This window comes from Biomphalaria glabrata, chromosome 12 (genome assembly GCF_947242115.1).
Source record: "Biomphalaria glabrata chromosome 12, xgBioGlab47.1, whole genome shotgun sequence".
Classification (NCBI taxonomy): Eukaryota; Metazoa; Mollusca; class Gastropoda; family Planorbidae; genus Biomphalaria; species Biomphalaria glabrata.
The window spans coordinates 2389425-2627412 of NC_074722.1; the positions used below are offsets into that span (position 1 = coordinate 2389425).

A 237988-nucleotide genomic window follows, 5' to 3' on the forward strand; every position below is an offset into this window, starting at 1 on the left:
AGAAGCTAGATACGGAAGATTACTAGATTTAGATAGATCTAAGACACTAAGTAAATCTAGTTTAGTAGACTAGACTTTTGAGTTCTAGACATTAACTCAATCATAATCATAATGAATAATGAATCAGTACAATTAATCGATTGTCGGATTGATTAGATCTATTGATTTAATAATTATAAATAATTATTATAATATAATAATAGGTAAGACATAATAATATTAATAAGAGTTTTTACTTTATAAAACTGAGTATTATAATTATAATAATTAAATTTAAAATTATATTATTAATTATAATTATAAAAAAATATATTATTTTTTAATATTAATTTATATTATAATAATTATAATATTAATTATATTAACAAAAAAAAAACATCTACTCTGAATCTAGAATCACTAAGAACCTAATATAGATTTAGACTCGAATCTTTAGATCTAGTCTACTATTCTAGAACTAGATTGTATAGATCTAGATCTAGACTTTAATCTAGATTCTCTAGATCGAGATCTAGTATCATCTAGATCTAGAAATTAATGCGGAAGTAATATTTTAAACAAACCGAAAAAAACTTTTGTTTACTTCCTGCACACTAGATATTCACTTGCCTGTATAGAGTCTAGATCTCTATACAAAGGTATGGGGCGGGGAGGCTTCGAACAGCCACTAATAGATCTATATCACAGACCTATATAGATTTATATATATTTATCTATTAGTGTCAGTGATAACAAAATGAAAATCATAGTATAATCCTAGAGTCTGTATCTAGTCTATATAAATTTACTAATCTAGATCATATTCATCATATTGACAATATAGATCTAGATTATCTCATATCAATCCTCAATCTAGATTTCTAGATCTATGCTGTCAATGGATAAATAGTAAAACAAAAATCCCTGATCTTAGTAAAAGTTAGTAGATTCTACATTTCTAGGAAGTAAGGAAGGAAATAAAATTGAAATTTTATTTAGATTTTAGATTGTCTTGCCTAGATTTTCATCTAGATCTAGTATAGTCAGTATAGTATAGATCTAGTCTAGATCTAGCTTATTTAACTTAAAATATAAGTCTTATTATAGATCTATATATATATTAATAATTATTATAATATATATATAATTTATAACCTTATTCTATTTCTATTATTATTTTTTGTAAAGTAATATTATTAATATATAAATATAGATATTATAATATACACACAGAGTGTGAGTGTATAATAATGTATATACTAGACTCTATAATTAGTAATTCCTAACTGTGTATAAAAGTGTATACTGTATAGTATTATACACTTGAGTGACTTGACTTTACTAGATAATATACTGAACTATACTGTAACTTAAACTAGTCACTATCACTAGTGACTAGTGTAACTGATAACTATAACTTAACTATTTATATATAGTAGATTCTTATACCTGAACACCGACTTACGGGAACTAGGTCAAATTTTTATTTTATTTTTTTATTTGGTGACGGTTTAACTTACAAAAAAACTTAAAGCAGATTCTTATTCTGCAACTAAAGGACTATAAAAATAGCTGTATTCCTTTGTATTACCACGCATAGTCAAGATTTTATTTTAAAATAAAGTGGGTCACTTCATGCTCCTATATTGAACGCAGTTTTTGGGCTTTCTCCTCAATTGGACAGTGAGCACCGTCATTGTACACCACTATGTAATTGCTAATAAATTATATCTGTGTTACTTAATTTTTTTTAGATTGTATTAAAAGAAGTAGATTCACTTTTGCAATATGTATTTAAAGTCTATTTCCTCATATACTCTCTCTCTGTCTCTCTCTCTCTAACTCTATAATATTATAGAATATAGATCTATATAGAATATATATATATATCGATATATATATATCGTTTATAGTTTATTATTTATATACCTATGTAATCTATGTGTAGAAACAGACAGAAATAAATCTATATAGATTATATATCGATAAATTAATTATTATAATTTAATAAATAAGATATTTTCAACTATGCTACATTGGCTACATGTATTTCCTCTGTCTTTCTTTTAATTGCCATCCAAGGACCCTCTTCTTGTTTTCATAAGTTGGATGTTCGTTTTGTGACACATTAACACCCCCCTCCCTCCCATAGATAGCCTACTTATAATTCTTTTCATGACTCTCTCCCCCTTCCCTCCACTGCCTGTTGGATAGTTTGTGACACTACAAGCTGAGTGTATACTTCTCCTCACTGCCAGCTCATCTGGAGTGATCACCTGCAGTGGGCATGGTCTCTGGCTTCAAATTAGCAGCCCGCACTTTTTCTTTCATTCATAAATTATATATTATAGACATCTCAATCTAGGTCAAGCTTATTCATTGAACAAATCATAGATTTATTAATCCCAATAATATTTCTTATTACGATTTTGCTGTGTCCAATGAAGGAGAATGAGCTGAATTCATTATTATTCGTTGTACACCCCCTTATTAAATTTTATTTAACAGCTAACGGTATAAATGTGATTGGAATGTCTTTCTAAAGATGTTTGGAAGCTTATTTTGATATGCCCATCAGCCTACGATCAAACAGGCTCATAATATAGCCTTTATCCCTTATATGGGTATGAATTGCCGGGGGAGGTTAAAACAACAGCTTTACATACATGGTTACCGAGAATCTAAAAAACTGCCATCTGCTTTGGAAAAACGGAACAAAATTACCGGAACTTATCTAAAATTGGACATGCGCAGTCCCGAAACGTTGATTTTAGCTCCAAACATAAAAACAAATGAATTACAAACAAAAAAAGCGACCCGCTCATTGAAGGAGAATTCGATGGGGTGTCCAAAATATAAGAAGCTACTATAGATCTAACTAGTGTAACTATTAGCATTATTAGAATTAGACTATACAGATACAGACTATACTTACTAGATTCTATACTACTAGTCTACCACACTAATATTAATTTATTAAATATACTTTAATGTAGAGATTAATAGAGATCTAATCATTAATGTTATGATTTAATTCAATTTAATTGAGCTAGACTCTAGACTCTTCAATCTCATGATTTACTTGTTCAATAGTTGATACTTGATTTATCATTCATTTAGAATTAAGTCTTTAGTCTTACATCAGGATCTAGATTTAGTTATTCTAGAGCTATAATCTCTAGTCTAGATCACTTACAATCATTTCTAGATTCTATGTAGTCATCAAGATTTCTTATCTTATATAATACACTGTACAGACGTTACTTCAAAAAAGAAGATAATTACGTCCTACATCATGCATTTAGTCATGCATGTTAACCAATGACTTAAATTCTGCCAAGTCACTGGTTTTCCTGGCTAGCTCAGGCAACCCATTCCATGCTATAATAGCACTAGGGAAGAAGGAGCATTTGTACAAATTGGTTCTATCATATGGGACCTAGTAGATTAAGATTTATATACTTTATGTATGATACATAATGAATAAAATAATAATATCCAGGTGTTAACATAACATAAACACAGTTCTTAGAACTATATTTTACATATTTTTCTCATTTAGAACATTATTATTTTAGTTAATAATAAGTAAAATTTAAGCGCCTCTCTTATTGTTAATAACTTGTCAACATGGATCACAGTAACATCATTCACTCCTTCGCTGATGATAGTAGCATCAATGGAACAATACTTGTAGTGACTTAAAGAACATCAACTGATCCACTGCTGGCATCAACAATCCTGTACTGGAAAATGTCAGCTCAAAAACTGTCAATGAATGATGGCACTCAAAGACTGACTGAAGACACTTCTGAGCTGACAATGAAGCACCAACACTGGCAGTTGTAATCCAGAAAGAGCAATGCAATATCAACTGACAATGGCAAATTAAGGACTGAACTGCTACTTCTGATTGCCAACACTGGCACCTTATAAAAACAAGACTTTGATGTCTAATCTAAAACTAGAAATATGAAACGAATCCACATAAAAAACATAGAGATATAAAAGAAAAGAAAGCTCTTTGGGCACCTCTGAGTCCACCCAGCTCTAATGGGTACTTGACATTGCTTGGGGAAAAGTAAAGGTGGTTGGTCACTTGACATCCTCGTTAACCGTGGGCCACAGAAACAGATGACCTTTACATCCTCTGCCCTATAGATGACAAGGTCTGAAAGGGGAACTTCACTACTTTACTTTTATAAAAGAAAACTCACTAAAAGAGTCCTACCAAAACACAATAAGCTCAAAATGGCAACAAACAACCAAACATAAGAAGTGTCAAAAGTCGTCATAATAAATAACATCAGAACATAGCACCAAGAAAATATATGCATCAATCAACACCCTGTGCGTTTTCTACATACCAATTACCCTAGCAATCAGTGGATCAGAGTTTACACAGATGGCTCATCCCGAAAAGCCACCACAAATGGAGGAGCTGGAATACTTATCGAATGGCCAGATGGAGGAAAACTAGAAAAATCCATTGCAACTGGAGAGCTCTCTGACAGTCACAGAGCAGAAAGGGAAGCACTAGCACTAGCTGCTACCATGCTAGCAAATCATCCAAGTTCCCCTCACAGTCAGATTGTCTTTCTAACAGACGCAAAAACAACCCTCCAAAGCCTGCAAAACTCTGATTCCCCTTATATTAAAAACCTCAGAACAGCACTCACAAAGCTCAACCACAACAGCAAAAAAACTGTCATTCAATGGATACCAGCTCACATACAACTAGCAGGAAATGAGAAGGCTGACACACTCGCCAAGAGTGGGAGAACAAACTCACAAGTAAACTCTGCTCTCTATCCAGAAGAAATGAAGAAATTAATTGTAGATAAAATAAATGAGAAATGGACGAGCTCCCATCCAAATCACAAGAAAGATGATGCTTACTATAAGCTATCCCGACAAGAGCAACGTCTAATCTTTCGACTCAGGACCGGACACAACAGAATGCGACAACACATGTTCCGGAAGCTCAAAATTGGAACCAGTGAAATCTGCCCATGTGGAGTATCACCAGAAAATGCCGACCACGTCCTCCAAAACTGCTCTCTCTACCAAGAGGCCCGTATAAAACATTGGCCCCAAATCACCCCAATTGAAAGAAAACTATATGGAGAGCTCCCTGATTTGGAAACCACTGCGCAGTTCATCTCATATGTTGGTCTAGTCATATGAACACTCCAACATATCTATGAGAACGATGAAGAAGAAGAAGAAACACCCTGTGCCAAAAGATGTCATATAAAATAATGACTCAACACCTAGAAAAACCTAGCACTTTATTTATAAACTATTTACAGATAAGAAAATAGCACTCTCTTTTATGTAGAATTTACAAGATACAAAGAATAAACATATAATCTCCACACCATAACTAACGACATTCCACCCCTTAACAAACTGGAATTTTTTTTTTTGGATCTCTATAAATAGTATATATATATATATATATATATATATATATATGATCCTTTGATGAGCACATTTCTCATTTCCTATGGACTCCAAGATGGCTTTAGAGTCCAATCCTTGCTTTAAAAAGCCGGTCACATATGTGGCATGGGTGGGTTATGTCACTTGCAGATAGGCCTATATAACTCCTCCTTCGTGGTCGAAGATGTGCACATTTCTCATTTCCTATGGACTCGAAGATGGCTGTAGAGTCCAATCCTTGCTTTAAAAAGCCGGTGGCATGGGTGGGTCATGTCACTTGCAGATAGGCCTACATATATATATATATATAAATACATATATATCTATATATACATATATTTGTTGATATATATATATATATATATATAAATATACTCTGTCTTCATCTACAATGTTTCAGATGTACCTACGGAATATATCAGATAATTAGAATCTAGATCGACATGCTCAAGATCTACTTTCTAGCCCAAGCCTTCTGCAGATTTAAAGCTAGATCTATAAGTTAATACTACAATCACTATAATCACTATTCAGTCTTTAACCTATAATCTTATTCATCTGAACAAATTGAAGTATAATCTAGATGTAAATTTTAGTAAAAAGTAAGTAAAATTAATTAAATAGGTAGAGCTCGATTTTGGTACTTTGACCAAAAAAAATCAAAATAACTATAGTTTGGGAACCACTCTGTTTAAAAAGAATTCAGATGGGAGACTATTACTAAATATACTGATTATAGATCTAGGTCTTCAGTCAGTTTTTGTTTTTAGACTTCAAGAATTAGTCTAGTCTTTATTTCTAGATCTAGAGAATTTACTTGTAATTTGAATTTTAGTCTAGATTAATCACAAATGATAATGATGTGTGTTAATTTAGACTTTTCTAACTTTTTATTTACCTGTGATGATTTTTCTCTTTACTTTAGAGTAAAATGGCCTCTAAACATCGTAACAACCTAACCCAATCAAAGGTTTCGAGACAGCCATCTGTGTCTTCTAAATGTGAAAATGGTGTTTCTCACACCAGAAGATTGTTTGTGATGCGACATGGTGAGCGCTGTGATTTCGCCTTTGGGAAAGGCTGGGTTAAGAGATGTTTTGATGATAGGGGTAGGTTTATTTTTAGACCTTTTAGGTTACGTTTGGTACCTGAAATAATCATAGCTGATAAATGTACAACAGAAACATAATAATATGGGCATCATTTGCTTCAGATTTTTTGCTTCAGATTTTTTAAAAGTAATTATTCTGTCGCAACTTACATATAATGTTTGTGACAATGACCAACAATGGGAAAATTTCTAGCAAAATCAGATATTTATTTTTTTTAGTTACATTGGTATTATAATTTCACATTTCTTTCATTTAATGAAAACCATATTTTAAACAAATAAATTTCAGACAGCATTGAATAAATTGTTTTGTATTCAACATCCTCACATTAGGTCATTATACCCAAAAAGACTTGAACCTTCCTAAAAAGATGATTCAGAGAGATACAGTGAGTGATTTCCTTAGAGACAGTCCACTCACAGAGATAGGAATGTTCCAAGCTAGAGCTACCGGTACTTAATTAGCTTTTTTTTTTTAGCTTCACTATTTACCTTCTGGTAAATTTTTTTTTTTTTGCTTTTACTAGCTTCAGTTGTAATATATTATCATACTATAAGAACTTTGTTTAAAAATCTAATTTGTTGTCACTCTGTGTCAAATGAAAAAAAAAACAACTTTTTTTAATGTTGACATTTCTGCTGATTCAAAAAACATAAATGCTTATTTGGCAATTGTTATTATTGTGTCCAGGATTTTATAGTAAGTAAGCAGTAAACTGTATTTTTTAATTTTTTGAAACTGCATGAATAATTGTAAATTGTAAAAGGTCATTTAATAAGAGAAAACTTATCGTATTTGACTAGAGTAACAGCATTCATAAAATCACCTCAGGACAGAATACTAAAAAGTAAAGTAGCAATATTACTAAAACACATAACTTACACATACACAACCTATTATAATAGAAAGACACAAAGATAAAAGCACAATTTTTATTTCCTATGCTTAGTGATGGGCAAAAGTTAACTAAAAAGCTAGATTAGTTTAACTAAAAAAAATAATTTAAGGCCAAAATTTAATTAGAAAAAAAAAAGGTTTAGTTAAAATCATAGTTTAAATAACTTTTTAAAATTACAAATTTAAAAAATTCATTAAAATTTTCAAAACTTTTCAACATGTGGTAGTGGTTGAAACGCTGTTTTCTGGTCATGTAATATCAACTTTGATCATCAAAAAAAAGGATGCTTTTAACAACTATTTAGTCAGCCTTTTTTGAAGAGGGACTGTTAAAGCAAGATGCTGGTAGAAGTTATGGAACCAGTATCACTGCACTTGACCATAGCAGCTTTAAGAAATTTTGCTAAACATTTTTGCCAAAAGCTTCTATGCAATACTATGAATGGGGTTGTTCCGTATTTCTTCCAAGTCATGTGGTGGTGTTTAATTTCTGTTAGTTTATAGTGGGAATCTGATAAGCTTGTTAGGTCAATATTTAGTGGTTTTAATCAATTCATTAGCGGCAAACAATAATTTATTAACTGTAGGAACAATTAAGTACACCCTTTTTATAGCTTAAACCTTAGAAGATGCCAAAGTGTATAATAGATTCTATTTTGTAGACCTATTATTAAGATTTAGGTCTAAATGTACAGTTAGGCTAGTGTAGATCTAAGAGCATTAGGATAACCAACTCTAGAAAAAAAAATTTAATCCACACCTTCCCAGCCCAAAAAGGAAATAGACTTTGTGTCCAACTAGTAAGGCATACACAAACTTTTTATATATATATATATTTAGAAAAAAAAAGAGGAAAGTAACCCATTCATATCTTATGATCTTTGTATGGTCATCTGTTTCTTTGGCCAATGGTTATTGATCAGGGTGTCATGTGGCCAGCAGGATGACCAACCACCTTTACTTTCCCCAACTAAAGTCAGGTACCTATTAGAGTTTGGTGGACACTGGAGCGTAATTAAAAGTCCCAGTCTTCCCCGAGATTCAAACCCAGGACTTCTCAGTTCTGAAACCAAGTGCTTTACCACTCATTTACCATACCCAAATTAATATATTTAAGAATGCCTTTCAAAATATGTTTTTGAATTCTTCTGTTTGCTGATAAATAAATTCCTTGACTTTTATTTTTAGTCTGTTGATGTTTCAAATGTATTTTTTGTAACTCGTTCAGGGGATGCTTTCAAGGCTGCCAATGTAGATATCAAGCATGTGTTTGTGTCTCCCTCCCTGCGATGTGTACAGACAGCTCAAAATGTTATTGATGGTAGGAATCAATGCAGCGACGCTTGGATAGAATAGTTGAACAGTTAAGCTTAGCCCTGTTGTTCATTACTTTTGGAAGTTAGTTTGGCATCGACTAGAGGTTAGCATTAATCGCCATGTTAATATGGCATTAACTTGGATTTGTTTCTATATTCCTCTAGGTATGGACAACAACGCCGAGCTCTGTGTTGAGCCAGCGGCTTTTGAGTGGCTGGGCTGGTACAAAAATGGGATGCCCAATTTGCTGACTCCAGATCAGTTGGCCAACTGTGGATTTAATGTCAACCTTCTTTACAAGTAGGGCATTTTCTGTGATGAAATTAAGTCCTCTAATAGATTCTTTTGAAAACCTTCTTTACTATCTGTGATGAAATTAAGTCCTCCAATATATTCTTTTTAAAAATTATTTTTATATAGTGAATCTTTCATCCTGCATGCTCAGTGCGATATTATCCAATCTCTTTTCTGGACCTGTGGAAGAAGGGGCAACTTGGGAGTAAGGGTATAGTGCTGCCTTTGAGCATTAAGCAAACACCACTTTAGCCCCCTTCATATGTAGCCATGCAGTTTATACCTTTTAGCCACATATCCCAAATATCAAAGATCAGGTTACTTTTAGACAAAGTTCTTTTTTTTTTTTAACTTTAGCCCAAAGACATAATAAATGGTGGGGAAAATCTAAAAACACATGTGCTGTGCGGTTCTAACTCACCCAACATTTCCTTACTTAAAACTTAAGTGCTGTGATGTGCTAACTCACCCAACATTTCCTTACTTAAAACTTAAGTGCTGTGATGAGCTAACTCACCCAACATTTCCTTACTTAAAACTTAAGTGCTGTGATGAGCTAACTCACCCAACATTTCCTTACTTAAAACTTAAGTGCTGTGATGTGCTAACTCACCCAACATTTCCTTACTTAAAACTTAAGTGCTGTGAGGTGCTAACTCACCCAACATTTCCTTACTTAAAACTTCAGTGCTGTGATGTGCTAACTCACCCAACATTTCCTTACTTAAAACTTAAGTGCTGTGATGTGCTAACTCACCCAACATTTCCTTACTTAAAACTTAAGTGCTGTGATGTGCTAACTCACCCAACATTTCCTTACTTAAAACTTAAGTGCTGTGATGTGCTAACTCACCCAACATTTCCTTACTTAAAACTTAAGTGCTGTGAGGTGCTAACTCACCCAACATTTCCTTACTTAAAACTTAAGTGCTGTGATGTGCTAACTCACCCAACATTTCCTTACTTAAAACTTAAGTGCTGTGATGTGCTAACTCAACCAATATGTACTGATCTAGCACATTTTGCTTTGATGTGCTATATCATCCATGTACTTAACACATGTGATGTGATGTTCTAATTCACTTAACATATACTGACTTAACTCTTTCTCTCCGTAATTATTTTCCCACGTTTTGACGGCATTCTTCATTTTGCTCATTACAATTTCACTCCCCTGTTATGATTAAGCTTCAATAACTTTTTTGTTTGTTATCAGAACATGTTTTATTTGGTATAGAATTAAAGGGGAATGCATGATCTTTTTATGTATCACAAATTAAAGATTCTAAAATTAAACATTATTTTAATGTAATGAGGTCAAATCAATTAGGAGAGAAAGAGTTAACACATATGCAATGGTTTTTCTTATCTAATATAATGCAGACGTTACTTTTAAAAAAGAAGACGCGTCATGCGTCTAGTCATGCATGTTAATCAATGACTTAAATTCTGCTAATTCGCTGGTTTTCCTGGCTGACTCAGGCAACCCATTCCATGCTCTAATAGCACTAGGGAAGAAAGAGCACTTGTACTCATTCTACATGTACTGAACTTAAGTCATGTGCTTAACTGCTTGACCATTTTAAATACGATTGAATAGACAATAAAAAGGCGAAAATCTATGGTGGCAAAGTAATTTGAGATGGCCAGTCATTAATTGGACTAGGACTGGTCTATTTGTGCTATGCTAATTTGTTGAAATAGAAAACAAGTTCCGATATAGTTGAAACAAAAGTTCAAATCTGTTTTTCTTACTTGTGTATTAATAATAATAATTACGAGGCTGCCACTCTTAGGCAGCGTGCAGCACACAGGCAGAACTTATCTTATCTTATATAATACAGACGTTACTTCAAAAAAGATGATTATGTCCTACGCGTCATGCATTTAGTCATGCATGTTAACCAATGACTTAAATTCTGCCAAGTCACTGGTTTTCCTGGCTAGCTCATGTTGACCCCAAACTTTATTGGCACTTTCCTTTTCCTTTGGACAGATCAGCTGCATGGAGAGGGGGGAACTGCTGTGTGGGTGACATGGTTCTGACCATAGCTAAAGCCCAGGCATTCATCTCCTTGCCAAGAGATATCTTCATTATTGTTATTAATGTAATTTGATCTTAAATTAAATTTTTTAGCATCATTAATATATTATTAGACTGTTCATTATAAAGTGAGTCATGGTCTTAGATTTTAGTCTGTAATTTAATTGACAACAATTGATCTTCTGCTTTTCAAAGTACTATAACAGAACATGTTGTTTTTTTTTTAATTGGTCATTCATTTGTCTTTTTTTATCTATTTCTAGGCCATATCTTGAAATAAAAGACTACCAAGTGGATGAAACTGTATCAGATTACTATGACAGGTGCCATCAATTGACACAGCATATTTTTAAATCTTGTGAAGAAGGTACATTTTTTATTAGATTGTTCTCTTTGATTGAACAGATGTTCTAGATTATTCTATTAAAGGAAAATTGATGGTTTTAACAACCTGGTCAGATATACTTTCACATGTAAGACTAGTCTACTTATGTGTAGTCTTCCACTCTGACATGACATACAAGTTCCGGTGAAATGGTGATCATTTTGGAAGCACGAAAAATTATGTTAGAAAAACATCAATGACAAAGTTATTATTGAAAACAAAATAAAAGAATAATATATTCATTATCTGTAAATCAAAACACATGTCAAAAATTGTCAAAACCATCAGAGTTTCCCTTTAGATAGACTGGTGGTCAAAATTGATTTCTTTAATTAAAATGATGGTCTTAGATTTACTAGAATGTTCTCGTTAGTGAGTTAGCTGTAGACACTAATAGTTTCTTTATTTCCTTTTGGTAGTTTTTATCTTTTATATTTCTGTTAGGTAGACTAATAGTCAATCATATGTCAATATTTTGTGCATAAATCTATAACTTTCTTTATTAGAAGCATGTCAGCACTAGAAAAAATGGATATTTTCAATACATTGTCCAGTAGGAGCTAAAAGCAGCTTTTGCCATGCCCTAGACATTTCTATTTCTCAATATTCATAATATATGCCTCCTTGAAAAATGTTTATGTACAACTCATTTAGTCTGCAATTTTCTGGGTCTGCTAGTTCAAGAATTAGCCCTGAGCACCATCCATAAGTAATTAAGTCATTTCTTTGCTTGCGTGCAATGTTATAATGTCACAATAATAACGGGCAACTAAAAGAAAACTTAAATGGGCCCCAAACAAACAACAGCTTTGCCTTTCTTCAGTTATGACAAAATATGCAGGTTGTGTTAGTGGGGTCGCATGAAATACTGCACTTTACACAGTAATTCTTACTAAGCTTATAAGCTAAATCAGAACTTTAGGTCTAGTGTCAGATCTAGATGTCCATATTATGAACATACCAATAAATAATTGTACAAGTTTGCCTTCCTCATTGGCCTAATCTGAAATTGCGAAAGTTATATCAGCTGACGGTGTCACTGGTTCGATGCCCGAATTGAGTCAAAATATTTTTAGCTATTTTTTTAAATTATTTTATTGTATTTCAAGTTTAATAAAAGATGTATTGCCTTTTTAAAAAATATATTTTTAAAATGTTTTTAAAACAGGAGATGTACTAATAGTTGCCCATGCCGGCAGTTTAGATACATTCACCAGACGCCTCAGGGGGAAGAACCCCAGAACTTCCCAGGAGATGCACCTGATCCTCCCCAGCTTCACTTACTGCTGTCTTTGCTGTCTGGCCTACTCAGACAAAACCAACAAATGGCAATTTGTGGATCCTCCGATCCCCCCACTACATGAATTTGACTGGAAAGTAATGCTGTGATATTTAACTTGTGAGCTCATCCACTGCTCCCAAAATCTTTTATCTTTAAAAACTTAACTTATTGTTTGAACACTAGTTTGTATTCGTTCTGAATATACAACAGCTAAATGGAATCAACGAAAACATCCGTACATCTTAAATTGATATAAATCTCTGTCACCGGCTTTTAATATTGTGTAAATTCGTAGATTCTGTAAAAGACTGCTAAATATCTTAAGTACCATAACTGGAAGAAAAATATAAACTAAACATCACAGAAAAGTCTGTTAATAAATGTCATCAACCAAAGTCTACATTTAAACAAAGAAAAATACCTCCTTCAACATCTAATAAAAGTGTCATCATTTTAGATGTTTGAACTTTGCTATTGGCGATAAAAACGCCATCTTGTTTAGTCATCATAAAAAAAAAACAGAACCTAAAACAAGGAAATGTAAGGAAGGGGATAAAAATATATATATTTATATATTGAAATTGATTATTTAAAAATTGTGGTATTCGAATGTATGCATACATTTTTTTTTTCCTATTTAAAATTTCTTAATACATATATCAATATTATTTATAACAAACAATGGCTTATACTAATGACTATGATCGATACTGTTGAAGACAAACTAAAAACTTAATTTTGCTTTTCTTTTGGTTAGTAACAACTTGAATGTAATTTAATAATATATTTACACTAATTGTTAAATAAAGCTTAATCATTTACTTAAATATTTACCAAGATAATATTATGTTTTTTGTTTGGAAATTAAAGCAAATTGTTTTGTTTTTTCCTACTGAACTAGAGATTCAGATATATGAAGTTTAAATGTTGAAATGTTGCTCCATCATTCTGAACTCATCTGTCATTTGAAGACAACAAGTTATGAAACAGACCAATGTCTTGAGGTCATGAAAGGCTATTTGCTGTTGTTGTTTTTTTTTCTCTGCTGGCATATATCTGCATTTATTGTTGTTGTTTTTTTGTTTGTTTTTTTTTACATTATGTAACAATAACTTATCATGTGTGTTTGGCTTATTTACTTGGCTGAAATGATAGATTTCTAATTTATTGTGATAGGTTTATCATAAGTAGGCTTACTTTAAGCTAGGTGGAAACTTTTCCAGCTTAGGTTTTATTTACTTGAAATATTTTACAGCCCTGAGGCTTTAGAGCTACTCAGCATAATTCTTTTGTCTGTGTTTATTTTATGCTTGTTTCTAATGTTATGTTCACTGCTAAATAATTCTGAGCTATCATGACACGAAGAATTGCTAATCAGTTAAAGGTACTGTGTTTCTTGACTCCTTAAAGTGTCCAGAGTTTATTCTAGCTTTTGCTTTCCCTCTGATGTTTATAGTTTTAAGCAATTATGTGTGGATAGAAATCCGACATCTGCTGAGTTCTGAAGTGAATAATTTTGTCTTTTTTTTTTTTAATGAAAAGTAAATTTAAAATTATTATTTTTTTGTGTGTGTTAAGTGCTGAAATGGACTACTAAGAATTGGATATTGAGAATGTTTTTATCAAATCTTTAAGTTATGATTGCCTACAAAGTGGTAGTCAAGTCAACAAAGTTTATTTTTAGATCAAAGCACAAACTTCCAAAACCATGCTTTGGGTTTTACTTGTATTGTTGATTTTTCTTTCTATTATTTAGAGAGTAGGATGATTTTAATTATATATTGGACATTTTCATATGAAAAGTTTGAATTATTGTGAATTTGTTTTTTTTTCAAAACCAACAATCATGTCCTTAATTCAAGTAGCAGCTTTGCCCTTGTTTAACATCCTTTTCACCAACGCTCAGTTAAGTGACAGTACTTCAAGAAAACGTCTAGAACCTGTTACTTTGTCTATTTCAGTATCAGTCCTCGTGTTTTTCTGCTGTGATACATAAGTATTTACTGGTAAACTCCCTTGTTGAGTAACATTCCTTGTACGTGACATGTTTTATTGTAAGCCAACAAAGGTTACATATCCCTAATGTGATTTTTTTTTCCTCTCTACACTTGCACATCCTATGCATTTCAAGAGCTATATTTATATTGACCATTAATGAAGAACATTGTGAATATTATTGACTGTTCTGTTCTGTGATTTTGTTGAGCTAAAAGAGTTATATCTGTATATACAAATTGAAAAATATAACGATAGAAAAAAAAAACTAACTGCACTTGAGTTGATTATAATTTTTTTGATTTTCTAATTTCATATTATAGATATTTTAATTTTTTACATAAATAAAGAGCTTAACTGGCATTTGTAATCAATGCCAACTCTTTATTTTTTTATTCCCTCTAAAAACAAAGTGCTAAGTTTTAGAGTTTAAAAAACTCTTAAATCATCCAGATACAACCACCTTTTTCTCAGGATACAACCACCTTCACAGGACATACATTTAGATTTTGAGTTATAAAAGGGGAATAACCCTTGAGGGTGCCAAAAAGACAAAATATCATGTAATGATAATTCTTTGAAATAAATTTACTCTGGCAAATAGACTAAACAGTCTTCTCCAATGATATACATATATATATATAATTTCAAAGACAATTGTTTGTTCGATTGATTGCCTAGATTCCACCTATAAATTTTAATCTGCTATGAAGCATTGCACTATAGTATAATATTCCTACAGTTACCTAACATGTTTTGGTTATCAATAAAAAAAAAAAGAGGACACTTTGGATTTTTAAGTGTGTTTAATTCAATCATTTGATTCTTAAGAACAGTTTTCAGTTGGCACATTATTGGAAGAACTTCACCACAAAACACATTACCTACCTTAAGAGTATTGAAAATTTAGAGAAAAAAAAATAAATTTTTATGCTAAGAAAACTTAGGGGAGTAATTGTTTTTAAGAAATAGTTGTCTTAGGGAGTACTCATTTTTATTAATTTTAAATTTGAATGTGTTATGTGGTGAAGCGTTCCAGTTCCATTATCAACGTCTGTTGCCAGTGAGATAAACATTATATCAAACATAAAGACTTTAGTCTAGTGGCAAGGGCTGTAAAAGTCAGCACATAAAAAGATATATTGTCCTTAGTAAGGTAACACACCTTAAGACAAAAACAAAATTTCTGTTTACAGTAGAACAAGCTGTCTCATCTTGCATTAGGTACAGCCCAAGTAGGCCTACTAACTACTTAGTAGAATGGGAAAGAAAGATGGGGGTTTTAAAATCATGCTGGTTTGGTGATTCTGGGAATTTCATGTTTAATACAGAGCTAAAGACAAAGAGGATTAGTTTCAAGAATAGTTGGGTTTTTTTTTAGCACTGCATCTGTCTACACCTAGACAGTGTTAATGCTTAGGGTCAGTCAGGAAATGAACAATATAAACAAACCAACTATGTCTTGACCTTACAAGAATAAGGTGAACAGTTATGGGCTAATGAATAACAAGTATTTCTGTGAAGTCACTGGCTTTTTATTTTGTATTAAATAGATAGGCGCAACACAACCAATGAGATGAACTTAGCAAAAAACATAATGCAGGATACCATTACAAACAATCACATTCAGAGGCTGGAATAAGTCAAAACATTTATTTTCTTAGAATTACTGTAAGCCTACCAGTAGGCACAAAGTCAAAAAAAAAAATCATTAGATTTCATGCATACATACATCCTGCACTAGCACCTTTGACATCTAAATTAAACAGGATTCATTCAATGGCAAGTCAACATCTCAAAATAACGTACTTTAAGAAAAAAAGTTTATAAATCGTGTTCGGTCATCGACAAAAACAAAGATCAAAATACTCTTTCAAACACCATACCATTTTAAAAAGACAAATAGGAAAAATCCGTGAACATTTCAAACCCAAGCAATGTTTAAACACTGATTTGCTCGGAATAAATACTCTTCTATTCTATTTTAAAGAATACAAATATTTGTATTCAGTTGTGGTAATTCCAATATGGTTTAGAGATAATCAAGAAAAACTTTCCTCTACATAGACTACTCTTAGACTGTCATAAACGCAATGCTAAACAGTACCAGCATGAGGCTGTACAAGTCACCTTCAGAAGCAGTGAAACAGATTAGGAAAAGATTAACACTAACACATTCATGAAACATGATTTTTTTTTGTCTGTGAGCTATGGTCTTATCTCTTAACCAGTTGGGGAGGAGGGTATCTGGAAGAAAGTTTCCATGCTGTGGTTTAGGCGTTCAGCAAACACAACTCTGCTTAGTCGGGATTCAAACTTGAGCCCCCCCCCCTCCCCCTTTGTTAGGTAGCTAGCCATAACTAAATGGTTTTGACCTATCAGCCACAAATCCCACTAAAGATAAATTTTAACAACTCTAACACAGACCACAATTTTTATTTGGCCAGGGTGTGTATGGTATGCACTTTGGACTGTCAACTTCCTTCAACAGCTATCCAGAAACTAACAGAACGAAACAAAACAATGTTATGTCACTATGTTATATGAAACAATAATTATCAGTACGCTTAATGTTTATATTTTAAAAATAATAATAATAATCTTTACACTTTAAAAACCCAACTATCAGAAAAACACAGACAAACAAAAACTGATCACCCTGAGTCAAGAATAACTTCTTAAACAAGGTTATCATTTCTATATCAACAATTGCAATGGGAATTAAAAAAAATAAAATCAACATTTAAACATTTTTATCTAGCGTCATGGTGATAATAAACCAATTGGAGCTCACTTTGTCATCAACAGTATCTTATCTTATACATTACAGGTGTTACTTCCAGAAGATAATTAATCATCAACAGTATCTTACCTTATACATTACAGATGTCACTTCAAGCAGATAATTACGTCCTGCCCATAACATGTGTCAATTTAGTCATGCATGTTAATCAATGACTCTTCTAAGTCATTGGTTTTCCTGATTCATCCCATTCGATTCTCTAATGGCACTTATACGAATTTCTACTAGCGTGTGGAATAAGAAATGTGCCTCTATCTTTGTGTCTTTCTGAGTATTTCATTAGTATATTTCATTCAGTATTACAAACAAGGTAATTGTAAAATCTGTACTTCGAATAAGGATGTAAACAAAATATATTTTTTGAATTTAAAATCTATTTCTTTGATGTATCTTTCAAGTAGGATTCAACACATCATACTCACAACTTTTTAAAGTGACCAAAAACAAAACATGAAGAAATTTTTTATACTTAAAATTACCCTGGCAACGCCTTAATGGTACCAGTACCGGTAAATTAATAAATGCATGCAAAAAAAAAAAAAAAGATATTGAACAAAGGAAAAATAGATTTAAACATTGTAGTTTTACTTTTCATTCAAAACTTTTGTGAGAATATCAGTTTCATCACAATAATTGTAGAAATAATATCAAAGTCTGCATTAAAAATAGATAAAAGGGAAAGAATGTACAGGATAAATTCTCTAGACTAACACGATTTTAATCACGACTTTGAGCTTTCTGTTTTTTGCGGTGAAATCTTGTTTCTTCTGGATCAAATCCTTGTTCATTGGAGCCATAGATGGCCCAGCTTGGTGTCGGGGCCATATAGTCTTCTGCAGTGAATGTCTCCTGGCCACGAGACTCTTCATAGCGACGCCACAGTTTGTGAAATGTTGGGTAGTCTATCCATGTCCACCAGCGGCCATCTACTTTAAACTAGATGAGAGAAAAAAAAAATATTCATCAATCAAAATATTTTTTCCCGCCTGCTTAAAAAGTACTAAAACTAATCTTTGTAATGGAGATGTAGAAGGGAGTGCTTAACTGGCAAGTGAAGGAGTGAGAACAATGCCAGGTAGAAGAGAACTTACACGGCTACTTTTAATTAGTTTAGTCAATACATTTCTTTGACTTTCTCATTATTTCCCTTTGAGACCTACATTGTTGGTGCAGGGATTTCACTTATTTCTGTGACAAACTGTTTACTAAAGATGATGTGTGGCCAGCAAAATCACCAACTTTTACTTTTCCTGGCCAATAGAATCAACAACGTTTACTTTCCCTGACCAGCAAAATCACCAAATTTTTCTTTCCCTAGTCAGAAGAATCAAACCAACTTTTCCCTGGCCTGCTAAATGACCAACTTTTACTTTCCCTGATCAGGGCTATGATCAAATCCCAATGTATCCATAAGCCATGTTATCAATGTATGTGTATCACTAGTTAGAATTATTCCCCTTGACAAGGGAGTTAACTCTTTCTCTCCTAACTAACGATACCAGCGTTGATTCCACTAGAATGTGGTACATAATTACGGAGAGAAAGAGTTAATATTCTATGTTACATCAAATGTAAGAGTATCACTTGGATTCATTCATGACTTTGACCCATAGTGTTGGCATTGTATATTGTTTTATTTACTTTACAACAACTAACAAGCCAAATTCTCAACCCTTCATACCATTATATTCAGAATAACCTTAGGACTAAATGAATTTTTCTTTATACTAATAGAAACTTTTAGAGGGGTCTAAGAATATGTAAATTTGTGTTTAGCAATTTGCTCATGGAAAAAAACATTTTATAGTTAACAGAATTTAAGTTTGTGAATTAAAAAGACGACTTTGTTGAGAATTTTTTGTCTTGCAAGAGTTATTTACCTTTTTGTGAGCTATAAGCAAGCAATTGGAATGCTCATGTTCTGAAGCAATTTCATAATCTGGTAACCTGTTGGCCAGCTCTGTGACAAATCTGACCACCTCTTCATGCCAGGGAACGTTGTCCATGGTCAAAGTTGAAGCTTTGGACTCACCACAGTAAGTGACACCCTACAGGTCAAGAGAAAGAAAAAAATGTATTCACTAACTACCTTTATGAAATACTATCGGAGAACTGCATTTATAACACTGCTTTATTAACTGCAACGAATTCAATTGAGAAACTGCTTTCATCAAGGAAAAAATACATTTGTCAAGCACTACACTCTACACTAAAGAAAATGATTCACCAGAGAAGGAAACTTAAAACTCTTTTAGTGTCGAATGAGCTAATGCTTTATGATTGTAATCAAATAAATGCTTGAAAGATGACTAAAAAAAAACTGACATCCCAGAAAATGAACCTGGTTGTAACTTCATATTTATGTAACACCTCTTCTGGTGTTTCTAAAGTGTCTGTTGTGTAATAATTAAATGTACTTCACTTAATTTGTTGGACTTCTATTCTCATGGATGCAACCAACACAACAAAGATACTGAAATTCACAGCTTGATCTCATCAAATAGCAGACATTTATTACATAGAATAAAATATTCAATCCAGCCTCAAAGGCACAGTGAATAATATTTCACAAAACATTAATCCAAATCACACAAGAAGTTGCAAAGGGAAAAGATCGTCTCTCGAGACGTAAAATGCCACAGAATCCAAATCATGAAAATACTTAACTACTACACTTTCATCTCCTATTTATAATAACATTCAATATACGTCCATCCTTTCCAAGGACTACAGCTCAACTGACCATGTAGCCAGATCAGAAAATTAAGTTCTAAAAACATTAACCCAATAGCTCCTACTGCAGTACAGTATGTTTTTTATGAGTAAGTCCTTTGGCAGGATAGGTTAGGATGCTAGCAACAGTTTTTTTTTTACACTTTCCTATACCAAGAGCTCATCCTGTCTCGCTTAGAATGAGAACTAGAGATTGGTGACTATTTTATAGTGAAAGCCAGATGCGTATCGCTTTTTTATTTTTTAAAGAATTTTTCAAACGAACAGATCCATAGCCCAGCGTATAAGCCCCCACCCTTCTTCTTCTAGCCAGCTTTTTTGTTGCAGAGCTGTAAGCTATTTTGCAGACTGTGCCAAGCAAAAATAGTGTGCTATTCTCTTCAGTTTCAGCACTGCCATACAGAGTGTTGATTATGTTGGGCTGTATAGGTAGTAGGGTCTACCTAAGGTGGATTAGGAAGGGGCATTCAAAGATGATGTGGTTTATGGTTTCATAAGTGTGGACGCATTGTCTACAAAGGGGTAGGTGTGTGGGATTTATTTTGTTAAGATGATAAGCTTTTTTATATTCTAATGGTTTAAAAGTATCGTTCTATTTTTTAAATTTGTTTATTTATTAGTATTAGATCCAAAATTGGATTATTTTATCAAAATGTTCATTTTCGCTTAGGGTATGGGATGGATTATTCAAACAGGAAATAGGAGCTAATGGGTAAAGTTCTACAACTGAAGAAAATGTTTTCTACCTTGACTTCAATAAAGTCTGGATTTCCAAGATCGACAAGCTTGGAATAATTCTCCAGTTCCTCAGTGTTCCAGGCTTTGACCAGTGTCAGCCTGTAGACTGTCCTCTGTCCTTTGTCTCTAAGGGCCGTGAGACTGTCAATGTATCTCTCCCAGAAGTCTTTGAACAATGGCCTTGAGGGGTGAATAGTTGAATCAGTTTTAAATTAGGTTTTGAGGATGTCATTTTGGTTTTTCTAAGCTCAAAGCAGTGTTAAAGAATTTGGTCTACAAGAGATACTTATGAGGCACTCAGCAAGACTGCCAAGGGAGGTAAGTTACTAACATATATACTGAGTAAAGCATAGCATCAAGTAAGAGAGAAGGGCTTGATAATAACAAGTAAATTAGCAAAAATACATTTAAAAAAAACTGAACATTTATTTACAAATACAAAACCAAATAAAATGCTCAGAAAGACACAAAGATAAAGGCAAATTTCTTATGCCAAATGCTAGACCCAATTCTCCCATAAATTCATTAGAAATTGGAATAGGTGCCTGAATCAGCCAGGAAAACTAATTACTTTGCAAAGTTAAAGTCTCTATTAATATGCATGACTAGATTAACAGTGGACATTTGTAGGACATAATTATACTCTCTATGAAAGGAACATCTGTAATTTATAAGAGAAGTCTATGAAGTTAACTAGGAAATCGAAAATGCCTTTAAGGGTTTACTGGTAATTTACTTTTAAGAAAAAAAGTGTAGACATTGCATTGCATACCAGATACCATTTTTTTTTACAAAATAAATAGGCTGCATTGTAATGACAACTAACCTGTCTATTTTCTTTAAGCTTTCTTTAGTACCAGCATCAACACTGACATACAGCTGTGTGACTGGAACTAGATCTCTGTCAGAAACACAAAAGCTTATTCAAATGGATCAAAACAATGGACTGGGCATGTCTGGGATTCTTTTGGCTTGTCATTTTCATGGAAATAAGTCCTACCAGCATTAGCCCATTGGAAATTTATTTCTTGGTCACAACAAAAAAAGTAAGGTAGAGTTCCCCATTCATGCCTTGTCATTTATGAGGCAGATGATGTAAAGGTCATCTGTTTCTGTGGCCCACGGTTAACGAAGGTGCCATGTGGCAAGCACAACAACCAACCGCCTTTAATTTCCCTAACTAATGTCAGGTACCCATTAGAGAGGCGCTCTAAAGATCCCAAAAGTAAAAATCCCAGTCTTCACCAAGATTTGAACCTGGGATCCCCAGTCCAGAAGCCAAGCACTTTACCACTCAGTCACCGTGCCTGCAGTGACAGCAAATGATAATAAAATACTTTTTTCGTTTAAATATAGCAACCTTTAAACGATTTTATTAGTTTTACATTCACATTTTCCAAAAATATAATTTAAGATGGGCCATGGTAAAGGAGACAAGGTTATTAGAAAGTGTGCCAAGTGGTGGCATGATGATAATGGAAGTTTCGATGGCAAAGGTATAAAAGACACGAGAAGCTTTGTTAGTTGGAAAATTTGATATTAAATCAATATTATCAGTATTAAAATCAGTATTATTGTATCCTGTATCTATTTTGTATACAAGCTGTAGGTATATTATTTCATGTTTGAGTTTGAAAGCATTAAACTCAGGAAACGTTTATCTGCACTGTGTCACTTCATTGTGTCTGCGCTGTGTCACTTCATTATGTCTGCACCGTGTCACTTCATTGAGTCTGCACTGTCACTTCATTGTGTCTGTGCTGTGTCGCTTCATTGTGTTTGCACTGTGTCACTTCATTGTGTCTGCGCTGTGTCGCTTCATTGTGTCTGCACTGTGTCACTTTATTATGTCTGCACCGTATTGCTTCATTGTGTCTGTACCGTGTTATTTCATTGTCTGCACCGAGTCACTTCAGTGTGTCTGCACCGGGTAGCTTTATTGTGTCTGCGCTGTGTCACTTCATTGTGTCTGCACCGTGTTGTTTCATTGTGTCTGCACTGTGTTGTTTCATTGTAACTGCACTGTGTCACTTCATTATGTCTGCATTGTGTCACTTCATTGTGTCTGCATTGTGTTACTTCATTATGTCTGCATTGTGTCGCTTCATTGTGTCTGCGCTGTGTCACCTCATTATGTCTGCGCTGTGTCGCTTCATTGTGTCTTATAGTGGTTTGAATTATAATTATGGGACCTCCTAATTCGCATGTCCAATGATTGTGGAGAAATAGACAAAATACAACACACATCATGACAGAGATTGTGCTGTGTATTATACAAGTGATTAGAAGTTAATGGAGTACTATTTACACAAATATTAGAACCATTACACTAAATAATTGAATATATTAACAGCTAGGTAAAGGTTAGTGCTGGCATCTCACCTAATCTCTTTAGGAAACTGGGCATTGGTTACCAGGAAACTTGAAATGTTTCTCTTGTGCAAGAGCTCCACAAATTTGTTAATTTCTGGATACATGATCGGCTCCCCTACCAGTGACAAAGCACAATGTTGAACATTCATGGCTTCGTCAAATCTCTCAGGTTTCACTCCTGGAACACCTGCAGCAGGGGCAAGAAAAAAAAAAAAAAAGAAAAAAAAAACAAGATTAGAATGAAGAAATTCTGTTGTTCAAAGCTAAGTGGCGTATAAAACATGGGAAGTGACATAATGCTTTTCAACTCCATCCATCCCAACGGTACTACAGCCCATGGAGGGCTTTGGCCGGACGCAGCACATCCCTCCATTCAGATCTCTCCTGAGCCTATCATCTCCATGCACTAGGCCCAAGCTGTTAGACATTTTTTTAGATTCCCATTCAATAGATTCCAAAGTGCCTTTAATTTTTTAAACTAATGTCTCAACTAAGAAAAAAATAGGAGCCAATTTTAAATAAATGGTCAGATTTAGGATCACTTATCATTAATCTAATAATAAATGACATAATAATAAAAAGAATAATGTAACGAATAATGTAATGATTTTTTTTTATTTTATTTTACTGAAATTTGCACCTATCTATATTGTAATAGATCTTTAGGTTTAACCCAATAGCTCCTATTTCCGGTTCAAAAAACCCCCTTCAAAGTCCTAAGCAAGGAGGGATAACTCCGTATTTAAAAAATCCTAAAAAATATGTATTTTGCAAAAAATAATCAAATTGAAGATCTAATACAAATAAACAAACAGATAACTTTAAAAAATAGAACTATATGTCTAGTTTTAAAAAATATATACGTTTAATACCACTAGAATATAAAAAACTTAAAAAATAGTCATTTTCCCACGTGAGGGCTTATACACTGGGGCTATGGGCCTGTTCGTTTGAAAAATTATTTAAAAAATATAAACCTTTTCGATTTTATTAAAAATAGAATCGGTAATCTCCAAAATGATTTGTCATCACGCTTGCAACGAGACTAGAAGAAATCTTCTTTTTAAAAAGTTTAAATCAAGTCTATTGCATAGGGGGTTTTAGAAACGTTTTACAACGGTTTAGGACAAAAACGGGAAAACGTTTCCAACTGCAGAAGGAGCTAATGGGTTAAAGAAATGGAAAATCATAAAACTAATGCAATTTCAAAAAATGATGTTTGCACATTTATTTTTCCTCCCATTTCCCTATGCTAATGATAAAAAATGTTGACAAAGAATTTGCAATAGTTTGAAAAAGCTTGTGATCTTTAGCAGTTCAAAAACAAAAACAGAAGAGGGAATAAAAAAAGTTAGTCACTGGTGTTTCACCTCTAAATTGCTTGATTAATTTGACATGATTGGCGATTGCCCCATCAAATATAGTTTGAGGATCATCCATTTTCCATTTCCATTCTGTTCCAACTGGATTTGTATGATGCCTGCAAAAGTAAAATGAGACTATTAGTAGCGCTATTAGAGCATGGAATGGGTTGCCTGAGCTAGCCAGGAAAACCAGTGACTTGGCAGAATTTAGGTCATTGGTTAATTTGCATGACTAAATGCAAGACGCGTAGGACATAATCATCTTCTTTTTTGAAGTAACGTCTGTATCATATAAGATAGATAAGAAAATAATAGTAGACAAAATAACACTCTTTTGGGTTGTCAAGAAAAATACAATGTATAATGCAAGTATATGGCTTCCTTTGATTCATCCCATGCTTGAGCAGTTGCCAACTCTTCACACAGCTGATGTGTGTAAATGAACAGCTTGTATAGCAGGTACATTTCTGCCAGTATGATGCAATGTGCACTGCAAGCTGTCCAAGGATCACCAGCTCCTGATTTCTTCCTCAGGATTAAATCACTTTCTCATGTTTGGGTATAGCCGCAACGCAAGTACTAACAATTAATATTGGCAAATTGGCTATGATGTGTGTATTGGTTAAAGCCAATACTTAATGAAGCAGAGACCTGGAGATCCATCCAATGCCGCCATGAACAAAATCCATCAAAATCCATCAATACTTGAGTCAGAAAAATTCTTATGATCCACTAGCCGGACAATATCTCTAGTGACACACTGTCGCAAAGAACAAAGCAGCATCCCATTGAAGTAGATATCCTTCAGAGACACTGGAGATGGATAAGCTACACCCTTAGCAAGCCTGCATCCAACTTTACAAGTCCTCACCTGGAACCACCAAGGAAAGAGGAAGAGAGGACTGCCCAGGAATACATGCCACCGCAATTAAGAAGTGGATGCTGAGCAGATGGACCTAACAACAGCTGGAGAGACTTGCAAAGAACCAAAATGCCTGGAGGAAGCTGGTTGGTGGTCTATGCCCCAGATGGGAACACATATAGATATGATTTATGATATCTGGTTATGTTTTCAATCATTGCATATTGACCAAGATCATAAAGTTGTTGGGATTTTTTTATTTGATCAAGATCATAAAGTTGTTTTTTTAATTTGATCAAGATCATAAAGTTGTCTTTTTTTCAATTCTTGACTAAAGTATTTAACACCAAACAATATATCTTGTACAACATTATTAAATTCAAAAGATATGTACATGTCATGGTGTCTAAGATTGTACGTTGATACTGAATTTAGTGGAAGATGACATTCAGATTTGAGACTGATTGCCATCAATAAAACTGAAAAAAAGTTTTATAACTCCATTAAAAGATAAAGAGTGTCAATACCTCCAGCAGAAGACACATTTATTAGCGCAAGCAAGACTGGGTGTTGTCTCCATACATCTGTGACTCTCGATGCCATAGAAAGTGTGCTTATAGCAGCCTCCCCTTCCTCGCAGCATGGACTAAAAACAAAGAGCGATAAGAAAGTTCTGATTTAAAATGCAACAATTTAACAACAGGACAGACATAGATTCAATGGATTAATAATGCTTTAATAATACTGCACAATAATTGTGAAAATAAAACTACAATACTGCACAATAATTGTGAAAATTAAACTACTTTCATTGAAGAAGCATGATGTCACTGTGTATGATAATCCCTTGGGCAAACACATGTATTTGATATTTTGGGTTTTTGGCACATCTGCACAATTTAGGTCTATTTGTGCCCATAATCAAGGGTTATTTCCCCTTTATAGCTCAAGAGCTAAATGTTATACAGCTACGTTATCAAAATATGGTCCATTCATAGCTCAAATAGTAAAAAAAAAAGTAAAAATTTGCAAACACATGTGAGGGAGAGATTTTGGTTATTGGATTTCAAAATTGTTACAGCAAGAGATGTCAATGGGAATGAGCTCCTACCAAGTACAGAATATTTCTATATGGCATGTGTCTCAAATAGCTGACACCTCGAACCCGGGGGAGCTTTGAGCACAAAGGTTTGTCAGCCTAGTCATTAGTGGGCATTCTAAACTGTTGCTTTGTGGTGCTTCAGCAGGTAAGACAGATTAAGTTCATTAAAGTAAGGTTCCCCTTTCAGACCTTGTGATCTATAGGGCAGATGATGTAAAGGTCATCTGTTTCTGTGGCCCACGGTTAACAAGGGCGTCATAATGACCAACTGCCAACTTTATCCAACTAATGTCAGGTACCCATTATAGCTGGGTGGACTCAGAAGGGCCCAAAGATCTCGAAATTAAAAATTCCAGCCTTCACAAAAATATAAACCCAGGACCCCCAGTTCGGAAGCCAAGCCCTTTACCGCTCAGCCACCGTGCCTATAAGTTCATTTAAGCTTTGTAAAAAAAAAGAATCACATTATTGTTAGTGAAATGAACAGACAGACACTGTCTCACCTTCGTCCAGCGACACAACTTCACACCCGAGTGTGAGCCAATCAGTTTGTAGCCTTGCTTCTCTAATGAGTCCCTCAGAAGTGGGGTGATCATTTCCCGGGGGCCATCACCTCCCCCTTGATTACCAACACCACCGTTCATTAATTTGGCTTCCTGGTCCCAATTAAAAGATATTTCATATTTATACATTAACATTTGTATCATGCTATTTAATTTTACTTCCTAATAACTAAGCATATTAACCATTGTTTACTATTTATACTGCTAGATTATCGAAGGAATGTTTTATTTCTTACGTTTAAGACGTTTTTCCCAGAAATGCTTTTAATAATTTTGAGTTAGATAAACACAACAAATGGAGAAGATATTGATATTTTGAGTTGATGCGTTTTTATCAGGCAATTAAGGTGGATTTTTAAAATAAGGTGGCAAGATAAAATTTAACAAGGAAGTGCTGCAAAGAGCAGGGTGCCAGGACATCTGCGCTGTTATTGGCAGTAGGCGCCTTGGCTAGGTAGGTCATGCTCACAGAATGTAGCAAGTAGAAGTAGAAAGAAGGGTGAAAGTGCAAGGCCCAACCTGTGACGGCAGATGTGTATCAAGGATTGGCCTAATTAGTAACATGAAAAGTTGCAAAAGGAAAAGATAAGCTCTCGAGACATAAAATGCTACAGAATATTTGTACCCCAAAAATGAAACAAGCAAAATACAAAGCTTTTCTTAAGCGTGTCAATTAGTTTGGATCAGTCATGTAATTGATATTAAATTTGTAATAAGCTTCAGACGACAATCTATAAAGGGGACTAATTAGGCTTATACCACCAATTTAGTCAAATACTATTTCTTTTCTTTATTTGAGATACCAAACAAATTAATTTATTACCAATAGTTAATTAACTAATAGGTTAATTTTTGTTATTGATTCTTGTGTTGTCAGGTAAAAGAAATAATTGTGCAAAATTTCAGCTTGATCCGAGAATGGGTGTCGGAGAAATAATGTGTACAAACTTTTGGCCAGACTGACAGACAGACATCGGAGAGAGTTGATATAAGCTTTGTCAAAAAAAGAAAAAAAAAAATATATATATATACATACATACATACATATATTTTTTATTTTTTTACTTTTTTTTTATATATAAAGATATTTTCTAACAATATTTGTCTGTTTCTAACCTTTGACTGTTTCATCATGTTGCCAAGATCTTCCAAGTCCATAACGTCATGCTTAGGTGCTGGAGTGGATTCCTCGTCAGATTCTTCACAGGTGTCCTAGCCAGAAAAAGAAAGAAAAATAATTTCCATATAAAGAATTGTTTAAAAAGTTCTCATTTTCAGTATCTTAAGATCAAAGTAGAGTTTAGTTGAAGAAAAGTAAAGGTTGTTGACCATTATGCTGGGCCGCAGAAAGAGATAACTTTTACATCACTGCCCAATAGATGGCATGGTCAGAAACGAGAACTATACATTTTTTTTACTTTTCATTTGCTTATAAGGGATGAAAAAAAATAATTTCTACAATGAAATATGTTGATAAAATGAGTCTGTCTAAAACTTTCATGTAATACTTGTCAGTCTTAAACTAATAAATTGTTATTTCATGTAATACTTGTCAGTCTCAAGCTAATAAATTGTTATTTCATGTAATACTAGTCAGTCTCAAAGTAATAAATTATTTCATGTAATACTTGTCAGTCTCAAAGTAATAAACTATTTCATGTAATACTTGTCAGTCTCAAAGTAATAGATTAATCGTTATTTCATGTAATACTAGTCAGTCTCAAAGTAATAAACTATTTCATGTAATACTTAGCAGTCTCAAAGTAATAGATTAATCGTTATTTCAAGTAATACTTGTCAGTCTCAAACTACTGTAACCTACTTCTTCATCGCTGCTGCACTTTCCATCTCCTGCCTCTCCATTTTCTTTCTTAGTCTTACAGCTGCATTGTTTAGTGCAGGTGTCTTCACAGTTCTTGGCTGTTACTTGACGACCATGAATGGCGCGTTTGATACTCTTTAAAGAGGCTTCCATCCAAGCATTGAAGTCTTCCTCTAAACCTGACAATGTAAACATATAATACATTACCAAAAAAATCCACACAATGAAAAAGTATGTAAAAAAAAAAGATGCAAAGAATAATGTAATAAAATTCTTCATCAATATTATTACTGATTGTATGATTAAAAAAATGTGGAATCACGTTTTTATTGTTAGCTATGGTTCCCAAATACTATAGTAATTGAGCAAAATAAATTCTGTAATAAAATAATACTAAAAATATAATTTGGAATGAAGTATTTCGAGTATGCTAAATGAAGTAAAATTAATAAGGTAAAATTAATAAGGTAAAATTAAAGTAAAATCAATGAAGTATAACTTTTGTTGACTTTAAACTCTCATATTTTTCTGTGATGTCTGAAAACTGACATTTAACATGACACAAGGCTATCTTCCCTATAAGGTCAGTTATCAGACACAAGTGATCAGAACTACAAAAATACAGATGCCTTAACAAAAAATTACCAGATAAGAAGGTGAGCCTTTATAATAATGTGAAGGGAGAGCAGAAACATCAGACAAAAAAAAAATCCAATGTAGAAAAAACTTTACAGTGAACAGTTACATAATAGACTCAGACTTAGCAAATCTAGAGTTCTTCTATGTACTGGAATGCTGTTACTGCTGTCTTTGCTGTCAGGCATATTCAGACAAAACTAACAAATGGCACTTTATTTTCAAGTTTTTAAATTCTTAAGTTCATTGTAGGGAAAACAAAAGCTGATGTAGTACGTTTGTTGTGCCCCCTATTCCCCAACTACATGAATGCTATTAATTTGATTTGATATGTATGAAATATGGTTACAATGTCCTTGAATATCAAAATAAACAAAAGATAAATTCCAGCACTGAAATTATCCAATTACTAAAATTGTACCCAATCAAGGTCCACAGCTTTTATGGTGAAACATTGTTAGCGTACCTTTATTCTTACTATTCACAACATTTTCATCAGCAAGACATAATGGAAGCACTCTATTTCCTGACAGAGTATGCAGCCAGGCATCAACATTTTTAGCAACCTGAAAAGAGGAAGTACAACTATCTCTTAGTCAATGACCAAACAATGTTCCAATATAATTCAATCACACTAAACATGTTCAGCATTTTAAAAAAATACTTGGACTACATGCAACAAGATCAACGTCTAATCTTTCGACTCAGGACCGGACACAACAGAATGAGACAACATATGTACCGGAGGCTCAAAATTGGAACCAGTGAAATCTGCTCATGTGGAGTGTCAACAGAGAATGCTGAGCATGTCCTCCAAAACTGCTCTCTTTACGACAAGAGGACCGTACAAGACACTGGCCCCAAAACACCCCAATAGAAAGAAAACTATATGGAGATCTCCCTGATTTGGAAACCACTGTGCAGTTCATCTCATGTATTGGTCTAGTCATCTGAACGCTCCAACATAACAATGAGAACAAAGAAGAAAAAGAAGAAAGAAGACTCCATGCAGCAAAGACTGAATAATATTAATAACATTATTTAATTTTTAACTCAGGAATTGCTTGATCAAGACATTTTTGAAAATAACAATTAGATATGTCACTATTAGACAAACAAATTAATTGATGTTTAATTTCTTCAGTCTTTTTAAATTTTTTCAATTTTTAATCTTATATGTCCGTGTTTTTAGACCGCCTCCTGGTTTTTAACCCAAGTCATTCAAATTGTTGTTTTTTCTAAACATAAATGCATACACATCCTGTAAAAATTCTAACTCAGTTTATAATAACTATCCTTACATGTTTATTGAAGCACACAGTGAAAAACATATATACAAGGAAACTGGAGGCTACATGAACTAGTTAAAGATACATCTCTCCATTCAGTACTGAAGACAAGCAAATCCTCTCATCAACATGATATGTTAAACATTGAAGGTAGAGCTACCCAAGTGCTAAATGCTTGGCTTCCAAACTAGGGGTCCTGGGTTCTAATCCTGGTGAAGACTGGGATTTTAAATTTCGGGATCAAAAAGGGTGCCTCTGAGTCTACCCAGATTATTTGGGGAAAGTAAAGAAGGTTGGTCATTGTGCTGGCCACATGAGACTCTTGTTAACTGTGGGCCACAGAAACAGATGACCTTTATGTCGTCTGCCCCATAGATTGCAAGGTCTGGAAACGAACTCTACTTTTACTAACTATATTGTTACAATTCTCTCTCCTACTCAGGCCTTCTATAAACACTGCTAAACACAACACAACACATCAACAACCTGACAACAAGAGCTCTAAATAATCTGGTGCTTTAATAATGATCAAGTAGATAACAGACAATACTAGACAATTGGCATCAAACACATCAACAATTAAAATGTCACTCTGTACATCACCGTACAAAACTCTACTGTCTCTCTTTCTGGACTTGTACATCAACACCTGAGGACTCAACCAGGACCGACTTCATGGTCAACTAACAGTCCCGGTCTCGACACTCTCTGGTCTTGAACTGCCGCTTTCCTACACACTGTGTCACTCGTACACGCAGGCTTTCGATCACATGACCATAACATTGGTCATATTTGCGTGTAATTGTGTAATCGTAGTACTGTCCCTTGTCCATGGCCTGAGTGATTCATGTGTGTGTCAGCTGAGCCTATAGTTAACCCTTTTGCGCCGTCAATAGGGTCATAACAATATATATACAATAACAAACATATATTAATTTCACTAATCCAATGTCCCCAGTTTGTTAAAGTTAACATCAAATCATCATCTCGAGTACTATGTACAAGGTTGTGTACTTTCTTCTGTATTGTACATTCCTTACACTAACAACCTAAGAAGCCGCCAGGACTCTGTTCTAAAATTCACTGATGATACTGCCATATAGTCATGTCAGGAGACAAAACTCAGTATCAAAGTGTGTATTGTGTCTGTTCTCTTTAGTGGAATACTGTTGTTTTTAATTTTAAAAATAGTGCTTGTGATCACAACAAATTTCCAATAAGGATCAATAAAGCAGTCTTACTCTTAGATGAAACACACAGTAACAATCATATATACACAGTATTGATTTTATATACACAGTAACAAACATATATATACCAAACCCAAATCTGTTACATCTGACTTACACTATTAAAATGTTCTGGATATGATGAATTTCCAAGGCCCACAACTGCATAATGAAGACCATCAAGTGTTGCTTTGGTTACTCGAAAATCCTCAGCAGCATCTTCTAACCACATATAAAAGTCTTTAGCAGAGTCTGGGGGCTTGCCCTCGGTGTAGGTTGATATCAAGAAAATAATGATACTCCCTTCTTCAGCCTAGAGAGCAACAAAAATAATATTAAACAAACATAATCACTAGATTTGACAACCCACACTCACACAAAAAAGTATTGGATTAAAGAGAATATTCTATTCTATGGTCTCAAAGCAACTATAGATCATCTCCTGAAAATGAGATGAAAGCCTGAGATCAGCTAGGAGAACGATGTCACCCACACAGAGCAGTTCCCCCCCCCTCCTTTCCACACAGCTGTTTCCAAAGAAATGGCAAGTGCCAAGACTGTTTGGGATTAGTGGTGTTGCTGGTTCTGCCAGGGTGTAACATTGTGTGCTACAAGGTGCCTAAGGGTTACTGGCTCCTGATTTAATCTCAGGGTAGCCTTTTCTGTGTTTGTGTTTAGCTACAGGGCAACAGGTTTGGAGTCAAGATATTACCTTTTCCTTGGTAGGTAGTCAGCCAAGGCAAATGTGCCCACCCAGCCTGACAATAGTAACACTAATGGGGGGGGGGGGGGGGGGGGGAGAAAAATATTTAGAAAACGAAAAAAAAAATTAGAAAGCATAGGAAATCACAAGCTTAAAAAAAAAAAAAAAAAAAAAAAAAGAGGAAAAAAATGTGTATGTTCTTAACAATATCACACATGCTCATATTGTTACTGATTCCCTATTTCATCTTTTATCATTATCTGTCCATTGACTTTTATCATAGGGGTGCTGTGACAGGGTAACGAAAATCTCTCCACTTTTCCCGGTCAGTAGCTGTCCTTAGCTGGTCCATCTTTTTATGTCTTACAATATATGACTGAACCAACTCAGCTTTCATCTCTTCCCAGTATTGAAGAATTCCTTATTTTTTGCAAGCCAGAGTGTTGACTCCTAACAGTACAAACTCATTTGTCTACTTTCCTGGTAGCTGATACCCAGCATTTGTCTGTAGCATTTCCCTTAGTTTCAATTAAACTGAGTGAGGTATCCACCATTGTAATTATAATACAATTTCATTTAACAACTCACCTCTAGAGAAAAAAGACTTTCATGATCATAAGAAGGAGATAACTCTAAAACACTTGTGCTGTAACCTTCTGCTTCTATTGTTGACTTCAAAATGTCTGCCAATTTCTACAAAATAATGGAAAACAAACATGAATGAGTATCTTTGAATCTATAAGACTGGGGGACAACAGCAGAGACTTTTCTACTGTTAGCTTCTTTTAAATGCATAAAATAGTATAAAAAGGCAACTAAATCTGCTCTTTGATGTCAGTTGACTTTATTTTTTAAAAAAAAAAGGTGATCCTTTAAGGTATATAAAGAAATAAAAGGCATATATAACAACCGAGAAAATAAGAAATGAAAAGACTTAAGACCTTGACAGACAACTTCATTTGTATCAGATGTTGCAACATATATAGAGAAAAAAATAAATGCTTCTGAAATAGTTTCCCTGAATTTTCAGACTAAATGGGCAAAGCCTTAAATATATTTTTTTTTTCAATAAGTTAAGGACGATAGCTTCAGATTTAGGCTCATTTTTTTCCTACAGACGTAATGATCCAGATGTTGAACATATGTAGATCATGAAAAATAAATGCTTATATTCTCCACAAATTCAACTTAAAAGGTAAGGCTTAAAATTATTTTTTTTTTCCAATAAGTTAAAATGATAGTGAAACTTTGGGCCCATTTCATCCCACAGATATAATGATTTGTATACTTTGGAGACCAGCCTTTCCTTTGGTAGCCAATCGCCAAAATATGAACGTTGTTAGTATCCAGTAACTTTTATTGAAACATTTAAAAAAGACAACAACTAATGTATAGAAATTTAAACTTCCAATACTGTTACAATAAATTCAACTGAAACTTTATAACGACTATGTCATATTCCAAAGTTTAATACAAATTAACTATTTATACCTTTCCTTTTCCAGTTTGAGATCCAACAAAAATTTTTATTTGTCTTTTTTGTTTCTGATTGATTTTTTTAGGCGACTCCACACCTGAAGATTTGCTCTTTTTCTACAAGATAAGAACAGCACAATAAATGTATAAATAGATGAACAGGAGAATCACTAGGAAAAATAAAAGATGCAGATAATGTCAATAAACAAAACAAAAGGTTTTAAATAACACATTAATGTTAATGGTGGACCAAATAGGAACATTAAGAACTTTCAGAGGACTAGCCAGTTGCACAGATATTTACTGATGACCAGCTAAGAAAACTTAGAAGACTATCTAGATATATATATATACTTACTACAGATCAGCCAGTATATATATACTTATGTTTGGTGAAATATCAAATGCTAACTCCACCCCACCCCACCCCCCACACACAAAATTATTAATATTATACTTACAAAGCTCTGACCTTCACCTCTACGATATATTAAATATGCAGCACCTAATCCAGCAGCCAATATTGTCCAGAGAGGAATATGCCATGCTGCAGTACCAATATGGTGTTGGAAAATTTTTTCCAACATTTCACTATTTCTGTGTCTGAAATTAACAGTTAAAAAAATAATAATTAATTAACAAATTCAACAAGTTTATGACATTTCTGTGCTTTTCTTGTGTTTTGTTTGATGTCTTCTTTACTTATATAGTGTTTGAATCCTGTAAATGACAGCAATTTGGCTTAATTTTTATGCTCGTTTGATGAACTTAAGAACACAAATCCTGGTAGAGGCTGGGTTCCAAACTCTTGATTTTAAGATGTCTTATGAGTCCAAAGTACTATATACCTGACATTTGTTGGCTAAAGTAAAGAGAAAGGATCATTGTATCTGCCACATGAAGCTCTGACAGGTGAATTTTGCATCATCTGCCATCTCTCCAGTGCAGTCTTGATGCTAACTTTTTAATACAAGTTCACGAAAAGCATTTAAAAATTTAAATTTCAACATTGTTGGAAAATACTCACAACTAGTGTTTTTATGAATTAGACTTCTATGTTATTTATGTACTTCTCTATGACCGACGATGACATGACCTTATAATGGCTTATATTATAAGTCTATATTACTAACAGTAACATTGTAACGGAAAGTGGGATAATTAATTAATATGAATTTTATGATACAATAAATACATAAAAATAAATAAATAATAAATATAATCATGTCATTCACTATTGGTTAACATTTAATAACATGCATGACGTGTAGGAGGTTATCATCTTCTTTTTTTAAAGTAGCGTCAGTAACGGCTGTAGTGTAAGTTTAAGTAACTGTACTAGTGATTACTCTAGTGTAGACTCTTTGTAGACAAATAGCTTTATTAACCTTTAACTTTAAATAAGACATTTATTTTGATTTAATTTTTAATAATGTTTATTACTTTATAATAACAAACAATGATAATGATTATGATTAATATGATAATGATTTGATTGAATGATTTATTATTAATATTATAAATCATAATTAATAATAATTATTGATAAAATTGATTTAATATTAAATTAAATTAATAGGAAATTACTTGTCTAGATCAATCAATAGATTCTAGACTGCTTCAAGTGTTCCAGCGACGAGTGTCATAAATAAGTTATCAGTAGAGTAGTGCCCTGAGCAGACGAGTACTGCAGTAGACACACTATCACTGTCGTGTTACCTAACCTAGCAATATAAGCTCTCCATCTCTTGAAAATTGAAAAAGGCAGTAAATAGCTCTTTAATCAAAGAAATACGTATATAGATCTTATTCACAGACCTATATATTTAATTTAATTGCAATTGTCTTCGATTCCGATGCGTGAAGTCGTGTTTCCATAAATCATAAGCACATGACTAACCAAACCCAATAGCAACCAACATTTTTTTACTCATCCAATGCAGACAAAGCCGTTGTCCGCAATGACTTGGCAGAATTTAAGCCAATTATTAACATGCGTGTCAAGATTCCAGATTGATTCGATCTAATAGGGACACTCTTAGGACGTGGACCTATATCATCTTTTTTTAAAGTTGTCCTAACGTCTGTATTTTATAAGATAAGGGGATCTAGATTTTCTTTAAATCTTCTGTATTGTACAAAGTATCTTATAAGATAAGATAAGAAATGTGATGTCGCGCGACCTTTGCGAGCGCTCTCCAACTCTCTTTCAGCTAGGCCATCTATTTGCCTCTATGCCAGTGAGAGCAAAATGGCACCTCTCTTATTACACAGTCCAAAAAAAGATCGCCTTTGGCATGCGGTCGTCCCACAAGCTGGATAAGGGCCTGTGCGGCCGACCCAGCACAGCTGTCGTATGGTAAGTAGTGCTTCTGGTGCTTCCATACGTGACCTCCGTGACCATATCGAAGGCGCCGTTCCATACCGGCCATAGCAAATATCTATTATATTTGCCATTCACTAACATAACACCATAGACATAAATAAATATAGACTGGCCGAAGGAAGTAACTTCATGTAACTTGAAAACATGTATATCTATTGTATTCGGATTTCCGAATTGTGAAAAGTTGCATAATCTTCATTCTTAGAGATTAAACAAAACTACAAAGCCTCCTTATTTACAATATATATATATAGGTGTGTATCATTGTGTATATTAAAAGCAAAGTTAAAAAAAAGCACTTAACTTTTATACTGCTCATAAATGCTGTATAATAAAGTACACAAAATTGCAAGTCACAAATTTTCGTTTCATAAAACTCTTTAATCGGCCAGTCTATATTTATTTATGTTTATGTCTATGCATAACACTCATTAATCACGAGATCTCTTAGACTATCGAATGTGAAGTATCCGCCTCAAATTTCGTACACAAGTTTCTTTTACCGCCTAGATGCTCACTAAGAATGGCTTTTGACAGAATTGCAACCTTGGGACATCTATATTTTATTTTCGGTATTTCCCAAAAAGGTCACGTTCTACATTTAAAGCATTTTTTTTTTAAATCACACCAATTCCGTATTTTTAAAGCAGATTTGTTTACTTTTTCCCTATGTCTTCTTATTCTTAACCCTTAAAACGCGTGTGGTAGTTTAGCCTCTAAACATCAGAATCGTAATTCCATTTTTGTATGCACTCATTGTAACGTAAAACAGCGCAGCCGTACGTCGTTTTTCCTTCCCTTTAGACGCGGTGTAATTTTTTATTTTTAAATCTTATCTGATGAAATCCAGACGTTACTTCAAAAGAGAAGATGATTGCATCCTATGCGTCTTCCTCTGTCAATCTAGTCAGGCATGTTAATCAATGACTTAAATTCTGCCAAGTCATTGGTTTTCCTGGCTGGCTCAGACAACCCATTCCATGCTCTAATAGCACCAGGGAAGAAGGAACATTCAGCCAAGTCATTGGTTCTTTGTTTTATAAGTTTCTTTCTCCGGAAATGCAATGTGCAGGTCAAAATGAAAAAAAGCGCTTGATGCCGGGAAACCGACCTTACGCAGCTGAAGGAGTATATAGGCCTAGCTCATAGACTTATATATACTACTATATATGGCCTAGCTTAACTTAATTCTACCTATGTAAAAGAACTGGCGGCACGGGTAGACGTGACTGTTTGTGACTGGTCGGCAAATGCAACCGAAATCGGGCGAGACAAGTAAGAAAAAAGGAAATTTTAATAAATTTATAAATAAAATTTATAAAAATAATTGCAAAAATGTGTTTACTATTCGCTAAATTCAGTGTTGAACTGGCCATGGGACATTAGGACAATTGTGCGATGGACGGGACCCGATGGGCCAGTGGGGCCACTGTCGAATTTTATCTTATAAATTACAGACGTTCCTTCAAAAAGAAGATAACTATATACGTCCTACGCGTATCTGTTAATTTACTAAGGAAAAAACCCTTCTGTCATTGGCTTTCCTGGCTGATTCGGGCAACCCGTTGCATGCTCTAATGACACTAGGGAAGAAACAAGTCTTTCTGAATATTTTATTAGGTTCTATTTTTGTTTTTGCAAGTTATGGTTTAGTAATCGGCAGTTAGGAAAGGCAGTAGGCCTAATTAATAAGGCTCGTATAACAATGTTAGAGATTGTAAGCTTTCGTATTAACAAAACTTAGGCATATGCCTATGCAAGTAGGCTAAAATATAGACAACTGGTGCCACCGTCAAACTCGGTCAGTCCTGCTAAATAAATTCACATACCCTATCTAGACAGCATCATAGCAAACAATGAGCGTGATGAATTAGAAAGGTGCTATTACCCAAAGTTTACAGAAGGGCGGCCTAAGGTAGGCCTAATTTGAGGCCCTAGGCGAAGCGAATAGGGCTGTCCTAGGCGAAGTGAATAGGGTGGGCCCAAATGAAATAGAAAAGCAAAAAAATTAAGACTGAAAAATACACAATGAATTATAAACCGTCCTGTATCTATATCTAAATCAACAAATAAGTTAAGTTCATATAGGCTAGCACCGACAACACTAATCAATGTGTTTCATAGATTATTTACGACACATGATCACCATACCATTTGACCAAAACAATGGTCTTCTAACATATGTGGTCTAACAAGTAGATCTAAACATTCGCAAATAAACCTTGAAACGAAGTAGAGACTTAGATCTACGTACGCTAGTAGACGTAGAGCCGTAGAGCAGGAGCTCTCAACCTGTGGATCGCGACCCCCTTGGGGGTCGATTGACGATGTGCCAGGGGTCGCCTAAGACCATAAAAAATAAAGATTGTTATTGTCTATTCTTCTATTGCTGTATGTGTGTGTATGGGGGGGGGGGGGTCGCGGCAGAGTGTGATAGCTATTGTAAAAAGGGGTCGCCGAGCTTAGAAGGCTGAGAACCGCTGCCGTAGAGTGTTTGAGATTTGATCCATATGTTTCGCAATTTTTTCTCTAAAAAAAAAAAATTCTTTGCGTCCTGTGCGAGGTTCTAGTTTGCTTTATGTCTATGCCTGGAGCTTTTTCTGACAAGCCAAGCTATTGGTCTTGAGACAAAACATCAACACCTAATAAACAGTTGCACAATCGTCATCCCAAAGGCGACGTATGCATATAAACATGGAAGTCATCCTCCTAGACTTTAGGGCACTCAACCACCAACCGGGCACTCGACAACTTAATGAGGACATTGTGACCGATCGTCGCACGAGGTTTGCAAGACGTCCACCAACAGAATGATTCCTGCATTCCAAGGGAGGCAACAGCACACGGAGACCGATACGAGGAAAACGCAAAGAGCCAGGGGCGTCCTCGTATAACTTGGCGCGTGACCTCCGTGAACCCTTCATGGAGGACACCAGCTGGGAAGAATCGACAATTTTTTAGGTGATTTATTTCTGTGTGGACTGCTTGCCACCCAATACGCAGAACGACGCGGGCGAGGACCTAAGTCTAAGCTAGTAAGCATGTAAGAAACAATTTTGACAGAATTTATTTTCCTGCACTTTTTTTTTTAACTTTTCTTCTCATCATATGACACCAAATTGTATAAGCCGAATTGCGTGTTTATGCCAGGGTCGATTTGTTTATTCTCAATTCCATATGGATAATAAAGATTATTATGTTAGAAACGAACTAGTATTCATTCTCTGCACATGCCAGGGTCGAGTTGCATTGTAGTCCCTTTATCAGTTTCCACCGAGGAATTCTCTGGTGATGTGACAAGTCATCTGCAGCAGTACCGCCCTGTGACAGGCAACGAGGATGATAATTTAAGGGCCTTAAAGGTATCTGTGAGGTCAGTTATTATCCCCTCTGTTGATATAACAATGGGTTATGGGGTAGGCCTATATTGTTATTATGGATAACTTCCATAAACGCTTAATATCTCCAAGCCTAGGTTCCCATATTTATATAAAGATTATTATTATTATAATAAAGAAGTGTAAAAAAATAATCGAATAGAATAGTAGCTATAGGCAGGAAGGTTTACAATTGAAGGTTGGCGTTTTTCTTTTCCTGTATCATCACTGGCTGCACATCCGAATGCCACACATTTGTAGCCTAAAGGAAACACCTTATATATAGGCCTATATATGCTGTCACTGGGTGTCAATATATTATATCAGCCCTGGCATTACATCCTGAATGAAAACATGACATTAAATTACATTTAGTCTTTATAATTAGATTCACAGGTCTTTACGTAAATACGTTTATAATGATGCCTTTATTATCTTATAAAATACAGAAAGATGATTACGTCCTACGCGCCGTGTCTCTAGGTCAATCTAGTCATGCATGCTAATCAATGACTTTACATTCTGCCGTTGTAATGCGGGACATTTTGTTATCTTCTCCCATAAAATACAGACGTTACTTCAGAAAAGAAGATGGTTACGCCAGAAAAACAATTTTTTCTTCTACTTATTTGATATAGATCTAGAACTGTTAAATTCAAAAGTAAAATAAAATAGATGTTAGATTTAGAATCTAGATATTATCTTATCTAGATCTATATATATATCTATATATATCTATATACATACACATAATTCTATGTTTAGGTCTTTTTTTTTTTCTTTATCTAGTATTCTGTAAAAAAAAATCTGGCTAAGACTAGAAGCCTTTCCGGGGACACTTCAAAATGGCTGATGTTTTTGGAGATTTGGATTTATTCTCGGAATTTGATAAAGATAGAGAAGCTAAGAGTAGTTATATTCACTATGAAGAGGACTCGGTCAAGTCTCGAATTGTTTTTGAACATTATGAATCTGAAGAAGAAAGTGAGTCAGAAGATGAATTCGTTGAGCCCATAGACACAAATTGTTCGTCTAGTGCACATGCTGATGCCGATGCTGAAAATGAAAAAGAAAAAGAGCAGCCCTCCATTGCGGAGGCGCAAGAGCAGTCAGAAGCACCGATGGTATTAGAAACACCCACAGAAGCCCAGACCGAACTGACTACTGTAGAAGGTTTGTCATCAGATAAAATAGCATACGAACAGAATTATACAAAAGAAGATGTTGGATCAGATATGACTCAAATGGCTATGAATAGCATGACCATGAACACTATGAATATGGGAATGGGCCTAGGAGATGGAAATGAACATGTAAATATGGCCATGACAACAGATATGACCATGGTAACAGACATGTCATTAACAGATGAAACAAAAATGGAATATTACATGGACCAAGGCTATGAGGGTATGATAATGGATGAAACTTACGGGTATGGCTATGGTATGTATAATGGTTATGAATACAAAAAGCCTGAGGTGGAAATAAAATTATCTCCTGAAGATGAAGCAAAAGCAGCCTGGCTGAATGAGCAGCTGCATGCTGAAGCTGCAGAAGAGGCCAAAAAGCAAGATATATCTGTACAGCAATTAATATATGACAGTATCCTTGTTTATTTATAATAAAATTCTATTGTACTATATTGACTATATTATAGATGACTTTTAACTTTAGTATTAGGATTATTTAAATGGCAGAGCTACTTTCTAAGTTAAAGATTTTTACATTTAAAGTCATAAGATCCTTATAAATTAATTTACTTAGTTAATGATCTAGAAGCAACATTTTTTTTAATGGCTTCTTTGGGGTTTAGAAATCAATTACTTTTAAAATTTTACACATTTACAATTACACACATCAAAATTTTAAAGGTATTTTTCTAATAGACTTTGTCCAAAGCTTGAATTATCTTGTTCATGTAAATGCTATGATTAGTATGATTGTAAATCTCCCAATACCTGTTTTATGTTTAAAATGCCAACAAAAGTAATTTAAACTTGTTTATGTCACTTGCATTAATAATATAAACCTTACACATTTAGTTTTAAAAAAAAGATCTGAAACTGGAATTATCTAAAACTAAAGTGGGCAAAAGTTTGCTATTCCAATTCCATAATAAAAGTATAGTTTTCAAACACAATAAGCCCTTCAATTGAAATAAAGAACATTTTATAAGGTTTTGTCCTATTATATCCTAACCAAGAACATAAAAAGTGATTTAAAATATTTTCTATTAAGCCTGTATGATTGCTGTCCTATTCTTTTTATTAGCCTTAACATTTTCCAGGAAACAAATTTCGTCGTTATGCCAAGATTCTGGATTCTACCAGGTATTTTTATGGCCACATTGACTCAATTGATTTATTAGTCCATGATTAACTACTTTAACTAAAGTATCACATGACATGCATTTATTTGGCTTTCATAATCATTTTATTTGAATTGACACCACACCGCAGCATTTGTTTCTTGTACTCTTTTTCAGTAAACAGTCTGTGATATTGTATAGTCATTTTAAGGTATTATGTTCGGCCTATTAAATATATCAACTTGTTCAGTTAGTCTGGACTTAATGAGAGAAGGTTATACATTTTTTAAACCTTTGAAACAATCTTATGTGAGTAATAATAAAACTTATGGCTGTTCCATTTAAGAAAATATCTAACTTGTAGAGAATCATTAATGGGCTAATTTTCTTTTTTTCTTTGTGTCTGTTTTTGTGTGGCCTAGATATGTTCCAGATGATGACAGTCCTGCGGTACAGCTCCTATTCCATAACAACAATTTTGCTAGAAAGTACCGCCAGCAGATTGAGCAGTTTATTAAAGGTCTTTTGTGGGAAGAATTTCACTTGATGTCGCAAGACTCTTCGTCAGATGTTTTAATTAAGGTATTGCATAGGAGCGAGAGGCATTATTTTCTAACTGAATTGTTTTCAGCCGTACAGTAAACATGCTGTCAGAAAATTTAATGATTTCACAAAAAGGAGATTTCTAAAACTTTATTATTATTATTATAAATATTATTTTTTTAAATATATAATGAGTTATATATATTTTTGTTTCTGACAGCCAAGTTTTCTGTACAAATTATATGGTAATGCTTACATTGTTCAAATTATAATGTAAACTATTTGAAAGGACTTTAAAACTTGACCATTGATAATTACAGCAGTTTGACCTTTAAAACTTGACTTTTGATAATTACAGCAGTTTGAACAATGTAAGCATTTCTTTGGGTATTTTCGCTTGCTAGCTTAGTGATTTTAATTTGCTAGAGTAAAAGTAATTTATTGTGGCAATGTTTAGAGAGAGGTGAATGATGTTACCTGTTACATTAACTGTGCTCATTTTTCTTTTATGTTCAAGACTTTCATAATTGTGACATTATTTGCTTTGCTTGAACATTGAATAATATGGTGGAGAGGTTGAAGGCACCCAAGGAGCAAGCACTTAATATTGACACCCTAAGTTTCATCACCGCAGACTGTAAGCAGTGGTGTGAGAAGCAATCCTCTCCCCCACCGAGTGATGTCACATGTGGGTAGTTAGTCTATACAAACGTAACTATTTCTGTTGCAGGAGTTGCCCATTTTGAGAGGAGGTGAGGGGCATGTGTTATCAGGAGATGGAGGAGAAACGGTTTTGTTTTTTTTGGTGAACTTAAACATTTTGTCTTGTGTTTTTTATCTAGTGCTAAGAGAAATCCATTCTGTTTATTTGTCTCATTTATTCATTAGTCATGTTTGATAGTGGTGGATTCATAGATCACTCACCGGCATAGAGTTTGTTTATTTTTGTGTGTTCAGTAGTTGTGTGTATATATTTTCAGCCTGGCCATCCATCCTGTATTGACATCAATGATAATCTGGAACCAGAAAGTCGAACTGAGAAGATGAGACAAAGACATGGGGTAAGATATTGATTCTGCATAATTAGTTAATTTACCACTCTAAGAGGAGGGGCATTACATGGTGGCAGAGTGGTAAAGTACTTGGCTTCCGAACCGAAGGCGTTTAAGTTTGAATCTTGAAGAAAAGTTGGATCTTTTCTAACTTGGGTGAAGTTGAGAGAGACATGGAGTGACAATTTGGTTCAACATAATTATTTATATTTACTACTCTAAAAGAGGTAGGGGGTAAAGATCGTGCATGGTGTTTGAGTGCTAAAGGCCCCATGTTTGATTCTTGGTGAATACATGGGCTTCTAATATGTGTCTGGGAATTTAAAGGCAGTTGTTGTTCTGACCATTGGGCATCCTTGTTAACTGCCGGCCGTAGAAGCAGATGAGTTTTACACTGTCTCATAAATGGCATGGTCTGAAAGGAGTTACCTTTCTACTTATTTTTATTCTATTTTTTTTTTTTTACAATTTTCTTTGAGATTAGAGAAGTCAAAACAATATCCAATGTCAAGTTCACTTTTTTCTTTCCAACATTCATTCTGAAATGCTCTCTGGTTATTATGTTATTAAGTGTTTGTATTTTCTGTTTCAGATCATTGGTAACAGCCAGTTTCACAAGCAGTTCCTAATAGACTTCCTTGGTTGGCCTTACTCTGAAGCTGAGCCCACCAGATGTAATGTCAACTGGGAAATACCTTTGTATCCTTGTCTATAGTGGCTGTCAATATTTGCTTGTTGTAGCCTCAGTGCTCTCATTGGCTGTCTGTTACAGACATTTATTGAACTACAGCGCTTGCCATGCTTGCAAATATTGATGTTGGCTTGAAAGTGGTGACAGATGTTTTGAATGTGTCACATAAAAAATCTGTAAAGGGGAGGGAGAGGCAAGCGGTGATGGTTTAATCCCAAATTTAAATTGGGTTTATTATTTCAAGAGTTCAGTAAAATATTGTGGTGTTTTGTAACACTCCCTTATGTGACTAGGGGCTGGGCCGCACCACTTGGCTTGTACATTTAACTGTTCAATCCTAAAAAAAAATGTATGTTAAAAGTATGAACCATTTAAAAGACAAAACAATATCTGACACCAGATTCCTTATTAAAAAGACAACTTCTTTGGGCATTTACAAAAAAAAAAGTTGTCATGCCAAAAATAACGCATTCCTTTCAATCTACCACGCCAGTAAATAGGCTTAATGCTTTCATTAATAGTCGTTGGCTTTGACATATAACTAAAGCTGGAACAAAGCCTTTCATTGTAGGATGCTGTGACAGTTCATGTAACCAAATCCTGCCACTCTTTCCTGTCAGCAACTGTTCTTAGCATAATATCAAGAGAGAAGCCAGTCCATTTTTTAATGTTGTCTTTACCAACTTTGATACCATTAATCATGTTAGTAAATTAATATTACTAAATACTGTTATTTATATGAAAGCAAATATTCTTTTTATATATATATATATATATATATATATATATATATATATATATATATATATATATTAATTTGACTTACACTGTTTTAGTTCTCTCTATGCATAACACATAACCTCATACCTAATCCTTAATGTAATGTCAAGATACATGCAAGTTTTTAACGAAGTGTATGCTGACCCATCCAATAAAATGAAAAAAACTGGACCAAAGAGGTAAGCGAATAATTCCAATTACTCTCAACGTCAAAACTTGGTGTTCCAAACAAACTGAGACATTTGTTTTATGTTTTTTATGTTGTTGTTTTTTTATATATCATGTGGACCAAAGTAATTTACTGTGTACAGAAATGTCTATTTGATTAAATTGTGTGAATGTTGTTTGAATTTTTCATCTATACTGTTACAGACCTGCCTACCGTTACGCAAAATGCGTATTCGTTACGCAAAATCTCCCAAAAATGACCGTCAGTACGCAAATACGCATTTAACCCGTCGCGTTACGCATTTCGTATCCTTTTTTCCCCCCTCTCTTGACTAGCTTACGAGCAGTCACGGAGGTCACGCTAAGCCGTCCAGTTGGCGGGGGGGGGGGGGGGGCAGATACACATTGTATCCAGATCTATACGTTGATTGGTTCTTAATAGCAATTAGATTTGGTCTAGAAATGATGAACGCGAGAGTGAGGGAGTGGCGGGTTGGTTCCAGGTTGGTACCGTCAGTTAGCTGATACACCAACGTGACTTTTTTTTTGTAAGTTCATTAGTAGAAATTAATTATGTTGAATCCCTGATTCCCGTATTCATTGTATAGAAATAAATATCGAAGTGCTATCGATTCAAAACACATTGAGGGACATTGTAGATATCTAGTCTAGCTCTAATATATATATATGACAAAATAATGTATCGCGTTACGCATTCTGGTGCCAAAATACGCATTTTGACCATCAGCGTTACGCATTTGGACATTTTTTGGTAGGCAGGTCTGCTGTTATTGTACAGTAGTTACGCTATTGTCAATTGTAGTCAAACTGAATTTCCATTTGATTGGATCAATAAAATTATCTCATCTTAAAAATATTTTTATAATTAGAAAAAGTAAAAATATATTCAAACATTTTCTTTTATTTGATTAATCCTATGAAATATTGGGTACTATAAATAATATAGTTCAAACATTTTCTTATTCGTTTTTAATTGTTTGGGAGATTATGAATAGCTCATTCATTCTTTTGTCAATCATGATATAGTCTCTGAACAAGTGGTTGTTAATTATGACAGATCTGGTTTAGGATATACAATTAATAATAAATCTTGTTTAATTTTTATTACACACACCTATCCCTTATTCTGTTGGACTATTGGGGCACCACACAAGGTTTGTCAACCGTCTTTTTCATTCCTCTCTGTGTTTTACCATGGATAGAACCTCATTCAATGGCAGGCCCTTCCATTCTTTTATGTTGTCTTCCCATTGCTTTTTCTGTCTGCCTCTTCTTCTTTTTTCCTGGTACTTTTCTATGAAGAAAGGCCTTTGCAACCCCTAGGATCTTGTAAATGGCCTAATAATTCTTTTTTCTTTTTTTTTTTTTCTTTTAGTTATCAGGTCCTCGTATAATCTTAATAGAGTAGTCTAAGTATACCGACATGGATAAAGAATATCACAGCTCCCTACATTTTGCTCTTAACTAAAGGATTTACTGTGTTGTGTGAGAGACACTTTTGTGCCACAATTGATTATTCAACTTTGACTTGATCAACATGTATTGCAATTAAGCCTACCAAAATCTAATGGTCTTTGTGATAGGCAAATGATCAACAATAACAGGATGGCTGCCTGGTCGTGCGGTTTGCTCGCTGGACTGTCGTTCGGACTTATAGATGGTCCAGGGTTCAAACCCTGCCCGCTCCCATCCCCCGTTGTCCTGCGGGAGGTTTGGACTAGGAAGTAATTATCTTCAACTCTGAAGGAACATCCGAAATAAGTAAAACATTTTACAACAGGAAAATTTGTTGTTGTTTTTTTTACACATTTGTTCTCAAAATGGCGGAAAGCTTGAGGGAGAGCTAAAGATAACTCATAAAAGCCCTAGGGAACTACAAATAAAACTGCAGATATTTTTAGATCTATTCTTAGATTGCAAAGCATAAATGGGGGCAATGGAAACAATTTGATGTCAGTTAGTAATTGTGATTTATTTGAATACTTTTGCTATGGATGTTTTATTGCAATTAATTTATATTGTGCCCTTTTACCTGAAGTATTTTTTTTTATATATGTTTCAAGCTTGTGATTTTTTTTCAATTTTTCAAAGTGGTTTGAGTTAAATTAATACTTTATCATGGCTGTGCCTGGTTGCTGTGTCACTTGCCTTATGTCTAGAAAATAACTTTGTATTGATGATGGAACATTGGGGATGACAATGTCAATAACCTAGACGGTGATGAAACTAGCAGTGTACATCTCTGATGAGAATGACCTGGTTGTGGCAACATTGTTGAAATGAAATGAGCTACACTGTTCTCTGTTTCATTTATATTTAATTCTATTTTTTCATCCCCATTGGCTCCATATATTTACCCATTTTTTGTGTGTGTTAGTAACCTTTAAAAAAAACAAACAATTATCATTAATTCAATAGGCCCAAGCAAGTTTGCTGGAACTGTGGTGAAGAGAACCACACATTGGTGGATTGTAAACAGCCTAAGGTACAAGCACAGATTGCTATGAATCGCAAAGACTTCATGTCACAGCAGCAACAGAATGAACCAAAGTTCACGTAAGCTCTTTTTCACTAGGTATTCAGTAGCTAATGTTTTGGTGCAGTATCTCAGTGAACTTGAAGTTATAGATCAACTATTTGATCTTAAGTTTGTGGAAGTTTTTTGGGAGGTAACATGCATGATCCATAAATAATTGCTTTTAGTAATATCCACTGTTTTGATGTAATTAATGTGTTACTGGTACAGACTGCCCTAAATTTTCCATTTGAGATTTCTATTGCCAGGTAACAATTTGTCAAAATTTGGATTGATAATTCTAGAGCAATTAAATATGAAATAAATCAATATAAGATAGATGTAACAAAAGCTTTATAAATACTCCATTTCTATGGTTAGCCTTATTATACAGAGTTTTTGTTTAAAAATATTTTTTAAAAGACCCATTTGGTTCGGAAGCTAAGTGCTTTGCCACTTAGCTAACCCACCTCTCATTAGTAAAGTAGTAGTTAGGATTAAATACCTAATTCTATTGCAGTAGGAGGGAATAAAGTAAAGTTCCCCTTTTAGACTTTGTGATCTATTGGTACACAAATGTACAATTATCTTTTGTGTTGTCAAAATGCTTCCACAGGGGACCATCTCGCTACCACCTTGACCCTGAATTGTCATCGAAGTTTACCAAATTCAAGCCTGGAATGATCAGGTAATGTCTTCTTATATTTATCATTAATGATTTTTTACACAACTGACCGGCTTATTGCGATTTATATTCTTATGGGAAAGACAACTCTATAAAATTATGATAGTGCATTTAAAGCTTAGGTATTTGATGTGAGTTCAACTAGTGAGTATTGGAGAATGGTCAAACTTGAGCAACTGGTTTTAAATCTAAAAATATAAACTTTGTGGTGTTCATATCAAGGTATTATTTATCTCACTCTTTAAATTTATTTTTTATGGAATGCTTGGCATTTTCAGACAATGAAGGAAATATCGAAATGTTATGTGTCATAAGAGCTAAGAATAGATATTTGATATATATGCTGTCTAGTTGGATGCAAGATTTTTTTAAAAAAATGACCGCTGAAAGGAGATTGCGAACATTAAGAGACTGCACATATTACTGATGCAATTGTTATCTATGCAGGAAACTAAAAGTAATAGGGAATACATAGATTGTAAACATCTGTCATAATCTTTTTTCTGTGGTTGATTTTAAATGCGTCTTTTGGGGATTCTAATTATACTTTTCAGATAACGATTTATGTTTTCTGTTATAACCCTTTTCAATTTATTAACTCTTTCTCTCCTAATTGATGATACCAACATTGATTTGAACCCAGTAAACTAAATGGAGTTTTAGATTTATAAACATTAATTTGTGCTGAGCATGCATTCTCCTATAATTTGATACCAAATATAACATTTTCTGAAAACAGACAAAAAAGTTATTGAAGTTTAATCTGAACAGGATAGTGAAATACTAATGAGCAAAATGAATAATATTATCGGGATGAGGAAAATAATTACGGAGAGAAAGAGATAAGTAAAGTTTAAAGTCTTCTTATATTCTAATGTTTGATTTTGCTTTCTTCAGTGACAGTCTGAGGGAAGCTTTGGGTCTTGCTGACCACCAACTTCCTCAACACATTTACAAGATGAGACTGTTTGGCTATCCGCCAGGTTGGCTTGCTGAAGCCAGGCAGGTTGAATCTGGAGTCAGCATCTTTGATAAAAATGGACAAGGTGAGTTGCTTCAGATGTTTGGTTGATTAGAATATTAACTCTTTGTCTCTAGAACAACATTGTCTTGGTCAATTTGAAATGGTCGTTTCTGTTGGGTCGCTGTCCCATGGTCGATCCTTTAAATCTCATTTGTTTTGATTCTTAGCTCTAGATATTTATTTTATTGCTCTAAATTTATTCTTTAATAGTTTCCCTTTGTTGAACATCCAGGGGGGGGGGGGAATCGGTAATAAAAAAGTTAGACTTGATTTAGATCTAGAATGTAAAATCTGGATCTAGATTCAACTTTTCTAGTTTTACAAATTCTAGATTAGATCTTGAATAGATGCTCAAGTAGAACATTAATAAGTAGGCCAGGTTTTTGCTTTGTGTTTCAATTATAAATCTGATTTAGCTGTCATTATGCTCCTAAGGGTACTAATTGCCTAGGCCGTGTAGTTTGTCAGCTGGAGATGAGCCAAAGTGAAATTGGAAAAAAAAAACATCAGTGCAATGAAAACAACTAAAGAATTCTAAATAAAATGAACTCTTTTGATTTTAGGTTAAAGTATTTCTGCATATTTTTTTTATTGGAAGGGGTATTTGGAATTTCCAACCTGTCTTCACAGCTCCATAAAGAATAAAGACAAGCAAAAACATAGAACTATTCTTAAATAATAACCTGTACTTGTCCACTAGTGGCTATTTATATGCTAGTAGCTATACAACTGACATTGAAACTGTACAAAAACTTTTTCTACATTTTTACATTTCTTTTCTTCCACATTTGATAGTTACTTTAATAACTGGGGAATGTTTGGAAGATGGTGAATTAGATGAGGACAAGAATCAAGAGAAAATGGGTAAGTTGATTTATCAGCTACTTTTACCTTTTTTAAAAAAATTTTATGTCACATATTCTAACCAAATATTAATTGTATTATAATACGTTGTTAAATATTAATTGTATTATAATACGTTGTTAAATATTAATTGTATTATAATATGTTGTTTTTGTTTTTTTTTAACATCTAGAATATGATGTAAACAAGATCATTGAATACCCTGGATTCACAGTTGCCATACCAGCTGGTTTCGAGGATGTAAGTTTTTCTATTATTTGTGAATGTTTTGTTGTTGTTTTTTGTTTTACTTTCTATTATTAATTTTCTTAGATTGTATGGTACATTAAAATGTTACTTATGAAAAAGATCCCAACATCTGTGTGTCTGTCTAGTCATTCAATGAACTGCTCTGTGTTTTGTATCTGTTCTCTTTTCTAGAATGTTGTTGTTTTTAATTAAAAAAAAGAGTCCATGAAATTATAACATGTTTCCAATAAGGATCCGTAAAGCAGACTTAGTATTAATGAGTTTTGTTTGAATCCACCAGGAGTATGCTACATATCAGATGCCACCCATACAACAGCACCAGCTTAAAGAGACACTTTTAGCACAGTCAAACACAGAAAAGGTAAGCACTCTATTAAGTAGCTTCAAATTCTTGTTCACAATAAAGGAGAGGGAGATCTATTCAAAGTATTTTTTTATTTTCCTTTTTTTTTTAAATGTCCAATCATTCAAATTGATTTACGAAATTGAAATGAATAGGAAGAAAATCAGGTCATATGGAAAATGAATTAGTTGTTTTTGAAATTGTTAAAAGTTGTGCATGCTACTAAAACATTTGTGTAAATGTCTACATTTGAATTTTGTATATTTTGACATGCAAATAGATTTTCTTTTTTAAGTCTAAAAAAAAAAACAAAGTGCTCAATACAAGTTTCTTTTTCTTTGTCAGACTTCAAGCAGGAAACGAAAGAGAGAGAAAGAGGAAGATAAAGAAGATGCCATAAAGAAGTTAAAGAATGATTACGGTGGAGTGGAGGAAGGTGAGACAATTTTATCTGAGTTGGGAAATGATAAGCATTAGTTGTTGGGATATTGTTGTTTAATGTCTTGAGTCTTTTTTTTATTGAACCTTACATTGCTCTCACAGACATTGCTTAGTTCATTGTTCATTCTTCTGATAAGGATCTAAATGATCTGCTTTTGTTACTGATTTGTTTGTTTCACTTTCAGAAGATGGAGAGAGCAAATCTGAAAGTGAATCAGCAGGTGAACAGATGAGTTCCTCAGACATCCCTGTCACGCCCAAACCTATGTTCAGATCCTCTTCAACAATTTCTCTCAGTAAAGATTTTGGTACTCCAATTTTGGTAAGTCCCGACCAACATGCTTAGCATGCTCAAATTATAATCTAAAAGCTAAAAGAATCTTTAGTTAGTAGAATGTTTATTCACTATCACCTATCCCTTAGACATACATATCATGCTAAAAATGAATATTACACTAGGAGATTTTGCATTAGTTACTATATAAAATACTGATTAATTCTTCAACATTATTATGTTTGGATGAAAATAAAATCTAAAAGGCACAACTTCTTTTGGACCTTTGTAAAAAGTTCACTCAGTGGCCATGATTAAAGGAAAGACCCTTCCTTCTTGGGCTCAATAATTTAAATCACTCTGTGTTTGGGTCACACTATTTTCAAGTCTGTCCTCTTGAGCTCTCTTTCACTTCACATTTATCACACCTTATCAGAACCTCATAGTGACATGCTAATGACTTGCACTGAAAACCGTACCGAGAGCATGAGAAAAAAACTCTGGGGATGAAGCTGAAGCTGTAGAGAGAGGACATATATGAGATAGGGTATTTTGAGACTGAACATTACTTGTGACAGTAATCATATTTGGATATATTCTGTGATGACTTTTTGTTTGGGCATCGACATATGGCTGGATGTTATTATTATTCTTGATTCCTTATGTTCATTAAATCACGTCTGCTTATATTGGACTTTGTTGTTGAGTAGTAAACAATTTATTATATATGTAAGTTAATCACAGTCCAAGCTTCACTCCACGCACCTGAAAGTGGATGATTATATACACAAAGACAAACACATGGCAAACAAACCCATGCTAACTTCAACCAGTAAAGACATTGCATTATTACATTAAGCAAATGGATGTTGCATTATAGTGTCCAGTATAGATGTTACACACCTTAAGGATTCTTATTCCTCTAATGTTGCCAGCATTGATGGATGAACCACCAGATCAGTTGTCTAAGGAACAAAATTGTTGGACTAGGCCCCTCTTTTTTTTTTACTATAGTGATATTTCATAGCAATGGCTGGAAAAGGGCCATGACATCAATTTGCAAATTATACCGAACCGTGTATACAGATGACCATGTAGTTCTTATAGAATGAAATTTCTGTCCTAGTGTCTAGGGAATGAGATAGATTGTTTGAAATATAAATGTTTACACATTTTTTGTTTGTTTTTGACAGGTACGAGAGAAGATTCACCTTCCAGATGCAGCCAAATTTGGTAAAAATATTGAAGAGCATATACCATTTGAAAATTTGCCCAACTCCACAGGAATATTTGATAAAATGAAAGACCTTTTAGAAGTGGTCAGAAAAAAGATCAAGAAATAACCAGAACTCTTTTTGTACTTTTAGTTGTTTTTTGTTTATATAAATTGCTTGTATAGAACTGATACTTATTTTGTGGCCACTGTCTTACAGAAAGGGTTGTACTGAAACAAATTTTGTTTGTTAGATGCTACCAATGTGAACTTAAGTGGTATTCATGTAAACCAGTTATTTCCACCCAACATTGTAAATGGACTTGTTTCTTAGAATACAGTATATGTAGGATCACTTTGCCTTGAAGTGTTGACATTTTGAATTCAAATAAACAAAAATATATATATGTGTCTAGTATTGTTCAGATTTAGCAACAATTCACTTTAGCAATTGGTTGATATTGATTGAACTACCAGTCCAGTGTTTGGAAGAAAAGTCTAGCTTGCATTTCGGTAATATGAAAGTTTCATGAATACACAATCATTTTATTCTTTGACTCTGGATATATGTTTGGATATATGTTTGAACACAGACAAGTATTTAAATTAGATTGACCCTTTTTTTTTTCTTGTGTAATGTATGGTCTAAGTAATTCTGTATATTAATAAGTCTATTTAGAAGTTGTCATTTTTGTGTTACAACCCAATGAAAATACTTATGGCTCTGGCAGTTGAAACATTTCAACTAAACAGTTTATTTCTTCAATTCTTCTTTCCACTGACCAAAGTTACTTAATGTGTGTTAAGGAAAAAGTTTTTATAGAATATTCCCTTTCTACTGAGCTGAATTGATGATGAAATGTGTGCGTGTCAACTGATGTAATTATTATTGTCCAGCGTATTGAACAACCCATTTTGTGTTTGTGCAAGATTCCATCTTTTGGTTGACACAATTGTACAGATTTGTTTTTTATATAAGCCATCTTGGTATTACTAGCATTAGTAAATTACCACTATTATGTACAGATATGGCTGAAATTATTTATTTTTTTTAATCCATTTAATGTTAGTGTCACACTGGAGTTCAAGATATTTTAATATCTTTGAGAAATAGTTTCAGCATTTTTGCGTATTAATGTTAAAGATCACCATTCTGTCTACGTCACCTGCATTGCAAATTGCTCATTGACTGCCAAATGTTACACCAATCCCTATTCAGCCCACAATCTCTGGCGAGCGCATAACAACAGCTGTGAACACTATTGATTTTTGTATCTAGCAGAGGCAATGCTCATTTTGTGCGTTTGTACATTACACTAACATTAGATGCTGCAAACATCATCATGTTAGTTGGACCTGATGCAATGGCCATAGAAAAATTGTCACCCTGTGTTTGTCCATTGACTTTGATTCAGTGTAGGTCAAGCAATAGTGTCAAAACAAAATTTGTTTCAACAAACTGTAAGACTTAATCTTCACTCTGATGTAAACTTGAGTTCATGTATTACACTGTTGTTATTGTATGCTAACTTTTTTTTTTCAAATAAAGTGTTGCCTGATTCTTAGTAAATGGGGTTCAATTCTTTTTTTATACCAGTTCTAGAAAAAAAACTTTAAAGAGCTGTGGTCACAAATATTCAGTCTACTGTAGTCAGTTGTTACAATTTGGACTGTTATAGTAGTGATTCTCAAACTGTTCATCACAAAAAAAATAAAAATAATTTTAGTTATAACAAAATGAGCTGAGGACACATTTCTTTTTGTTATTCCTTTTTAATATTTCTGTGTAGGTTTACTATTGACTTGAATTGTAATATTGAAAGAACAGAACATAAAATTATATACACATTGTGCATCAAATAAAAGTTAGTTGTTTGTTTTTTTTTGTCAGCATCAGAAAACTACTAGTAAGGAAAACTGACCAGATTTAGCAACACAAGACTTGATTGTTTACAATTTTATTTATAGTTTAAAAAAAAAACTTATTTACACATTAACATATGGTACAAAAATAAAATGTCTTAGTCAACTTTGTGGAGACATTACATTTTATACAATGAACCACAAGGGCCAGAATGATGTTTTTTTAAATCCAATACCCCCAATGTAATATACCAAATGTAAAAGTATTAAAACAATTAGATGAAACCTTAATAAATAAAAAATAATAAAGATTGTATACTTTAATTGGTCGTCTTTGTATAGAGCAAAACCAACGGCATCTATCAACTCTGACACACCAGAATGGCACAAGAAGAGCACAGCTTTGATTGCTACCTCAATGGCACAAGAGCTACTAGTATAATAAATGGCAGCCATTGTTAAAACAATAAAAATAAATGAGATTTTGTAGTCAATTGAACAAGGACAAGAGTTCCCACAGCACAAGAATAAGTTACAACTACTTACTGGAAGTGTAATGATAGTACGCATTATCAACACTTTTCAAAAACATTGTCTTTCTGAGATATATACAGCAAAGAAATGTCTTGGAATGACAAGAGGGGCATTAATAAGAAGAGAAATTAGTTAATTATGCTAATGTCCCTAAAAAAAAAAATAAAATACGAAATTCGAATTTAAATATCCATCACCACAAAGAAACAAAGTTGGAGCTTCTTACTAACAGATTCCGTTCTATCCATCAAAAGAGTTACTGACTTAGAAAAAAAAAACCTGCTGCAATGTCAAACTGGAGGCATTTAAAAAATTGGTATTCAAAATATAAAATAAATAAGCTGGCATTCGGTACAGTAATCCAAAGGATTAAACTATTATAAATCAATGTTTGTAATTAGAACTATTCACCATGAAGAAATGGTTTTCCTCCTTAAGATCTTTTAGCTTGACTGCAGCGTCTTGAAAAGAATGAGAAATCCCTCACAGCCACCAGGAAAACAAATTGTTTGATTCCTTTAGTTAACAGATGGAGCAGGGGGAGGAGTTGAACCGCCCTGAAATACAAAAGTAGGACTCAATTAAGTCTTGTTAGTTTACAGATGTTGAGGTGGTCATGTGCTTCGCTTCTGAACCCGGGGTCCTGGCTTGAATCTCAGTGAAGACTGGGGAATTTCTAGATCTTTAGGGCGCCTCTGAGACCACCCAGGTCTAATGGGTACCTGATATTAGTTGGGTAAATGTAAAGGCAATTGGTTGTTGTGCCACAGGACACCCTCGTTAACTGTAGGCCACATAAACAAATGACCTTTGCATCACCTGCCCTATAGAATGCAGGGTCTGAAATGGGAACTTTACTTTTTACTTAGTTAACAGATGGAGCAGGGGTAGAAGAATACAATACAAATGTATGACATACTCAATTAACTCTTTCTCTCCGTTATTATTTGACACGTTCTGATGGAATCAACATTGGTATCGTCAGTTAGGAGAGAAAGAGTTAATGAAGTCTTGAGTTTCCCTAATCACATAATAAGGAATTATAAAGAAGGAAGAATGCAGCCTTTCATATGGATATGCAGACCCAAGTTTGACCTACACATTTTGTCATGATATTAGTTCCCCTTTCAGACCTTCTGGTCTATAGGGCAGATGATGTTAAGGTCATTTGTTTCTGTGGCCTACGGTTAACAAGGGTGTCATGTGGCCAGCAAAACGACCAACCGCCTTTACTTTTCCCCAACTAATGTCAAGTACCCATTAGAGCTGGGTGGACTCAGAAGTACCCAAAGATCCCAAAATTAAAAATCCCAGTCTTCAGCAGGATTTGAACCCAAGACCCAGGTTCAGAAGCCAAGCGATTTACCTCTCAGCCACTGCGCCTCATAAATATGATATTATACACTGACAAAGCTTTTTGTCTTTTGTGTCTGTTGTCAGGTACTATGTTAAGAAATTAATTACAATTGATAACTAAACTTCTGGACAGCCGAGTGGCAATTTTACATGAAATGTTCACCCAACTCTCATGGGTATCTGACATCAAGGTGGTGCGTCACTGTGCTGGCCACATGACACCCTCATTAACAGATGGGTTGTACACATCAGTCTCAGAAAATTGCAAGGTCTAAAGTGGTACTATTACTTTAAAAATATACACTATAAAAATAATAGAATTATCTATTCTTAAAAAATCATACTAGAATGTGTTAATGCATTGGTAATGTCATAGAGAATCTAAGTTTTGCTACACAAAGAAATTGTTTGAAAAACAATAAAAACCTTAATTTTTATTTTAAAAATTGTACAAACAACATGATAGCATTAAAATGATTTTTAACAAATGCTAGCTTCCATTATTTGACTACGAAAAATGTCCCCTTTAAACCAAAATGAGAACATTTTTGATGCCTCGATTTCATTGGATCTTAACTTACCCCAGAAGGAGCAGGCTTTCCATCCCCCCTCAGCCTCAGTGTCTTAGGCCTCAACAAGAACAGCAGAGTGGCTACTACAAACCAGCCTAACATCAGGAGCATGTACCCTTCGGCACAGTTTGGTGCCTGGGGTGAGGTTGGTACTGAAAAGGTTAGGTACAATAAATGATCTGTGTGAACATTTGAAGGGTTGAGACGAACAGAGATATTGCAAAAAGAATAGGAACACAAAATGTTTTACAATGAGTTACGACAAGGTTCATATTTTTAAGCTTGAAATGCATGAAACAGTACACCTCTTTAGCTTCCTTAAATGTGTTCCAAATAAATGTTTGGATGTGTATGGGATTGAAGATGTAACCATTATTAGTTGACAGTTGTCAACTGCTAGCTTGCATGCCTAATATTACAAAACTAGCTTAGTAATAGTTGTTATGACATGATTAGAATTTAGTATTTGTTTCGGGAATAAGGGGAAAGTTTTACTTAGCGACAAGTGACGTGACAGATCTTTAAAAAACAGGAACTCTCTAGGCAACGCTTTAGAATCAAGACGTTTTCTTATTTACAGTAAGAATAAGATGAATTATATAGACGGCCAGTAATAGAGGACATCGGGCGATTCCCATATTAAGTATTAAAAGTGTTTGTCGTTTCAACACCGGCGTCGACTTTATTTATCGATTGTTGGCCTTTCGTCTGTGTTATCTGTTACAGTATTGAGTTCAGGGTTACCTCCAGTTGGACTTAGTTACATTTTCAAGTACTAAACACTGCGGAAGAGCATAACATAATACATATTTCAGCAGAACAATCTGCCCCTGTCAAGTAGTTGTGTAAGGTCCCCCATGGGAGTGTGTGTGAGAGAGAATTGCATTGATTGAAAAAAAAATATTCTCATGGACATTACTATTGTAATCCAAGTTATGGTTTGGATGTGTATGTGTAATGAAGATGCAACCATTTTTAGTTGACAGTTGACAACTGCTAGCTTATATGCCTATTATTACAAAACTAGCTTAGTAAAACTACATTTAGCAGAGCATTAAACTCAAACCCAGAGTCCAAATGCTTAACTATAATTACTAGTAATAGTTACATCTTCAATACCCAAACACACCCAAGCCTTAATTTGGAACACAATTAAGGAAGCCAGAGAGGTGTAGTATTTCATACATTTCAACTAGTATTGAAGTACAAAACTATTTTTCTTGAAACTAAGGAGTATTAACTTATAGTACAAGACTCAAGTATCTAAGTCATCTGATAACGGTGACCGGTCATTTCATCCCCTGGTCACTTCATTCCCGATCATTTCATCCCCAATTAAATATTTTATATATAAATATGATTATGAAGAATGCTTTTTGACATTTTATGACTTGTTACTAATACGTTTATAGAGTTTCCTCTTCCACTTTGTTTTCTTAATGAGAAATCTTATTGTAAATCTGGGTGTATACTTAGCTATAGCACTTCTAATGGATGTGGGGGTTGTAATATCATAATATTTTCCAGATCGAAGGCCAAGTAAAAAATCATTTGAGAGATAGAAGTGCGATTAGAATAATTATGATCATGCCGCTGATAACTTATCATCAAAGACCAAGTTGTGGTGCAAGTAGTGGAAATCTTTTGAGAGATAGAAGTGCGATTACAATAATTATGACCGTGCCACTGATAACTTATCATCAAAGGCCAAAGTATGGTGAAAGTACGACCATGTTTTCACTTTATTTTATTTTTCAATCGCTCTTTCTTGAAAATGGGTGCGCCATTTTTAGCCTTGAAATAAGGTTTTATTTTTTTCTAATAAAGACGGAGTTCACCCATCCTCGTGATATCATGTTGCCTGTATAAGTTTTGTTTTAATTCCATTAAACATTAACGTGTTACAATTTTGTCATTTAAATAAAATATGAATACATTAAATATTCCTCATTTCATGATTTTTTAAATTACAATTTGTTAGATAAAAATGATCAGTTGATGAAAATATCAGGGGATGAAATGACCAGGTATGAAGTGACCAGTAGATGAAATGACCGGGTATGAAGTGACCAGTAGATGAAATGACCGGGGATGAAGTGACCAGGGGATGAAATGACAGTGAACCCTGATTACACCATCTAATAGTATAACAGAGTATGAACACTATGGTCGTCTTATCTCTAGCTAAAAATAACTATATTTTATGCAATCAATTCATCTAACACTATTTCTCTTGCTAAATGTTAAAATGTACTTACAGTTGTCACAGCCATTGTCAGTGCAAACATTCTGGGAGTCTCGCAACTGTAAAATATAAAGCATTATAATGTTAATCATAGCATTCAAATCTCTTAACTGAGCCTATAGTATTCATATTTACAAGACCTACAGTTTAATCTTCCTAAACAAAGCTTCCTAGTCAGATTTGACTTTCTCAATATAATTGTACATATCCACTAATGTTTAGCCCATACTTGGGCTTAGTCTAATCACTAATCTCATTTGTGGCATCCATTACAGCACAAGCCTCTTAACCAAATAGATCAGATTAAGTTATCATCACATAATTTATGTAAGGAAAAAAAAAACATACAGAAAATGAAAATCTGTCAAGCAACCTATTAAAGAACTATTCACATGGAACAGACCAAGAGTGTAAAAGTTTGTCATCAGATTTAGTAAGAAAATGGAGAAAAAAAAAAAGGGGGCAGCTTCTAGAAGTGATCAGAGCAAAGTATGACAATGAAAGAAAATTTAAAAAAAAAAAAAAAAAAAACATTAAAAAAAATGACAATACCTACATTATTAAACTTAAAATATAATCTAATAATTAACACAAAAAAAAATATATATATTTAATTCAATTCGGGTATCCAACCAGTGACACCATCAGTTGCTTGAATATACAATTTATCTGATTCGGCCAGCGGGCAAGGCATACTTGTGTGATTATTTATTGGTGTGTTCATTATATGAACATCTAGTTCTAACACTAGAAAGTTCTGATTTAGATCTAGTCTAGATATAGAATAATCTAGGTTACCCCAGACTTGCTGATCTCCGTCTCGACAGGTCTGGGAAACCCAAAATTCTCGACCTGTATGGCGACATTTATGCACTACGCAAGACAGCAGGGTTTCTGTCCAGGGCTTTTGCAAGAGAGGATTTGACCCTCTCAAGCCCTCACTCTAATGGAGTTTGATGATGAGGTTATCTATGTTAGATTTATGTAAAAATATCTGTTAGATTTATGTAAAAATATTGAATAATTCCAATGATAGGCCTTTAAATCTAGAATTAGAAGACAATTCATGAGCAAAATAATCCTAAATATTAATTTATGTACTATATCAACAATGCCTTACATTCAGAAATTCCCGAATATGATAGTCCTTTCAAAACTGATGTTGGATCTAGACCTAGATTTGGTCTCTAGCCAAATTGACATTTAATTATTTTTTACTTTGAGAAATTATAAAGTTCAAACTAGAGTTTTCCCCTTTTCTCAGCGATGTACATCAAATGTTAAATTTCTAGGAAAATCGTTAGAGCAGTATTCGAGAATCGCGACCACCCAGGCTCCATGAAGAAGTGACTTGAATAGAGGTACTGTAAAAATACTGGCTTAAGCTTATGCCCAGGACACTTGTGGTAGTCTAATAGAGAGAAAGAATAAAGTTTGACTAGATCCTTTTCAGACGATTTTAAACAAATATTTTCTGGCATAAGCCTCATCCTCTTTAACTAGAAGATTCATTACTTGTACATACCAAATTCAAGAGTCGACGCATTACATTTTCATGTTGAAATGCATCAATACATTCACAGGGATCAAACTCAGCCATCTCTGTCACTTGAATGTGGTTTGATTACTTGTGAGCTGTAGAAAAATTACATAGTTTATTCATAGGAAGTAAAGCTGTTAAGCTATTTCTAATTAATTATTAATCTTAAGCGGGTCGCGGTGGCAGAGTAGTTAGGCACTTGGCTTTTGAACCATTGTATCCTGAATTCGAATATCGGCTGCGACTGGAATTTTGAATTTTGGGATTTTTCGGGTACCCCTGAGTCCACCTAACTCTAATGAGTACCTGACTTTAGTTGGGGAAAGTAAAGGAGGTTGGTTGTTGTACTGGCCACATGACACCACGCTAGTTAACCGTTGGCCAAAGAAACAGATGACCTGAACATCATCTGCCCTATAGATCTCTAGGCATGAAAGAGGAACTTTACTTTTTTTATATTAATCTAAAGTATTGAACTTTGTGTTACTATTATTATTATATTTTTACTTCAAGCATAATTTTAAATCTAACAAGTATGGATGTAACAGATAATCTTTTGTTATTCATGTTTTTAGCAGTGTTGATTCTTTTTTTTTTATTGTGCCAAATTGTTGATTAAAAAAAAAACAGGACAAGAAACTTTTTAAAAAAATAATTCAGTAATGTTTTGACCAAAAAAAGATATTATATATGTATATAATATATCAACGTAAAAGAGTGATGCTCCTCTTTGGACACTAGCACATAATATATAAACACTTTAAACAGCAACAACGGTATAGATGGACCTGGCCATGTTTTGATGGTCCAGGGTTTGCACCCTGCACACCCCTATCCTGAATCCTGAGGGAGGTTTGAATTAAAAAAGAACACCCGAAAACAAACAAATAGCATTACCAGAAAAACAAAAATGGTTAACTTGACCAACTTACTGACTAACCTATCAGTAGTTCTACCCCTAAGGCCTAATTGACCTTAACTATTGTCTGTTGCTATTAAATATTATTAATTAATAATGATAAAAAACTAACTTGACTAACTTTATTCAACTATTCTATGTCTATATTATTTTATTATGTATAGTGTCAGTGACAGTATACTCAGTATAGATCTAATTATATTAGATTTTTATATCTATTACTATTATTATTATATAAGAATGCTATTCTAGATCTAAGCAAGTTAGTAGTGAGATATAGTTCTAGTCTAATTCTTCTATAGTTATTATTATTATATTATACTCTAAACTAGGCATAATCTACAATCTAGATGGGTAATAATAGTAGATATTATAAGTGTATACTGCCTGGCCAATCAAGTTCTTTTAGTTTCAGTGGTCCAACAGTAGCCTATAGGCTCATGACATATATATATATATATATATATATATATATATATATATATATATATATATATATATATATATATATATATATATATATATATATATATATATATATATAATATATATTATATATATGTTGCTATATGATAAACCTGCACCCAAAAGCAGTACCATCATTTAGAATCTAGTCTCTAGAAATCTAATCTATCTTATCTTGTGACGTTACACCAACTAAACCTAATTAATTCAGTATAATCAAGCCTACGCCCTAGTGCCCTATACAGGTATTACAGGCTAATGCCCCTACTGGCCAACTCACAAACCAAACTTGACTACCGATTTCTATAGTCTATAATTGTATAATTATATTATATTCTAGATTATAATATACTAATACATTTTAATAATATAGCATAGGCATAGAGAGTATGCCTGGCATACTCATAGAGGTATTATTATACAAGACTAGATCTATATATTTATTTAAATTTATTATTTTTAATTTTAACTCTCACACTAGACTACTAGTCACACTAGTGACACTACTACTACTAGTACTGAGACCAGAGAATTTCTAAAACTAGACTCTAGAGTAGTCTAGAGTAGAGTTAGAGACTAGAGTTAGAGAGATAATGATAATGATTATCATTATCATCATTATGATAAGATAAAGATCTCTCTAGTATCTCTACGCTAGACTCTAGACTCTAGACTGTCTTGTGTCTAGAGTACTAGAGTTCAGTTACTGAGTCTAGAGTCTACTTAACTAGTCTAGTGTAACTAGACTGTGACTGTCACTTAGATATCTGATCTACTAGTCTTAGACCTAAATTTAATTTGATCAAAATAAAAGGTAAACTAGCAAGTAAGACTAACAACCACTTACATTCGCTGTCTATTCCTAAATCCAGTCTAGAGGTCTAGTTACTAAAGTTAGTAAACAATGATAGGATGTGTTCCGGAAGTCTTAATTAACACGTCATCTGACATGCGCGTCTCCAAAAAATGCGGATGTAACTGTGGACTAAAATGAATGGATCAACGTCAGGAAACTGTCATATCCTATCAAAATAATGTAGAAATCATGCTACCCCTGACAAATTTGAAGTCGATATCTTACCATATTAAGCTAATGAAGCAATTATTGGGTAGACTAAGTGCCCCATTAATAATAGTAAAGGCAACTGTATGACATCAATGTTTATAAATAAAGCAGTGGTTCTCACCACACTTTTGTATGACTCTGAGACTCTATCGAACGCTTCCAATGCATGATCAAATGTGCTTTCGCTCCATAATGGGAATACGCTGGCAAAACTACATTACAAATAACTATGTTAAATCACTACATTTAGAAAGCCTTCAGGATAGAAGATATAAGTAACGTCTGTATTATATAAGATAAGATGTTCTGCTGGAGGCCGGCGTGGAAAGTGTAGAAGCACTAATTACCATTCGACAAATTTGCTAGGCCGGACACTTATACGCATCGGGGACGGCCGCATGCCAAAGGCGATCTTTTTTGGCGAGCCTAAAGAAGAACTCCGTAACAGAGGTGCCCCCAGGTAAGAGCTATAAAGATCAACTCATGCGCCATTTCGCCCTCACTGGAAAGTGAGATCTCTCACAAAAGCCGCGTAACACACACACTTGAGAGTTGAGACCCGAAGAAAAACCCTTTTTGAAGACAGGTGTAGAAGACGAAAGAACTACTTAAATAGACCCCCAGCTTTGCCTGCATCAGATGTGTAAAAATATGCAGGTCGCAGTTGGGTTTTGCATAGTCATGTGAAACACTGCACGCATCCTCAATCTTCGGAATTGAAGACATTGTCATTTTTATAATAGGCTTGTAATAAAAATTGTCATGGTAATAGGGTTACCTGACCTGAATAGGCCCAAATGCAAAGGAAAACAAAGACCAGACCTACAAAACAGGACAAACCATATGGGATAAACACACAAATACACACAGATAAGAAAAAGAAAAATGCATGACGCAACAACAACAAAACGCCAACATTAAGTATCAAAATATATTACTCAGACCATAGACACTTAAAGTAGTCTTTGTTCAAACGAAGCAACTTTTTTTTTTCCAGATAGACTTGTGAGAAAAACGTTTCTGTCTGACTCAAGAGTCTATTATAATCCTCATATTTGTTTACTGTGCTACTTAAATTCCGTTTGCCTAAGGCGAATCTTTAAAATAAGGTGGCAAGATAAAATAACCAATGAGGAAGTGCTACGAAGAGCAGGGTGCCAGGACATCCGCTGCTGTGTTATCAGTAGCAGTCGCATTAGATGGCTTGGCCACGTTCATAGAATGCCAGTAGGTCGACGTCCACAAGACATTCTGCATGGCGATCTAACAGAAGAGAGGAGAGCCGCTGGTCGCCCACTTCTACAGAATACGTATGTGTACAAACGCGATATGGAGCTCTTCAAAATCGACACTAGCAGCTGGGGAAAAGTGGCTCTGGATAGATTCACATGGATAGAGAGAGCATAAAGGAAGGGTCTCGGATTGCAGATGCCATACACAACTAACAGACAACTGTAGTAGAAGGGTCAAAATGCACCGGCGCCTGGTGATTACAGATGCCCAACCAATGACCGCATCTGTGTATTTGGGATTGGCCTCTTTAGTCACACAAGAAGTTGCAAAGGGAAAATATCATCTCGCGAGACGTAAAATGCCACAGATAATCCTCACTTTGTCCACTGCGCCACGACTGTGCGTTGATCAACAAAAGCTATTTTTGAAGAACAAAAAATTGAGACGCTCAAGAAGTAAACATACAAACATACAAACACAACACAAGAAGGATCTAGCTAAAGAAGAGTCAGCATTCTGTCCTGCAGATGATTTCAAGTAGCAGCACGGATCAAACAACTGAGCCCTATATATACGTAAATAAAAATTTATATGGCCGGCTTTTTAATTAAAAGCTGAGTGGCGCGGTGGCTAAAGCGCTTGGCTTTTCGAATCCTGGTGAAGGCTGGGATTTTTAATTTCTGGATCTTTGGGTGCCTGTGAGTCCACCCAGCTCTAATGGGTACTTGACACGAGTTAAGGAAAAGTAAAGGCGGTTGGTCGTTGTGCTGGCCACATGACAACCTCGTTAATCGTGGGCCATAGAAACATCATCTTACATGGTAAGGTCTGAAAGGGGGTGTTTTACTTTTTTAAAGCTAGGATTGGACTTCGAGTCGTTGGAAATGATAAATTTGCTATATATAGATCTGTAACAGCGTAGGGCCTAATTCGTATGAAATTTGAAGGCACGCGACCTACGATAGATTTTTATATATATTTTTACAGTTACCTATTCCTTGGTGTGTTGGACCATTGGGGCACCATGCAAGATCTGTCGACCGTCTTTCTCCATTCCTCTCTGTCTTTAGTTAGAACTTCTTTCAATGGCAGGCCCGTTCATTCTTTTATATTGTCTTCCCATCGCTTTCTCTGCCTGCCTCTTCTTCTTTTTCCTGTTAACTGTTCCCTGAAGGAAGGTCTTTGCAAGCCGCGAAGACCTTGTAATATGGTCATTGATTATTGGCTTGAGTTTTTTAACAATAGTTAGCAGGTCATCATGGGGTCCAATCGCTGCAGTAACACTGTCTCTAATCTCTTGGTTTGTGATGCGGTCTTTAGGCTAAATGTGATAGGCCTACCTACGATCCTACTGTAGCATCTCAATGGATCTCATTCACCAATCGTAAACAAACAACATTTAGCCACGTGATAATATTGATAAAACAATGGAAAAAAAACTGTCACGTGACAGCCTGTGTGTATTACGTAATTTGTATAGAAGAGATAGAGAACCACGTGACTAAATGTTGTTTGTTTACGATTAGTGAATGAGGCCAATTCTATTGCTATGATCCTCTTCTCTACGATCGTTACTTTAATACAAATTACTGCTTGTGAAAGACTTAGTTGTTCAAACGAATCGTTGACTTTGTTGAATGTTATAATAAGCAGGCGGTAAAAGAGGTTATGGAGGCGCGGTGGCTGAGCGGTAAAGCGCTTGGCTCCCGGGTTCGAATCCTGGTGAAGACTGGGAATTTTATTTCGGAATTCCTAGGCGCCTCTGAGTCCACCCAGCTCTAATTGGTACCTTCCATTAGTTGGGGAAAAGTAAATGCGGTTGGTCGTTGTGCTGGCCACATGACACCCTCGTTAACCGTAGGCCACAGAAACAAATGACCTTTATATACCTGCCCTATAGACCACAAGGTCTGAAAGGGGAACTTTACTTTACTTTTAAAAGAGGTTATAATCAGAGATCTGTTTGTGAATTATAAGAGGGGCTTACATTTTATTAGTCTTCCCGTACCCAAGGTAGTGGTCAACAGTTCTCGTGGAGAACCACATTCGCGTTCTGCATGGGGGACGATCGGGACAAGGATTTGAGAGAGAGAGACAACTGGTCCGTGTGCGGCATTAGGGCTGTCCTTGTACGGGGGCAAGGCGACCTTAAAATTCACTGCCCGCTTCCTCTTCCGTGCTGTAAGAAAGTAATTCTCAGCATGGTTCGTTACTAATGTGGTTTCTGATTCGTGGAGAGTGGGAGGTTGTGCTGACGAGTTTCTTTTATTAGAGTTAGAAAGGAAGAGAGAGCATTAATTTTTAAGAAATGAGGAGAGTTTTTACAAAGCTTATTTTAACTCTGTCTGTCTGTCTGTCTGGTAGGATTCTTTTATTCTTTTTATTCTTTTTCTCTCACTTCCTATTCTCGGATCAAGTTGAAACTATGCATAATTATTCTTTGTCGATAATAACACATACATAATGCAGTGGGTACCGAGTCACATAAGTGTGACTGGCAACACTGTTGCAGACTCCTTGGCCCACCAGGGAGGGCAAATTCCACCCACTGAACAGGCTGTAATTTTTCATCATGCTCTGACTATAATAAAAAACAAAAAAACAAATGGAAAAGTGGTTTGAGTGCTGGGACAATTCCAAAAAAGCCAGTGGAGTTTGTGAACGCATGAGGCGCCCTGACCGCACTTCCCCGTGGTGGAGGCTGTCCAGGCAGGAGCAAGCTATTATAGCACAGTGCAGGACAGGCCATTGTCCTACTGGCTCATATTTCTCACGGCTATGGCCAAATTTTGATTCACGGTGCCCCCGCTGCGGGGAGGAAGAGGAAACCGTGCCTCATATTCTGTTTGACTGCCCCAGACTTGCTGATCTCCGTCTCGACAGGTCTGGGAAACCCAAAATTCTCGACCTGTATGGCGACATTTATGCACTACGCAAGACAGCTGGGTTTCTGTCCAGGGCTTTTGCAAGAGAGGATTTGAGCCCTCACTCAAATGAAGTTTGATGATGATGATGATTTAAAAAGAAACTATCGAAATAGCTAATTAAAGTATAAAGTACCCTTTTCAGACCTTGCGATCTATGGGGCACGTGATGTAAAGGTCATGGTTAATGAGGATGTCATGTGTTCAGCACAACGACCAACCGCCTTTACTTTTCCTCAAATAATGCAAGTACCCATTAGAGCTGGGTGGACTCAGAGGCGCCCTAAAAAAAAATAATTAAAAATCCCAGTCTTTACCAAGATTTGAAACTGGGACCCCTCGGTTCAGAATCCAAGCGCCTTATCACTCAGCCACTGCGCCTCCTAGTTAATTAGGCATAATTAGTGATATTTAATTTTGTTTTATATAGAAAAAGAGAAATAAATCTTGGAGTATTGAGAGATATGACCGTAATGTGCATTATTCTTTGGAGTAATGATCAATAAAATGAGGCTACGTCTGCGTTTAGGCTTCTACATCACGTTCCGCGCTGATGGCAGCGTATTTGGTTAATTAAATTAATTAATTTATCGTACTAAAAGAGATGGTTGCTACTGAGCTTATTTCTGCAGATGACTGCACCCTTCTTGCACACACCGATCAGGAACTTGCCGTTTTTGGCCAGTCTGTCAACCTCATGAACATTTCCAAATGGAACAAATCAATGTGAATGGCCACGTCCATAACGTTGTCGACTATTTCACGTACTTGAGGAGTACAGTGTCCATAGGGACCTCAGTCACCTCACTCTCTAAAGAAATAGACAACTCCCTGGCCAAGGCTAAACGCGCTGTTGGGCACCTCTATATGAAAGTATGGCGGACTAGGCCTGTTCGTTTACCAACGAATATTAAAGCATTGGTTCTCACAAAACCTTTGTAGGCGTATGGCTCTGACAACTGCGTGCTTCATAGCAGGCATATTGGGCTCCTCGAAAGATTCAGTTAAAGGTGACTTCGCTACATAATGGGCATACGGTGGCAAGATACCTCACAAATAACCATCTTCTGCAGCACTTCTGCTATAGCCTAGAGTGTGGAGAGGACACTATAGAAGCAATATAGGCCTACTTATCGTTTGACGAATATTCACATTTGACTAGAGTAACACCTTTGGTAAAATCACTAAATTTAGAAAGCCTTCAAGATAGAAGACTTTAAAGTAGCAATTATACATAAAACACTGAACCCATAGACATAAATAAATATAGACTGGCCAATTAAAGAGTTTTATAAAACGAAAATTTGTGACTTGCAATTTTGTGTACTTTATTATAAAGCATTTATGAGCAGTATAAAAGTTCAGTATTTATATCTATACACACCTATATATATATATTGTAAATAAGGAGGCAGTGTAGTTTTGTTTAATCTCTAAGAATGAAGATCATGCAACTTTTCATAATTCGGAAATCCGAATACAATAGATATACATGTTTTCAAGTTACATGAAGTTACTTCCTTTTTCCAGTCTATATTTATTTATGTCTATGACTGAACCATAATCTTCAAATGTAAAAACAACAAAATTTATTAAAATACTCAGAAAGACACAAAGATAAAGGCACATTCCTCGTTCCACATGCTAGGACAAATATGTACAAATGCTATTTCTTCCCTAGCGCTATTAGTGCATGGAATGGGTTGCCTGAGCTAACCAGGAAAACCAGTGATGGCAGAATTTAGGTCATTGGTTAATATGCATGACGCGTAGGACGTAATCATCTTCTTTTTTTTTTTTTTTGAAGTAACGTCTGTATCATATAAGATAAGATAAGAAGACTGCTTTGATAAATCGGGCACATTTTCTGTATTAAGGATGACCATATGCTAAAGGCGAACTTAAAGGAGGGTACGTGGTATACGAGGTGCTCTCATCCTCCAATGCTTTGAAGATTCAATCAGATCCAATAGCCTCTGAAAGATGCAGAGAAGGACCATTGCCGAAGACAGTCGCAGATGATGAAAGAAAACTTCAATAGACTCCTAGCGGGCAACTGCTTTGTCTGCATTAGATGAGGCCAAACTATGCAGGTCGTAACAGGGTTTACGTGGTTATGTGAATTAGCCTACTGCAGTCTGCAATCATCCTTAATCTTCAGAATCGAAGACATTGCCTTCCAATGGCCTGGGAAAAGTAGTGGTGATTATAATGAATAATAATGAAATTTGTAGAGAGTGCACTAAAATTTGATGTATATGGTCCTAGTAAAATTCCATGGTCCTAGCTGTGATCTACATATAAAATAAATATAAAAATATAGGTTAGTGATTTAGCCTTCGTTCATATAACTTTTTTTTTTAAACTGCTCAAAATTACCAGGCAGCATATATCTCTTTTTTACAAATGGTTTTACTTGTGTTATGCACACCTGAAATAAACAGTCAACATTGAGATCGAGCCTATCTATCTTAGTCAGTTAAATCTTGTCAATTATTAAATCTCGATCTAGTGTTAAGCTACCACAATACTTGAATTAAGTTGAATTAAATTTGAGTCCTAGCCGACCTAGCCCTACTCTACTAGTATTAGACTAGCCACTAGAGTAGAGTCTAGACTGAACTTCACTGAAGATTCTCTACTCTAGTCTCTACTCACTACTACTACTGACTCTCTAGTCTAGTCTAGACGACTCACTCGACTCAAGTATCTCAAGTCTAGACTTAACTTATGACTAGATTCTAGATTCATTCTGATTCTCTAAAACTAGGATCTAGATTCTACTATACTATAGTTAACTATAGTATATATTATAATTATTATATATTCTAGATATAGACTATATCTTTAGAAGTTTAGGTCAAAGTTTAAAAAACAATAAGATCTAGACTCTCTAGATCTGCATTATTTGTGGTCAAATATAATTATATATCAAATTTCTGAAAATGGGAGATGATGTTCAGTTGTCATGTGGGCCTGGCTCTCCCAGGAAACACACCTTGGAATTAGATACAACTACAGAAATTAATACTAAGAAATTGAAAGTTGAATATGAAAATGATTCTGATTGTAAAGATCGCAGTGATGACAGTGATGATGGACAAAGAGAAGATGAAGCAATGCCAGAAACAGATCAATCTATAAATTCTAGTGATGCAGTTCCAAAATTAGATCCACTAAGCTACACCAAGACTAATGAGTTCACATCTGAAATCTTCAAAATTCAAATTTACAACCTACCAACGTTTGGTTTCTCAGTAAGACACTTTAGTTTGCATTCTACTCAATGATAAAATGATTCAAAAATTAATCATATATATTTTAAAAAATATTTAAAAAATATTTTTATTTAGTAATTCCTACTCTTATTTTTACCAAACTTTAGAAGATATCTTTATAAATTTGATAAATCTAGACTAAAGTAAAGTAAAGTGCCCCATTCAGACCTTGCAATCTATAGGGCAGATGATGTAAAGGTCATCTGTTTTTGGTTAATGAGGGTGTCATGTGGCCAGTGGAATGACCAACCACCTTTACCTTCTCCAACTAAAGTCAGGTACCCATTAGAGGTGGGTGAACTCAGGGGGGCTCTAAAAATCCTGAAATCAAAATCCCTTTCATGTGGTCAGCACTAAAGTAAAGTAAAGTGCCCCATTCAGACCTTGCAATCTATAGGGCAGATGATGTAAAGGTCATCTGTTTTTGGTTAATGAGGGTGTCATGTGGCCAGTGGAATGACCAACCACCTTTACCTTCTCCAACTAAAGTTAGGAATCCATTAGAGTTGGGTGGACTCAGGGGGCCCCTAAAAATCTACATCATATATAACATTTATTTATATATCATATGTTTATATCAATATACATTTTTTGATACAATTTTTACCACACATTTCCTCAAAAAAAAAATCTAAAATTTTGTTCAGGAAAAAAAAGTGATACTAACCCTGTAAATAGATCAGCATTGGTTGTGAGTAAAAGCATTTTCTTGAATGAAATTTAATTTATTTTTTGTTGTTGTTCCAGGACCTGAAAAAAAGGCTCAAGTCTACACTTGGTCTGAATCCACACAAGATCAAACATATCTCTAACACCTTGGTTACCTATGTTTGTTTTAGGTAGAAAACTTTACATCATTCTAATCGTTTGAATCATAATAATAATAACAGAATTGATTGAGAGCTGTTTAGAAACATAACGTAGGCTCAAGGTGCTTTGAAATTCTAACAGCCATCAAACAGAGATTAAAAAAAAAAGAAAATCTAGTCTAAAAAAGCTTTAAACATTTATGTTTTGCATGTGATGCATGGGGTCTGCCTTAGCACAATGCGGAGTAAGCTGCACACTTACATTCTTTTTATGGGTAAAAAGGTGGAAACTGAAAGTTGGACAGGTATTTCAAATATGACTCTTAATGATTTTCCTACAAAATTTGACAGATTATATATATCTTTTGTAAAAAAAAAATGACTAGCTAATAGGCCACACTGTGAAAACTTTGGTTTTATTGTTATAACTTTTCAAAATATGAACACCTTGTAAAATTATTAGCTGAACTGAATAGAAGTTCTTAATTGTTCAGTGGGTGGAGGTCTTGCAAAAATGAAGCATTTCAAGAAATCAATCGAATGAGAACTCATAGACCTCCCTCTGCTTTATAACATAGGAGTTATTTTTAAAAACCTTTTTTTATATACTACTTGTATTGAAAAGCCTGTCAGGTCATAAGTCTTAGGAGAAAAATGTTGCAGTAGCAGAAGTCGATGGAGGTCTGTGGGGCATATATGGAGGGGCCAGCTGACTAAGACACAAGGGCATTTCATCATTGTAGAAGCACTATCGACAAAGTAATGCTTTTAAATAGATTCTTGCCCGTGGAGTGTATTTTTAATAGATATTTTATTTGAATAGCTTTTATATGGCGCAACATTCATGCTTTTAGCAGGCGCACTGCACTATTGTCCCATCTCTTTTGTAGACCAGTGGGGGGGGGGGGGGGAGGGGGTTTGTGGGACAAGGTTTTCCATGCTGCCTTTAGGCACTCAATAAACACAACTCTACTCGAGTCAAGAGTTGAACTAAAGTGGTTTAAGCCTCTCGGCAGAACATGCAAAAGAGCAGCAATAGAATCTCCAATTGAAATACATAAAACCACAAAGCACCATTCTGAATTCAGTGAATCAGTTATATCAATTTCAAATATTATGTAATAGAATTCTCTCTCGAAAGAATGAACTAGACAGTACTTGAAGGTATTTCTGATTGCAGAAATGAAGCTGACAGAGACAAAGCACTGCGTAGAGTCAATGGACATAGATGGAAAGGGAAAGTTTTGGAAGCCAAGGTAATTACGATATTGATAAAAATAAAAAGAAGAATTCAAATATAAATGAATCAAATACCAGCTCAACTCAAGAAAAGCAACAATTTGTGATGCTAAGTAAATCTCTCTGTCTGTCTATTTATCTAGCACTAACTATTGCCATCTACTCCTTTGTCCCTCTCTGTCATTTCTCTAGATTGTACAGCCCATCTCATGACACGCACCACTTATAGTCTAAAGAAGTCCCCTGACCATGCTTATGGAACTTCCAGCGCTCCCCAGGCTTCCGGTGCTGGCTAGATCTGCCTTGTCAATGCTATCTTTAGAAAGAATTTTGTCGAGTATTCAAAACACAAATTTTCTAGTAAACGCTTTTTTCTGTAAAACAAAAAAAAATGTACTAGTTTTAATGAACATTTATTACTTAAAATGGATTCCAAATGTACAGTAAATATATGCGCAACGAAAAAACTGGAAAATGGTATTACAATGATTCATGAATGTTAGTTTATTATCTTTCTTTTTTTCATTACATTCTTAAAACCCTGGCGCTTACAGTTTTCCCCAAGACCCTAGCTGGCTGAAAGAAGGGGAGTACTAAAAATTGTTTTCATTAGGGGGTGGGGGTGGTGGGGAAAATTTGTGAAACACTGCCCTATGTGATAGGTATCCAACTCAGCACAGCTGTCAAATGATGAGTGGTGATTCTGTTCAATGGCTATATTTATGCTTACCTCTGTGTTTACATTTCACAGATTGCAGCTCCTATGGCAGATCCATATTTACAGAAACGTTTACAGGCACAAGGTGAGAGCTAGTCTAGTAGGTCTATACAGGTTCAAGTGTGTGTGAATGTATAATCTAAATTAGGCTTGTAAAAGTTTGTTGGAATAAATGAGAGAATGACAAGAATTTGTGAGAGATTAGAGAGTTGAAGTTCTAGGAGTTTAACATTGTTCTGTTGGCCTCCTACAGACATTCAACGACTGGTTTATCTTGTAGAGTTTGTATGTGAGAGATTGAGATTAGCCTCACTATTCAATAACTTGAGTTTTATCCAACCCCCCCACCCCCCAAATGTTTTCCTTTAATCACTTTAGTGCCTTTATATTTTATGCAAATTACACAAACTACAAGATATAATATAAACTCTCTTGCCAGAACCCATACATAATTTTTATTTTAGACAACACTAACAGGATGAGACAACACATGTTATGGACGATGGAAATGGGAACCAGAAAACACAAAATGGTTGAAAGTTTTATGAAATGGGACTAGTTTCAGGAAATGAAACAAAAGAGCAATACATAGGATCTCTTTATTCAATGAGTAATCAGGACATAGGAATGTAGCATGCACTATTTTGTTGAGCGTAAAGTCAAACTTGGTGTTCATGATGTGAAAAAAAAACAACAACAGCAGCTTGGAATAGGAAGGAATGGAAGGATATGTTGCTATAGATTTATGTGTCTCTGGGATAGAACCTAAAAAAGAGACCTCTTCTTCTAGACAGTTATTAGCAGCTGCGCTTTTGGATCTTTTGCAGTTTGTGCCTTGGAAAGTAGCCTGCTGTTTTTGCTTTGCACTGTCATACAGTGTGTTGGTTAAACCGTGTACCTAAAGCACCCATATGTTCCAACCATAGCCAGTGCCCAGGCTTTCATCTCATGAAATGAGCCATGGTTGTCTTAGGACTGAAGGAGGCCAATACTTGCAAAACACGCTTTCACACAATCATAATGTTTCTCTTTATTGTAGAGGCCAAAAGCTCACAGCAGACAGACTCGGCGCCAAGCATTGAAAGTCTCACACCAGAGGAAGCCGAAGCTCGGTAGGGCTGCTTCATTTTTGTTATGATTTTGTTCAGTTTTTGTTTCCTTAAATAGATTGATCTTATCACTAGTTTGTATTTGCAGTTTTATCTCTCCCAATATCGACCTGTTTTTTTGTGTGTTTTTTGTAGACTCAAAGCCAACATTTGTCCATTGTGGAATACTGATTATTCTCAACAGTTGCAGGTTTGTGGCTTTTTAAAATAATCAATGTTTTTCTTTTTTAAATTGATGGTGCATTTTGTTGGATGTTAAGCTTTCCGTCCATCCTATCCTCAACATTCTTATCCTCACTATCCTCAGATCAAAGTGGAGAAAATGAAGACAGTTTTGGAAGGCATTTCAAAGCATGATTTTATAAAGCACCTGTTTGAAGACAGGTATTTCTTTTTTTACGATAAATAATTGAATCACATTTATAATAGCCTGGCACTATAATGGAAATTGTTCATAGCTTAAAATCAATTGAATCTTTATAGATCAAAGAAAAAGGGCATGTGTGAGTTGCTTCCCATAATTCCTTCAGTAAGTAACTTCTTTTTTGAAGTAACATCTGTATTATATAAGATTATAGAAGTGTATTCTCTAACTAATTATTTATTACATATTGATCCTTCTTCTACTCTATTTCTCAAGAAGGATATTTTATTAAATATTAGTAATTAATCTGTTATTTCTCATTTGACTATTGCATTACAGTAGTTAGATCATGTTTTATTTGTTAATGTTTGTTTTTCAAACATGGCCTTTACTACACTATTTCACAGCCTGTCATTACAGAATACCGTAATAAAAATGAGTTCAGCATTGGGTTTGGACTGGATGGAAAAAGTAAGTTTGTTTTTCATGTTGGCGGGGAAGTGGGTGACTGCCTAAAACTTCACAGAAACTTTTAATATGTATAATAATAATAATTTAATCTTTATTATCTGTGAGGAAATTTCTTTTAAAATTGTTTATTACAAAAAATAAATAAATTATAGCTTTTATACAGCACTACTTTCATGCTTATAGCATGCTCAGAGCGCTTTGGTCCAATCTCAGTTTTGGACCAGTGGGGGAGGTGGTATCTAAGAGAAGGTTTTTCCGTGCTGCCTTCAGGCGCTCAGTAAACACAACTCTGCTTGAGTCAGGTGTCGAACCTCAAGCCCCCTTCATAGGTAGCCAAGTTCAAACGGACTTAGCCTCTCGACCACCCTTCCCACAAAAAAATTTACAAAACTAATGTGCTGCGCTTTTTTTTTTCTTTGGGGATTTTCACACTATAAGTTTATGGCCAAAATCTGCTCTTTATTTACACTTTGACTTGTAAGATCCCTTTTACATTCTTTAAACATTAAAATACAGTAAGAGAAAAAAAAAAGAAAAGCAATATTAAGAAATGTGGTGGCTTTAAAATGGAAGATCAAGAAAATTATAAGAACATGAAAAGAGGAAGATTGGAAGGGATTTTGAAATAAATAGACAAAGTAAACAATGTCAAGGACATCATAGTGAAAGTTGCCAACTAAAGTAAAAATTGTTTTGTGTTACAAGCGAAAGAGCTTAGAAATTTTGGTGACCAGCGTCCTACGTCTTGATGGCCAGTAAGGCGTTACATAGGTACACCAAAAAGCTTGCGATTCATGGCTTCGCTTCCCTGCATGTTCTCCTTTCAACCATAGCCCTGCATTCATCTAGCACAGTTTACGTATAGATAGTCTTAAAAAAAAAAAAAAATTAATATCATGCATTGAATAATAACAGTGGTGTCTAGATTAGAGATATGTATTAAAAACAGAATCAAAATAACTTGTGAATTGGGATCCATTCTAAGTGACAACTAGCACTTACCAATATGCATTTTTGTTACTTTTCTCTCCAGCCAAAATGGTGGGCTTCAGATATGGCCTTTACAAAGATGGATGTACAGCTATTGGTGACTGCACTAACCTGGGTATAGCTATGCCTGCAGCAATTCCAGTTGTTAAGGTAAAATATGCATAGTCTGCTGTTATTCTTTATTTCTGCATGTCATTGAAAATAAAACTTATCTCTCTTTATTTTGTTTGACAAAAAGTTGAAACTAAAACCTATCTCCCTTATTTTGCTTGTTTTAACACAGAGCTTTACAGAGTTCATTAGAAAATCTAAATGGGAGCCGTATGTTCAACATTCAGGCACTGGGCACTGGCATACACTGACTGTTCGGACTTATCTCACCGGAGATGTCATGGCCATGGTAGACTTTCAACCACGTTCACTGAATGAGGTATTACTCCAGCATCCCTTGCTACATTATATATTCATTGTGACCTTTGAAGTTAAAATGAATGAAACCATAACATCTTGATGTATTTCCATTAAAGTAAAGCTCCTCTTTCAGACCTTGTGATCTATGGGGCAGATGATGTAAAGGTCATCTGTTTCTGTGGCCCATTTAACTAGGGTGTCATGTGGCCAGTACAATGATCAACCGCCTTTACTTTTCCCCAACTAATGTCAGGTACCCATAGAGCTGGGTGGACTCAGAGGCGTCCACTTGATCTTTTGATCATCTCTATGCATTCCACCCTTGACTTTCATTGAAATGCCTGTTCGTTTCCTTCACTTCCTTTGTCTGCCTCTCAATCTTTTCCCTGGTACTGTTCCCTGCAGGAAAGACTTTTGTAAGTCCTAGGGAACTCTTGATATGGCTGTTTTCTTTTTTTGACAATGATCAGAAGTTCATTGTGTTGCCATTGTGATCCTGTGTCAGATTTCCTCTTTTTAAAGATATAATTATATTTTCTTTATATACCTTTTTAAATAAATAATTATATTTTCTTTCTACACATTTTTTAAGTAAATAATTATATTTTCTTTATACACCTTTTTAAGAAAATGTATCAATTTTTTTTTTTTTTAAGTTTTATGTTTTTATACATTTGTTTAAGCTTGTGTTTTTTTACAGTAGACTAGTTAGCAAGTCATCGTGTGTTCCAATCACTGTATTAAACATTCCAGTTCAAACCTGGACCATCGAGAGGCCATTCTAGAGCACATACCACAAGAGTAGGCAGCAAACCAGTTCTCGACTAAATTTCTGTATTTAAGTGCAACTATTTTATTGCACCTATTAAACCACAGCCACATCAGATCCTGGATGAAGTAGTTGGCTCGGCTCCATTAAGGCTAGAACAAAAATATTTCAATCAAGAATTGTTAATTCATTTAGAAAAACAATCTTTTTAGAATTTAACTTTGATTGTGTGGCAATGAGAGTGGTGAATTTGATAGGAAATCACAAAACCTTTTTTGTTGTTGACTTCAACTGAATGTTATTTCACGATGCAGGAGGAAATCGAAGCAGCTCAGTATTCTCTGAAAGAGTTTTACACTCAAGGTGAAGGTCGGGATGTTAGCATCACATCTTTGTACTTCAGAGTCCTAGGAGGGAAGTAAGTCAACAAGCTCTGTGACTTAGTCTATTAAAACCTAAAACTAGGTCTTTTTTTTTTTTTAATGGAATGTCACTAAATGTAACTTAGTTTATTAAAACCTAGAACCAGGTCTTTTTGTATGGTATATCACTAAATGTGATTTAGTGTTAATAAAACCCAGAATTAGGTCCTTTTTTTATGTTTAGTATTTATAAAAACAGTGACTTGGCAGAATTTAAGTCATTGGTTAATATGCATGACTAAATGCATGATGCTTAGGACGTTATCATCTTTTTTGAAGTAACGACTGTATTATATAAGATAAGATAAAACCTAGAACTAGGTTGTTATTTTTTTTGTATGGACTTTCACTAAAATTCTGTTTCAATTTTCAATTTCAGAGGTATAAGAGATCAAACAAAATTACAGCACTTATGTGGACAAACAGTGAGTGATTTGAAAATAAACGTTATCGTCAATGTTAGAGAACAAACATTCTTTACATCTTCTGTTTATTTACTGCACAATCTGTAACTGTGCCAGAAGTCAATGAGGAACATATTACATCTTCCCTTTGTTTACTGCACAATCTGTAACTGAGCCAGAAGTCAATGAGGAACATATTTTATTTATAGCTCTATACAAATTAGTGTCAAAACAAAGTTAGAATCACAGACATCAACTCTTTGGTCTTCATCTTGTTTACATAAAATGCTTCATCTATACAAATTAAAAATGTTTTTTACTAGTTTGTAGAAAGCACTTCATTTAATAATATTGTTATTTAATTATTTAATGATCAAGAACATATTTACAAAATACATTTCCACCATACATTTATCTTCTATTTAAATGTTTTATTTTATAAATACTGTCAACATCCAGGACATGACTAGATAGAGTAAAAACTACCATATATAAAAACTACTCACTGCTAAACTCTTCAGAATTTTTAGAGCTTTTCTAACTGTTAATTCATACAGTAGACACATTCTTTTATTTGGTCTCATCAGATTTTATTCTTTTTGTTTAGCATGTGCATGAGTCTTTGATGCAACTCAAGTTTCGTATTTCTGCAGAGGCTTTTTTTCAAGGTAACTCTGGCATTTTAAAATTATTTCTGACAATTAGCTTATTGATGGCGCCTTAAATGGTTAAAAATCATTACACTACTAGTTTTAATTTACTAATATATTAATATAATGTTTTGCTTTTTTTTGGTCAGAATTAGAATGCATAGTAAATTTCATATAGTATCTTAAAAACATGGGCTGAATGGATAAGCTCTTTTCTGAACCTGGTGTCCTGGGTTTGAATCTCTGTGAAGACAGGAATTTTGAATTTTGGGATTTTTAGGGTTCTCTTTGAGTCCAACAAACTCTAATTGGAACCCGACTTCGGGAAAAGTAAAGGCAGTTGGTCATAGTGCTGGCCACATGACACCTGCTCGTTAACTGTTGGCCAAAGAAACAGATGACCTTAACGTCATCTGCCATATAGATGACAATGAGCAACTGTGACATGTTATTGATAAAGAAATAACAATATTATTACTACAAACTAGAAAAAATGTTTTCAATTTGTGAACAGCATGATTCCGTCTCGTTGAATCACTTTTCAAAGCAAATGTTGACTTTTTATCCACCCTTTTCTTTGCAGTCAATACACCTGCCACAGAAAAACTCTACGAGTTGATAGCTGAATGGGCTAATGTGTCTCCGTCAACCACAGTCCTAGACATTTGTTGTGGGACTGGCACGATTGGTCTTTCACTGGCCAATGTAAGTGTCTGTAATAGTATATATTTTTTATATATAAAATCATAGTAAAATAATGTATTATTAACATACATGGAAATGTAGTATAAGAGTATAATTAATGTAATTCATTAGCTTTATGTAGAACTATTAAATCAGAATGGAGGCGCTGTGGCTGAGCGGCTTCTGATCTGGGTGTCCCGGGTTAGAATCCCGGTGAAGACTGGGATTTTTTATTTTGGGATCTTTGGGCTCCTCTAATGGTTAACTCAGCTCTAATGGGTACCTGACATTAGTCGGGGAAAAGTAAAGGTGGTTGGTCATTGTGCTGTTCACATAATACTCTCGTTAATCATGGGCCACAGAAACAGATGACTTTTACATCATCTACCCTGTAGATCACAAGGTCTGGAAGGGGAACTTTACTTTTTTTTTTATTGAATCAGAATGTATAATGAATGAATCAGAATGTATGTCGGATGAATCAGAATGTATATTGAATGAATCAGAATGTGTATTTGATGAAGCATAATGTATATTGAATGAATCGGAATGCATATTTGATGGAGCATGATGTATATCGAATGAAGCATAATGTATACTGAATGAATCAGAATATTTAAAGATTTTATTGTTTTGAATTCTTTATCAGAAAGTAATGTCTGTGATTGGTATAGAAATGTCCTATCCAGCAATTCAAGATGCCAAAGCCAATGCTAGAATAAATGGTAAGCTCTCTTGCCTATTTTCCTTTGTATTCAACCATTTTCTTTTTAGATATGTACAATAACACCCCCCCCCCCCATCACCTTTTATGTGATTATCTTTCTTTGCATTTTATTTGTTTACACCTCTCTAAAATAATGCTCTTAATAAGAGAAAAGTAGCAGCCTCTACTCAGCATTGGATTTCATACTGAACAGTATGGATAAAATGTTTCTCTAAGTAGCAATTCATACAGAACAGTATTGATAAAATGTTTCTCTAAGCAGCAATTCATACAGAACAGTATTGATAAAATGTTTCTCTAAGTAGACATTCATAATAAAGAGTATTGATAAAATGTTTCTCTAAGTAGCAATCTCTACTGAGCGTTTTGGTTTCAAACTGAAGAATATGGTGAAATGTTTATATTTCACAGAGTAGTCTAAAGGGTGAAGGCTTAGTTTAGGATGTTAGGTTTATTGTGTTAATAAACTAAACTTTTTGATTCTGTGCTTGTATAGTTGTTTTCTGATTTTGTCTTTTTAAGATAGAATACTGGTCATTAGTGATGAAGTACTGTGTTGCTAAAAGTGTCACAGAAAATGGTAGAGAGTATTTGTTTTAGTTAAACATAGGCCAACTGGTTTGTTGAAGTGTGAGGCAATGTATCTTACTGATCTACTACACATAGTATCTAATGCAGTTTGGGATCAGTGGTGTTGCAGGCCAGGATGTAGGAACGTGTACTGCAAACTGCCTAAGGCTCTTCAGCTCCTGATTTTTCCTCAGGGCTGTCTCCCTTTTGAGACCTCGGCTGTGTGGGGCAGGGGGAGCTGCTGTTAAGGCCGTATTAATAATAATAATAATAATTTTATTTATAAAGCGCTGTTAACAAACAAAATGTAGGCTCAAGGCGCTGTAAACACAAACACGACAACAGAAATAAAAAACTAATCTAAAAAAAGTTTTAAACAAGTAGGTCTTAATGTTCTTCTTAAAAGTGGTATAGCATGTTGTCTGTCTGAGATCAATGGGGAGTGAGTTCCAAACCTTTGGTCCGTGCACTGAAAAAGCCTGCAGACCGTAGCTTTTGAGGGAGAAACGTGGCACCACTAAAAGCATTGAGTTCATTAATCGCAGGGCTCTCTGGGGGACATGGAATAATCAGTTCTCTAAGGTACAGGGGCATCTCATTGTTATATATACACTGATGACAAAGTGTGGCGACCTTGTAATCGATTCTCGCTTTCACTGGAAGCCAATGGAGCATGCACAAGAGCGTAGTAGCAGAATCTTGTCTTGTTTTTCTAAGTACTATTCGTGCGGCGTTGTTCTGTATACGTTAAAGTTTGGTATTGTTTTGACCATGGCAAATCCCCAGACTTTCATCTCATTCCACATAGTACCCTGCATGGGGGACAACTGCATGCAGAAGGCAATCTTCTTTGGCAAGCTTTAAGGAGGACAGCACATCATTGGTGCCCCTCCCCCACACACACACATAAGTGCCATAAAGATCAACTTGGGTGCTCTTTCAGCCTCACTGGCATAGAGGAAAGTAGCTGGCATAGATGTGGTAAAATATGCAGGTCATGCAAAACACCCACTCCTTAATCTTGGAATCTTGCCACTATTTATTTTATGGTGTTAATCACAAATGGTATCAACAAGTACTGTGTACTGCTGCTGCAGCACTCTTTCTCCCCCACCCTTCCCTGAATTCTCATTTTTTTTTTTTTTTGGCCAACTTGTTTTAATGTTCGTCATGTGACAAGTAAAAAAAAAACGTGCATTTATTTTTCAAAACCAATTTGCACAAACTCAGGAATGTTTTAAAATGCATACTAAAGATTTGAGTCCTGTTGATTGAACTACTTTCACTGAGCTGTATCTATTTTTTAAAGTGTATTTTTGTTTATCAGGAATTTGAAATGCTGCTTTTGATTTTAAATTGTTTTAAATTTTCAGGTATGTAAAATGCTTTTATTCTAAAACCTTGTGTTTATCAGGTATCACCAACGCTGTATTTCATTGTGCTAAAGTGGAAGACATAATAAACAAAACGGTTAATTCACTGTCGTCACCTCAATATCAGGATGTTGTGGCTATAGTTGATCCGCCTCGGGCTGGTTTACGTAAGTACATTCCCCATTTTTTTTTATTATCATAATTGTTCATCATTGTTTCCATTTTCAAAGTTTAACATTCAAAAGCTAAAGAACTGTTGATTAACCAAAAGTGCAATTAGTCAGGACAGGTTTGGCATATGTGATAGGAAATAACTGAATTCTACTTAACAATGTTCCACCTTACTTATGTGTAGCTGTGATAATTGTAAAGTTTTGAACTGAAAGAAAGAAATGTTGGAATAAATAAGTAACACTTAACATAGTTGTGGTTGATGAAAGATGAGGAGGTATTTAGGTAGTCTTTGGGGATGGGTTGTGTAACCACTTGGTGCTGAAGGCAGAATCAGTTAACACTTCTACTTGGAAAGTCTTTCAATGGAAACTGGAGTGTCATGTGTGAAGTTAAACTGGTCCCCTTTTTTTGCCAAGTTGGTTGCAAGGTTATCTTAAGATCAACAGATGCACCGTTTTAGATGTTCCTTCAGAATTGAAGATTATTACATCCTAGCCCAAATCTCTCTAAGGATGTAGGAGGGTGGACGCAGGCAGGGTTGGAATCACATGACCAGGGAGCTAACCAATCAGGCTACTCTATTACATCTTTCTTCCATGAAGCCACAATTGAGTTCTCTACAGAATCGCTTTATTCTAGTGCTGCAATTCTATGTAGATGCTTATTATGTTGCAATTATATGTAGATATTATGTTGCATCTCATTGACCACGAACATGTTCATACAAAGTTTATATTTTAAATGTTCATTTGTATGGAATATACTTGGTAGTTGTTATACAATGTTTGTGTTGTTTAAGTTTCAATGTTTGTATTGCAACTTGTGATATTTTCAGTATTTGAATTGCAACTTGTTTGTCATAGTTTCAACTTGCTTGTAACACTTTGAATGTTTTGCGAAGTAACATATTTGTGACAATGTTTCTCCTACAGACAAAGACGTCATCAAATGTTTAAGAAGATGTGAAGCCATCCAATATTTGATTTATGTTTCTTGCAATCCTGCCAGTGCCAAGAACAATTTTGTTGAGTGAGTACAATCCAATCCATGTTTATCTGTCCACCAAGACTCTCAATTCAATAGTTTCCCATTTGAGTTCTTTGCACAGAATTATGTATTTGATATCTTGGGTTTTTGGCATGTAGGCACAATTTAGGCCATGTTGTGTCCATAATCCCTCAAGGGTTACTTCCCCTTTATAGCTCAAGTGCTAAATGTTATACAACTAAGTCATTAAAAATAAGGTCCAAATAGAAAAAAATTTTTTTTAATAAAAATCTGTATATATTTAAAATTAATTACCCTATTTCAACTTATATTTTAGTAGTCAACCCCACCTCCCGGTTAAAGCCCAGTGTTTTTAAGTTGTCTGTTCCAAAATATTACCCTATTTCAACTTACATTTTAGTAGTCAACCCCACCTCCCGGTTAAAGCCCAGTGTTTTTAAGTTGTCTGTTCCAAAATATTTCCTTCTAATATTCTGGTATCTGGGGCAATCAAGAAGGATATGTTCCACTATGAGATAAAAGTCACAGTACTCACACGTGGGGGCTCCTCTCTCTTTAGCACAAAGGAGTGTGTGATGTAGGTGTGGCCAATCCTAAGTCTGGACATGGTCGTGCTTCCATGCCTTGTCAGACCCTTAGATGTGGACCGCCACCCGACAGTAAAGTTTCCCTTTCAGACCTTGGGTCTACAGGGCAGATGATGTAAAGGTCATCTGTTATCTCATACATAAACTGTATTAACTTTAAAAAATCCAACAAAACAATTCAATAATTTGCTTTTAATTATAAATAATTACATCAAGAACTTCAAACTAAGTTACTAAATAAAAAAAGTAGTGTGGTTTTGTTGATAGTGGTAGTCATTTCAGAATAGCAACAAAACTATTGCTTTTATTTATAGCCTCTTACGCCCAGAAACTGGAAGGCACAAGGGTCTCCCATTTATCATGGATAAGGTCAGACCTGTGGACCTCTTCCCAGGAACTAAACACTGTGAACTTGTGGTTCTCTTTAAGCGTGAGGAGACCACTGCTAGCACTAATAATCCTGAAGTCATGGCTAGAGAAGATACTGCCACTGGTTCCACCCAAGGTGTGCCAGAAGAAGATACTGCCACTGGTTCCACCCAAGGTGTGCCAGAAGAAGATACTGCCACTGGTTCCACCCAAGGTGTGCCCGAATCTGCAGCTGTCCTTCCTGGGGAACCGAACCTAAGTTTATAAGAACTATTCCAGTCACAGAAAAATGTTTTAAATTTGTTTCTTAAGTTAACATTTAATTTCTAAAAATAAAGTGTATACAAATCCTTTGATTTATTTATTGTATTATTTTTCCATATAACATTAAAATGACAGTAAATAGCAAGAAATATGTAATAAAACCATTAGAATAACATTTACATTAAAAAAAAATTTAACTTAAAAATAAAATCCTAAAATCTTTGGCATATTATTTCCAGCAAAACAACAAAAAATTTGTGTACTCCTGTATAGGATGTCAACAAAAACAAATTGCAAAGTTTCTTTAAAATCTAAAAGTCAGTTCAAAATGTGGTTATAAAATAATGCCAAAAAAATAATAAATGTTAAAAATCTTGAACACTTCAATGTACTTATAACAAAATAAAACATTCAGCTCAACAAAATAGAATGCGACACTAGTTCAATATTATTTTGCTTATAAAAATCTTTCATCTCTGGGCTACTTAATACATTGATTTCATGGATACGATCTTCCGAACAGCCAAAGTCATCAGATCCCCAAGAAAAACCACCAAGAATCCTATGAGTTGGATAGCCTGGATGGGTCATTAGTTCACAGGTGGTGAAGCCTCGCTTATCAGAAGACAGTCGTCTTTCAGCATCCTCAAAAGCTTCTAAAATAATCTTCTGCAATCTTTCAGGTGTCATATCCCGTCCCATTGTGGAAAGCCCAACAAAGCTATCTGTTGTCCTGGCAACATAGAAACAAACTCATCAATGGCAACATAGAAACAAACTCATCAATGTACTTGAGAAACTAAATACTAATATATATAATATAATAAATAAACTATATAGAATATAATAAGTTCTATGAAAGAAAACGCAATAAAATGATACCATTTACTTATAAAATAGATACTTATTGTTATAGGTTCATTTTACTAGGAACCTGAGACTTCATGTCCATGTTTATGTTGACAAACTTCTTGTCCATGTTTATGTTGACATGGTCATACTGGATTTCATTCCAAGTAACTTATTTCCAAATAAACATTGAACAAATGAACTTACTTGATACCGTAATCATCCAGTACTTTCTTAGCCACATGTGCCTTTTCAATCATAGCAAGGAAGAATGGCATATACTCTGGATTTACCCATTCTTTAGCAGCCATGTTGATTTCTACAGGGAATCGAGTAATGTGGATGTTGTGTTGCTTCAAAGCTGCAGCAAATAACTCAACCACTTCTGTTGAGGACAAAAATACATGAGTTTAAAATCGGGCACACATTATGTTTGGGAATATTGTTCTCTTATTGATTCAACTCCATTATATTTTTTAGTGTGGTCAATATGAGTAGCACACCAATATGGCTTTTCACTTTCAAGAAATTTGTAAGGGTATTCTATTTACAAATGTGGATTAAGGAAAATTCTCCACTTAGTTCATACTAAGCATTGTTGGGGGTTACAAAACATCTCTCCAGAAAATCTAATCAATCATACTCCTAGTTGAAAAAGTTCTAAACTTTAAAAAGAGAAAGTTTGCAAGAGATATGAAGAATTTCAAAAAGTCTAGAAGCCCTAGTAAGATCACTGATGCTCCTAGACACAAATCTAACAGTTCTTAATTTATATATCATCATCTTTCCTTTGCATTCCTCACGGAACATAGGGCGTCAGTAAAAACACAATACCCTCCACAGTCTCTTGCTACTTTTTTAATGGCTTCCCAGCTATTTCCAGTTCTCTCGGCTTCATTTAGTATAATATGCGTTGCCATGTTCTTTTTGGTCTTCCTCTACGACACTCTACGTCTTGTTCCCTGGGGTTCCACTCTAAGGCCTGTCTAGCTCTGCAGTTGGTATCTTTTCTAAGGGTGTGACCACCAATCATTCCCCTCTTCCTCTCTAAGATCTGCACCTCTATATTTTTCTGTCTACTCATCTCCCACAGTTTGGTGTTTTCTATTTTGTCGTACCAGTGTATTTTTAGAATATTTCTCAGGCATCTGTTGATGAAGGTCTGTACTTTTTTTGTTGTGGCTTCAGTTGTTTCCCATGTTTCAGAACCATACAGTAGGACAGCCTTGACATTAGAGTTAAAGATTCTTAGTTTAGTCTTGTTTGAGATGTGAGGAGATTTCCAGGGTGGTTTTAGCTGTGTAAATGTCTGGCGCCAGATTTATACAGTGTTTCATGCCTTCATCTGTTCCACCTAATAACACTGAGTACACTCCCAAGGTATATAAAATTATCTATTTGGTCTATGGTCTGAGAATCCAGTTCTATGTTGCATGCTATTAAAATGGTTTATGTTTAAAAGAGTTGACAAATATATTTTGTGGTGATTTGGTTTCTATTTTGTTTTAGTTTTTGTTTTTTAGTTAAATTTTTTTTTTGTTAGCCGTTCCATCTATTTTATTTTGTTTTTGTATAACACTATAGAGCTCCACGCAAAGCTGGGCTGGGTCTAGAATATCAGAGTGACAACAATGTTAGCCATTTTGTATTAAGTTAGTAACACATGAAGGTGCTGTGACTGAGTGGTAAAGTGCTTGGCATCCAAACCGAAGGATCCCGGGTTCGAATCTCAGTGAGACTGAATTCTGGGATCTTAAGGGCAATTCTGAGTCCATCCAGCTCTAATGGGAACCTGATCTTAGTTGGGGAAAAGTAAAGGCAGTTGGTCCTTGTGCTGTCCACATGACACCCTTGTGAACTGTGGGCCACAGAAACAGATGCTCTTACATCATTTACCCCATAGATCGCAAGGTCTGAAAGGGAAACTTCACTTTCACTTTTGCTAGTCTAACATGTCAAGACACAAGAGTTCTCCATATTGAAATCTTACTTAACTCTCCTAACAAAAAGAAAGTGGTTATCAGGCATGGAATATATTGATTGACATTTTAAGGATGAATGCAGTGTTTCACATGACCCTGTGCAAACCAAGATGCAACCCGCATATTTCGCCACACGCCCATCAGACATAGCCATTGTCTAGGGATGTATTTAAGTTTTCTTGTCTGCACCTGTTTTCCCCAAGAGTTTTTCTTTGGGTCTCAAATGTGTTATGACCTCTGTAAGAGCTTTATAGCTGTCTCTTTATAAGGCAGTCTGCAGTCAGCTGCTTTCCTCTATGCCAGTGAGGGCAAAAGGGCACCAGAGTTGATTTTCATAGAGATTCTGGAGGAGCCTCTATTTTTTTTTTAAGCTTGCCAAAAAATATTACCTTTTGCATGCAGTCATCCCCCACACAGGATAGGTGTATGACCCAACGCAGCTGTCAAATGGTGAGTAGTGCTTCTATATAGTCTACACCAGCCTCTAGCAGAATATAGTTATATTTGTAAGGTAGTTTTGCCAGGTATGCCCATTATGGGCATTTTGAGGATCCCTACATGCCTCCTATAAAGCACAGAGGTCTCAGTGCTATACAAAAGTTCTGTGACAAGCACTACTTTAAAGACATTGATTTCTTGGTGGGTGAAGAGACCTACACTGTCATATTGAGTAACTAAAGACATAACTGGCCTAAGCCTGATGTTTCTCTAGACAGTGGGACATCGTTGGAAATGTGCTTCCCAGGCACATGAAGTCAACCAATAAAGGAAAGAGAACATCAACTACTATAAATGTCATATCCTTTCAGAGCAAATAACAAAATATATGATTTGATCCATGGGGCGTGGTGGCTGATTGGTTAAGCGTTTGGCTTCTGAACCTGGGGTCGTGGGTTCGAATCTTGTTGAAGACTGGGATTTTGAAATTCTGGATTTTTTTAGGCGCCCCTGAGTCCACCCAACTCTAATGGGTACCTGACCTTAGTTGGGGAAAGTAAAGGGCGATTATTCATTGTGCTGGCATCATGGCACCCTGCTTGTTAACCGTTGGCCATAGAAACTAATGAACTTAGCATCATCTGCCCCATAGATCGCAAGGTCTGAAAGGGGAAACTTTACTTTGTTATGATTTTGATCCAGTTTGATACAACTTTACAGCAGCAATGAAAACCAGGCACTTGACTTACTTGGATGGAGATGAATATGTTGGTGACCATCCACGTACACAGGGGCTCTCCCCACCAGCTCAATAAACTTTTTGATCTGACTGTCTAGTTCTCTTTTTATCTACAAGGTGAATGCAAACAACTAAATGTTAAACAGGCAAGCTGAATAAATGTAAAAACTTAAAAAAAACAACAAATTAGCAACAGGTAAAAAGGCACGAAAATTGAAGGCGACAGAAAGTTATGCACAACAATGCACTAAAAGCAACCAAACTTAAATTTGCAATTCAATTACTTCAGTAATTAAAATCAAAGATCAAATATAGTAATATATATATATATATAGTCAAAGTAAGGAATTTAAAAAATATTAAAATTAGCTTAAACCATTTTAAAATGATAAAAATTAAAAAAAATTAAAAGTACTTAATAAAAGTGATAACAATAAAACCTATCTCTACCAGGGTTAAAAAATTAATCTTTTGGATGTTACAAAATGAACTACAGACATGCTACTGCTAAAATATTCCCGCTTTTAGTCAATTATATATTATATGTTTGTAATGATATTTTGTTATCTGATTAGTAATTAATGAAATATTCAGTTTTGATAAATACATTTCTGACTGTTTTTCATGGAAGTCTGCACTAAGATAGTATTATTAAGATGGTGTATTATAGCTTAGATTTCGTTTAAGATTCATCAAGCTGACTAACTTGTACCTCTTCTTCATCGATATTTCCAGCATCTAAAAGCCTGGGAGTTGGCAGCATGCCATGAAAATTGAAAGTCTCGTTCGTAAGAGTTTTATACTGGTGGTTGGCTATGGGGACTCCTTCTGTTAAGTTTAGGTGCAGACCTAAATGCAGACGTTAAACAATTTAAACTAAAAAGGCATCTAGAGACAAAGGTGGATTTCACAGAGAGCTTGGCTTTACACAATTATATACAGCTTGTCATTCTAATTGAGATAACAGAAGTGGGTGAAAGACAATGGCCGGATCTCATTTTATAAATTAGACATTTCTTGAAAAGAGAAGATAGTCACATCCTAAACATACTCATGTGTTATTATAGGTGTGCTTGCTAAGAGACTAAAATTCGGCTAAGCCATTTGTTTTTCTGACTTATTCAGGCAACCCGTTCCATGCTCTAACACAGTGTTTCCCAAAATGTTTTCCTCAACAGAACACTTTGCACATTCTGAGTATTTAGCAGAACACTTTGCTTAATTTTTTTTAGAGAGATTAATTAACATGATGGCCTACTAGTTAACTATTCCAGTAGTTCGTGGAACACTTAGGCCACGTGGAACAAAACACAGTTTGGGAAACACTGCTCTAACAGCACTAGAGAAGAAGGAGCACTTGGAAGGATTTTTTAATATTTTGCTTAGTTTTAAATGCTTGTTTAACAAATGGATTTTTCTTCAGAAATGAAGATTTATTGTGTCCTAGTCCAATCCTCCTAAAGAAGGATGGCAGGGGAAGGAAGTGAACAAGTCTAAAATTTGGCCCATTCCAAAATGTATACCACTTGACCAGGCAGCCATTTAAGAAGTAGCAATACATATATATATATATACATTTTAAAGAAACAACCTAGATTGTGAAATAAATATTTTAGAAACTGGGCATATACAATAATGTATCTTAGCAATGTGAAAAATACTGTCAACAGTGAATTATAACAGTCTGTGAGTGGATAGTCCTATTGCATTAAAGAAAAAGCAGAAACATAAAGCATAGTTAGAGTGCCACTTATGACTGAGAAAATGTGATTTCTAATGAAAAGCAACAAAGTTCAACAAATCTTTATATTTTGAGTACATATACAGATAATGTTAAATATTTGTTTCATAAAGAGATTAAAAAATTAAAGATACAAAAGCAAAACTAAAAAAAAAAAAAAACTTTTCCCAAATTAGTTCATTACAATGTGCATTATACCTCAACAGGGTTTATTTCACCCAGATCTAGGTGTTTTCTAAGAGCAAATTTGCCTCTGAAAACTTCTTCTGTTGAAACCAAAGTTTCATATTCAAACTCTCCAACAGGAGAGCCCTCTGTGAGATTCAGGTGGAGACCTGATGAGAGGAACCCATAACATTTTAATAAAAGAAAGCATAACTGAATGAAAACCTGAAACAATATTTCTACTTACAAAGTAGACAGTCCTACTTCTAGCTTGAAATAAAATGTTCCATGTAACGGTTATCTTCTTCTTATCTTATATAATACAGACATTACTTCAAAAAAAGAAGATGATTACTTCCTACGCGTCATGCAACTAGTCCTGCATGTTTACCAATGATTTAAATTCTGCCAAATCACTGGTTTTCCTGGCTGGCTCAGTCAACCCATTCCATGCTCTAACAGCACTAGGGAAGAAGGAGCATTTGTACAAATTTGTCCTAGCATATGGAATGAGGAATGTGCTTTAATCTTTGTGTGTTAGAGAACAAAAACAAAAATATTAAGAAAAAAAAACAACTTATGGCTTGATCGGTTTAGAGACTTACCAGGACAAAGCTGACTGCTTTTAAACATGGCTGCACCTTCCTCAGTGCCAGTGCAGTTCAGAAGCAGTGAGGCGCTTGTGATGGCACCTTTATTGAAGGCTTCCATCACACCTTCATTCCTTTCCCAACTGAAGCCAAAGTCATCTCCTGTTATAATTAAATAGCGCTTCATTCTGTCAAAATACAAAGTTATCTCCTGTTATGATTAAATATCACTTTATTTTGTCAAAACACAAAATAATCTTCTACTATGATTAAATATCACTTCATTCTGTCAAAAGACAAAATAATCTGTTATGATTTAATAGCACTTCATTCTGTCAAAATAAGGATTAAGAGCAATTAAATAAGGGAAAAAAAACTTTTTAAAAATAATTTTTAAAGTTGAACTAAAAATGTAAAAACATCAGCAGTTAAAGCACAGTTAGTTCACTTTGACTTGTACTAGTTAAATGTACCAAAGAAGGAGAGGCAGACTAAAGAAGTGACAGGAAAAAAACATCACAGAATGGATGGGCCTGTCTAAGAAAGAGACTCTAATCCTGGCAAAAATCAGAGAGATGGAGAGAGGTATGGTCAACAAGAACACAACCCAGTAATGGTTTATTCCATATTGGAAACTTCAAACAGGACGAGGGGTGAAGAACTCCCGGTCAAAGCCTGTCTGGTGAACTAAGTCCTTCTCAATAGTCAAAGGGATTCTGCAGGAGCCTTGCCACTCCTGGTTCCAGAAACAGACTTTTTTGAAGGTCAACAAACTGTGTGGTGCTCCTCAAAAAGAGTAAGAGACAGGTAAAAGTGAAAGGGAAACATCAACCAGTATGTTTCTGATAAAATAAATTCATATAATAAAATCTGTTCCTGGTCATTGTGAAAATACAAGAGATAACAATCAGTATTTAGACATAATATGCCCAATTTTCTACCATGTTGAACATGTTATAAAGAAATAATCTTGTTCTAAGACATTTTGCCAACTGCTAACTGCTTAATATCCACAAAGTCAGAAAAAAAATATCCTTCTTAAGGAAAAATCTACCTATAAGATTTGCTACAATACTCAATAATTAGAGGTTTTCCTCAGCTATACAAATATTAGTAAGCTGCGTACCTTGCCCTGTATAGACTGATAGCTGCTTGTCTAGGCCTTATAGTATCACTTATTTAGTGCTATTTATAGTCCAAAGACTGTATGGGTGGTGGCATGATAATTTTTTGCTGTTGACATCTCTTTCTTTTTAATCTTAGATGTCCTTATTTTTTTTTCTATCACATCTTGCTGTCTTGAGTCATGAGTTTAGTGATCTATGATCTAAACAAAGTATAAAAATTATTTAAAAAGAAAAGGAACACAACTTCATTTCATAGTCATTGTAATGTCACAAAAGATCACTATTAGTTTAAAAATAATAATATAAATAAATAAATAAAGTGCATTTTTTCAAATTTTTTTTTTTTTTTTGAGACAACAGAAGAGTTATGTTTCAGTCTTAGGGCTAAGGTACAAGAATTAATTAGAAGTTGAAACATGGGACTTAAACCACCAATCACTGCCTCTTCATGTGAAATGTGCGCTGGACTATATCGTCTCAATGATCCGGGTTTAAACCCTGCCTACTGCTACACGCCCCATCCTGGGGGAGGGTGAGCTAGGATGTAATAATCTTCAATTCTAAAGGAACATCTGAAACATGTAAAACAAAACTAAACAATCCAGGTCCCAAAAAAAGGGTTAAGAACTTTTCAAGTTATTATCTGCCCTATATATCTCAAGGTTACAGTTATCTAGCCCTGTAACATCAAGCATGGTTACAAGGATTTGAAACCCACCAAAACCAGTGGCGTAGCTAGGAATTCGCCATCATTTGGGGGCAATGGGGGGGGGCTTGACCTCTTTGGGGGCCCCTGCATTTTGCGTAATAATGCCGTAATATTTAAATCTTAATTATTCTGTTAATATAAAAAACAACACTTATTTGGGGGCTTCCCTGGGGCCCGGGGGATTCATAGATCCTAGAATATCTGAATATGTATTGTAATTTCTTAGTCTAAATGTGGTAATGATAATGCATGTGTGGTCACTGTAGTCTAAGTATTAGTAATTAGGCCTAGTATGCCGATGTCGTTGTGCTGATGGAACCCTGCCCGGGGGCTGCCCGCTGTAATACCCGTCGACGTCGCACTGCGAGAGGTTTGACTCTGAGCTCGGATTAAGAATCTAGATCTGACTCTTAATAGTTAGAAGCTCTTCTAGTTCTATATAGAATACACTATCTACTGTAACTTGTAATACTAATTTACCTGTCCTATTCTGGCTATCGCCAATAATTAGAAAATATATCTAGATTATCATTATAAGATCTAGATCTATATTATTTTCGAGGTTATCCCCCATGTTTGACATTTGACATGATTTGTATTTATATAGATCTACTTGCCAACTAGATCTTATTCTAGATCTACATGTAATTTTTTTTTTATATTTAATTCTTAAGAATAAAAATTAAAAAAAATAAATAAATTGTCGTTCTATAAGTAATAACTTCAAAATAAACTTTTAAAAAAATGCAAAGACATAAAAATCGAGTAATAAAAACAATTATTTCTTTTAAGATAGAGTTACACATGATTCATAATTTAATCGCAACCTAGCTAGCTAGCTATCAGCAGCTATACTAACTTTTCAAAGTTAAACTAAAACTAGTTTTCAACTAAAATAAAGTAGTTAAACTATTCGTTTATCATGAACTTCAAAAGATAGTTAAACTAAACTAAAGAATGTTAATTAAACTATAAAAAAAAAACTATTCATAAGTTGTTTTTTTTTTTTGGGGGGGGGGGGGGGGGGTTGAACTAGACTCTAGACCTATATAGATATAATGATCCGACTGTATGCCTACGGTTCCATCTTATTCTTTTAACATTCTAGTAATATTTATCTATAATAAAATCAGTAATAAAGAATATGTTTCTTACATAAACGTTAATGCACAATATAATAAAATAAAAATGTCTAAATAAATAGCCTATGTGTGCTTGTATTTTGCCTTGAATTAAAACCTTTAGAAAAGTGTAATACCCTTTTTAAAAAAAAATATAACTTCTTATTATATAACGGAAAACCTTGCTTATACTGGTAAAGTTTAAAATATCATTACCGGTACATAACATAGATTTAGAATTTCAAATTTAGATCTAATAACCAAACAAACTACTTATAATGACTGCTTTTTACTAACTTCTTATAATGATTGCATTCTACTATAACTCCTTATATTGACTGCTTTTTACTAACTCCTTATAATGACTGCTTTCTACTAACTTCTTATAATGACTGCTTTATACTAACTCCTTATAATGACTGCTTTTTACTAACTTCTTATAATGACTGCTTTTTACTAACTCCTTATAATGACTGCTTTCTACTAACTCCTTATAATGACTGCTTTTTACTAACTCCTTATAATGACTGCTTTTTACTAACTTCTTATAAAGACTGCTTTCTACTAACTCTGTGGAAAAGACTGCTTTCTACTAACTCCTTATAATGATTGCTTTTTACTATAACTCCTTATAAAGACTGCTTTCTACTAACTCGTTAAAATGACTGCTTTCTACTAACTCCTTATAAAGACTGCTTTCTACTAACTCCTTTTAAAGACTGCTTTCTACTAACTCCTTATAAAGACTGCTTTTTACTAACTCCTTATAAAGACTGCTTTTTACTAACTCCTTATAATGACTGCTTTCTACTAACTCCTTATAATGACGGCTTTCTACCAACTTCTTATAATGACTGCTTTTTACTAACTCCTTATAATGACGGCTTTCTACCAACTCCTTATAATGACTGCTTTCTACTAACTTCTTATAATGACTGCTTTTTACTAACTTCTTATAATGACTGCTTTCTACTAACTCCTTATAATGACTACTTTCTACTAACTCCTTATAATGACTGCTTTCTACTAATTCAGTAGAATGACTGCTTTCTACTGCACTCTACTAATTGCTGTCAAGTATCTGGATTGGTCAAATTTCAAACTATTCACTCCCAGAAACACAAGTGTTGTGAAGTACACTCATATATCTAAATAAGATGTCCTACTGTATGGCACCAACATTTAGGTGGTGATATTAACCTATCCCCCCCCCTCCCAATTCCTTTGAAAAAAAAATTTGACACACATTTTGTTCAAAAAGAGCATGCATTCTCTAATAACTCAATACCAAATATATCTGATAACAAACAAGATAAGTTATTGAAGTTTAATCCTAACAGGATAGTGAAATACAAACGAGCAAGATGAATAATACTATCAAAAAGATTTTAAAAAATATGGAGAGAAAGGGTTAATAATATCTCAAAAATGTACAATTACCTCGTTCAAATAAAGATCAAAATTTAAATAAATATTTGACAAATATTTCTCAACATGATCAAGTGATACAACAAAATATCTGTTGTGCCAAAATTGTTTTTTGATACAAGGGCAATAATACAATGATAACCATATTCATTTAAGACAACTCAAATATAGGGCAATAATACAATGACAACTCAAATAATTATCTATCTGAGATAAATATTTTACACCTCAAATTATACTTTACATGTACTTCAAATACATACATCAATATTCAAATATGTTCAATATTTACAACTCTTTTTTTATAATCATGTGTAAAAAATGTGTGACAAAGAATACCAAATGATAATCTCCTATATCACCATGTGAGAAATAAGTACAAAAACTTTTCATTGACAGTATCTTTTGTGAAAATATTGAACTTCTCTGACTATATAGTATGTACCAATATGTAAGAAGTCTTTTGACACCAATAATGTAATGTAATAATGTAAATAAGTATCTATATATCTGTAAGTAATAACTCTATAGAATAATTATTATGAAAGACTAAAAAATTAAAGATCAAATTGCTTAATTATCCTTATTACTTATTCTTAGTAATTTCTTAGTATATACTTCAATATGAATTTTGACACCTCCATAGAAATAATTGTTGTGCCTCGATATTATGCAAGTGAATATGTACCTGTTGAGTATCAAAAGTATTAATATCAAATCAAAATAATCCAGGGAGACAGTTATAATTATAATAATAATAATAATAATAATAATCTTTATTATCCGTAAGGAAATTTGTCTTACAATTTGTGCATTACACCAAACAAAAAACATTATAACTATAAGAAACCAAAGTGTACATTCACACCAGACGCACTCATAATTTACATGTGACAAAGTTTATACCAGATTGTTCTTATTTAATGATTTGATTGCCAGGGGAACAAAAGAGTGTTTGTGTCTGTTTGTCTTTGCTATCGGTGTCTTGTATCTCTTTTGTGATGGTAAAATCACAAAATCCTGACACAAAGGGTGATTCTTTATTTCGAGGACCTTGTTAGCTTTTTTATAGATGTTTGTCTCAAACAACTGCCCAAATGGGGTTTGTTTTTTGCCAATGATTTTGCCAGCAGCATTTAGGATTCTATTAAGTTTATTTTTATTTTTAATGCTCAGATTGCCATACCAGGCAGTGATATTGAAACTGAAAATATTGCAGATGTGAGCGTGATAAAACATAGCCAAGGCCTTTTCGCTAACATTAAACGAGGACAGTTTTCTTAGTAGTCGTAATCTTTGCTGCCCTTTTTTGCTGATATAATCAGTATTTGCAGTAAAATTTAGTTTATTGTCTAGGATAGTACCAAGGTATTTAAAGGTTTGCACAATTTCAATAGTCTCTCCAGCTACAGAAACAATATCATTTTCCTTCTTTTCCCTACGAAAATCGATTATCATTTCTTTGGTTTTTTTTACATTTAATAATAAAAAATTATCTTTACAGTATTCCTCAATGTGTTCTAGTTCTTTGAAATACTCATTTACGTCTGAGCTCTCTGAGAGCAGGGCAAGAAGAGCCGCATCATCAGCGAATTTTGTGAAGGAGCAACAAGAACTATCGGATTGAAAATCATTGGTGTACAAAATGAACCACAATGGCGATGTTACAGCCCCCTGGGGCGCCCCTGTGTTAACTATGCGTTCATTAGATATAACATTGTTTACCCTAACCCTCTGAGCTCTCTGGGTCAAAAATTCATTAGCCCATAGTATTATGTATGGACTAATCTGCAACGCTTTCATCTTTTCAATGAGTAAATGAAGTTGTATAGTGTTAAAAGCTGATGAGAAATCCATAAAGAGCAATCTTACATAAGTGTTCGGTAAGTCCAGATGTTTGTAGACACAGTTTAAAATATTTAGGATGGCATCGTCTACACCTTTACCCTTTTGGTAAGCAAATTGTAAAGGGTAATGCAGTAACTGTCACATGTAGGCTACTTTATATTTGAGTTTTCAAATAAGCATGTCTCCATATGATAATTCAACTAATTATTAAGAAGTAATGGTATAAGTGAGTAAAATTATCTGAATAGGGTATCCTACTGTATGACACCAACTTCGAGGTGGTGACATGTTGCTTAATTCAAGAGGACATGATTTACATTTAGAAGTAGATTTTGTCTTTATTAGGGTAAGTGCAATGTTTTAGTACATTTTCTTGTACAGTTTATTTAACTCTTGTTCATACATTACATTGTAGTTCTATGTCCTGGAGAGCCTGCTACTTCAGTGATTTTTATTAAAAGTGCTTTTCCAGTGCTAACTGTTTTTTATCCTATTTGATAAATTAAAGACGTTCCTTCAAACGGATAGATAAGTGTGCCTTACATGCATCCATATGTTGATTAGCTGAAATTTAAAGGTCTAGATTTTGAGTCTAGATTAACGAGCATGAGAATTTCTATTGAATACGTTTTATTCAATCGCAGCTTGCAAAGACACCCAAACCTTAAAGAAAAAAAATTATCCCTTCTTCTACTTGTCATACTAGGAAACATTTGGTGCTTATGGAAATCTTCTATTTCAATTATTTCTTTTCACTACTGTTAGATCTGCATACTTCAAAGTGTTCTGTTTTGACATAGAAATACAACAATATAAACTAACAAACACAATCATAAATTAATAATAAATATTACATCTTTTGTCATTGTAATTTCAAACTCTCACAACGACAACAAAGAGATGGTTTTCATCAAATTATGAAAATCCTCTTTTGCACTATTTGCATGAAAATAACCATTAATTAAATTGCTCATTACGCTGTTTTTGGGACAGCAAAATAAAAAAAAAAAATTTAAGAATTATATCCAACTTTAAAAAAATCATTTACTTTATAGTTCTGTGTTCAAGACTTTATATATTAGAGACGATACTTCAAAAACGCAGATCATTTCAACAAGGGAGATAATAAAAACTTTGCTTATTACTACAGGGGAAATAACAATAAACAAGTTGACTGCTAAATCTAAATAGAATATTTGCAGTACCATTTTTTACATTTTAAAGATAATTTTGCATTGAATTAAAGTTTTTCTAAACTAAGCAATAGATAGTAACTAAGTTACTTCTATTTTTAAGATATAAATTGAAAAATAAAATCGTAAATCTATTTAAATATGTAGCCATTACAAACCTTGGTTAGGTTATATTTTTTTTTATTTAAATTCTCCAACGGCTGAAATCTTTTCATACTTACCTGGCACAGGAGAAACCATGATCAATAAGGTGGTTCTCCCAGGTCGAGGCTTGTCCATTGCACTTCGGGCGGGCTGAACCCTGCGATCACCCCAAATGTGGGTGACTCGGGTGCGTAATTTTTGCGTATGGGGGACTGCGTTCGCGCTATCCCCTGCCCTCAAAATAAAATCATGAATGGTAGTAAAAGAAGTAGCCCTTGTCTTATTTGTTAAATTTATTATTCTTAGTTATGTGTCTGGATTTTGCAAGTAGCACACACACATATCAATGCCGACTTACGCTTTCCTTTTTCTAAATGGGGAGGGGGGGCATATTAAGTACTGAATTACCTAGTAAATGCTTCCAATGGCACGTGTCTCAAAAAGCCTCTGATAGCCAATCCAACCTTTCACGTATGGCCCAGAACAGAAGGGGCAAAAGCAAACAACTGGAACCTAAAACCAACAAGCCTTTGCCGTGGGGGCGTCCGCCTTAAAACAATCATTTCCATCAGTGCGTACGTTCAGGCTGTCCCTTGGACAGCTACGCGGAGAAAAGGGGGTCGGGGGCTGCTGTGACGCCGAAATTGCTCCAACCATAAAGGTAATGTCCAGGCTTTCCCGTCTCATTTCTTTGAAATGAACCATAGGATTAAGTGGTAAAAAGACTAGATCTATAGCTCCAAGTCTAGATCTACATTTTTAAAGAAAATCTTTTTTTATAGGGGGTGGGGCTCAAATATGCATCACTTGACGTTAATAGCAATTCTTCAGGAATCTTTCTCAGACTCCATTTACTGTCGTTCGGCTTTATTAAATGTCAGTGAGTGTCAGAGAGGGTATTAACTATTAAGTCTTTATAGGTCTTTATAAGCTTATACCACTTGTGATTTGGAGGGGGGTGCACTTAATTTACCCACTTAATTTACGACAAATGCATGACGCGAAAGACCTAACCATCTTCTTTTTTGAAGTATTATATAAGATAAGATATGAAATATTGATAGATGCATGTGTCGGAACCAGAAAAAAAAAAGTATATAAACAACGATATAGGTCGTAGGGCAACTTAGTTTAATTTAGCACATTAATAAAATAAGACAAATCTAGATCTAATAGTTGGCTAAATATAATTTTTTTTATATCTAAAGTGACAACCACAAATTGTGTTTACATCTTTTCTAAACAATAAAAAACTGTAACTGGCAACGCAACGAGCAGGTGATCTAGTAGATCTGGATATGTTATATCAACATCGAGTATTATTAAAATTTGACTTGTACTGTAACTTAGTGTAAGTATCGGACTGTCACTATCTCGTGGCGCGTATGCTTTATTTCACTAGCCTTAGCTTAGGCATTTTTTGTTTTGTCTGGTAACTGTAATGTCATGAGGTTTAAGTTTAACAGTTATTACTATTAGTATTAGTTAACTTAAACTCATAAACTGTCTTAACCCGACTTAACTTGACTTAAGACTAAGGCCTAGGCCCAGGCTAGACTCTCTCTAGCCAGTGCCACTCTAGTCTCTCTAGGTCTAAGCAACCTAGGAACAATCTAGACATTTTTGTAGTAAGTAAGACTGTAACTGTAAGTTGCAATTGTAACAGTGAGTGTGACTATACTTATTTTAATTTTACTTAGGACTGAGAGTATATTTTAAAATATTAAAAATATTTATTACGTTACACTAATTATTAAGTGTTACAGTGTTACAACTGTGTTAGTAAAGTCAAAGTGCTAGTTTTACTCTACCCACTCTAGTGTGATGTAATTGTTACAATTGTAACAAAACAGACAGTTGACTAGTAGTTCTATTTAGAGTAGTTCTTATAGTTATAGTTCTTATATAGATAGTATTATAATATAGATTCTAGTATGATTATCATTAAGTAAACACTATCTAAAGTCAACTAAAGTGTCATATAATAATATATTATATATAATATCAATTTAAACTAACTTAACTATATTTATAATGACTAAGATTCTTTGTTATATTAACTTATATCTCATCTATATATAGAATTTATAGATCATATAGAAGTCAATATAGAATCATATATTTTAGTCTAGAGCTTATAATCACTATAGACTACTAAGACTAAATCTAGAATTCTAGATCTAATACACTCTAGTCACTCTAGAACAGTGGATTAGCTTGGGGGGGGGGGGGGGATGAGGGGGGAGAATTTGAAAATCCCCAAATGAGTGTTTTTTACATTAAATATTACGCAAAATACACGGGCCCCCAAAGAGGTATTATATTCCCACCGGGTCCCCAAATGATGGGAAATTACTAGCTATGCCTCTGCACTAGAGGTTGCACAATATTCTAATATTGGTCTTTAAATTAGAACCAAGTTAAATAACATTCTAGTTTTATGTTCTTATTTGATTTATAAAAAATTGCCCATTTATGTTCATAAACCCTTTTTTCTGATTTTAGTAAATAATTCATACTTTTTATTACCTTGGTACCGTACTGTCTTGGATGATAAATAAATTTTTAGGCAAAAAGATGTAAATGATACTACTGAAGAAAAATTGTTTATTATTTATTTTACTCTAATAAAATTTGATGTCTGCTACATTGGACTCATAAAGTAATTACTAGCTGTTTCGTCATTTACTTTTGTTCATAGACTAGGCTCAACTTCCATACTATAATTTACACAACATTCACATTACCAGTTAGCGCTCTTTCTCTCCTAATTGATGATACCATCATTGATTTGACCTCATTAAATAAAAGTTAATGTTGAATTTTATAAACTTGACTTTGTGTTATATGAAAAGAGCATGCAGTCCCCTTTAATTCTAGACCAAATAAAACATTTTCTGATAACAAACAATTAAGTTATTGAAGCTTAATCATAACAGGGGAGTGAAATAGTAATGAGCAAAATGAAGAATTCCTTCAAAACGTGGACAAATAATTATGGAGAGAAAGAGTTAACTAAAAGTGTGTTACACTAAGCTGTAGATATTTGTTTAGTTGAAGAAGTAAAGGAATTCCTTTGCCAAATAAAACTTTTTGATTTTCGAAGTAGAAATCATGAAAACGTTAAACACAGGCAGCTAAAACACAATATAACTAAATTTCAATTATAAATTCACAACAGTATTTAATATGATTGTAAAAATGTTTTACATGTTTCGGATGTTCCTTCAGAGTTGAAGATAATTACTTCCTAGTCCAAACCTCCCGCAGGATGACGGGGGATGGGAGCGGGCAGGGTTTGAACCCGGGACCATCGATAAATCTGAACGACAGTCCAGTATAAACTTGTCTCTCCTTTTTATGTTTTCATTCTCCAATCTTCTGTTTAAACTTCTTGACTGTTGGTGAAACCGTAAGTAAATTTCCTATTACACCTCCCTCGAGACCTTGACACATACATGACAAGAAAAAGAGATATTTTCATAAACAAATTAGGGGGTCACAGAAAATGAGAAATTTCTATTGAAGAGCTATAAATAATGAATTGTCTAGAAAATGTCAATTTGGGAGACTATAAAAGAAAACTGAGGCAAAAAATTAAGGTCATGATTCATAGATTATTTTGATCAGTAACATCCCTGCTCACTGTGCTTTGATTAAACATTGATAACTTTAGTCCGTCAAGGTCCTTTACTACTTACATTATAAATAGATTATTGGTCATTTGATCAATAAAATCCCTTGCTCACTGTGCTTTGATTAAACATTGATAGCTTTAGTCCGTCAAGGTCCTTTACTACTTACATTATAACTAAATAAATAATTACTTTTATATAGCACTACTTTCCTGCTTATAGCATGCTCAGAGCGCTATGTGCCAGTGGGGGTGGGGGGGGGGTATCTGGGAGAAGGTTTTCTATTTTGCCTTTAGGCGCACAGTAAACACAACTCTGCTCCAGTTGGGTGTCGAACCTTCATAGGTAGCCAAGCCAAGTTCAAGCTTACTTAGCCTCTTGACCATGCTTCCCACTTATGATTTATCAGTGATTTGTGTTTGATGTCAATGATGTTCATTGCTGGAGTGTTTATTTCATTGGTTTGAGTTAGCAGACGTTCAACTCTAAATAATTGTATTCAACACGTTTCTGCAGTGTGTTACCATACATAGGCACCTTGCTATGGGCAGATGTCACATTACTATAGGAGACAAAAGTCTGATTGCTAGAATGAACATCACAGATGTCAGAATCAAATTTGTGACAGAATGTTTTAAAATGTGGACTATTATTAACTTTAGTAAGAGCAGTTTCGCCTGGCTTAATATCTAAGCCACATGAGCAGGCCAGGTGCTGGACTTAGTTGTCAGAGGCTATTTGAGACGCATGCCATTTGGAGTATTTTATAGACAATGGGAGCTTAACCCCATTGACACCCCTGGCCATGACAACCTTTGAAAACTTTTTTTATTTCATTATATACAAGATATTATCAAGTCTGCTAGCATGTTTTCCTCCTTTAGAAAGAACCAGACCCTGCCTCTGTATAATTAACCATTTTGACCTACACACTAAGCATTCAATGTCACTTGCTTTGACTTTCTCATATCTGTTATTTATTATCATGTACTAAGAGTTCTCTCCCTTTCCCCTCTCTGTTGGCTACCTATCAAGCTCGAATCTATTTATTGTACGTATGTAATATTGAGGTCAAGATATGATGAAACCTTATCTTCAAGTGTTTCTTTTTTTTTATATACACACATTCTGTAATATTCTTGTTCTGTTAAAAAGTTGAGGACATTATCTTAGGGAATGTACTAGTCACTGCTCTTAGATCAAAAGTTGAACATTTCATTCTCATGATAACTAACAACTAGGACAAAGATTAAATACACCTTTTTTTTTGTGTGTGTAAGTAAAATAAAAATCACACATTATTATAATTATTTTTATGCTACGAAACAAATCTGAATAAAACTTTTATAAAATGCCAGAATTAATTTTTTACTCTTGAAATGTCAGTTGGACAGATTGTTGATACTAGAACTAGCCCCGCTTGCCCTTCCTTAAATCCAGCCCTGCGGTCATAATAGTTATCTACTGACCAGGAAAAGACACAATAGTAAACACAGAACCACTTGTACAATGTTTGTTGTATAAGTAAACAAATAAAGTACCTGCAGTAATTATTGTGTTACTCGTGTTTGTAGTTGTGTTTGTATTCATATTGTAGTATGTTGGTTGTGAACCGTCTGGTACATTGTTACAGTGTGTGTTACATATCAGTTGTGCTTTATTGGAATCATGTCTTGTTTAAAAGTTGATGAGTTGATTCAGTATATTGCAGAACTTTAGGCTTTGCAATCTATATGGTCATCTGTTTCAATGGCCAATGGTTAACATGGTGTCATTGTGGCCAACCATCTTTATTTTCCCCAACTAATGTCAGGTACGTGTTAGAGTTGGGTGGACTCAGGTGTGTACTAAAAATCCAAAAAATAGAAATCCTATACTTCATCAGCATTTGAACTAGAAACCTCTTGGTTCAGAAGCCATGCCGTTTACCACTCAGCCACCACGTCCCTTACATTTGTTGTGTTGTCTAATTTTTTATGACTTCTATTTTAAACAACTTTTAGAAAATTTTTTTTTTTTTTTATAAAGCTTATATCAACTCACTTTGTCTGGTAAAAAGTTTGAACATGTTTTTTTATTATGTTTTGAGATGTTTTTTCTCCCACTTCCCATTCTCAGATTAAGTTGAAATTGTCATAATTATTCATTCGATGATAATACATGAATCAATCCAAAAATTAACCAGTTAGCTAATCATTTAGTACTAATTAATTAATTTTGTTATATATAGCAGAAAGGGAGCTAAATCATGTAATTTTTGAATAAATGGCAGTTATTAGCGGTTCTTTCACTTGTGTAAGCTTTGTTTTTTATAAAAGTATTATTTTTCCTAATGTTTGCTTGTTTGTTGACTTGACGAGAAGTTAATGTGTTTTAAAATTATTATTAATATTAAATAAATCAATTTAAATTATTGGACTTGTAAAACAAAATTTTGCAGATCATAAAGCATGATGTCATTGAGCATATAGCCAGTCTCTCTTGTTCATTTAAAAGAGCGAAAGCTTAAGAGTGTTACCTGGAATATGAATGGTAGAAAATCTAGCAACCATGATTCAGACAAGGGCGACGACATGGAAGCTTTCTCAGGCAAGATGGAAGTTTCAGAAAGAAAAACTTGTTCTTTACTTGAGTGGCTGACATTAAAACTAAAGCTGGTGGATGATGGAGCCACACCACCGAACTGGAAATACATTGGCTTGGTTTTCATTGCTCTGGTAAATATTTTTCTGTAGTAAGTCTCAGATTTGATATTTTATTGTTGCTTTGTTTTTATGTGTTTCGGATGTTCCCTTCAGATTTGAAGATAAAATATTTTCTAGGCCAAACCTCCCAGAAGACAAAAGAGGATAGCAGAGCAGGCTGGGTTTAAGCCCCGTTGATAACACAAAATACAGTCCAGATAGCATACCACATGACTGGCAGCCATACATGCACAAATACGTACATACAAATGTCTATATATATCAGCTACGTTAATATTATTTTAAAGAAAAACAGGTTACAGTAAATCAGTAAATTATATACGTTACAACTATTAATATTATTGGTGCACATTATTTCACTTGCTACCTTTCATCAACAAAATGGTGACAATGCAAACGCATAATCAAATTTTCAGCTAAATAGTAGTAATATACCATGAAATCTAAATTAACCATAGCAATTTTATTTTATTTTTTCAAATTTTATTTTCACGTCAACAAGGACTCTCAGTCATTGCTATTTGCTTAGTGCTAGAACTAATGCATTTCTTTCTTCTGTCCACAGTTCTCGAGTGCAAGCACCTTAACTTTCCTGTTTCCATTCCTTCCAGAAATGATTTTAGTAAGTGTTTTTATGCCTATTTGTTTATGTCAGTCCAGTTCATATATCTTAAGTTCTTGCTTCTGAATTTGTTTATATTTATCAAAGCTTTTATTAGATCTATACATAAAATATTCAGCCTTACCACATTTTATTTTTCCTATTACCACATGTGGCATTGTGGTTGAGTGGTAAAGCGCTTGGGTTCCAAACTGAGGGTCTTGTTTTCTAATCCCAGTGATGACTGGGATTTTGAATTGATTCTAATAGGTAACTGCCGATAGTTGTGGAAAGGTGGTTGGTTGTTGTGTTGACCACATGACACCCTTATTAACTGTGGGCCACAGAAACAGATGATCTTTTCTTCATCTGCCACAAGGTCTGAAAGGGGAAGTTCACTTTTTTTTTTAAACTTACAAATACATAGCCTTTGTAGATTTGAGTAAGTTTTGAATGTTTAGCTTAATACTTAAAAAAAAAATTGCCTTTGTATAAAGCATATTTCCTGCTTTAGAATGCTTAGTCACTATGTTCCTATCTATTTTGTGGACATATGGAAATAGGAGGTATCTCCAAGATTTAACTGCTGCCTGTAGTTGCTAGGTAAAAACAATTCAGCTCAAGTTGGGATTCGAGCTTTAGTCCACTTGCTATGTAGCCAGGTGTTTTATGCCTCAAATTTTACCACTTAAGTGTACCATTGGATCATCTGATATATCATAACAATAATATGTGGAGAAAACAAAAGGAAATAAATTTGATCTGTTAGTTAACAAAATAAAACTGGAACATTATTTTCTACAATATATAATTTATTAGAACCCTTAAGTGAATGTAGCCAGTTGCTACTCTGTTTATAAAACATAACGCAGAAAAAATTAAAAAAATTCTTTATCTGACCTCTACATTTGGAGGTTTTGAAAAGAACTTTTCCCCATGTTTTGTACATGTCATGTTAAAGCTTTTAGCTATGACCTACTTATTCCTCACAGACATTTGGTTATAAAGAAAATGAAAAAGGAACATATGCTGGTATAATTGCTTCAGCAGTTTTTGCTGGGAGAGTAGTTGGCAGGTATGTTGTCCTAAAAATTGTTTGATCTTCCAAATGTTTTATTACAGATTAGACTTTATTCAAATTGTTTTTAATTGATTGGTTTAAAAAGCTATACTCATAAAATTCCTTGGCAAGCATAAAAAAAAAAAGAATTTCTTGCTCCGCTCTTTATTAAGAGACAAGTAAAAAATATTGGTAGAAAAATGTTATGTTTCCTTTTGGGTTAGAAAAAAATAGTTATCCTTTTGAAATAGTAAACAAAAATAACAGGAAACATTAAGATATTACATAACAAGTAAGTGTGTGTGGGGGGGGTACGAGTTCTGTTATGATTTGTTACATGGGGGATGGGGGTGTGATATTTAGGCATTACTGAATGTCTGAACGTTCTCTAACAAGGCTTGAGTCTCGTGTGAAAATGTCTTATGGCCAATAGTAAAATGCTGTCCACTTGTCATTATAAAAGATACACAAGTAGATAGAGCCATTGTTTGTCTAATACATGCTGTCTGTGTCGGCTCTATTGAAGTTGTTGGTGAACAGATGCTGCGAGGTGGGGGGAGGGGCTAGCTAGGGCATGTGACCATTGACCGCTGGGGTGGTAATTTGCATACGGGCGAAATGACTCTGGATCGGAAGAATCTTTTTTTGGACATTCCGATGGTCTAGAGGTTAAGTTTGCTTAGTGCGTTATTGCTAGGCGGTGTTGCCGTTTCCAGGGTCACTGGTTCGAGCCTTTTCGGCGCAGTCCCTTATTTTCGTAGCTTTTAATTCCCTACTTTCTCTCTTAAAAACTTGGTCCCTGGTGCTGCTATTCATTTATGTTTAATATATATGTAGTAAAATGTGTTCATGTGAATAGCTCCTAAAGCAGCGGTTCTCAACCTTTTAAGCTTGGCGACCCCTTTTTACAATTCCTCACTTTGCTGCGACCCCCCCAATTACACACACGCAGCAATAGAAGAGTAGACAATAACAATCCATATTTTCGATGGTCTTAGGCGACCCCTGGCAAATCGTCAATCGACCCCGAAAGGGGTAACCACCCATAGGTTGAGAACCCCTGTCCTAAAGCATCTAGATAATTGTAACTTAGTAATATTATTTAAGAGAACAGATCATAATGTGTATGTCTTTCTTCTTCTAGAACACTATATTTGGAAAGAAACTTGCTTACGATGGTTTAATAATCTATTTCACTTGTTCATTTTCTGTCTAGTGTATTCTGGGGCTGGCTGGCAGACAGACAAGGGAGAAAAATTGTACTGTTGATCACTATTGGTCTTAACGGACTCTTTGCTGGACTATTTGGCTTCGCAGACAATATATATAGTGCTGTTGTCTTTCGCTTTATGTGCGGTGTTGTTAATGGTAAGCTTTAAACAATTTTTTATTCTTCAGTTGTCTATTTGAACATTTTCTAGGGGTTTATGCAATCTATTTAATATTTTTTCTTGGGGTTTGAGATCTATTTAAAAAAAAATTCTTTTTTTTTTTTTTCAGTTATCTATTGATCTCAGACAAACCATATGGTCTTTTATTTTAAGTAGAACATTAATAGCTCCCTGCTCATAACTGTCTTCCCTGCTTGAGTTACTTAATCCCTTTGACTCCTAGTAGAGCATAGAGCCAAAAACACACTTTGCCATCAAACTCTGTTCAGGGCTATTCCCCACGGCTGGGTCCATGGCCATCTTTGCTTCTTGGTTTACCAATTTTCTCCATGTTTGCTTTGGTCTCCCAGCTTTGCTGTTCCCCTGTGGGTTCCAGTCTAAGGCTTATTTTGCAATGCTTTCTATTGTTTTTAGCAAATTAAACCCAATCCATCCCTATTTGCATTTTCTGATTTCTTGTTCTATCAGTGTTTGCTGGGTTATTTTTCCCCCAGACTATTGTTTGAATTTTTTTTCAGCCATTGAAAATCAAGTATGTGACTCAATCTTTACAGTGAATTCTTGGAGCTTGTCTGTGTTGCTATTGGTTACTCTCCAAGTCTCTGCACCATATAAAAGAATTACTTTCACATTTGTGTTGAAGATGCTGATTTTTGTTTTAGACACAGTGCTTCTGACTGCCAGATTGGCCTTAGAGTATTGAAATGTATGTCTAGCTTCTTTGATTCATTTTTTGACCTCTGTGTCTGCTCCCCCTTCTTTGTTTATAATGCTTCCAATGTGTACAAAGTTGTCTGTTTCTAGGAGGCTTACTCCTTGGAGCTGTAGTGGTGTTTCTTGAGTATTGTTCATTTTCATTACATCAGTTTTCTTGTTGATGTTCAAGCCAGTCATCTGCCCTTCTTTTCTGAGCTTGTTTAGTTTTGTCTAAGCATATTGTAGTTTATGCTCTTTGTTGTTATTATTCTTGCCTTACTGCATATAACTTTCTTACATAACTTTTTTCAAGAAGTTTTTCTGGGTTTTATGTTCTCAAAAGTCTTGAGCCTGCATTGTGTTTGTAGCATTATTATTAATTAATTTTCAGTGTTTACTTTTTAATGTTAAAACTGTTATAACAAAATAACTTAGAATGTAAATACACATTTTTGTTTGGTTCATGTTTTACAGGTACTGTAGGCACAGCCAAGACAATCTTGTATGATATATCTGACAACTCTAATCAAGCTCTCAGCATGTCCATGCTGTCAATATCTTGGGGCATGGGTTTGATTGTTGGACCAACTGTTGGTGGTTAGTATATATTCACTGAATCTTTTCCTAGTGTCTACACTTAGATCATATATTTTATCACTGTTCCTATTGTCTGCTTATTTATCAAATATTTGCTGGTATTATTGGTGCAAGATTAAGTTAATGTGTTGATTATGGGATGTGTGAGAGGTCATAACAGCTTGGCTCAAGATTTCGAATCCAGACTTGAACTGAGTTGTTTGAAGAGACAGCATGAAAACCATCTACCAGATACCCCCCTGACCACACTAGTCCTCCAAAGAGATTGAACCATAGCGCACTGAACATGGTCTAAGAATGAAAGATATGCTATATGAAAGCAGTTAAAATAAACTAGGGTCATAGCCAAGAGAAAAATATCAATCAATGCTGATACTAGAATAAAACCCAACCCTTACTCTATCCATTCTTTTTTTTTTCCCCTTTCTACTTGATGGGAAGGCAGGGAAGCTGTGGTGTCATGGCTGAATGGTAAAGCACTTGGATTTGAGAACTGAGAGGTCTTGAATTCAAATCCCTGGGAAGTCTGGGACTTTGAACTCTAGAATTTTGTAGAAGGCCCCCCTGAGTTCAATCAACTCTAACAGGTACCTGAGTAAAGGTGGTTGGTTGTTGTGCTGGCCATACTCTTGTTAACTGTCTGCCATTGAAACAGATGAGCTGTACATCACTCTTATAGATCACAAGGTCTGAATGGGGTACTATTACTTTTCTTTTGCTCCTTCATGGGGGACAGTGTAAAAGTGAGGGGGGGAGGGGGGGGCCGTCAGTGTTTCTGTATGTAGACCTCGTAGAAATGTTTTCATTTTTGGAAGCCACATTTTACTTGATCTTCCACTTCCTCTCAAGCCTGCGTATCTGTATAGAGGCCCAAACTTGAGACAAGATATTCACCAAACACTCAAGCTTGAAAGATGCGTTATACATAATTATAAAAATTTTGATATTCTCCTAAATTATTCCTAATAGTCAAATGTATTCATTGTTCCATGTGGGCATGTCAATAAGAGTAGCTTCACAGCTGTCTGTGTTAAGTAAAAGTATCTTGTGCAGGTCTATTCAAATTTTTATTCTTGTTATTACAAAGCTTATATCAACACCTTCTGTCTGTCTGGTAAAAAGTGTGTACACTTTATTTCTCCCACACCTATTCTCGGTTCAAGTTGAAACTTCGCACAGTTATTCACTGACATAGACAAGACATGAATCAATAAAAATGTAACCAATTAGATAATTAATAGCTAGTAATTAATTATTTTTGTTTGATACTTACAAGGGATACTAAAACTTTTGTATTCACAGATATGGCTGCGAATATTGTTAATGCTATTTCTCCCTCACAAATTCTCCAATCAAGTTGATACTTTATTATTTATTGTACCTAACAAAACATGAATTAATAAACAAAAATACTTAATTGGTCAATTAATTATTGGTAATTAGTTGTTTAATATTGAATAAGGGAAATAACTTGTACATTATAGATTTAGCTTAAAGGGTGAAGTTCTTCCCTTTTAGATAAGCTTTGTTTTGTTTTTTAAAAAAAAAAGGATTTTTAATATTTTGCTTGTTTTACTGTTTAAATCATTTTATTTTTTAGGTTTACTTGCCTCTCCTGTGAAAAAGTGGCCACATGTCTTTGACCAAGAGGGCCTGTTTGGCCAGTTCCCTTACCTGCTGTCGTCCATCTTTCCATTTGTTACTTGTGCCATCATTTTTTTTGTCATCTACTTTTATTTTGACGAAACTTTTGTGGTGAAATCTAAAAGGTAAGTGTGACTAAGGAGGAAGGGGGGAGTAGACACTAGTGCAGGGACAAGTTTATACTAGAGCAAAGTGCAGCCCATTTTGGCAGTTGAACAAAGCATTGTTGAAAACTATTTCAGCTACAAAGAAAATGGAAGAAATATTTGTGCTTTTAAAAACCCAACATTCATTATGGAAATTTTATAGAAAGTATTCATATTAGAAAGTATTTTACCATCACAAAAGAGATACAAGACACTGATAGCAAAGACAAACAGACACAAACACTCTTTTGTTCCCCTGGCAATCAAATCATTAAATAAGAACAATCTGGTATAAGCTTTGTCACATGTAAATTATGAGTGAGTCTGGTGGGAATGTACACTTTGGTTTCTTATAGTTATAATGTTTTTTGTTTGGTGTAATGCACAAATTGTAAGACAAATTTCCTTACGGATAATAAAGATTATTATTATTATTATTAAGTTTATTTTTTCAAGTAGTCAAATGGATTTTTTTCGTTCAAGTTTCAACTTGTTCAAACAAGTGTTGTGGAACAAAGGAAAACATTGTTTTTCTAATAAAATTGATAAATGCTGTTAGTATAATGTGCTGGATTTTATAGCGAAACGTTAAAATAGAAATACCCAGATTAAATCCTGCAAATAAAAGTAAGAGCTGGGGATAGATTTTTCTTAGACCAATAACAAACATATCTGCACTTATCTAATGGTCCATTTTTAACAAAATTATATTTATCTATAAAGGAAAATGAATGGGCTATCCAATTACATCAAAACTTTTGTTATAGCTCTAAAAATGTTTCTCACAGAGGTCAGCAAACAAGCTTTTTTGTTGATAAAAAAAAATCAATCATACTAATTAGGTCAGGGTCAAGGTCAACTGATTAAATTCAGCTGTTCAATATATAATCTATAGTGTTCGCTGTCCAATTACCTTTCAGAATATATATATAAAACATGGATATCAACCTTCATTTTATGGCATTTTAAGACCATTTTCTAACATGCATAAAAAATGCTAAAACTCCCCGAACGCCACAGAAAGTTTCTTAAGATGCTTCGTGGGTTAAGAAATGCATACATTCAATAGCCAAAAAATATTTTGTAGCTTACTAACTTAATAGTAAAAAAAATGTTTTTAAATATTTAAGTACCATACATAACAATTGAACCAGAACAAATGTGTCAAACTGTAGTAAGCAAGTAGTGTGTAAAGAAAAGTCAAGTGAAACATTCTAATCAAACTATGCTTTTCACATAGAATTCTAGAAACATCAAGCTGTGTTGAGCATATATATTGCTAGTTAAGCATTCATATCAAACTGGTATAGTGCAAACATATAAGAATGTGGCCTTGACCTGATTGATGAACCTCATTAGCAGTATTAACTTTTTAAACTTGCTAATCGACCCAGATCCACTCCCATCTTTGTCGTACTTAAGGTTTGGCATATTTCCATCCCCTAGATAAGAATCTTCTGAACATATTTCTATTTGTTTGTTCAAAATGTTTTCATACTTCATCTCATCCATAGCAATATGGTCAACTATTTTATTTTAGTTTTTGTGGCCAGTTAATAACCTTCAGGTATTGTCTGACGATTGTTACATCTGCATTGGATGTGGGCAAATATGTAGGTCACAGCCAGGACTGTGCACCCACTTGAAATGCTCCACTCCTTAATTTTTAGACTCAAAGAAAAGCTTTTTATTCTCAGTTTATTTGCTCATTACATTTTAGTTAGTTGTTGTTGTTTTTTTTCAGCCAGAGTAGTTAGTTGGGTTTTTTTTTTTCAGCCAGTTAATTGTTTTGTTGTTTTTTTCAGCCAGAGCAGGAATACTTTTGTAACTCTATTACTAAATCATTTGTCATTTGTTCTCATTCATTCTTTGGCTATATTTAAAGTGTTTGTCTTTATAAATGAAATGCTTGTAAAAAAAGAACACACAAGACAGGCTATTCTAAGTGTTAACTCTCTATTTTGTTTAGGGCTAATCAAGAGCTTGTACTTCCTGAAAATAAAGAGAATGGAATTGTGGGCATTCCCAGTGAGAAAGAAACTCAATTCATTAGCTGTAGTGACACATTGCCAGCAAAGGACGAGCAGATTTCTCTTCTTAATCTCGGCCGTTCCATGCAGTCTGTTAATGTTGACCTAGAAACATTTTCTTACCTGAGTAAGGATGTGACGCAGAGTCATATTGAACCCACAGGGCCGAAGAAAAGAAATGTTACATCCCAGTCAGTGCCTGATCTAATCACATTGGTGCATATTGATGAAAGTGCTACGCTCTCCAAGTCTCTGACAAATGTGACAGCAAATGTTTCATTGAATATACAGTGTACAGAAGGTATTGACTCTGGTGAAAAAATGCCTAAACTAATTGATGATAAAAAGTATTCTAATGTGACAAAGGAAAATGGTGTTTTGAATCATTCCGAAGATGTTGAGACTCATAATGGCAAGAATGTGAACATGAATTCTGTATCTAACACTCATTCCACTAAGGTGTCAGCCAGCTTGACCTGTGAAGAGGATGCTAAGCCCTTGATCCAGAACAAGGCAACTGAACATTTACAGAAGGATTACAAGGATGACTTTGAGGAAGATAGTGTATGCCAGTGCATGGAGGTCACAAGTAGTGCTTCCTGTTGCAAGCCTTTTAGAAACACTAGCCTATATAGCCTTCTAAGGTAAGGCTAGTCTTTAAGCCTTAGCAAATAAAGGTAACATTTTAACTTTGCAGATCAGGTGTTAGCTTAGAAGAATTCACAAACGTAGGTCAAATCATGGTTGAGTTTTTTTTTTCATTTAAAAAAAAAATTAAAATCACTTTCCTTGATAGAAAAAAACCCACTTTCGATTAAAATTGACGTAGCTGACTAATTTCCTTGTTTGATATTTTCAGTAATACAGGATAAAAGATCCTGCAACATTTTAATGATTTATTAAACTCTTGACTAATGTCATATTAGAGTTGCAAATTTTATTATTGTTTCCAATAGACTTACACATTTTAGGATTATTTCCACTAGACTTAAAAATTTTCTGATTGTTTCCACTAGACTTACACATTTTAGGATTATTTCCAATAGACTTACACACTTTAGGATTATTTCCACTAGACTTACACATTTTAGGATTATTTCCACTAGACTTACACATTTTAGGATTATTTCCAATAGACTTACACATTTTATGATTGTTTCCACTAGACTTACACATTTTAGGATTATTTCCACTAGACTTACACATTTTAGGATTATTTCCAATAGACTTACACACTTTATGATTATTTCCACTAGACTTACACATTTTAGGATTATTTCCACTAGACTGCCACATTTTAGGATTATTTCCAATAGACTTACACATTTTATGATTGTTTCCACTAGACTTACACATTTTAGGATTATTTCCACTAGACTTACACATTTTATGATTGTTTCCACTAGACTTACACATTTTATGATTGTTTCCACTAGACTGACTGATGTCTGGACAACCATCATGATGTACACTGTTTTCTCCTTCACCACAATCGCTGTTGAAGATATTTTCCCAGTCTTTGCTTCTACTACTCATGATTATGGTAACTTGTTACACATTGAATCTCTTTGGCTAAACACTAACACCTGTGTGTGGGAAACAGTTGGCAAGAGATTGGAATGGCTAATAGTTTATTTTTTTAAGTTTTAGAAAAGGTCTTGAAGTCATGTTTGTTTAATAAATAAAATGTGCTTTGGGTCAGGGTTAAGTCATTCCATGCTGTCTGCAGAATGTTTAAACTAACTGATATAAATCTTCATTTCTGAAATGTCATAAAGTTATAAACAACTATTCATATAGTACAAAACCTCAAAATGTTACGAATTCATTTAATTTCTATAAAGTTTCAACGTTCTAACAAAATACAATTCTTTTTTTTTTTCTCATTTCAATGTTTCATATTGACTTGGTCTGTCTCAGTGACATTCCAGATTCACTTCAGCTTTGATATGAAGCCATTTTAATCTGTTCACCAGAGTTGTTTTTTTTTATGTATTCCCAGGAGGTCTTGGCTTTACTACAGATGAAATTGGTCTTGCTATTGGGGCCATGGTCCTGCCTCTTCTTTTTTTACAAATCAAACTCTATCCTTATCTTGTGTCCAAGATGGGCATCAGAAAGGTCAGTAGATCTGCATTTCATACAAGCTTACAGTTTTACATATCCATGCTTTGATTGATTTCAAAGGCAAATATACTGGCTCCTAGATTGACATAATCTTTCACTGATTTCAGAGGCTCGTAGATTGACATATAGACTTTCACTGCTTTCAGAGGCAAATATACTGGCTCGTAGATTGACATAATCTTTCACTGATTTCAGAAGCTTGTAGATTGACATAGACTTTCACTGCTTTTAGAGGCTCGTAGATTGACATAGACTTTCAATGATTTCAGCGGCTCATAAACTAACATAGACTTTCAATGATTTCAGAGGCTCGTAGACTGACATAGACTTTCACTAATTTCAGCGGCTATTTGACTGACATGATTATGTATGTATAAGTTCACACTGATTGAGATGGCCTAGATATGTCTAGACTTGCACAAGCCAAGAGATTGATAAAACTTACTTGTAAAGCTTACATATGCCATATTGGAGGTTTAACTTTATTTCATAGATTTAAACATTTGATTTCATAGGATATAATTTATGTTTATTACTAGATACATTATGTCTTTTTAACTAGCTGTTAATTCTATTTGAGGTGCAGTGGCTAAGTGCACTTGGCTTCCGAACCGAGGGAGCCCAGGTTCGAATCCTGGTGAAGACTGGAATTTTTAATTTTGGGATCTATAGGGCGCCCTGAGTCTCCTAAATTCTAATGGGTACCTGATAAGTTGGGGAAAAGTAAAGCTGGTTGGTCATTGTCTTGGCCACATGACACCCTCGTTAACAGTGAGCCACAGAAACAGATGACCTTTACATCATCTGCCCTATGGGTCGATAGAAGGAACTTAATTATTAATTTTACTATTAATTCTATTAATCATAGTAAAGCTAAAATGAAACTTTTTGAAACAGGTATTTTTGTTTTCTGCTATGGTGTCCTTGGTCACATGTCAAGCTTTGCCAACTGTTAGACTGTTACATCAAGAGTAAGTTGATTTTTTACCTTCACACATGTTCCAAAAAAATGTATTCATGAGTTTATGAAAAATATGAACAATTAAAAGTTTTTCTGAAAATAAAACAAAACAAAAACATGCATCCAGTTTCCTCACAGTAGACTAAGTAAATAATTGAACTAAATTATTAATTCGTGTAATGACTATGTTTCTCTTTGTTTCCTTGTTACCAGTCCAGTCTGGTTGTGGATCTGCCTCATTTTCATGCAGATTCCTTTCAAGATCGCAACCAACTGTTGCTTTGCTGGCACCTCTCTTCTAATTAACAACGCAGTCACGCAAGACTTAGCCGGCCAGGCCAACGGACTTGCTATGATGACAACTGCTATGGGCAGGTAGGAAAAAGAATAATAAGTAAATTAGCACAATGTTTTATCCACATTATGAATAAGCACAATGTTTTATCCATATCATGAATTAGCACAATGTTTTATCCACATCAAGAATTAGTACAATGTTTTATCTACATCATGAACTAGCACAATGTTTTATCCACATCATGAATTAGCACAATGTTTTATCCACATCATGAATTAGCACAATGTTTCAGCCACATCATGAATAAGCACAATGTATTATTCATATCATGAATTAGCACAATGTTTTATCCACATCATGAATTAGAACAATGTTTTATCCATATCATGAATTAGCACAGTGTTTTATCTACATCATGAATAAGCACAATGTTTTATTTATATCATGAATTAGCACAATGTTTTATCCACATCATGAATACGTCATAACATCACTGTTTGTGGGGTGTTTAAAAAATTTTTTTTTATGAAAAGTAAAACCTGCCTAAATGAAAGTAAATTAAGTAAAGCTCCCCTATCAGATCTTGCTATCTATAGGGCAGATGATGTTTCTGTGGCCCACGGCTAACCAGAGTGTCATGTGTCCAGCACAACAATCAACCGCCTTTACTTTTCCCCAACTAATGTCAGGTACTCATTATGGATATGTGGACTCAGAAGCGCCCAAAGATCCCAGTTTCACCAGGATTCAAACCTGGCCAAATGCTTTATCATTCAGCCACCGTGCCTTCTTGCATGAACCTAACCAAGAAATATTTCTTTAATGATTTTATGCAATTTGAAAACAAATATCAGCTTGCATTTCCTAATTCTTTAGACACTTAGGGTCAGGACATGAACTTTTCCAACAGAATTAGTTCTGGACATTTCCCCTCATTTCATTGTTTCTTGTCCCACTGATTTCATTGTTTCTTGTCCCACTGATCTCCTCTATGGTTGCTTTGGTCTCCTGTCAGGGGGAGGTATGGCCAGAGTGAACATGTTACTGTGTTGATATTTTGGTATGATAGTTATATCCCTTTGTTTATGTACTCCCAGGCCTAGGATATGAATGTGAATATTCTATGAGCTGAATGGTTTAGTCTTCATTGAATGTGCGAAGGAGTGTGTTAGTCAGTGAGGCCTTGTTTCCGGTCCAGGAAGGTTGGACGGTTGCTTCCTGGACTGCTGTTCGTGTATTAATATTTCTTGAGAGTTGGTGTCATTATGTGCTTATTGAATATTAAAGTATTATTTGTATTTCCATGGACATCTGGAGTTGAAGTTGAAGTTTATCTAGTATTACATAATTGTTATTCATGGATATCTGGAGTTGGAGTTAAAGTTTATCTAGTAATAATATTTAAGTAACTCCTAGCGAGCCTTCTTCTTCTTCTTCTTCTAGCCAGCTTTATTGCTGCTGAGCTGTCAGCTCTTTCGCAGACTGTGCCAAGGAAAAAAAGTGTGCTGTTCTCTTCAGTTGTTCAGCACTGCCGTGCAGGGTGTTGGTTATGTTGGGCTGGAGTGGAAGTAGGGTCTGCCTAAGGTGGATTAGGGAGGGGCATTCAAAGAGGATATGGTTTACGGTTTCAAGGGGGGGGGGCGCAGTGTCTGCAAAGGGGGAGTTGTGAGGAGTTAATTTTGTTCAGATGGTAATTTAATAGTGGCGTGTGTCCTGTTCTTAGTTGGAAAATTGTAGATTGTTCTTTGCGGGGGAGGAAGTTAATACTGTCCAGTTTGTTAGGCGTAGTCATTTCTTTGTACATGGCTCTGCCTGTGTTACCTGATGCCCATTGGTTGAGCCACTCCTCTTTGTGATTGTTGACTAACATTGACCTTAGGGTGAGGTAGTTAACAGGTCTATCTGGTTGTTCCATAGATGAACCTGCCTTTGATAGCTTATCTGCCTAGCGAGCCAAGTAATAAAAGATTCCGACATCTCCCAGCCTCTTCAAGAATCATTGGCTCTTTATTTGTTTTGTTTTCAAATATTAAATCATTTTTTTTACTTTGATTGGCTGAACAATAAAATTGTTTGTTTTTTTTAAATGAAAATCTCAGTTTTTGTTTAACCATGTTTTTGTTTGTTTTCTACAGAACTCTTGCTCCTGTGGTGGCTGGATCTCTATTTTCTTGGTCCATCACTTATGGGCCAGAACTTGGGATGCCGTTCGATTCCAGCTTTGCATTCTTTGCCATAGGACTTCTGTTTTTCATAACAATATTTGAATGTCTTCATCTCAACCCTCGTCTAGACCAACAGAAAAAAAGATCATCTTAAATAATATTGCCAGTGTGTGAGTTTTTCCTAGTTCACTATTCATTGTTTAACATGACACTTGTTCCAATCAAAATTATTTATTCAAATCCATACCAGTGACATTGGATTTATTCAAACTATACCAGTGACATTGGATTAATTCAAACTATATCAGTGACATTGGATTTATTCAAATCATACCAGTGACATTGGATTTATTCAAACTATACCAGTGACATTGGATTTATTCAAACCATACCAGTGACATTGGATTTTCCAGGAAATATTAATTTTTTCTAAAAGCTATTGTGGTCATTTTATTATGCCAACATGGTCTTCAGCCTTGTATGTTAGTTTTTGATATATAAATGACATTTACAGTAAATTTGCCTTTAAACTTGTTGGATTGAGTTGCCAGTTTGTTGTTTCTATGAAACAGATGCTAGTGGCAATGATAAGTAGGACATTGAAAAATAAATATGTAAAGAAAACTAACTAAATAACTTGAAATGTATTATACTACGTGGTTAAAGAAAATTCAAGTAGTTAAGTATGTTTCCCTTTCAGACCTTGAGATCTCTAGGGCAGATGATGTAACGGTCATCTGTTTCTATCGTTGGTGATTAACTCTTTCTCTCCTTATTGACGATACCATCGTTGATTTGACCTCATTAATTAAAAGTTAGGGTTCAATTTTATAAACTTGACTTTGTGTTATATGAAAAGAGCATGAAGTCCTCTTTAATTCTAGACCAAAATAAAACATTTTCTGATTAAATACGACAGTTATTGAAGCTTAATCATAACAGGGTAGTGAAATAGTAATGAGCAAAATGAAGAGTTCTGTCGAAGCGTGGAAAAATAATTACAGAGAGAAAGAGTTAACGAGGGTGTCTTGCGGCCAGTATTATGACCGACTGCTTTACTTCGCCAACTAAATGTCAGGTACCTATTAGAGTTCCCTGGGCTCAGAATTCAAGAATCGCTATATAGTCTTTGTTTTTAAACAAAGTTGTGATTTTTATTTCTGTCACAGTATGGAACTTGTTTCAAAGAGGGGTAACTTCAAGGAAAGATAGCTATGTTGTTTTAATGTCATTGGACTTTACTTAATCATTTAAGGTAAACATGTCATCTAACTTGGTGTTAAAAATTGTTCATAAAAATTATATATATTTTTTTACAATCCTTATCGTAATGAAAGTTTATGTATCTTAAAACATAATGCGCTTACCTGTAAAGATTGTATATCCTAGTAATGATGGCAATATCTTATGATTCCAAAGATTATCACGGGTGCTGTGTTTCACTCGGCCATGCAAACCCAGTTGTGACAAAGATGTTGTCTGTCAGGGGTCTATTTAAGTTTTCTTTAGATCTTCTGCGCCTGTCTTCTAAAAGGGTTTTACTTTCAAAATGGATGCTCAGATTATAATTGTGTATCATATATGTTCACTAGTCCAAATTATCTTTGCCCTTATTTTCTATGTTTTGTCAGAGTACTTCCTTCAAGGGAAAAGGTGATTAAACTGGACTGGAATTGAAATCTATGAAAATTGCCAGCTAGGCATCTTGACCTGTATTCAATTTAAAAAGCCGCATGCCTAATATAATATGACATGAATTTGTTCCATTTCTGCCTGCAAAATATACAGGAAGTAACCTATATCTATACATTTATTTATTTCTCTTTATTTATAAGTAGTTTATAACTTTTATTGTTTAGGTGAGAGTTTTTTGTATTAATGGAATCTGTGTTCTCACATTTATATGACCTTGAACCTTAACTCTTTTTTTTTTTTTTTTTAACTTTTACACAATATTTTAACACTATCTTTATAAGCTGTTGTTGATGTTTGAAATTGAAATCTGTGATGATTTTTTGATATAACAAAATCTAGATCAATTGTTTTAGTACATTTTGACCAAACATTTATAAATTGAAGCTTTACGACTGAGTCATTTGTTTATTTATCAGAATATATTCCTTGCCAAGTCATTATATGTTTTTAATTCTAATTAGTTGATGCGTTTACAATGTCTTTTCTCTGTACACAATTATCATTCTTGACAAACATCTAGAGCTGTAGACAAGCAGTGCTGGTTGTTGTTGTTTTTTTAAAGATATATTTTTATTTAGTGACATTTTGAGGCATTACATTTTTATATCTATATAGACAAAATGATTCCTATACTTTACGCAGTTTTCATTTATTATGTTTAATAAAACATTTTTGAACTATGAAGTAATACTAGAATAAAGCTCGTCTTGGAATCTGAGGAGTATCAAGGAGTGGCAGTATTTCACTTGACTCACAGACAAAGCTGTTACTTGCATATTTTTTCACCGCCAATGCAGACAAAAACATTTTCTGCCAAGAGTTGATTCAATTTTTTTCTTTTTGTTGCAACAATGTAAAAAAATATTTTATTTGTAACTTAAAGAAATTCTACTTTAAAGCAGTTTTATCATTATTATTGTTTTAGTTGGTGCCATTGACTTCATGTAAGGGTTGATCTGACTCAATGTGTTCTCAAACTGTTTCTTCAGTTGTCTCAACACTCAGGTTTATGCTTTGTATTGGCCAAAAAAAAACAAACCATAAAATACACTGCATTAACTTAATGCTTGGGGAGAGAATGAAATTTAAACATTTCAAGATTAAAATTGGAACAATGTTTTGTTGTCATGTGTGTCTGCTTACTTTTGTAGTATTGAATGTGAAATTGTGACGTTTCCAGAATGTACTTAATCCTTCCATTGTCTGTTCGTTGAATGAATTGTGATACTTAAGTCAAATTATATTTTTGATGCAAGAAAAAAGGGTGTTCTTTATATTGAATTTGGTCTGACATTTCTTCAAATTGATCATAATTTTACTGGTTTGTCCAAAGCATTATTATTTGAAAATAAAAGAAATGTCATGTGTGTTTTTTTTAAAGAACATTTTTATTAGGTATCAATGATTGTTCTCCTTTTAGTTTTTTTTTAAATTAAATTATGGTTATAATTAGAAAACTCAATTTGAACCATAGTGTAAATTTATTTCTATATCACTGGAGCTGCTAATGTTGGCAGAAATCAAATGATCTATGCTTCTTGTGTGATTTACTTTTCATTTAAATATCACAAGTATGCAGGGCAGCTTTTTTTTTTTTTTACATCACTGGTCAGTTCTGGTTCAATGTTGGTGATCCTTCCAGCCTTGTCACCTATTGGAGTTCATCTCAGGTTCAATGTTGGAGACTCATTTGGTTTAACATCACTGGTCAGTTCTGGTCACACAATCTCAAGGCTTAAAAAAATGTCATTTAAAATATTTATACATCTTTTTTGCTCATCTATTTATTTTATACAATATTCTGTGAGTCTACCATTTATAAAAACTAGTATTTCACTTGTGTTAATTGTGTATTGTATGATAATAAATTGTATTGCCAGTGTACTGTAATACAGATGTATTCTATAATGTATTGTATGATGTTACCCGATGTGTTGAACACTGGTGTCATGTTTCCCGTGTTCATATTTTGTGTTCACTTTTTGATTGCATCAGTTCTGGAAGTTTTTCCTGAATCTTTTGTTTTTGTCACCAAATTAGTGTCTGTCTGCGGTTGATATAAAAACTTTGACAGGAACATCTCACAAAACAAAAACTAAAAAAATTAATGCATTGCCTTCACTGCAGAGTATGTAGTAAGATTGCAGTCTTTAGGGAAACTCATTGTAACCATATGGGTTGAAGATGATGTGCCTTTTTTTTTTCATCATCTGCATAACAACATTTAGGGCCCCTATGATGTGGCAGTGTGACAGAGTACCATATGACAATTTTTTTAAATATTTTTTTTTAGCATAATACACTTATTTTTACAAATGTTTTTCTAAACTGACATTTAAAATGGAGTTTTTAAGAAATGTGTGAAATTTTATATTAAGATTTATAACAGAAATAATAATGAAAGTTGTAACCTTTTTTTTTCCTCATTTTTTGTTTGATGTTCTTTATGATTGTTGCCATTAATATACATTCTATTAGTGGTTGGGCTCTTTTGTGTCATGGAAACAATACAATTCTGTTGTTCTGAATTGCTCTGCAGTACATTGCAGAATGTTTATACATAAAATAAAAAGAATATGAAGGAACTTTTCTTAATGTCAATGTAAAAAAAATAGTTTTCATTCTTACAGTTGCATTTTTTTTTTTAAATGGAAGAGTAACATTTTGTTAAATCTTTTTTTTTTTATTTTACAAAAAGTTGATTAGGTATTCAAGAATAATTTGTTTGTTCTGTAGACTAGATTGGTTTTTAATAATCTGATTGTTTGTCTCTTGTTGCTTTAAAATAAATCAATCTGTCAGTCTAGTGTTGAGTGGAATTTTTCTGTTTGGTTTTGCTGAAAGTCAGGCTACATACACAGAGTTAAACTATGTACTGGCTACATACACAGAGTTAAACTGTGTACTGGCTACATACACAGAGTTAAACTATGTACTGGCTACATACACAGAGTTAAACTATGTACTGGCTACATACACAGAGTTAAACTATGTACTGGCTACATACACAGAGTTAAACTATGTACTGGCTACATACACAGAGTTAAACTATGTACTGGCTACATACACAGAGTTAAACTATGTACTGGCTACATACAGAGTTAAACTATGTACTGGCTACACACACAGAGTTAAACTATGTACTGGCTACACACACAGAGTTAAACTATGTACTGGCTACATACACAGAGTTAAACTATGTACTGTTTTAGACTGAGTGAAAGAACAGTCAAGGCAAGACAGGTAGACACACCTGTTAAGTAAAATTTAGGCAAATCCTTGTTGGCCTCCTTCAGTTGTAGAATGACTATAGTTCCTCTAGTAGAACACCTTTTCATGTGACTATTCTTGAGAGACATTATATATGAGAGGCATTCCCATTCGTATGTAATGCATGTTCAGGTGGCATTCACTTTGGTGTCGAAGGAAGAACCAGCCATGTCTTTCTTCCAGAGCTGAAACCAAATATTTTCTCTACACATAGTGTGGTCTAGAGCTCAATGTCCACTGCTTTGAGGTCCTGTTTGATTGCACCCACATATCATGGGCCTGGACAACCAGTTTTTCTTGAACCTGTTGAGTCATGACAAAGCAAGTGCAGGCTGTGTTGTCTGAAGATTGCGAATACGCTGGTAAGACTTCGAGCAAATATCTCTTGTGTTACAATCTCTTACTTTTATGATTTCCTCTTCTAAAGACAGGTCATCTTGAATTGTGGATCCTAGGTAGCAAAATTCATATATGGCTTCAAGCTTGTTTTCATCAATGAGGATAGAGGGTGGTGTAGTTGTAGGCGGCCCCATCATGTTGGTTTTCTGTGTGCCCATACTCTTTAGAGACCTGAGAAAAGTGGTGGGACATTAGTGACTCTGTGCCTGCCACTACCACTGTGTAATCTGCGAATAGCATAACTCTTACAAGGGTGGTTCTGATTGTTTTGACCCTCAGTTTGGCAATATTCAAAAGTTTGCCATGAAAAATCTTGAAAAAAGACTTAGTGGATTTGTCCTACACGTGGTGGATTAACAGTGAAAAAGATTATTCCAAAGAGGGTTTGGGCCAGTATACATCACTGTTTCTCCTTATTGGTTTAGTCTTTGATCTGTGTTGTTCTCCAGATGCCCGCACACTTAAATCTCTAGAAAAAATGTCTGCTGGTGATACTTACCAGGATATTGACACAGGAAAGACAGGGGTGGGTACAACAATTCAACATTTTTTTGACTATCAAAGTTTTTGATGCTGTTCAAATGTAGGACGAGAAATGACTATGACAAAGACACAAATATCCAGCTTTTACTAGCAGATTAAAAAAACATCAACATTTCAAAATAAAAACACAGTTCAATTATTAGCCCAACAATTTAATACTTCCCATAGAGAACAAGATGACATTTATAAAGTTACGTATCACTAAATTCATGCATTTTGCCTCCAGGTAGATTAGTTCTATATGATGCATAAATTACAATTGTGATTGTATTCCCATGTTTCAACAGAAAAAAAAAAAAGTCAACAACAAACATTGATTATAAAAAAGTTGATACAGAATAATTGGACAAACTTCACCAAACTTCACATACCAGACTCTATTTGGCCCGTATAAGACATTGGCCCCAAATCACCCCAATAGAAAGAAAACTATATGGAGAGCTCCCTGATTTGGAAACCACTGCGCTGTTCATCTCATGTATTGGCCTAGTCATCTGAACACTCCGACATAACAATGAGAACGAAGAAGACTCTATTTGTTCCATAATGTTGTCTTTTTATTTTAGGATTTTATCAATCAACACTTGTGACAAGACTAATGGTATCCCTGTCACAATCAAAAGACTGGCAGTCAAATGTCTGGCTGTGAATTGAAAGCTCAGAGACTAGCATTACACAACACTTGTGACAAGACTAATGGTATCCCTGTCACAAAAGTCAATCAAAAGACTGGCAGTCAAATGTCTGGTTGTGAATTGAAAGCTCAGAGACTAGCATTACACAACACTTGTGACAAGACTAATGGTATCCCTGTCACAAAAGTCAATCAAAAGACTGGCAGTCAAATGTCTGGTTGTGAATTGAAAGCTCAGAGACTAGCATTGTTTCACTACAAGCATTACACACATGCACAAACTATTTGGTCCAACCAATTTAGATACATTGTTAGCTAGCTAGCACTTTTGAGTGTTTACCATTGATAAGAACACTAGACCCTAAATGTGTTTATATATTTCAAATTTGGTACATTGCAAAGAAGTTTCCTTTGTTCACAGTTACAATGACATATGGATAGCTAAATTACTTGCTTGGAAAACTTTATCATGTACACAGCTAAGTAGCTTTGGTGGCCAGTTCCTAACAAATGATTGTAAAAATAGAAGTTGTCATAAAGGAATTAATATTCATTTAAAAATTCTTTAATCTTAACTCTTTCTCTCCGTAATTATTTACCACATTCTGGTGGAATCAACGTTGGTATTGTCAGTTAGGAGAGAAAGAGTTAAAGAAAAAGGTCAACAATAAAAAAAACTACACTTTAATTTTTTTAGACATTATTTTGTCTAGAAAAAAAAAAATTAAAATGATTTTTTAAAAATACCTTTATCAAAACGTTTTATTTTCCCCTACTTATGTCAATATGTCTTGTGGTTTAATTCATCTATTTTTAAAATAAGTTTTTAAACAAAAAAAAATTTGTTTCAAATCCAAAACTTTCAACAAAATGAAGGACAGAAAAAGATGGAAGAATAAAATGATCACACGATGTCAACTTAAATATAATACTGCTAGACACAAGTTTAAAAAATGAAATAAATAAAGTCTACAGCTACGATAACTTGAAAAAATATTACAAATTATGCATCAGAGTAAAAATTCTTTCTATGGTACAAACATTTGCCCTAATAGTAAAAAAAAAAATATCCCAAACTAGTCATCCTGTGGACACTTAATAAACTAAGTTTTAATTTATAAAAACAAAAGTTCCTTTGTTAAAATATGGACTTTTTAATAAATCTTATTTTGTGTTTGTTGATTCAATTGGACGAGAATAATGTGATCTAAAGCCTTAATGCAAGCATAAACTCACAGAACACCTGCCTGACACAAGATGGCCTAACATTCATGAGTTCAAACAGAAAAAATAATTGTAATGATTCCAAATATTAAATTTAAATCAACTTTATTATAATTTTTGTACGCATTTCAGATGTGGCTGTCAATGTTCATGGTGAATATATTTTTACTAAAACTTACAATGAAATAAGTCTTTGGGTGGTTTGTTTCAAATTCAGTTTCACTGCACAGTTTTTAAATAGGTTCATAATAAAGCTGGACTAGATTTCTAAAGAACACTTTCATTTCAAGTAGTTAGAGCCACAGCTGAAGTCCATTAAGAAGTAGTGACTACATTTTGAATAGAACAAACTGATTTGAGGGTGTAATATAATTCTAATACAGCCAAGACACAAGGGTCTTGCTGGAGATGAGGATAATGAATGGTCCCTTCAGAGCAACAAAAACAATGAAAGGTCCCGGCAGACTTGAAAGGGAAAGACACCTAAATAAAAACAGGGAAAGTCATCCTAGACTTCTGAAATGTACAAGTTGGCAGCTTACTAAAGAATCATTAAAGATTAAGAATAATTGCAGCATTTTACATTTTTATGCAAACTCAGTTAAACATCTAATGCAGAAAAAGCTGTTGTCCGCAGGGGATCTACTTAAGGTGTCTATTTGTCATATGAAGCTGTCTTCCTATCAAAACCTGACTTAAGCAGAGTTGTGTTTGCTGCGCGCCTTAAGGCAACATGGAAACCTTCTCACAAAAATCCCCTCCAAATTAAAAAAAAATATAAATATCCAGACATTTGGACTGGGCAGAAGTCATTAGCTGAGTTCATGGGTTGAATGCTTGGATTAGATTTAGAACTAAAATTAAATGAGTGTTGGACTGGTCATATTGTAGAAACCAAATTATCCATCAGTTGCCATTTGGAGATATTAAAAACTTATACTGCAGTCATTAAAAAATGAAGATATCATAAATATAAAAATCACAACCTAAAAAAAAAAAAGAATCAAATTTACAAATCAATATGTATAGTCTAGTGTCATGAACAGAGTAATCTTTATATAAAGGTCAACATTTAAACCAAATGTTAAATTGAACAAGACAAAATTGAACATCAGGTCTATATCCCAACAAGAAAGAAAAAACCCAAATTCAAAATGTTTGGCCAAAAACAAAAACATGTGCATAGGAAATGTTCAGCATAAATAAAAATGTCAAGGTCATATTAAAATAGAGTTTATTTCATCGGACTAATTAAAAACATGCACATAAAATTTGCATAATAATTTTGATAAGGTTACACCTGAGATAAGTCTTATTATGTCTAAAACAGCCATCAAAGTGAGAGAGTTTAGCAAGCGTTCAATGATAACGGGTAACTCAAGAAATTTACCACAAAATAATTTCTTATTAAACTTTTTACACATGATTTTAAAATGTTTTATTTTGGATGAAACAGTTTTGAGGTTGGTTTATTGAGTTCTAATACTAGATATACATTTTGTGAAGAAGTCCTTTGATATTAAGTGAAGCACATTTGTAGATTCTTATAAAACTTAATGCCAGTTCAACTTGGTAGAAAATTATACATTTTTTTGGCCAGGTATTTTTGTAAACGTAGTTTTCGGAAGTTAAAAACATTGCTGCCAAACTCTCAAAATTGAGACTTGGATGCCTGGTAAGATGATACCTACTGGCAACGAAACTTCTAAGTCTAAATATGTTCCTATGTCAATGTTTTCTTGACATGTGGTTATGCAGTACATATAAATGTGGTCAGTTTTCTAGAACATTTCTATTTGATTTCAGAAATGGTGTGACTTTCATGTGAAAAAACAAATGTCTATTTATGAAGACGTCTGCTGGACAAATGTAAATGTGGATTAACAAAAAACAAAAAAGTATTCTAATATAAACATTTTGAATGCCATCAGCTAGAAATGCACAAGTCTAGAGACCAAAACAGACTACAACTTCAGATGCATAAAGACTCAATAGCAAGTGAAGTTTACAAGACTATAACAACTACATCTTTAAAAATAGATCAATTTCATGGCTTACTTTTCATTGCTAACAAAGTATCAATTAAGTCTGAATCAAATATTTAAAACAATTAATGAAGGATAAATAGATCAAAGCCATAAAAATTCATACGTCTTTTTAGACTTCTGACAAGATCTGATTATTGAAGGCACTTTTTAAATCTAGCCTTTGACCAAAGTAACATTGTTCTCATATGGCTCAGTAGGAAACAAGTTTTAAAAAAAAAGGTTAACTAAATGTGTACAGGTATTCTGAAGTCAACAAAATTAACTTGTACTATGGATTCGCAACATGTCAAAGCCATTTTGACAACTGGAAGATCCAATGAAGAGAATTACTCTCCCTTCAAAAAGAGTTTCATATCACAGATGATGATGTCAACACTACAGTGTGATGTATCATATATGCATGATGTCAGCCCGCTCCCTATCTACCGCCGTTGTCATCTGTATCGTGCTACTGCTATTAGCAGCTATGATTGTGTTGGCAACCGTTCTCATGACCTCATTTAGGTCATTCACTTCAATCTGGACATTCCTAGAAGAAAGATAAATGAAAACTGAATAGACTTTGTAGAAAAGATATACCACTAACAATGTACCCTGAGAGTTCCTTTGCAGACACTTCCAGTAGTGAGGAACATTTAAATAAAAAAAACAGAATGAGCCATCAAACACACTGATCTCATTGCTACCATTACAGTCATAATTGTTATACACACAAATAATGACTTTAGTGGGAAGTGTGGTCGAGAGGCTAAGTACGCTTGAAATAGGCTTGGCTACCTAAGAAGGGGACTCAAGGTTCGACACCCAATTCGAGCAGAGTTGTGTTTACTGAGCAGAGAAAACCTTCTCCCAGATACCCCCTTCCCCCACTGGTTCACAAATGAGATCTGACCATAGCGTTCTGAACATGCTATAAGCATGAAAGCAGCGCTATATTAAATTATAATAATTATTATTAGTGTTATTATTATCATCCCACTGTTCTATTGTTAGCAAACATTAGCAGACCCTCCTAGAAACATTAGTTAAAAAATGAATTTGGAATATCGCAGACTGGCCCAATTTAAATGATGGAATGCTATCACAAGTAAACAGATGGTCAAATTACTTAATAGTTCAAATAATAATAATAATAATAATAATTAACGCTTTTATTATGAATATATGATGAATTCAAATATATGAATTAGATTAGAATCATAATGAAGAGTGAAATTTTTGTTGTTGTTAATCAAAAGTCTGTCACTGCTTTGGAGTGTAATAGCTTCAATAATCATTGGGAACATGAGCTTGAACTCATCAGAGACAAAATTATTATTTTATGAACCTCGGCAATTATTATTATTATATTATTGTTTCATAATACAAGCCAATAAAGTGAAGTAAAGTTTCCCTTTCAGCCCGTGCGATCTATAGGGCAGATGATGTAAAGGTCATGTGTTTCTGTGAGCTACGGTTAATGAAGGTGTCATGTGACCAACACAACGAACAACCGCCTTTACTTTTCCCCAACTAATGTCAGGTACCCATTAGAGCTGGGTGGACCGAGAGGTGCCCAAGGATTCGAACCCAAGAGCCCCAATTTGGAGGCCAAGCGTTTTAATGCTCAGCTACTGCACCTTATATAACTTTTAAATAAGCTTATAAATTACAGATATTACTTCAAAAGAGAAGATAATATAAGCCCTATGCATATCAATGTGTCAATCAATTAGCCAAGTCATTGGTTTTCTTGTACAGAAAATATGAAAAATATGCCATTGGACCAAAGGGCTCTTGAGCATGCTATAAGCATGAAAGTAGCGCTATATAAAAGCTATAATTTAATTTTAATAACACTAGGAAAGAAGGAACACTTGTATATGTCTGTCTTAGCATACGGAAGACTCCAAAGCAGTGACTTTTGATTATGTGCCTTTATCTTTGTGTCTTTCCGAGTATTTCATTAGGTTTCAGTTTTGTATTTCTAAATTTATGATACAAAACTAAGGCCCATATATTGTTAAAAACCAATAGCTCTAGTGATTGAAATATAGAGCCAAATATGAGAGTTATAGAATAGCAAATGTCCATGAACAAACTTTAAAGCTGACTATACTTCTACTTACTTCCAAGACTGACTGGAGGTGTGTACAGCTGTCGTATGTCTGTCCATCTGTTTCTGCAGTCCAGTAATCTCTGCCCTCAGTGATGACAGGCAGGAGGAAAGTTGGTCCAGCGGCCTGGCAATGAGACACAATTATGAAAACATCTGGCTTAACTATTGTTCTTGTTTACATTCAGGAGAAATAACTCTTGAAACAAACTGAGGTTTAAAAACCTCCTAGTCAAACATTCATTACTAATTTACATATTAAAAAAAACAGATACGTCTTAGAAAAAAAAAAAATTCCTTCTAAACTAAAAAGAAAACATAATGGCTAATTTGGCAAAGCAAATTTACAAGATTAATATAGACTCTATTTCTAACTTTAGATAATAAACTAATTTAATTGGGTACATTGATGTCATAGAGTCATATACATACTGCAGTGTCATCATATGATTCATGTAAGCTAAAAAGTAAAGTGATGCAAAGGTCAAATGTTTTTATGGCCTACAGTTAACAAGGCCAGCGCAACAACCAACTTCCTTTACTTTTCGAAATTAAATTCAGGTAACCATTAGAGATTTGAGCCCGAGACATGTCAGTTTGGAAGCCAAAGCATTTTACCACTCAGCTACCATACTCCCTATGATTTAATGTCGTCAACACAATACATATGGACTTGAGTACTAATGACAGTTTTGGTTACTAACAAGATAAGTACCTGCTGTCTAGTGGAGTGACCTTGGTATCTTGGATTAGCTGCTCAATAGTGGCCAGGTCAAAGGGCAGAGGGGGGATGACTATCTTTCGCTCAATGTTGGCCTGAACACTTTTGTCATTAGTGTCAGCCTCGTTGAGTCTCTTGGTCAGCTGTTACATAAAGAACAAAATTATATTTCTGCAGTAAGAAAATTACATTAAAACTACTGAATGAAAGATGATAACACTAAAACAGCTGTAAGAAGATTACACTAAAACAGCTGTAAGATGATTACATTAAAACTACAGTATGATGATTACATAAAAACTACTGTTAGACAATTACACTAAAAATAATGTAAGATAAAACTAATGAAATAACTATTTCTAACCAACAATTATAAAAATATTTGCAATGTACAAATGTGTATTAGTAGATGTATTAAAAAAAATCATTTTGAACTAAAAGGACTTCCTTTAACTCTGTATACAATTAAAAGGCTGACCAAGTTCTTGTTTCAAAACTTCACTTCATTTGAGCTAGACAATCGTTTTCTTAAAATTCTTTCTTTAAGTTTTGGAAACAAAAATATTATATAATATTATAAAAATATATGTCTAGTAGCATTATTATTTCATTTAATTGTTTCCAAAACACTCTCAGTGACTATATCAACAGTGATATGTGAATTAAGACCTGCGCAGCCACGGGAAATACTGCACTCCTCACTAATCTTCGGACTTGAAGACAAGCCTTATTATTATTATTATTATACTATAATAAGGTTTTGAATATGGCCTGAGGTCCAACTGGTGACATACCTTGTGGTGTTGAACTGAAGCCTTCAGCGCTCCTCTCAGCTCATTGACCTGTGATCTCTGGTGTGACTTATCCTGCCTGAGAACAGTCAACTCTGACTGTAAGCTATCAATTTCTGACTGCTTGGCCTAGAGTGGAACAGATCGGGGATACAACAAAACAGTAGAGATATTTTTTTTAATGGACAAGAAGTTTTTTTGTCTATTTCTGTAGTAATCCGTTAATTAAACAATAGCTGAAAAACATGTTTTCACTTTTAAAAAAAATTCTGTATTAAATTACAATACATCTCAAATATATTGATAAATGTTGTACTATCATTAAAGGGAAACTCCGATAGTTTTTCAAATTTTAGTTATTGACATATTTAAATTCTGCGTAAAAAGTTGTAATAGTAAACATTATATCATTTTTTATTTAAATGCTCGGAAAATTTTATATTTAATAAATTAGACAGAAAATTCTCCACGCCCCCAAAAAAACGGGATTCTGCGAGATGTTTTTAGTTTTTAAAAACGTGACGTCACGAAGGTGCTGGCTAAATATAGATCTAGACCTATATAACCGATAAACTCTCTAGTCTAGATCTAGACCTATCGGATCGCATTTATTGTTACGCTTCACAGCTAGATCTAGTCTCCACGTTGATTTATAATCGGTCATTGTTTATAAACCTCTATTTCTACTTGAAGAAAATTAAATATTGTTCTTCAGCTTGTTGCAGTAGTTCCAATCACAAAGATAAAATCAGCAAGTATGCTGATACAGAAATTAGTGTCTCTTTTCATTTGTTTCCAAGAGATGAAGTTTTAAAGGGAAAATGGGGAAAATTTATTCGCCTGAAGAGCAAATATTTTACAAAGGCATTAGCTAATTCCTGTTTATGCTCAAACCATTTTGAGAGAAGCTGTTTCAGCAACTTCACTGCTGTGGAAATGGGATTTTAAAAAAAAAATTGAAGATAATACCAGGTGCAGTACCAACAATACATTGGATTTCCAGGCCAAAGAATTCAATTAATGATACTACTGAGACATTTTAAACAACTGAAGTTCATAAATATAAATGAAATCAGATTTGTGAGCTAGAAATTTACTACGAATACTAGATCTACTATTAAATTTCTTATTTAATAAGTAGATCTATCGTCTACGAAACTCAATTCCAACTTTTAAACTTTTGACCTTGGGGGTGTGTCTCGCCGGCTGAGCCAGCGTCAAGCTCTCTCATCACTTTTTCCATGTCAACCAATGTTAGGTCGAAACAGCACAAAAAAATCATAATTTTCTTACGGTCAAACATACAGTCATAATTAATACACCATTAGAAATTTCTTTTAAAGTATTTTAATGATGTAATAACGAAAATTTTTTTTTATCAAAGATAATTTCTTTTTCGCCTCCCTATCAATGAGTATCAATAGGATTTGAGTGCACCGTCGTGACGTCACACAGAAATTCAGTGAAAATCTGACTGTTTTGGATGCGCAGAAAAATTATGTCACAAAAACATCAATTACTAAGTTATTCTTGCAAATAAAAAAAAAAGAATAATATATTCATTATCTATAAATCAAAACACATATTATATCAAAAATTGTCAAAACCATCGGAGTTACCCTTTAATAAATGTTGTACTATCATTAATAAATGTTGTACTATCATTGATAAATGTTGTACTATCATTGATAAATGTTGTACTATCATTGATAAATGTACTATCAATGTGTGGGCTTCATTTCAAAAGAAACATTTAAAATTTTAAACAATTTCCTTGCATTTTCCTGAGTTTTTAGGAACAATAAAATCAAAGATTGTCAAAAAGATCTATTTAGATAATTTGGAATTATTATAAAATTTCTATTTACATATCTGACATTGCCATCTTTACAATATTTTTTTTTCTCTATATTGCTTAAGAGTTTTGTATATTGACATTGTGAACTGATCACTACATGTAGCCCTCAGAGAGACCTGCGCTCCATGGAAAAAGGCGCTTCTAGCTGTGCCACGTTTCACTGTCAAAAAAGTTAAGGTTAGCAGTTTTCTCCATGCATGGACCAAAGGTTTGGAACTCGCTAGCCACTGAGTTCAGACAAACAACTTGCTTCACTACATTCAAGAAGAACATTAAGACATATCAATTTAAAACTTGTTCGATTAGTTTGTCATTTTAGCTCTGGTGTTTATGTCTTGTTATCACAGTGCCTCCAACAACGGGACATAATAAAATTCTTATTGTGACCATTATTTGCATAAGGTTCTAACAGTATTTATAATTCTGTATCATTTCACACACAAAACAATCTCCCAACCTGCAGAGTTAACTTGATAGCCTCCACCTCAGTCTGTGCCCTCTCTTCTACTAGTTTGATTTGTTCCTGCGCTGCTGCCACTTCTCTGGATTTCTGTGAACACTGCCATTCTAAACTCTGCAAGGTATAAAAACAAGACATTTGACATTCACATGCTACAATACTATTGGAGACGCATCACTATTACATTCGAGACACAGCCCTATTACATTTGAGACACATCACCATTACATTTGAGACACATCACCATTACATTTGAGACACATCCATACACATTTGAGACACATTACTATTACATTCAAGACACATCACCATTACATTCAAGACATCACTATTACATTCGAAACACATCACTATTACATGAGACACATCACTATTACATTTGAGACACATCACTATTACATTTGAGACACATCACCATTACATTCAAGACACATCACCATTACATTTGAGACACATCACTATTACATTCAAGACACATCACCATTACATTCAAGACACATCCCTATTACATTTAAGACACATCACTATTACATTCAAGGCACATCATTATTACATTTGAAACACCACTATTACATTCAAGACACATCACTATTACATTTGAGACACATCCCCATTACAATACCATTACAAGACAACACTTTTATCTTAAACTTGGGGACAAACCTGAATGTGCTCTGTAAGAAGTGTCTGTCTGGCCAAGTTGTCAGTCAAGTCTCCTCTGGCTCTCTCCAGTTCCACCTCCAATGATTTGATAAGAGTCGTGCTTTCTCTTGCCTCCGTCAGATGGTCCTGAGAAAGGCGATTGGCCACATCAAGATCACTCATGGCCTGGGTAGCTGTGTGTTGCGCAGAAGCTAGGTCTTGGCGTAGCTGCTCCAGTTCTAATTTAATGGCATCGTTTTGCTTTTTAAGCCGTTTATTTTCCATTATTTTAGTTCCCATCTGAAAAAAATGTCAGATGTTTTAATGTTAGAATACTAGTCAAAAAAATTAAATTATCCTCATTGGTAGTTGAGATTTTTTGTTTAATGCATTGCCAATGTGATAAGATATTTAAAAATTCTTAAATGATGCTTTTCTTTTAAACACCATAAACGGTCACTTCCATTTGCCATATCCATGTGTATTTTTTTTTTTGTTTATAAAATTATAAAGAAGAGATACTTGTGTTAATATTGGTGAATGATGTTTTGAATAAAAAAACAAATGATATTTTTACTTATGTATTGAATTTCAATAACACCTTTTGACAACTGCAATTCAGGACTTAATTTGTATTGTTGTATATTTTTGCTTTCAATAATTGAAGAGTTCTGCTCCTTTTAAGAACAAATGACTTGTTTTCTAGTAAATGCTGAAGGGAAAATGGTTAATCAAAAGATCAGTTGAGCTTAAAATTCCTAATAATTTTCAAGGTTACCTGTTTACGTAGATCTCTTTGAACCTCCACCTCTTTTTCGACAGACATTTCCAGGCTAGAGATTCGATCCAAGAACTTCTGGTCTCTTTTGTCTAAATCTTGAACAGACTCCTCCACGGAACGTTTCAAGTCATCAAAGGCAGACTCTCTCAGGGCCAAAGCAGCTTCAAGCTCATGGCTGTGTTCTTTGAGTTCTGTGTTTTTCTGGGTTAAACCTAGACAAAAGGTTAAGTATTTCTATATATAATATTTATAGGTCAGTAGATATAACTATTATTTACATGCATAAAATAAAAAGTCAAAAGTTCAAATTTTTTGTATATCAAATCAATAATTTGTAAACTAAGCATCAGATATTAAATGTAAACAAAAATAAAATGAAAACAACTGTTTCTTAAAAAAATGTTTTCATTTAAAACTCAAAACAAGTAAATTAAAAACCACAAACTGGACAAACATGAATCTCTATTGGCTAATCTTTATTATTTGGCCAGCACACCACATAGAAAAGTGATTTAACTGTTAAAGGGAGGTAAAAAGGATTGAAAGTAAATCAGAAGACAGATCTTGATCAAGAATGTTGTGACACTGAAGATTTGAGACCAGACTTGAAGAGACCCACCCATCACTCTGCCGCGCTCTTTCTCCAGGTCCAGCTCCAACCTCTGATTGGTTGCTTCAATATCCGACGCAGTGAGCTGCCAGGCTTGAAGTGACTGTAAAGCCTCAGTCTGGTACACAAGCTTCTGCTGCAGGGCTTCTATTTCAGCCAATTTACTGGCTTGGAAAGACGACAGTTTGTGTTCAAGCTCCACTCTTGCTGCTCTCTCGGTCTGAAGTTCTTTTGTCAGACTCTGAGAAACAATACAAAGAATAGATTCTTTACTAAGGAGAAGGAAGACTCGGGATCCAAACTTCTGCTACCTTACATGGAAAAGACTTAAGTAGTCAACATTGAGGTAAAATCAGGAGCTGGTTACCCTTAGACATCTGGCAGCTTACAGAGAAACACCCTGGCAGAAAATGTGACACAGATGATCCTTTAGACACATTCCCCTTTCAGACCTTGCAATCTATAGGGCAGATGATGTTAAGTTTATCTTTTTAAGAGGCTGGGTGGGTGAGGGGGTAAAGTGCTTGGCTTCCGAACTGGGGTCCGGGGTTCAAATCCTGGTGAAGACTGGGATTTTTAATTTCAGTATTTTCGGGCGTCTCTGAGTCCACACAGCTCTAAATGGGTACCTGACATTAGTTGGGGAAAAGTAAAGGCAGATGGTTGTTGTGCTGGATACATGACACCCTCGTTAACAGAGGATGACCTATACATCATCTGCCCTATAGACTACAAGGTCTGAAAGGGAAGCTTACTTTAGACATCTGCTGCGTGGAGAGGGGACCCATGCCATTTGGGGGACATTATTTCAACCATGACTATGAACCATAGTCATTCTACAACTGAATGAGGCGAACTACTAAAGGATTACAAGAAATTAGTTATGCCCTAAAAGTTTTTTTAAAGTCGCTCTTATTAAAGTTTAAAAATTACAATGCTTTGAAAATTGGATTCTGACAAACCTTACATATTACTCACATTGGCCTAATGCTTGCTTTAGAGTTGAAATATTTGTATTGCTATTATTATAATTTTTAAATACAAGAGCCTACATGGGTTCATTTTGTTATTACACCGAAGTGACACAACATTAACTTGATTGAACAATTAAACCTTATTATAACTTGATCCACTTAATAGCAGTTATAATACAAATGTTGAGATGAATTAGTAATCAGTAATAAATGCAATATAAACTGAACTAACAATTATATGAAGATAGTGAGGCTCTGTTACCTGAATATATCACATTATTTGCCCTGGTCTTTCTTTTATAGTATCTAAAAAGACTTTTGTAGAAATACATTAACTTTCAACTCTTTGAATATTATTTTATGCCAGCTAGTCAGGTTTATTAACAGAACTGGTCAAGTTCTTAATTTGAAGTTTCTTTAATAATCATTTTTTAAAACTTACTTAATTTGAGGCTCTACAAACTCTAATATGTATTGGATATACAGTTGGGGTAAAGCAAAGGTGATTGGTCAACTTAATAACTATATGACACTATTTTGAACTGCTGACTACTGAATTACTACAAACCATTACATCTTGAAGAGGAATTACTAAGGTAGCTCACACTTATGTTTGATTGTCAATTTAAAAAAATGTAATGATTAGAATACATAATAAACAGCAGTCTGACCTGAATCTCCTCAGTATAACTGTCTCTTTCCTCCAGTTGAGTGAGTTCCTCAGATCTACGGGCTATACCCAGCTCTATCTCAAGCTGCTGTTTATCTGACATCAGCTGCAGAGGGAAAAACGAGCATAATCAAAAAACAGAAAGTCAAATCAGAACTGGACACCTACTAAAAGAATGTCTTGGTGACTATGGAACATTACAGATTTCATTGCAAAAGCAGTAGCACATCAAGTAGATTACAACAAATTTTAAGTTTGTCTGTACTCGAATATCAAAAAGCGGAACAATAGTTTACATTAAAAAGTTTGGGAAAATGTCTCTCCATATTTGGGTTTATATATTGTATCGATTTCTGGCAATGCTTCTCAACCTCATCGTGGTGGTCGGGTGGAAATGGTAGTTAGAGGAGACGATAAGGCCAATAGGGAAGCAAAAAAAGAACCCCAGTTGAGGTGCCTAAGGACCGAGTCCAGTGCATTGGCTGGGATGGAAGAAAGCCCCAACAAACATGTCACAATTACACACCCTTCCTCAATGGGATGCTTGAATGGCTGTAGTGGTACAGAAAAGGAATATGGGGGAGTTTCCCTGGTGTGTTTGGCCTTTGGCCTCACTCTGACCAGAGTTTCTTAAAATCATCCTTAATAGGGTTGCAATAATTCACATCGCTTAGACTTTTCCCAGACAAAAGTTTGTTCAGACATGCAGATGGAGGCAAGCTTCCACAAGCCTAGAGTTCCAAGAGTATTAGACTCCGCTCTTATGACAATTATGGAGAAAAAGGAAAAGAATCCTATCAATTACAGATGATCTTTCAAAATAGTAGATTATTAGAACCTATGAAGAACATGGCAGGGGGGAGGATCAAAGTAAATAACTTGGCCATGATTACATTTTATTGAATAAACAAATATACACATTGCAGTTTCTAAACATTTTGAAAGTAAAATTACTATGATGTCAAAGTTTTTACTCAACCACTGCACTCTTCAACATTTCAAAAACTCTGGAATTCTTTAAGATCTAAACTTGAGTTGCCAATTATTCAGTTTTTATTTTTTTACTCCAAGGTCACATCACAAAACGTTATTTTTTACAGACCATTTGGAAATGAAAGGAACTTTACTTAAAAGTCTCTACACCAGAGTTGTGCTAACAGCTAAATGTTAGAATTTCTTTGAAATTAATTTTCTTTTACATATTTTAATAATTCTGTATAACAATGTGTAATATGTTTATTTTCTTTCATATCTTTTTGCTTCCAAAATTTTAACCTGAATATGTTATATTCATTTAACTTTATATAGTTCCCAATGACGTGAACTTCGACCTTAAATTGAACTTACCTCTTTTAACTTTCTGTCCAAAAGATCTAGATTCTCATCATAGGATTTCTGTCGATTCAGAAGTTCATCCTTCAGTTTGGCTATCTCCAACTGAAGCTGTTCTTTTTCTCTCTCCACCATGTTGGCCTCTTCTACCTCCGTCTCCTCCAGGGCACGGATGCGCAGCCTGAGACCTTCCATCTCAGACTCATAGATTTTGATTGTCTCTACAGATACACTTTCTTTAGTGGACTCTAATTTGACTTCAAGCTCTAAGACTTTGGCAGTGAGGTTTGTCTGGAGAATTTTAAAAAAATAAATTTATCCAAATGAATTATAGGACATAAAGCTCAAAGAGTTTACTTAGAGTTCACAAGAAAACAAAGAAATTGTATGACATTTCGAGTCCATTATATACCAACAGATGCAGGATTCTCTAGCAAGTAGAAGGTGATAATAAATGGCTCCAAATTTACTCCAATGTTAATTGAGATGTCTCTCAACGAAGAGCCTTAGGCCCACTACTCTTTCTAATTTACATAACTGACCTACAATGTTAATTGAGATGTCTCTTAACAAAGAGCCTTAGGCCCACTACTCTTTCTATTTTACATAACTGACCTACACTGTTAATTTAGATGTCTCTCAACAAAGAGCCTTAGGCCCACTATTCTTTCTAATTTACATAAATGACCTACACTGTTAATTGAGATGTCTCTCAACAAAGAGCCTTAGGCCCACTATTCTTTCTAATTTACATAAATGACCTACACTGTTAATTGAGATGTCTCTCAATGAAGAGCCTTGGGCCCACTACTCTTTCTAATTTAAGTAAATGACCTACTTGTATTAATTAATTCATTATTATTATAAATATTTCTAGATAACCTCCTGGTATGGAGCACAAACACACACAAAAAACACAAAAAGGGTTAGACAAGTCACAAAAAAGTGTCAATAATAAAATGTTTACAAAAAAATAATTAATAACTAAAATAAATATTTTACTTAACTTCATTGTAATCCATTATGTCTAAAAACTTAAAATACTAGAATAAACAAACATCCATCATCGAATACTTGCTGAAAAACAAATCTATTGAAGTTTTTTTGCATCTAATGAGAACAACTTTAAACTTGTTAACATTAATTACACCAGTACTAGAATATATCCTTCAAATAACAAAAAAGAAACCAGAATCAACCCCATAAAGAACATCACAAGTGAATATTCAGCCTTACTAGCGAGAATAGCAACATTGGTAAAAACACTAAACTCAGAGACACTGCAGGACACTAGATAAAAAGTAACAATAATGCAAAAAACCCTAAACCTTCTCAAATACAAAAATATGTCCTAATAAAAATCAAAAACAAGTTTAAAACAATACTTGTGATTCAGAGAAGTTTTCAGGTGCCATTAGAATAGGGAACAGATATCATAAATCAGTGGCATAGCCCCCCCCCCCTCCCCAGCCCCCAAATCCCTTAGGCATGAATCAGCCAGAAGAACCAAAGTCAAACTTTTCTCATTAATTTCTAATGAATGACAAGATTAACACTAGGGATAAACACAGGACATAATGTTTGTGGAAGGAACACTTGTAATTTGAATGGTACTTACCACTTTTTCTGTTTCACTCACAAGAAGAGCTTCTTTCTGAGTCAGCTGATACTCTAATTCTTGAATCTAATTAAAGAACAACACAGTGAAATCATTTAGTACAGAAACAATTTCACATCTAACAATTATTGATTTAAAAAAAAAATTGACAACTGTTCGTAAAATGACTTTAAAGTTATTTCAAAAAATTGTAATTTCTAAAGGACTTATAATTCACAAAAACAAACCTTAAGTTTCATTCCATGAAGCTGTTCTTCAAGGTTAATTTTGGCCGCCTGAAGGTCATGCTGAGCAGCAGACTGCCCATCAAAGTTGCGTGTCATGGCATCCACACTCAGAGACTTAATCTCCAGCTCATGCTGTGAGCGATCCAATTCCTCCTAAAAAATAAAAAAAAAAAAACAACAAACTGATTATCATATATACATATATAGCAATATATAGCAAGTGCATAAGCTGTTTTAAGTTATTTTTTGAAACCAATGTAATACAATTTCTGGCTTAAAGGTTACTTTGATAATTGAAAGAAAAAAAAAAGAATATGTCTTGTTTACACCAGCAACTCTTTAGTTTTAGACCTATTACTCTGACTGATAAAAAACTGTATTTCATGATGGTCTATGACAAATGTAGTGTTGACCAGGAGCCAGTAATATGAGAGTACCAAGTTGTTAGAAGATTAGAAATTTTAAGTTGATCAGTTTCTAAGGCTGAGAAGAGAGTATTTTGTGGTCAATAAATGAAAAGTTTTTAAGGCATGTGGTAGTGTTACTACTATACAATACAGATACACAAAGTGACATGGCATTTACAATACAGATACACAAAGCAACATGGCATTTACAATACAGATACACAAAGTGACATGGCATTTATAATACAAATACATAAAAATATCTGCTACCAAGGACAGACGTAGACGGCAAAAGAAAACCTAGAATGACAATAGTTATACCTGCACTGGTTGTGGCAAAATATGTAGCAGCTGGGGCAGCATAGCTAAAGGAAATACTGCATTCCTTATTGATCTTTGAACTTGAAGACAAGCCTTATATATATATATATATATATATATATATATATATATATATATATGACTAGTCAATTATGATATAGTTGCACTGACCTGCAATTTTTCTTTATCTGCTTGGACTTGCTGCAGTTCATTCAGTCTAACACTCAGTTCTTGTTTCATTTGCTTGAAGCTAAGCTCCACCTGCAAGACATAAGGATATCTATGAATAATATTAACCTGAGTCAAAAGTACATAAAAGTCTACAAAAGACCTCAGTTTTTGACACCTAAAATTTGGCTCTTCTGTTAGTGAGGCTCACCCAAATACCTAGACACCATCATGAGTTACATTCTATTTACATAATTATGAAGTGCTTAGGGAGATGTAGCCAAATTCTTTTCATTAAAGCTGTAGCCAGATTAACATTCAAACCAAGAATGTTTGGCACTTAAATAAAATAGACTACCAATCATCCAGTTAGCCAAAATGCTTCTAGCCCAAATTAAAGTATTTCTTAAAGTTACCAGCATTCTCTTAGTATGAAGATGTACATGCAATGCTAAGGTGTAGGAATGTACCTTTCCCATGTCAGCCTTCAGGACATCCAGAGCCTTATCAACTGAAGCTTTTTCTTGGAGAGCAGACTTTAATGCTATCTCAGTTGTAGCTTTGTCTTCCTTCAGTGCCAGTATCTCAGAATCCTTCTTGCTGAGGTCAGACATGACAACCTGAAGCTGAGATTCCATCTGACAACAAAAAACGGTGAGTTAAAGAGTAGAAAGTGATTGACACTTGACATTTAGCTCATCACAACAAGATTTGAGTTAAAGAGTTCAGAGAACTTGTTTGTATTGACATTTCACCAAGTCACAACTAGATTTGTTAATGGCTGGTTAAATCAAATGAAAAGATTGAAAGTTTATTGTGTTTTTTTTCTGGATATCAATAATGAAAAATAACTATTTTAGGAAAATGTTAATAGTTAAATTGATTTGAATATGAGGCACATGCAACAATGCGGGGGTAGCAATAAGTAAAAAAAAAAAAGTAAAGGTTCCCTTTAAGACCAAATGGTCCATGAGGAAGGAAATGTAAAATATTTTTGTTTCTGTGGCCAACAGAAAATATAAGGTGACTAGCACGATGACTAGTTTTAATTTATTATTTTTTTAAACTTTCCAATTCAAGCTGAAAGGTCTTTGAAAAGAAACAAAATACTCTAGTCTCTGCTGGGAAGCAAACCTGTGGTTCCTCAGTTTGGGAGTCCCATCGTTGACCACTCAACCACCACAAACTTATGTCATAGTAACCTATTATATAAGGGAAAGAAGTGAGAGAGAGCAGGAGGAAATGTATTTTAACTAAAACATTTAACAAGCTTATTGGTTCCTATTAGTTCTCTCCTTTAAAAGCACAATGCTAGGCTGTATATGCCATCTAATCTTTTGAGAATTCACATACAAAATGAAAACAACCAAAATTTCAACATATATTCTAAGTATAAGTTACCTGTATGAGCTTCTGCTCCATTTCTTCCAAAGTGGATTCCTTCTCTCCAAGTGTTTTCTCTGCCACAGCCAGCCTCTTCATCACATCCATCTGACCATTCTCCATACTCAGCAGCTCCTCATGCCTCCTCTTGGCTTCATTATGGGCTCTGTCTAGTTGGGCTTCCAAGTCCTGAGTAGCCTGCTGCAGCATAGACAATCGAGACTTTTCCTCTTCAGCTGTTAGCACCTACAGGCAAATCAGAGCAAACAACATTTTTATATTCCTTTGAAATATTTCATTGAAATGGTCATAGTCTAAAAAAATTGACATTTAAATCAGAAAAAAATCTTGTAATAAATGAATACTTCAAAAACTCTTTCTATAATTCTCTTATTTAAGGATGTGCCAATCATAAACCTGCCACAAGTCATACTGTATATTTTAACTTTACAAAGTAAATGGAAACCTTACTCAACTTGACTGTAAACTTTGTTGCCAATAGTCAAGGAATTGATGTGAACAAAAACATGAAAGAAATGAATAGTATGACCATATGTACAAGTTTGAATGGTAAGTTAGTTAGAACACAAAGTTTTCTAGACAGAAAATAACTTTGTGAATTGAGATGCTAAAAACAAAAAGCAACCAAAAGTTTAGGATACTTCATAAGAAATGATGACATTAGGACAGTTGGTGCCATATCCATTAGCTGGCTACTGACCAAAGAATCCAATGGTCTGTTAGCTAGTAAGAATACCAACAAAAGAGTCCACAAAAGCATACAAGCATACAGGGTCACAGGCAAGACAAAGAAAAAGATTCATGGAGAGAAAGTAAAAACCACAAGATAGTTTCAAACTTGAATGGATCTCAGCTTGCTATAGACTGAGTGCTATGTCTCCCTACAATACCAATCCAGTCAAAGGAAACAGAGAACACAGGAAGTGAAATAGAAGGTTTCAAACTTGAATGGATCTCAGCTTGCTATAGACTGACTATAATTCAAATAACAGACATGGAAACATGGTTTGAGTGCTGGGACAATTCCCAAAAAACATCCAACATAACATCATATTTCCAGATTTTTTTTAATGGTACCACATCAGAATGTAGCTTTTCTTTTTCTTTCTGTATCAAATGTATTGTGATTACACAAGCTAGGATTACAAACAAATTATATCATCAAAAACTTAAATACTGACCAGCACTCTTGAAACTCAATGCTTCATGGGAAGCATTGAAGACTAATGTTTAAGATATTTCTTTGTGTTTTAAATGACACAAAAGTGAATCCAAAATAGACATCACTGTCAAATCACAAGTGACTTAATCATTGAGAGTATGTTTTTAGACGAATCAATAATTAAAAAAAATGTTAGAAAACAATTAAATTCTCCTTGGTTCTTAATGGAGGTAAGTGACATCAAGCAGACAAATTGTTTGTATACTATGAAGTGAAGAATTCATAAAAAAATGACTTAACGATTATGGTATGACGATGATATTAAGCTAAATATGTTCAGGAGAGAAATACATCTGTACCTGATAGTTAAATGTGTCCTCATACAGTTTTCTCTCTCTTTGAATTTCCAGGAATGCAGCCTCTCTTTCGGTCATGTCTGACTGAATGGCCTCCAGGTGGCGAGCAAGTAGTTCTTTGTCTTTTAGCGCCCTCTGTTGGGTCTCAGCCAGTTGCTGCCTCAAACGAGCTGATTCTGACTTCAGCCGCTCCACTATTGTACCATGGGATACAGTTTGACCCTGGGGAATTATTAGAACGTGCTAAGATAAAATTTGTCCTTTATGTAACAATGACCAACAAATTGATACAAAAGTACAGAAAATAGAACATACCAAGTGGCAAAGTTTGTTATTAATTGTTAACATTGAAAGAGATTCTATCAAATAAGAATGGAGAAAGTCCAACAATAGATAAAAGTGAATGTAGACAATGGAAGGATTTTCAGTTGTTCAAAGGAAAGACTATGGCAAAAATTACTTGAAATGTAATTTTAAGAAAATTACCCAGTTTTTATTTTTTTTTTCAATTCAAAATCAGCCATGACTTACTGATCAGTTTTGATCTAAACCTTTTTTTTTTAGTGTTGTGTTTTTTTTAAATAAATTTAAACCCAAAAACCCAAAACAAGTCCAGCTTACTTGTAAGATAGTTAACTCTCTCTGAAGCTTGGACCTGACATCATGAGCCAGCTGTAGCTGTTCCTGATACCATTCCTTGGCTTTGACCAGTGAAACTAAATCATTGCGACTTGTGCGTGCCTCAGTGTCGGCCTCCATCTTAGCTTGAATGGTCATTTGAACTTCCACATACAGCTCAGCTGATGATTAAAAAAAAACTACTTTGTTTTCCTAGGTGCAGACAGCTACCATTTTTTGCAAAAAGTGGTTGAGACAGCATGTGGTCATTAGCTTGTGGTTGAGTGAAAGAAAGATTGAGTCATCATTGATTGAAGTGTATTAAAAGAGTCTGTGTGATTAAATGAGTCAGTGTGTGATATCATCATGTGGGTGAGTAATATTTTATTTACATTTGGTAAGACTGATGGTATGAATCCTAAAAAAATACAATTATGTTGAGTAATATTTTATTTACATTTGGTAAGACTGATGGTATGAATCCTAAAAAAAAAATACAATTATGTTGAGTAATATTTTATTTACATTTGGTAAGACTGATGGTATGAATCCTAAAAAAAAATACAATTATGTTGAGTAATATTTTATTTACATTTGGTAAGACTGATGGTATGAATCCTAAAAAAAAATACAATTATGTTGATTAATATTTTATTTACATTTGGTAAGACTGATGGTATGAATCCTAAAAAAAAATACAATTATGTTGAGTAATATTTTATTTACATTTGGTAAGACTGATGGTATGAATCCTAAAAAAAAAATACAATTATGTTGAGTAATATTTTATTTACATTTGGTAAGACTGATGGTATGAATCCTAAAAAAAATACAATTATGTTGAGTAATATTTTATTTACATTTGGTAAGACTGATGGTATGAATCCTAAAAAAAAATACAATGTGGTTGAGTAATATTTTGTTTACAATTGGTAAGACTGAATGAATAAATATTTAACAAAAATAGAAGATAGTAACCATTTGACCTACCAATTTTATTTTTGAGAGCCTGGACATTCATATCTTTAGCCCTGATTTCATCCCTCATTTCCTGGGACCTAACCTACAGATGAAACAAATGAATCTCAAGCTAGTTGCTTCTAACCATGACTTATACGATATGCTGACTGTGTATTCAACTAGTTCAGAATAAAGTAGTGTCTATTTTAAACTAAGACCTCAATAAATAGGCAATCACATTTTAACAAGACCAATTTTGTTCTATTCTTGTTAATTAGCATTCAACAGTCACTCATCATTAAGTATCTCAGTCTAAGACCTCAATAAATAGGCAATCACATTTTAACAAGACCAATTTTGTTCTATTCTTGTTAATTAGCATTCAACAGTCACTCATCATTAAGTATCTCAGTTCAATTAGCCATTTATTTAGGCTTCCGAGTAACAATTATAAACAATGTTAAATTTTTTAAAGAATTTTTTGATAAAGATTTTATAATAATGTTTAAAGATTAAGGGAGAGTTGCTGTATTTCACTTGACTATGCAGACCCTGATGTGACCTGAATATTTTGTCACAACTTACAAAGACAAAGCTCTTGTTGTGCCAGGAGGTGGTTTTATGATTTATCTATCACCAAACTTTAAATGTAATAGTGATTGTCATAAGATTATAATGTTATATCATTGTTAGAAAGGAAATATAAATGTAGTCCAACAATCTAAGATGATGATTAGAACAAAACATTGGGGGAAAAAAAAAAGAGCTTACTATTAAAAATTTACTAAAAAATGTATTTTTAATTTATAGTTTTCCCCCTCCACAATGCAAGAATGTAATTGTAATTGTAGAAGTCAACCTAAAAACAAACAAACCTGCAGCTTAGATGAGGACTCCTGAGCCACCTGAAATTCATCTTGCAATGCTCTGATTTCTTCAGCCTTCTCTGACAACATCCTGTTGGCGTCCAGTATGGTCCTCTCCAGAAGCTGCCTAGAGACTCTCAGGTTCTCTACTTCTTTCTTAAGGTTGGCATCGCCAGCAGAGCCTGCACCAGTGGCGGTCAACTGAGCTAGTTTACCTTTCAATGTGGCCAGTTGAGCTTGAAGTTCTGTCCTTTCCTAAAATAAAAAATCCATGAAGATGTGGGAAAAAAAGGACACTCAAAATAAGAAAAGAAACATATTGTAACAAACTCGATGGTGACACAGATGGTCGTAGGCTGTGTGTGTTTTTAGCCTACGCAAATCGCACCAGTCCGGCGCTAGACGAGCGGTCAACCGTGACCAGTGACAGTACACGCCAGTTCGACAATGACCTGTGTGTAAATATTACGCATGCAAGGACTTTGCTTCTAGCTATAACAACAAAAAGTAAGCTATTTAAGCAGACACAAGTCACTGCGAAAGTGATCAACTGGAATGGTCAAGAAGGTTCAAGGCCAGTAGAGACACTATATAAGAGCAAGTGTGTCAAAAAGACTTCACTTCACGTTACCTCGCAATGTGACCAGGCGAGGCGAAGTTAGAGACAGACAAGTATGACAAGTAACTGAGAGGAGCCCAGTACAAGAAATAACTAAAGCTGAGCTTAATTAAAAACCTTCTTTTTTAAAGTTATCTATCATATAATAATAAATTGTTTAAAAGTGAATGCTCTTTATGAGACAAACACTAGCAATAAGTAGTGATTCAACTAGTGCAACTACATTGACCAACAGTTATAATTTAAGAGATTTCAAAACTAAGAACAGGACACACATCTCAGTTAAATTACCATCTTTAACAAAATAAATCCCTTTGTAGACACTGCCCCCACCCTCATGAAACTGTAAACCACATCCTCTTTGATTTGAATGTCCCACCTTAGGCAGATCCTACTTCCACTACAGCCCAACATAAACAACAATATGTACGGCAGTGCTGAACAACTGAAGAGAACAGCACACTATTTTTCCTTGGCACAGTCTGCAAAAGAGCTCACAGCTCAGCATCAAAAAGCTGGCTAGAAGAAGAAGAGATTTAGAACTGACCACTTAATTCATGATAAAAAGTATTAGTAAAGACGAACATTTTTAACAAAGACTTAATTCTTAAAAGTCATTTTTAACTCATCCTGTAGCTTAGCTTAAACTTTTATCAAAGACTTAGATTTTTCCATCATTTTTAACTCATCATGCAGTTTTTAGCTTACCTTTAACAAAGACTTAGATTTTCCCATCATTTTTAACTCATCATGCAGTTGAGCTTACCTTTAACATAGATTGAGATTCTTCAGTCAGGACTTCCAGCTGGCCCTGCAGTTTAGCCTTGGCTTTCAGGAGATCATCAAATTGCTTTTTGCTGATGGTATTCAAACTTGGAGAGTCTCCTGCTGACAAAGCTGAGTGGTACAATGATGTCTGGTCTGAAGGAGAATTAGCAGTGATGGGAGATCCTGCATGTTGAAACAAGTGTTGATGTGGCATGGTCTTCAGGTGTGAGTCTGGGGTAGAATAGTATGCATAACTGCTGCCGAGCGTTGTGCTGTCCTGGTGTGTCGGTGAATGTTGGAATGATGGTGCAGAGTTGATGTAGTTGCCAGGAGAAACGCCGTTGCTTTGAATTTCTTCTGGCTTTCTAGACTTGGAGGACTTCGGAGATTCATTCACCAATGTTTCTGATGTTTGCCTTCTTTCATGAGTCTTTGGTGGCCTTGCAGGAAGAAGTGGTATATTGACAAAAGCATCAAGATTTATGGGTTTGATTGGAGGCAGGGAGCGGAGAAACTCCTCCGACTCAAGCTGGTAATCAGTTGAGATTCCAGCAGCCATTAGCGAAGACTGGATATATTTATCCATATCAACATCTAATTCTTTCACACTATCGGATGTGTGGTCAGTGTTTGTGGCCAGTATGGCTGAACCGGTATATGGTGGTATGAGTTTATGATTAGCCTGAGCCTCGGATGTAGAGGAAGACGCTGCCTCTTTATTTAGGAGCTGATCACTCCCTGGCGGAGCAGAGGCTGTTTTTTGGTCCTTGTAAGTTGGACTAACGTGGCCGCTACTTTCGTGTAAAATTGGTTCAGGGGGTTTGGTCCCTGAAGAAAACCATGGTCCACTTTGTTTCTTCTCTGTGGTTATTTCTGTTGGAATGATGCGCTTCAGTTCTCTTGGACAGTCTCCTTTGTGGCTCTCTTGAAGCAAGCCTGCAATCTCAGCTATAGGGGGCAGACTTGTTTCTCTAGTAGAGTTTTCTTCATCCTGTCAGAAAACACAAAATAATAAAACAGCAGCAAATGTAAATTTTTAAGGAATTGAAACAAAAGAACTAGAATATAAAACTTTGAAGTGTTCTCTTAAGGGAGGCATAGTGGCTGAGTAGTCAAGCACTAGGCTTCTGGACCAATAGGTATTAAGTTCAAATTCCAGTGAAGACTGGGGGCTTGAGCTTTGGGATTTTTGAATTGAGTCCACACAACTCTAATGGGTACCTGACACGCCTTGGGGAAGTAAAGGTGGTTTGTTGTTGTGCTGGCCAAATGACACCCTCATAAACCATTGGCCATAGAATCATATGAACTTAACATCTTCTGCCCCGTAAATTGGTACTTTTTAGATTTACTTTTCTCTTAAGGACCTAAAAATCTACTGAACCAAAAAAAAAACTTTCTATTTCTCCTTTGTTTCTTTGCCCCAAAGTTAACAAGGATATTAATTAGCCAGAATTATTAGTAACCAGATTGCTCTCTGAGATGCTTTTCACCACATACAAGCAACTATAACAACTTATAAAAGTCCTTTTGAAATAGATTTGCTTTATTCATAAAACCAACATCTCCAATAATATTTCTTTCCAACTTAACAACCCTCACCTGTTCCTTTGCTCTACCTCTAGTCTTCTGCCTCTACAAAATATGCTAACACACTCACCTACTTAACCATTGTACACAAGGGAGAAATCAAACCCAAAACCATAACAAAGTTACATTGAAAGCCCTCTTTGTAAAAGTTATATATTTAGTATATAAAATAGCTGTTTGACGACAACCACACACTCATCAAAAGTCTCATACTTTAACAGTGTCAAGAATTCATTATACAGTCCTCATATCAAAATATGACATCCAATGCTTAAAAAAAAAAAACTCCTGCAATGTTTCTATGAATTCAACAAACCTGTGAAGAGGTGACTGAAGGTGCTGGGCTCAATAATGACGAAGGATTCAATTCCCCAGATTTAATTTTTTGTTCAGCCTGTGCGACTACTTGAGCAACAATATCTGGAGACACTGGCGTCAACGTTTTATTTCCTGGGGACAAGAGGAATGGAATAGAGCGGATATTATCACATGACTGATTAGGTTGAATGCAGAGTGTTTATCAAATCATATGGATGTCTGTATTATCAAATCATATGGAAATCTGTTTTATCAAATCATATGGAAATCTGTTTTATCAAATCATATGGAAATCTGTTTTATCAAATCATATGGAAATCTGTTTCATCAAATCATATGGAAATCTGTTTCATCAAATCATATGGAAATCTGTTTTATCAAATCATATGGAAATCTGTTTCATCAAATGTTTGTAAAATGTTTTACATGTTTCGGATGTTCCTTCAGAGTTGAAGATAATTACTTCCTAGTCCAAACCTCCCGCAGGATGACGGGAGATGGGAGCGGGCAGGGTTTGAACCCGGGACCATCGATAAATCTGAACGACAGTCCAGTGTGCAAACCGCACGACCAGGCAGCCAAATCATAAGAAATCTGTTTTATCAAATCATATGGAAATCTGTTTTATCAAATCATATGGAAATATGTTTTATCAAATCATATGGAAATATGTTTTATCAAATCATATGGAAATCTGTTTTATCAAATCATATGGAAATCTGTTTCATCAAATCATATGGAAATCTGTTTCATCAAACCATATGGAAATCTGTTTTATCAAACCATATGGAAATCTGTTTCATCAAATCATATGGAAATCTGTTTCATCAAATCATATGGAAATCTGTTTCATCAAATCATATGGAAATCTGTTTTATCAAATCATATGGAAATCTGTTTTATCAAATCATATGGAAATCTGTTTTATCAAAAGATGGATGTAAAAACATGAACGTGATTGAATGTCTAGGTAGTTTTTTTACATTTCTAACAAATATTTACTTAATTGAATGGTTACCTATGTCTCACTTCTACATATTTAGACAATCTTCTTATCTATAACTGAGAGTGCAGTTTAAGAGCTTCTTTTTACCTATAACTGACACCTGTAGTTTTAAAACTTCTGCTTACCTATAACTGACCAATGTAGTTTGTTTGTTTTACATGTTTCGGATGTTCCTTCAGAGTTGAAGACAGTTTACTTCCTAGTCTAAACCTCCCGCTGGACGACGGAGGATGGGAGCGGGCAGGGTTTGAACCCTCGACCGTCGATAAATCCGAACGACAGTCCAGCGCACAAACCGCACGACCAGGCAGCCATCCAGTTTTAAAGCTTCTGCTTACCTATAACTGACCAATGTAGTTTTAAAGCTTCTGCTTACTTATAATTGACCACTGTAGTTTTAAAGCTTCTGCTTACCTATAACTGACCACTGTAGTTTTAAAACTTCTGCTTACTTATAATTGACCACTGTAGTTTTAAAGCTTCTGCTTACCTATTACTGACCAATGTAGCTTTAAAGCTTCTGCTTACCTATAACTGACCACTGTAGTTTCAAAGCTTCGGCCACTGTTTCAAAACTGCTGTCTTTCTCATCACTGTCAATATCAGACTCCACAGACTGGGGTGGAGCTTGCTGATACAAGTGTGTGTAATTCTGAACCTGCTCAGACATGGTGATCGGTGTTGGTGGAATTGGAGTTGATGGTGACGTCACTGTGCGAGCCACAAATTTCAGACAGCGCTTGCCTTCTTTTGTTAAAGCTGATGTGTTCGAGGATATCTGTTGAAAACAAAAAATTGCTTCTCAAGTAAGTTTCTTGGTGAGATCCTCCAGACATTAAGAGAAAAAAAAATGATAATAACCTGAACTAGACATACACCAGCATTATAAAAACCCAGGATATTCATAAAACCAAGACTTAGACCAGTATTATGAAGACCCTGGATATTCATAACACCATGACATAGACCAGCATTTAAAAAAAACAGGATATCAATAAAACCAGAACATAGAGCAGCATTATAATAACCCAGGATATTCATAAAACGAGAACATAGACCAGTATTACAAAAATCCAGGATATTCATAAAACCAAGACATAGCATTATAAAAACCCAGGATATTTAATGCCAAAATGTTTTCATAGATTATTAATGAACTAATTCTCTACAGCTTTGGTTCTGAACTTAAAAAAGATACACATTTCAAAGCTTACAAACAAAAATGCAAAGAGGATATAACACAAACCTGTGCCAAAACTTTCAGCTGTTGTTTGCTGACTGAACTGCTATTCTGAGGGGTTTTAAACTCGGCCAGAGAATCGTCAGGATGGACTAAGAATGACTGGTGGGGAGGACTGCCCTCAGTTACGCTGTACCAGATGGGCTGATGCTGTACTGAGGTACTGTTGTGTCCAGTGGGAACTCCACCGTTAGCAGTCTGTATTGCTGTGGTTGATGGATAGGTGTAATCTGAAGAGCAAAGAATCCAGATTCAACAACAACTTAAGAGTAATGCTAAAGCAATTATTGTTGACCTAGTCTAAGCTCAAAGCATGCTCTAAACAAAGCAGGCAGACTTCTCCCACCACTGCGTCTGTAACAAAGTTCATATTATTAAAACTTTTATCCCAACACAAAATACTTTATTATATACTCGCCGGATATTACCCACAGCCTGCAGGCCTTAGTTACAGATCTAGTAGATTGGATTTAGATCTATGTCAAACATGGGGAATGTTCCTTTCACATTTTTAAAATTTTGCAACAAAAATAAAAGTAGATAATAAAAATGGGTTTACCCGTTAAGCCGGCATATTCAACTCTAATATAAAATACTGTAAAAACAGGTTTACCTGATTTGCTAAAAAAGTTTTGTTCTTTAATAGAGATAAATTGAACTTTTAAAAAAATTTTGGGGGCCCCCGATTTGTGGGAAGGACATTAAACATACACAACAGTCTCTGCCATGATCTAGGAATATTCAAGCCAAATTTTATCCAGATTGGTCATAGGGTTTTGATTTCTATGCAGGACATACATTCATGCTCCTTACTTTCAATAATATATGTTACATTAAAATAATTATTCTAATAAAAATACACCAAAATGAGCGAAATCTATAAAAACATTAACTGATTTTTAATCAATACACTCAATATATTTCCTAAAAGTTGTTAGACATAAGATTAAGATTAAAGACTGTGTCATTGGCCTGTGTGATCAGAATTTTGCAGTGAAAGCAAGACCTTATTCTATTGTGCTGGAAATTACAGTAAATAAGATTGAATAATAATGACTAAAAAGGTCAACGTGCAAGACAATCCCAAACCACAGAAATGCCCAGAGGAAACAGAAAAGGAAAGTAAAAGATGGAACAAGTGACTAACAGTAATTCAATTCTTCATTCTCATTTTTTATGTTCGAAGTTCCAGATCAGTAATCCTATATCTGACATGAACTGTGCAGTGGTTTCCAGATCAAGCAGTTTTCCGTATATTTTTTCTTCTATAGGAGGGATTTGGAGCCAGAGTCTTGATTAAGTATGCAGCTTTGAAGGGCATGGTCAGCAATGACATAGGACACATCCACAAATCGTTTGATAGTCTATTTAAGTTTTCAGACATAACACCATTTCAGTTAAAAGTTTCTTTCTTTAAGATTTAAAAAATCTTTTCTACTCTATTTACATTAAATCAATGACAGTAAAATGATCTGTCTACTAGGGCTGTTATAATGATGTTTGAAGAAACTATATTATTAATTGATGTAAAAATATAAATATATAAGGATTGTCAGTGCGATATATTTTTAAAGAATTCCTTGATAAAAAGACATGTAAAGATATATAACAGTAAAATATGTTATTAAAATACTAAAACCTTCTAAAACTGTCCTAAAGTGAAAACAGATACTTAAAAATGTTATAATTAGACAAGAAAAAAAAAGCCTAGATGAATATTGTTGCTGAAAGCAGTGAGTCTTTACTTTTAGCTATAACAACAACAAAAAGTAAGTTATTAAATAGTGTTAATTTCATGAAATAATTTTGGTTTGTGAAAGCTTTTGTTTTAATGCCTACCAATCTGAACACTATTGACCATGATTAAACTGTAGGAACTCAAATGTGGTCTCAAATTGTTTTTGTCTTTAAAAAAAGCTTTTTTTTTTTAATGTAAGATAAAGTAAACTACAAACTACATTCGCTCCATCAAAATATATGCATTCCTTTATCTTATCCTATTTTCAATATAAAATAAATTAAGTAATAAAATTATTATTGATAGGCTATTAGGCTATGAACTTTTATCAACATTTTTATGAAAAATAACAAAAAATGTTTTCTTTAAAGAGCGAAACTTTTAATATATTTTAAGCCAAAGTATCTTATTTTACTTTAAATTTAAAAAAAAAAAATTTGACATTGCTATTTGCACACCAAAAAAAAATTATGTAAACCTCTCTGACATTAAAACTAAGGGGTAGTGTTATTTATTACATAGAAACAAACCACTAGCTACAAAAAAAAAAAAAAAAGGTAAACTATTTTTAGAATGCTATAAAGTGGTAAGCAAAACAAAAATGAAACTAGCTTTACCCACAATGCACTGCCCCTACCCACTGCTTCACTCAAGGACATTTAGAAACAAGACAGACACACCACCGTGAGTACCTTTCCAAGTATAGTGAAGAGTATTTACATTGTAGGTACTTAGTGGTAGCGACTGGTCAGAGCCATCAAATGTGGTCTCGTAGTTCACCACATTACTGAACGAGTCAAAGCTGCTAGTGTCACTGAGATTTTCCTCTGAAGTCACCTGATGAAAGGTCAGGTCAAAGGGCTCCATAAGATGAGCATCTGGGAGCTCACATCATTTCGAGTCTACAATAAAAACAAGCAACATTAAGAAGTAACAAAAAAAAAAAATTTTATGTGTTTTGATTATTATAGGTCAGAGGTCAGGTTTTTCAGTAAGTTTCAAGTTTGATTTAAAACATTTGTTTAAAATCTACTATGTTAATGTTAAAATTTACAACTAAAATTATTTGTTTCTATTTTTTCTTCAAAGATAAGATCAGCATATCATTTTAGCCAAAATAATTAGAAAATAATGGCACGACGAAGGTCCAAGGTTCAAATCTCAATTCAAATATTTACTTTTTTTTTAGAATAATTGACTAAACACCAGCTAATTATTTTTTACATTGCATTTTTATTCACAGCACTTTAGGGACACATTCTTTTTTTGAACGACGTTTCAGAATTAATAAAAAAATTACAAAATTAAATAAATTATATTATAATCAGAAAAATTACACAATATTCTAGATGTTTGTAAAATGTTTTGTAAAAAGTTTTACTTATTTCGGATGTTCCTTCAGAGTTGAAGATAATTACTTCCTAGTCCAAACCTCCCGCAGGACGATGGGGGATGGGAGCGGGCAGGGTTTGAACCCGGGACCATCAATAAGTCCGAACGACAGTCCAGCGTGCAAACCGCACGACCAGGCAGCCAGATACATAACTACATACAAATTAAATAACTATTATCAGAGAATACATATCTAGATTACTAAGCATTAAAAGACTGTTGATTTCAGAGTGTATTCATTGTACAGGGACAGTTTCTTAAAATTTAATGTACCTGTATCTGTAACCAGTATTTAACATGGTTTTTCATGATTTGATTACAAATATGATTTTTATATTTGGGATGTGTGCAATTAATGTGCATTAACTCAAATACATTCAACTTTCTTCGATTTTTAACTTTGAATAAAAGGCTTACAAAGACCACATCACAAACAAAACAAAGAGATTAGAGACAAGATGAGTACAGCGAGTGGACTCCAGGATGACCTGAGTCCTGATACTGATAACACAGTAAAAAAACACAAACTAAAAATGTATGGCCTTATCACAAGGTCTTCAGGGCTTGCAAAAGATCTATATAGATCTAGAATAGTAGTCATTTGTAGTAATGTAGACTGTAGCACTAGTTAGCTTGAGATTTTTTAGATTCTAAACTCTAGATAGTACTAAGAGAAGAGTCTCTAGAGTCCAGATTCTAGGTCTAGATTGACTCTAGCTAGCAGTTAGATCTATTATATACTTATTAGACTTATTATATAGATCTAGATATAAATAATAGACATAGACTATAGAGAGTCTAGACTAGACTCTAACTCTACTCTCTATATATAATATATATATATATATAAAATATAATTTTATAATAGAAGATGATAGTCGTCTAGCTAGAGTTAAGACTGGATCTAAAATCTAAATTCTAAAGTATTCTAGTTCTAGAGTTAGACTAACTGTCACTAACTAACTTAGACTCTCTCTGTCTCTGAGTCAGACTCAGACTAGTCAGAGATTGTGACTTGAGAGAGAATGATTGAGTATTGAGAATGTTCAATGTCACAGTACTCACACTAATCACAGTCAGTCTGACAGTCTCAGAGTCTAGACTTGAGACACTTGACTCGAGTTGAGTGACTTGCTAGAGTCAGTGACCAGTCGGATTCGGATCAGTCACTAAGTCACTAGACTAGTCGATTAGTCTCTCTCACTAGACCAGCCAGTCAGTCAGAGTCAGTAACTAACAGTCTACTCTAGACTCTAGAGTAGAATCTAGATTTAGATCTTTTCTACTAGTTTATGAATGGCTTAATCTAGACCTATCTATTTAGGGTAATTGTTTATATTTTAGCTCTGATAACGACGAGCCGAATGTGATAATGTCAAAATGCTTTTACTTTTGGCAGGATTAGATCATTAGCCGCTGAAGGCGTCAACCATTACTATTGTTGACAAGTCTAAGAATTCCTATCTCGCGAGAAGGAACGTGGCAGAGATAAGAGTGATCCTTCTTTGATTTTTCATTTGGGCTAAAGTATAAGCATAAGCGACAGCTTTACAGTTTAGCTTATAATAAAACTTATATAAATCTATCATCTTATATAATACAGACGTTACTTCAAAAAAGAAGATAATCTTTGGAAGAAAAATTGCCAAGCGGAATGATTGGTAAGACTCAAAATCAGCTATACTGACACCTATCATAAGGGAACAGAGAGATGCACTGCACTCATTTAAATACAAGGACAAGGTGCTGCCGATTCATCGAAATCAGCTTTTACTTTTACCCTGAAAGTTAGTCAGAGTGCAGAGGACAGCACATAACTACAAATGAATACTGGGTAGAGCTCAGTGAAAATGTTCAACTCGCAGCCTAAACAGACACATCAGATGGAATGTATGAAGGAATCAAGTAGGCTCTAGTACTTAGTAGTAGGCCTACTGTAGCCTCCTTAAACAAATCAGCAGTCTAATCAACTTTGCCATCACCTGCTGGTATGGTAATACTTCACTGGCACAAAGACATAGACTTAATAGACTAATTAAAAAGGGTCGTATATCACCCAAATACAGCTACCATCTCTTGAAGAGCTTTTTCAAGAAAGATGCATTTCCAAAACACTCTCGATTCTTAAAGACAACCTGCACCCATTAAACCACTGTTACGTAAGATCTGAACGAATTGGTCGTCTCCTTTCCATTAGGACTAAAACAGAAAGATTTAAAAACTCCTTTATCCCACTATCGGTCAGAGTGTTACAAGATCAGCTGTCGTCAACGAGAAGTACACAGAAGTCAAACTCATAAAGCGCTGGTTGTGAATGTGTAAGTGTGTGAGTGATTGCTGTTCGAATTTTTTCATCCATATTGTTTTTGTAAAGTAGTTACGCTGAGGTTGTCAATGGTAGTCAAATTGAATTTCCATTTGATTGCATCAATAAAATTATCTTATCTTATCTGTCACTTGACTTTCACCGTAGGGCTGCTGTGACAGTTAGCGTAACATAAGCATTCCAATTTTCCCGGCATGCAGCTGTTCTTTGCATGATATTAAGACTAAGAGAGATGCCGGTCCATTAGGCCTATATTATGTTTTCCAGCCAGCTTTTCTTATAGACGACCCTTACTTCGTGCTCCCTCCACTGTACCTTGAAGGATGACTTTTGAGAGTGACTCATGTCTTACAATATGACCAAACCTGCTCAGCTTTCGTCTCGTCACAACTGGGGAAATCATTACAGACAAGAGCAAACAAATGCACAGATGGGTCGAACACTACCTCCGAACTGTATGTAGCAATAAGCTCAGTCTCTGTCTCGGCTATTTTTGAACTAGCCTGCCCACAAAGATTGAGCTAGAAGGAAGTACCCACCTTAATTAATAGAACTCAACTAAGCCATGGACAAGATGGATGCTGGCCTCTCCCCCATTTTTGAAACGTCTACAATCTACAAGAACTACTCTGCAAATATTGTCTAGAATATGTGCTAGGACACGGAACCTCTGGGGGGGGGGTGCGAAGATTGTCAACTTTATAAAAACTACAGTGACAAGCAATTGCAACATCCACGGGGGGTGGGGGTGGGGGGATTTTCCTCCTAAGTTTTATTGGCCAAGTGATACTACTGAGGCTATAAAAAAAAAAAAAACTCGCTGATCGGGTCTACCCTGAATCCCAATGTGATTTTCGCTCAGAGAATCGACATGATATTCTTCTCTCCGTCAGCTGTAGGAAAAGTGCAGAGAAAAGAGGATGTCTTTGTACATCGCCTTCACTGACCAGATCAAAGCCATCGATCTGGTCAGCAGAGGTGGTCTCTTAAAATATTTTTTTTTACAGAAAATAGGCTGTCCACCCAAGTTGCTAGGCTACTTGTAATTATTTCTTTCCGACAAAATATCTTATCTTATATAATACAGACGTTACTTTAAAAAAGAAGATGATTACGTCCTACGCCTCATGCATTTAGTCATGCATATTAACCAATGACTTAAATTCTGCCAAGTCACTGGTTTTCCTGGCTAGCTCAGACAACCCATTCCATGCTCTAATAGCGCTAGGGAAGAAGGAGTATTTGTACAAATTTGTCCTAGCATATGGGACGAGGAATGTGCCTTTATCTTTGTGTCTTTCGGAGTATTTTATTAAATTTTGTTTTTGTATTTGAAGATTATGGTTCAGTGTTTAATGTATAATGGGTACTGTGCAGTGTAATGGTGCCTGCTCCGTAAGTTTTAGTCCCAGCACTCTTCGTAATACTCCTTTCACTGCTAATCCACCACGTGTTGGACAAATCCACCGAAGGCATCTATCTTCATTTTAGATTTACGCAGAAACGGAACAAAAATGTCAAACCTTAATGAAAGCGGTGACGATAACATCACGTGTCTTGGCCCAAATAAGTGTGGTATCATAGCATTAAAAATGGCAAAGCAGCAAACACTAACATTACATTTGATAGCGTTGAGGAATTGAACTCTGCTACACTCCACAAATATCTTGGAATTAACCAGAATGCCACTATTAATCATAAAAAAAAAAGAGGATTTTCTTACTAGATATAGACATAGGTCAGTGGTTCCCAAACTTTTTCCTTAACGGAACACTCAGCACATTCTGAGTATTTAGCCGAACACTTTACTCATTTTTTTAGAGAGGTTAATTCACGTGGTGGCCTGCTAGTTCATTATTCTAATTGTTCGTGGAACACCTATTCAGGCCTCGCGGAACACTAGGGCTCCGCGGAGCACAGTTTGAGAAACACTGCCATAGACTAATCAAACTACTCAGTAGCGAACTGGCAATAACGTCATCACTGCAGTAATTAGCTGGGCCGTTCCAGTACTCCTTTACACTTTTGGAATCATAAAATCACGTGGCACTGACCTACATGGTACTGACAGCCTCACGAGAAAGTCTTCCACAATACGGTTATACGATAGTTATATCTGCCTAGGAGGCCGTGAGCATATACAAACTGTATTAGAGTGTTAGAGGCAAGTTTTTAAAAAAAGATCACTGATCTTCACGCCTCTAACAATTAGCTAATCTCCTTCCGTAGCAAATAAGACTTTGGGGCGACACCACTGAACCTGAAAAAATACCGATGCTGGTATTGGTTTGAATGACGCGGAATGATTCGCCAATGGGAAGACAAAACTACTCTAGGGAAAGCTTCCGGTTTTTATTACACGATGACAAGATTGACAAGGCTGCTTCTTTAGCATGACTTTTTAAAAAATCTAAACCGGATACACCACAAAGAGCTTGCTATGTCTAGGGTTTCAGCTGTGTATGAAAGTCTCTGTGTTCACAGTGTTTTAATAATGTGGGAAGCGTGGTCGAGAGGCTAAGTGCGCTTGAACTTACCTTGTATGGCTAGCTAGAAGGAGGCTCGAGGTTCGACACTCGACTCGGGCAGAGTTGCGTTTACTGAGCGCCTAGATACCCCCTCCCCCCCCCCCACCGGTCCACAAATGAGATTGGAGCATGCTATAAACATGAAAGTAGCGCTATATGAAAGCTATATTAATAATAATAATTCTTTGAATCCTCATACATAGGCATTTTATCGACACAGATAGAGAGAGAGATCTATATTTGTTCACAAACTCTTTAATTTTTCTGACATTAAAAGAGATGTCTTTTAAATGTGTTGCCTCAAAAGCTATCAGTGTTGTCTGTTGGACCATTTAACAATAGTTCCTAAAACAAACATGCATCTACACACGCAAACAACTTGTTAAGCTTCGTTTGTTAGCCTGACCTATGTAGTATATATTTTTTACAAAGACATTCTCACCTCACTCGACAGATCACAGGCCTATTGTTCCCAGTTTCAATGCGCTAAAAAAAATATGCTGGTTGCTTTGACTAGAGATGGACACGCACTATAGGCCTACATGAAAATAGTAATGAATCAATAATATATTTAGGCCTATATGTCTGATCACATTATTCCACTGTATATATAAAGTGGAAACGCGACATGAAGCTCTTCAAAATCGACACTAGCAGCTGGGAAGAGGTGGCCTTGGATAGATCCACATGGAGAGAGAGCATAAAGGAAGGGTCGCGGATTGCAGATGTCATACACAACAGAAGCAGAAAGAAGGGTGAAAATGCAACGGCGCCTGGTGATATATAGTATAGTATATATATATATATATACTATATACTTGGTGGGAAGCGTGGTTGAGAGGCCAAGTGCGCTTGAACGTGGCTTGGCTACCTAGAAGGGGGCTCGAGGTTCGACACCCGACTCGGGCTGAGCGCCTAAAGGCAGCACGGAAAACCAACTCCTCGATACCCCCTCCCCAACCGGTCCACAAATGAGATTGGTTAATTCACGTGGTGGATTGGACCAAAGCGCTCTGAGCATGAAAGTAGCGCTATATAAAAGCTATAATAATAATAATAATAACTATCCAGGCTCTCTTCAAACTGCACCACACGTCACAACAAACTTAAAGAACCTCACAACTCAAAGTATCAGTCAGTTTAATTTCAAATACATCGCAATTGGCAACAACATTAACAGTGTCTTTACAAAAACCTAGTCTTGCTCCTCCTGACTTCACACACCGTGCTGGTTCTCGCCTCGTCACATTGTGAGGTAACGTGAAGTGTAGTGATTCTGACACACTCTTATATAGTGTCTCTACTGGCCTCGAACCTTCTTGACCACTCCAGTTGATCACTTTCGCCGTGACTTAATATTTACGACACTGGTCCTTGCCGAACTGGCGTGTGGTGACACAGATGGGGGTAGTGTGGCGATTTGGATAGGCTAAAAACACACAGCACTACCCCCATCTGTGTCACCACAAGGTTTACAACAATATATTAAAAATGGGCGGATTTGGGTGTCTGAATCGGCCCTGACATTAATATACTTTCCAGCCCACAAATCGCGTTCCTTAAGATGTCATCATGAATAAGTTTATGCTCATCATAAGAGTGCTTGGGTTTCACTTTCGTAGATTATTTTACAAGCATCTCAGCTGAATTCTAAATGTGTAAAAAAAACAAAACAAAAAAAAAAGTACAAGCCCAATCTTAAATTAATTTGCATTGTATACTTAATTATAAATACTTACTAAATGGGTGGCTGAATGGTAAAGCTTAGCTTCCGTGTCCTGAGTTCGAATCCAAGCGAAGACTGGGATTTTAAACTTCGGGATTTTTAGGGCGCCTCTGAGTCCGCTCAGCTCTTATGGGTACTTGACATAAGTTGAGGAAAAGTAAAGGCAGTTGTTCGTTGTGCTCGCCATACGAAACCCTGGCTAACCGTGGGCCACAGAAACAAATAACCTTTACATCATCTGCCCTAAGTATTTTCGTTGACTTCTTAGCTGGAAACTCACAAGATCATGTTAAGGACCGACCAACTTAATAATATAATGTACACGTGAGCGGACACGCTATCTACGTGTCAAGATGATAACTGTTGCACTATACACTACTGTATACGATACTATAAGGTAAGACAATTTGTATTGGTCCAATCAAATAGAAATTCAGTTTGACTACAATTGACCACCTTAGCGAATATAACAACGAGAAATGCATAATGTTGAGTCCCGTTATACACTTATTCGAGTATGTTCACCTTATTGCTGCCCGTAAGCTGGAACCCACCGGCCCTTAGTGTACTGCCCACGGATGCCCATATAGCCAGTCCGTCCCTATATATAGGCCTAAATATGACATACGGCAAAAAGAGAACCTAAATCGACCACCACTGGTTCAGTCTGCGCTGGATGCGACAAAATATGTAGGCCTACTAGCAGCTGGGACTGCGTAGCCACCTGAAATACTGCGCTCCTCATTAATATTCAGACTCCAATAAAAGTCTTATTATTGTTATTATTAGAGATGAGAGAGAGTAGAGGCTTGCAATATGGAATAATACAGTTCTGATGAGACAGACAGCACACTCTATTATTGAACGCCAAAAGTCATACAAAATGTTGTTCACAGTAATTTGCCCTTTGTTTACACTATGACTTCTAGCTAAATAGAAAAGTGAAAAACATTTTTTAACATAGTTTTAAAAAATTTGAGGATTTTAGAATTTAGGATTTTTTGTTGTTTTTTTATATTTTAAATGTTCAGATTTCCAAACCAGGCAAGAGATTTTGAAACTTCAAAAACAAGCACAATGTCATGTTCTATGTCATGGACACAGGCACAATGTCATATTCTATGTCATGGACACAGGCACAATGTCATATTCTATGTCATGGACACAGGCACAATGTCATGTTCTATGTCATGGACACAGGCACAATATCATGTTCTATGTCATGGACACAGGCACAATGTCATGTTCTATGTCATGGACACAGGCACAATGTCATGTTCTATGTCATGGACACAGGCACAATGTCATGTTCTATGTCATGGACACAGGCACAATGTCATATTCTATGTCATGGACACAGGCACAATGTCATATTCTATGTACATGAACAGAAACACAATGTCATGTTCTATGTACACCGTCTGTACTCTGTACACGAATATGACTGCAGAGTTCAATCTTCCCTTTCAATGCATATAAATAAATAACTATGCTCGCTGTTTTGTCTTGTGGCAATGTTCTTCGTTTAAACCCAGATATTCCTAACACCTTTAACCCAAGGTCTAGAGAAAAGGTCGGAAACTTCTAAGGTTAGTTGCTGACCTCACATTCTTGAAAATTAAAACAGCAAACACACCAGAAAAAAAAAAAAGAACTTTCTCTGTTTCAATATGATCACATTTGATTATAGTTGAAAAAACTCTTGTTAAATAGTTATTAAAGGGAGATAACTCCTCACAGTGCCCTATTTAATTCTTCGGTCATTATTTTATTGGGAAGCGTGGTCGAGAGGCTAAGTTGGCCATTGTGCTGGCCACATAACACCATAGTGATCCGTCAACCATAGAAACAGATGACCTTTACTATGTATTAAATCATAAATCTAATATTAAATCCACGAGGTAGGCTTCATCTACTAATTGCTTATTTAGTGATTTGTTCCGTTTGTTCAAAAGAAAAAAAAAAGCTTACGCGTTAATGTTTTGTAAACTAGTAGCAGACGTCGAACCTGTAACACAGAATGCCTCTTTTTTATCTGTATTACTTTACATCTCAGTACACTCTATTTGATTCTAGGATGTAAATGCTTATTAAAGTTATCTCAAAATTGACCCAGTACAAACCCCAAAGATAGTGTACCACACTGCACCCACCCACACGAATCATCTGGTCCTACACATAGATCCTTGTTTTAAATTTCTTAAGTTAGTGAAAATTTTTTGCGAGCGAGGGCCCAACACAATTGATTCTGCAGAATCAGCTTTCTGAAACAGGTGGCTTGACAACAAAAGCGAAAATTGTGTTTATTGTACTGGCCCCCATCGTCTGCCAAACAAAAGTTTTTTTTTGCAACAAACGTATCTAGTACCTGGCCCGTCAACACTTAAGTTATCAATAATGTGTCGGCCAGCGAAGCTTAAGTGGACTTGTTTATTTCGAAATAATTTCCTTTTGAAAAAGTCAAAATTATTAGTGAAAAAAAGTTTGAATTGTATTTCTGCACATCTAAGTACACTCTATTGGATTCTAGGATGTGGTTTTGAAGCAAACTTGCCGATATTATACACAGTGAAATTCCCAGATATGTAGGTATTATATATATATAATATATTATATATTATATATAATACAATATAGGCCTATAGTGCTTTTTTATGACAGTACTAATCGGTACGGCGTACCGGCACCTTTTTCAATGTCGGAAAAACATTATTACTTTTCTTGTATTTTAATATTTACTAGTCGACCGGCGTCGTATCATACGCCGCTATTTTGCAGGGCCGGCCTTAGGCCACTGCAACCTATGCAACCGCAGTGGACCCCGCACTTTCATAGGACCCGCGCTAATTCTATGTGTATAAATTATTTAATTAATAACTTATAACAGATTTCCCGCGGCCTCCTGTCGATTTACCAGGAGCTCCTGGAAATCTCCTGAAATTGCAAAATATACGAAAAAGTCCTGGAAATATCTGGAAATTATTAAAATCTTTAGAAAACCCATACAAATCTCATGAAATTCAATATGTAAAACGCCAATCCTACGCGAAATAAAAAAAAAACGGCATTATGGAATACCCGTAATTGAGGAATCTAGTGAAAGAAGCTTCTCGCGCCTCAAACTAATGAAGAATTACTTGAGGTCAACAATTCTCGGAGATAGATGGAAACTTTTGGTAATTCTTGCTATTGAGCGTGATCTATGTAGGAAATAAAATTTTTATGATATACAGTATGTTTCAGATTCTCTCATTCACTCTTAAATTTCACATTAGACATTTAGACAGTAGTGAAGTATCGTTTTTTTTTAGCCAAATTAAATCTAGCAAGCAAAAACATATTTCTATCATGTAGCAAAAAAAAAAAAATGTTTCTATCGACAACCGGTTGCAATTCTATTCTTTCTATTCACAGCACAGCTGCAATGGCGAGTCGCAAGTACCTAGTGATGAAGATCGCAACGCTCATTGGCCTCTTTTTAAAGACGCTAACCACCGGTGTATCTTGGTACTGGGGCAACATTTCGGTATACACCGACTCTTACTACAGGGCGACGTTCGGCCCGGACTCTGGGTTCGGAACACCCTGGGTCATGTCCACCTTTATGATAGGCTTCGCCGTGGGTCTGCTCATCACGCAAAAGGTGGCCACGAGGATTGGACGGACGTGGACTAACATCGTTAGTTTAATTCTATTCGAAATCGGGATCTTTGCAAGCTATTTTGCTATTAATACTTCAGTGACAGCCATTGCGGCAACTATCGGAGCGGTGGCCGGTGTCGGATCAGGGATCACAGAAGGACAACTCTTGTACTATGTTCTGGCTTGGAGCGACAAACACGTAGGCCTCATCTCTGCCCTGGTCTCTTCAAGCTACAGCGGCGGATCAGTCTTAATAAACCAGTTGGTAACCTTGTATGTCAACCCCCAGAACGAGACACCCGATCTGGTCGATGGGAACAAAGTCTATTTCATTCAGCCGGCCATCTTGAACAGGGTGCCTAGTCTTTTCCTGTTACTCGGAGCTGTCTCTTTTGGCGCCCAGTTCGTAGGAGTGTTGTTAATAAGAGATAACCCCTTCAAGGACAAAACCAAAGAATTGAGGCAAAATAAAGACAGCGGCTCTAACACCCCAACTGATAGTTCATTCACAGACGAGACTAAACCCATTATCGCTGCTACCACCAAAGAAAATGGGCATTTGACGCATCCGCAAAGCTACACTGATAACTCCACAACCACAATGCGACGACTAGTCAGCTCTGCTACAAGTGAGCCCTTGAACTCTGAGCTACCAGGGGAGCGCCAAACATCCAATGGGTTTAACAGTCTAGCAGTTGACCAATGTGTGGGCGCAAGTGCAATCGTAGCAAAAGATGATTCATGTTGTGGGGACTCGCAAAGTTCCACACAGAGCGTCAGTGTTGATTTGACAAATCCGTCCAAATGTTTGCCTGAAAACGATAATAAAGATTTATCCCCACTACAGCTGCTTAAAGTGCCATCTTTCTACGCCATGTGGCTCTCCACAGTAGCCACAGATTACAGCTATATCATTATAACCAATTTTTACAAAACTTTCGGACAGACAATGATCAAAGACGACCATTTCTTGACCAGCGTCGCCATGGTGACTTCCGTCGTCTCGACCTTTAGTGAGATTTTCTGGGGAGCCAGTCTAGACCGATTTAAACTGAAGTATTGCCTCATTCTCTACCTTGCATCACAGGCAGTGGTTGGCTCTTTCTGGTACTTCACCGCCATAGCTGGCAAGTACGTCTACATGCTCAGTACTTTAATCCTTGGTTGCATGAATGCCGGCATGTACGAGGTATTTTTTGTCGGCACGCTGAAACTCTTCGGAGAAACTCACTTCTCCTTGAATTATGGCGTTGTTTACTCCGGAAGTGTACTTGTTAATATGGCTGCGCCTCCAATCATTGACTTTATAGTACAAAGTTTTGATTGGTTTTATCTGTTTTTCAGTTTCAGCATTTTTAACACGCTGGCTCTGGTGGTCGTTGTTATCACGTTGCCGTATAAATAGACATGGACACACCGACTACAGTAAAACAATGTTAGACTTAAAACTTTTTTTCCTGTGGACATAAAAAACATTTTGACTTACGCAAAATAAATAATCTCTATTTATTAAACACACCGAACTCCTTTGTGCATGTGTAGAGTTTTTTTTTTTTTAGTTTAACCGTGGGTCATCCAAAGCATCGTATAGCACTATAGGCTATCACTCGAACACAGCTACCATCTCTTGAAGAACTTTTTCATGAAAGATGCCTTTCCAAAACACATACGATTATTAAAGACCCATTAAACAACAGAAAGATTTAAAAACTCCTTCATCCCACTTTCGGTCAGTGTTACAAGGTCATCTGTCGCCATCGAGAAGTACATAGAAGTCAAATTCATAAAGCGCTGGTTGTGAGTGTGTATGTGTTTCGTGTGTGAATGCTGTTCGTATTTGAATCTATATTGTTATTGTACAGTAGTACAGGTTGTCAATTGTAGTCAGACTGAATTACCATTTGATGGGACCAATAAAAATTATTCTTTTATTAAACAATTTTATCCAACGTTTAGAGTTATTACCATATAGAAAAACGTTTAAACAAGTAAATACAAAGCTTATATTAAGTGTAGTAGTATCAATTAGTTAGGATCAGTGGATCAGTATCTTGTAATGGACCTCATTCACCAATCGTAAACAAACAACATTTAGCCACGTGAATATCTATCTCTTCTAAACAAATTACGTAATCCATAAGGGCTGTCACGTGAAAGTTTTTTTTTCTTCATTGTTTTATCAATATTTTCACGTGGCTAAATGTTGTTTGTTTACGATTGGTGAATGAGGTCCATTACATTATAATAGATCTATATGATCAGAAATATTTTTACAAAGCTTAGCCTATATCAAATCTGTCTTTCTGTCTGGCAAAAAGTTTGTACACGTCTTTTCTCCCACATCCAATCTCGGATCAAGCTGAAATTTTGCACATTTATTTCTTTTACCTGACAACACAGCCTACTTAATTAACTATTGGTAATTAATTATTTTGTTTCGTATCTTGAGTTCTATCACCATTGAAGACGGTTCAGATATTAACTCGTTAAAACTTATCTTCTTATCTTATATAATACAGACGTTACTTCAAAAAAGAAGATGATTACGTCCTACGCGTCATGCATTTAGTCATGCATATCAACCAATGACTTAAATTCTGCCAAGTCACTGGTTTTCCTGGCTAGCTGGATGTGGTTCATTACATTTATGGCTGTAAGTTTCCTCAGCCAAACGTTGTGTAGATTGTCCGGCCCAGTCCAGTTGTGAGTCTTTGATATAGCTGCTGTGACTTCATCTACTGTGAAATCATCATCAGGCATTTCTGGTATTATGTTGTTTGTAGTTTGTTCGTCGATCCAGTCAGCAGCACGCTGTAGCGTATATGCTTATCTTATATAATACAGACGTTACTTTAAAAAAGAAGATGATTACGTCCTACGCATCATGCATGTTAACCAATGACTTAAATTCTGTCAAGTCACTGGTTTTCCTGGCTAGCTCAGGCAACCCATTCCATGCTCTAATAGCACTAGGGAAGAAGGAGTATTTGTACAAATTTGTCCTAGCATATGGGACGAGGAATGTGCCTTTATCTTTGTGTCTTTCAGAGTATTTTATTAAATTTTGTTTTTGTATTTGAAATAGTCGATGAACGCGGTGTGTTTAGTGCTATTAATGTTTCGAACTTTGTCAGCATCACTATCAGCTAGCTTACGGACGAATTGTTTTCTTTTGTTTTGAAATAGAGCATTATATTTATTTGCTCTTTCCTGTAGGTGGTTTCATTGTAGCGATTTAACCTAGATCCCTTTGTGTCTCAGCGTATCTTGAAACATAAGCGTCGTATGTGGCTATCATAGTCCTTCCGTTTGATTTCAGTTGTTCTTAATGTGGTGGGTTTGGCACAGAATAAACTAAATGACATGACGAAGGCAACTCGTAGGACGATTCCAAACTGTTTATTATACACTAAAGACCTGCAGCCATACGTAAACACATGGTGTAGAACCAGGCACAAACAGGGAGTGGAGACAACGTAGGTCCAGTAACATACGGACACTACAGTGACAAAAGATGCCGGTAGAATGGACAGTGCCCACGTTGTCTGCCTTTCTATGCGCGGACACAATGTACCATCTAGGGGGAAGGGTCACGTGGATATCGGGGTGGCCGGTGTTTCCTGAAAAGGTATCCACTCCACTACATTAATATGGCCTTTATTTTAATTAGAATTTTCGCGGAATGGTTGTTTCCTAGATATTGTCCAAATATATACATTTGGCTCCTGAGCTTATTTATATTGTCTTCAAGGCGTCTTTTCCATTCCGGCATTTTTTGGTGGTCCCTGATTAATAGAGCCTAACTCAAAGGTCTTGTGTCCAGAAAGCTACTTTAGAGCCACAGCTGTGCAATATGTAGCGAGGTGTACCCAAAACATATTTCTTGGTTTTTCAAAAAGGTTTTCTAAAATGTATTTATTTCATTAATATAAGTGTTTGTCTCTCTCTCTTGATATTTAGAGGGATATGAGGTATATAGTTAAGGTTGGTATTTTTATAAAGAGTAGACAATTTTGAGTGTAGTTCCTTGCTTATTGCAGACGTGGAACCATTCTCTTATTGGTTGCGTGTTTTAGAAACGTCTTCGTTGGTTGGCTGAGTGGGTGTGTCATTTATGTCTGGGATGAGCTCTTGTATCTGAAGCTCATGACCTACTTTTCTCTTCTTGTCAAGTCAACTTCTGTGGGAGTCAATTTTTTTAAAATTATTATTACAGATCGTCTATCTACAACATTCTGCTCTGTAATGGGATAGATTTTGTTAAATTCCTGGAAGAGTTTTGCCTATAACTTGGGAGAGGTTTATCATCACATATACCTATCTATACGGATGAATAACTTGGGAGTGGTTTATCATCACATATACCTATCTATACGTATTAACTATTTCATTATGGTAATTTTCATTTCTCTCGTCCATTTGATCATCTTGGCTCCTCTTGTTCTACCACTAACAGCACCACTAAATTGTGTGTGGTGCGAATCATGAAATAGATTGACCTCGAGCCTGGTGTTTGGTCATGGGGTTTTGAATTATCTTCAGTAAACTCATTGGTGAATAATATTTACCGCCTCTGAAATTTAATTCATATCTGAAATTAACATTTTCCTTAAAATGCAAAAGTAGATGAAACAGAGATGGGCGTGAGTTATTTTGCATACTAAAAGACTTAGCGATCTATAGGGCAGATGATATTAAGGACATCTGTTTCCTTGGCCAACAGTTAACGAGCAGGGTGTCATGAGGCCAGCACAATGACCAACCGCCTTTACTTTCCCTAATTAAAGTCAGGTACCCATGCTCGGAATAAGTAAATATATCTCCTTAATTACGACAGTACGTTTACCAAGGGCCATACCCTCCACAAACTAAAAAACTAACTAAAATATACATATGAAATATTTTTTTTTGAAGGAAAGTTAGATTAAATTTAAAATAAATCTATTTCTTTCTTCTAAAAATATAGGATGCCATACGTGCAGCTCTGAGCCATTTTAAGTTGCTTGGGGTGGGATCCTTCTTGTAGATTAGCATGGCTGCTCTCTTGTTCGTAGTGGCAGTTTCCATTTCTGGTAGACTAGCTTCAAACCAGTCTTCGCTTTTCTTGGTTTTGTTTCCAAAGACCAGTGATGATGTTTGGTAGATTGTATCACGCATAAACGTCCAGCTTTTTTCTACCTCAGTCACAGAGAAGTTTTTAAAAGCTTCCTCTAATTTGTTCTCAAATTCGGTGCAAAGATCAGGATTTTTTGTGCTAGTAGTATTCAGGCGTGATTTTCTTTTTCCCTGTGAAGTGTGGATCTTAGTTGGCAGCAGTCTTGTCCGGCAGGACACTAAAGTATGATCAGTATCACAATCCGCGCTTTGGTACTAAAGCGATTACAGATCCTGGCAGATCGTGTTTATCCAGAGTCGCAGTGTGGCTTTAGGGCAGGTAGATCTACAACAGATATGATTTTCTCTCTGCGGCAGCTACAGGAGAAGAGCAGAGAACAAAAGCAGCCCCTCTTCATAGCTTTTATTGATTTGACCAAGGCCTTTGACCTTGTTAGCAGAAGCGGTCTGTTTGCTGTACTAGAGAGAATCGGCTGCCCAAATAAGTTAAGAAAACTAGTGTCAGCTTTTCACGAAAATATGCAGGGCACCGTTCAGTTTGAAAGTTCTTCCTCCAGGCCATTCTCCATTAAGAGCGGTGTAAAACAAGGATGTGTACTGGCCCCTACACTATTTGGCATCTTCTTCTCAGTCGTACTATCCAGTGCTTTTAAATCCCTGGAAGACGGAATATACATCCATAGCAGATCCAATGGAAGGCTCTTTAACCTGGCACGTCTTAAAGCCAAAACGAAAAGGCGTCGTATCTTGATAAGGGAGCTGCTGTTTGCCGATGACGCGGCACTTGTATCTCACTCACAATGAGGTCTACAGAAGCTAGTGAACGCCTTAGCAGCTGCTTGTCAAGAGTTTAGCCTTACTATAAGTCTCTCCAAGACCGAAATCCTGGCACAAGACGTCGCAGAAATACCTATAATACAAATTGGGAACCACACCCTTTCAGTGGTGCAGGAATTTACCTACTTGGGTTCAACAATTGTCAGTAACCTAGACTTAGACATCGAGCTGACAAAAAGGATAGGAAAAGCTACCACAGCATTGGCAAAACTCTCCAAGCGCGTCTGGAAAAATGGTAAATTGACCACAGCGACCAAAATCCTAGTCTACAACGCCTGTGTTGTGAGCACTCTCCTTTATGGCAGTGAAAGCTGGTCAACATACATGTACCAAGAGCACAGATTGAATAGTTTCCACTTGCGCTGCCTGAGACGCATAATGGGCATCTCTTGGAGGGACCATGTCTCCAATCAGGAAGTTTTGAGATTGGCCAATATGAACAGCATGTATGCTCTCCTGACACAAAGAAGATTACGCTGGCTCGGACATGTCACCCGCATGCCAGATGGTAGAATCCCGAAAGATATCTTATATGCTGAGCTTGTGGAAGGAGTCAGACCCAAGAGCCGCCCAAGACTAACATATAGAGATGTCTGCAAGCGAGACATGAGAGCCTCAGGCATCAGTGAAAGTATGTGTGAAAACATAGCCAAAGACCGGAGTGTATGGAGACAGACTGTGCGTGCTGGGACAACCCTTGCTGAGAACAAAAGAATTGAAGCGGCTTTAATCAAGAGGGAAAAAAAGAAAGCTGCCCTGTCTGCTAGCCCTAAATCAGAGGCATACACATGTACGAATTGTGGCAAAGTTTGCCGTTCTAGAATTGGCTTGATTAGCCACACCAGATTCTGCCCCGTCTCAAGATTAAGCCAAAACCAGTGACTCACTTGGGCGCATCCATTGCCTTTCGAGACAAAAGGAGCCATATATATAGGATGCCTTTAGATATAAGTATTTTCATTTGTAAGTGGATCTTTATTCAAGCTTTCGAAAAATTGTACTGGCCTCCACAGAAACCTAACTCCACATACTTAAATCCGGCCCTGTGAACAGGACGTTGACTATTTTAACTCTTTCTCTCCTAACTGACGATACCAACGTTGATTCCACTAGAGTGTAGTAAATAATTACGGACAGAAAGAGTTATTCGACAGAGGTGAGAGAAAAGAGAGTCGTCTTGTAATAACTGTCCAAAAGATTAATAACATTCAATCGTCTCAAAATTATGAAATAAAGTATTCAAACTAATAAGCGTCGCAACTGCACGATGGTTTGTACAAATTGATCAAGATAGAGAACAATACGTTTAATTAGTCTTACAAAAATCCACGTTTGCATGCTTCGATGCATTATAAAACTTTAATTATTATGATAGATTAACAATAGGTATAGCCCTTGTAATGTGGCAATCAATTTGTGGGTGTTTGATAATGCCAGCGCCGATTTTGACACCCACTTCTCCTTTGATATGAATGATACAACTTTACCGAAAATTCGCTTCACATTATGTTTGCTTGTTTTTACATGTTTCGGGGTGTTCTTTTAGGGTGGCAGGAGTTGGCAGAGAGCAGATTTCGAACCCGGGACCATCGAGAATCCAGAGCGGAAAAATACAAACAGGCTCTTGAGTCTAGACTGTTGAAAAACACTTTTATATCTACTTTATATATTGGGAAGAAAATGACTTTAAAAAATTAAAAAAAAAACAACTAACTTGCCAGATTAGGCCTACCAAATAATACTAATAATAGGCCTAATGATGAAGACAAAAAACTTATGTGAAGAGTATTTAGTATGCCCCATTAATTTATAATTCTTCATGGAAAACATAAATAATCTTATTTTGGGTCCACTTTTTAAAAAATTAAGTACAGTTAAAAAGAGCGACATTTTATCATAAAAACAACGTAGAAGCGTTGCTATTGGTTAAGAAAAAGTTAGGGCCTATATATATAGTCCGGTGCGGATACCAGCAACAATGAACAACAATCAATAACCCTGCCATCACGTAATCGTCCATACGTAATGTACATTCAAAGGCATAATTAGCCTACCTACATTCACTCACAGCATGACCATTGTATAATTGCCTATTTACACGTAGACAAAAAGATGGAATCGTATTGAAGATAACAGTTATACGTGTATAGTCCTATACCACTGTAAAATAAGACGAACCACTGCCAATTAAATATTGTTAAGATATGTTAATTAAAAACTAATTTCATTAATTAAATTCGAGCATACAATGTGCATTCGTATAATTTATAAGAAGGAAACACATACGTTGTAACTAATATACACAAAAATAGTAAAATGTAGATCTATTATTTTAAAAAATAAATAAATAAACAAAACAAAACAAAAGCAAAAAAAGATTCTAGAAATAAGAAATCACCCTTTGGGTCAAGATTTTTTTATTTTACCATCACAAAAGAGATACAAGACACCAATAGCAAAGACAAACAGACACAAAAACTCTTTTGTTCCCCTGGCAATCAAATCATTAAATAGAAACAATTGATATAAAAAATTTTCGTATGTAAATTATGAGTGAGTCAGGTATGAATGTACATACTTTTTCATAGTTACCATGTTCTGTTTGGTGTAATGCATAAATTGTAAGACAAATTTCCTCACGGACAATAAAAATTATTATTATTATATTATTATAACATAAACTTCATGTATACAACCGTAATCCATTTTCTATGCGTTCTACAGGAGATGATGTGAAGATAATATATCCATCAGCAATAAATCTAGTATCAATCCATTTTCTAACAAGTATAGCCTATTTTATTTTTTTAACACCGCAATGTCGATACAGGCCTACTTTTTTTTTTTAATTTTTATTTTCTTGGCTTGATTAGAAGACACGATGGGTGTTTGAATGCTGCTTAATTGTTGAGCAGACGTGGAGCTGGCAGCAAATGGCTCACATGAAGGCAGCGGGACACACCTTTGAGGCCCAAAGAAAAGCCTTTGTAAATAAAAATCAGGCGCAGAGGACGTATATAGCTCCTCCTTCGTGATTGAAGATGAGCACATTTCTCATTTTCAATGGACTCGAAGATGACGTGGTTCTAATAGGCCCTACTAATAGGCCCAAAGTGCTAAATCTAAATCGACCACCTGCGGACAATGGTTATGCTTGCCCTGGGTGTGGCAAAATATGTAGGTCGCAGTTGGGGCCTCGCAGCCACGGGAAATACTGCACTAGATCTTCGGACTCGAGGAAAAACCTTATAATTGTTGAGCAGACGTGGTTGTTGAAGAAGGTAGGCTAAATATCTGTCATAAGTTGTATCAACAATAAAGCAGGAACGAAACAAAAAAAAAATCGAAGTAAGGGGAGGGAAGCATGCAAAACGATGGGGCTTGAGGTACATTTTTTTATGTTAAATAAATACCCAGAAATAGAATCATTAATGGCAATGTCTTCAGTTAAGGAAGGCACTGTTTCACATTACTACGCCAACCCAGTTGCGACCTGCATATTTTTTCCACATCCGATGTCGACAAAGCTGTTGTTCACATGGCGTCTATTTAAGCTTTCTTTGCGTTCTCTGCAGTGCTGTAGTTCTCCCGTCACTCTTGTATGCATCAGAGTTCTGGACACTATATTCCCGCCACACCAAAAAAAAAATTAAACTCCTTCGACCTAGGCTGTCTAAGGAGTATCCATAAGGTGCGTTGGTCCGACCACATACCAGTCACAGAAATCTTAAAGCTGTCCAACATGAACAGTATCAATGCGACAGTAAAAATGCCCCAACTTCGATGGGCGGGACATGTAGTCCGCATGCATAATATTCGCCTTCCCAAACGACTTCTGTAAGGGGAGTTGTGTGCAGGAAAGCGCTCACAGGGAGGTCAATACAAGCGCTATAAAGACACTCTAAAGAGCTCCTTCAAGGAACGAGATATCGACATTCACGGCTGGGAAGCAGTAGCTCTCGATCGCTCCTCATGGCGTGAAGCTGTGAATCTCGGAGTCTCAAGATTTGAAGCAGGAAGAGTGGCCATGGTGAAAGAGCGCCGAATCAACAAAAAGCTGAGAGAAGAAGCAGGCCTATCTGCAACTGACATAACCTACCCATGCCACGTATGCGGCCGGCTTTTTGAAGCAAGTCATCTTCGAGTCCATAAGAAATGAGAAATGTGCTCATTTTCGACCACGAAGGAGGAGCTATATATAACTAAAAATCTAACCCTAATGAAAAATGTTAAACCATGTCTCCATAAAATGTTTTGGTCATAAAAGTATTGAAAAAAAAAAAAAAGATAAATAAAATAAGAAAAAGAAGTGTTCTTCTCTGTTTCGTCACTTTCAACGGCTATTACAAACTAGACTCGATAGTCTAGAATAGTCTTGTAGTAAGCGCACTGGACTGTCGTCTTGATGCATGGTTTCGGTTTGAACCCTAATTCGCCATCCTCCTCTAACAAGGATGTAGAACGTATAAAGTAATAACCTAAATGAACACCCAAACAATGTATATAAATATAGATCTAGATCTTCAATGTAATATACATCTAGATCTTCAATGTAATATACATTTAGATCTAGATCTTCAATGTAATATACATTTAGATCTAGATCTTCAATGTAATATTTAATATACATCTAGATCTTCAATGTAATATACATCTAGATCTTCAATGTAATATACATCTAAATCTAGATCTTCAATGTAATATACATTATAATATACATTATACATCTAGTCCTAGATCTAGATCTCAATGTAATATATTCTACATCTAGATCTTATCTTCTAATCTAGTAAAACTCACAGGAAAAGCCGAATAAGAAATTAAACGTTCATTTTTAACTGCTTACCTCTGCTATATAATAACCTAGGTGAATGTCAAAATGGCGACGTTGAAAATATTTTGTGCTCGATCTACACGTAAGTTATTGTTTACACATCACCATTTCATATTTAGAAATGCACATGCTATTATAAATTATTGTATTAGGTAAAACCAATTAAAAAATTGTTTGCTTTGCTTATGTGTTACAAAGACGTGTAGTAGAGTCACTGACGTTTTGGCAACAAGCTCATCTCTTGTCACTCTTGACTTGTTGACTTGTTCAACTTGTGAGTCTAGAATCTAAATATCTAGATTTAGAATTTAGAGCTATCCTAGCTAGAATCCCTAGATTTAGTAATTTAGTAGATAGATTCTAGAATCTAGACTCTATACTCTATAGTATAGTCAAGAGCTAGTCTAGAACTCTAGACTCACTAGAGTTCTAAAGAGATCATACTAGATTTTTTTATATATATGTCATTTACACTTTTTACAGAAGTTTGAGCTCTGAGTAGTGAGTTACTAGTGAGTGAGTTTGGTAAAAAAGTTGAAAGAAAGAAGAATGCTATATAAGAAATAGTATTTAGTGAATAAAATTTTCTGGGACCTGTTTAGTTATATTACATATAAAAGATATAAAAAATATAAGGATTTTGAAAGTAGATTTCTCTATAATAGTTTTAAGCTTCTAGTTTGAATATATTCAGTTCTTTCAATTAAATCATTATTATAGAAATTGTGATTATTTGGGCTAAAATCCAAATTATATTTTATCAGCCTTGTTCTGTGTATTTTTTTAAAGTTACTTTTTGTCAGAAGTGTATTTATAGATATCGTACAAATTGAATTATGCACAACTTTATTATCTCATTTTAAATTCTTTTGAACTTTTTTTTTCTTCTTGAACTAATTATTAATGCAACAAAATTAGTTCGCATTAGTTAGTGTACATTTCAAATGTAAATTTCTGTCAGCTGTTTTCTTGCTTTTCTTTTTTTTTTTTTTTTTACTGTCATTAATGAATTCATCTCACAACTGGAATTAAGAAAATAAATAAAACTAAGCTTTGATAAGAGTCTTGAACCATTATTTACAAAGTAATTAGGTTTTTCTTCCAATGTCCCACAGTTACGATGTCCTAATTATTTACAACTTGTTTACTACAGAGTCCTAATCTTGTCTTTTCTTAACATATAGGATTTACAGACATTCTTTGAAATAAAGATTTTAATGTCCTTTATATGTTTCTACCCATTTCCATTGTTTATTAGGATGTTTCAATATAGTTTCTTGTTGTGCTTGAAGTGTTCAATTGCAGTGTCCTAAAATAGTTTCTTACAGATAAATAAAAAAAAAAACACTTTTTGTTTTCTTTCAGTTCAACGACTAACAAAACAGAATTTGGCATCTATAAGTGTGCTCCCACAAAACAGATCTCACTTTAGTAAGTACTTTGAGCCCTACATTTGAGATTAGAAATAATTACGTGTCATCAACTTAACAAACGTCTATGGTCACATAATTATATACATGTATAGAATAAAAAAGGATATAGCTTCAAAGAAATATACATTATTCTTTCCAGAGCAAGTAGGACAGCAGCCACCGAGTCTAGAATGGAAACCTATCATGGATCGAGCAGCTGGTTCTGTGTTTTGGAATGAACTATTAAAAGGTTTTTCCTATATTCTCTTCCATAGCTTGATTCATAATGGTTTTTAAAATCTGATCTTCTTTTGTACTTGACGTTTATTCATTTTAATGAAGCTGCATAGTACAACTTTGTTTTGGATGAATTGGGCTGAACGAGTTTATTATGTAATGAAAGGAATTGAGATGTGAGGACAGGAAATAAGATGTAAAAGCTTATAAGATGTGATAAAATACATTGAGATGTAAGGACAGGAAATAAGATGTAAAAGCTTAACGAGTTTATTATGTAATGAAAGGAATTGAGATGTGAGGACAGGAAATAAGATGTAAAAGCTTATAAGATGTGATAAAATACATTGAGATGTAAGGACAGGAAATAAGATGTAAAAGCTTAACGAGTTTATTATGTAATGAAAGGAATTGAGATGTGAGGACAGGAAATAAGATGTAAAAGCTTATAAGATGTGATAAAATACATTGTAAGGACAGGAAATAAGATGTAAAAGCTTAACGAGTTTATTATGTAATGAAAGGAATTGAGATGTGAGGACAGGAAATAAGATGTAAAAGCTTATAAGATGTGATAAAATACATTGAGATGTAAGGACAGGAAATAAGATGTAAAAGCTTAACGAGTTTATTATGTAATGAAAGGAATTGAGATGTGAGGACAGGAAATAAGATGTAAAAGCTTATAAGATGTGATAAAATACATTGAGATGCAAGGACAGGAAATAAGATATAAAACCTTATAAGATGTGATAAAATATATTGAGATGTAAGGACAGGAAATAAGATGTAAAAGCTTAACGAGTTTATTATGTAATGAAAGGAATTGAGATGTGAGGACAGGAAATAAGATGTAAAAGCTTATAAGATGTGATAAAATACATTGAGATGCAAGGACAGGAAATAAGATATAAAACCTTATAAGATGTGATAAAATATATTGAGATGTAAGGACAGGAAATAAGATGTAAAAGCTTAACGAGTTTATTATGTAATGAAAGGAATTGAGATGTGAGGACAGGAAATAAGATGTAAAAGCTTATAAGATGTGATAAAATACATTGAGATGCAAGGACAGGAAATAAGATATAAAACCTTATAAGATGTGATAAAATATATTGAGATGTAAGGACAGGAAATAAGATGTAAAAGCTTAACGAGTTTATTATGTAATGAAAGGAATTTAGATGTGAGGACAGGAAATAAGATGTAAAAGCTTATAAGATGTGATAAAATACATTGAGATGCAAGGACAGGAAATAAGATATAAAACCTTATAAGATGTGATAAAATATATTGAGATGTAAGGACAGGAAATAAGATGTAAAAGCTTAACGAGTTTATTATGTAATGAAAGGAATTTAGATGTGAGGACAGGAAATAAGATGTAAAAGCTTATAAGATGTGATAAAATACATTGAGATGCAAGGACAGGAAATAAGATATAAAACCTTATAAGATGTGATAAAATATATTGAGATGTAAGGACAGGAAATAAGATGTAAAAGCTTAACGAGTTTATTATGTAATGAAAGGAATTTAGATGTGAGGACAGGAAATAAGATGTAAAAGCTTATAAGATGTGATAAAATACATTGAGATGCAAGGACAGGAAATAAGATATAAAACCTTATAAGATGTGATAAAATATATTGAGATGTAAGGACAGGAAATAAGATGTAAAAGCTTAACGAGTTTATTATGTAATGAAAGGAATTGAGATGTGAGGACAGGAAATAAGATGTAAAAGCTTATAAGATGTGATAAAATACATTGAGATGCAAGGACAGGAAATAAGATATAAAACCTTATAAGATGTGATAAAATATATTGAGATGTAAGGACAGGAAATAAGATGTAAAAGCTTAACGAGTTTATTATGTAATGAAAGGAATTTAGATGTGAGGACAGGAAATAAGATGTAAAAGCTTATAAGATGTGATAAAATACATTGAGATGCAAGGACAGGAAATAAGATATAAAACCTTATAAGATGTGATAAAATATATTGAGATGTAAGGACAGGAAATAAGATGTAAAAGCTTAACGAGTTTATTATGTAATGAAAGGAATTTAGATGTGAGGACAGGAAATAAGATGTAAAAGCTTATAAGATGTGATAAAATACATTGAGATGCAAGGACAGGAAATAAGATATAAAACCTTATAAGATGTGATAAAATATATTGAGATGTAAGGACAGGAAATAAGATGTAAAAGCTTAACGAGTTTATTATGTAATGAAAGGAATTTAGATGTGAGGACAGGAAATAAGATGTAAAAGCTTATAAGATGTGATAAAATACATTGAGATGCAAGGACAGGAAATAAGATATAAAACCTTATAAGATGTGATAAAATATATTGAGATGTAAGGACAGGAAATAAGATGTAAAAGCTTAACGAGTTTATTATGTAATGAAAGGAATTGAGATGTGAGGACAGGAAATAAGATGTAAAAGCTTATAAGATGTGATAAAATACATTGAGATGCAAGGACAGGAAATAAGATATAAAACCTTATAAGATGTGATAAAATATATTGAGATGTAAGGACAGGAAGTAATATGTAAAAGCTTATAAGATGTGATAAAATATATTGCGATGAGTTGAAATGAAAGATTTTAGGTGTGATGTAAGCTATTGAGATGTGATTAAATACTTTGAAATGAATATAAGAGAGTTTATACATTCTATATTACCCTAAATGTATCCAAGCTCCCATCACTAACTCAAGATTAAAGAGTCACTTGAGTGTAAATGATGTTTAGCCAAATGTTATCAAGTTTGACAGTTCTAAATATAGAGCATCACTACTTTTTATTGTTCTTTTTCTCTTTTAAAGGTTTAGGCATCTGTTTGGGAATGATATTAAAGGAACCTGCCAACATTAACTATCCCTTTGAAAAGGGGCCACTGAGTCCTAGGTTCCGTGGCGAGCATGCTCTGAGGAGATACCCGTCTGGTGAAGAGAGATGTATTGCTTGCAAGCTTTGTGAAGCTATCTGTCCTGCACAGGTAAAATAGGCCTAGCTTCTGTGTATTTTATTGAATGGATGAACTTATTTTTATGATCATTTTTCTCATTTCAGTTATGGTATAAACTTTGTCACATGTAAATTATGAGTGAGTCTGGTGTGAATGTACACTTTGGTTTCTTATAGTTATAATGTTTTTTGTTTGGTGTAATGCACAAATTGTAAGACAAATTTCCTTACGGATAATAAAGATTATTATTATTAAATCTATTGTTGGAAAAGCAATCAGAAGAGCTTTCGGACAATATGATTATATTTACACTTATACAACAAATGTTGTTATTATTACAGATGCTCTTAAATTGTCATTAACAATTGTCATTAACAAAGATCCAAACAAAATGGTGGAATAGTATGTTCAGACCAAACCTATCAATGATTAAAGCAGCAGGCTGTGCCAGAGCAGTATCATTGTTTCTGTCCACCGTTACTTCAAAAACATAAACTGTAAGGGTGGAAGTGAGATCAAGCGTTATAGTAGTCCTCATCACAGACCTGCGATATTGTAACCTGTGAGCAGCTTGTTGCCACACCACCACTCGTGGTGGTTAATCAGATCACCTGTTAATCAGACCAGCCACTTATTCGGACTGAATCCTAAAGTGCTGAAACAAATCCTGTTATACAATCAAATCCATTGAATTTTGGACCAGTGGTTTATTAAGATTTGACTGTGGCATTGTTTCAAACTTGTATAATCTCCATCATTCATTAATATTTTTCAACTTCTCATCCCTAAATTATAGCATTGATTTTGAAAAATATTCTCATATTGTCGTGTATGCATTCTTAAAATGTCCATGTTAACAAAGATACTATATTTTTCTGTTTTTACACCAGGCTATTACAATTGAAGCTGAGACCAGAGCAGACGGCAGTCGTAGAACAACTCGCTATGACATAGACATGACTAAGTGTATTTACTGTGGATTCTGTCAGGAAGCTTGTCCAGTTGATGCCATTGTTGAGGTCTGTGTTTATTTTTTTTTTTATATCTTTATTACTGTAAAACTAACCAGGCCTAGTGTGTGTATGACTGTAAAAATAATTAGGCCTTGTATTGTATTTCTGTAAAACTAATCAGGCCAAGTGTATATTACTATAAAACTAATCAGGCCTAGTGTGTGTATTACTGTACAAATAATTAGGCCTTGTATCGTATTACTGTAAAACTACTTTGGACTATTGCTTGTACATTTGTAAACATGTTTGGGAAGCTGTAGAGACATTTATTCAGCTGTCACATCAGTTCTCTTCTAAAAACATAGAGGTCACTGTCTCCAGTGTTGTAGGCTGCTGTCATATTTTTTTTTGTTAAATCATTTTTTTTTTTGTTTAGCACCAATTTGGCATTTCTAGTAATTCTCTCATTTCTATGTGATTATGTTCATTTAAATAGGTCCACTATATTAGTCCATTGTCAAAGTCTGCTGAACATCTGTTCACTTTTAACATTTCTTGCCTACTCATTTCTTTAATCCCACAGTACTGACAGCCGTGGGCAACCATTTGACTCTGACTGAGACCATTTCTTATAGAAGGCTTCAACACTGACCTACAACTTCACAACCTGTGGGCAGTTTAGATCAATAGTTCGTTGTCACATCACAGGTCTGTATGGCATGGTAATGAACTATTGGTCTAAACTGCCTACAGGTTGTGATGTTGCAGGTCAGTATTCAGGCCTTCAATAACAATTTGTCTCAGTCTGACCACCAGCTATAAACGTTTTGTTTCTCATATACATTTCTTTTAAAATAAAAAAAAAAGTTTATATTTTATTAAATTTGTCAGGGGCCTGGTTTACTAAGGTCTATTGGTAATCTTGAGAATGTAATTTCTTTTTGACTTAAATAAGGGAAATGATTCATTTGTAACTAACAGATTTAATTAGAGGATGTATTATTATATATAGGTTTCTTGAAGAAGCTTAAATTATTCTAATTTTATTTTTGTTTGCATTATGAACATTTAATATAAAAACTCTAATCCATTACTATTTGTCTATTGTGTGAGCAGGGCCCCAACTTTGAGTACTCTACAGAGACTCGTGAAGAACTTTTGTACAACAAGGAAAAACTCTTGAGCAACGGTGATAAATGGGAACCAGAAATAGCTGCCAACTTGCAGTCTGACTACCTCTACAGATAAATGTGTACAGTAGACATGCACTTTCATGTATATAACTCTTGAAGATGTCACTATCTGAAGATCCAGTTAGCTGGCTATAGTTTGTATAAAGACTGTATTGTGCTCACAGACTGAATATTTTGAGTAAAATTGTAATAATTTGTAGTTTCATTTGACTGATGACTGAGCACTGACATTAAAATTTGAAACTGAACACTGAATGCTTTCTTTTCTTAATGTGTGTCAGATATCTTAATGTGTGTTTGATATAAACTTGGAAGTATTGTAACGTGCATCTTTCCTCTAAGTCAATTAGAACATAAAATTCTATTTATATTTGCTAGTTTAGCAGAAACTAACAATAATTTATAGCACATGGTTGCACATTGGATAGTCAGGTAGAACAAATTCATAAAAGTGCTCCTTCTTCCCTAGTGCAATAAGAGAATGGGATGGGTTGCCTAAATCAGCCAGGGAAGCTGACAGCATAGCAGAGTTTTTAAGTCTTTGATTAACATGCATGTCTAGATGACACATAAAATGTGTAGGTCGTAATCATCTTTTTTGAAGTAACGTCTGTAATATATGAGAAGATAAGGTATTAAATATAGACATTTAAAGGTGGAAAACAACTGCTATGAATGTAGCTATTGTGTAGATAGCAAGACAATCATAATTTGTGGACTCACTGGCTTTTGTACTAAACTGGTAGGACAAAAAATCAAAAAGCTTAAAATTATATTTATTTACTTATATATTTATGAGATAAAACTATACATGCATATAAAATTCAGTATCTATGCTCCCAAATATACCCCTGATTGCCAAATTTCCATGGATTCGAATCAATTATAGTTGATCACCATGTTAGAAGAATGTGTATGTCATTTACTTGAAGTAAATGCACAGTGAAACCTTATGACCTTCAGTTAGCAGGACATAACATGCTCTTTGAAGAAAGAGATCCCAAAGTTTCCTTACAAGGAAACCCAAAACAGCAGGAGACAATGATGACTCACGATCACCTGAAAGGCAACATGCAAGAAAAAATTTGCAAATGAATGGTATTAACACTGAAGATTGCATCGGAAATGTGGGTCTGACTACTCAATGATACTCAAGCATGATAGTAATTGAAAAATGGCTTGTATAACTTTTTTGTATCAAATAGTGGAGCTATCAGTCATTTAAGGCTCTTTTGAATCTAAACTTTCATTTGAGTTTTCAGTAAATGGTGTCAAGCGTACTAAGAATGAGTTTTAGTTTTATTTACACAATACAATGTCATAGCCAAGTACATAGGCTGCCTACTGGACATAACCATGGAGATCACAAAAAAATTATTACTTTTTTAACCAGTGAAATCTGCCCATGTGGAGTATCACCAGAAAATGCCGACCACGTCCTCCAAAACTGCTCTCTCTACCAAGAGGCCCGTATAAAACATTGGCCCCAAATCACCCCAATAGAAAGAAAACTTTATGGAGAGCTCCCTGATTTGGAAACCACTGCGCAGTGGTATGGTACTGTCATGTATTGGTCTAGTCATATGAACACTCCAACATAACAATGAGAACGATGAAGAAGAAGAAGAAGAATTACTTTTTTTTTTTTTAAATAAAAATTTTATTTTGTGTATTTATGATGAGCCAATGTACAGTCACAATGTCTAATGCTATATACATTTATTCTGAGAGTTATTAAACATGCATCAATGAAACATTACACATAAGTGTAAGAACAGAATTAACATATTAAGACAATATCTTTGATATATATACACTAAAGCATTAGTATCTACAATCAGAAGTAACCAGACTGTTTAGATTAAAAATATAATTTAAATTATAAATACATTTACAGTTGTATATTTTAACAAACTCTATCAAAATATAGTAAAACAATATCCAACAGAATCCATTCACTGAAAGATTTCAGTTGTTTGGAGCCATGCTGCAGATAGGGGTTATCAATAAATCCACAATCAGTTCTAGAGTGTCAGGCTTCAAAAATCAATGATGTAAACATCTCAGTTCACTGCCTTAATATCCTCACTGGCAGTCCTATTTGGAATTCATTAGTCCACACTGTCATAAGGTACTCTTAGTCCTATGTTGTAGTCACTATTATTAGTCCACAATAGCATAAGGTACTCTCAGTCCTATGTTGTAGTCACTATTATTAGTCCACAATAGCATAAGGTACTCTCAGTCCTATGTTGTAGTCACTATTATTAGTCCACAATAGCATAAGGTACTCTCAGTCCTATGTTGTAGTCACTATTGTTAGTCCACACTGTCATAAGGTACTGTCATGTCAGTCCTATAATGTGGTCAATCTTTAGTCCACACTGCCATATGGAACTGTCATGTCAGTCCTATAATGTGGTCACTATTGTTAGTCTACCCTGTCATATCAGTCCTATGATGTGGTCAATCTTTAGTCCACACTGCCATATGGAACTGTCATGTCAGTCCTATAATGTGGTCACTATTATTAGTCTACCCTGTCTTATCAGTCCTATGATGTGGTCAATCTTTAGTCCACACTGCCATATGGAACTGTCATGTCAGTCCTATAATGTGGTCACTATTGTTAGTCTACCCTGTCTTATCAGTCCTATGATGTGGTCACTATCATAGTCCACAATGTCATAAGGTACTGTCATGTCAGTCCTATGTTGTAGTCACTATCATTAGTCCACATTGTCATAAGGTACTGTCATGTGAGTCCTTTGTTGTAGTCACTATCATTAGTCTACACTATCATATGGTACTGTCAGTCCTATGTTGTAGTCTGAAGCTTCAGGCTCATTGTAGGAAGACAGGCATATATCAGGTACACCTTGTGTTTGCTGGTTGGCCATAAAGTCATAAACTTGAACTGTACCTCGATATCTGACAATGACATCAAAATGTACATGTTAACAGTGAAACTAGGCTAAATAAATTAGTTGGGAGAGAACCAAGCAGAAACCCAGAGCCCAAGATATTAAAAGGCAAAAGTGGAGCTGGATAGGATTCACCCTGCGAAAACCAGCTACCAATGTTGCAAGGCTGGCACAATTGGAATCTGCAAGGAAAGTGGACAGGCCCAAGCAAACCTGGAAGAGGTCAGTCATCAGTGAAGCTGATGGTACTGGAATGACATGGGAGCAGATGAAGAAAGCTGTCTAGAACCGAGTATGGTGGAGAGGTGTGGTTGAGGCCTTATGCTCCCCCTAGAGCTCACAGGAATACAGTTAAAAAAAAACATAAAAAAAACTAGTTGTAGTAAATTTAATTTGATCAGTGTTGTGAAAAAAAAATCACTAGGGTAGACAATCACAAGGAACAAATATAACATAGACAACCACAAGGAACACATGAAGTTTGGTCTAATTTCAACCATTTCTAAATATAGACTGCACTGTTATCAAAACTTTTTCACCGCTTTAAAAATTGAAGGCAAGAAATTGTTCTTACCTCAAGGATGACACAGTCTCAAACTCCCCCTGGTGGGGAAATTTCTGGTATGGTATGTTGCTGATAATTAACATCCGATCATCAAAGTGACAATAACCAACAGGATGCCTGCACAAAACAATTAAATGCAAGAAATTTGGGTAGGGATTTAAATGATTCATTGATTATATATTTTTTTAAAATATCATTTTCATCATAAACAATAACACTAAATAGTCATGGGAATTTTTCTTTCTTTTTCTAACCTGTTATAAATATCCCACAATTTGCGACACATTCTTTGGTCCCAGACATACACAAATCCCCCATCATCGCCGGACACAATCTTCCAGTCATCCATCTGAACAGTGTTGACCTTAGCTGCGTGACCAATGAGAGTGTAGCAAGCTGTTAGACCTGCTCTATCATCGTACTGACGAATCCTGAATTACATCGATATACAAAATTTTATTTTTTTTCATTTCTAACGTGGAAACTCTGAACATAAGGGTTAAAAAAATTTATGAGTGATATATATTTTAAAAATAAAATGCAAAGCAGCTGGATTACAACCTTACTATTTAATACCTGTGGTTGTGGAGGTTGAGTGGTAAAATGCTTAGTTTCTGAAATGGGCATCCTGGGTTCAAATCCTTAGGATTTTTAATTTTTTAGGGCACCTCTGAGTCCACCCAACTCTGATGGGTACCTAACATTAGCGGGGAAAAACAAAGGTGGTTGGTCTTTGGGCTGGCCACATGACAGCCTTGTTAACCGTGGGCCACAGAAACAGATGACCTTTACACATCGGCCCTATAGAACACAAGGTCTGAAAAGGGAACGTCTTTATTAGAAAGCCTATTACATCAGACCTACAGTCACAGTCTCAGTGGAAGAGTCAAGATGGGAACAAAAACAAGGCTTGTCGAAGAGCTACAACTTTATCTGTTACATTATAAAATATTAACAAGTGCAATGAAACCAACAGTAAAAAAGATTTATCAATACAGAAACAATTTAAAATCTATTCTCAAGTGACTTTTTGACTTGACTGTTGCTGTTTACAATTAAAGAAAATGTTTGGCTACTTTGTAAAGTTCCCCTTTCAGACTACCGGTATGTGATTTATGATATAAACAACTGTCAAATTTCTAGAAAAATTGTTACAGCCATTTTTGAGAACCGTGTCCACCCAGGTTTCACCCTTGAATTTGCAAGCTGAATAGAGGAATTATAAAAAAAAAAGTTATGGTTTTAAGTTTTTCATGTTTTTCAATGTGGGCCACATTGCCATATTGACTATAAATTGCTCTATACAATTTAGGGAACATGCTGAAGAGAAATAGGGCAATCCCAAGACTTACTTCCTGTCAGCACTTCCTGTAACTAACTGATGTGGTACCAAAGTTGGCAGGTGGACACATGAAATCAACCAAGTGTGACCAGTGAAAGAAATTTTCAATTGGTTGCTGCTAATGTCATAAACATTCAGCTGAAATTTAAAAAAAAAAAGTTCATTTTCATTTCACACATGAAAAGTAAAATTTAAATTTCCATAATTAGATCAGTGTCATATTAATCAAAGTTATTTAAAAATCTAAGACAAAAGAATAAGTCAATGTGATACTCAAGCCTAAAATATCACAAATTGAAAACAAAGGAAATTAGAGTTTAATAGTAAGTTAATTCTCTTTAAGGCCAAGCCTTCTTATCTTATAAAATACAGAGATTATTTAAAAAAAGAAGATGATTATGTCCAACATGTCATGCATGTTAATCAAGGACTTAAATTCTGCCAAGTCATTGGTTTTCCTGGCTGACTCAGGCAACCCATTCCATGCTCTAATAGTACTAGGTAAGATAGAGCATTTGTAGAAATTTTTCCTAGCATATGGAACATGGAATGGGTCTTTATCTTTGTGTCTTTCTGAGTATTTTATCAGATTTTGTTTTTGTATTTGAGGATTGTGGTTCAGTGTTTTATGTTTGATTGCTCCTTTACTCTTAAGACTAAGACTAAGACTGCTTTATTGATCCTTACGGAAATTTGTTGTGATTACAAGGACTCGTTTCTCATATTAAGTCTTCTATGAAGAAGATGATATAAAGCTCATCCCTTTAAATGGATGATAGTTAAAGAGGGTCTCATGGCCAGCACATGACCAACTGCCTTTACTTTCCCAACCAAATTAGACTCAGGGAGAGTCATGAAAATCATAAAGTTCAAAATTACAGTCTTTAGTGGGATTCGAACTTGGAAGCCAAACACAACAGAATTCCAAAAACAAATTTCCTCTTTCAGATCTTGCAGTCCATGGGGTAGATGATGTAAGCCTCTCATGTTTCTATTGCCTATGTTTAACCTGGGAGTCTTATGGGATTTTCAGGAGATGTCCTAAAAATCCTGAAGATGAAATTTTTAATGATATTTAAATTCTCAGTACTCGTTTTGGAGGCCAAATACTTTACCATTCTTCACCCACCACACCTCCTTTAAGACATGTGCCATTCACTACACTTTTTGTGTGTCACTGCTATGTCTCATTCAACTTGTGCCTATGTGGTAATTGTGACTTAAAATGTTCCTAAGCTTTGAATGTTCTAGTTTTTACCTTGACTTGTGTGGATGGAGCATATAAATTAAATCCTACAGCAACATCATGATCATTGTCTCTAAAGCCCACAGTTGTGATTGGTGCCCATATGATATTATGGAGCTGAAAATATCACAGGAAACAAGAGACATAAAATGATCTAAATAATGAAATATCGAAAAGTTTAGAGCAAAAATAAAAATATCAAACTCTAGTTTATGAGAATTAGGTGGAAAATAGATACTGATACTAATGTTCAGGCTTAGCTGAAAGCAAAGATGAAATTTTTTTATTGTCATGCCAGATGCATTCCAAACACAGCAGTGCAGAACAATATAAGAAAAATTTAGAACATGAGGAATTTTGTAACATTGTTATAATTTGTAATATTTCTTAGACAATAATTTCATAGTCCTGACATTTTTTTTGTCTTTTCAACTGAATGACACAATTTTATACAAAACATTCAAAATATATAAAGGCATTGTCTTAGATTTCAAAGATCAAGGTTGAGTGCAGTTATAAATCTTCTATATATCATAATTCAGCTATACATTATATGTTACCAGCAGGTAATGAATAGCCTATATATAAGTGACCTGTCAATCATAATGCACCTAACATCTTAGCTTGCCTATTTCGAACATCACTTTCAGTGTATTAACTCACCTCTATGTCATCCTGGCTCTGAACCATGGAGTCTCTTTCACTTGCATGTATTTTCTTCAAAAAGACTGAATTATTATAGGTTAAGAGAAGGAGAGAGGAATCATGGGAATGTCCACTAGTCAGCCAATCCACTTGAGTAACCTGAAAAATATGAAATAAACATGAAATCTAATGAGCTTTCTTGGTGAAATTGAGGATGTATTTAGACAAACACTTTCACAATTAGAATAGGTCAAGGAAAAATTGATTGGGTCTTGCTTAATGAACAATTAACATTTGGTTGTGTTACTTTAGTTGTTTTTTTTGTGTGTGTGTGCACTTCATGCATTGGCTGTTTGGACACAATGCCTGCTTGACTAGCCAAGTGACACACAGTGCGACGTAAATATGTCTACTTTTACTCACTGCCAGTTGGTTTTAAATATTGTTAATATAATTTAGATTAATCTAAGCATGCATAATTATCTCATTTATTTTACATTATAGCAGAAATATCTTACAAAATATCAGAAATAGATGAAATCGACATTTTGATACTTATCTACAAAATAAAATTAATAAATATTTATACTTTTTAAGTTTGTATGTCAAACATTCCATAATGAGTAAAATTACTTTAATTTTTTAAAATTATACTTATAAGGGAGACAAGGGAGAAGTGATAGGAAAATTATCTTCAAAATATATGCACTCATTAGATATCTTTAAACTTTTTAGTAGATCATAAAGTTGTAAAAAGTTTTTATTTGTTAAATTTTCAAAAAAAAAAAAAAGTAGTTTATCTCTGAACTACAAACTATAGATTCTAGTCTAATGGAGGTGTAAAAATTTTTACTGAGTATTTGAGGTCTAGAGTGATTTCCCTTAAATTATGTGCCGCTAATTCTTGAAAGGCTGGTAGAATTTGGGACATCCTCCAATTCTATACATTTATAAGATACAAATCTCCACAAAAGGAGGTGAGGTGGATGAGTGGTAAAGCACTTGGCTTCGAAACCGAGAGGTCCCATGTTTGAATCCTGGTGAAGACAGGAATTTTTAATTTTGGGATTATTAGGGCTTCTCTGAGTCCACCCAGCTCTAAAGGGTACCTGACATTAGTTCGGGAAAAGTAAAGGCATTTGGTCATTGCGCTTGTCACATGATACCCTCGTTAGCTGAGGGCCACTGAAACAGTTTACCTTTACATCATCTACCCCAGTGATGCCCAAAGTACAGCCCGCGGGCCATAACCGGCCCGCGATGTTGTTCCATCCGGCCCGCCGAAGCATCGGCACAAAAGTAGATAATCCTCCCCCTTTAAAATAGTTGTAAATGTATTTTTACCTTCTTTAGGGCCCTCACTTTTTCTGTGATGGATTGATACATGACCTTTAACGAGTGGGCTATTATGAGTTTATGAAGTGGAACTCTGAATGTAGAATCTACCAGGAAAAGAGAATGGATCTTTTTTTGTGGAACATGATAATAAGCCAACATATTTGTTTTGTAAAGAGAGGCTGGCTGTTTCAAACAAAAAAAAAACACGTATAGCGACATTGTAAAACAAATATAAAGGCCTTCTTGGTTTGAGCCGCGTCTAAAAGATTGGTTAAACTACGCCTAGAGATTGGAGGACCGATGAGAATATTTACCGAAAAGAGACAAGAAAATAAGTTGGTAATAAAGTTAGCTAAAATGTTGCTCACATTTTAAGTAGAGAAATGAAACTATTTTAAGACGCGTAAAAAATGATAGGCTTTAACTATCCCATTAATTAATGTAAGTACTAGATCCAATAGTTTCAAATAGTTTCAGGTGAATTTTGATTTCATTTTTCGTACCTTTTTTGTTGATGTGGCCAGCGACATGCGTTTCGAAAGTTAAAATGGCCCGCAGGTCGAATTAGGTTGAGCATCACTGATCTACCCTATAGATCAAAAGGTCATAAAGGAGAACTAGTCTCCACAGGAATTCAAACTCTAGTAGGCTCTAAATTCAGTAGCCAAGTACTAATAGTAAATAAACTAAATGAAAAATGGACAAGCTCTCATCCAAATCACAAGAAAGATGATGCATATTATAAGCTATCCCAAAAAGATTAACGTCTAATCTTTCAACTCAGGACCGGACACAACAGAATGAGACAACATATGTACCGGAAGCTCAAAATTGAAACCAGTGAAATCTGCCTATGTGGAGTGTCACCAGAGAATGCTGACCATGTCCTCCAAAATTGCTCTCTTTACCAAGAGGCCTGCACAAAACACTGGACCCAAAACATCCCAGTAGAAAGAAAGTTTTATAGAGAGCTCCCTGATTTGGAAACCACTGCGCAGTTCATCTCGTATATTGGTCTAGTCATCTGAATGCTCCAACATAAAGAAAAGAGAAAGAAGAAGAAGTAGCCAAGTCTCCTAGCACTTAGTCACCACTTCCAAGTTATTAAAAGATTTCTCAAGATTTGAAGCAAAAAGAGTGGCCAGTGTGAAAGAGCACCGAACCATCAAAAAGCTGAGAGAAGAAGCAGGCCTCACCTATGCCACATATGCGGCCGGTTTTTTAAAGCGAAGATTGGACTTTACAGCCATCTTCGAGTCATTAGGAAATGAAAAATGTGCTCATCTTCGACCACGAAGGAGGAGCTATATATATAGTTATTAAAATGACTACACAATAGTGATACCTGTGAATTCATTTCAAAATCAAAAACTTTCTCTGTTTCTTCTCCTCCTATTACAGCAACTTTAACCCTTGACCCCTGAGCTGCAGCCACCAAAGAACAGTGTTGATTGATGTCCAGAGTGGACAGACTGGCAATCTCTTGGTTATTAAATCTTATGGTCTGCACACATTCTGTGCCCCCTTCATTCTTCCAGACATCTACAAACCCTATTAAAAAAAAAAAATTATAGTTACTGGACAAATAAACAATTTTATACATCACTTTACAAAATATAGAGAATTTATACATTAAAAAAAGTGTAATGTACCAGTTTAGAGAGTAGGTTAGTTTTGTTGGACAAGTATATTGTGTACGGTAAAAGTAGTGACGTGACGTAGTAAGACAGAATAATGACATAGTAGACTTAGGCAAACAAGAGACCAACATGGCGTTAATCTAGAAGTAGGCTGTTTTGAATAGTAGTTGAATAGTAGTTAGAAATAGCGATGTTTTAGGAAGACTGGACAGATTTCCCAGTGAGAAATAAAGTGTCATTGTATACAAGTGAACTTAGTTATTAAGTATATTTCTAAATTGTAATGTTCTGTGGCTAATGAGAAGTAATAAGTAGTAAGAATCGAAGTCAGATTAGATTAGCCCACAACAAAAGCAAAAAGTACTTTTATTGTAGCGAAATCTTCCTTTTTCTTCAGCATGGATTTTTTTTTAAATAAATAGAATAAAGATTCTTTGTTATAATGATTCCCTCCTTCTCTTCCCCTGCAACTTTCCTAGTTTAATTTGCCATTTATTTTGTTTCATGTCAAATACATTCTGAAAGCGCTTTGAGCCTACATGATGTTTAATAACCATTTATATAAAATTATTATTATTTTTAGTATGTCCATTTCCTTTTTTCTTAGGATAATTTGGAGTGTCCTTTTTAATGTCATAGCTAAATAATGACTATTTAATGCACATCTTTATTTGTTAACGCTCAAAGAGCTTTCAAATTCTCAAAGTAGATTTTCATTTCAGATAGGGGTAGGCTAGTGGATGGAGATAAGATAGTAAGATAAGCTTATCAACTATGCTTATTGTTATATTTTCACGCTATCTCTTTAGCTAAGTTGAAGGTTCATTTATAATTAGAAATGTCTTCAAAAGAATTAAGCACCATAAGAAAAAAATCACATGCACAACACTACCATATATAAATGAACTTTTTGAACAAAAATGTCTAAGAAAAAACTTAAAAATCTTGGAAGACAATAGCCACCCACTCCATCATAACTACGTCAAGTCGTCACAAAGTGGGCGACTTCTGTCAATCAAGGCTAGAACAGAGTGGTACAAAAACTCGTTCATTCCTTACTCGGTCAGACTATATCAACGCCACTCGTTGATCAGGAAACATGAAAAGGACCAAGATGCCTGTGTGTAGTCACTGAATGAACTCTTTATGTTCTATTTATTTATGGTTGTCTTTCTATGAGAAAAGAGTCCTTTTAATCACAACAAATTAAGCAATAAAGCAGTCTTAGGGAAAAAATAGCAAACATATGTAGCAGTTTTATTTCGACAGAACATTTAAAAGAATATAAGATCCATACTGAGTTATAAGATCAATACTGAGTTATAAGATCAGTACTAAGTTATAAGATCAATACTGAGTTATAAGATCAATACTGAGCTATAACATCAGTACTAAGTTATAAGATCAATACTGAGTTATAAGATCAATACTGAGCTATAACATCAGTACTAAGTTATAAGATCAATACTGAGTTATAAGATCAATACTGAGCTATAACATCAGTACTAAGTTATAACATCAGTACTAAGTTATAAGATCAATACTGAGTTATAAGTTCAATACTGAGTTACCATGTTTAAAAGAGGCAGCTGTTATAAGGGGTGTGGTTCTGACACACTTGATCTCATTGTGTATGCGTCCCAGCTCCTCTGCTTGCTCATCAAGGACCAACGCAGTGTTGCTGGCATTAAAAGTGCAGACATCACCAGTTTCTGTGTTCCACAGTCGTACATGGCAACTTGTGTAGCTGAGACATATTTTTTTTTGAAAGTTTTATTAGTTGAGAAAATTTCTTATCAGGAATTGTCTGAGTATTGCAAAGTTATTGATTTTACTAATGGAGAACTGTGTGAGTGTTGCAAATTTATTGATTTTACTAATGAAGAACTGTCTTGAGTGTTGTGATTTAGTTGATTTTACTAGTTGAGAATTGTCTAACTGGATATTGTGATGTTTTGTTAATTCAAGCTCTACAAAAATTTTCTTTATTTCTAGAAGGAATTATTTCATAATCCATTAAAGTAAGAATATCAAAAAAAAAAAAAAAAAAAAGTCCTGATACAAATTTTTCTGAATTATAACTGGATTTATATGACCTGTACGAATTTCAAGATTTAGACTTGAAATATAAAATAAAACAGAACCAAGTTCTCTCTAATGTTTATATAATCTTAATGAGAATCAAGGTATAATAAATGATTTAATAAAGTTCTTATAAATGAATCAATAAAGTTCTTATAAATGAATCAATAAAGTTCTTATAAATGAATCTATAAAGTTCTTATAAATGTTTCAAATAAAGTTCTTATAAATGAATCGATAAAGTTCTTATAAATGATTCAGTAAAGTTCTTATAAATGATTCAATAATTTATTAAAAATGAATCAATAAAGTTCTTATAAATAAATCAATAAAGTTCTTATAAATGAATCAATAAAGTTCTTATAAAGGAATCTCACCCAGCTACAATACTTGTATTATGTGAATGTGTCGCACACAGAATTCCTCCTCTTGGAAATGTCAAGTGATAAGGTTTACCTATTCTGGCCTGAATATTAAAATAAATCAATGAAAGAAATGAATAGTTGCATAGCTGTTTCAAGTTTATTGCCATCTACAATTTGGCTAAATAAATTGTGTTCCAGCTGTCATTTACAAAACTATCTATTGATGTTTATATATTACTTGTGATATTTAAGACAAAGTACATTTAATGTTCTAAGAGGTCAAAGGTTATTGTAAATGACAGCAAAACTTACTTTCCAATTAGCTATTTGTAGCCTTTGGTTTTGTATATGTCGCTGAACAATACTTTTCCAGTTTTCCTCACTGCCGACATAGAGATCCTGCCCAAAGCCTGACTCTTGGTAGATACGGAACCATAAAAGTTCATCATCTGCAAGACTTCTCCAACTTCTGCTCACCTGATGTGAATGAAAAGTAAACATTTGAAATGTTAACAAAATGTGGATTTCAGCTTATAGTGTCACACCACTAAATTTGATAAAACTATTAAAATTTATTCCCCTTATTTTGATATCAAACAAATTTGGAAGCAGAAGAATAGATATAATATATACAGAAACAAAACTGTATCAGATGAATAACTTCGTTCAAAGCTCAATAATAAAATATATTCAGATTACTACTATGATCTAATACAAATACAAGACTTGTCTCAACAAATTCTAACTCGAAATTAAAATACCTCCTATCTCTATGAAATTTACATCACGACTGCCCTTCTCTTCCTGCGTTTTTCTAACCTCCAATTTTGACACTTGGCTTAACAAATGAAATCATTTTCTTCAACCGCTCAAATAATTTCCTGTCAAGTGTCATACGTGTCATACAAGAGATTGACAAGTATCTGCTTACGTCACAGGAAATTCTGATAGTTGACAGAATAGATATGTTAGATTATTTAACCTAGACTTTGGTTTAGTTAAATTGATACTGTATACTATATACAGTGCTTTTTTTGTGATGGTACACATCGGTACAGCGTACCAGCACCTTTTTAAAAAAATTATTACTTTTCTTGTATTTTAATGTCTATTATTAATTTTCAATAGTTAAAAGTTAGGCAATCAACTACTGAGTGCTGACACCTGATCACTGAGTACCGGCACCTATTTTTTTAAACAAAAAATTGCTTTTATATAGCACATCTTGCTTATATCATTTAACCATATTAGAATTTTATCCATATTAGAATTTCACTGTGATTTGATCAATATTAGAATTTCACTGTGATTAGATCAATACTAGAATATGTCTCATTTTTTTCGGGGAGGATCCCTCAACTCAAGAAAAGATTAACAAATTAGAAAAGATGCAAAATAGTGAGGTTATAACAAACAAAATAATACAATTTTACTAGAGTAACACCATTAGTTAATCCCTAAACTTAAACACACATGAATCACAGGATAGAAGACTAAAAGTAAAGTTGCAATAACACATAAAAAACTGAACCATAAATTACCAATACTCCAAAAAAAAAAAAAACCATTAAATAAACACTCAGAAAAAAGGTTAAGATTAAGAAACATTTCTTATTTCATAAGCTAGAACATATTGCTCTTTTTTTCTAAGTACCATTAGGGCATGGAAAAGGTTGCCTGAATCAGCCTGGAAAACAATATAGCTTAGTAGAGATAAAGTCTTTAACATGCATGACTAGAAAAACACATGGATATGAGTAGGATGTTATCATCTTTTTTTTCGAAGTGTGACATAATGGGGAAATAACTATTTTTGATTACTTGTATAGTTAGGAGTGATTCCCCTTATGTAGTTTATAAAAGGCCTTGCAAACTGTGTTTAGTTGCCACTTGCTCCTGAGTTACCAGCTTGACCACTTGACCTGTGTTGTGTATAGTATTTTTTCTGTTAGTGGTCGTGTGTCATGGGGTACTCGGAGAAGTGTGCCCTGCTCTGGAGATCTTTGGGCTAAGTATGTCTTTAGTATTATTGTATTTTATATAATGTATTTATTAATAGATATAGCCCCAAATGATTTCCAGGCAGTATATTTTTTTTACCCTGATGTTCTGCATCCTGGGGTACTCCCAAACGTGACATATTTTTGTAACCTTTTTCTGAGGGATTCAACCTGTATTGAATCATCAGATGGACTTTACATATTTTTTTAGCCTTGTCTCTGAGGGATTCAACCTGTATTGAATCATCAGATGGGCTTTACCAAACGGATGGCTATAGGTGGGATTCTATGAAGCTTGTAGGCTCATAGGTTTTCCTGAAGCCTATAGTTCATCATGACCATTTTGTTGTTTTTTTTTGGCTAAAAGTGGCTAGTGTAAGCCTGAAGCCTGTAACCATAGTGTAGCCAAAAGTGGTCGTATTTTGACCTGAGGCATGTGACCTTTAGTTGGCTGTGTAAGCCGGAAGTTTGTAACCCAATGGTCAAAAGTGGTCATGTGTTGACCTGAGGCCTGTGACCTGTATTTTTGATAACCAGAATGTGACGATAATGTAACATATGACTAGGGCTGTGTGCCATATTATTTTTGAGTATCTTTTGTTTACTTTTTGTTGTGTCGGCCTGTGAGTTAATGGCCATGTATTTACACCTTTATTTTATTCATGTAAATAAACCATGTAAATATGTTTACCTGCTACTTTTTAAAGTCTTTTGTTGCATACATTAGTTGAATTGTATACCTGGAGGTTATACTTAATGACCTAGGCAGTACAAGAAGGGACCAGTACACCTCTGGACGAACGTGCCAGCACACTTAACACTGACCTTTTGATCTAAATACCTAAATCTAGCTATAATTCTAATTGAATATTTTTAGCTATACCCGCTACTAGGTAATGTGAACTCATATTGGTTCATGAATCCTCTTTAGGTCACATGGGGGCTCGTAAAAATAATTTTATCAGTGTTAAACCCTAGAACCCTACTGATGTTATGTATTGCAGTAAACATAATTGTACTATTGATATTGTTTATTTACTGTAAGTTTTCAAGTTTTGCCAGTTGTGACGAGATTTATATTTAAGATGTAATATACAGTTGTGTCTACATTTTGTTAGCTTTGTTGTAGACAAACTTTTCAGGTAACCAGAAGGTACTAGAGACTACCCGAGGCGCAAGAGACTATCCCAGGCCGCAAGAGACTATCCCAGGCCGCAAGAGACTATCCCAGTCCGCAAGAGACTATCCCAGGCCGCAAGAGACTATCCCAGGCCGCAAGAGACTATCCCAGGCCGCAAGAGACTCTCCCAAGCCGCAAGAGACTACCAGAGGCCGCGAGAGACTACCAGAGGCCGCGAGAGACTACCAGAAGTTCCTACATCTGGCTCGTTTGCTCGTACCTGTCGTATTATTCTGAATGACAGTACATAGCAGAATCGTGTTGACCGTGTCAGGCTGTGATGTCAAGAGACTACCAGATGACCACAAAGAGCACTGAACTAACCAGTCACCAGTCCTGTTGACAAGCTTGTTGTTGATCTGATGAAGTTTAGGATATTAAGATCAAAAGGTCAGTGTTAAGTGTGCTGGCACGTTCGTCCAGAGGTGTACTGGTCCCTTCTTGTACTGCCTAGGTCATTAAGTTACATTGGGTTACAAACTTCCGGCTTACACAGCCAACTAAAGGTCACATGCCTCAGGTCAAAATACGACCACTTTTGGCTACACTATGGTTACAGGCTTCAGGCTTACACTAGCCACTTTTAGCCAAAAAAAAACAACAAAATGGTCATGATGAACTATAGGCTTCAGGAAAACCTATGAGCCTACAAGCTTCATAGAATCCCACCTATAGCCATCCGTTTGGTAAAGCCCATCTGATGATTCAATACAGGTTGAATCCCTCAGAGACAAGGCTAAAAAAATATGTAAAGTCCATCTGATGATTCAATACAGGTTGAATCCCTCAGAAAAAGGTTACAAAAATATGTCACGTTTGGGAGTACCCCAGGATGCAGAACATCAGGGTAAAAAAAATATACTGCCTGGAAATCATTTGGGGCTATATCTATTAATAAATACATTATATAAAATACAATAATACTAAAGACATACTTAGCCCAAAGATCTCCAGAGCAGGGCACACTTCTCCGAGTACCCCATGACACACGACCACTAACAGAAAAAATACTATACACAACACAGGTCAAGTGGTCAAGCTGGTAACTCAGGAGCAAGTGGCAACTAAACACAGTTTGCAAGGCCTTTTATAAACTACATAAGGGGAATCACTCCTAACTATACAAGTAATCAAAAATAGTTATTTCCCCATTATGTCACACGAAGGAACATCTGTAATTTATAAGAAACTGTATATTTAATAGCCTATAAAATATTAAATACAGTGTTAACAGATACATAGTGAAACAGGCTAATCAAAGCTGGTTAAATGTTACAACTTGTGAGAGCGTCATATGTAGATAAACCTAACAATTTAAAAGTAACTTAAAATTCACAAACAAAAAAAGAGTACCTGTGAACACCTGCATAAGGTTTTCATGTCAAAATGTTGGAAGATTTTCAAAGCCACTTCCCTGGGTAGACTAGTGTCAAAAAATGGGATCTCATTAATTTCATCCTACAATATTAAACAATTTAGAAAGCAATTATGAATAAATAAATAATTTTAAAATAATATTTAAAAGAAAAAACATACACCTGATGTTTTAATAGGTATGAGTGGACAGAAGCTACTGGTGCTTTGGACATAATTTATCTTAATCTGGCCCCATTTAAAAATGACGCTTTTAAAATTTTTTTTTTTTCATTCCTTTCAATATTGCCATTTTTTTCCTCGATGAAAAATCAAAGTGTTTGATGTACATGATAGATTTTAATAATTCACACAATCAAAGAATAGCCGGACATTTGATTGTAAAACAATAAAGATGACCACATTGATAACACTGCAAACAAGTTACTAGAATGCAAATGAGTAGATGCTTTCCATTACACTTATTTTTAATTTTATTGCTCTTTTTGCTAAACGATATATTGTAGATCAGCTAACTGCACTAATTCCTTCCCCTTCCAAGAAAACAACAACACTTCAACATGGCGATTTACCGCAAATCATTTCGGACAATTCAATTTTTCAAGCTATAGCCAGTGATCTTGTATTCATGTTAACTGGATTTGACTGTAATTTTCACTTTAAGAATAATAATAACCATGATTATAGCAAAAAAATATTTATGGTTATTCACAGAATATTTCAAAACTTATCATGTATTGATAAAGAAACATGAATTGTAAAAAATAGTTTTAAAAAGCTAAAATCATCCAAAGATTATTTATTGGAGTTTTAATTATGCTACACATTACACTCACCAAATCAGCAATGAAGATGTCTAGAAAATGGTCATCTTGTTTAGTTTTTGTCGATTGCGTTTCATTTTTGCTGTCTTTAAATTTTTTACTCTTTTCCAATTCACTAATAAAATATTTTCTTTTGGTGTACGTGAAATTCTTGGTCTGAGCAAATTTCGGCCTTCGTTTTGTTGGAGCATCATTTAGAAAATGTGTTAATATTTTGAAGGGATAATAGTCATCATTCTGTTCGTCTACTTTGCTGGATGTTGTTGAAAAATGTGTGTTGTGATTTTCAGGCTCAAACTCTTGGCTATTTTCATCAATCGCTAAATTTATGTTGCATTCAAAATCCTTGGAGGCTTTTATCAAACTTAAATTATCTTCATCTCTGGAGAGCTGGGAAACTTTATGTTGAGCTTTAACTTTATCATTTTTACTAAGTTCTTTCTTCCATTCCTCTCTGAATCGTTCTAGTTCTTCCACTTTATCATATGACATGATATGATGATATTAATGAAAATAGATCTTAATCTTATAATATTGAATAAGTAAAATTAATTTTAGATTTATTTTACGTCACTATGTCTGTCCTATCATGAAGTTACTTTTTATGAAACAAACAGTATGTGCTATGTCACACAGTTAAGTATGTGAATGTGTGATCTCTGCTGTCTCTACTCACTGTTACTGTCTCTATTATTTAGATAACTAAATCACTCAGTAATTACTATTTTAACTTTTTACTAGAGCTAAATCAGTGACTGAGTAGATCATCAATTATGACATATCTAAATTAGATCTAGTTACTAAGTAAGTAAGACTGTAGAAACTCTTTTAGATTGAATCTTAGTCGAGAAGTCGTAATGTTATTGTATACGGGCTTAGAATCTAAGAGTGGCTTCCCGTTGATATCTGTTTTGTACTGCTATGACTATGGCAAAGTGATTAAAAATATATATAGGTCTGTGATAAAGATCTATATAGATCTGTGATCTAATCTAGGTCAAAAAAAGAAAGAAAAAAAGTAAACATTGCATAACATAAACATTGTCAAGTCATAGTCTAGACTCGATTTAAAAAAAAAATAGAACACTATAAGGATTAATAGTAATAATAACAAGTAATACTAATAGTTGGTGCCCTAGTCACGCCTAATGCCATTAGACTTAGACTTTATAATAACTTTATTAAGTTTATTAGAAAATGTAATGGGCTGCCCGAATCAGCCAGGAAAACCAACGACTTAGGACTTAGACTGACTTAGTCTTTAGACAGTTTAGAGATCTAAATCTTAAAAGCCGTAGAAGAGTTTGTCATTGATTAAGATTAATAAGATCATTATCTGCATAACTAGATTGACACATGAAATGGATATGACGAAACTGTCTTCTTTTTTGAAGAAACGTCTGTAATATATAAAATTATAAGCTAAGAAGATAAAATCTGAGGCCAGTGAGGCTCATACTGAATTATGCCTTGCAAAACTAAAGGGGAAAAGCAGACATGCTTACAATGACAGCCACACAGTCATATTAAATCCCCATGGCATTTTTGCCAGTAAGATTACTGTAAATGGGAAAACAATTTAAATCATTGAGTGACATCTGGTACATGATAAATCATTTTTAAATGGTTCACTGATTACACAAAATATACTTTACTTTTTAACCTACTCTTTATGTGGAAGTGGAAATAACATTAAACCCATTTTTTTTATGTTTAGGGTTAGGGGTTATGAAATATATATATATAGGTATCTCATCTCTAATATTTCTGTCCCTTGACTTTAGTCATAGCGGTACAGGACAGTTTTTCTTGGTCATCAGCTGTTCTAAGTAGGATTTCACTTTTTTACCTAATACAGCTTTTTTTTTTGGTCAACCCTCCACTGTACCTTGAAGAAAAACTTTTGTCTTGACAGTAACTCATGTCTAACAATATGACCAAACCAGTTCAGCTTTCGAATGTAAACTAAAACTAATAATTCTTATTGAAAATCATACATTATATTTCACTTTAATAAAACAGAATTTAAAGCTCATTCAGCATATTGATAATTTTTTTTTCTTTGCTATTTAGCCATATTAATCTTTTCACTTTCACACAATTACATATAATTTATTTATCTACATGACTTGGACATTGCATGCTAATGGCGTAATGCTGTCTTAATAATGAAGCTTGTCTTCGAGTCCGAAGATTAATGAGGAATGCAGTATTTCCCGTTGCTATGCAGCCCCATCTACATATTTTTTCCACATTCAAGGCAAGCATAACCATAGTCCTCTGGGGGCAGATTAAGATTTTCTTTTTGCCATCTATGTCTGTCCTCTGCAGTGGATTTTCTTTTGGTGTCAAATATGTATCCTGCTACCTTTGTAAGTGACCCCCAGCTGTCTCGTTCTGAGGCCGCATGCAACCAAGTGCTGTCCTAATAAATATGCAAATAAATAGTACAAAACATGATTATTCATTAGTATTTACCATCACGACACAAATTGAAACCTAATCATACCTGCTTCCACATTTAGCTGTAGACGGTAACTAATACTTTAATAGATATAGAATTTATATTAATCTCAGATTTAGAAAAAAAAAATGGCTTTGAATTGGAAGCAATGTTAACTATTTTTTCATGATAAAAAAACAACAACAACATTTCAGTGAAAAACAGTTTGATAAATGACCTCATCAAAAACAAACTTGTTTTTAAAACCTGTTTGAAAAGTATCACCAGTAAAAATGGGTATCACCACAGTGCCTCAGCATGGACAGCAGGATCATTAGAACCTAGCTCTAAATATGTCCCTACTTACAAAGAAGTAGATGAATCTCAATTTCTACAGTTGCAAGATTTTATATTAGAACATCCAAAATTATTTATTCTAACCGGAGCAGGTGTATCAACAGAAAGTGGAATTCCTGATTATCGATCAGAAGGTGTAGGACGTTATGCCACCAGTACTAGTAGGCCCATACAGTATGCTGACTTCCTCAAAAATGCCGCCAGTCGTCAAAGATACTGGGCAAGGAACTACATTGGTTGGCCACAGTTTTCGTCATTTCAGCCCAACCAATCTCATTACATTCTCAGCAACTGGGAAAGAAAAGGACTAATTCATTGGCTAGTTACCCAGAATGTTGACGCTTTGCATTATAAGGCAGGCTCTCAAAAGGTCACAGAGCTCCATGGCAGTGCTCATCGGGTTATCTGCCTTTCTTGCAAATATCAACTTTCCAGACATGCTATGCAAGAGCTTATTGCAAACATCAACTTGGATTGGTCAGCCGATGTAATGGGTGTGGCTCCTGACGGTGATGTGGACCTCACTTCAAATCAAGTTCAAAATTTTAAGGTGACTTAAATTTCTAACTGTAATAATTGATTTTAGAATTCAGTACATACATATGCTAAATGAAGTTAGGCATGAGGCATAGCGGCAGAGTGGTAAAGTGCTAGAGTTTGACTCTTTGTGAAGATTGTGATTTTTAACTTTGCAACCTAATGTAAATAAGAATTCTTCCTTGCATTTAGTTTTCAGGTTAGTCCTCATTTCAGAAGCCAGAGTGGTTAGTGCTAAAGTTTTTAAAAATATATACCTATGAAACTAAATATGTCATATTACCACTTCTTTAGTTAAAATATTTAATTGCCATTTCCATAGCTTATGAGTAAAAAGATTGTATTGCTGCAGGTATGAACAACTTTATAAAAGAATACAATTGTCTTTGTTGGACCAAAGTAAAAAAAGGACTTTGGGTCATGCAGCCTCCATCAGCTACAAATGAAAAAGACAACACAAATAGGCTTGTAGATGTTGAAGGCTATTGATGTAGAAAAGAAAGTATGCTGCTGATGTAAAAGCGCAGGAAATCAGGAGGCAGTGTGGTCTGACAAAGATAACTAGGATGATCTTTTTAACAAAAGTGTTGGTGCCTTATGTATAAATAAGTTTATTCTCAATATGCATATAGGAGGCACAGTGGCTGAGTGGTAAAGGGTTTGGCTTTCGAACCGGGGCTGTGCTGGCCACATGATACCCTCGTTAACCCTAGGCCACAGAAACTGATGACCTTTACATCATCTGCCCTATAGACTACAAGTTCTGAAAGGGGAACTTTACAATATGCAGATGGGTGTTTTTGTCATTGCATTGTTTATAAAGTAGTGATAAGGAGAACAGTACCCCTATGTTGTATCCTATATGTAGGTCTGCTGTATTTTGCCATAGGTCATAACATCATGTTGCCTAGTTTTTGACTATAATTGACAATGTTATTTTACTATTCCTAGGTTCCTGAATGCCCTAAGTGTAAAGGAATTCTGAAACCAGATCTGACATTTTTTGGAGATAATGTTCCCAAGGAAACTGTGCATTTCGTTCTGGAAAAGCTTTTTGAATCTGATGCCATGCTGGTTATAGGATCATCTTTAGAAGTAAAGTATTGCTAGAATACACAGAGATCTGTCTTGTACCACTAAGAATGTTACCCTAAGGCTATGTTTCAATTATGAAAGCATTAAGTGTCTATTTTTATTCGTACTTTACACTCTAGGTGTACTCGGGATACAGATTTGCTTACCGAGCCCATGAACACGGAATGAAAATTGGAGTAATCAATATTGGACCAACAAGGGGAGATAAATTTGTGGACATAAAAGTTAGTGCCAAGTGCAGTGATGTGTTGCAGAGATTGGATCAGAAGTCTCAATAAATCCCACCCCTTTCTCACTAAATGTAGATAAAGTGTTAGATTAATGCCAAATAATAAAGAAACAAAAAAAAATTGTATTGTCTTTTATTTTGTTCATTTTTTACATCTGTTTTAGAGAAACAACTTCATTTATACCCAAGACTTTCAAACTAGATTTAGAAACTAGTTCTATGAGAAATCAGTTCAATGATAAACACTACAAACTAAAGGACTAATAGAAATATTTCTTGTCTTAGAAATATGTTGTGATTTAGAAAAAAAAAAAATTAATTCTCAACAAAGAAACAAGAAATGGTTCATACTGGCACTTCACAGCTTACCAATGCCTAGAACTGTAACATATGCTCACATAGAACACTTAAAGCTTGCCAGACAAATTGTATATACTTGTTACATTGGTTAATACAGATTCATAAATAATATGAAGTTTACACTTGTTGTTCATCAAATAAAAAATGTTTTAGACATAAATTCAATTTGTACTTTCTAATGCAGGTGAAGAGAAACAAAGTTGTAGTTTTTTTGTCCTTACAATTAGACCCAAGTATTTGAAAACACTCTTTGATTTCATATCTTTTCTAATCAAATGAAGTTCTGAGCAATAACATGATCTAATGCTCCGAATTATTAGGCTTGAATGGTAATTTAAATCATATTTTTTTAAAAATATTATTTGAAATATTTATTTAAAAAAAAATCACTATAAAATGCAAACACAGGCTAGTAATTATGTTTAGTTAATTAATTAGAATCAATAATTATCTCATTACATTAAAAACTCCATTTCATTCCATTCATCTAATTAGGGAACAAATTTAACTGGGCTTTTTCATTGCCACTATCAGTTTGCCTCATTCTACTGGTAACAATATATTCAGAAAGAAATTGTACAAAAAAAAAACCCAACAATCTTCTCATGCTCTCACACCTATTAGCAATGAAATCTAAACTTATACACAGAGGTGTTGAAATAATGTACATAAATGAAGCTATTTACAATGATGACGATGTGCGGCGGCGATTCATTCATCTACCGATACGAGATATCCATGATGAAGTACAATACATTTCAATGTTAACAAATAATCTCTTCCTATGGTCACATACTAGTCACTTAGTTTCTTTTCATCTTAAAAAAAAAATAGAACACATTAAAACAATATGATGATTATTATTACATTTATAACTCTTCCTCTCCGTAATTATTTACCACATTCCGGCGGAATCAACGCTGGTATCGTCAGTTAGGAGAGAAAGAGTTAAAGTATGCAATGTAGCTTACACTACATTTTAAGTAGCTGTCACACAATCAGTCAATCATGTGTAGTACATGGAAAGTTTAAGAATAAAAAAAAAGTCAACTTTTTACTTTGTTATGCGGTCACCAAACAAAGCAGAAACAGGCTCTTCAAGAGGCATATTCAAAATTACACAACCTACACACACAATTTTGTATACATACATTTGGTGGCTTTGTCTAAAACTCTGCTTTAAACATTTTCCACCAACTTCTTTAAAATTAAGCAGTAGTAAAATCATAAGTCCATTTTTACCCCAAATTATTCACACAAAAAAAAAATTAAAAAATTACACAACTGACTGTTGGTAATTAATATTTTTTTTTGGCAATTAAATAATGCCAAATTAAAACCAAAGAGAATGGTTAATGATAATTCTGATTTTGACAAACTTTAAAAATGTTACCGTTTTGTAAAACAAAATGTTAGGCCATCTAGAGATTTAACCAATCATCTGAGCCCTACAGAAAAGTTAAAAGGAATCAAATAAAATATTAAATGACTCTTCCACATCATTCTGCTGAAAGTGAAAAGTCATTAGTGCTTTACATCTATAGTATAGAAATGATAAAAATTACAGACTCCCATTTGTGAATCCCACTGTTGACTAAGTCACACTGATCTAATATATAAATTATATTCATTGAAATAAATTTTAGCAGGAAGTCCCCTGATTTCCTGCCAATTAAAATAACATTTGACCTTGAATAGGTTTGACAAACCCGAATGAAGTTCTGATTGGTTGTTTAAAAAAAGTAATTGATTGCAAATGGTTAAAAACTGTGAACCGCGCTCAAAGATAACATACATTTTATATTACGAACAAGAGATTACCTCCCCAAAACATGAAATAAATGCTTTAGTCGACAACAATTTCTATAATGGAACAAAAAAGAGAGGCTGAGAGGTCAGACTAGTTCTATAGAGAACAAAACATGTACAGTGGCGGAAAACAAAGAAATAAAAAAAAAAAATTAGGAGACAAAAGAAATGATCTTCTCTGATTGTATAAAAGTGACCTTTGACCAAAAGGAATCAATGGCCAAAGAATGGCGATAAAGCAAGTTAAGGAGAGGCCGCATGAAACTTTTCAGTTGTTTTGGACTCGGTCTCTTCTCCCTTATGTCCGTCGAGTGCCGCTGCTTCGTCCTCGCTGTCCCTCTTCCAGATGCACACCAGATTGTTGTCCGTGCCGCCAGTCACATACTCGTGGCTAGAGCTTATAGCCACAGTATTCACTACAAGATCCTAAAAGAAGGCAAGGACAAAAAATTCAGAAGCGTTAAGGTGCTGTAAGAAAGAAACAAACAAATTATATAAAAAATGTTTGTATTACTTTTGTAGAGCGCATATTTCATGCTATTAGCATGCTTAATGTGCTCTGTCAAATCTCTTTTGTGGACCCGTGGAGAAGGTTTCTGTGCTGCCTTTAGGCACTTTTAAAGGCACTCAGCAAACACAAATCAGCTCAAGTCCAGATTTTAACTGGAGGTCCTTTGACAGGCAGGCAAGCGGTTTTCGTCCCTATGCTACACAACCCACTTTTGGAAAATCTTAAAAGAGTATAAGTGTTTATATGTACGGTAAATGACATAGATGCTTATATGCAGGGGTGCCACTTTTCCGGAATAGGGGTCCGATTTTTCCCCCTCCGGGTTTGCCTTCTACAATTTTGTTAAAATCCGGGGTTTAGTTGATTTAGATTTTTTTTCGAAATTTCTTATAATTTTCCCCGTTAATTTTGTTTGCTAGTTCCGATCGCTCGAGCTGCCATTTTTAATCAAAATCAACCAGTCTCATATCTCGCAATTCGCGAGACTTTCACTTTGCAAGCGCACTAAGCTTTATTTACCGGTACAGTATTTTTTTTAAAAGTGTAAACATTCCATAGTCCATAGACTAGAGGCATAGATCTAGAATTTCTAGATCTACGGAACGCGCCTCGAATCGGCTCGATTTAGACTAGAGTCTAGATCTATTTCTATAATCAATCTAGACTGTAAAGTCTTGTATTTAGTATAGATATAGTCTAGATTAAAGCGAGGTCTAGTCTAGATCTACGCGCGTACCTAGTCCTAGATCTAGAAATAGAAAGAAAAAAAAATTCACGTGTGTGAAATTAGATTTTTTTTTCTTTCCGTGTTTTATATTTTAATATTTGTATAGGTTCCATATAGAGCCTTAGCCTATGTCTAGCTAAATTGGTCTAGAGTATTATAGAGGTAGGATCTAGATTTAGGAAGGACTAGATAACTATATTTACATCGTTTTAGATCAGAACTAGAATCAATGATTGAAGAATTAAATTAATAAGTTTGCGTTCACCTGAAGACCTAGAGACTCTAGTCTAGAGGCTAGAAAAAAATAGATCTATTGGTCAATAGTATAGATCTATACAAATTATTATTATGTACAAGCAGTCCAGCACATTCTAGCCATCTAGGTCTACATTTAAATATTAGAAACTAAATCTAAATGTTCATTTTGGAGTAGATCTGAACTAAATCTCAATTCAATTTGATCTTGTTGCAATATATTTACTGGTCCATGCATGTACATTGATGGAATCAGTTTGATCAATGTAGATTAAAGTAGGCTGCTTCTTTGGAATAATCAGGGAATAAATGTTAACTCTTTGACTGCTGTTTTTTTTTTCATAAAAATGCTACTTTTTAAAAAAAAATAAGAAAATGTTCCAAACATGGCTAAAACAAAAATTTATTGTTTAAGTACCAATAATGCTATAGTAACATATTTGGTATCAAAGTAAAGGTAAATGAATGGAGAATGTGAAAATGTAAACATCTTTCTATTTAAATATAAGATACAAATCATAATCTAAATAATATGACACTCAGAAAAAAAAATGGATGCCAACTTTAGAACTTTTGAGACCTAAATTTAGATTTTGTTCTTTGTATTACTGTTGAAACAGCATATTTAGACTATTTACAGCATTTTCAAAAAGAAATCTGATAAAACAGTCAATAAAAGATGATGAATCATTGATTATATTATTATTTTTACCTGTTTTTTTTAGTCTGAAAAAAAGTGAAAATTATTGCGCTTTTCATAACTACCAATAACAATAGATACCAGTACTAAATCTATCAACCAAATGCACTCAAATATTATGTACATTTGAATCAATGGGATATAGATCTAGATTTGTCTTCTTTTTATTTGCCTAGAACATCTTTTATTCTAATACTAGACCAGTGCAAGACATAGGCTAGCGAGAGATCAAAGCCTAAATCTCTAACTAGATGAAGGACAATAAAAATCCTAATTCATTTTACCTAAGATATAGACATCTAATAGATCATTATTACTGTTCCTTTGTGATAAATTATGGATTTAGAATAGTTTTATACTTTACTTTTATTTAGTAGTAAACCTTTTGGAGTGCAACTTGAACCAGTATTGTGATGGTGATGATTTTTACCAAAAAGCAATACTAAAAAAAATTGCTAGAAAATATACCAAGAAAAGGCCTAGCATGGTGGATGAATATTGGATTTAGATCTGCCATTTCTGTTGTTTTCATTTATCTTAGGCTTAGTTCTATAGGAATCTACAAAGGTGTAAAGATAAAAGCATAGATCTAGTCAACCTTGATCTACATTCAGGACCTAGCCCTATAGTCTAAGGCTAAGGCCTAAGCAAGGCAATACTAGATCTAAGTCTAAATGCTAATAATGTCCAAGTCTGCTTCATCCTATGCTAAATCTTGATCAAGATCTTCATTATTACAATTCATAGAAGTATAAATAAAACAATAAAGCTTCTTCAGTAGTAAACATTGTGGGTGTGTCTTGGACAAGCATAGCCATGATGTTGTAGATTTTTACAGATAAAGAATACTAAAAAAAAAAAAAAAAAAAAGAAAATGGGGAAAAAATGCCCACAGTGGATGATTATTTGATGTAGATCTACCATTTCCTTTCTTTTTATTTACCATAAGCTTAGATCTAGAGATATATCTAGATTGACTAGATCTAGAGCCCAAGTCTATAGATAAAAGCTTAGATCTAGTCAATCTCGATCTACAGACTACACCTGACCTACGGACAATAATAGATTTAGATCTAGATCTAAATACTAATAATATAGATATAAATACGCTAAATTTAGACCTACCTGGATCTAATCTATATATCTAGATCAAATTCTTCATTATTACTATTTATTTGTGATAAATTTTAGAATAATTATAAAGTTTCTTCAGTAGTCAACATTGTGGGTGTGTCTTGGAATAGCGTAGTCATGGTGACGTTTTTTTACATTCTATGTAAACAAAGGATGAAGAACTCTTTTATAAAGTAAAAATAGTTCCACTGTTGTTAGTTAAAAATTTTAATTTAAAAATGCAACGAAACAAAGGTAGGGTAAGAACGTCTATGGGATAGACGTTCCGTGCGTTTAGGGCGGACAGACACGTCTATGGGATAGACGCTCCGCACTCATTGAGTTAAGAGAGAAACATCATTGAAAATAACTGTGTGTTTGTGGGAGGTTGGCGCAAACATTGTTAATATAAAATTGTACTAAATCCTCTTAACTTGTATTACAAGCTTTATCAATAAATACACACAAACCCTATTTATTATAATGATAGGCTTACTAACTACATATTTAAAACATGGGGGGGGGGGGCATATTATGATATAGATCTAGGTAGTAATTTACTACTGTTCTTTCGTAAAATTTTGGTGCTTAAATTGTATATGCGGTACGTTTCAGGGTTGGTAAAGTTTGGGGTTTATGATTTAAGGGTTTGTAAAATTTGGAAATTCGGGATTCAGGGTTTACTTGGTCTCATGAGTGGCACCCCTGCTTATATGTTTAGATAAAAGAGGCATCTTTAAGCATTCACACACATTTACACACAACTTTAAAAAAATGCAAGCAAATATGACTACCTGTCGCTGAGACTCTCCAGGCTGCCGGTTAACTATGTTTGGCCACTGCAATACCTGACAACAAAAACCAAAAGAAATTAATTGTGACTATGAGAAAATAAAAAACAAACATAAAATGGCACTATACATTGTTACAATCTAGCAGCAGGTACAATCAAAAGTTATATATGTGTGATTTAATGTAGTATGTATTACATATAGTTTTATAGTGTGAGAATACAGAAGTGTGTATTTTATATAATGTATGAATCCAGCATTTTGTACAATCTGTAATAATAACTACAGTTCTTGGTAGCAGTATGTCCAAATCTATAGTTCTTTATACCAGTATGTCCAATCTACAGTTTTTTGTAGCAGTATGTCCAAATCTATAGTTCTTTATACCAGTATGTCCAATCTACAGTTTTTTGTAGCAGTATGTCCAATCTATAGTTCTTTGTAGCAGTATGTCCACTCTATAGTTCTTTGTAGCAGTATGTCCACTCTATTGTTCTTTGTAGCAGTATGTCCAATCTGTAGTTCTTTGTAGCAGTATGTCCACTCTATTGTTCTTTGTAGCAGTATGTCCAATCTGTAGTTCTTTGTAGCAGTATGTCCACTCTATTGTTCTTTGTAGCAGTATGTCCAATCTGTAGTTCTTTGTAGCAGTATGTCCACTCTATAGTTCTTTGTAGCAGTATGTCCACTCTATAGTTCTTTGTGGCAGTATGTCCAATCTATAGTTCTTTTTAGCTGAGGCTGAAAGAAGAATTCAAGCCTTTGAGAGTAAATGCTACAGAAAAATGCTGGGTATCTGAAAAGGAGACAAATCAGTTTATACTTTTACAAGTCAATACTCTGACTTGAGACAAAAACTGATCTGGTTCAGTCATATTGTAAGACATGGATCACTGTCAAAAGTCACCCTTCATGGTACAGTGGAGAAAGCTTAAGAAAGGGTTGTCCAAAAACAAAACTGGCTGGACAACATAAAAGAATGGACCTGCCTCTCTCTTGACATCTTTCTAATAACTGCTGACATGGAAAAGTTAAGGGATTTGGTTACTCGAACTGTCACAGCACACCAATGACGAAAATCCACGAATAGCTGATGATACTTATTGGCAACAGTATGTCTAATCTATAGTTCTGTACTAATTCATACTAACACTTGTGTTTCCTCGTCTTTTGTTTTAATCTACCCCCAAAATGAACAAACAGTACTTACGTTTGAGGCTTCCCAGACATTTTCTTCATCTTCAGACCTTTGCTTCTCTAAGACTTCCTTGATGTGATACAACAGCAGGTTACCTTGGTCATCACCAACACCCAGAAGACCTGGACAATACATACACAGCTTCAGTAGAAATAACTTGGTCAATACAAATATAGCTTCAACAGAAATAACTTGGTCAATACAAATATTGCTTCAGTAGAAATAACTTGGTCAATACAAATATTGCTTCAGTAGAAATATCTTGGTCAATACAAATATAGCTTCAATAGAAATAACTTGGTCAATACAAAGATAAAGATAGCATATAGCTTCAGTAGAAATAACTTGGTCAATACAAAGATAAAGATAGCATATAGCTTCAGTAGAAATAACTTGGTCAATACAAATATAGCATAGAGCTTCAATAGAAATAACTGACAACACACACACACCACAACTTCAGTAGCAATAACTTTGACAACACACACCACAGCTTCAAAATAGAAATAACTTTGACAACACACACATCACAGCTTCAATAGAAAAAACTGACAACACACTCCACAGCTTTAGTTGAAATAACTTTGACAACACACACACCACAGCTTCAGTAGAAATAATTAGAAATATATTTAGTACGCTAAGTAGTATTACAGGCAAGTTTAGTATACTAGAGTCAGAAAGCCATGAAAAGTAATGCCATCTTTTCCACCCACACCTCATTATGATCTGGTAGGTACATGTTTAAATGAAAGTGGAACAATGAAATTGATAAAAAAAAAATAAAAATGTAAGCTTCTCTAAAATAATGTGAATGAAAAGTGCACTTGACAGTTTCAAAATAATTTATTATTGTTAGGAAAGTTTATCCAAGGAATTGAAGTGTGTATGCCCATATCAGTAGAAAAAGAAATGAATTTTTTTTATAAATTTGTAGTTCTATAAAAATCTAATAATATGCGAGGCGCGGTGGCTCAGCGGTAAAGCGCTTGGCTTCCGAACCGGGGACTGGGGTTCGAATCCTGGTGAAGATTGTGATTTTTAATTTCGGGATCTTTGGGCGCCTCTGAGTCCACCCAGCTCTAATGGGTACCTGACATTAGTTAGGGAAAAGTAAAGGCGGTTGGTCTTTGTGCTGGCCACATGACACCCTTGTTAACTGTAGGCCACAGAAACAGATGACCTTTACATCATCTGCCTTATAGACCACAAGGTATGAAAGGGGAACTTTACTTTTTTTTTCAAATCTAATAATATGCACACATTTCTATTCAGTAGTAAGTACAATATATAGTTAAATTAAGCTTTTTAAAAGAATTTTGTGTGTCATTTTGAAAGGATTCCAAATGTCTCTGCAATATTTATATAGGGAAAGAAATTGTATATATTTTACTTGCAAAAGGTGGACCAGAATATAACAATAAAACAAATAAACAGTACATCACTCTGAGTAAATGGAAACATTATTTACCATTACTGAAACCAAGATTTAAGTATTTCACGTTGTGAACTGGATATTTAAGCTTCAGCAACGGCTCGATGGTGACTTCTTTTTTTTCTTTCGCCACATGGTCAGCAAGATCCCAGATGAGGATCTCCCCTGATCCCACCTGTTTTGTAGCTGCAAAAGTAAAGAAATAAAAAAAAAAAAGGTTTAATATTAGGAGTGCCACTTACTATTTAAATAAAACATGAAATTCAAGCTCTCCATTTCAATGAATTCTAAAACCAACAACCAAACTGTGACAGGCCAAAAGGTTTAAAACTGATTGAAATTTATTGTACTTGAAGTGAATGAAGTAAAGTAAATCAGAGCATCAAAATGTAAATACTGAAGACAAGTTAGGTATAACCAGAAGTCAGAGCGAATGAGAGATAGAGAGTTTTAATTAGTTGAAGAGTTTTAGTTGAAGAAGTTGGTAAGTCATGTACAGTAGTGGTAGCAAGACAGTATGTGGTGGCAAAAAAAAAAAAAGGGGGGGTGTCTGGGTTTAAATCCTTGTGATGGTTGGGATTTTTAATTTTGGTATCCTTAGGGCACCTCTGAGTCCACCCAGCTCTAATGGGTACTTTAGTTGGGGAAAGTAGATGCGGTTGGTCTTTGTGCTGGCCACATGACACCCTTGTTAACTGTGGGCCACAGAAACAGATGACCTTTACATCATCTGCCCTATAGGTCGCAAAGTCTGAAAGGGGAAACTTTACTTATGATTTTAAAAAGTAACATTTTCTAAATAATAACAAACATATCTTTTTATTTCAAAAAGTGTAACAGAATCCACTGCAATTTTAACGTACATAGAAGTCTAATTCATAAAGCGCTGTTAGTGTGTGTGTGTGTGTCTATGTTAGGTATGTGAATGTTGTTCGTGTTTGTGTTGTTATAGTAGTAATGCTGAGGTGGTCAATTGTAAACTGAATTTCCGTTTGTTTGAACCAATAAAATCTTATCTTACTATCAAGGAAGGAAGTGAGAAAATAGCACTAAGACATCTACTAATAAAAAAGCATTAGATTCAGTTCTGGCACTTACCTATCCTGTCATTAGGTAAATTGATCAAACCATCTATAGTTAGAGTCTTAGATTTAGGATGCTGAAAGACTATATCTGGTTTTCTGAAACAGAAGAGAATCACTAATTAGGTTTCACAGATTAAAATTGTTTAAAGTAAAATTAAGTCTATACAATTCTTAACAAATTGTAGCAAAAAAACAACAACAAAAAAACACATATAACTCAAAATTGTCAGTTGTGGTTGAAATCAGAGCCCAAAATAAAATAGTTAACCAGGGGCATAAAGATATTGATCAGAGCCCAAAATAAAATACAGTTAACTAGGGGCATAAAGATATTGATGTACTGTAATGTATCATTATTGTAATAAAGATACTGATGCACTGTAACGTATCATTATTGTAATAAAGATATTGATGTACTGTATCATTATTGTAATAAAGATATTGATGCACTGTAAGGTATCATTATTGTAATAAAGGTACTGATGCTCTGTAAGGTATCATTATTGTAATAAAGATACTGATGTACTGTAATGTATCATTATTGTAATAAAGCTATTGATGCACTGTAATGTATCATTATTGTAATAAAGCTAGTGATGCACTGTAAATTATCATTATTGTATTATTATCATTATTGAGTTTCTGGCCAAGTAAACAGTATTTTCTGGGTTAAATTATGGCAGAGAATATTGTTTCCATTAATTGATAATTTTTCCCTTAATCGTACTTGTTATTATTCAGACTCCTTTCCTTATGCATTAGACAGATGAGAGGTTTATATTATAATTAGAGAAAAACTAACTTCAACACACTGGCTACTTGCGTAGTTCATTTGGATGTTAGCAGTAGCATTGTTTTCTAGAAGGCATTTAGAAGATACATTTGGAACAAATCAAATGTCGAACTAAATCTATGTATAAAGGTTTGTGATTACTCTATGACTCGAGCCCTTCGTGTTGGAATCAGTGTATGGCAATCTGATACAACCCAGCCAACACATCCTCTCTCTGCGCCGGCAATCAGCAGCTGTGACTGCTCACTGAAAATTAAGTTAAGGGCATCCCCCACTGTGTCCTGCAGACTGATTTTCAACAAGGGTCTGTGGATGGAGAGGATGAAACACAAACATGTAAAATTACAGTTTATCAATATACCTTTATATATGTAGACAAAGAAAATCATATATTGTGTATTAAAAAAAAAAGTGTCTCCACCAAGACAAAATCATTTGCCTGTGGAAAGGACACAGCAGAATCTGATCAGAAACTGTGCTGCTAATTTAAAAAATTAGTATAGTTATCTGAGCCCTCCAATATTGATGAGAACAATGAAAAAGATAATCTGTCTGTTAATTATAAAATAATCATGAGAAACAGATTTGAACTGATAATATTAATGTTATCAATATTTAAATACTTTTCAACATACCACATTTTTATTCAAGAATGACAAATCCTGATTGAAATTATTTCAATAAGTTTAGTTATTGAATGGATCAAACATTCCCATCTATTGTATAAATCATGCACTCCACATGACCATTATTAACAAATCACTGGAAATAGTTGACCATTTTGCTATCTTGGCTTCATCATTTCCAATAATGTGCTACTAGATAAAGATATGAATGACAGGATAATCAAGGCAATAGGAACCATGTCACGGCTGCAGAAAGAGCGTGGGACAATACCTTGCCGACTACCAATACCAAAGCCCTAGTCTAGCAGACCTGTGTGATGAGCACTCTTGCTATATCTTTTCCCTCTGGTTTGAAATGTGTATTTAGACACTTGTTAAAACTAGACTCACCCCCCAAAATGTTACTATGTTATTGAGCCATGAAGGCCAAAAGTGTCTTTGTTATTTCAGACAAAACTATTTATTATTTTCATCAGGGTTGTTCATTTAAGAACATGGAGGAGACAATACCTTGCTGATAACCAAACCTTACTATGTTATTGAGCCATGAAGGCCAAAAGTGTCTTTGTTATTTCAGACAAAACTATTTATTATTTTCATCAGGGTTGTTCATTTAAGAACATGGAGGAGACAATACCTTGCTGATAACCAAACCTTACTATGTTATTGAGCCATGAAGGCCAAAAGTGTCTTTGTTATTTCAGACAAACCTATGTATTATTTTCATCAGGGTTGTTCATTTAAGAACATGGAGGAGACAATACCTTGCTGATAACCAAACCTTACTATGTTATTGAGCCATGAAGGCCAAAAGTGTCTTTGTTATTTCAGACAAACCTATGTATTATTTTCATCAGGGTTGTTCATTTAAGAACATGGAGGAGACAATACCTTGCTGATAACCAAACCTTACTATGTTATTGAGCCATGAAGGCCAAAAGTGTCTTTGTTATTTCAGACAAACCTATGTATTATTTTCATCAGGGTTGTTCATTTAAGAACATGGAGGAGACAATACCTTGCTGATAACCAAACCTTACTATGTTATTGAGCCATGAAGGCCAAAAGTGTCTTTGTTATTTCAGACAAAACTATTTATTATTTTCATCAGGGTTGTTCATTTAAGAACATGGAGGAGACAATACCTTGCTGATAACCAAACCTTAAAACGACTATCACATCAACTGCATTCACAGCAGTGAAAATAGTCGAAAATCCATACATAAATATTTGTTAAAAAGAATAGCATTTTTAAGTCGAATCTCTTTTATGAAACTATTTTTTTAATAAACTACAAGGAAATAAAAGGGCTTTGCATACTCACACATATTGGTTGTTAGGAGCTTTGTCTGGAACTCCAATGTCCCAGAGATAGACAAAACCATCCCTACTGCCACCTTGAGAAATAGATAAAACACACACGCATTATATTAAAATATATCTTTCAAAATCTTATCATTTGTCAGAAAAACAAAGGCTGTAAAATAGATCATTCAAAGTTGTGCTATCTATCAGAAACAGAAAATAATTTTGTAAGTGTAAAAAAAATCACACAAAGGCACAAAATTTTTTGGACTATCCATAAAGTTGAAAGTGCGAGTGAACAGAGACATGCCAACTTACTAAACAAGAGTCGAGTCAGCGTGGGATGAAACAGTAAGCAACTGATGTATTTCTTGTGTCCACGAATGGTGGCGTACATCAGAAGATGATTTGGGTAAATTAATTTGATAGCAGCGCCTTCCCCTGTAAAAAAACAACAACAAAAAAAAACAATAAAATAGTGATTTTAGTTTTCAAGTTTCAAATGTGACAGACAGAAAACACATACACAGTAACGTTTTCCCCTATAAAGGGCAGGTAAAAAAAAAAAAAGATTAAGGGCCTACCAGCAACAGCAAGGACATTTATCTTCTTATTGCCTGGAACCTCAATGGTAGTCCATGCTAATGTGTAAAAATTCTGAAATATTAAATTCACTTTATTAAATGAAAATTAATCAAATAAAACAGATATAGTTGAATGCTATCTATAAGTAAAATACTATAACAGATAACTAAAGATCCCTGTACCGATACCTTTAACTCAACTATTGCAATAGTATGCAATGTTTACACTAGCCGACTAATGCTGTATAATGGTTACCTGAATCTTACCAGGTCTCCTTCCAAACGTAAAGCTTAGTGACTACTCTTTTTATTTGAAAATGTGTTGAAAGAAAGTGCTGATAAGTGAATAAGTCCTAGCAGGGGAACTGAGTGTTTTTAGAGTGAATAAGTCCTAGCAGGGGAACTGAGTGTTTTTAGAGTGAATAAGTCCTAGCAGGGGAACTGAGTGTTTTTAGAGTGAATAAGTCCTAGCAGGGGAACTGAGTGTTTTTAGAGTGAATAAGTCCTAGCAGGGGAACTGAGTGTTTTTAGAGATTTTTTTTTTCTTTTTTTTTTCTTCTGTGTTCTTATTATCACGTTTTTTTAATATTTAAGGAGATATCTGCACAGTGGATACTATATCAGACAGCTCACCACACAAGTTTATTAGAAGAGTGTTTTGGGACAGTATCTTGTTCTGGACTCTTGGTAAAGTAAATTCAGTTTTGAAGGATGTGTTAAGCATTCTCTGTAGATACTCCACAAGGGCATGTTTGCTAGATTCAATGTTTACCTTCCGATATATATTTCATCTCATTCTGATGAATCTTTTTTAAAAACAAAAAATTATTTGTTGATATTGATAAGATAGCTTGTAGTATGCATAATTTTTCCTGAAGTTGGGTTGAGAGTTTGTCCATTTTTGGGTTATACTATGCTCTCTTTATTATTTTCTTTTAAAATCTCTTTAGGATAGAAAAATAGTTTTTCCTTTGTGCTCATTCTCTATCTTTGGCCAGTGTGTCAGTTGTACATTTTCTTCTATTTTAACGTAGGCTGGGATCTATAAGTGTTATAGGAGCTGTCCTGAATTGTCTTTTTTTGGTACAACGTTAATTTTTTTTTATTACCTCTCTTTGCTTAAACGTTAAACACAAAATATTTAAAATGAACATTTTAGCACAAGGGTTAAACTTCACAATGTGTATATATATATATATATATATATATATAATAATATATAGCACTAAAACAAAGCAAGAAATATTACTTCATTTTTATCTGTGTCTTGAAAACGTTTTAGGACTTGCTGTGTTATGACATCAATGATGCAGACTGTTTTTCCCCCGCAGGTGGCCAAAAGATTAGTGGTTTCATCTGATACAGAAGACACAAACATTATTAGTCATGATGATATATCTTCCTTATCAATAAGATTAGTCATGAAGATATATTTTCCTTATCAATAAGATTAGCTATGTTGATCTGATTTCTTTATCACTAAGATTAGCTATGTTGGTCTAATTTCTTTAACAATAAGATTAGCTATGTTGATCTAATTTTTTATCACTAAGATTAGCTATGTTGATCAAATTTTTTATCACTAAGATTAGCTATGTGGGTCTAATTTCGTTAACAATAAGATTAGCTATGTTGATCTAATTTTTTATCACTAAGATTAGCTATGTTGATCTAATTTTTTATCAATAAGATTAGCTTTGTTGATCTGATTTCTTTATCAATAAGATTAGCTATGATTACATGATTTCCTTATCAATAAGAATAGCGTATGTATGAGTGTTATGTCCTAACCTGGATTTGTTATTGAAGGCTCGAAGGCACATTTCCAGATTTTTGTCTCTTCATCCAAATCTTTCTGGTTGTGGGACCGAAGAAACATTGTTGGAGTATAGTCTCCAAAGTTCGGCTAATCAAGAACACCAACAAAAAAAAAAAAAACAAAAAAAAAACGAAATTAACCATAGACACAAGCTTCTATTAATACAATTCAGTATGGTATCACTATGTAAAAACTAGTGCTTATAATTTATGGACTCAAACAAAAAAATGTATACATACCAGATGATAACTGTCTGGCGCTTTGCGCTTAATCCCTCTGCGGGCCATATCTAGAGGACAAAGAGAATATTTTTAAACACAGGAATGTCACATCATAAACATTAAGCAAGTGTTTTCTTTCATTATAATTAGTGGAGGTTTTCTAAGCTATTTTCATGAGTAAAATAATAATTATCTAGCTCAAGATCTCTTGGTGAACAACTTCTTAAAATAAACAAGTTCCAATATTTCCTTGGATAAATTGTCAGCCTCCATCTATAAATAATTTTAAACTTTTTGAGTTAAAGGCCTTTTGCTGTTAAGGCGATTGCTACTGCCACCAGGGTAGATCTGATGAATAATAATATTTATCCAACAGTGTTGCTTTCTCACAGAAATTTAGCATTGTAGAATGGGAAATAAATTGTCTATGACAGTTCAAAGTGTGTGTATACATTTGTTTGACGCACCCTATATATATAGTCAATAGAGAGAGAGAGGGGCAATAGACTATATATACATATTTCAGAAGTGTATCTACTTCTTTTAATACAATCTAAATAATTATTGATTAACACAGATATAATTTATTAGCAATTACATAGTGGTGTTCACTAACAGTGCTCAGTGTGCACTGAAGGAGAAAGCACAAAAACTGCGTTCAGTATAAGAGCATGAACTGATGAAGTGACCCAATTTATTTTAAAATAAAATTTTGACTATGAGTGGTAATTCAAAGGAATTATACAGCTATTTTTATAGTCCTTTAGTCTGACCTACTTTAGTTAAAAGTTTTGTTGCAGAATAAGAATCTCCTTTCAGTTTTTTTGTAAGTTAAACTGTCACCAAATAAAAAATAAAAATTTGACCTAGATCTAGTTCCGAAAGTCGATGTGCCTTATATAAGTATCTACTATTATACTGTTATAAACCTGGACCTGGTGGTGGCACAGATGGGGGTAGTGATATGAGTGTAGTCAGCCGACGCAAATCGCCCCAGGCCAGCGCTAGAAGAGTGGTCAACCGTGACGAGTGTCAACATGACAGTTCAGAAAGGAGGTTCAGAGCTCGGTTCACTACAGTCCGGTTGACTACAGCACAGTTCAGTGTGGTTCTGTACGGAGCATTATGACGGTTCAGTGCGGAGTACTATCAAGTACAGTTGAGACGAATGGTGCCTTGATCTTGGTCTGTGATCGAGTCCGACACAATGAGCCCAGTGTGTGAAGTCAGTCCTGAACTGTTGAACCCAGTCAACCCAGTGCAAGCCCGGAATGAGGCGTAGAGGCCAGTGCAAGAGTTGATACAGCGGTGCTGTGTTATCGGAGAGATATTTGTACAGTGTACGTTTTGCCAATTGTACAGTATAAGTATTGAATTGCCACTGGCTATTGGCTCAGATTTATTCAACTATTACTATTACTAATAAAAAAATACTAATAGTATTAGTGTTACGTTACTTTGGAGCCCTGAGTTGTCAAGTTCTTTAAGTTGGTGATGTATGGTGCAGTTTGCAGAGAGCCTGGATAGTGAGATTCGTAACAATACTATAGCTAGATTTGCTGCTAGATCTAAATCTTATGTATCTAGAATCTAGTCTACAAAACATTTAACATGCCCATGCTAGGTATGGGAGAATCCCGGAAATGCGAATAAAAAAAATGGCATGAAAAGTTGAGATCGTTTTTTTCATAATTTTTTACATAGGCTTGGGTTTGAAATCGATTATGCTTTTAATATAAAAGATGCGCACTTGGTGTGAATGGTTTTATGTTCCTTAGATATTCAGTAACATTATTTGTTCAGTTTTTTTTTTTTTAAACTCTCAGTATTTAGCAAAATATAGCTAAAAATCGACCTCATTTAAAAATCTTATATAAGCTGTCCTATAAGATATAAATTAAAAAAGAAAGTTTTTTCTAATAGATGCATTATGGTTCTGTATGTGTACCAAATTTCATTGTTGTATTCCATAATCTAGTCACGATTACCAAGAGTCAGTATGAGGTACCTACTTAGTTTTTTTTTTACTAATGCCATATAGTTGATATAGTACTGTTACCATTCCCAGGTAATTTTTTGTATGAAAATTTTTTTACGTTACTTAAATTTTTTTTTTTTGTATGATTGGTAAACATATTAGGCAGGTTTCTGCTAAGTTTCAGATAGCCAATCTTTAATCTAATTATTTTATTAGCGTTTTTGTCAACCCACTGTGTCATGAAAATGAGCCTAAGTCCCGCCAAGTTACGGCGGCCATTTTGAAAATCTTAAGATGCACAGAAACATTTAAACTGTGGTTGTGTGATTTATTCTTACACTGGATTAATCTTTAGAATGAAATTCAAGTAGATCTAGTCCTTCCATATGAAAGTAGATCTATATCTACTAATTTAGACCAATAATTAGATCTAGATTTATCTTCTAGACTCTTTATTAGTCTAGATCTAGCTAGACTAGACCTAGACAGCTTAGCTAACTGAAACTCGTAAATAAAAGTGACCTATACAAGCACAAGCTTCCAATCGCTCTTCTAAAGTTCTACTAATTGAAATCTTTTCTGCTACTAGATTCTATATCTAGTCATTATATAATATATTAATAAATAGTTTTAGATATGTAGATTCTATATAATATATTTCTATATATTAAGAGAAAGATAGAGTATCATAGAGTATATATATATAGATCTATAATATTATTAATTATATATATAGACGTCTAATATAGATATATTAGAGAGAGAGATCTACTTAGGCTGACTTAGCCTTGGCCTTAGCATTTTAAATATAAATAAATATAATTTTCAGCAAATTGAATCAGTCAAATCTTATTGAAACTTGAATTGTTAATGATTGTTCTCAGTCTTATCTCATAAAATACGGACATTAACTTCAAAAAAAAAAAAAGATGATTACATCCTACACCTGTCCCAAGGTCAATCTGTCATGACATTAATCAATGACTTGAACTCTGCCAAGTCATTGGTTTTCCTGGCTGATTCAGGCAACCCATTCTATGCTCAAATAGCTCTTGGCCTATTGAAGAAGGAGCATTTGTACTTATTTGTCCTAGCATATATGAAACAAGGAATGTACCTTTATGCAACACCCATTAGGTTTTTTTTTAAAGTTAATTAACACACAAGTTATATTATGACCTTTTTTAATAGAGAAAATATAGCTTTATTTAACTGTGTCCTTTTTTAAAAAAAAATTTGACTGTAAAGAAAAGAGCTTTTAACATTAAATAATTTTCCAATAATTATTACACTTTTAAACTAACAACATGCATACATACACTCAGGGCAGGATTTAAATAATGGAAGCCCCCTATACTTTTTTTAAAATCTTTAATAGAAAATCCACTTACAGAAGATATTAATTATATCTAAAAGCATGCCATATTTTAAAAGAAAGAAATAGAGTGATAGTAAATTTAATCTCATATTCCCATTAAAAAAAAAATTTCAGTTAAGTTTTTAGGTATATATATATATATATATATATATATATATATATATATATATATATATATATATATATATATATATATATACATACATATATATATATAACATGCACACACACACACTATATACATATATATATCATTTATGCATATATAATAAAGCTTGTCTTCGAGACTGCAGAATATTGAAGAATGCAGTATTTGCCGTGGCTATGCAGCCTCAGCTGTGACCTACATATTTTGCCACACCCAGAGTTAGCATAACCGTTGTCTGCCGGTGGTCGTTAAGATTTTTAAGATTTTTTTTGCACTTGTCCTCGGCAGCAGATTCTCTTTTGGTCTCAAATGTATTTAAGATAAAAACTGCTAATTTCTGCCTTTTCTGAAAAGGGTTTCACTCCCTTTCTAACATATAAGACTTAATTAATTAAGTAGTAGTTATTTACTAACTAATTGGTTAATTTTTGGATTGATTTGTGCATTATCATCAACTATGAACAATCATGCAAAATTTCAACTTGATCCGAAAATAGGAAGTGGGAGAAAAAATATATCAAAACGGAATGAGAGAATTAAAATAATTAAATCCATATTAGCCATATAACATCTCAAACAAAATAATTAATCAAAAATTATTAATTAACTAATGGTTAATTTTTTTTATTCATTTATGTTGTGTCAGGTTCAATGAATAATTGTGCAAAGTTTCATCTTGATCTGACAAAGGGAAATGGGAGAAAAAATATTTTCAAACTTTTTTCCAGAGAGACATACAGAGTGAGTTGATACAAGCTTTGTAAAAATAGAGTGTATTATAAATATATATTTACAAAAAATTTTTACTTAAAAAAATTGAAACGCTGAGTTACATCTTTAAAACTTAAAAATCTAGATTCCTAAAAAAATAATTTTAAAAGTGAAAACACGTCAAAAAAATATATTTTCTTCTAATTATTGGACCTCTTAAAATAATTTTATATCATTGAGAAAAGGAGAACTAATTACAACTAATTCTTTGCTGATTTACTATCAAAAATTTGATTTCAACAAAATAAAATAAACTTTTATTACAAAAATTAAAGGTAATAATGTCATGTTAAGTAAAGTAAGAAAAAAAGAAATTATGTAAAGAAATTGTATAAAACAATAGCATTCTCTTATTAAGCACATCCTAAGCTTTCATTCGATATATTATTTTTAACTGTATGATAAAAATTAGCGAAATGGTACGCATTTAAAATAAATTAAAATTTTCAGAAAATTCAACCCCATGTTGTCCATTGACTTCAATGTTAAGCAAAAACGCATCAAAAAAAAAAATGTATTTTTTTCATGGATAGTCCTATAACAATAATTTATATATCATTGGAAAGCTCAGATAGAGTGCTTTTAATAGTTTGGTATCAACAATTTTTTTTTATAAAAAAAAAAAAATTGTCACATACCTACCCATGCGCTTACCTCGCTCGAGTCAAGCCTCAGACTCAGGGAAGTGAGTTACTTTGAACCTCAAATGTTTTCCTATTTTGTTGTAGTTTATCAGATACAAGACAGATAAATAAAGTCTACATAAAGATCAATCTAGATAAATCTCGATCTAAATCTAATATAGTAATAATAGATATCTAGATCTATTTTGTCAAAATTAGAGGCTAGTAGGCGAAGTAAACATCAAACAAAAAATTATTACACACACAAAAATCGTAGATTTAGTCGTTAACATATCTAGATCAGTGCTTACTATTTGCGAAGTAAAAATCAAACAAAAAATTATTACACACACAAAAATCGTAGATTTAGTCATTAACATATCTAGATCAGTGTTTACTATTTTAAGATTTCTTGTGAAGTCAAAACTTAAAATACGAAAGTTTAATTTGATTCTGGTACCTATAGTCTATATATATAGATGCCTAGATGTATGATCTAAATCTGTCATAGAGAGAGCCGCTGGTCGTCCACCTTTACTGTATACGGATGTATGCAAACGCGACATGAAGCTCTTTAAAATTGACACTAACGGCGACGAAAAAAATGGCACTGGATTGATCCACGTGGAGAGCGAGCATCAATGAAGAACTGCAGATGCCATACACAACAGTAGAAAGAAGGGTGAAAATGCAACGGCGCCAGGTGATTACAGATGCCCAACCTGTGACCGCAGCTGTGTATCAAGGATTGGCCTCACCCCAGTCACCCAAGAAGTTGCAAAGGGAAAAGACTGGTCAAGGAGATCTCTAAAACAACACAAAAAAATGTGAAAAACTCCAAAAAAAGCTGAAACAAGGCGTTTTGTAAAATAGATTCTAGTAAAAAGAAAAATCAGAAGATGATTAAAATCAACAGACTTGAATTATTTCGATTTAGGATTTTCGAAACATCATCTCAATGCCGGAAACTAACATAATATGAAATTGCTTTATATCATAGATTTGCATAAATATATAGATCTAGGCCTACATCTAATTTTGTAATTAGCAATAGCCCATTCTATTTAAAATCCGCCAAATGCTTTTGCATTATTCCTAAACTTTGAAAACTAAAGATCAATTCTTTTCTAAGACAGAAAGGATCAATTTTCCTAGATCTAGATTCTGGGCGACTTCCCTTACAGCTTGAAAAAAAGTTATTTATATAATAATCTCTCTCTCTCTCTCTCTCTGGTCTTTGAAGCATTTCCAAAAAAAGGGGGGGGGGAGCTCTGTTACGTCGACCATCTTTTAGCTCACCAAAAAAGACTGCCTTTGGCATAAGTTCGTCTCCCATACGAGATACGTGCCCTACCCAGCGTACTGTCCATACCGGCGTGTGCAAGGACATCGCTGTTTGTAGTGCGGTCTTGTTCATGATGGAGCGCAAGCATATTTGGTGGAAGCGCTCAAGAAGTCTCTGTTGTTTTCTGTTTAGTGTCCATGAATCAGAGCCATATAGAAGGGTTGAGAGAACATAAAGAGTCTATATATGTGGTCTGATAATGGATAAGACAAGAATTTTTTTCCGTCTAGACACAATATATATAGGTCTGTGCTCTCTCTCTCTCTCTTTTTATACTAAACTAATATAGAGACAGTAGACTTCAGTAGAGTAGTAGACTCTATTATAAAGACAGAGATTATGCATTAATTAATAATCATTATGATTATAGATATAGTATATAGATACATATCTAGATTCTAGATCTACCTAGATTTATCTCATATTCATGTGTATTATTAATCTAAATCTATTTAATATTAGAATAGATCTACGATCTAGTCTAGATCCTAGATCTAAAATCTAGTCTTAGGTCTATAACTATAATTATTCTAATTAGATCTACTATAATTTAAATATAAATAGTAGATGACTATATATTTTTATTTTTTTACTATTAAATTAATAATAAAAATATATAATAATATATTCTCAAATTCTGTAAACTTGACTTAAGAAGTTAGATAGAATAGTTACTAGATCTAAATACTGTTATTAGTATTACAGTGTTGTAGTTAGATTACTAGTACTGTTAGTGTTAGATTTAGGTCTAGAAATACTAGAATCTAGATTATTTAGTAAAATTTAGTTAGACTTAGATTAGAGTCTAGATATCTAGAAACTAAGAAAGTAGAAACTTAAAAATCCTCTGCCTCTGGCAGGCTCTGGCTCTGCTCAGACTCCGTTGTGTACTTACTGAATTGTAGATCTAATAATTAAATAATTTAATCCCAAATTCAATATATAGAATCTAGATCTATAGACTAGACACTATATTCAAGAGAGGCAGAATAAAAAATGCCTTCTTCTTTGAATCCAAAACTTGAAACAATGTTAGCAGAAACTTCAAACAAAATATGTGGTTGTAAAGGAATTAGATCCTGTCGATTGTGTAAAAATACTGAAAATGAAGTTCAAGCATTATTTACTGGAAATCACAATGTTCAATCTAATGTTAGTAGTCTAATAATCAAAATTATATTTATAAATAAATGTAAAATAGTCTATGATATATATATAATTAGAGTTTGTAATTTACATGTAGATGATATCTTTCAATTTCATATTATCTTGTCTTGTGGTACTTGGTTACTTGGTGACATTGAATTGATGATTGGTGTTTATTTTCCATGTTTCGGATGTTCCTTCAAACTTCAGAGTTGAAGATAATTTACTTCCTAGTCCAAACCTCCCGCAGGATGACGGGGGATGGAAGCAGGCAAGATTTGAATCTGGGACCATTGATAAGTCCGAACAACAGTCCAGCATGCAAACCGCATGACCAGGCAGCCTATATAATAGTCAAAATAGAGCAAACATAGTTTACAAACACTCTTCTTGTCTAAGCAGTTCTCTAAGTCAAGATGGCCCCATTTTTTATGCTGCAAATTTTATATAAATCTAGATCTACATCTAGTTTTGTATTAGTAGAATTCTAAGAAAAGCTGAAAGTATTTAAATTTCAGATCCAGAAACTCAATGGACAATACAGACACATTTTTTTTTGATGTATCGGATACATTGTATCCTTATGGAGTATGTATCTATTGTTAAAATTGAAGGATAACTCCAATGGTTTTTCAGTTTTGAGTTATTGACTTACGGTATTTAAATTCTGCGTAAAAAGTTGTAATAGTAAACATTGTGCCAATTTTTTTTTATTTAGATGCTTAGAAGTTTTATTTTTTTAAATAAATTAGTCAGTAAACTCTTCACAGCTTAAAAAAAAACAGGATTATGTGAGATTTTTATTTTTAGGGACTATCTATGTCACTCCTGTCAACAACACTGAAAGCAGATCTAGATCTAACCAATGGCATTGCTTTATTCCTACAGTGGCTTATAGGATCTATGAGTAGCAATTCAAGAAAAAAGTAACATTTTCACCCCCCCCCTCCCCGAATGTATAAAAAAATAGCCTGCAAGTCTGACTGATGTTAACAACCTGCTCTATACATACACATTTAGGGATTTATGACAACATATAAAAACCTGGTGAAAATCTGACCATTTTGGATGCACAGAAAAATTACATTAGAAAAACATTAATTAAGTCATTATTGAAAATAAAATGAAAAGAATAATAGATCTATATTCATTATCTGTTAATGAAAACACATATATATAATATAAAAAAAATTGTCAAAGCCAGTTTCCCTTTAAATCTGTGGTTAAACAGAGAGTAAAGTTGGCTAATTGGTAGAGTTCAGGATTAAACGGAAACTCCAATGCTTTTAACTATTTTTGATATAATATTAATTTTAATTTACAGACAAACTAGGCAGAAATCTGAATACCAAAACTGGTCAACTGCGAATCTAAACAGGTATCAGATCAGGAACAAGTCGACTTCTTTAACATAAAGTACAATATAATCCTGAAATTAAAAAAGGAATGATAAAACTTTGAACTAGATATGCGCCAAGCTACTTGTCACATACTCTATATGGAATCTTTCTTTGACTTTTAATTAGTGAATAGAGCTCATCATTGTTTCAAATGCAACACATCACATCAATTTGTGGGTCTAGATAGCTAGAATATAAGTATTTAATTTTGAGATCAATGGAATGATATGAAAAGTTGATCTAGTCTTGATCTAGAAAGTCATGCTTTCTTTCAGGCGTAGATAATGCAACAACTCAGATTTGAGAAACCATGTTAGTTTCCCTTTAAGTGTAAAATGTATTAGTCCTCCTTATCTTATATTATCTTATCTTATATAATACAGACGTTACTTCAAAAAAGAAAAAGATTATGTCCTACGTGTCATGCATTTAGTCATGCATATTAACCAATGACCTAAGTTCTGCCAAGTCACTGGTTTTCCTGGCTAACTCAGGCAACCCATTCTATGCTCTTATAGCACTCGGGAAGAAGGAGCATTTGTACAACTTTGTCCTAGCGTATGGGATGAGGAATGTGCCTTTATCTTTGTGTCTTTCTGAGTATTTTATTAAATTTTGTTTTCTATTTTGTCATAACCATGTATTTTTAAGATATTTCAGTTGATGAAGGTCTGTACTTTTTTTTTGTCTTTGATTCAGTTGTTCTCTTGTTAGAGATAATTTGGGTAGCTAATTTTAATAATAATAATCAAAATTTCTATATGCGGTGTTAACGATAGAGCCATAATGTGTTAGGTCGTTAGCAAAATTATTTTTAACATTCCTATCAGAAGAGCTCATCTTGTCTTGTTTTAGCGAAAACCAGATGTATGACTAACATATTTGGATAAATTTACCAGACAGTAGATATTAGCTCAAAGTCATTAGGTAATAGCTCATCATACCTTACCTGGCATAGTTTTAAAGTTTTGTTTCACTTGTAAATGTGATGCATAACTTGTTATTTTATTGCAGGTTGAGAAGAAAACATGTTATTTCTGTGTTCATTGCAAGAAAGCTTATCAATATACAAGAGTTGATTCATTAGCTGAAGATCAAAGCTTGCAGTCATCTTTCCCAGAATGCCAAAATGAAGATTTACCAAACAATACAAGTGTACCATCTCCAGGTGCAACCAGCAATGTTCTTGAACTCAAGGAAGACAATAAATTATGTCAGCACAAAAATGTACTTCACAAAATGAATTTTCCAGGAATAACAATCATAGAAAACTTTGTATCTCCAGATGAAGAGTTCTCCCTAGATGCTGCAATTAAAGAAACACCCTTTCAAAAGTCTCAATCAGGCAGACAAAAACAGGTGAAATTCTTAACAGTAGCTAGAGGTATTCTTTTCTACCTTCTTAGACAGTAGCTAGAGGGATTCTTTTCTACCTTCTTAAACAGTAGCTAGATGTATTCTTTTCTACCTTCTTAAACAGTAGCTAGAGGTATATTCTTTTCTACCTTCTTAGACAGTAGCAATAGGTATTTTTTTCTACCATCTTAAACAGTAGCTAGTGGTTTTCTTTTCTACCTTTTTAAAGAGTAGTTACATGTATTTTTTTCTACCTTCTTAGACAGTAGTCAGAGGTATTCTTTTCTACCTTCTTAAACAGTATTTATTGACATTCTTTTCTAACTTCTAAAACATACTAAATTGATGAGGTTTCCATGGATTTTTTGCTTAACATGAAGGCAGTAGAAAAATTCCAAACTATTTCAAATGATGAGTTTAGTTCCAATAACAATCAAAAAATGTTGATTACAAACAAAAAAATCTCATTAACTGTTAAAATACAACAAATTATCAATAGTACCATAGTTTAAATATAAATAGGAGGCATGGTGGCTGAGCTGTAAAGCGCTTGGCTTCCAAACTGGGAGTCCTGGGTTCAAATCCTGGTGAAGACTGGGATTTTTAATTTCTGGATCTTTGGGCTCCTCTGAGTCCACTCAGCTCTAATGGGTACCTGACATTAGTTGGGGAAAAGTAAAGGTGGTCTGTTGTGCTGACCACATGACACCCTCATTAACTGTAGGCCACAGAAACAGATCACCTTTACATCTTCTGTCCTATAGACCACAAGGTCTAAAAAGGGGAACTTTACTTTTTTTTAACCATAGTTTAAATGATTGTTTATCTGTATGGAATAAATAGGAATTTGGACTTTTATTTTATTCAAAGGATGACCTTTTTCACAAAAATGCTATTGTTATCTTCTTTTTAAAAACATGAGTAAAGGGTTAGGTAAATGAAAATGAAAAACCAGAATTTTAACATTTTATTAACTTCTTTGCAATAATTTTTATTCTTACTGATTGAAAAAGAAAAACAGAGCTGTTTCTTTTTTAATTGATTCTAAAATGATGTAGAAATGTACATTTGTTTGTCTATTTGATACATAAACACAAATATACAATGTTTATCAACTCACTCTGTCTGTCTGGTAAAAAGTTTGTACACATAAACTGGACAGTATTAACTTCCTCCCCCGCAAAGAACAATCTACAATCTTCCAACTAAGAACAGGACACACACCACTATTAAATTACCACCTGAACAAAATAAACTCCACACAACTACCCCTTTGCAGACATTGCGCCCACCCCTTTGAAACTGTAAACCATATCCTCTTTGAATGCCCCTCCCTAATCCACCTTAGGCAGACCCTACTTCCACTACAGCCCAACATAACCAACACCCTGTACGGCAGTGCTGAACAGCTGAAGAAAACAGCACACTTTTTTTCCTTGGCACAGTCTGCAAAAGAGCTCACAGCTCAGCAGCAATAAAGCTGGCTAGAAGAAGAAGAAGAAGAAGTACACATTATTTCTCCCACACCCTATCTCGGATCAAGCTGAAATTTTGCACAATTATTTCTTTTACATAACAACACAAGCATCAATAAAAAAAAATAAACCAATTAGTTAATTAACTATATTGGTAATAAATTATTTTGTTTGAACGAGGTAAAGATTTTCCTTCACTGATAAAAGTGGTATAAGTTGAATTAGTCCTCCTTACTATTTGTAGAGAGAAACTTGTAAATAACCATAAAACCTATTTTCATAAGCAGCTCAGTGGTTACTATCTGGGCTTGAGGAAGCTGAGGTGGCCTTAGCTCTCGAGTTCAAATTCAGGTCGCTTACTTGTTTAAAAAGCGACAACCTAGATACCTCCTTCTCCCCCCCCCTCTCCAACTCTTTCCAATTGGTCCAGACAAGTGATAGGATCATAACTAAAAGCATGAAATTATGTTAAACAAAAACAATTGGTAAAAATATTTCTAATCGCACAGATTTATCATTTTTAGATCTATTACAAATTAAATTACATGACTGATCCAAACTAATTAATATAACTACACTAAATATCAGCTTCGTTTTTTTTTCTTTTTTAGAGTATTTTTTTTCTTTGTATTTTGTTTGTATTTAATTAGTGCAGAAATAGCTTAAAATGGTTCTGCTAGCAAGTAATCTAGTTTAATTTTACTCTACTCTTTTAAGGAGGGTTATAGTGTAGCAGTTTAGGAATAAGTATCCAAAATATAGTTATTATTAGTTAATGGGGTCTAGAAGTCACATAATTTTCATTTACTGTATATTAGTAAACGCATTGATAATTATAAGCATTGATAATCTCTCTATAAGCATTGATAAACAAAGTAACAGTTTTTATTACATTTTTGTGTCTTTTTAGGACTTTGGACCCAAAGTTAATTTTAAGAAACAAAAAATACGAGTTTCAAGTTTCAATGGATTACCTTCCTATAGCAGATTTCTGTTTGAAAGGATGGGAGCTCACTCTTGCCTTAAAGATTTTCAGCCTGTAGAGCTCTGCAACTTGGAATATTGCAGCGAACGAGGAGCACACATTGACCCACATTTCGATGATGCTTGGCTGTGGGGGGAGAGGCTCGTCACCCTGAACCTCATGTCCGACTCTTGCTTGACATTTACGCTGGATGAGGATCCGTTTCTGGAAGTCAGGGTACCCCTCCTGAGACGCTCGCTGATTGTCGTAAGTGCTGAAGCAAGATACCAGTGGAAGCATGGCATTAGCGAAGCAGACGTGATTGGAAGAAGGGTGGCCATGACCTTTAGGGAGCTGTCTGAAGAGTTCAGCAGAGGTGGGAGTAAAGAGGAAGAGGGGAAGCATCTTTTGACTTTGGCCTTGACATTTCAAGGGACTGCAATACAGCCTTCTAATGTCCCACACTGGGATTAAGAGAAATGTAAAGCTCCAATAGCGTCAGAAGAAAGAAAGCCATTGTGATTTTGTACAATCTTGACATGCTTAACCAAAGATTTTATCCTATTTAAAAGTCATGTATTCTTAATGTGACTAGTTCCTTTGGAATGGTTGAATCATGTTGAGTATTGTTATAAATAAAAAACTAGACTTCATGTCTTCTAACCAAAACAACTAATATTGATCATATCAACAAGTAGATAGCAAAACTTAGCTTTGATCTTTAAAGCTAAACAGCACTCACATTCCAATGCACAATGCATCAGTCAACATAACTCAAATGACAAACTTTTAAAATCTCTAAAATATAATTACAAGAATTTAATATTAATTTACTAATGTAATCTAATATAGTTAACATGAACTCTTGATGTTCTAATCATTAGATTCGTGTGTTTAATGTTTACATATAATTCAAACTTATTTTATTGTATGTTACCCTTTTTTTTTAAAGGAAATGGATTGCAAATTTGCTAGTTGTCATTTATTATTATTATTATTTTTTTGCTTTTAAATTTATGCAAGAGTCTTATGTCAACATAATTAGTGTGATATTTTCTTTGTTTCCTAAAATTTCATACTATATACATACCAGTCTATAGAGTTACACTTATTAAAAACTTTTTTTGGAAAGGAAATGAAAATATAAATATTTTCTTTAAAATGCTTGCATTAGGATATCTAGATGTTATTTAAGTAGCCCACATTAAGCAGAAAAGCCAAGCACTTGGTATTATCACATTGTGGACAAAATTCTTAATTCCAGTGAATCCTATGTCTAAGTGGACAAAAACACTCAACGCTGAAATCAGAACTAGATGGGAGGGTCTTAGTAATTGGATTGAGAAGCTACAGAAGGCTCTTAGGTATCCCTTACTAAGACTGCACACAATTAAAGAAATATCAAACAGTATCACAATACCCACCCACCCCCCACCCCCAAATGACCTGCTGACTCTGGAAATGATGTATTCTAAATTAGATTGTTGAACTATGACATATTTAGAGAACTATTTTATTCTAAATGTTGTTTTTTTTAAATATGGATTCAGATAGGAATATCTGGGCTATCAGACTACAAAATTTTTTCATGAAATAATCAAAACCTTTATTAAAACTTTGTTTTTGGAAAAGGTGGGGGGGGGAGAGATTTTTATATTATATATAAGCTATTGTATAGTGTAGTGAAAATGTCTCTTTTAAAAACATTTGATTATTGTCAGAACTTCTGGCATAAAAATGTCAGACCCCTAAAATGGATGCACTAATACACCACATGTTCATGTAAATTCTAACCTATCTTTTTTTCTCATTAAAGTTTTAAAATATATTGGAATATCTTATGTTTGTTTTTTCTGATGAAGTGGCTGATTAAAAGGTTGAGTAGTTTTTAATATAAATACAGAAACTGTTCAGGCCAGGTATAGATAGTATAGATCACACATCAAATAAGGTGCTAATGTAGTATAGATCATAGGGTTTGTCAATTCACTATTAAAAAGTTACATATCGTAAAAAATATAAGTGTGCTACCTACCAAAGTAGTATAGATCATTCCATTTTAAATGAGGTACTATAGATCATGGAAATTCAAATGAGCTACTAAAATACAAAACCTAATAAAATACTCAGAAATATAAAGGCACATTTCTTATATCATATGCTTGGACAAACTTGTACAAGTGCTCCTTCTTCCCTAGTGCTATTACAGCATGGAATGGGTTACCCCAATCAGCCAGGTAAACCAACAACAATTTGGCAGTGTTTTAAGTCACTGATTAACATGCATGATTAAACTTACACAGCGATACACATAGGATGTAATTATCTTGTCATTTGAAGTAGCTTGTACTTTTTAAATAAGATACTGTGGCATTCAATCTAAAAATATAAAGTAACTAGGCTGACTTTGGTACTTTTTTTTTTATCTTTTAGTTTCTTACATCTTGTCAGACAAGCCTGCGCCAATACAACTTCTACTGAAACTAGCTAAAAAAAATCCATCCTGATTTTCAGTGTTTATTTAAGCCTTTTGACTACCAGTGGAGCTTAGGGCTACAACAGTACTTTACCACCACTGCAATGCCCCTGTCTTGAGCCCCTGTTCATCCTGCCAACTTTGCTTCTTGTCCTTTTGGTCTTCCAGCCTCTTTCCTTGGGGGCTTCAGACCAGAGCCTGCTTTGCAATATTTTTCCATTGTTCATTGCATTATGTGTCCAATATAGTCACGTTTGCTTCTTTTGAAATTCTTGCTCTGTTGTTTGTTTATTTGGTTGTTCCTTACAGGTTATAGTTAAGAGATTTTGTGTAGCCATCTATTTTAAGTCTATCACCTATTATATGTCAAAACGCCTATTAAATGTAGCAAGAATTTAATTGAGAATGCAGTCTCAGCACCATGAAAAAAAAAAATGATTTCACATTTGTAGTGAAGATGCAAATTTTATTGTGCAG

At 34.4% G+C, this 237988-nt stretch overlaps 15 protein-coding genes and 1 non-coding gene across 31 annotated transcripts in view; 9 read left to right on the forward strand and 7 right to left on the reverse strand.

The window, feature by feature from the left end:
* LOC106069612 (ecdysteroid-phosphate phosphatase-like) overlaps positions 1–540 on the reverse strand; it is a 19914-nt gene extending 19374 nt beyond the window's left edge. For 2 of the 3 annotated variants that reach the window (XM_056005976.1, XM_056005974.1), the window contains exon 1: positions 384–540. The gene's annotated coding sequence lies outside the window, so the exon portion shown is untranslated. The remainder of the gene's footprint in view (positions 1–383) is intronic. The other variant, XM_056005975.1, reaches the window with a different exon arrangement.
* Positions 541–720: 180 nt separating this feature from the next.
* LOC106073790 (ubiquitin-associated and SH3 domain-containing protein B-like) lies at positions 721–15463 on the forward strand. 4 transcript variants are annotated; one of them, XM_056005906.1, is made up of 8 exons: positions 722–944; positions 6350–6533; positions 6869–6988; positions 8662–8754; positions 8915–9050; positions 11352–11455; positions 12642–12872; positions 13657–15463. In XM_056005906.1, exons 2-7 carry the CDS (start codon positions 6356–6358, stop codon positions 12860–12862), a joined length of 852 nt encoding a protein of 283 aa, XP_055861881.1. In that variant the 5' UTR covers positions 722–944; positions 6350–6355; the 3' UTR covers positions 12863–12872; positions 13657–15463. The 4 variants fall into 4 exon arrangements, with proteins under 4 accessions (XP_055861882.1, XP_055861881.1, XP_055861879.1 ...); XM_056005907.1 differs by lacking the exon at positions 13657–15463 and having other exon boundaries at positions 721–944; positions 6350–6473; positions 12642–13314; XM_056005904.1 differs by lacking the exon at positions 13657–15463 and having other exon boundaries at positions 723–944; positions 12642–13314.
* Positions 15464–15537: 74 nt separating this feature from the next.
* On the reverse strand, positions 15538–36212 carry LOC106058386 (S-adenosyl-L-methionine-dependent tRNA 4-demethylwyosine synthase TYW1-like). The gene is made up of 16 exons (XM_056005902.1): positions 36031–36212; positions 34905–35046; positions 34459–34560; positions 33556–33660; positions 32383–32577; positions 30213–30312; positions 29111–29289; positions 28405–28500; positions 27229–27381; positions 26151–26269; positions 24768–24877; positions 23407–23584; positions 21851–21925; positions 21033–21204; positions 19434–19601; positions 15538–18489 (listed from the first exon to the last, which is right to left on the reverse strand). Exons 2-16 carry the CDS (start codon positions 35028–35030, stop codon positions 18271–18273), a joined length of 2097 nt encoding a protein of 698 aa, XP_055861877.1. The 5' UTR covers positions 35031–35046; positions 36031–36212; the 3' UTR covers positions 15538–18270.
* A 4798-nt stretch (positions 36213–41010) lies between these two features.
* On the forward strand, positions 41011–55945 carry LOC106064613 (zinc finger CCHC domain-containing protein 8-like). Its single transcript, XM_056005487.1, has 15 exons — positions 41011–41811; positions 42497–42539; positions 42940–43099; positions 44041–44121; positions 44705–44811; positions 45694–45762; positions 48191–48328; positions 48904–48975; positions 49870–50018; positions 50792–50860; positions 51033–51100; positions 51390–51470; positions 51798–51888; positions 52079–52215; positions 53361–55945. The coding sequence occupies exons 1-15, from the start codon at positions 41052–41054 to the stop codon at positions 53508–53510; spliced, it is 2175 nt and encodes a 724-aa protein (XP_055861462.1). The 5' UTR covers positions 41011–41051; the 3' UTR covers positions 53511–55945.
* LOC106055872 (small integral membrane protein 14-like) lies at positions 55323–63875 on the reverse strand. Its single transcript, XM_056005488.1, has 5 exons — positions 63722–63875; positions 61476–61585; positions 59964–60009; positions 57715–57857; positions 55323–56334 (listed from the first exon to the last, which is right to left on the reverse strand). Exons 2-5 carry the CDS (start codon positions 61548–61550, stop codon positions 56296–56298), a joined length of 303 nt encoding a protein of 100 aa, XP_055861463.1. The 5' UTR covers positions 61551–61585; positions 63722–63875; the 3' UTR covers positions 55323–56295.
* Positions 63876–70491: 6616 nt separating this feature from the next.
* LOC106055873 (tRNA (uracil-5-)-methyltransferase homolog A-like) lies at positions 70492–85579 on the forward strand. The gene is made up of 19 exons (XM_056006228.1): positions 70492–71354; positions 72123–72214; positions 73365–73440; positions 74175–74226; positions 75181–75253; positions 75386–75440; positions 75558–75634; positions 75734–75779; positions 76022–76085; positions 77119–77225; positions 77359–77505; positions 78570–78673; positions 79057–79102; positions 79689–79749; positions 80315–80436; positions 81065–81140; positions 83127–83252; positions 84192–84288; positions 85169–85579. The coding sequence occupies exons 1-19, from the start codon at positions 71043–71045 to the stop codon at positions 85488–85490; spliced, it is 2055 nt and encodes a 684-aa protein (XP_055862203.1). The 5' UTR covers positions 70492–71042; the 3' UTR covers positions 85491–85579.
* On the reverse strand, positions 85032–94437 carry LOC106055868 (carbohydrate deacetylase-like). Of its 3 annotated transcripts, none has more exons than XM_056006229.1 (7): positions 94308–94437; positions 93118–93318; positions 92007–92179; positions 90208–90344; positions 89506–89605; positions 86544–86721; positions 85032–86220 (listed from the first exon to the last, which is right to left on the reverse strand). In XM_056006229.1, the coding sequence occupies exons 3-7, from the start codon at positions 92176–92178 to the stop codon at positions 85899–85901; spliced, it is 909 nt and encodes a 302-aa protein (XP_055862204.1). In that variant the 5' UTR covers position 92179; positions 93118–93318; positions 94308–94437; the 3' UTR covers positions 85032–85898. The 3 variants fall into 3 exon arrangements, with proteins under 3 accessions (XP_055862204.1, XP_055862205.1, XP_055862206.1); XM_056006230.1 differs by lacking the exon at positions 90208–90344 and adding an exon at positions 91435–91571; XM_056006231.1 differs by lacking the exon at positions 94308–94437 and having other exon boundaries at positions 93046–93121.
* Positions 94438–99630: 5193 nt separating this feature from the next.
* On the forward strand, positions 99631–99794 carry LOC129922203 (U1 spliceosomal RNA). The gene has a single exon (XR_008774174.1). It is a non-coding gene; the product is annotated as a U1 spliceosomal RNA (small nuclear RNA).
* Positions 99795–100139: 345 nt separating this feature from the next.
* LOC106076879 (uncharacterized) lies at positions 100140–123864 on the forward strand. 2 transcript variants are annotated; one of them, XM_056006898.1, is made up of 13 exons: positions 100140–100222; positions 105637–105913; positions 106467–106523; positions 107495–107577; positions 108779–108930; positions 110124–110246; positions 111847–112015; positions 114006–114710; positions 115503–115609; positions 116069–116187; positions 117091–117164; positions 117368–117529; positions 119588–123864. In XM_056006898.1, the coding sequence occupies exons 2-13, from the start codon at positions 105722–105724 to the stop codon at positions 119769–119771; spliced, it is 2127 nt and encodes a 708-aa protein (XP_055862873.1). In that variant the 5' UTR covers positions 100140–100222; positions 105637–105721; the 3' UTR covers positions 119772–123864. The 2 variants fall into 2 exon arrangements, with proteins under 2 accessions (XP_055862873.1, XP_055862872.1); XM_056006897.1 differs by lacking the exon at positions 100140–100222 and adding an exon at positions 100649–100912.
* A 1730-nt stretch (positions 123865–125594) lies between these two features.
* On the reverse strand, positions 125595–164295 carry LOC106076163 (golgin subfamily A member 3-like). Of its 3 annotated transcripts, XM_056005864.1 has the most exons (26): positions 163732–164295; positions 162439–162534; positions 156443–156652; positions 154019–154242; positions 153301–153550; positions 151765–151898; positions 149857–150849; positions 148481–148726; positions 147636–147708; positions 146649–146827; positions 146031–146249; positions 144507–144734; positions 143576–143743; positions 143109–143198; positions 142210–142362; positions 141983–142048; positions 140380–140655; positions 139034–139138; positions 137398–137629; positions 136776–136990; positions 136019–136297; positions 135353–135469; positions 133041–133166; positions 132241–132389; positions 131539–131652; positions 125595–129959 (listed from the first exon to the last, which is right to left on the reverse strand). In XM_056005864.1, the coding sequence occupies exons 3-26, from the start codon at positions 156615–156617 to the stop codon at positions 129821–129823; spliced, it is 4950 nt and encodes a 1649-aa protein (XP_055861839.1). In that variant the 5' UTR covers positions 156618–156652; positions 162439–162534; positions 163732–164295; the 3' UTR covers positions 125595–129820. The 3 variants fall into 3 exon arrangements, with proteins under 3 accessions (XP_055861839.1, XP_055861840.1, XP_055861841.1); XM_056005865.1 differs by lacking the exons at positions 162439–162534; positions 163732–164295 and adding an exon at positions 158533–158622; XM_056005866.1 differs by lacking the exons at positions 162439–162534; positions 163732–164295 and having other exon boundaries at positions 156471–156610.
* Positions 164296–166120: 1825 nt separating this feature from the next.
* Positions 166121–168851, forward strand: LOC106075999 (uncharacterized). Its single transcript, XM_056006667.1, has 2 exons — positions 166121–166307; positions 167137–168851. The coding sequence occupies exon 2, from the start codon at positions 167147–167149 to the stop codon at positions 168767–168769; it is 1623 nt and encodes a 540-aa protein (XP_055862642.1). The 5' UTR covers positions 166121–166307; positions 167137–167146; the 3' UTR covers positions 168770–168851.
* A 9262-nt stretch (positions 168852–178113) lies between these two features.
* Positions 178114–185181, forward strand: LOC106077355 (NADH-ubiquinone oxidoreductase subunit 8). Its single transcript, XM_056007019.1, has 6 exons — positions 178114–178232; positions 179516–179581; positions 179723–179812; positions 182645–182817; positions 183678–183806; positions 184857–185181. The coding sequence occupies exons 1-6, from the start codon at positions 178196–178198 to the stop codon at positions 184986–184988; spliced, it is 627 nt and encodes a 208-aa protein (XP_055862994.1). The 5' UTR covers positions 178114–178195; the 3' UTR covers positions 184989–185181.
* Positions 185182–187639: 2458 nt separating this feature from the next.
* On the reverse strand, positions 187640–203333 carry LOC106052685 (F-box/WD repeat-containing protein 8-like). Its single transcript, XM_056006839.1, has 12 exons — positions 202471–203333; positions 201614–201718; positions 197393–197557; positions 197093–197181; positions 196205–196380; positions 194339–194544; positions 191674–191814; positions 191023–191127; positions 189775–189902; positions 188677–188853; positions 188432–188539; positions 187640–187864 (listed from the first exon to the last, which is right to left on the reverse strand). Exons 1-12 carry the CDS (start codon positions 202948–202950, stop codon positions 187720–187722), a joined length of 2025 nt encoding a protein of 674 aa, XP_055862814.1. The 5' UTR covers positions 202951–203333; the 3' UTR covers positions 187640–187719.
* A 58-nt stretch (positions 203334–203391) lies between these two features.
* Positions 203392–209100, forward strand: LOC106074242 (NAD-dependent protein lipoamidase sirtuin-4, mitochondrial-like). 3 transcript variants are annotated; one of them, XM_056006046.1, is made up of 4 exons: positions 203392–203476; positions 205117–205808; positions 206747–206890; positions 207010–209100. In XM_056006046.1, coding segments are annotated over exons 1-4 (996 nt in total). In that variant the 5' UTR covers positions 203392–203475; the 3' UTR covers positions 207169–209100. The 3 variants fall into 3 exon arrangements, with proteins under 3 accessions (XP_055862021.1, XP_013090443.2, XP_013090444.2); XM_013234989.2 differs by having other exon boundaries at positions 203461–203572; XM_013234990.2 differs by having other exon boundaries at positions 203471–203559.
* LOC106074241 (leucine-rich repeat and WD repeat-containing protein 1-like) lies at positions 207239–227621 on the reverse strand. Its single transcript, XM_056006044.1, has 13 exons — positions 227381–227621; positions 222470–222519; positions 222203–222317; positions 221661–221767; positions 220412–220484; positions 220146–220268; positions 219847–219919; positions 218038–218202; positions 217117–217199; positions 216055–216204; positions 214596–214705; positions 213389–213442; positions 207239–209714 (listed from the first exon to the last, which is right to left on the reverse strand). Exons 2-13 carry the CDS (start codon positions 222515–222517, stop codon positions 209532–209534), a joined length of 1284 nt encoding a protein of 427 aa, XP_055862019.1. The 5' UTR covers positions 222518–222519; positions 227381–227621; the 3' UTR covers positions 207239–209531.
* Positions 227622–228978: 1357 nt separating this feature from the next.
* On the forward strand, positions 228979–236863 carry LOC106074243 (alpha-ketoglutarate-dependent dioxygenase alkB homolog 4-like). Of its 4 annotated transcripts, none has more exons than XM_013234993.2 (4): positions 228979–229069; positions 229641–229846; positions 232255–232599; positions 234982–236863. In XM_013234993.2, the coding sequence occupies exons 2-4, from the start codon at positions 229691–229693 to the stop codon at positions 235507–235509; spliced, it is 1029 nt and encodes a 342-aa protein (XP_013090447.2). In that variant the 5' UTR covers positions 228979–229069; positions 229641–229690; the 3' UTR covers positions 235510–236863. The 4 variants fall into 4 exon arrangements, with proteins under 4 accessions (XP_013090447.2, XP_055862848.1, XP_055862847.1 ...); XM_056006873.1 differs by having other exon boundaries at positions 228983–228998; XM_056006872.1 differs by having other exon boundaries at positions 228987–229003.
* Positions 236864–237988: the final 1125 nt, after the last annotated feature.

What these genes read in the sequence shown, in the direction of transcription:
- LOC106077355 (XM_056007019.1), top strand. Translation starts at nt 178,196, where the DNA reads ATGGCGACGTTGAAAATATTTTGTGCTCGATCTACAC. An exon ending in TTGGAATGAACTATTAAAAG is followed by an intron (nt 179,813 to 182,644) that starts GTTTTTCCTATA and finishes TCTCTTTTAAAG; the next exon opens with GTTTAGGCATCTGTTTGGGA. An exon ending in AAGCTATCTGTCCTGCACAG is followed by an intron (nt 182,818 to 183,677) that starts GTAAAATAGGCC and finishes TTTTTACACCAG; the next exon opens with GCTATTACAATTGAAGCTGA.
- LOC106052685 (XM_056006839.1), bottom strand. Translation starts at nt 202,950, where the DNA reads ATGTCATATGATAAAGTGGAAGAACTAGAACGATTCAGAGAGGAATGG. An exon ending in CCTTATGCAGGTGTTCACAG is followed by an intron (nt 197,558 to 201,613) that starts GTACTCTTTTTT and finishes CATTCACATCAG; the next exon opens with GTGAGCAGAAGTTGGAGAAG. An exon ending in ATTTTGAAATGAATTCACAG is followed by an intron (nt 191,815 to 194,338) that starts GTATCACTATTG and finishes CATATTTTTCAG; the next exon opens with GTTACTCAAGTGGATTGGCT.
- LOC106073790 (XM_056005906.1), top strand. Translation starts at nt 6,356, where the DNA reads ATGGCCTCTAAACATCGTAACAACCTAACCCAATCAAAGGTTTCGAGA. An exon ending in GTTCCAAGCTAGAGCTACCG is followed by an intron (nt 6,989 to 8,661) that starts GTACTTAATTAG and finishes TAACTCGTTCAG; the next exon opens with GGGATGCTTTCAAGGCTGCC. An exon ending in AGCTCAAAATGTTATTGATG is followed by an intron (nt 8,755 to 8,914) that starts GTAGGAATCAAT and finishes ATATTCCTCTAG; the next exon opens with GTATGGACAACAACGCCGAG.
- LOC106074242 (XM_056006046.1), top strand. An exon ending in ATCAAGTTCAAAATTTTAAG is followed by an intron (nt 205,809 to 206,746) that starts GTGACTTAAATT and finishes TACTATTCCTAG; the next exon opens with GTTCCTGAATGCCCTAAGTG. An exon ending in TTATAGGATCATCTTTAGAA is followed by an intron (nt 206,891 to 207,009) that starts GTAAAGTATTGC and finishes TTTACACTCTAG; the next exon opens with GTGTACTCGGGATACAGATT.
- LOC106075999 (XM_056006667.1), top strand. Translation starts at nt 167,147, where the DNA reads ATGGCGAGTCGCAAGTACCTAGTGATGAAGATCGCAACGCTCATTGGC.
- LOC106074241 (XM_056006044.1), bottom strand. Translation starts at nt 222,517, where the DNA reads ATGGCCCGCAGAGGGATTAAGCGCAAAGCGCCAGACAGTTATCATCTG. An exon ending in GCCTTCAATAACAAATCCAG is followed by an intron (nt 221,768 to 222,202) that starts GTTAGGACATAA and finishes CTTCTGTATCAG; the next exon opens with ATGAAACCACTAATCTTTTG. An exon ending in GCTGACTCGACTCTTGTTTA is followed by an intron (nt 219,920 to 220,145) that starts GTAAGTTGGCAT and finishes CTATTTCTCAAG; the next exon opens with GTGGCAGTAGGGATGGTTTT.
- LOC106055868 (XM_056006229.1), bottom strand. Translation starts at nt 92,178, where the DNA reads ATGAAGCGCTATTTAATTATAACAGGAGATGACTTTGGCTTCAGTTGG. An exon ending in ACATATTCATCTCCATCCAA is followed by an intron (nt 86,722 to 89,505) that starts GTAAGTCAAGTG and finishes TGTCCTCAACAG; the next exon opens with AAGTGGTTGAGTTATTTGCT. An exon ending in CTGGATGATTACGGTATCAA is followed by an intron (nt 86,221 to 86,543) that starts GTAAGTTCATTT and finishes CTATGTTGCCAG; the next exon opens with GACAACAGATAGCTTTGTTG.
- LOC106055873 (XM_056006228.1), top strand. Translation starts at nt 71,043, where the DNA reads ATGGGAGATGATGTTCAGTTGTCATGTGGGCCTGGCTCTCCCAGGAAA. An exon ending in TACCAACGTTTGGTTTCTCA is followed by an intron (nt 71,355 to 72,122) that starts GTAAGACACTTT and finishes TTGTTGTTCCAG; the next exon opens with GACCTGAAAAAAAGGCTCAA. An exon ending in TCCGCCTCGGGCTGGTTTAC is followed by an intron (nt 83,253 to 84,191) that starts GTAAGTACATTC and finishes TTTCTCCTACAG; the next exon opens with ACAAAGACGTCATCAAATGT.
- LOC106074243 (XM_013234993.2), top strand. Translation starts at nt 229,691, where the DNA reads ATGCCTTCTTCTTTGAATCCAAAACTTGAAACAATGTTAGCAGAAACT. An exon ending in ATCACAATGTTCAATCTAAT is followed by an intron (nt 229,847 to 232,254) that starts GTTAGTAGTCTA and finishes ATTTTATTGCAG; the next exon opens with GTTGAGAAGAAAACATGTTA. An exon ending in AATCAGGCAGACAAAAACAG is followed by an intron (nt 232,600 to 234,981) that starts GTGAAATTCTTA and finishes GTGTCTTTTTAG; the next exon opens with GACTTTGGACCCAAAGTTAA.
- LOC106076879 (XM_056006898.1), top strand. Translation starts at nt 105,722, where the DNA reads ATGAATGGTAGAAAATCTAGCAACCATGATTCAGACAAGGGCGACGAC. An exon ending in GCTTGGTTTTCATTGCTCTG is followed by an intron (nt 105,914 to 106,466) that starts GTAAATATTTTT and finishes TTCTGTCCACAG; the next exon opens with TTCTCGAGTGCAAGCACCTT. An exon ending in GTTAGACTGTTACATCAAGA is followed by an intron (nt 117,165 to 117,367) that starts GTAAGTTGATTT and finishes CCTTGTTACCAG; the next exon opens with TCCAGTCTGGTTGTGGATCT.
- LOC106064613 (XM_056005487.1), top strand. Translation starts at nt 41,052, where the DNA reads ATGGCTGATGTTTTTGGAGATTTGGATTTATTCTCGGAATTTGATAAA. An exon ending in AAAAAAACTGGACCAAAGAG is followed by an intron (nt 45,763 to 48,190) that starts GTAAGCGAATAA and finishes TTAATTCAATAG; the next exon opens with GCCCAAGCAAGTTTGCTGGA. An exon ending in TTACGGTGGAGTGGAGGAAG is followed by an intron (nt 51,889 to 52,078) that starts GTGAGACAATTT and finishes TTTCACTTTCAG; the next exon opens with AAGATGGAGAGAGCAAATCT.
- LOC106076163 (XM_056005864.1), bottom strand. Translation starts at nt 156,617, where the DNA reads ATGGAGCCCTTTGACCTGACCTTTCATCAGGTGACTTCAGAGGAAAAT. An exon ending in GTTATACTGAGGAGATTCAG is followed by an intron (nt 137,630 to 139,033) that starts GTCAGACTGCTG and finishes ATTGTTTCTCAG; the next exon opens with AGTCTGACAAAAGAACTTCA. An exon ending in AAAGAGATCTACGTAAACAG is followed by an intron (nt 136,298 to 136,775) that starts GTAACCTTGAAA and finishes CATTTTTTTCAG; the next exon opens with ATGGGAACTAAAATAATGGA.
- LOC106055872 (XM_056005488.1), bottom strand. Translation starts at nt 61,550, where the DNA reads ATGGCTGAGTTTGATCCCTGTGAATGTATTGATGCATTTCAACATGAA. An exon ending in TGACAATGGCTGTGACAACT is followed by an intron (nt 57,858 to 59,963) that starts GTAAGTACATTT and finishes TAACCTTTTCAG; the next exon opens with TACCAACCTCACCCCAGGCA. An exon ending in GAAAGCCTGCTCCTTCTGGG is followed by an intron (nt 56,335 to 57,714) that starts GTAAGTTAAGAT and finishes TTTGTATTTCAG; the next exon opens with GGCGGTTCAACTCCTCCCCC.
- LOC106058386 (XM_056005902.1), bottom strand. Translation starts at nt 35,030, where the DNA reads ATGTTGGAAAAAATTTTCCAACACCATATTGGTACTGCAGCATGGCAT. An exon ending in GAGGTGAAGGTCAGAGCTTT is followed by an intron (nt 34,561 to 34,904) that starts GTAAGTATAATA and finishes CTTATCTTGTAG; the next exon opens with AAAAAGAGCAAATCTTCAGG. An exon ending in CAGACTTTATTGAAGTCAAG is followed by an intron (nt 19,602 to 21,032) that starts GTAGAAAACATT and finishes CTTGACCTGTAG; the next exon opens with GGTGTCACTTACTGTGGTGA.